At 40.8% G+C, this 261,270-nt stretch overlaps 1 protein-coding gene, 2 non-coding genes and 1 pseudogene across 3 annotated transcripts; 3 read left to right on the plus strand and 1 right to left on the minus strand.

Moving 5' to 3' along the window:
* Positions 1-65,571: 65,571 nt before the first annotated feature.
* Positions 65,572-243,545, plus strand: DAAM1 (dishevelled associated activator of morphogenesis 1). The gene is made up of 25 exons (XM_065940564.1): positions 65,572-65,690; positions 138,307-138,525; positions 162,175-162,264; positions 188,754-188,825; positions 194,766-194,860; positions 196,820-197,153; positions 198,136-198,246; positions 198,369-198,472; positions 199,630-199,696; positions 199,918-200,035; positions 200,674-200,812; positions 201,101-201,159; positions 204,369-204,556; positions 205,021-205,320; positions 205,631-205,738; positions 212,955-213,061; positions 220,336-220,420; positions 225,597-225,703; positions 227,517-227,605; positions 228,427-228,595; positions 231,810-231,917; positions 233,777-233,837; positions 236,650-236,781; positions 239,242-239,412; positions 240,884-243,545. The coding sequence occupies exons 2-25, from the start codon at positions 138,343-138,345 to the stop codon at positions 241,091-241,093; spliced, it is 3,207 nt and encodes a 1,068-aa protein (XP_065796636.1). The 5' UTR covers positions 65,572-65,690; positions 138,307-138,342; the 3' UTR covers positions 241,094-243,545.
* LOC136172699 (U6 spliceosomal RNA) lies at positions 96,778-96,884 on the minus strand. The gene has a single exon (XR_010664053.1). It is a non-coding gene; the product is annotated as a U6 spliceosomal RNA (small nuclear RNA).
* A 2,252-nt stretch (positions 243,546-245,797) lies between the features above and the next one.
* On the plus strand, positions 245,798-245,896 carry LOC136172754 (U6 spliceosomal RNA; annotated as a pseudogene).
* A 9,704-nt stretch (positions 245,897-255,600) lies between these two features.
* On the plus strand, positions 255,601-255,707 carry LOC136172711 (U6 spliceosomal RNA). Its single transcript, XR_010664063.1, has one exon. It is a non-coding gene; the product is annotated as a U6 spliceosomal RNA (small nuclear RNA).
* Positions 255,708-261,270: the final 5,563 nt, after the last annotated feature.

Here is a 261,270-nt window from a genome sequence, read left to right on the forward strand (position 1 = left end):
ACCTGTCTCTAAGTCATATGGCTTCTACCACCTCTAGATTTTTGTTCCATGAAGAATCCGCAAGACACATAGAGGATAATGCCATGTAAAGACAGAGACAGAGATTGGAGTAATGTCTCTACCAGCAAGGAACGCTGATTGCTGGCGACCACCAGAAGTCGGCAGAGAGGCATGAAACAGATTTTTCCATCTTATCCTCTAGAAGAAACTAACACTGCTGAGGCCTTGATTTTAGACTTCTGTCCTCCAAAATGTCAGAGATTAGAACTATTTTTTTAAGCCAGTAAACTTGTGATTACTTGTTAAAGCAGCCCTGGAAAACTAATATGGTTTTTCATCTTTTCTAAGATTTAAACATTCAAACTCCTTAGCACTCAGCAACATCATTCCTAGGAATATGCCCAAAGAAACTTTTGCATATAAACACTGTATTCAAAAATGGTGCATTTTTGTTCACAGAATGGTGCAACATGTTCCACAATTGATTAGATAATGTAATATAGTCAAAGAGGGAAATATTTATACAGCAATGAAAATGAATGAATTATGGCGATATGCAAAAATGTGGAGAAATCTTGGTAATTTAATGTTGAGTGAAAAAAGTAAGTCCCAGAGGACTGCACATGGTACAATTTTATTTTTATAGAATACTAAACTTCCCTGGTGGCTCAGTTGGTAAAGAATCTGCCTACAATGCAGGAGACCTGGGTTTGATTCCTCGTTTGGGAAGATCCCCTGGAGAAGGAAATGGCAGTTCATTCCAGTATTCTTACCTGGGAAATCCCATGGACAGAGGAGCCTGGCAGGTTACACTCCATGAATTCTCAAGAGCTGGACACGACTTAGTGAATAAATCAGTACCACCACCACACTACCACTAGCAAGATCAAGCAAAATATCAACAATACATATACTGGTGACTAAGCAGTTTCCTAAAAAAGAAAAAGACACAAAAATGAAATATGTGTTTACCATCTGATTCAGCAATTTCAATTTTAGGAAATTATCCTAGATAAATTAAAAGTTAGGTTTACACCAAACCTACACATGAATGTTCACTGCACCTTTATTTGTAATAGCCAAAACCCAGAAACAAACTATATTTCTCCAGTAGGTAAATAATTAAACAAAATGTGGTGCATCGATACTACAGAATACTACTAAGCAATTTAAAAAAACCTATTGATAAGCATAACAATTTGGATGGAATGAAAAACAATGAAGCCTTGTGAAAAAAAGCCAATCCCAAAAGTTTGTATTTTTATAGCCATACTTGAAATGACAAAAGTAGATAATCGAGGATAGATTAGTGGTTACCAGTGGTTAGAAAGGAGTGAGCGAGCAAGGAAAATGACTTTGGCCTTGAAAGATGGCATGAGGGATCCTTGTGATGAAACAGTTCATTATCTTTATTGCAGCAGCAGCCACACAAATCTAAATGTGATAAAGTTGAATAGAAACTAAACATGCACACAAAGTGCATATAAAACTAGTGAAATTTGAATAAAGGTGTAGGCTGTATTAATGTTTAAAAAAGGAAACTTGAATTCCCTCTTTCAGACTCTTCATTCATTCATTTGCTCATTGAACAACAATTTGCTGCATGTGCTGTCTGCCAGCTACTATGCTGTCAAACTAACTCATCAAAGTTGTGAGATATGTTACAGTGGAAAAATGTCCAGTGCCTTCACAATGTAAAACAGGGAGACCTCACTCTGTCATTTGTGTCAGTGAAGGCTTTCCTGAGAGAGAGAATTGCTGAAGCTAAAACTTAATGGATGATTAAGCAGAAGCTAGATAAACAGCTAGGATCCAGCTTGGAGGGAGAAAATATTTCAGGAGGAGAAAATGTATCTGTTCTCTCAAGTGTTGCCTTGAGCTGGCAAGCAACACAGTGTAGAGGAATTGAGGCAAGATTTGAAAGAAGACTGAAGAGTAAAGGAGGAAAGACAAAGAGAATGAGGGGGGATAGAGCTACAAGATGTTGATGAGGGGGTGTTCAGGGGCTTTGTCACCTCATTAGAATCTTGTAGGCAAGTGCATGGGAGGGGTGGCTGGGGAGAGTGAACAGGGTCACTGGAGATGAGGGTGTCAAGGAATGAAGACATCAAGGAGTTGTATGGACATCCATATGAACAGTGATGATTGTGGGAGCCCACTCAAAGAGAGGATAGGTGCCAAAATCTTGGCAGATGGTTAAAAGTTTCAATCATGGTACTAAGGAGTGGCTGGAGAAATTGTATTTCCCACTCCACAATCTCCATTAAACCTCCCAAAGTCATCCAAATAGTAGTAGTAGTCATGGTAGGAAAAATATCTACATGCACAAGAGATCATTGCTGTGTGGTGGGGTAGGAAGTTGTTAACTGCTAGATCAAGTTGATGCCTCAGGAAGGGCCCTTTGGTAGGACTCTGCTGTCTTCTGCTCTTCCTCTCTATTTGGCTCTTTCAAATTGCAGGTCAGTTTGAATCTTCCTCATGGTAATATTCTCCTTAACACTGCACGCACCCTGGCAACGGATTGCTTTTCATGGCAAAAATTACTGAAATACTAATAGCAGTGGCCCATGGTATCAGATTTGTCTGTGGGGACAGGAGAAGGAAGTTGGCTGCAAAGGTCAGCTCCATCGCTGTCATTCAGCTCCCACTCCTAAACCAGGCTATAGGGGTCCACTGAAATGGTGGAAGATTCTTTGTCTTTTAGCCTGGCTTATGAAAAGAGACCAGAGAAAAAGAAAAAAGGAAAAAAAATTAAGAAAGACAAAAGTCTTCTTGTTGTAAAAAGGAAGGGGAAAATTTTCTGAAGGTGTGAAGTTGGGTGCCTTATCTATCTAGTAACAAAAGGTAGCCATGGGAGACTGCTACTTCTTACCCAGAGGAGGTAAGATAGGTCACTTCTGCTTATCCACAGGATGTGAGATAGAGCAGTGTAGGAGAAACACCAAAGGCCAAGCAGAACACAAACAGGACAGACCTGAACCTTCTGCAAAGAGCCTTGATGGCTGAGGGCCATTTGTCTCACAGCACAACCTTCAGGGGGAAAAAGCACCTGTCATAAGTTCAGGGTGTCCTTAACAGGAACCCAAGTGCTTGAGCGTTCTAACATTAGAAGAAGAAAAATTCAGCAGAATCATGTTTGGGATGCAAAGCCCCCAAAGATAGCAAAACAATAAAAGAGAAGAAAGGGTACCCAAAACTGCAGTTCTGCAGAGGCTGTGAAGACTGACGGTAAAGAAGAGAAAGCAAGGCAAGCAGACAAATAAACGCTGAAAAGTCAGACTCCAATATGGTCCAAGAGAAGAGACCCATTATAGGTGGTGATTCTGGAGTGAGATCACAGCTACAGAGCCCCTCCTGCATTCAGACACAGCCACACCTGCCTTAAGGTGGAGGTGGAAATCTGTAGCAAACACAGAAAGTCAGAGTCTGGATGTTATTCAATGTCCAGAGTTCAATCTTCTGCCCAAAGACTGTCCATCTCCAGAACTTTCTCCCCTAGAACTCTGATGGCATTCAGAAGGAAACTATGAATAGTTAATAAGAAAACCAAGTAGATTCCTACAGCACAGAGAGGAAGAGACAAAAATTTTTTTTAAAACGCAAACCTGTGTGATCTGATAGAACTATCATTGAATGGCTCTCTGGGCCGAGAGGGGTGGCCAGGAGTAGAAGACAGTCAGTGTGACATCTAAAGCATACATAACTAAGTGACTCATATTAACTAGCAAACTAATCTCCTAGTTTAATCTCTTCCAATGAAGGTTAAATCACCTGGAAAAACTTTTAAGCAGCTATCCTTTGCCTCTATTCCACTTTAGAGTTATAATGTTTATAAGTCGAAGTATACTATATGTAACATTAATCGAGACCATGAAAAATAATGCAAACCCTACTTAATATGAAAATCCGAGGCTTCCTTCTATTTGAACCATACATGACTAAACACTTTGATTTGCATATTTTATTAGTTCCCTTCTGGTGTGTCACATAAGAAGTGCATCATTTACACACCTCTCTAAATAAAACTTTATGTGTAATACTTTGCACTTAGCAGATTGATGTCTTCATACTATCAGGAGAAATTTCAGATTTCTGTTTTATGAAGTGAGAGACCAAATTATCGTTCTTACTTTTAAAAAAAATTATGAGTATATATTTCAACTGGAGTGTGTTGAAGCTTTAATGTTTTATTTGTTTAGGATAGAAAACATTATACATCTCTTTTCAATGACCAAAGATTTATCCCTTGGTTTACCAGGATATAGGAATGAAAGTTTGTAATATCTGATTGTAGGAAATCAGTCAGATCAGTATATGCTGTGATGATGTATTGAACATCATCCACTCAAGCTGACTTAGCCCCCTTAGTGGATAACAGTATGATCTTTACTTCTATCTTTGTGATAAAACTGTTGGTAAACCCATTTGGTGCTTATTTGCACCCTCGCTTTTTAAAATATTTGTTTATTTCATTGCATTGGGTCTTAGTCTCAGCATGCAGGATCTTCATTGTGTCACGCATTACAGCACATGGCTCAATAGCCGTGGTGCATGGCTCAAGAGCCTGTGGGATCTTAGTTCCCAAATCAGGGATCAAACCTGCATCCACTGCATTGCAAGCAGGTTCTTAAGCACTGGACCACCAGGAAAGCCCTGTACCTTCCTTATTTTTAAACTCTACAAAGCCCTGGGTCACTTGAGCACACCTTTTTATGATACCCCCATTGTCCTTCCAGACACCACATCTTTCGAGTCCCCCATCTACTGCTGTAGGTCCTTTTTCTAAATCCGTTCTGTGAACTTATCCCACCCTCCCTCCAACTGAGTTCAGCCTTCAGCTATTTTTCAAGGTTCCTTCCTCAGTTCAATTCAGCAAGGTTTTTGAGGTGCCCACTAATGCACAAGGCATGATGATTAATGCTATACCTGCAAAGATGAATAAGACGTGCAAATAATGAGAGAGGCATGCAAATATGCAAATATAATCTAATCTATACTTAAGTGCTACAATAATAATGTGTACAAGTAACTTGCTGGCAGGGCCTCAAAGGATAAAATAGTGAACCCTGTCCTATTCTCTCTTTACCTGCTGTTCTGGGTGTCTTGATTGAACCTTTTCAATTAGAAGAGAGAGGGATTCACACAAGCAGATTCAGACAGGGTAGAGTTATTCAATGATACCCATGTACGGAGAAATAAAGGGCAAAGGTCTCTGAGTGGAATGAAAGAACAGGGTGTGCTCTGGTTTCCTTCACCACATCACTTATGATGCATTAAGATTTCTCTTTCCTCACGAGGTACAAAGTTTGCACACAGGCCATCATTTTTCTTTATCTTGTAATGTTTTCTCACAGACCATCATTTTTCTTTATAACACTTTTTCAGCGTCAGCAACCCTGTCAGTTACATTTCCTCCATGTTTATCAACACTAGCTCCTGAAGGAAAGATTCCTGATTGATCCAGCTGATCTTTTTCTCACTAGGCTTTCTTTCTTTTTTTTTTTTTTAATTAATTAATTTATTTATTTTTTCAGTGGGTTTTGTCATACGTGTAACTCTCACTAGGCTTTCTTAACCTCAGAATGGATCTCGCTCCCAACACAACCCACTGTGGCTAGGAGTGGGACATGATAAATCAGATGTTGATACCCTCTGGTCACAAATCCTCAGAGACTTAGGAAGAACTCTGTTCTCTTTACCATAACCTACAAGGCCCCACAGGATCAGGCCTTGCCTGCCTCTCCAACTTCATTTCATGTTGAAGTTTGTAAAGCACATCAGGGGTTTTTCCCTGCCTATGCACTGCTGCCCATTCATGAACTAGAATTGGAGCTCATGAGACAGAGACGTGTGTGTCCTGTTCACCCTATGATCACTCTTGCTCGGCACAATGCCTAAGACAATCGGGTCTCAAGAAGTGCTTGTCGAGTGAATGGTGAATTAACGGTAGACACACAGGCTCTCTGATAGCTCAGTTGGTAAAGAGTCTGCCTGGATTGCAGGAGGCCCCAGTTCGATTCCTGGGTTGGGAATATCCCCTGCAGAGGGGATAGGCTACCCACTCCAGTATTCTTGGGCTTCCCTTGTGGCTCAGCTGGTAAAGAATCTGCCTGCAATGTGGGATCCCTTTGGGTTCGATTTGGGTTTGATCCCTGGGGTGGGAAGGGCCCCTGGAGAAGAGAAAGGCTACCCACTCCAGTATTCTGGCCTGGAGAATTCCAAGGACTATATAGTTCATGGGGTTGCAAAGAGTCGGACACAACTGAGCTACTTTCACTTTCACACCTCTGCTGAAGGCAGAGACTGTGGATGGAAAAGATATCGACGTTTAGCTCATTGGCTGAGAGTTTCTCTTCCTATGTTCTCTACTGCTAAGGTTTTCCACTGATTATCTATTATCAAGGTTCCACTCCCAATTTCAGATCTGCATCTCCTTTCCTCTGAATATCTTCAACTAGACATTCTACAATAATGTCAGGCTTATACTAGTCTCTCAAACCGGTACCTCCTCCCATGTTCCTTCTTTCTTATGGTTTCCCCAGTGAGCAGCTCACTGAAACCAGAAATCTGATAGTCATCTTTTCCTACCTGCCTATTATTTATCCTGAAGTCAATTCTTTTATGAAATAATATTTACTTTCCCTTTTTAAGTAGCTTTCAAATTTCCCTCCCTTCCCTGCCTCTCTCACTTGCCTACTTCCCATTCTTTTTCTCCTGCCCTTGCACACTGTTCTCCTGTGATAGTGATTACCTTATTCTTTCAAACTTCCTTATATTTATGTGTGTCCTATTTCCTCCACTTGAAATACTTTCCCCTGCCTTCCCTTAGTACCCTTAAAATCTCAGGAGAACCAGTCAACCTTTAACACTAAATAGGCAAAGCCTCTCTTTTGGAACAAAAAATTATGAAGGATGTTAAAGAGGAGGGGAAAAAAGGTCCCTGCTATGTTTAAACTCCTTAGGGAAAAGTAAAAGAGCTTTAAAGACATTGAAGTCCAAGTGTCTGAGCATTTTGTCCAGCATTTTGACCCTCCTAAAAACCAGAGGGAGATTGTCATGAAAATACTAAACTTTGCCACAAAGAACCTAGTAGATGAAATTGGGCTGACTAAAATGACAAGAAAAGCAAGCAACTGCTCCATTCCTGTGTTAAATGCTCCAAATTAGTATCTGGCCTCAGGATGAGAGGTGGTCATGGTGTGAGCCTTTAGGTCCAAAGGATGTTGAACTTCTGTCACCAAGTCTTCAGTGGCTAGTCTGTTAAGCTCAGCTCAGACCTGGAGTGAATGAGTGTACTGGTCCTCAGCATAGTTATGACAAAATCAATTATCTCTTATTGCATAATCATTCAGTAATTCTGACACCAGCTGCATAAAGGATCTGATCTATATCTCTATCTAGCTGGAAAATATTTCCAAGGGGTAGACAACTTATGATGGCCTCTAAATTAGTTTTCCATGTATTGGGATGAAGAAATGCACCACCTATTTTATTTGTTTATTTAAGAAGGACACACTTTAATAGGGGAACCAGATCATTTTATATCATATTAAAAGAATGAACCAAAGAGTTTATCAATGATATAGATGTCATCTTTCTGGGAATCTTTTCATTACCCTCTACCTCAGGACAGTTAATGCTCCTATGACCTTCTCCTGCATATTTGTATTATTACACATAGCTCACTCTACTTTAGTTATTTGTCTGTCTGTCTTTCCTACTGAATTGTAAGCTATTTAAGGACAGAAATTACTTTGCACCATTTGTCCTTTCTGTGTCTGCTCAGGCTTGGCCCTAAAGCTGCCAAAATTAGCTATTGTAAACTAAGAAAGGCCTCTCTCTGTTCTCCCAGAGTTGTTACTGGTACGGCAGCACTCTAAGACAAAATAAAGAATATGCATGTATTTTATTGACTGGAACTCTGATATCTAAGTAGGCATGTGTGTTCAGTCACTAAGTTGTGTCTGATTCTATGTGACCCCATGATTGTAGCCTTCCAGGCTCCTCTGTCCATGGATTTTCCCAGGCAAGAGTATTGGAGTGGGTTGCCATTTTCTTCTCCAGGGGATCTTTCCAACCCAGGGATTGAATCTGTGTCTCCTGCATTGGCAGATGGATTCTTTACCACTGAGCCACCTGGGAAGCCCAGCCTAAGTGGGAACAATGTCCAAAACCAAGCCAAGCTTCCAAATAGGACTTTCAATCAAGTGTTCTTTGTTTTTGAGACTCTATCCCAACCTCTTGCTTCCTTTGTCTGCTAACTCATGATGATTCCTTAATGCTTTCCAGCTGTTATTACTTCCAAGATTTTAAGTTTTTCTTTCACTGACCAAGAGGCACTGAACAACTTATAAGGCAATGGTATTTTGAATGAAATTACTTCTCATATTTCTCTCCCAGTTTTGCCCCACCACTACCATCTGCCCCAAATATAATCTAGCCTGTCTCACACGGTCCATCCAGTGGCTGCCTGTGATTACGATGACCTGATATTCCTGTACAGAATTCCTCACTTACGCACCAGCTTTGCACGTCCGTCTGTCCCAAGGCTTGTTGGCAGTGTAGTTTCTACTCTGTTTTCCTTCATACATGCTGTGTATCGTTAGTCCATAAACTCAAATTGTCTGTGAAAAGGATGCAGTCTGTAAATCTTTACATGGGAAAACTACTAGAGAAGCTGGCTTAAGGACAACTTGGTTCAAGATCCAATGGCCCAATAGAAAACATTTCTTTTGCAAGGCGGATTGTCTAACTATTCTGATAAAATTATGTTCTCTTTGTATATTCTTTGCCTGGAATGTTTAGCCAAGTGCCAAAGCCTGACAAAAAGTGCAGAGAGCTAGAAGTCATGAGTTCAGGGTTCTAGACTCAGCTTAGAACTAGCTCGGTGATCCTGATCAAGCCACCTACTTCTTTCCTTGGTCATTGTTGATTTCATCAGGCAAGCAGTCGGACTAAGGAAAAAAAAATTATTGAACCTGTGGTAAAGGTGCTTTTATATAGTGTCAAGAACTGTGAAGGTTCTGAGAGTGTAGCTTACTTAAAATATTACAAGTTAGCCTGTCACGATTTTGTGGGTGTGAGTAAAAAATAACAAACAAATAAACGTGATATTCCTGGATCAGAGACCAAGGGCTTTATTATTATGACCTAGCAAGCAGCATGAGCATTAGCACATTTGCATCAGTTCTCCTTGCTCCCAGGTTGCATAGGTTTGACACAAATAGACACAGAAGGAAGCCTGTGCACCATTGGTTCCTTTTCAGGACAGGAGTTCTGAGTTTAGGGACCCTGGGCATAGTGCAGTATTCTAAAGGACAGTTTCCACCAGAAGATGGAACTTTGCTTCTTGTGGATACCATGTCATCATGGACTAAAGTTTTGTATGATTTTCTCATATGTCTCTAAATAAATCTGAATACAAATTACTGATTTATACATTTTAATTTTATTGAAGTATAGTTGATTTATAATGTTGTGTTAATTTCAGCTGTATAGCAAAGTGATTCATTTATTCATGTGTATATTCTTTTTTGTATTATTTTCATTATAGTTTATCACAGGATATGAATACATTTGCCTTTGCTCTGCAGTAGGATTTTGTTGTTTATCCATTCTAAATGATTTCATCTGTGCTTTATAAATATAATGGATCTAATTCTAGAGACATGAGACAAGTATTTATGTTAAATGAAGGATACAGATAGGAAATAAGAAAAAGTAAAGGTTTCAATATAGTTCAGGTTGATATTTAAAGATGGCCCTGTGTGAAAATTGCAATGTATAGTCCATGTGCTTTTCCATTTCACTATTTAAATCCTGTCTTCAAATAGTAAGCCAAACAATTCCTTTCATGCCCTCTACTGGATATTGCTGTTCAGTCACTAAGTCATCTGGCTCTTTGTGACCCCATGGACTGCAGCACACCAGCCTCCCCTGTTCATTGTCTCCCAGAGTTTGCTCAAACTCATGTTCATTGAGTTGGTGATGCTATCTAACCATCTCATCCTCTGCCACCCCTTTCTCCTTTTGCCTTCAATCTTTTCCGGCATCAGGGTCTTTTCCAATGAGTCGGTTCTTCACATCAGGTGGCCAAAGTGTTGGAGTTTCATCTTGAACATCAGTCCTTTCAATGAATATTCAGGGTTGATTTCCATTAGGATTGACTGGTTTGATTTCCTTGCAGTCCAAAGGACTCTCAAGAGTCTTCTCCAGCACCACAATTTGAAAGCATCAATTCTTCAGCGCTCAGCTTTCTATTGGATTTTAGAAGTTAAACATTGATAACACTGGAAGATAATCCAGGAATATTGAAAATAATTTGCAAATAGAAACAAAAAACTGGTGTTTTTTTTTTTAGGGAGAGAGGAAGAAAGTCAACTAACCCTCCCCTGGACAAAATTTATGTGTCTGTTTATTTGCATTGCTCTCAGTTTTCTACAAGGTAACTTTCACTTCTACAGAATTATAAAACAACCTAGTCAAAGGTACATATATTTCTATAGGCAAATAATCCCCAGCGGTTGCAGCATTTCCTTGAAAAGATATTAGTCTCCTATGCTTATTCCAACATCTTCAGTTTTTCCTTAAATGGATCAAGAAGAAGATAAATGAACAGCATCAATTTAGAAGCACTTTGTCTGTCCTTATGAGTTGCCATTGGGTTTGGATCGGAGAATCGATAAGAAAGATTAGAAAAATTAGCTGTTTGTTCTTCCAGCAGTATTTCAGAGTACCAGCAGAGTATTTCAGAGGTGAATTATAGAATAAAAGATATTTTCACAATCATTCATCCAGGAAACTGAAACTTGTTGATACCAACTATATGCCTAACTCCAATGGAAGCTTTGAGTTCACATGAGGTTACAGGGAACTCTCTCCTGGAATTTATAGTTACAGTCACAATTACTCCTGTATCTGAAAATATTTAACCCCAAGTAAGATGAGCTGCAAACACAGCTGTGGAAAATCTGAAAACACAGTGTGGAAAGTCTTGTTCACCTCTTCACCACTTAGGCAGGCTGACCACTTTTTTTTTCATGACTACTAAACTTGTCTGTGAATTTTTCATCATGGTCTCCCTTTACCCACTTCCATCATCCCTAACCCTAACTCTTGGTCATGCTAAAGGTCTATGAGAATATCCTAGTAATAAAGTAGGTCTTAAAACTGGCATCGCAGTGGGCCTAGAGTAAGATTTTCTTTAGTGTCAAAATCGTATCCTTCTGCAAGTTAAGGGCCTTATTTACAGGCCTTTAATATTCATTTGTCTTATCTAAGATATTATTTAGACTTGATTTTAAGTTGGCAAAGCTTCAAAGCAACTTAAACCTTTACCCACATAAATATGAAGGGGCGGGAATGCCATCAATGGGAAAGAAATATGACACATATCTACCAGAAGGTGGCAATATTGCTTCTCCAAACTTTTCAGATCAGAAAGGTTCCTGACTCAGGACAGAAACTAGGTGTGGCTATTTCTAAACTCATTTTACATTTAATTCATCGGCATCCTTTGCAGAATAGAATGTGACTTAGCTAAGCTTCAAAGTTTATCATCACAGTAAAAATATCTTGTTTAGTTGCTAAGCTGTGTTTGACTCTGCAACCCCATGGACTATAGCCCACCAGGCTCCTCTGTCCATGGGATTTCCCAGGCAAGAAGACTGGAGTGGGTTGCCATGTCCTTCTCCAGGGGATCTTCACAACTCAGGAATCAAATCCATGTCTCCTACACTGGCAGGCAGGTTTTACAACTAAGGCACCACAGAAGCCTGTATTCAAAATATACACAGAGGCAAAACACAAAAAGGATATTTTATAAGTAGCATATGAGCCCATAGATGTATTGAACCATTACAATGAGGAAGGTTCCTTGCTGAAAGTTTCATGTGGAAGATACAGAGAAGCGAAGGACCTCAACCCTTAAAAAATTTGAATATACTCTGGAAGAAGAACTTTATTCATAAAGTGATCAGAATTTCTGTTTTAAAATCCTGGCCCCAATCTAACTAGATTCTCCTGGATCTTTTCTCCTCAGAGACACTAAACTTACTGCTTCCTATCTAACTGTGGGGTCTTTCTTTATCCTTAGCCATTGGTGGCCATGTTTTCTTCACCACATTTACTTGTTTGGCTTGAAATATCTCAAGCCCTTATACTTTTGATGCTGGAAGGCAAAAAAAAAAAAAAAAAAAAAAAAAGTCTTGGCATGGCCCCTTCCCTGTGAAAATAAAGGGGACTTTTCTCAACACTTCTTCCCAGGCAGCCAAACAGCTCCAGACTCCAAGATCCCAGATTATGCCCAGCTTGAGCCTTGCAATCCTCCCAAGGCCAACATGATATTTCCCACAGAAACCTCAGCAGCCTACCCACATTTAACAAAAGTTTGATAGCCAAGGGGAAAAAAAAAGGACTTATATTGCTTATATTCCCAACTTTAACCTTTCACTATCTGCATTTCAGGATACTTACTAGGATGTTATGACAAAAACTACTAATTAACCAGAAGCTCCTTAGCTGGCTTAAACAGCAACAGCAATAATAGTAACGAGTAGCCTGTTCTAGGTCCTTCTGTGCATCATGCTAAGTCTCCTATTTGGTTTTCATGAAATGAAAATCACTGTGTGAACACTGCATCTAGTTTACTAGACTCTGACTCAGAAAGCTCAGTAATCCCAGTGAGCGTCTCTAGCAAAATGTTGCACAACTCTAGAATTCACATAGGCAGGGTAGAAGGAGCAGTTAGCTGTGTGTTAGTTTATGCATGCATGCCAAGTGTCTTCAGTCATGTCTGACTCTTTGCGACTCTATGGACTCTATGGAGCCCACCAGGCTACTGTGTTTGTGGGATTCTCCAGGCAAGAATACTGGAGTGGGTTGCCATGCCCTCCTCCAGGGGATTTTCCCAGCGCAAAGATCGAACCAGAGTCTCTTACCACTGTCGCCACCTGGGAAGCCTGTGTGTTAGTTTAGTGTTAGTCGCTTAGTCGTGCCCAACTCTTTGTAACCCATGGACTGCAGCCCACCAGGCTCCTCTGTCCATGAGATTTTCGAGGCAAGAATACTGGAGTGGGTTGCCATTTCCTTCTCCAGGAGATGTTCCTAACCCAGGGATCGAACCTGGGTTTCCTGCACTGCAGGCAGATTCTTTACTTACTGAGCTACAAGGGAAGCCCGTGTGTTAGTTTATTTACAGGAAAAAGAAATAATGCCGTCAATTTCTGTACCATCACTGAACATCCACCGCTCCTGTACTCTCCACCACCTCTCAGGTTTGAGATTCTTTTGCTGGTTAAAGCTCATTGCTAAGAACACAATGGCTGATGCTACAGAGGGGGAAATGCCAGGTCAGCAACTGAACCGCTAAAGCCATATGTGCCTGCTCCATAAATGCCCATTTTTCATCTTTAGTGGGCTTCAAAGTTAAATAGCTAAGACAGACAATGCAAAGAAAAATATGACCACAGCAAAACACAGAAATTGCACTGACTAAAATTAAGTCTTCATACCAATCATGCATTTTTAATGGGAACGTTTATGGAAATTGTCTCCTAACGTTCAGGCAGTATTTTTTTTCTTCATTGGTTATTTATGATGCTTTGAGCTGGAAACATGAGCTAAGTGGGAAAGCCAGAGAATGGGATTTACTTAACAACCACAACCCTGTCCTTTCATAAATAAAAAGAAGAAAGCTGATCATCTCTTCAAGTTGCTTTGTGATAAATAAACCTAAGACAAAAAAAGCTACCAGGATTCATCACATGTTTTTTTTTTTCTTCTAGAATTCCCTAATACATAGTATCTGATGGGTTTCTTTTCTTTGTTACAGATTGTCTGCCATGGTGCTTAGTTTAATTGTGCCATTTTATTATTTGGAATGTGAAAGTAGAAGAACTTAATAATTAAATGCCTTCAGCCAAATAAAAATGGTTGACAGAGGTGGTGGGGGTGGGGTGCTAAAGATTAACATAAAATTAGGTCTTAGAGTAGAAAGCAAGGAAGAACTTGAGATCATCAAGAGTGAAACTGGCTCCCCAGCCTGTTCAATTCTTACAGTGTTGATGTCGGGCCTCTCAAATGCAGTCTTTATTTTGGAATGTGAGTATGAGATTCCCTAGGAGATTATTAAAGTTGTGCAGTGGATGTAGCCCTGGGATTAAGCTTCTGCAAACAGATTTGCTCCTGTAAAACTGGGTAACTGAGCCCACGTGCTGAGGCTCAAGGCTGCACCATCATGTATTTGTGCAAGTCTCAAATTAAGACACGTTTCCGAAACAGCCATCCAGGCAATTCTGCCATCTTCAGAAAAGCTGAAAACTGACCTAGGCTCTGTGTCCTGAAAGAATGCATTAATCCCCACTTCACACCGAGAATAATCCCTAGAAATATTGTAAGCAGACTTCAAATGCCTGGAGTAAATAGGAAATCTGTGACCCACCAGAGGGAACTTGTGAGGCAGCTTATTTGTGTTTTAGGAGATCCTGTGAGCCACTCATGACCTTTCCCATGTCTAAAGGAGCCTTTTCAAGTTCTGTTTTTAAGACGCCAAGAGATTTTTGCAACCCATGGTAAGTAAAATGTAGCAAACAGAACACAATAACTGCTTAGTGGTTCCGTCAGCCAGTTAACTCTCAGAAATGAGGATTTCCCTCCAGCCAGACTGTGACATGGTCCTAAATCTTCGCAGGAGGTTGGCTGATAAAGGTGAGCTTCACTCAGCCCAGACCTGACAGGCTGTGGGTTATGCTCAGTTGGTAAATCATCTGGATTTGATTCCTGGGTTGGGAAGGTCCCCTGGAGAAGGAAATGGCAACTCACTCCAGTATTCTTGCCTGGAGAATCCCACGGACAGAGGAGCCTGGTAGGCATAGTCCATGGGATCGCAAGAGTCAGACACGACTGAGCAACTAAACCCCCACCACCCCCACCACCCTTTGTTGAGCTCATTCTTAAAATAGTACCTTCCTGCCTGGGTGCCCTCTGAGGTGAGACATAGAGCTAGCTGGCAGAGAGCCAGGGAAGAGAGGGTGAAGCAGTCAGAGGAAATTAGAGGAGCTATGGTGCCTGCTGAAATGGCTCCAAATGGGACAATTAGCTGGCCCAACAGGCAGACTCATTGTCAGAACTGAAACATGTGGATCACTGCAGGTTCTCTTGCTGTGTAGACACAGGGTAAAGACTCTGATAATAGTCAAATACATTTTTAGGAGGAACGTATAGTTGGGCACACAGACTTGATACTAACCACCCCTGGATCAACTTATGTGGCACCAGTGAAGTCACAGGTCATTTAGGCTGCTTCCATATCCTGGCTATTGGAAATAGTGTTGCTATGAACATTGAGATGTACGAATCTTTTTGAATTATGTTTTTCTCTGGGTATATGCCCAGAAGTGGGGTTGCTGGGTCATGTGGTAGATCTATTTTTAATTTTTTAAGGACCCTCCATACTCTTCTTAATAGAAGCCATACCAGTTTACACTCTCACCAGCAGTGCAAGAGGATTTCCTCTTTTCCTGGTCCTCTCCAGCATTTATTGTTTGTAGATTTTTTGATGATGGCCATTCTGACCGGTGTGAGGTAATATCTCATTGTAGTTTTGATTTGCATTTCTCTACTAATCCGTGATGTTGAGCATCCTTTCATGTGTTTGTTTGCCATCTGTCAGTCTTCTTTGGAGAAATGTCTGTTTAGGTCTTCAGTCCATTTTTCCATTGGGTTGTTTGGTTTTTTGATATTGAGCTACTTGTATATTTTGGAGATTAATCCTTTGTCAGTTGCTTAATTTGCAAGTATTTTATCCTATTCTGTGAGTTGAAAACAGATTTCACAGAAAAATGGTATATATGATCTTATTTGCAAAGCAAAAATAGAGACACAAATATAGAGAACAAATGGATGGATACCAAGGTGGAAAGAGGAGATGGGAGCAATTGGGAGACTGGAATTAACACATATACACTGTTGATACTGTGTATAAAATAACTAATGAGAACATATGGTGTAGCGCAGGGAGCTCCACTTAATGCACTGTGGTGGCCTGAATGGGGAGGAGGTCCAAAAGGAGGGGATGTGTGTATACGTGTGGCTGATTCATTTTGCTTTACAGTATAAACTAACACCATATTGAAAAATAACAGTATGCCAATAAAATTAATTTTAAAAATAAATATTTAAAAAGTCACAGGTATTCATTACTCTGAGTCTTATTGAGTGTGTTCACTTTGTGAAAAATTATGAAGTGATACACTTAAAATTGTTTAAATTTCCACATGCATCAATAAAATGTTTGCTTAAAAAATAAAGGTAGAGGATTGTTCTGAATATGGCGGTCAGCAAATTATGGTCCCTGGGCCAAATCCTGCTACCTTTTTACATGTGAGCTATGAATGGCTTGTATACTTTTAAATAGTTGAAAAAAAAAAACAAAAGAAAGAAAATAATATTTTGCTCATGTGAGTATTATATGAATTTAAAATTTTGGCACCCACAAGCAGGTTTTATGGAAACAGCCACATCCTTTCCTTTACATATTGCCTATGGCTATTTTAGTTCTACCACGAGTTGACTAGTGGTAAAGAAACTGTATGACCTGTAAAGCCTAAAATATTTATATTTATGTTTGTATTATTATTTTATTATCACATGTTACTTATTAATAAATATTTGTATTTATATATAATCTTTTACAGAAAATGCTGACCCTCATTCTAGATTTAAGGCAACAAAAAACATTAGACAACTGAATGTGGGACATTATTCTTAATTGGACCTAGATCAGGAAAAAATGCTATAAAGGACATTTAGGAAACAATTTGGAAGATGTTAGTATGTTCTGTGTGATCAGATAATATGTTTATTTATTTATTTTCAGCTGCGCCAGGTCTTTGTCACTGTGCTTGGGGTTCTCTCGTTGTGGTGAGCAGACTACCCTCCAGTTGCTGTGCGCGGGTTTCTCATTGCCGTGGCTTCTCTCATCGAAGAGAACAGGTTCAGGGCACTAGGGCTTCAGCAGTCGTGGCATATGCCCAGGCTTAGCTGCCCTGCGGCATGTGGAGTCTTCCCAGTCAGGAACTGAACCAATGTCCCCTGCACTGGCAGGCAGATTCATAGCTCATGTGTAAAAAGGTTGGCAGGATTTGGCCCAGGGAAGTCCAGATAATAGTTTTGTAACCATGTTAAGTTTCCTAGTGTGATCTTGGTATTCTGGTTGTGTATGTGGAAGAATGTCCTTGTTGTTAAGACATATATAGGGTTGCAAATAGTTGGGGGAGATGGGCACAAAGAACACAGATCTATCACAGATGTGGTTAAATGTTAGCAACGAGTGAATCTGGGTGAATGGTATCCTACTATTCTTTCAACTTTTCTGTAGGTTTGAAGTTTTCAAAATAAAAAGCTGGGAGAAATAATAAACATAAACCTAAAAACAACGTTAATTTTAGAAACAGTCACCAGGCAGGGAACAAAGGATCAGTCGGTAGCATATGCTGAGGGCCAATCAGTTAATACAAGTGGTTAGAGGTTTGCACATAAACCTCTTCAGCAGTTATACGTTGGGGCTTGTCATCTATCAGCCAATGGTCCTCATCTTGTGGCTTTTCTGAATTCTCCTGTCTGTTTTTTCTGAGCCAATTCCAGATTGCAAGGGGTTTACCAAAGATATACTTGTTATTCAATCTCCACATTCAAATTAAAAATGATAGTTGATGTTTATCCTGTCTTTCGAGAAACTAAAAAAAAAAAATTACCTCCCACATAAATGTACTTTTTGGTTTTTCCCAGTGGGACACAGAAATCCATCATTAACTGTCACTCTACCTTTTAGAAATTATTTAATTCCTTGAAGATTTATTACCTCTTTAATCAGAGCAAACTCCTAATGCATCAGTAATGATCAGTAACGTACCAGTAATTATACACTATTTTCAACCTATATTTCATCTGTGTATTTTTATGAGAGTTTCTTTTCTAAATTACGCTTTTGTCTGTGGGCAGTAATTTTGAGGTTTAGGAACCAGCTGAGGTATAGATTATCTTGAAAGGTTGCATATGGATCTGCAAAGGCTTGGGGATTCCATAAAGAAGCACTTCTGAGCAGGGGCTGCAAAGTACTTTTGGCTCTGCCATGAAGTCAAAGTGATTGTCGCTCTTCAGGACTAGTCTCTTGGCTCCATGTCAGGCTGACTCGTTGTAATATAAAATCTGTTTTATCACAATTCATTTTCTGTCAGATCACTGGGCAGAGACTGTATAGATTATGGCTCCTCAAGGAAACAAAAACAGAATTTGTCTTACTAATTGAGCCGATGGGCTCTTCAAAGCGAAAATCCAGATCAGAAACAAATTGTCCTTTACCCACTGGCTGAGATTTGAAACAGCTCCCCAACTGTCACAGAAAAGAACGTGATTTCATTTGATGTAAAATGCATGAATTAGTTTCTAAAAATAAAATTGGAAGCCCTTTAGTTGCTACAACCTTCATTCCAGGAAAATGAGTTACATGAGTGTCTGATATTGTTTTATGGGACTTGGAGATTAAAATGATTTTTTGGTAGACATCGCGTCGGCTTCCTATTCGAATGAGTCCAGAATGAAGCTGAATAGAATTATAGGGGAAAACATGAATGACCGTTACTGGCAGTGAAACAACCAGGCATTGCCAGTAACTTTTAAAGCACACATATACACACGTTACACTACCTTCAAGTTTTTTGTTGCTTATGTCCACGTAGACTGAAGTGTCTCTACCAGTGATACCAAGCAAAGCTGATTCCTGATGACTCAAACTATTTTACAGCTGATCCACTCCAAAGTTTGGAGAAAGGGGATGGTAGTCAGGTCTTTATAGCCCTGCATGTCCCATTCAAGGCCAGCGATAGGTAGCACCTATCTCCTCCACCTCCAAGGAGATGAGCCCAGCAAAAGGTTTTTACCAAGTGAAGTGCAAAGGTTAAAAAGCTGATGTGTAGTGGGAATAATGTTTTTTTATCTCTTTTCTTGGTCATTTCTTTTTATTCTCCAATCCTTCTATCACTTATACTGAATGTTAGTGAAAGTTGCTCAGTCTTGTCCAACTCTTTGTGATCCCATGGACTGTAGCCCACCAGGCTCCTCTGTCCATGGAATTCTCCAGGATACTGGACTGGGTAACCTTCCCTTCTCCAGGGGATCTTCCCAACCCAGGGACTGAATCCAGATCTCCTGCATTGCAGGCAGATTCTTTACCAACTGAACCACCAGGGAAGCCCTACTGAGCATTAATGTTGAGACTCATTGCCCCAGTGAAGAAAGGGCACCAAAAATCTCAGGAAGAACAAAAGAATCAAGCTGTAGGCTCAAAAGCCTGTATTGAATTTTAAAAATAGTTCCTTCAACCTTTGACAGAGGCAGATTCAAAAGCAGAAAACAAAAAGTTTTCTTGAGCTCCAGAAGGAAAAGAACATGAAGTGCTCAGAACATGTGTTTATGTGATAAAGTTGAGTGTCCTTTCCCTGAAACACAAAGAAAAAATAAGAACATTTGAGGGAGGAAGCTAGAGAGATGTGGGGGATGAAAAGACCTAGAGGAAGTCAGTGATGAAGGTCTTTGTAAAAGGGCTGCTTAATGCTGCTGCCTCTGGGTCCACATCCCCAGGAGGGAAGGGAGTGATGGAAACCCCCAGAAAGATGTGGGAAGACCAGACAGGAGGAGACTTGTGCCCTGTGTCCTGTCTGGAGTGCTGGGAGGAAGGAGCCTTCCTGGGAACCCATGTGGAGTAGCCGTGGTAGAACGGGAAGGACAGGGCAGGTGCAGGAGAAAAGGGATGTGAGGCAGACCCATCGTCACGCACATGGCACCTGTGGCCTCCTTTTGTAGCAGCAGCAGCTGAAGGAGGGACCAGAGTGAGCTCAGAGAGAACTAAAGCGCAGGACTGCAGAGGAGGGCCAGGGGTGGATTCTCACAGTAGGGGCTATGGGGTGGGTGGCCGGAGTCGGAGATGAGATGGAAAATGTTGCTGAATTTCAGAAGCTCAATGGACCCCAGCCAGAGCTGAGGCTGGAGCCTTGTTCGCAGGGCAGAAGGCTCAACCCAGCAGAGCAACAGCCCTGAGATGAGTCTGTCGAGATGACAGTCTTTGAGTTACGTCAACAGTGGACGCGAGCAAAAAGGTGATTGTAGCCCAAGGTTTCTCTCTCAATGCGAAGATTGTATATAAATCCCCCAGAGTCTCTGATGGCTTCTGTGGCGATCAGAAGGAGAAGGGGAAAAGAGATGAAATAGGAAATGCTTATGGACCCCTCAATGCTGTGCTTCTCAATCAGGAGTTAGTTTGTTCCTTGAGAGACATTTGAAGGTGTCTGGAGATGTTTTTTGATTGGTACAGAGCAGGAGGGGATGCACCTACTGGCATCCAGTTGGCAGAGGCCAGGGATGCTGCTAAACAGCCTGTCCAATAATATACAGAACAGCTCTCCCAATAAGCAATTATCCTGCTCCAAATGTGAGTAGTATTAAGGGTGAGAAACCCTGAGCCAAAGTGTCTGAGTTACCACCACCAGCAGGAATAAAAACATGAAAAATGTTTTTGAAAAGTTGTGTTACAGTTTTGCACACTTGAGCTCCTATGGTTGAACACACACACACACATTTATACACATACACACACACTACAATACAAAGATGGAGACTTGAAGGAAATGGTGAGTGGAACACAAAATGGTATGGTATATCCCTGAGGACCTTCAACATTTAAAAGTTAGATAGGAAAAGCTAGTAAAGATGACATGGGGGGAGAGAGTGAGGTGCAGAAGAAACTGAGAGTGTGTATTACACTCTCTGAGTAGTATTACAGAGGCTGAGGGAAAGAGTAGCTCAAGAGGGACAGAGTGGCCACCTGTGTAAAGCACTCCAAGAAGTCAAGGGGATGATGAAAAAATTTGTCAGTTGAATTCCACCTCCTGTCCAATAGGACAGGTGGGAAGGGATGAGACCCAGAGGACATGGAAAAGGATTAGCTTTGGGCAGGAGGAAAGATTCCTTCTCCTCTGCAACAGAAGAATGGGTACCCATATAGGTAGGTTTGTAAGTTTATTGCAAATACATTGTGAATTTCCCACATCAGAGGCAAAATAATCTGCTAAAACTGAGAAGAGAAGCCAAAGAGTCTGGAAGCTTTGAAGTAGTAACCATGGAGAGCAGGTGGATCAGTCAAGGGAAACTTAGCAGGATGCATGAGCAGTGTTGAACTCCCAGTTGAGGCTGGCGATCATGAAACTGTAGTGATAATCATCAGCATGTTATGTGATATTTCCCCTGCACTTCTCAGCTGCCTGATGCAATCACAGAAAAGACAGATCGCTAGACCAGCCAGCATGCGGTTTTGGTAGGAGCAGTGGTTCTTCATCAGAGTTTGTGTCAGAATCACACTGAGATTTTTTTAGAAGCACTCATATCCATGCATAGACTGTATCCCAGGGTTCTGGCTTGGAAACCCTGATGGTTGGTCTGTATATCCCTCTAGTTTATAGGAAGTTCTTCCATGGTGTGTAGCCTCCACTTAGCAGGCATTCATTCGCTTGGTGCAACTACAGACAGACTGGCCAGCGAATTAGCAAGGGAGAGCTTAAAATGATGGGAAGTAAAGTCTAAACCAGATTAGAGAAAGAATTAAAGACACAAAATCTCACACATTGTGATAATATGGATCTTCCTTGAACTACAATGAGGTTATGTCCCAATAAGCCCATTGTGAGTTGAAAAATCTTGTCGAAAATGCCTTTATATTAATACATCTAACCTAATGAATATCATAGCACAGATTTGCCTACCTTAAACATTCTCAGAACACTTAAATTAGCCTACAGTTGAGCAAAATCATCTGACAAAAAGCTTACTCTAGATTAAAGTGTTGAATACCTCATGTAATTTATTGAATACTGTACTGAAAGTGAAATATAGAATGGTTGTAGGTGTATTGTTTGTTTACATCCAGATTGGCGCAGCTGCCTAGGAGCTGCCACTGCCCAGCATCAGGAGACAGAACTGTACTGCATATCACTAGCCCAGGAAAAGATCAAAGTTGAAAATTTGAAGGGCAATTTCTCCTGAATGCATATTGCTTTTGCACCATCATAAAATTGAAAGATCATAAGTTGAATCATCATAAGTTGAGTACTGTCTGTACAGAGATCAATATATAGGAGGTCCCCAAAAAGTCAAATAACGTGTCCTATGTAGAAAGAGTGCTGATAGCAGGTTTAAATTAAGCCAATTTAGAGTACATTTTTATTCTCATCATAACTGTTTGTAGAGGAGAAAAAATAACCTGGGAGATTTCTGGGAGATTTCCCAGAAAGCTGCATTTTTTGGTATGTGATGGCCCAGAAATGCTCATCATTTCTTTGAAGCTAATTAAACACTGAAGTTTACAAACACATATTATGTCTCATGATGCTGCCTATAGGGGTGATGAGCATCCCCCCTCCCCTGTTCCTCAGAGCTGTCTTCCTACAGGGGATAAAGAACAAAGAGCTGACACACTTTAAGCATTGAAGGAGGAATCTAGTGCTGCGAAGGCTGTCCCTACACTGAGGACTGGACCTGATGAGACGCTTCAGTCACATCACCATGAGCCTGCATGCTTTTTTCCCTTCGAAACTGTAAGACAGGAACACTAAGAGGAAAAATTGTGATTTATGCAATTCATGCATCTCCATATTTTATAACTTTTTGGAGTAAAGTGATTGCTAGAAAGAGAGCATGATTTTAGGATGGCAACAGAAAGACTTCAGATAATAAGGGTCTTCGGAAATGAATTTAGGAGAATTTTTATCTCTGGTCAGTAAGTTATTTAGACAGACCACCCCCTAAAGAACCAATAATCTTTAAAGTTATTTGCTTCGAATTTCAAGAATGTGATCACTGATCCTCTCATCCCCCAGAAACGCTTCTGCCCAACTCTATAACAAGGGAGACTACTTGTGCAATGGTTTCTGTGACTGACTCAGCTGCCTCTGAGGTAACTGAGCTGAGCACTGCCTGGAGGGCTGAACAAAGTCTTTGAAGAGCAGAAAACATCTCCAAACACTGGCCTCCTGTGACTTTGCCTGCCACATTCTCTGGGGTTCTCCCACATGGAAGGTGTGGCCCCTTCTTAGAGCATTTTCTCAAGAACAGGTTGTTATGCTGTAACTTTGCAGCTCCCCCAAATTTGGGTTTTGATTTCTATTTTTGCAAGATTGAGTCTCATTTCATTGGAATGGCAGAGGATGCTCCTCATGGTCCAGCCCCATCTCCTAACACTTTCCTTCCTCTCACTCTGAAGCCTGCACTCCAGTCACATCAAGTGATGGCATTTCTTGGTGATATGGTATTTCTTGCACGACTAGGAACGTATTGCCCCCAAACCTTTGGATTAGGAAACGGAGACTCAGATTCTATGCATAGCTTTGCTGTCAATCATCCAGGGGGCCTCCGTTTCCTCTTCTACAAAATGAGGAGGTAGAGACCTAGCAGTTGCAAAGTTGTGGTCCATGGGTCAGGTCTGGCCCATATATTCTTTGACAGGCATAGTGTTTGTGTGCTGAGGGGAGGGGTGGTCTGTATTCCGGTCCCCAATTCACCATAGTCCCCGCCACTCTCACTCACTGATGCCTAGCAGCACACACATGTACTTTAGTACCTGGCCCCTGAGTGCACATGAATTGGCCACCAAGAAACCTGATAATCTGTAAGGTTTCTTCCAGGTCTAATAACATGTGAAATAAATTAACTCCAAAAACACAGGCTCAAGCAGATGGTAAATGTGCAAGAAACACATAAAAGACCTCAGGTACCAGAGACCCTATTAAATAGTCCTGGACTGACACCGGGACCTTTACAAAACAATCAGATTCCCTTGACTGATCCCATATGGCTAACGAGTTTGCTTTCTGTTACCCTGTGGCTTAGCAGGTATTATCGCCGTTGCTCCCAGGATGGCCTGTTTTCCCACACAAAACCAAACTGATTTCTCCACAGAACACCTGTTCCTTTTGAAGTTGTAACCCAATGATCAATAATCTTTATCTTCCTTCCTGTATAATAATTTATATGAGAGAAAATGAAGGTCCTAATATTTTACCATTTAGCACTGATGAGTGTCTGTATGTTTCAGTTGCAGTGGAGGAAATCTGGAGCCCATTTCTTTCTACCACTTGATCTTGACAGGATCATGAACCACTGGAATTCCAGTCCACCCTGGGGAGACTTGTTCAGACTCAGTGATATATGCTCACCTCCTCCCAACATCCATTTCCTTTGACGGAAAGAGTATGGCCTTTTCTTTGACCAAACCCATCCCATCTTAAACTAGTTTAAACCCTTTTACACACTAAATTCATGCCGCTCAGGTGTGACAAAAACAAATCAATCATCCAATTTGCCCCAAAGAGAAAAGGCTATGACAGCTCCTAAAGGGCAAAGGGCTAGATCAGATGGTCTCTTAAGACCCCTGCTAGCTCTGCTGTTTTATGATTCTAATTTAAGTTCATTGAAAGATTATGCCAGAACTGTGGATGTCTCAGAATATCTTAGAAATAAAAAGTGCTGAAAAAGAAATGTCTACATCAAGAAATCTCTCTCCAAAAATGAAAACAAAGGATCATTGAGAATGTACATGTGAGGACACCAACTTTTGAACATCAAAGAAGAGGCCAAAGTAATACAGGATTCAAATATGCAGAGTGGCACCCAGAGATTTGAGAATTATGTTCAGATGATGATCTCCAGCACTGGCGAGTCCAGGTCTGGGATATTCCAAATGATTTATGACTACAGAACTATGTGCAAGAAATTTAGCGGGGAATGAAGTAAAGAAAGATGAGCTAGAGTCTCAATCAGTGCTTGCCATCCTCTGAGAAATAGCTAAGCCCTTGTAAAGGTTATAACCAAATATATGAACATTTCTAATCTTGATCAGCCTTTTGGAAGTGAGTACATATTGTGACCGAAAAGGATAGGTACTAATGAAAGAAAAATCACTGCAGCTTTCAGTTAATTTCATTCATTTGGAAATCATCTTTTACTTCTGAAACTCACTTGGTTAGGCAGTGCCAAAACTAAAGTTTAGAGACAGTGCCCAAGACACTCAGATATTAAACTCCTGAGTCAAACTATGCCTGACTCCTGAATCTGGACTATCAATCATTATGCAATATTAACTCTCTAATAAGGAAATCCATTATTTATTTATTCAAACACTTCTATTGATCAAAGAGCCAATGGAAGTTTTAAAGCATGAGCAACCATGTTTTTTAGAAAACTCACTCTGCTAGTGGCGTGGGGTGTGACTTATGTAGAGGAAGAGACTAGTAGCAAGGATAGAGTTTAAGTTGCTATTGCAGCAGGCTGAGAAGGACACAAGGAAGCCTGGTTGATATGGTAGCAGTGAAAATGGAGACAAGGAATCAAATTTAAAATATAGTTTTGTAATAGAATTACTGTTGATGAATGAGAAACAGGATAGTAAGAGGTGAGGGAGAAGGAGTTACTGGGGTTGGTTTTGTCTTCTAGCTTGGAGATGGGTGATGACCCAGATGAAAGATGGAATATAGGAAGATAAAATGGCCAAGAACAAGTTGATGAGGACAGTGGAGATAACGAATTCAACTTGGATGCCTGAGACTAATTAGGTGTGCAGAGCTAAAGATAGTCTTAGGTAGGTGTCATGACTGTGTGGATGGAGGCTAAAGTCAAAGAGAACAGGTGCAATCACTCAGGGAGTTTATAGAGTTAGAAGAGAGAAAAGACCAATAGCTAAAACCCTGTGAAATACCAGCATTTATGGGCAGAAAAGGAGAAACAAGCAGAAGACAGAAGTAGAGTGCTGAGTGGTAAAAGAACTGTAGACAGTTGTATTTGGGAAGCAAAGGGAAGGGTTTCAAGAAACAAATAATACAGGGAAGCCAAGCAAAAGAGGTCCAATTATAGATCTTTGGATTTAGCCATTAAAAAGCTATTAGCACAGTGTAAATCGAGCAGGGAAGTCAATGTCATTTTGTGTCAGAGCCTGTTCAGGATTAGGGATCAACTACTTCCTTGATGGAAGCTACAGGAGTCTCACTATGTCTTTGAACACTAAAGGCCAGATGTTTGGTGTTCCCGCAAATACAGACAGCATTTCTAACTGGCTTCAAAATGCTGACATTGTCTGATCTAATTTTTTTAATCTAAATACAAAAGCAAAATGAAAGACATTCAAGTAGTAAATGCCAACATCCCATAATTGTTTTAATGTGAAAAACAGGAGCATGTTATGCAAAGGATAGAGGTCCAGACACTTTGATTAATTCAGGGCTCATATTTATTTCAAGACCTATGTTTTCAGGGTGAGTCCTGATGAGAAAGAGCATATATTTCTGTTTTCCAAAATGATTAACATGAAGTGTCAATAACCCAATGGGCCCACCAGTTTTGAAGTCATCTGATTTGTACTACATTTTCAATTTAGGGACTCTAACCTCAAGTTCTGTGCATTAAAGAAAACTTTATTTTTATATTGTGATATTTTAATGCAGATAATTCAAGTTCATAACAAATACACCTGCATTGTTTATATAAAATAATGTTATTTTATATATTAAATACCTAAAAAAGTCTTTTTAGAAGTTTATATTTGACACATTTAACTGAGAATTCATTTTTACTTCACCATATTATTTCATAAAAACATTCCATGTAAATATAAGATATATTAGTATTACTTTTAATCAAATATTAAAGTAGTTTAATAATATCTTATTATTTGAAATGCTTCTTTAAGAAGCTGGTGGAACTTGTAGGGTAATTGTATCACTTTGAACTAATCTCCACTTTGAGTGGGCTGCCTACCTCAACCCTGTGTTTCAAGTGAAGGCCATAAATTATTCTGTCTTGCAGTTGAGACACTGGGTCTCTGAGAAAGTGAAAAAAATAATTTGAGTTATGAGCAAGTTGGAGATTAAATCAGACAAAGAATGGGCAGATTTCTTTGTGCTTCTAGGCCTACTTTATCCTTCTGTGTTACCTCACAGATGGGGTGTGTCTGTACCCCTTAAAGAATGCTACCAATTTGATGGAATTAATTGTGTTGCTTGGATTAAAAAAAAGTTCTTTTGTCATTTTCATTCATAGTAATGAATGAGATAACAATCTTACAATATCTAGAACTAGAAGTATCTATTACCTTAAAATTACAAATGCTAGTGATAAATAATATATAATAAATCGATGTATATTTACATGTTAATAAAGTTAACATTGGTGCTGCCTGGGAAAGAATGGCTACATGAAATACTTCCAGCTGCAAACATCCTGTAGTCACAAAAGCAGAAAGGCTCTTTGAGGTTAGAAAGTCATTTAGTTTGGAGGCCTCAGAGAAGACTTTAACAGCAGCTGAGACAAAAGAAAAAAAAAAACAACAACCGTTAATTCATGATCCAATTCTGCAAAGACTGAATGCTAACTGATTAGCAGGCATGAGACAACCAAATGGATCCGAACAAGGGCACAGAGTGTTTGGGAGAGATTTAAGTGTGGTGCTGGTAAACTGGAGTCTTAAATTTTCTTTAAGGTCTTACCAATGACTTGCAGCCTGACTTTACCCTAATTACTTATGTCCTCTCTTTCACACCAATGTTTCAATCTCTTTGTCTATAGGGAAGGGTGGGGGGATAATTTGTATCATGCTTTGTATGATACATGCCAAAGTAACAAACTATGATAGAGAATTCTATTGGGTTCTGGTTGAAGATTAGATTGGCTAGACCACGACCACCCAGAGGTAACTTAGACAGTGAGTAAATTTTAAAAAAGCAATTATCTTATTTCTGTTTTACATTTCAGTGTGAAAAAGATTTGGAAAGCACAGAAAAATAAAAATAATTGAAATTCACCCATAAGTCCAGAAATCATCACTCTTGACATTTGGTGTATTACCTTTTAGTCTTGTGTGTATGTGTGCTTGTGACACATTATTAATTGTATTAATACACAATGTTAAGGGAGATAGGGAAGGACAGGGAATCCTGGCATGGTGCAGTCCATGGGGTCGCAGAGTTGGACATGACTTAGCAACTGAACAACAATAATGAAGAGGAAAAAATGTTTTCAGTGATTTATAGTTATACTATATATAGTGGTTTGTAGCCTGCATTTAGTAATCGGTGAGGATTTGGGGTGGCTCCAGTTTTATTACATTTAATGTACTTAACATTATTTATTTAGTCAATCCCATCTTGTTAGATATTTAGGTTATTTTTAGCTTTTTGCTGTTTAAAAACATGCCACATTTAGTTCCTCTGTCGCTCAGTGGTGTCCGACTCTTTGCAACCCCATGAACTGCAGCACACCAGGCCTTCCTGTCTATCACCAACTCCCGGAGCCTACCCAAACTCATGTCCATTGAGTCAGTGATGTCATCAAACCATCTCATCCTCTGTCGTCCCCTTCTCCTCCTGCCTTCAATCTTTCCCAGCATCAGGGTCTTTTCAAATGAGTCAGCTCTTCACATCAGGTGGCCAAAGCACTGGAGTTTCAGATTCAACATCAGTCCTTCCAATGAACACTCAGGACTGATCTCCTTTAGGATGAACTGGTTGGATCCCTTTGCAGTCCAAGGGACTCTCAAGAGTCTTCTCCAACACCACAGTTCAAAAGCATCAATTCTTCAGCACTCAGCTTTATAGTCCAACTCTCACATCCATGCATGACTACTGGAAAAACCATAGCCTTGACTAGATGGACCTTTGTTGGCAAAGTAATGTCTCTGCTTTTGAACATGCTATCTAGGTTGGTCATAACTTTCCTTCCAAGGAGTAAGCGTCTTTTAATTTCATGGCCGCAATCACTGGCATTAAATATCTTTAAACACACACTTGTAGTTAATTGATTAAGATAAGTTTGGGGCATTAAAATCCCTGAGTATAGGGATCTGAGCATCTTGGGCTCTTGATTATATTTTCTCTAATGACTTTTCAGAAAGGTTACATCAAACTGCATTCTGTTCAGTGTTGTATAAGAGTGCACCTTGTCCTGAATTTTCTTTTTTCTTTAATCTTTATTACTTAATAGGTTTTTAAAAGAGTAGTTTTAGCTTGTTTTAATTTCTTTGATTATTAATGAGCAATCCTATTGAAGTAGGGTAAGTATCTGTGGGCATTTTTAATTGAATCTCTTATTATTCAGCTTAGAAGACAAAATCTATCATCTTATTAAAAGAATGTCTAGAAGTACAAACTTCCAGCTTATAGTTAGGAAGCTGGAACTAAAAGCTCCAGAGGATACTCAGATATCTGCCAATGAACTAGAACAGGGGTGGAAAATTTATGTAAATATATGGTGTCTCTGTTCTCCCACCACCACGTTAATTGGCAGACATCACTAACTGATCATGGCTTTCTTCTCATAGGGCCTAGATCCTCTCAAAATTCTTATCAACCCCAACCACTCTCATTCCGAGCTATTATCCTTCTTGATTTCTACTTGAAGTGAAACCAAGTTGCTTTTTTGGCTCAGAGTGTAGCCTAGAAAAGATAAAGGTAGAGAACCTACAACATTACATGACTGCTGGATTCTTTCTCCATTCTAGTCCTCTAGCAAATATATATCACAGAAATGTAGCGTTAGCTGCACATGAACGTTCTATTGTACATACACAGAATTCATACAATGCACCCATGGAAGTTCTGGCCCGTTTTCCATGTCTCCTTAGCTTCTAGAACAGTACTCCTTGAAGATACTCAGTAAATAAAGAACTGTGGACTGTCTAACAATGTGATTGTCGGGATTCTTCCAAGGTCTCTTCAAGCTCAGTATATATTCTTCCTCCAAAGTTTGCCTCCCCTGCCCAGCATTCAGTTATGTTTCTTCTCCCTATCCATTTCTGTTTTTTCTATTTGATCGAGGCATTGTTGATTTACAATGTTATGTTAGTTTTTGCTGTATGGCAGAGTGATTCAGTTATACATATATGTACATCCTTTTTCATATTCTTTTCCATTATGATTTATCACAGAATATTGAATACAGTTCCCTGTGCTATACAGTAGAACCTTATTGTTTATCCATTCAATATATAATATTTTGCATCTGCTAATCCAAACTGCCAAGCCATCCCCCCCCCCCCACACCCTTAGCAATCACACGTCTCTTCTCTATATCTGTGAGTCTGTTTTGTAGATAAGTTCATTTGTATCATATTTTAGATTCCACGTATAAGTGATGGTTCATGGAATTTGTCTTTCTTTTTCTGACCAACTTCACTTAATACAATCATCTCTAGGTCCATCCATGTTGATGTAGATGCATTATCTCATTCTTTTTTATGTCTGAGTAATAGTCAATTGTATGCTACATCTTTTTTATCCACTTCTCTGTTGGTAGACATTTAGGTTGTTTCTATGTCTTAGCTATTGTGAATAGAACATAGGGGTGCATGGATCTTTTTGAATTATAGCTTTGTCCAGATATACACCCAAGAGTGGAATTGCTAGATCATATGGCAACTCTATTTTTAGTTTTTTGAGAAATCTCCGTACTCTTTTACATAGTGGCTGCACCAGTTGACATTCCCACCAACAATGTAGGAGAGTTTCCTTTTCTCCACACTCTCTCCAGCATTTGTTATTTGTAGACTTTTTACTGCTATGAGGTCATACCTCATTGTAGTCTTGATTTGCATTTCTCTAATAATTAGTGATGTTGAGCATCTTTTTGTGTGCTTATTGGCCATCTGTATGTCTTCTTAGGAGGAATGTCTGGGTCTTCTGCCCAGTTCTAGATTGGGTTGTTTGTTTTTTTGCTATTGAGTATATGAGCTGTTTGTACATTTTGGAAATTAAGCTCTTGTCAGTCACATTGTTTGCAAATATTTTCTCCCAATCTGTAGTTTGTCTCTTCATTTTCTTTGTGGTTTCCTTTGCTGTACAAAAGTTTGTAAGTCTGATTAGGTTCCATTTGTTTATTTTTGCTTTGATTTCTATAGCTTTGGGAGACTAACCTGAGAAAACAGTGGTATGAATTATGCCTGAGAATGTTTTACTTATGTTCTCTTCTAAGTTTTATGGTATCAGATCTTATATTTAAGCCATTGTAAATCTATTTTTGTATATGGTATAAGAATATGTTCTAACTTCTTTGATTTACATTAGCTGTCCAGCTTTCCCAACACCACTTGCTGAAGAGACTGTCTTTTCTCCATTGTATTTTCTTGCCTCCTTTGTCAAAGTTTAATTCTCCATAGGTGTGTGGGTTTATTTCTGGCTTCTCTATTTTGTTCCATCGATTTGTAAGTCTGATTTTGTGCCAATATCATGCTGTTTTGATTACTATAGCTTTGTAGTATTATCTGAAGTACAGGCGGATTATGGTTCCTGCTTTGTTCTTTTCCCTCAGAATTTCTTTAGCAGTTCTGGGTTTTTTATGGTTCTGTGTAGATTTTAGGATTATTTGTTCCAGTTCTCTGAAAAAAGTCATGGATAGTTTGATAGAGATCAAATTAAATCTGTAGATTGCTTTGGGTAGTATGACCATTATAGCAATATTAATTCTTCCAATTCAAGAGCATGGGCTATCTTTCCAGTTCTTTGAATCATCTTCAATTTCCTTTATTAGTGTTTTATAATTCTCAGCATATAAGTTTCTCACTTCTTTGATCAGTTTTATTCCTAAGTATTTTTTGATATGATTTTAAAAGGGATTGCTTATTTACATTCCCTTTCTGAAAGTTCATTGTTAGCATAAAAAATGCAACTTATTTCTATATGTTAATCTTGCATCCTACTACCTTGTTGAATTCACTTATCATTTCTAGTAGTTTTTGTGTTATCTCTTTCTATTTTAATGTCACTTTTAAATACAGCTGTTACTAGTCCCTAAAGGGACAAATTGTATGGGATCTTGAATGGCTGTGCCCATTCAGTAAAAATATAAGAGGATGGCTGCTGTGTGGTGTTTTTAGAGATCAGCAAAATGATTCCTACATACATCATCGACCTTGGAGAAAGGGTGCCCTTTAATTTTGCTATAAAAGAAGGAAGCAGCTGGTGAGGAGTTGATAATGAGAGCTACACTTTTGATGAGCAGCAGGCCAGAGGAACTGAGAATGGGATGACTAGGCAACCTTTCCCACAGGAACTGAGGATGGAATGACCAGGCAGCCTTTTCCAGCATCATTCCTCTTCCAATAGCTTCAGCCACTGGCAACCAATCCTGACCTTAGATAGGAAGGATTTTAAGAGGTTTTAGTTCCATTTGAGATTCAGTACATCTGGCTCTGACCTTGAGTACAAGAAATAATCATGGATCTTCCCACATATTCAGTCAGTTGTTCATTTATTCAACATATTTGAGTATCTATTATGTGCCAGGCACATTAGTGAACCAGATAAGCATAATGCCTGCCAAAGGCAATAAAATAGTTTGGGAAGTCTTTAGGCACTTCACATCCTAAATTAGCCCTTCTACCCCACCTCAAATAAATTCCTAGCCCTTCTTAAAACCAGATTGCCATTCAAATCCTCTCATAATGGAAATTCTGAAGCTACCACTTCTCTGGTCCCTGCCCTCATGGAACTTACATAGTGGGTTAGGTGTTAACAAGTAAGAAGTCAGTGATATCCAGGTACTATAAGTGTTCTGATGAGGGTACCAGTTGGTGCTATGGATACTGAGAAGGACATCAAATCCAAGTGTCACAGGAATGACATCCAAGAAGATAGGTCCTGGAGCATGACATGACTTACATTACAAAAGAGGCAGGGCAAAGAGTCCGAAGCAGAGGATTCAGTATCTGCAGAGCCTAAAAGGAAAGAAATGACAACATATTCTAAGAACTAAGTGTTAGTTTTGGAGCTTAGAGTGGGCGAAGGATAAGAAAAACAGAGTAAATCACAAGATATGATGATGGGGAAGTGGCCAGAGTCAGACAAAGAAGGCTATAAGCCATGATGTGAGGTTGGAACTCTATCCTAAAAGGGAAGCCAGTATGTTTGAAGCAAGCAAATGAACTGATAGGCTTGTGTTTATAAAGATTGCTCTGGCCAGAGTCAAGGGAAGAGAAGCAAAGTTGGAGAGGAGGGCTTCATCAGTAAGCTGCTGGAGGCATCCAGGCTGCAGATGGTCATGTGGCTGCAGCCAGGGTACTGGCGATGGGGATGGGAAGGAGCATGAGGGTTGTGTTAATGTTCCAGGGCTGCCATAACAAAGTACCATAAACTGGGTGACTTAAAACAACCGGTATTTATTCTCTGGAAGTTTGGGGGGCTAGAAGTTTGAAGTCAGGGTGCTGGCTCCTCTAACACCTCTAGCAGAGAATCCTCCCCGACTCTTGTAGCTTCTGACATTTGCCAGTGGTCCTAGCTTGCAGAGGCACCACCCAAGTCACTGGCCTTCACATCATCCTCCTTGTGTGAGTTTCTGTCTCTCTGTCCAAATTTCCCCTTTTTATAACACCAGTTATGTTGGATTAAAGCCAACCCCAATGACCTCATTTTAACATGATTACTTCTGTAAAAACCCTGTTTCCAAGAAAGGTCACATTCAGAGGCACTGAGACTGAGACATATCTTTTTTGAGGGACACATTCAACTCATTAGAGAGTTTTTTCCCTAAGTCCCAGTCTCCTCCCGTTGCCCTATGTTCCCTTGGCCTGCATACCTGCTCTCCAGGACACAGTAAAGCCTTATCCTTAATAGTCCTCCTTCCAAAGGCTAGAGACTTGTCTCAGTTGGGAAATGGAATTTTTGGGACTTTCCTAGTACCACCGCTTGCCATTTCACTCTCAGAATACTTTCTGTGTCTGAATTCCTCAGCCGAGTCTCTATTCATCTTCCATGGCAGCCTACTCCCAGGATGCAACATTTCTGCTGCCAGTTACTATCGATGACTATCAACTGTTACCGATTTTTCAACGCACCCCGCCCCCCACCAAGAGCAGTGTTTCTCAAAGTATGATCCACAGGTCACCTGAAGCAGAATTATGCAGGAATATTGTTTTAAAATATCATTTGTGTTAACACACCTAACCCCACTGAAATTAAAAGCCATAAAATTAAAAGATGCTTGCTCCTTGGAAACTATAACAAATCTAGACAGGATTTTAAAAAGCAGAGACATCACTTTGCTGACAAAGGTCCATATAGTCAAAGCTATGGTTTTTCCAGTAGTCATGAATCAATGTGAGATTTGGACCATAAAGGAAGCTGAGCACCAAAGGATTAATGCTTTCAAACTGTGGTGCTGGAGAAGACTCTTCAGAGTCTCTTGGACAGCAAGATCAAACTAGTTAATCCTAAAGGAAATCAACCCTGAATATTCATTGGAAAGACTGATGCTGAAGCTGAAGCTCCAATTCTTTGGCCACCTGATGTGGAGAGCTGATTCTTTGGAAAAGGCCCTGATGCTGGGAGAGATTAAGTGCAGGAAGAGAAGGGAGAGACAGGGGGTGAGATGGTTGATTGGCATCATCTACTCAACGGACATGAGTTTGAGCAAACTCAGGGAGATAATGAATGACAGGGAAGCCTGGCATGCTGTAGTCCATGGTGCACAAAGAGCCAGACACAACTGAGTGACTGAACAGCCATAGGAACAACATACCCCACTGCATCAGAACTTCTAGCTATGGGGTCCATATTTATAACTAGCTGTCCTAGTGGTTTTCACGAACACTCATGTTTGAAGACTGCTACTCTAGGCTATGATTTCTGGATTTCCTGCCAGGCCCTGCTGCAAAGTCTACCTCTCAGTGTTGGCTCTCTTTCTGGAGGTACATCTCCTTCTAGGCCCTCCTCCCTTCTCATCTGGCCCCATTTTACCATGGGTAAACAATTCCAAGCCACCAATTTCTATCTCACACCCAGAGGGAGACGAACATACTGAAATAAACTATTCTTATGAAGAAAAGACCCAAATATTGGGATTTCACTTAGCCTAGTGAAGATGTGTCATTGTATATTGCTGATGAAAATAATATGAGAATAGCACTATTTTTTTAACGACTCTTAAGAATATCCCCCCAAATTAAAACCCTGATAACTACAACAGAGTCAGCTAAAGGTTAAATATATTACATATATTTATGTGTGTTCAAATGTGTATGTAATTGTGCATGCTCAGTTACTTCAGTCATGTCCAAGTTTTTGTGACCCTATGGACTGTAGCCCTCCAGTCTCCTCTGTCCATGGGATCCTCTAGGCACAAATACTGGGGTTGGTTGCCATGCCCTCCTCCAGAAGATCTTCCCAACCCAAGGATCAAACCTGTGTCTCTTGTGACTCCTGCGTTTCAGGTGGATTCTTTACCTGCTGAACCACCAGGGAAGACTCAAATGTATGTATGACTATACCTAACTGAAAGTACAAGTAGGCTATCCAAAGTCCTGATTGCTTCCCTAAAGCCCAAACACTCATCTTCATTCTACTTTAAAAAAAAAAACAAAAAACATAGTCTAAAAGCTCTCAATCACATGATATCTAGTTTAAAAGAACAAATCTGCCTTCTCTTGGTGCTTTTAAGGATTTAGACTTGTGGTTTGGCTCCAGTGTAAGTGAGTTATACTTACTTACTAATAGATGTAAATATGTAAAAATACTCATTTTTAGAGCGCCATGCACAAGTGAATTCTTAGAATTTTCTTTGGGGGATTGAAGTTTCAACTCTCTTTGACCACCAGAAGAGAGCAAGCATGGAGTCCACTGCAGAAACAACACTCCTGAAGGTATCAAATAAATATTTGATGATGTTGATCATATTCTTACTGAGGGATTGTCACCAACAGAGGAGTAGATGATCATCCCTCAAGTGGTTTGATCTTATTCATACATACAACTCATATCAGACTTTTACTTGTTAATAACATTGTACATTATAAGGATAGAGGAGTTTTCTAAGCACAGATGCCTACTAGGTACTTGTAAGTAAAACCATATGTAGAATAGGGTTAAAAAACTCCAAAATAATGCATGGGCCTGATCTAACTTGTAAAGTAAAGGAAGAATTAAGTAACTATTTAAATAGATTAAGTCTATATAAACTGATTTGGGTCTCAATTATATTTCTTGGATATTTCAGTCAAATTGGGATGTCATTCATTCCATTTTCTCATCTTATAAAAATGAACCCAGCAAATTTACACTAAATATTTACATATTTACACGTAAAGGAAAATGTGCTTCCATTTAATTTTTTAAAATCCAGTTACCTTGCAATTCTAACATCAACAACACCTTGTATGTAACCAACATTTGCTGTCTTGTTCATCTGTCTTTAATCTTGCTTTCATACTTCAGAAATAATACTCTTCATGATTTTTTTCTACCTTTTTTACAGATATATTCTTTAAAGAGTTGATGCTAGGGTGAAGTATTTTATAGCAACAGGCAAAGTGGGGTGTTGCTGGACCTCTGGCCCTAGCACATTTTACTCGAGTAAGTGGAAGCTTCTTTTCACTGCCCTTTTGCCTCCTTTTTAGCCCTGAGCCTGCCATCTTCACCACGCTCTCTGTATTTAGCTTCCCCAAGTTGTCCTCCATTGCACAAACTCTTATTAAAATCCCTCTTAGTTTTCACACCCCGGCACCCTCACCAAGTACCTTGTAAAATAAAAGATATAAAATACTGCCATTCTTATTTCCCCACTCCATTTCAAAATTTTTCCTTAATTATGAATTAAGAAAACATAGCTGATTAAGTAGCTCATATTAATGTTACATTGTAAAAAAGGAACATGTTAAATTCAGTATGAAAAGAAAGAGAATGAAATAGAGTTCTCACTGTTCCTTTCCATGGCTGTCCACTTCTCCGTGACAGGTGACCAGAAGGGACTCCTGCATACCCCCTCTTCAACAGAATGCCTCTCCATCTTCTCATATAACTTCTAATCCACTTTTCTCTGACTGGTTAGTCTCAGCCCTTCAAATATGAGTATGCTTAGATAAGCTTATGTAGACCTCAGAAAGAATTACTCTTTCTCCTACCACCATGAAGTATTCCCTAAAAAACCCAAACAGACTATAAGAAGAAAGCTTTGATTTTTATTTCATTTTGTCTTCTCTTTACAGAGAATAAAATCTTTCTGTCTTTAGGTACTGTTGGTAATTTGGGAATCCAAAACTATATAAATAACCTCAAACTTCTCTAAGCTTCAGTTATATATAAATTATTTCCTTAAAAGACTTTTACGGAGAGCAGAAGGCAGCATTAAAAACGTGCGTCAGTTTCTTGTTGAACACAATTCAAAACCAGCCCCAGAGCCTGTTGTTAGCATTTGTTTTTAATGTGCAGCTATAAAAGAACTCACTGGGACAGACATAAAGTTGAGTTTTAAAAAGTCAAGGTAGTGGGATTTTTAATAGTTGCAGATTTTGTAAGTTTTAGAATTGTGAACTGGTGTTCTTTATACACAAATCTTATTTCTCTTCCAAAGGGACATGTTGGGATTAAGTTCTATTTTCAGTATATCTGAGAAGAGATCTAAGCAAAGATCCAGGACACTGGCTCCAGTCAGTCTTTAACTTCCAAGACCACACTCATCAAACTCACTGAGCTTTATTGCAAAGATCTGGGTGAGACATGGTAAATACTTTTTAAAAATATGCAAGTGTGGTAGAAAAGGCATATGATTTGTAGTTTGGCAGAAGTATGCACAAATTTAGTCTTTGCCACTAGCCAACTATATGATCGGGGATAAATTTTTTAATCTCTCTGAATCATGTGTGAAATGGAATAATAATGAGTCATTATTGAAGTTGTCGGGAGGATCAATGAGATGATGCACATTGAGTATTTAGCATAGCACCCGGCTCATAGAAACAACTGAGAGCTTATTAGATTCCCATCCCCTTTTCTTTGTGGGCCATGGTGGGAGGGAAATCCTTCCACTCGCTGACTATTTGATAAAAAAACAGTGCAGAAAGCTTTCTAGGATCGGATTACCAGTTATTCTTTTCCTGAAAGGCAAGTCTTAGGTTACAGTTTTACTGTAAACATCTCCAAAACACTGCAGGCAGAAAGATCAAGGAGATTTGCAGTTCCTAGAAAGATTCATGATATCCCATGAAAGTTCGTATTTCAAGGCTGATCTGCTGGCCGATGGGATTCTGTCATCAGGAGCTTTCTTTCTCCATGTGGCTTCTTAGAAGATAATCTGACCTTCACAGTTTATTTCCCACAATTTGTCCCTTTGCACGAATAGTATTAATAGTTTCTATCACTTTGGCATTTAGAGAACATTTCTGTTCAAAGTTTGCCGTATGGGATGACACTGAGCTCTTCCACTAATGAAGAATCTGTATTTAATCAGAGTTTTCAACTTTCATCATCTCTCCTCTCTCCCCAGTGCTAAAATCCTACTTACCTATATTGCCAAGGTAAAATTGACTGTAAAGTTTAAGGTCACTTTCATCGATTACTATTTGTGTGGTGCCTTAGGGAGGTAGGATATGAATTCTTCAGGAGGAATCATGCTTTTATGGTGCATGTGATCTCTAAGTTGCTGGGTTTGAAAGCTCCATTAGACTAATACTGATCAACTAATAATTATGCATGTGTAATTAATAATGTGTACAAATATTAATTATAAAAATGTTCACCCCCATATTTTTCAGTGTTTCTACTTAAGAAAATTTCTCATTAAAAAATTCATTTAAAGTGAGGAAGAAAACTAAATGCTCAACCTGTAAAGTTCACAATTATGGAATTCTATGTAATAGGACACTATTTAGCCATTAAAAATGAAGTTGTAGAAAAATATTTATTAACAGATTTATATGTTAGCAATCTACATGTGGGGCAAATTATAAAACTATGTACTATACAATCCTATTTTGGTAAAATTGAGACTAGATATTTATTATATGTATATTATATGTACTTATTATATGTATACTATATGTCAAGGAAAATGTCTAAAAGAATAATGTCCAAGTGTCTAAAACGCAAGTGATAGAACTACAGTTGGTTTTACTTCCTTCATTTCTCCTGACTATAGTTTCAGTTTTTCCATAATGAATGAACATGCATTATTGGCATGCATTTTAAAAGTTATTGTTAAAATAAGTATTTTCTGATCACCACACGAGGCTCCATGAGATTTATGTGTGTGTGCTCAATCATGTCCATTTCTTTGCCACCCCATGGATTGTAGCCTGCCAGACTCCTCTGTCCATGAGATTTTCCAGGCAAGAATACTGGAGTAGGTTGCCACTCCATGAGATTTAAGGAACGTGTAGTAAAGCTTCATGGTGAAAAGAGAGCTTAGGTGCTAGAAAAGGCAACGAATTAGAAGGTCAAGCCTCAGCTGAACAGCAGGATGCTTGAGTCCCTAATAAACTCACCCCTGTGCAAGGTAACCTTGGGCGAGCCATATCCCTTTTCTGTACATCACTTTTTCCGCATGGAAAAGCACAATGACATTCCACACCTCCATGTGATATCACCTAGGTTGGGTATGTACTCTTATCAGGCTCTGGGTCACAGGAAAAACCTGCACATTGTCAGCACTCTGAATTTCCATCAGTGATGTGAGCCATGGGTTTGTCGGACTATTTATTTAGTATTTCTATTTATTTTGCTGTTATTAGATTATGTTCTGGAAACTTTACCATGCATCTTGGAGAGAGGCTTCTCTGTGGGTAATCTTGAATTGATAATCATTTCCATCAGGAGCAGAGAAGTGGTTTTACTTTTTTGCTTTTCTGCTAAGTTCAAGGAGATCTTTTTTAAGTTTCTGTGTTGTTTGGTTTTGCAGTGCAGGCTTTACCAACGCAAAATTTCACCTCTGACTAAAAAGCTGGTAATTCAGTATAAGGGGAGTAAGAATTTATAATGGCTGTTTAGACAATGTGGAGCCCACTGAAGAGAAAGTAGATTATAAAACAGAGAAATATTACTGTAAAGTTGTGCAGATTGGTCTTCAGCTTTTATGGTGTCTTTCTTACTTCTGTGTGAGACTCTAAGGTTCATATGCATAAATCTTTGCCGTGTCTAATGACCTTGGAAAATGCTCATCTAATGATTTAAGACAAAGAAAGGAAATTGCTATCAATTCTTTCTATAATTTATTTATCTTTTAAATAATTTTATTTACTTGACTATGCTGGGTCGTCATTTCTGACCAGGCTTTTCTCTAGTCGCAGTGAGCAGGGGCTGCTCTCTAGTTGCAGTGCGTGGGCTTCTCATTGCAGTGACTTCTTTCGCTGTAGAACACAGGCTCTAGAGCAATCAGGCTTCAGTAGTTATGGCACTTAGCTCAGTCGTTGCAGTTCTCAGGCTCTTGAGCACAGGCTCAGTAGTTGTGAAGGATGTGCCTAGTGGACCCGTGGTATGTGGGATCTTCCCCGACCAGGGATCAAACTCTTATCTCCTGCATTGGCAAGAAAATTGTTTACCCCTGAGCCACCAGGGAAGCCCCTGTTTCTAGAATTTAAATTTAACAGGATAAATCTGACACTGGGCCTTTGAATCAGAATAAATAACAGTATTAATAAGCCTTCAAGTGGGCTTCTGAGACTCTCTTCCTGATTGACTCTATAACATGCATACTTCTACATCTGGCAGAAAATTGGAATACTGGAAATCTTAATCTGAGGCTTCAGATGATCAGTGTCAAGTGGCTAATTATGATTCATTTTCTATTCCAATTTAACCATTAATTAAAGTAGGTATCCTTGACTTAACATTCAGTGCAAGTAAAGCTCAAAAAAATGTGATATACACTGCTCCTGAAAAGCCACTGACTGGTTCCATTATCACCTTCCTATCTGTTGCTCGTGGTTGCTATAGTAACTAGTATTTAAGAGCCAAACACACAAAATCTAAGTGCTGGGCTGATGCCGTTCTGAAACGGCTTTGTTTCTTGTCTAAGATTTCCCTGCCTGCCCTTGTATCAGATTTCACCTCCAAAGCCTCAAGTGACTACCTTACTGCTTGCAAATGGGCAAGCAAAGGGGAAAAGGATGGGCTGGAGACAGGCTCCATTACGGCCACCTGCCCTTTTAGAGAAAAATAAAGCCGATGTCCAGTGCAGTTAGTGAGCTTCAGCGCCCTGCTGGCTCAGCTGGGAAGGAAAGGGGTTGGTCTGCGACAGCTGCTCCATTGTTGTGAGTGGTGTTTGTCCAGCTCCTCCAGGAGCACAGATAGGGTCAGGCTCTCCTTGCTCAGCCACAAGCTGGCCGGAACCTTGCTGGTGCAGGGGGTGGGATGGGGGCGTGGCTTCCAATTCTACACCAAAAAGGCACAGATGATTTTTCAAGTGTTGAGTTCAAAGCAAAGAGGAAGGGAGCAGAAGAGAAGAAAGAAGTGAAGCTAGAATGAACTCTCTGATCACTTATGGTGAAAAAATTGGGCCAATGGTTTTTAGAAAGAAAGAAAGTGAAGTCGCTCAGTCATATCCGATTCTTTGCGACCCCATGGACTGTAGCCTACCAGGTTCCTTCACCCATGGGATTTTCCAGACGAGAGTACTGGAGTGGGTTGCCATTTCCTTCTTATTTGGATTTAAATAAGCATTTTGGTTTATTTCATCTATTTTTGTAGCAGACATGGGCAACATGTTTAAACAGAAAAGTGATAAATAGAAATTATTCCATTTGGGCACTTATAATTTCAACATAAAGAGACACTGACAGTTGTATTCAAGTCTGTCCTATACACTAAAAGCTCGCTTTTCTGGCATTCCAGTGATTAAGAAAAATTAGGTCACAACCCCACAGGAGAAACTGCAGTCCCCAAAATATCCCTTTTGAAAGACTACACATGACATTACATTACCAGGCACATTAAGCTTGGTTGGAATATTTTTACACACATAAACCTTTAACTGAGTGGTAAACTAATAATTCCCAAGCATTTCTTTAAAGGGAGCTTAATATTTTGGTTGGCAAATGTGCCCAGGGGAAGTAATACATTAATAACTCTTGCTTTTTACACAGTCCCTTTCTTTATGCAGTCAGAATGCTTTATGGTGGCTCATATCCACAAATTGAAAAAAGAATGGATACATCTTATCTTTTATGACTTACTTTGTTGAAAGAACACTCCTAAGAAACACAAAAATAAGGTCTGGTTGCATGCCTGAAGGAAAGATTAAATGATTAATGGCTTAAAAAACATAGAGAAAGTTACAATATGCATAAGGAAATAATCCATTAATCAGATGTGGGAAAAATACACAATATTGCTTTGCTAATGAAGATTATCACTGTGTCATCTGGCCCTGGACCTACCCAAATTAGATTGGACCTAAATCCAATGATCTGGAAATAAGAAAATACAAAAAATGATGACCCATAACACAAATGCTCCATTTTGTCAGCCGCCTGGGCTTAGTCACCTCTGTTGGGTGGGTTATCTGACTCTACTAAGTGGAGAAATGGCTTGTGGAAAAGAGTCCTGGAACTTTCCTGTATGTCTGAAGTAGGACATACGCCATTTAGGGCTGAAAAGCTCCTTTATTAGCTATGTGGTCAGTGCCTATGTAAGTGACATATGTAAGTGGTGGAAAATGTGATGAAACCAGGAGTCCCATTCTGTTCATCTCATCTTTTTAGCACTAAGCCCCAAAGAAAAGCAGCAGCAGTTAAAAAGCTGCTGGGAATGTGCCTTTCCTTTCGGTCCATTGGCAGACAAGTAAAATGTGATTTCTTAATCAAAGGGACAGATGCCATTTAATGCAGCCATTAGTAAAAGAAGGGTATGTCCTATTGATTGCTATAACTAAGAATTGTGCTGATAAATACAAAGTTGACATTGATGAGGCATTATGCCCTGAGCAGTTCAGGGATGCATGAGGCTGGACGCAGGAAACCCAATCAAGGGTTTCAGTTACAAGTGACTTAGGCAGCTTGCCTGGCTCTGTTGAAAGCTTCAGTCCAAAATCACAGCAACCTTCTAAATAAAGAGTATGTAAGCGCGTTAAGGGCAGACAGCAGGGAGTTGAGTGGGCCAGGGCAGGGCACGTCTATCAGTGTACCAAAAGCCCCACCAAAGCCAACATCCTTCCTGTCTGGATTCCCCCAGGGGCACCCTGGAGCCCCGCTGAGAGGGGCCAGAGAGGCCTGATTTTAAATAGTAGATGTTTGATTTGGGGCAAATTACTTAGTCTCTCTGAGCCTCAGCTTCCTGTCTGTAAATCACTGTATTGTTTTGAGAAATAGTTTAAAGTATACAAATGCTTGCTTAGCACAGTACCAGGTACATATCAGGCCTTCCTTCTTCCTTATTAATCTCACTCCACCACCATTTACTTCTCTGCTTTAAACCTACATGGCAATATGAAGGCTATTCTTTTTGCCTGCAAATATGTTCGTTTGCTCAACATCTTATCTGTTGTCAGTCTCCTCATTTTTCCACAATTTTAAAGAACCATGAAAAGAGAAGAACGGCGCCGAGTTATCATGAAGATTAAAAGAAGCCACAGGCTTCCTTGGTGGCTCAGTGGTAAAGAATCCAGCTGCCAATGCAATCCCCTGGAGAAGGAAATTGGCAACCCACTCTAGTATTCTTGCCTGGGAAATCCCATGGTGATGGTGCCTGGTGGGCTACAGCCCATGGGGTCACAAAAGAGTTGGATACAACTTAGCCACTAAACAACAACAAATCTCATCTCAAAAAGAAGTAATGCCTATAAAGTATGTATTGGAGATGAGATTCACACATTTATTCTTTCTACAACTGTTTGCCATGTACAACTGCACCAAGATTGGGAGCCAAATTGCCCCCAATTATGTGGGGAGGTCTAGGAGTGTGGGAAAGTAGGAATGGGGCAGAACAGGACACCAAAACCATTTCCAAAAGGAGGTAATGCTGAAGCTGAATCTTGAAAGAAAAGACGGCTTGGGAGTAGGATTGGGAGTAGGGGAGAGTAGGGAGGGTGTGTTAGAAAGTGGGGGATGAGGAAGGAAGAAGGGCACTTTTCTAGTTCCTACTTTCAGACTTATGTAATCAGGGAGTGCCACTCTCTGAGGAAAACTCCCAGCATGAAAATGAAAGACTGAACCCAGAACTAAAATCAACCAACCAAAAACTACAAGACAATGCTTTGAGTAAATGAAAATAAGATAAGGAGAACTCTTTTAAAAATCAATATTAATATCTTCATCAAGATGAGGGGAGATATCATACCCATAAAACAAGAACAGAACGCTATATAAAAAAAATTAAAGAACAACCAGAGCAAAAATAGCCCTTAGAAGTGAAAATCTTGAAAGCAAGATCAAGGTAGCTGAGATGCAGAGAAAAAAAAACAGAGAAAAAATAAAGCAATCTGACTTTGAATATGGACAAAGCAGAGTAACTTACTTCATAAAAGTCTGTACTGGAATTGTGTCTAATACCCAAAACAGCTGACTTGGAGATAGATGATGATACCCTAAGGGTGAAGGGGTTTCTGTTCTCGGAGTGAGAACATTTAATTCCTATTCTTCAGTCTAGAAAGGAAAATTACTATCTCCCATCCTGTAAGAGGTGTTGGTCAGAAAATCATGTGGCAAAAAGTTTTGAGACTCTGATCCTAATGTCTCATCTGTTAATGAACTATTTTTACAAAAGAATTAAATAATAACTCATACAAATATAAACACACATGAAAAGTTTTATTTAAGTCACTAATAATGAGGGAATCAGTAAGATACTGTAATTCGTTTGGAAGAGAACTCAAAGCACCACACAGTTACAGTGAGAAAATGAATGCTGGAATGAATTTGAAGGCCAAAACATAAAAATTGAATTTTATTTGCTTTATTTTTTTAATACTCGAGTCTAAAGCTATGAGCTGTGTTAAAAAAATTCTTAATAGTAATTGTTCAATTTTGATGGTCTTGCTCTTTTTTATTTTTTTTAAATAATTAATGCCTTTACCTAAAACATGAAGGATCATTCTTTAAGTGTAACCTGCCTAGATAATAAAAATCCTGTGCCTTACCAGAAAAAAATGTTTTGCTTCATGTTGACTCTATTTTATCCTTTGTTATTCAAGGCCAAAAAGAAAAAAAAAAGATTCCTCATTTATGATAGAGATGTGGTTCTTTTTGTGTTATTTTCTACATATTTTAAAAATTTATTTTATTGAAGTATAGCTGATTTATAATACTATGTTAGTTTCAGGTGTATAGCATAGTGATTCAGTATCTTTGCAGATTATACTCCTTATTGGTTATTACAAAATAGTGGGTATAATTTCTTATGCTATACAGTATATCTTCACTGCTTAGTTTATATGCAGTAGTTTGTATATATTAACTCCATATCCCTATTTGTCCCTCCCCTTTTTCCTCTCCCCTTTGATATCCACCCAATCATTTACTGTATGATTCCATTTAAATGAAATGTCCAGAATAGGAAAAGCCATAGAGAAAGAAAGTAGTGGGCTGAGAGGAGTGAGGGGGTGACTGCTAATGTGCATAGGGGTTCTTTCAGGGATGTTGAAATGTTCTGAAATCAGGTTGTGGTGATGGGTGCATAACTCTAGGAATGTTCTAAAAGCCACTGAACTATATACACTTTAAATGAATGAGTTTTATGGTATGTAATGTTTATCTCTCGATATATCAGTATGTATTTTAAAAGTCTCGGAAATATGGGGTAGGTCTGAATGAGAAGGGAACAGCTTTATGAAGAAAATGACATTTGATTTATGGATCAAAGGATGAGTTTTCTACATAGAGAAAGGTAAAGAGACTTCCCAGCCAGAGGGACAAGCAAGGATTTGTGAACGACATGGTATTTGGGGAATGTGTGGTCAGTGCATACCTCGAAGGAGGTTAGTGGGAAATGAGACTGGAAAGTAAAATGAGGGTCTGAATCAGCTAGAGTCTCAGCAGAAAAGAGGAGGAGTAATCAAAAGAGGGTAACGAAAGAGAACGTGACAGAGAAATTGTCCGCAGGAGTGTGTGCAAAGTTAAAGGAACCCCAAGGGAGGGCGAAGCTCCCCTGGGACCAGCTACAGCTGGAATTCATTATGACCCCTGGGCCTAACGGGCCGCTGAAGGGAAGAGCAACCAGAACTCAGGAGAACTGCAGCTGCAGGAAGGAACCCAGTCGGTGTGGACTTCGGGTAGAGGGATGGAGCCACTGGCAAACCTTGGAGGAGGAAGCCCAGGGAGGGAACACTGTGACTTCCTCTCCCACCCTCCAGTCCCCTGTGAGGTCGGAAGGTACAGGGCACAAACTCCTGAGAGAGTCCGCACCGCTCAGCCTCCTGGGGTGGAGAGCTAGGCCACATATGAAGGGAGAATCTGGACAGGGAACAGCTCAGGGCCAGATCATAAAAGACGTGTGTGCCTTGCCAAGCAGTCTGGACTTTGTCCTGTAGACAGAAGGAAACCATAAAAGGGGTTTAAGTAGGGAAGTGCCTGCCGCGTGATGGTTTGGAGAGAGAGAGCAAGCCTAACTCTGCTTCTCAAAGTGTGGTCCCCAGACCAGCGGCATCCACATCACTGGAGAGGGAACTTGTCAGAGATGCACATCCTCGGGTCCCCTCACAGACCTACTGAGCCAGAAATTGTGGGAGTAGGATCCAACCACCTCTATTTTAACAAGTGCCTTCAGGTGACTCTGATGTGGATGAAGTTGGAGGACCACGGGTCTAGAACATTATCCCTGAATCACGTGTTCAGCAGGTTTATGGAAAGGTGCAGATCCCATGTGCTTTGATCCCTAAGCCTAATGGTTCAATGGACAAGCCATATCTATGCTGGACAAGCACTTATGACTGCAGATTGGCTGGCAGTGTACATGTCTAGAGCCACCATTCAGGTAGATGGCCAGGACTCGGCTAACCCAGGTCTGGAGAGCATGTGGGGCAGCCCTCACATTTACCTTACTGATCAGGATTTCCAGGAGCAAGTCTGAGCCTAAAAGAAAGAAAATATAATGATCTTGTGTAGCAGAATAATGTACATCTTCAGTCCTAGAATAAATTGATGCTTATGGAAAGAGTGTTCCTTCTCCCCTTGAAAAGGGACTGTATGTGAAAGGTTGCTTATCCTATGAAAGAAACAGAGACTCTCTTTTGAAAGTAATTTGGAAACAATCTAAATATTTAAAGATAGAAGATTGACTAGATAACTGAGGGTGCATGCATGCTAAGTTGCTTCAGTTGTGTCTGGCTCTTTGTGACCCCATGGACTATAGCCCATCAGGTGCCTCTGTCCATGGGATTCCCCAGGCAAGAGCACTGCAGTGGGTTGCCATTTCCTTCTGAGGGTACATCTCAAATGTAATACCTTACAGCATTATAATTTGTAATTATTAAGAACATTTTATGTCATTTAAATTTTTAAAATGACAATTGTTCTAATTGATTCTTTTTAAAAATTATGCTAATATTATATATGCATAGAGATAATCTGGAGGGCTACACTTCAAATAATAATTCTTATCTCTAGGCAGTAAAATTACATGGATTTTACTTTTTTCTTTTAATTTATTTCCACTTTAACAATTTTCCATACTGACATGAATTTTGAGATTAGAAATTAAAGCTATTACTTAAAAGAGAAAGCAGAAAATATAATGAAAATATGTTCATATTTAAATACTTAAAATATTAAAAACATGTGACTAGAAATAAATTACCATAAAGTTAAAAGAGATGTAAAAATGAGGAGATATCTGTAAATTATATACTAGTGGGTTAATAAGAAAAACAAAATTCAATATAAAAGTTGGCTAAAGTCATAAGCTCTGATCTATAAAATAAATATGATTTTATTTTTTAAAAAGAAAAAAGATTCAACTTTGCCAGTAAAAAAAAGAAAAATTAAAACAAGATATACTTTTTGTTTGACTGGCAAAGATTAAAACGAATAATCCAGTTTTGTCATTGTGTAAAATGGATATTTTATCATGGTTTTGACAAGAATATAAATAGTTACAAACTTTTATCTGAAAATTTGAAAATATGTTCCAAAAGCTTTAAAACATAGTCTTTGACCAGATAGGAATTTTCACTGAGAATATAATCAAATAGTTATACATCAGTATATGTTTAGCTAATAAACATTGAAAAGATGCCTAAGCTCACTACTTCCCTGAGAACTCAAAGCCGTGTACTAGTTTTCATTCATGAAACCCCAAATTTAAAAATTTTTCTGATGTTATGTGTTGTCAAGTTTCTGAAAATACAGATGTGTTGCTGATAGGAAGCTAACTTGGTATACCCACTTTGGAAGACAAATTTGACACCGTCTCTTTAAAAAATATACTGTTTATACTATGACCCAATGATTCTACTTTTCAGTGTTTAACCTAGAGAAAAAGATACACATCCACCAAGAGAAACATGTAAACAGAAAGAAAGAGGTGGGATGAGTCTAAATTTCTGTACATTGGGAACAGATAAGAGATAGTGAAGTCATGATTGTTGTGTTGTTCATTCGCTAAGTCACGTCTGACTCTTGGAGACCCCATGGGCTGTGGCACACCAGGCTTCCCTGTCCTTCATCATCTCTCATAGTTTGCTCAAACTCATGTCCATTGAGTCAGTGATGCCATCAACCATTTCATCTTCTGTCGCCCACTTCTCCTCCCGCCTTCAATCTTTTCCATTATCAGGATCTTTTCCGATGAGTCAGGTCTTCACATCAGGTGACCACAGTATTGGAGCTTCAGCATCAGTCCTTCCAATGAATATTCAGGGTTGATTTCCTTTAGGATGGACTGGTTGGATTTCCTTGCAGTCCAAGGGACTCTCAAGAGGCTTCTCCAACACCATACTTTGAAAGCATCAGTTTTTCTGCACTCAGCTTTCTTTATGATCCAATTCTCACATCCATACATGACTACTGGAAAAACCATAGCTTTGACTAGACAGACTTTTATCAGCAAAGTGATGTCTCTGCTTTTTTAATAAGTTGTCTAGGTTATAGCTATTCTTCCATGGAGCAAGAATCTTTTGATTTTATGGCTGCAGTCACCATCTACAGTGATTTTGGAGCCCAAGAAAATAAAGTCTGTCACTGTTTCCATTTTTTCCCATCTACTTGCCATGAAGTGATGGGACTGGATGTTATGATCTTAGTTTTTTGAATGTTGAGTTTTAACCTATCTTTTTCACTCTCCTCTTTCACCTTCATCAAGAGGCTCTTTAGTTCCTGTTCGCTTTCTGCTATTAGGGTGGTATCATCTACAAATCTGAGGTTGTTGATATTCCTCCCAGCAATCTTGATTGCAGATTGTGATTTATGCAGCCGGCATTTTGCATGATGTTCTCTGCATATAAGTTAAATAAGCAGGGTGACAATATACAGCCTTGACATACTCCTTTCCCAATTTTGAACTAGTCATTCCATGTCTGGTTTGAACTGTTGCTTCTTGACCTACATACAGGTTACTCAGGAGGCAGGTAAGGTGGTCTTGTATTCCTATCTCTTTAAGAATTGTCCACAATTTGTTGTGATCCATGCAGTCAAAGGCTTTAGCACAGTAAATAAAGAAGAAGTAGATGTTTTTCTGGAATTCTCTTGCCTGTGATCCAATGGATATTGGCAATTCGATCTCTGCTTCCTCTCTGCCTTTTCTAAATCCAGCTTGAACATCTGGAAGTTCTCAGTTCACATACTGTTGAAACCTGGCTTGAAGAATTTTGAGCATTACCTTGCTAATATGTGAAATAAGCACAGTTGCATTGTAGTTTGAACATTCTTTGGCATTGCCCTTCTTTGGGATTGGAATGAAAAAAGACCTTTTCCACTCCTATGGCCAATGCTGAGTTTTCCAAATTTGCTCACATATTGAGTGCAGCACTTTAACAGCATCATCTCTTAGGATTTTAAGTAGCTCATCTGAAATCCAATCACCTCTACTAGGTTTGTTCATAACAGGGCTTCCTAAGGCCCACTTGACTTAACGCTCCAGGGTGTCTGGCTCTAGGTGAGTGACCACACCATTGTGATTATTTGGGTCATTAAGACCTTTTCCCAATATTCTTGCCTGGGAAATTCCATGGACAGAGGAGTCTGGTGTGCTGCAATCCTGGGGGTTGCAAAAGAGTCTGACACAACTTACTTAGCGACTAAACAACAACATGGGAACAGATATCAAATATGTATTTCTGCCTGAGAAAAATAAACTGCAGGACAATACATGCAGGGCAATATTATTTATGTATAAGTGCACAACAAGATGTTACAAGATTGTTTTAGATAAATTGTTATTGTTGTTTAGTTACTATGTCATGTCTGACTCTTTTGCAACCCCATGAACTGTAGCTCTTCAGGTTCCTCTGTCCATTGAATTTTCCAGGCAAGAGTACTAGAGTGGGTTGCCATTTTCACCTCCAGGGCATCTTCCTGACCCAGGAATTGAATCCACATCTCCTGCATTGGCTGGTGGATTATTTACCACTGAGCAATCAGGGAAGCCCTTTTAGATGTATAAGTTATGTGTGAAAATGGATTACAATATGCACCAAACTCATCATGGTTATTTCATTTGCAAAGGAAGGAAGGGACCAGATTAGAAAGTGATAGCCAGAGAGGCTTTTCATTTTACTTAGAACAGTCTCATTTTTTTTTTTTTTTTTTACAAAAAAGAAGAATGCTTGTATATTTTTCAGATATTTATATATGCAGAAAAGCTGGGAAATAATGTACTTAAACATTAATAGTAGTTAATTCTGGATAGTGGGAAATGGGTGTTAGTTTCTCCTTCTATGTTTTCATTTATTAACAATTCAAGCCCTTCTCCCCAAAAGAAGGATGTAAAGAATTTTTGCCATAGTTTTGTGAAAAGAAAAAAGGGGAGGAAGGAAGAGGAAGAGGAGAAAGAAAAACCTGAAAGGCTACATAGTGTATGACTCCAATTATATGACATTTGGAAAAATTAAAACTGTGGAGACAGTAAAAAAGATCGGGGGTTGCCAGGGGCTGGGTGAGATAAGGATGAACAGGAGAGCATAGCGGATTTTTAGGGCCGTGAAACCGCTCTGTATGATACCTGTAATAGTGGACACATGTTATTATACATGTGCCCAAACCTAAAGAGTATGGAATTGCAAGTGTGAAGCCTAATGTAAACTATGGACTTTTAGTGGTTATTATGTGTCAGAGTAGTTTCATCAGTTGTAACAAATGCACCACTGGGAGGAATGTTGATGATGGTGGAGGCTATGCATGTGTGGGCGTGGGGGTATTTGGGAATCCTTCCTCTGAATTTAGCTGTGAATCTAAAACTGTTCTAAAAAATAAACTCTATTTTAAAAAAAAAAGTGAAACTTCCAATGTAGAGGGTTGATGAAATTATGGCATACTGGAGAAGAAACTATCATTAAAAACAATATGGATGAAGACATTTTAAAACTTAAAATGAATTATAAGGTTAAGATGGAGGGGGGAACTGCAGATACAAACAGAATTCATATTTATTTAGGAATTTGTTTTGTGAAAAAGAGGCAAACATTTTTGAATGATGGATCTGTGGGTAACTTTCCTTTCATTTTAATATGTATTTTCACATGTATCTAAAGAAAGCCTTACTAATCAAGTAATGAAATTAGTAAAAGAAAAAAGCCTAGCAAGGATAGGGAAGAACAGTAAGTCAGTGGTTATATTCAATTTTTACTTAGCTTCTGTACATCCCTTTTATTGTCTTGGGGAAGGGGGGAAAAAAAAACCTGTCAAGCAGCTCCTTTCCCCAGGACACAGAATTTTTTGCTGCTGTGGAAACCCGATGGACAAAAAGGATTTGCAATATAATTTAATGTGAAAATGCAAGTGATTTATTGCCTTACCTCTTGATGTGGTGCAACTCAATACACAGAGCAGTGAAGTGAAGTCGCTCAGTCGTGTCCGACTCTTTGCAACTCCAGGGACTGTAGCCCACCAGGCTCCTCCGTCCATGGGATTTTCCAGGCAAGAGTACTGGAGTGGGTTGCCATTTCCTTCTCCAGGGGATCTTCCTGACCCAGGGATTGAACTTGGGTCTCCCACATTGTAGGCAGATGCTTTTACCATCTGAGCCAACCTGGGCTCAGATACCCTCCACTGTTTCAAAAGTTCGGAGCACCAAGCCACATGATTCAGAATTACTTGTAGGGCTTCTGGTTGATAAAATGGAGCTCTGCACAGACCTGACCCTCAAGACAAGGAGCCCTGGCATCAACAGAAACAAACACCCTCAAAGCTTCCCATGCACTTTAAACTTTGACATTTGCCAGAGACTAATCACAAAGCCAGTGTGATTTGTTTTTTTTTTTCCTGAAATGTGGATTCTAAGTGCCAGTCCTAACCAAGGTAGGTGAGGATAAGGCACCACAGCATCTCTGAGATTGCTCTGAAAGGTCCAGACATCAGAGAGGTGGAAGCTGTCGATATCAGTCACAGTCCCTTGGAGGCAGAGCCTTGGCATTTTAAAGAAGACCAGAGACAGAAGGAAATGCTTCCAGGGTGAATTATCTTTGGGGAATCCCAGATAGGAAAGCTAATATGGATCAGGGAATTCCTCTCAACCCAAACCACAGAGGAGACTGAGCAAAAAGGCAGGGCCAGGCCTATGGGTGGTGAGCCTGCAGCGTCATAAATCAGACTCCCTAGAATGCAGGGAATTCTTCTGATGCATCACAAAGAGAGTCTGCTTTTAACCAAGGACGCTTTTCAATCCCGAAATACCTCTGGATGATAACAAGCATTGCTAAACTGCTCCTCGAAAAACTTCAGAAATGATTTGCTCTATTCCTTGCCTGCCTCCAACCAAGTTCTGACTGTAGGAGGTGGAAGTAGAACCAGGAAGCGAAGTGTCCCTTCCTCTGGAGTGGAATGTTCTAGTCCTGCATTGTCTGGTAGGTAGCCACTGGACATGTGTGCTGTTGAGCACTTGAAACGTGGCTGTCCTGAGTCCGGGTGTGTTGTCTATGTGAAACACAGTGGTTTTGAAGACTTTCTGTGAAAAAAAAGGATGTAAGCTATCCAATTAATAATACTTTTTATTTGATTATCTGTTGAAAAGATATTTTGAATCGTGCTTGTGTTCAGTCATTTAGTCATGTCTGACTCTTTGCGACCCTTTTGACTGTAGCCCACCAGGCTCCTCTGTCCATGGGATTTTTCAGGCAAGAATACTGGAGTGGCTTGCCATTTCCTTCTCCAGGGAATCTTCCCAACCCAGGGGTTGAACAAATATCTCATGTGTTTCCTGCATTGCAAGCAGATTCTTTACCCACTGAGACACTGGAGAAGCTCAATATTTTTAATACATTTGGTTAAAAATATATCACTAATATTTGCTTCACCTGTTTCTTTGTACTTTTAAGTACTAGAACATCTTAAAGTACATATGTGGCTCATGTAATATTTCTATCAGACAACCGTTTTCTAGATTGAAAAAGTAAGCAGGTGCAGCCTAGATGAAGATATAAATGACAAGTAGTTTTTCTATAACCTTTTGACCCAGCCCAAACAGAAGCACAATTTCCATTTCAAAAACACATATCTCTGACTTTTGCTCAAATGACTGAGGTTTTCCCCCTTTCTCTGGGGAGGTTCCCTGTTGTGAAATGAGAGAGGCACTCTCATTACTTTTATTTCTCAGTCCCTCAGGGCAGAGGCCACTTTGCTTTGTGTTTGTGTGGCTCCTCACCCACTGTGGACGCAGGACAGAGATCTGACCCGCAGTGCTCACGATCTGTGCGAGCTCCCTTCTGCTGTTTACACCTGGTGGTTGTTTATCATTTGTGCTGGTTCATTCATGTTTAGGTTTATATCAGTAGATGAACAACTGTAGCTAATGGGTGAGCATTTATTGTTAATCAGTATGGCCGATTGAGAAATGGGAATCGATTTTGATGGTTAACTCTGAATATTAGATTGAAAGGCAATTCAAGACCAGAAGACACCTGTTTTTTTGCAGAGCATGGGGGTTAAGTATACTTTTAACTAGGAAAAAAGCAGCAATGAGATTATAATTGTAAATAGAATATACATAGTAAGCACAGCAAGAAGATTGTGGTCTCAGAAGGGAATAGTTGGACAGAAGGAATTATAGATGTGAATTTGGGTATTAGAGCTGATGAAGACTTTGTCATCACCTAAACTGAGCAAGGCTAGAACTTGTTGCATGTTTAATTATCAATATATATATTGAAGTCTTCTTGCAAAATGATAAACAGTTTGTGTATGTATCCATACATCTGCAGCGTACTCCAGCACACATGTGTGCATCACACACACACTCATACCATCCCCCGTCTATGACTGGAAACACCATAATTCCCATAAAAAACCCTTGTGGGGAATGTGGAGTTTTTCAAATATGAATCTGAAAAAAATGTAGAGAATTGTAATGTTTAATCTTGGAACATTTGTTATTCTGGGGCTGCTTGTACCAGTGGGTAATTACCAGAACAAGGATTAGTTCAAATCCAAGTTTGGCCAGTTCAGGAAAATCTGTAGGTCAAAGGGAGGAATTTGTGAAAATCACAAACACATTTTAAAGGATTAAGCAACTAGCTTGCAGTATGCTCTGTGCTCCGTTCCTTCCCATTCCAACACTCTTCCACTGACTCTTACTCTCTTGGTTTTTTGTAATTTTTGCTTGTTTTTTATATTTCACAATATACTGCCAATTAGAAGTAACTTATGTTTTCAAAATCCACTCCTAAAAATTCAAATGGTTCTGGAAAATTAGGGACTCTCAACCATTTACACATTTGTGTAAACTTGTCCAATGACACTTGAGACCAGCTGTGCTGGAAAATGGATGATGGGCTATGACTGAGGGCAGGAAGGAGCAAGTTGTGTTTGACAGTTGGACCATTTTAGCAGTTCAGACAGACCTTTGGATGTACCATGGTGGAGAATGCAGAATATACAGGAATGGGAGCCAGTGAGAAGGGGTATCAGATTCTATGAGAACAAGGCATGAAGAGGGGACAAACTTAACTGGTTCCCGTTTTCCTAGTGCACCATCCATTGGCTCTGGAGAAAGAAGAGACATGCTTTTTTCTTCTCTTCTCTTCTGCCCTTCTTTATCCCTGCTAAGACTACCTTTTTCCCTACCATTCAGACTTTAGGCTTTCAAGATGAATGCTATGACTCAACTACCAGAATACTGGTATATAGATGCTTTTTTGGCCTAGCCTGGAAACCTGATCACCATTTATAACATTAATTTATTTTCTTTTTAAAAAGTACTGTCTAATACAAGCAGGTAAAAATGGGTACAGAATGGACTTTTGGGAAAATAATAATTTTGGGGAAATAATTCATAAGATAAATACTATATATGTTTATATATATGTTGTATATATATTGGATAATAGCCTCATGCTTCTAATAAAGTTTGTTTTTTTAAATTATTCTTGATATATTAACCTATGATCTCTGAATAAAGAGCAGTTCTTTTATGAAAAATTTCATTTCATAAAAAATTCTCGAAATTGTTTGTTTAAAGATTATTTTTAAAATTATTTTGTAGACTTGAGAGAATTTTTTTAAAGACAGTATGTAGGACTTTGCGCTAAGCTGCTACATAGTCATGCAGCATCAGTGCTGATGTCGTTTTGCTAGAGTTTTCTCTGCATTTGCTTTGATACCTACAATAGTGCCAAGTTGACTTCCTTCTCTTCCTAGTTTAAAACCACTACCCTGCTACTAAACCTATCACCAAGTTCCTCTTTCCTGTTGGAGCAAAACTGCTCAGCTTCCTGAAGCCAGTCAGGCGTTGGGCTCTTCTCAGCTCAGGATCTGATGCCACACTTCTGTCCAAGTTGAGTGTGATAACCCATGTATTCCACTTCTAGGACCCAACAGTGGAATGAAGCCAGGAGAGAAAAATATAGAACTGCAGAGCAGTTAGAGGATGGTTCTTCTGCAACAAATGCAAGGGGAGGAAGATGCCAATAACTCTTCAACAGCTGGATGGGGAGGGTAAGCCCTACTTTGTAGCATTTGCAGGTTTCCATGATGTAACTACTCCACCATGACTGACTTCAAGCCCCAGTGTGATGTCACTGAACATGGAGTTGGGAAAAGATCTGTAGCAGTAAACCGTGATGTAGTATTTCAGCAATTCAGATTCAGGTGGAACCTCAAGATCAGATAATAATAAGATATAACAATCACTCAGTAATGGGTTATCAATATAATTTATGTAACTGTAATTTTATGTACTTCAACTTTAATATTAACTATGCTTAACAACTGGCTCACAAAATTCCTGAAATTTCACAATAGGTTTTTGTGAGGCAGTGCCATGGACTCCTGTGTGCCACCAACATAGATTCTGTGTGGAGCAGGGATTCTTCACCTGCACATTTAAAATTGGGCTGTGCATAGTGAAAAGGCTTCCTGAAATGATATAAACATCATAGGGATCTGAGACTAGTGTATTAGGGGCACAAAAAAATCTTAGTTTAAATCCTGCATTCATCTCTGAGACATCTGGGTTTTCTTTGGAAGTTCCCATCCTCGCATTGACCTTACTCAAAGCTACTCAGCTTGCAAAATGTAGTGCGTTTGTAGTCAGAGGTGAAAGAGTTTCCAACATAGTTAACATGCATATGAGGGAGATTATATGGTTATTCAGAATCACTGTTATACAACTGAAAAGTAACAGGGTCATATTTTACTTGCTTTAACTATGTTTAGGTTCAAATGAGTATAATTTTCTGAAACAATAACATAAATCCTAGAGAAGAAAACCTGTCACTTGCAGGAAAGCAAAGCCAGAATAAAGCATTCCAATATCTCCTTTCCCGCCTTTAACTGGGTGGCTGGTCTTCTGACAACCCCAAATATTATCTTAGGAGCTTGAGACACAGGGAGAGGGCACAGACAACCCTAGAGAAAAGGTTACAATCACAGTTTGGTGAAGAGAAAATACTCTCGCAAAGATAATATGCCGTGACATATTGTATTGAAGTGTGGCTTTCCATGAGAAATTCCACATCACAAGGTTCTCATGTAATACAGGACTAAAGTCGTTCCTAATCTCCAAATCCAGTGCCTAAGTGCCAGCACAACCTGCTGTGAAACAAGGCTTTTACATAAATCCTGCAAGCTGTAATATTTCAGCTACAGAGGAGAATATATCTTCCAGGATAATTCCCAATGAGGAAAGTTACAAAACCAATCAAAGTAAACAGAAATCTTTCTCTCTGAGGAACACCCAGCCCATCTTTTAGATCAGAATTCGCCACACATGAACTGCCCATTTAAGAGCCCATGCAGAGATTTGATGTTTAAAGAGAAAAAGAAAATGAAAATTGTATGACACACTCAGTAGGGGATATTTTGAAAGCTAACTTGGGCTGGTTTGTCTAAAGTGTATGGCCAGATAACTTTTACCAATGGAAAGTCCATGAATTTTCCTCTGAGTATTCTTGATCAAAAGTGACAGGACTGGGTACCTGGAGGCAAGACGTCAGCCTTCAAAGCTAGAAAGAGTCAATATCAAGACTTCCACATGTGATGCAGGAACCACTCTATTTTCTGTTTCTATTATTCTTAAGGCATTTCAGTTTGCTGTCTTCAGGGTTTTGATTCTATCTGTATTGCCTAATCAGATGTTCAACTGTTTTAATATTTATGTGACTGTAACATGTGTGTGCTAAGTGCTAAGTCGCTTCAGTCATGTCTGACTCTTTGCGACCCTATGGACCGTAGTCTGCCAGGCTCCTCTGCCCATGGGATTCTCCAGGCAAGAATACTGGAGTAGGTTACTGTTTCCTCCTCCAGGGAATCTTCCTCACTCAGGGATTGAACTTGCGTCTCACATCTCCTGCATTGGCAGGGGGTTTCTTTGCCACTAGTACCGCCTGGGAAGCACACTGGGGTATATATAACATTGGAGTTGAGATCGATAATGCCAGTTTTCTATTATTTGGGTTTACCTAGCGTTAAGGGTTGAATTCGGAGAAGGCAATGGCAACCCACTCCAGTACTCTTGCCTGGAAAATCCCATGGATGGAGGCGCCTGGTGGGCTGCGGCCCATGGGGTCGCTAAGAGTCGGACACGATTGAGCGGCTTCACTTTCACTTTTCACTTTCATGCATTGGAGAAGGAAATGGCAACCCGCTCCAGTGTTCTTGCCTGGAGAATCTCAGGGATCGGGGAGCCTGGTGGGCTGCCATCTATGGGGTTGCACAGAGTCGGACACGACTGAAGCAACTTAGCAGCAGCAGCAGCAAGGGTTGAATTGTGTTCTCCCATTGCCCACCTCAAAGGGAAAAAAAAAGATTCTTGTGTTGAAATCCTAACCCCCAGTACCTTAGCATGTGGCCTCATGTATAAGTAAGGTCTTTACAGAAGTCATCAAGCTAAAGAGAGTTTATCAGAGTGACCCCATAATCCAATATGACTGGTGGAAAAGGAGAAATTTGGACACAAAGACAGACACACATAGAGAAAGATGAAATGAAGAAACACAGGGAGAAGATAGCCATCTACAAGCCAAGGAGAGAGGCCTGGAATAGATCCACCCCCCACAGTTCTCAGAGGGAGCTAAACCTCTCACACCTTGATTTTAAACATCTAGCCTCTAGAACTGGGACAATACATTTTTGTTGTTTAAGCCACCCAGTCTGTGGTACTCACTTATGTATCTTGAGCAAATGAATACACCTAGCAAATCCTAGAGGTCAGTTAACTGTGAACACACAAGTACTTCCCTTCCCCTTGGACGCTCATTCCTATGGAAGTTCTTTCAACCACCCCGTTAGCATGATTAGACTTTGTCTCAAAGAGTTTAAATTGCTTTCAGGATATGATTCAGGTCTTTCAGAGAGGTTACCAACACTATGTGGGCTCATAGGATACATCAACCATCACATCAACAAATAATAAAAACATGTATCTGGTCACTTTGGCAATATATATCAAAAGCATGAAGTCTTTATATCCTCCTATGCTGTATATCTACTCCTAAAGATTTAATCATGGATGGGTACAACTGAACTATTAGGTACACCACAGTTACTGATAATATAAAAAAATTGGAAATGATTTATTCTATAACAGATGATTGATTAAATAAAAAGTTGTTACTTTTGCATGGTAAAACATAAAAAATCAATCACACAGAGAATGCCCAAGGTATAATTTTTTAAATATAGTAAGCCAATTGTAAAATAAAATGACCCTGAGTTTCAAAGATAAGAAGGGCAAGGGAAAGAAATGTTAATGTTTCTCTCTAGTTTGTAGGCCTATGGGAGATTTTATCACCTTAAGTAGCAAAATTTTAAAAATTCTCTACAAAGAACATGAATTCCTGTTATAATTAGGGACAAGCAAAAAACATGAGTACCAGAATTCATAAAATAATTTCTTATGGGCATGATGTTGAGATAATTTGGCCTAGTTTTTAATTTATATAAGTGTTAATATTTTATTTTCATATAATGCACATATATAAATGCACACAAATTGTAAGTGTACAGTATAGTGAATTTTCACAAAGTGAAATACTTGTGTAACTCTGAAAAATTTCGGACACTACCAACATCCCAGAGACTTTCTTCATACTCTTTCCTCTTACTTTTATCTCCTGAAAGTATTACTATTTCATCTCTAACACCACTATTAGTTGTACCTGTTTTTGAATTTTATATAAATGTAATCATACAATATATGCTCTTTGACTCAGTGTTAATTTTGTGAGGTTCATTCATATTCTTACATGGAGACAGGACTCATTCACTATCATTTCTGGATAACCTGTAAAACTATTTCTTCCAGGCCAGCTGACTGTTGCTGTAAATAAAGTTTTTTTGAAATACAGCTGTGCTCTTTAATTTACATCCATGGCCGCTTTCAAGCTATGGTGGCAGAGTTGGGTAGTTGTAACAGAGATCATATAGCCCACAAAACCTAAAAAGTATTTACTATGTAGCCATTTACAGAAAAAGTTTGCTGACTCTGGCTACATAGTATTAATTATGTGTCTGTGCCATAATGTATTTATGCATTCTACTTTTGATGAACAATTGTGCTGTTTCTAGTTTGAGATTATATAACAGGATCACCAGATTTAGCAAATAAAAATGCAGAACTCTTGGTTAAATTTGAATTTCAGGCAAACAATGAAGAATATTTTTAATATAAGTATATCCCAAATATTGCATAGCAACCATGGGCTGAATAGCATAACTGTGAATATTGAAATATGTGTCTTTTTGTGAACATATCTATATATGCAGTTCTGTTGGGTATATTTCTAGGAGTGGATTGCTGGGCTATATAAAGTATGTGAGTGTTCACTCTTGGTGAATACTAACAAAGAGTTTCCCAAATCAGTTATATAAATTTATACTTTCACTGGCTATGTGAGATTTAAACTGCTTCTCTTCTTTGCCAATCCTTAATATAATCAGTGCTTTTAATTTTAACCAATCTGATGAATCTGCAGTAGCATCCCATTGTGGTCTTTATATTTCCCTGGTGGTAATTAATTTGAGTATCTTTTCATATGTTTATTGACCATTTGGATGTTGGGAAGGGGGCGGTTGTGTGTGGTGCCTATTCAAGATTTTTGGCCATTTTTCTGTTCTGCCAAATGCCTTTTTCATGGTGGCCGGAGATTTATACCATAATGTGGCTTATAATGGTGAACTGGAACAATCAGATGTTTTTCCCCCTCTCTTTCACTTTTTCATTCTTTCTTTCTCCCTGGAATTTGACCTGGAAAAGATGGGGGGGAAGGGTAGATTTCAGCATGATCTGAAAATTCATGAGGTAAAAGTCTAGGGGAGTGGTGTCCAATGGGACTTTCTGAAATGATGAGAATGCTCTGTTTCCGAAGTGTCCAATATGATATCCATTAGCCATGTGTGGCTTCATTGCTTGAAATGTGACTATTGTGACTGAGGAACTGATTGTTTACATTTTTAATTTTAATTAATATAAATTTAAATAGCCACATGGGCCCAGTGGTACAGAATTGAAAAGTGCAGTTCTCATAGATGGGCTAAGGGTAAACCAGTTATAAAGAAGGTGATACAGGGATTGCAGCTAAGATAGTCAAACAACAGTTTTTGTTTCTGAATTCCCAGGAACTGTTCAGATGAGACTGGAGTGGAGAGAATTTGAGTGACTGGAACTATTTTCCTATCTTCTGTTACTGTGGTCTGACGTTATTGTTAGTATTAGATTTTTTGTAAGACTCCATCCCCCTTGTCCTGCCCCAGTGCTGGTTTTTCAGCTTTTCTGAATTCTCAGAGTGAAACGAATCTTTTTCAAATGCCTCTGCAGTGACTAAATTGATTTAAGTTGGTTCAGAATGCTACAAAGTCCTCTCCCTCAGGAAGAACCAAAATTTACCCTTAAGATCTTGACAGATTTACCAGCTTCCCCTGACACCTCTTAGGAGTGGCTGCCAAGTTCACAACACTTCTTCCTCTCTGGGAAGACTCCCAGACACACAGGGATAGGTCCTGAGTAATCACATCTGAGCCACAAGATCTTGTAATCTTTGCTATAGACAAGTGGTTTGAAAACTGCCATTGAGTGTCAGAACAAGCTTGAGGACTTATCAAAACACAGACTGTGGGGCCCAGCCCTAAAGTTTCTTTTCCAGTAGATCTGTGGGTGGGGCGCTAGTATTTGCATTTCTAACAAGTGCTCAGGTGACATTAATGCTGCTGATCTGGGGCCCTCCTTGAAGAATTACTGCTGTAGATAATTAAGTCTGGGATAGTCACTCTGAGACAGGGCAACCAATTTATCTCAGCAATTTGAAAATTGGAACAAAGAGACACAGAGACTGAGAGCTATTAGAGCAATGCTCTGGAGAGAAGGTCCAAAACCACCACTGTTCGGATTCCCAGAGCTGGTCTGGCTCCTGTTCTTCGGTGGAGCCTTGGTTGTTCAATCCTTTGGATACACCTTAATACCTTCATTATTTTGCAAACTGGCCTGTTCGCAAGTTTCTGTTGCCTGCTCCTAAAAGAACTTAAACTAAGACATGAGTATATGAGTTGTGTTCCACCACAAAACCAAAAACCATTCTAAGCATTTAAAACAGATAATACAGTACAGGGAATTGGTCACACTGGTGATAGAAGGTCTGAGGAGACAAACAGGCAACAAGATTAGCAACAGCAGGAAGCTACCCCCACCAGTAGGCTGGAGGTACAGTTGGAGATGATGGCATTAACAAAGGCCACAGTGACCCGGAAGAAGCTGGAACCACGGTGAACCAGTCCAAAGTGGAAAATGCTGCTGCAGCTTTCAGAAACATCACCCAGTGCAACTTTGTGGTGGTAATGAAACACCCTGTCTTCTCCCTTCCTCCTACCTTCGGTCTCCCAGCTGTGCCTCTCCTGGCTGGGAGGTTTGGGGAAGATGACCTGGGATACTGAAGTTAGCTGGATGCTGTGTAAGAACAAGGAATGTTGTAAGAAAGCAAACTGAGGGCTAGCACTGTTTAATGTGGATTTCTCATTTTTTTACTCAAGGAACATTTTGCCAACTTGCAAATTACTGAAATAATATGTGCACACTGTATAATTTCTAATAATTTAACTAGGTTCTTATTAACTTGTTCCATAATTAGGGCTGACATTTCTGAGATAATCTTCAGGAGTAAATTGCAAATAATAACAAGAACTGGACTTTGTATAGTTCTTTTCAATTTGAAAAGTGTTTTTATCTGTTTTACCTAATCTAATCCTAAAAAAAACCTTGTGAAGTAAGTTTACCGTTCGCTCCATTTGAAAAATAAGGAAACTGAAACTCAGAGAAAATAAGCAACATGAAATAAAGTCACATGACTCAAAAGTGGCAAAATGGCAAGATCCCAAACCTGGACTTAGTACACAACCTCAATTGTTGCAGAACACCAAGCTATTGTGTGAAAACACATGCAAGGCTACAAACTTCAAATTCTTTCTCTGTTGATATCTCACTTCCTCCCTTATCTAAAACCCAGCATCTAGAGTAAAACCTTGCAACCATTACTGAGAGAAAATATTTTGAAAGATGAGCAAAACATACCACGGTGCCTTTCCCTTGGCTTTTTCTGTAGGTGGTCAATTAAATCTATTCTCAGTGGTCCTTTGGGTTCTTAATTAATAGGTATGATTATTGGACAAGACACAGCCTTTCATAAGATCATTCTGGAATAATAGCAGTCCTTTAATAAGAAAAGAAAAAAGTTTAAAAAACTCATTTGAGAGTATAAATTAAGCTACACAGAGTGGGTATTTCTGATGACTTATGAAGCTATTTAATCATCTAGAAAGACATGAAACACACACAATGAGTTTATGTGAATGTGTGTGTGTGTGTGTGTGTGTAAGGGGGTTTCCTTTCTGTCTGCATAGATGCTGTTAAGCTTCCTCTGGTTCCAGATCCACAGATTGCATTTTTGATGCTGAAGAGCCATCTTTGTTTCCCCTGGTTACCAATGAAATAGTGTGCAGGGATCAGTTCAAATTCATCACGCATAGCAAAATGCTTCCAAACACAATGGCTTGCTTTCAGTATTTGTTATCTATATCTATTTAATAGTAAGGGCAGCTCATGTGTATATCCACACATTTCTGTGCTTATAATCTAGTGTGTATGATGTCCTTTACATAGAAAAATGATATCTGTAATACAGCACATCCCTATAATATTAATTGCTATAGAGAATGGAATTTTTTCTTCAGGCAGACTTCATCCTCTCCTTCATTACTGAAGACCAAGGAGAACTTGCTGAAGGGTGATTTACCCTACAGAGTTACTCCTCAGAATATATCTCAATATTGTAATAGACTTCTATCTGTAAGGCTAAGTCTTGCCTTACTAAGAATCTCCACATCCAGTTTGACTCAATAAATTTTAGGCTCAATGATTATATTTCCATCTAAAAGCTTTACACAGTGACAAGATTGGGAGAGCTTTAAAAATCATCCCAGGTCAAGTTTCTTTCTGAATATTTCCCTACAATGTACTTCAATACATTAAGTCTACCCATTAGCTAGAATATCACTGATTGTACTCTTGATCTGTTGGCCAATGGAACATTTGTATTGTCTAGGTTCCATTTAAAACAATATTTGGAATGGGTGGAATAGCTCAGAACAGGAGAGTAATACTCAAAGTCATTTTCCTTCAGTGGAGAAAAATGTGTCTGGCTGTAAGAAATTGGCTTGTTAAAAGAAAATCAGAAATTAGCACTAAAATCCCTCCCTCAGAAAAATAAAACATTTCTCTCTTTCCTGAGCTCCTCAATTGGTTCCATGAATATTTTTCTCTTGAACCCTATTCTTGCACAATGATATGAGAAAACAAGAGCGATAAGACTTAAACCAACAATTAGGTGGAGAATTGTTTGAAATTTTGTGATTTTTTTTTTTCCTCCTCCACAAACTGTAGTCCTAGACATTCTGCTAATGGAAACAGGGGTGTGAACTAATCCTTAAATGTGATTAAGATATCGAATGCCATTACAGTTTATCTTTACAACTGGAATAACTGGATGTATTGATTTTTTTTTCCATTTACAAAGACACCTAGAGATTTGCTCTCAATTTTAATTTTTCATAACATTTGGTGATCATTGAGTAATGTAAAGTGCCATGGGAAAAATATACATATTAAAAATAAAATTTTCCTGAAGGTTCAGAATTCTACATACCTTTTGCTTACTTTTAATTAAACATTTAGGTTATTAATATCACAGTAATTCCTGAAGAGCATGATGTGTTGTTTGGCTGAAGTCCTACAAAAATTTTAGAGTATGGTATATAAATTGAGGGGAAAGTGTGTGCATTTAAGAGTACATGTATACATATGTGTTATTTATTAGAACTTCAGGCAAGAATGCTGTCTTCCTGCGAATATGAGAGCGGGAAGTCTGCTGCAGAGAACAAAAGCATGGCTGCACGATAGTATTATCTCTGCTGCAGCAGCAGGCTCCCTGACGAGCTGGCTGCGGTGACTATCTAGTCTGTTACACTGTATTTTTATCACTGACACCCTGCGTTATTCTGTCAGCTCAGTCGACTAAGCTGTTCCCCGAGTTCTGACTGGTCACCCTGACTCCGTTAAATGAGAGAAGGAAAGAGAAGGCAGGTGATTTGTACCAAGTGGGGCACAGGGAGATTTCTTTCTTTGGGGTCAGCGTCCTTCATCGTCCGGGACTTGGGGAATTCCAGGACCGCATTTAACCCAGAAACCAGAATGTCCTATTCATTAGTTGCTGCGCAGAGGGAAGACAGTGAAAGGCTTAATCTCTTCCCAGCTGGGGCCAATAGAGCTGGGATGGTCAGAGTTGCCTGGCTGATGCGCAGTAGCATGGACCCCGCTGGTCCCTCAGAGGCCGCACGGGGCCTAGAGGAGGTCAAGTCAAAGGGCACGACTTTAGGGTGCTTCCCCCCCAACTCTTGCCCGCGCAGCCCGCAGTTCGGCTCCCGAACGACCGCCGCTACTACTGCAAGGCTGGAGGGCGGGGAGGGGGCGGGTCGCGGAGGGGGCGGGGATAGGGGCGGGGACGAAGAGGCCCCGGAGTTTATTGGGAAGTGTAGTTTCCAGAACCTCAGGAGCGTAGCTATCCAGGCTCTGCTTGTGGAGTGTGAACTACGATTCCCATGAGTACATGGGCCCGGCCCGGGAGTCCATGCGCAGTGGGCGCCACATTGTATCCTATCAGGCGAGGAGAGGGTGATGTCACCTGCGAGTTGGTAACCTACGAGCCGCTGTGAAGGAAACTGTTTAACTGGATCCCATTGTACCCGGAGCGCAGAGCCGCCTTTTCAGCATGCAGGGGCTGCTCAGGTAAGGGGGACGTGCCGCGTCGCCCGCCGCACTCATTCATTAAGAGGCACCGCGCGGTGGCGCGGGGGTGGGCACGCTTCCTCGCGGCCCGGTGCTGGGTTCGCAGCGCACACTCCCGCTGCCTTTCCGGAGCTCCCGGGCCAGTAGGTAAATATTAAACTCGTCCTTCAGGTTGGGTCTGGGTGGGAACAGGACCTAGACAGCTCCCAGCTGGGTTTCGGAAAATGGCTGCAAGCGCGGCTCAAAGCAAAGCGAGCCCGGTGGAAGGCGCCCCGAGGACGGAGTTGCCTCCCTTCTTTCTTTCTGAGGTGTTTGGACGCCAAGAGAGCCAGCAGGATACCATTTGCCGATGACACGCTGGGGCTCTGGGGGTCTTGGCCTCTGCTGGGTGCTGCGGGCACTGCTACTGTCGGGAGTTGCTGGCCCGGGAGGCTCTAGAAGGGAGAATCCCGAGGTAGGCTTGTTAGAGTGGTAACCGAAGAGGCGGGAGTCATTTACTCGCTCGTGTCCCAGCAGAACGCTCGCTATCCCGGGCACCCTCCCCTCAAGACTCATTCGAAAGGGATGGGGTGACTGTAATTTAGCCGAAGTTGGAAGCTCAAGGTCTCAAACAAGAAAGAGGAGGGAAACCCACGTTGCGGAAGGAACGAGGGGTGTTTGCGGACAGCGGCGAGGGGAGGCTGCGCAGCCTGCGGACCGGGTTCGAGGCGCCGCAGGGCGATCCAGCCTCCCGTTCCTTTGGGTAGGGCACACCTTGGTTCCCCTTGCACTGATGGCTCCCTCGACAAGGAGCACTTGAGCTAGGACGAAGCGTCTGCCCGGAGCTCTGGGCTGGGCGGTGGTAAAGCGGTGGGGAGAGTTGAATAATAACGATACGAGTCGCAGTGGGGCAGAAGGGCTGGGTAATTGGTTTTCCCAGCTGGTGGTGAAAATCCAACTGCTTGTGATCCGCATTGAGACGTGTGCGAAGCCTGAGAACTCTATATAATAAAGTCCTCTGGATTTCCTTTCCCTAGCACCCTTATCCTTTCTCTTACTCATTCATCAAACCTTTGCTAAAGGCTCTGTTCTCAAGTTGCTCTCAGCCTGCGATTGGAGTATTCTGCCTCTTGTTCCTGTAAAATATTTTAGTGGGCCCAGGAATCGAATACACTCCAACTCTCGTTCACTACCCAGCCCCTCACCCTCCGCCCCCCATCTCCAGGGTGCTCAAGGAGAGCAGAGTAAACGCCACCCTTGACCGGTTTGCTCCCGTTGAGCTAGTAGTTTCCCGAGGTTCGGGAAGGACCTAGTGAATTGAAGGGAGTTTGCCTGCAAGATGAATCCTGTTGCCATGGCGACTCCTGCCGTCGGAATCTTAACTGCTCCCACTGCTGTTTCAATTCGTCGTGGCCCTGCGGGCAGCTGGGAGGGCGTGGCCAGAAGGTGTGGTCAGATGCTCGCCCTGGGCCCAGCTGCTCTCTCCTGGTCACCGGTTTCACAGTCCCGGGCTCTCTCCATTCCCTGTAAATAGCTTGAATACAATTTTTAGACCCCTTTCCCTCTCTCGAGCCTATACCTGGTCTCTCCAGCTCCATCCCCAGAAAACGCTGTTAAGAGCCTTTGTCCTGAGGCAGACTCCGAAAATTACAACCAAAAAATCTCTTTCCTCTTTCAGGCTATCTGTTTCATTTTCCTAATAACATATGTAATTCTGTTGGGAACAGCTTTCTCAAGGAGGGAGTTCTCTGTCATGCGTGAAGAGAGCTCCCTGGATACCAGTATAGGGCCTCAGTTTGCCCTAAGTGCAATTCTAGGGACAAGTAATAACTGAAATTGAGTTCTGGAAGTCACTGCTATCCCATGTGTTTCTAATGAAATCTAAAACCCTGCCTAGAGGATTCAGATCCTTGAGAGGGTTGGGATCTAGGAAGCCTGGGTCCTGTTCCGGCGTTACTGGCTTCCCCATTCTGGGGTGAACCCTCTGCCTCTGGGGACATCAGTCATGGGTCACCTGGGGAAAGCAGCATAGAGTGTTTCCTAAAGTTGATTTCAGTATAAAATCTTGTGACTCTAAGAAGGAGTTTGTCATCTTTTATTTTGCTCAAAGAAATCTGGAGAGTTTAAGCCCAGCTTTTGACACTGTGACTTCGGGTTAATATCTGAGCCCTACTTGTATGGCAAAATAGCCTGGGTCTCATGGTAATTCTTCAAAGTGGGCAAAGCAGCTGTATTAGTATTTATAATACTAGTTCTACTCTTATGACTATTATCCCAGTACCTGGACGTCTATTTATCTTTCTATTGTAGAATTGTTTAGGTTTTGACTTTTTAGATTCTCGTTGAATGCAGTTATTGGTAATTTAATTGCATTAAGAGTAATTGAGTTATACACTTTGCTTACCTTCTGCTTTCATTTCATACGGAAGTGTATTATCACAGAATTTGCAGTTAAGGGGTAAGTGTATATCTGTTAGCATCAATGCATGTGCATTCATGTGCAGGTAAATGCTTGGGGATGCTGTGTGCCAGGCGGTTGACATTCATCATCTTGTTTTAAGTAGGTGGTTACATCCCCATGAGGAGAGAGTATCAGAAATTTCACTGCACTGAAATTTCACTGCAAACTAGAATTGCCTTCAATTAACGCACTTCTTGACTCCCTGTAATGCTGTTAACAATCCCACCGTTTGTGGTTTCTTCCCACTTGGTAGGTCCTTTGAGAGCAGAGTCTTTGTCTAAGTTACCCCTGCCTATCCAGCAATTAAAGCAGTGTTTGGACATTGGCAGGTGTTTTATAAGTATTTGTAGAATCACTACTAACTAGTAGAAACATGATTGGAGATCCAAGATCTGTGTTGTTTCCACTGATAGTTTTGTCATCAATTGTAATAGTCCTTAGTTTTCTGTCAAGCAGTTTCATCTCAGCATAAACCAGAACTCCTGTGTAGCATGTGACTTGAGGCATAAAAGGCCTTCCACGTGTTTGAAATAAACGAATTGCAACTGTTTGCTTTCGGAATATATTCTCTCACAGACTACCCCCGCCACCCCCATAATTCTTAATACACTTCTTATTACCCCAAACCAGACATTTCTCAATTTCTCTCTGTTGTACTGTCCTTGGCCCAGATAACTTTCCCAGGAGGTGTATGACAGGGGAACAGGGAGAGAGACCAAAGCAAAGATACCTAGAGAATTCTGCCAGGCCATGAGTGGCCCCCCAGAGGCACCATTGGGTAGAAAAGTGGACAATAGCTCTCTCATCTGGGGTGGGGTTATTCTATAAACAGGGTAAGTTATTCAGACTGCTGATACGAGAGGAGAACAGGGTCGGGCGAGACATTTGCCCAATATTTGTAGCATTCAGTTATCGTCCAGTAATTTGCATTCTGTGGGTTTTCAGAAGTGTAAATGAGTGAGGAGATGTGATAGTAAAAAGGTTGCAGTGGGTCATGTCCTTGGGTGGTGCTTACAGAAGCTCAGTGAATAGGTGCCAAGGAATTTGAATCCTGACTTTCTTGCTTTGTGGACACGCCTCTGGGTGTTAAGAATTGGTGTGTCTCTGTGTGTGGTTTTATTTGAGCTACTTTGTTTAAAAGGGTGTTTTAGTGTTGATACTGTGGTCATCAGAACAAATAAGGTGTTTACAAATAAAACATAGTTAAGACTGAAAGTGTTTCATTTTGTAAATATTTGGGGGATTGTATAAAGAGTGGCTTTGGTTTGAGAATCTTGAGGTCTTCTGTGAAATTACTTGAAAACTTACAGCTGTTGGATCAGGGGAAACAAGCTTTTCCAACAAAACTTGGTACCCCTGATAGCCTTAGGTGTTTGGTTCAGGAAACAATTGCAGAGGTGGTAACTTCTGTGGGGGCCCTCCCTGACTTGGTGTCACATCCCTGGCATTTCTAAGTCTATCCTAGGATTGCAGGAAACAAGGCCACTTTGCCCATTTAGGATAGCAAGCTTGTTTAATCTCTAGAGGAGGCCCCAGTCAAAACAAAAATTCTTCTGTTTTGAGGGGTTTTTTTCTTCTCTGGATAAGGAATGTGGGCTACTGTCACTTATTTTGGTATCAGAATTTCTAACTTGGTAATGGAGGGAATCTTTTACGTGAATATATGTACCTTAAACCCTTAGAGCATCAGATCATAGTGGTTTCCTCTTTTTGAGGGCACAGTTTAGAGGCAACTGCTGCATAGGTAATGTTTCAGAACTTGTAAGGAGGACTGTGTCTGTAGGTTGGTGGGGCAGGCCGGGGCTGGCTGTCCAAGGATACCTCTCTTGAAGGATGTGCTTGGGGGTGGTTGAGGGGCTGATAGAGATCGGAGTTGAAGGATGGATCTGAAGTGTCCCTCCTCTCCCTTCCTTCAAGCTGCCACTCCGTGGCCCCACTGAAAGAGGGACAGATGAAGATGAGATGCAAGTGGATCTGGGTGACCTACATTCCACTCTAGCAGACTATTTCCGCAGCAAAAAAGTGTTTACCTTTGTATTTTCTGGCATCTCTACTGTTCCAAAAACAGAAATAAGCATTTTGGAATGAGTTTGCATTCACGGTACACATGTCTAAAAATGATTTGATTAAGTCCTAGGAGCATAGCAACAAGCACATAGAGCCTGCTCCCACCCCTGCCCATTAATCTGAGGTCACCAAATATACCCTCAGCCTTGGTGAGCTTACTGTCCCTGTGGATGTTTAAGTCCTCCTGGTTTTTACCCCATCTATGACTGTCTGCAATGATGGCTCTCCTCATATGAGCATCTGAATTCTTCTTGCCCTCTAAGATCCAGCTTCTGGGAAGCCTTCCCTGCCTCTCCCTCCATTTTCATGAGCATCGGTGGCGCCTTCCTCCATAAGAGCCCTCAGCCTGACCACGCAGCCAAACACTCACAGCTAATGTGATACTAATAGTCAAGCGATGTGAGGTGCTAAGCTGGGGTCAGGCTCCTCCTAACACTTTTCTTGAGCTTTACCATGGCCTGTTTCCCAGCTGTAGGAGGTAGCTGCTGTTATCACCATGTTATATAGTTGGGGAAACTGAGGCGTGAAGTTAGCAAACTCACTGAACTCACACAGCTGTAACGGCCAGACCTGCTTAGGGACCCAGGCTTCTAATTCTTTATCTCCAGCCCTCGCCCCATGCATGCACACATGCACACAAACACATTATTGTCTTGCTTCTGGTTTTCTTATATGTTATTATTTTCTCTCCACTGAGTTGGAGGAACCACAACTTCCTTTGTGTCTCTTGATTTAGAAACAGTGCTGGGTCAATAAGAGTAAATAAGGCCGATTGAGAGTAAAACTGCTTATTGACTTAAAAGTTTCTTAGAGTCTGATTTTCTGGAACAAAAAATGTTACATGAGATTAGGAATGTTGCATTTGTGTATTTGAATGATAAGAATTTTTGAACTCTCCTTTTTGCTTAGTGGATGATAGGCAAATTATTTGAAAAAGGAAATGCTTTTACCTGCCATCTCTGAATCTAAATGCATTAAGCCCTCTTGTTAACTGAGATAACTTTTCAGTGGGTTCAATCTTTTATCTGAAGAAAGCCCTTCTCACTCAGAGCAGGGCCACAGAAACCTGTTTTGAGATTTAAGACTCCCATAATTTCTTAGCTTCCCAACTCCCTGTTGTCTTTTAATATACATGGTGAAAGCTCTTTTGAAAAGAAAATAATGAAAACTTGAGCAGTAGTCAAATATGTCATCTAATATTGGTTATCCTTAGATGGGTTTCCCAGGTGGTGCTAGTGGTGAAGAACCTGCCTGCCAGTGTAGGAGACATAAGAGACGTGGGTTCGATCCCTGGGTCAGGAAGATCCCCTGGAGGAGAGCGAGGCAACCCACTCCGGTATTCTTGCCTGGAGAATCCCATGGACAGAGGAGCCTGGCGGGCTACAGTCCATGGGGTCACAGAGTCAGACACAACTGAAGCAACATAGCATGCATGCTTAGATATTAAAATAAGCCTTTTTCCAAACCCTCACCTTAGAAAAGAGGCTTACTTTTACAGTGGAGCAAATTTGGTGCCAAATATACAGTTGCAGTTCTTTTAAACCATAACAACTATTGTGAATTAAATGTTGAAAACTAGGGAAGTAAGTTCAATTTCCAATGTTGGTTTGATTTCCTGACTTACAATAGATCTTTTGCTTTTGTCTTAAAAACTGGATATTTTGCCACGTTGACAATATTTAATGAAGACTATTGAATAAAATACAAATTGTGTCATTTAGGGAAATAATAGGAAAGTTATGCCCTAACAGCATATTGCCAGGAAAGGAAAATGAAAACAAAAGGCTTGTTAGCCCTTAAGCTGCTCAAACATAGTATTCATTCAATAGACATTGATTTCAGAAGAATTCTTAAAATTCATCTTGTTAGGTTTCCTAAGTATGTCATTCACCTTTACTAATAGCCTGAGCTCTTTCAGTTCTATAAATTGCACCAGGATCGGAGTTGAAGGTTCCTGTGTTTCTGCCGGCACACAATTAGGGTCACCTATTAAACTGGTCTTTGTCGTCTTCATTTCTGGGGGGGATGGGGTGGCGGGGAACAAACCTCCTGTATGATTGGCAAACATTGCCCATCTGATGGAGTGTCTGAATTTAGATTTCCAAGTGTAGATAGTCTAGGTCTGAGCTTTGGATATTATCTGGGCAAAGCAGATGCCTGTTTTTTGAGATAAGTTCTCATATTCTGGCTTACTGGCTAAGGTCATTTTCTTAGTGACGTACAAGCCAGGTCAAGGGCATGAGTTAGTTTCCCTGGTCTTGGAGCCACCAACTGCACCTGTAATCCTGGGAACTTTTTTTTTTTTTTTGGTTCTTCGTTTGGATAGACCCTGTGGATATATCAGCGCATAGCCCTCATCACTGAGGGTGAAGATGGTGCCATATTAGAAAATGAACTGATGAGGGTTTTCATTTTTTTCAGACCCCGTAAGTTAGAGGCAGGGCTTCACTGGCAGTTTGCCAAGGAACTGTGTCTCTGCTTCTGACAGGTGTCCTCCTGTGAAGAGTGGGTCAGGAATGGGGGCCGCTTCCTAAAACACAGCCGCAGTCTCTTCCCTTTCTTCGGGGTGTGACCGCAGTCATTAGTGCGTGCTTTGGTGCCCTTGCTGGGCTTCCCTTTTCTCCCGTAAAGCTTTTGCAGGTTTGTACCCTGGAAGAAGAGTGAAGGATCGTGGCCAGAAGCATTCACCTGGTGAACTAGATTGTTCACATGCGTCTAGGCTCAAATTTATATTTGTTTCATAGAGTTTTGGTAAAACTGAGCAGTGAAATGTCTAGACACAAGTTAGAACCTAGTTCTGTGACAAAGGGTTGGACTAGGGCCTCTCCTAAATCTTGAGAACTTACTACAAAACTTATTGTAAAAAGGAAATGAAATGGACAAATTAGACCGTTTAAAGGTCATTGGTGCATTGTGTTTTTGAAAGCTGGTGAAATTGTGTATATAGAAAATGTAATATATGGTTTGGGTCAAGGTAAAGGATTTAGGAATTAAAAAATAAATGATGCTACAGTTAACTCCATATTAATGGTGGCTGTTCGCTTTAGGATGATGGTGAGAAAAGAAGCAACAACATTTCTGCTCCCATTCCATTTGTGTGGCAACCTTGTTTGCATTAGAGGTGCCACACCCATTTCCCTGCTCAGCACTCGGTGGTCATTCAGACTTAAAGTCAGAGTCTGGAATGAATCTTCCTGGAACTGAAACCAGTAGCTAAGGCTGCATTGTATCCTTAGAATGTTGAATCAAAGGTCTTTTATTATATTTTTGTATTTTAGAATCAAGAATAGAAATTGAATTGGTCTAGAAAACCTCTAGGACCCATTTAGGGCTTGACACTCAATGAGGTGACATTTGCAACTACAGTTACAGAAACTGTGGCATGAGACTGCCTTGGTTCACATTTTCTGCTAAGGAATATATGTGTGTGTGTATATATTTTTGTTTGTTTGACCCAGTTTCTTTTCAGACTGTTACTGAAGCTACCTTTCTTCCGAACGCCAGCTTTTTCTACTCTACTCCTTGGATTGTAATTTGAGTCTGAAGGACCAGTGACCTACTTCCTTGCTAGTTTTTATCTCACAGCCTCCCTGTGGGCTAAGGGAGACCGTGATTCTCTATGGCCAGGTTCCACACCAGGGGAGACACATTCACCAACCTTATAAAGGGTCTTGCCCCTTAACCTCCTACTTAGAATAGGGTGCTGTGTGGCAGCAGAGAGGAGATGGCTTATGCTGTAATTCTCCCAAGCTCAGATTGTTTTGCTGATGGAACAAGTTGGGGGAGGTAGATGGAAGGGAGGATAGTGGGAGTTATTGGGCTTCATTTATCTTATCATTTGTTTCCCTCCGGATTGCCTTTGTTTATGCTGTCTCCTCAGGTCAGGAATTCCTCCAGCAGAAAGCATGCATCCACACAGGGTTGTTGAGATTGGGGCTTCCTTCTTGTCCTGGAATTGCTGACTTGGCTGTCCTCTCTCCAGTTTGATCTGAAAGGAGGGCTGGAATGATTTAACCTGCTTTAAATTCTTCCATTATGGAGAAAAGAGATCTTAAAATGATGGCTTGCGGGCAAAAGGATTAATGATTTTTCTAATGGGGAAAGGAGATAATGCTGAGAAAGTTTAACACCTATGTATAACTTCTTTATGTTGGTTGTGAGTTTAGAAATAGATGTTTGACACCTTGAATGAAATCTCTTCTTTTGGTTGCTGCTTGGCAATTGCACAGAGGAAAAAGAAACACCATTTGATTTTAGGTTCAGGTTTGGGTAATCTTGGTAGTTCCTTTAAACTTTCCGGGGCCTCTGTTTCCTCATCTGTGAAACAATGTGAAAATTCTAAAGTCTTATGAGAAAGATTTCATCCTAACATAATGACTTCACTTACATAGTGTTGTGTGATGTTGATATAATGTCCACTGGGTTCCCCTAGAGTGGAGATCAGAAGGGGGAACTCTGTTTTCTTACCTTCAGAGTTTCCAACCTTGGTCCCTATCCTTAGCACAATGTTTCTGCAACCCTCTTCTTGGCTGGAGGCTAAACCCTTGAGATCTGATCTCTAGTGTAATTTCCTTACCTGAGCAGCTTCTAGTGTTCCCCAGGCCTGGGACTTAGGAAGTTCCATAATAAGGGATGAGGCTAGGCTGTGGTGTCTTTGGGTGACCATCAAGTTCTCTTTAAGTCGATCATCTCTTTGAACTAGAATTTGATTACCACCATTGGCACACAGTATGGATGCAGCCAACAGTCATATTTTATTTGGCCAGCACAATGTTATTTTTAAAAATGGAATGACTTTAGTTAGCATTTATATTCTGATTTGTCACTGACCTCACCAAACCCTAGTGCCTCATACACAACCACTTTGTTTATGTGATACTTCTTAACCTCCTTGGACCCTGAAGGCATTAGTTTTCAGTCCCCATTTTAAACCAAATTAAATTGCAGTAAGAGGCTCTTCGACCATTTATCCAGTAGTGGTCTGACCCAGTCTAGGGTTTCTTAATCTCAGCACTATTGGCATTTTAGGCAGGATCCTTCTTTGTTGTTGGGACTGTACTGTGTGTGAAGGATGTTCATTAGTGTCCTGGGCCTCTACCCATTAGTAGCAACCTTTCCCCCAGTTATGACACCAAAAATGTCTTCAGATATTGCCAAATGTCCCCTGGGGAGCAAAACTGGGTCCAGTTGAGAGCCACTTGACAGATTTTGGATGGCCTGGGAAGTTTAAACATTGGACCAGGCTTGGATATTTAAGGATAAATTAGAATTCATCTGGGAAACTGAGCTACCCTGCTGTTTTGTTTTTCTTTTTTTTCCTTTGGGAGTGGGGGTAGTTGGTTAGAACAGGGTAAAGGTCAGTGAATTAGACCCTTCGAGGTCGCTTCTTCATTCTTCCATGACCACTGCCTGGGAGGCCAGCCATAGTTTAAGGACATGTCCTTGGTCACAACAGGGGGCTCTGTGAGGCACTGAGGCTTGGTCAGGGCAAGCCCACCAGAGCTAGTGTGTAAACAACTCTGAAACACATAGCTTGTGTTGGTGGATCAGTAAAATGATCTGTGGATAAAGACGATGAGGCTTTGGGGAAAGAAAAAGTCAAAGACCAAAATGCTTTAAAAAAAAATCAGCTTTAAAAAAATAACAGTTTATCTCAAGTCAGCAGTGAGGGAAGAGCTCTGAAAAGAACTAGCAGCAGACTGATGTCCCCCAGCCCTCTTTTTTCCCTCTTCCTCAAAAAAGAATGTTTGTAAAACTTGACTCAAAAACGGGCTTTGGCAACACTTAAACTTGCCTTGTCTCTCAGAAAAACATTGGCCGAGTTTCAGTGTACAGAGGGAGTGTTGTGAAGTTTTAATTAACCAATCCAAGCTCAGTCCTTGAGCAACTCATCCAGCGATAATGCTTAGGGAAGCACACAGTTTCAGTTAAAACATAAACCATCAAGTCTCTTCTTAGAGGGGTAGGTGGGACTTCTGAAGGGATCCATGCCTCTTCTTAAACACTGTTGATTCTGTATCCTGGTTGGGAATCATAATTCTCCATGGTGGTTTAAAGAAATGCCTTGGTATCACCTCTCATCCTTCAGAATGGCTGTCATCAAAAAGACCACAAAAACAAATGTTGGTGAGGATATGGAGAAAAAGGAACTCTCGTACACTGTTGGTGGGAATGTGAATTGATGCAGCCACTGTGGAAAACTGTATGGAAGTTTCTCAAAAAAAAAAAAAAAACAAAGAGAACTACCATATGACCCAGAAATTCCACCCTGGGTATATATCTGAAAAAATAAAAAACACTAATTTGAAAAGATACATGTACCCCAGTGTTTGTAGCAGCATTGTTTAGAATTGCCAATATAGAGAAGCTACCTAAGTGTCCATCATCAGATGGACACGGATAAAGAAGATGTATATATATACAATGGACTACTATTCAGCTATAAAAAAGAAAACTTGCCATTTACAGCAACATGGATGACTTGAAAGACAGTAAGCTAAGTCAAATAAGTCAGAAAGATATTCTATGATATCACTTATTTGTGGACTCTAAAAAATACAACAAACTACTGGATATAACAAAAGAGAAGCAAGACTCATAAAGAACAAACAAGTGATTATCAGTGGGGAGAGGGAGAGGGGAAATATAAAGGTGGGGTGGGTATTAGGTACAAACTATTGGGTGTAAGATAGGCTTCAAGGATGTATGTACAAGATGGGGAATATAGCCAGTATTTTGTAATAACTGTAAATGGAATGTAACCTTTAAAACTGTGTTTTTTTGTTTTTTTTTTAAAGTGAGATGCCCAGGGATTCTCATTCAGTAGATTTAGGATTTGGGCCCAATCTTCAGGATTCTTAAAGCTCCCATGGTAATTCTGATATTTAGCCAGGACTGAAAACCGCTAGGAACACAAGATCCTTGTGTTTGGGAAATGTGGTTATACTTGCAGAGGTGTGCTGGCCTGGATGGCTGGGTGGTTAAATGCACTGTTCTTTTTTCATTTTTTGTGTGTGTATCCATTTTGATATGAATATTTTGTTTTCTAGAATTTTGAGTTTGTGAAAAGGATGTCTTGTATACGTGGTACAGTATGCATTACCTAATACATGGAACCTAATTCTCATAATCTAGAGAATTTTTTGTATTTTGGTTAGACTGTAGTGAAATAACTTGTAAAAATTTTTCTCTCCTTTTCAAGATGCTTCCCTGGGGTTATTGAATATGCATATTTATCTTTTTTTTTCTTTTTTTAAAACAAAGGGGACAAAAAGCACCCAATGGCCAATACCATGAGTGCCCTTGGATAAACTGGGTGGGAGAGTTGGAGTTAAAAGCTCCTACTAGCCTCTGTTCTAGAAAAATCTAGGTTCCAGACGGCATCTACATATTTCACAGCAAAGTTAAACTCAGGTTCCTGTCAGACTCATCTCTGGCTTCATAAAATTGAGGTAGAAAATTGAGGCAGATTTGTTTGTTGTGAGTTTCCTTCCTCAGCCTATGCCATGGGCCATCTTGCAGAACTTTGAAGTCCTGCATTGTAAACTATCAAAGATGGGAAATACAGTAAAACCCAGCTCCTTTTACTTGCATTTTACTTAGAATAATCAGATTAGATCCAAATATCTAACAAGCATAGCAGAGGCAAGTGAATAAGTTTAAGGAAAAAATATTGTACCTGAGCCTTGTATGGTCTATCTTGTAAGCTATGGAAGTGTCCCCTGAAAGCATCATTTGTTTATTCATTTGGCAGGTAAAGAATGTTTTGATACTGGATGTGAACATATCAGAATGCTGCTTTATATCCCAGCTTTCCCCCTTTGGAATGCAGAACTCTTGTTTTACTAAATAAAGCTCAGATTATCCTCTGTTTTCAGCTTCTGAAATGAAAAAATTACGTTGTGCAATAGGTGAAGACTCTCCTCAATGAAAGATTCTTTGCTTCCACTGGCAAGTAATTTCATGTTTTGCTTATTTGGATCCTGTCCACATTTTCAAAGGAATGTAACCAGCATCAGTTATAGGAAGCAATGCTCTACAATCTCAAATCAGTTTTTCCAGTATGTTATTCCTGCAGATCAAATCTTTTATCCTCAGCTCTTCTCTACTAAATGCCAATTTTGAGTCTGATGGCCATGTTTTGTATTAGAAAAAAAATTATTAGCATGATATGGTATTAAAGAATGGCAGTTTAAAAAAGAGGCAGAATACAGATTTTTTAGAGATGATGAAAATGTTCTAAAATTACTTATAATGGTTACACAGTTTATAATTATACAAAAACCCTCTAAACTGTACACTTTAAATGAATGAATTTTATGGTGTGTGAATTATATCAAAGTAAAGCTGTTACTAAAAAAAAAAGACTAAAAAGAATCAGACTAGTAAAACCTTAGAATTTAGACCTTAAGGATAATATCTTGGTCTGTCTTATCTATCTCTTTTCTTCATATACACCTCAACTTTTTCTCTAAATAGATAACATGGACAAACAATAATTGTGATCATTCCTCAGGACCACCTGAACCATGGGAAGCTTTGTTAAAATGACATTTTTATTGTAATGAAATATGGCTCATATTTTTCTCATCCCTCTTAATTGTAAGCTAGGGCATTAAAGGTTAGACAGGTTTGCAAAATTTTATACCTGCTGTGATGATAAGCTAAGGTTTTGGCTTAGTTACAATTTGCTTTAAACTTGTTCTGTTCGATTATTTTGCAGAATTTTTCTGCTATAGAAGCCGTCACACCATAAAAAGTACTCAAGTATATAATCTTGTCTGTAATACAGACAAGGAAAGGAATATTCATTTATAAGAGATTATGTAACTCGGGGTTTCTCAAATTTGGATTCATGATCATTTGAGAAACATTGCATTGAAAGTTAAATTGCTGAATGTTGAGGTACTCATTTGGTGCATTGAGATCAAAAGCTCTTGTAGAGGTAGACTTTGAGGTTCTATTTGGATATAAGATGGTTTTCCAGACATATTAGTTTTACTGCTGCATAATGAACTACCACAAATTTAGCGGCTTAAAACCCCACCAGGTCGGAAGTCTAGGCATGCTGTGGCTAGAATTCTCTACTCACAGTCTCATCAGGCTAAAACTAATACGTCAGCCAAAGCCACAGTTCTCCTCTGGGGCTCAGGGGATTCCTCCAAGCTGTCTGGTGGTTGTTGTTGGTCAGTTGCTAAGTCATGTCTGAATATTTGAGACCCCATGAACTGCAGCATGCCAGGCTTTTCTGTCCTTCATTATCTTCTGGAGTTTGCTCGAACTCATGTTCATTGAGTCAGTGATGACATCCAACCATCTTATCCTCTGCCACTCCTTCTCCTCTTGCCCTCAGTCTTTCCCAGTATCAGGGTCTTTTCCAATGGGTTGGCTCTTTGCATCAGGTGGCCAAAGTATTGGTGCTTCAGCTTTAGCATCAGTCCTTCTAATGAATATTCAGGATGCAGAATTTATTACCTTGAGTCTGTAGGACAGAGGGCTTCCCAGGTGGTGCTAGTGGTAAAGAATCTGCCTGCCAATGCGGGAGACACAGGAGATACAGGTTCACTCCCTGGGTCGGGAAGGTGCCCTGGAGTAGGAAACGGCAACCCACTCCAGTATTCGTGCCTAAAGAAACCCATGGACAGAGGAGCCTGGAGGGGCTACAGTCTGTGGGGTCACAAAGAGTCAGGCATGACTAAACAGATAAGGACTGAAAATTAACTGCTGGCCAGGAACTGCCTGCTTTTAGCTCCTAGAGACCTACATTTTATGCCACTTGGCCTACATTGGAAGTTCACAAGAGGACATTTAGTTTCTTCTTCTAGGTCACTTCTTTTCTACCATCAGTCAGAGAAAAGGCTGATTTTATAGTCTCACCTGATTTGGTCAGGCCCACCCAATATAATCTCTCTTTTGACCATGTAATGTAACATAATCATAGGAGTGATAACTCATCATATTCACAGGTTCCACTCACCCTCTAAAGATTATGGGGCATCATTTCAAGTTCTGCCTATCATACCAGATAACAGAAATTATGCCAGTGTATTGCTGATGATTACTAAGGTGAGAAATCCAAAATCCCAAAAGGAATATTTCACAAGGTATGCTTTAGGATCTCTCCCACTGCCCCCCTCCCACCTACCCCATCTTTGAAAAGTATCTCCACCTCAAACTTATTGCTTTCCATTGCTACTTTTCTTGTTTCAAGTAGAATGAAAATGACGATCAAAAAAATTTTGTTATTAAAATTTCCTACACAAAAACACGAACGCAAAAAATGATTAATATAGGTTTAATATATTAAACTTGTATATTTATAGGTATATTTATATGGAACTGTTTCATCAGTTATCAATTTATGTTTAATCTTTCATTTCTACCTCCAGTTTTTTAGTCAACTCTGAGATTATTTTAAAGTAAATTCTAGACATTTTATAATCTCATCTATAAATATTTTAGTATTTAGTGTATGTTCAAAAAATCAGGACTCTCTTTTAAAAACATAACTAAAATCTCTTATCATATCTAAAATAATTTATATTGTACCTTTAAAGTTACAAAACATTTCATCAGTTTTCAAATTTACTGTTAACTTTTTAAGTATATTGAACTCAGGATTCCAGTAAGTTTCCAGTACATTGCAATTTTTAAAGAAAGTATCCCTTAAGCCTCTTTAAATCCCAGGTAGTATTTTTCCCTGCAGTTTACCTGTGAGAAGAACTGGATTATTTGTCCTATAGCATTTCCTACAGTCTGGACATCATGACAAAACACTTCTATTTCCCCTGTTTCCTTTAAGTTAGTTAAGATGAAAATAATCGATACCATGGACCTCTCCTGTCCCTAGAGGTAGAAAAGCTAATTTGGTAAGCAGAATGCATACATATTGTTTACTAAAATGTAAACTATTTGGTAAAAGCTGATTTGGTAAACAGAATGCATCCCTTTGGTGCTTGTATTACAGGTATTTAGAGATATATCTGAGAGTAAAGCAAGTATGTTAGGTTTTTCATATTCTTATTATTGAGAGCAGTCTAAGAGTTACAGGTGAAATAGTATTTAAATTCTTGTGAAAAATATATCACATACAGATGCACTAAGTGATACTTAGCTTTATTTAGTAGTCCTTTAGCCTAAGTGTTTTTTGTTAAATAGTTTAGCTTCCATAAAAGAAAAAAAAATTTTTTAAAGGAGGAAGATGTTTCAGTTTTGAGTTTTGGAAAATAACCAGATTATTAACATTGTGCTGATCATGAAATAATTGCTTTTCTATAATAGGACTTTGCTAGTTATTTCATATCTATAGGCTCTCCAGAGGTGTGCCCTGTGGCCTCAAAGAAGATGATACATATTTGAAGTCCTAACCATTGGAATATTCTATTTTAAAAACTGCAACACTTAATATTGTTTTAAGAGAATAACTTTATATGACTACCATTGAAGGAAAGTAGAAGAGGCTTTCCAGTTTAAATTTTATTTTGAAGGAAAAATAGAATTGGGTTGAGAGAAGTACTGATAAAAGCTTAATTAAGAGCATAACAATTTAGCGTGGGGGATATAAAACTTTTTCTATAATGCGCTAGATATTAAATATTTTAGTCTTGGTAGGCCATGTTGGCCCTGACAACTATTCAACTCATTGTTGTAGGAAAAGCAGCCATAGACAGTATGTAAACACATGGGGGTGGCAAGTAGGAAGAACTGCCATCTTGATGATACTGTCTTACCCGTGAACATGGAATAGCTCTGCTCTCCATTTACTTAGTTCTCTCATTTCATTCACTAGGCTTTTGCAGTTTCTGCATATAGATCTTGTACATGTCTTGTTAGGTTTATACCTAAATATTTCATTTCTGGAGTGCTAAGTCATGTTGTGTTCATCTTGCACTCATTTATTGTTGGTATACAAGAAAGCAATTGACTTTTACTATTAGCCTTGTATCTTGGAGATTTTTTGTAGTTTTTTTTTTTTTATTAAGTCGAGAAAGTTCTCTATCCCTTGTTCACTGGAAGTTTTTAATCTTAAATGGGTATTGAACTTAACCAAATACTTTTTCTGCATCTATTGATATTATCATGTGATTTGCTTACCTGGGATAAATCTCGCTTCCTTTTGGTGTATAATTCTACATTTGTGTTGGATTCAGTTTGCTAATATGTTGTTGAGGATTTTATGTTACATTCCTAAGCAGTATTGGTTATAGTTTCCTTGTAATGTTTTTTGCCTAGTTTTGCTGTTAGTGTAATGCTGGTCTCATAAAAAGAGTTAGGAAGTATTCCCTCTTTGTATATCTTCCGAAAGAGATTGCAGAGAATATGTATGATTTTTCCCCTAAATATTTGGTAGAATTCACCTGTGAATCCATCTGAGTCTGCTCCTTGTTTTAGGAGGTTATTAATTATTAAACTCTCTGGTTTTGTTAGTTTTATGGCCTATAGTTCAAAACTGATGTGTTTGTAGATAGTTGATGTTAAAGAATAATCAGTTTAAAAAGAAAATTCTCAGTTATAAAATAAACATGTCAACAATTTGTATTTAGCTTATTAATTAGTGAAGGAATCAGTAAGCTGTCAAGATCAGTTCAAAGGAGAATTTTTAAAACATGTATATGTCTATTTATCTAGCCACAATCAGAAATGCTGAAATAAATTTGCTTGTGGATGCAAAACTGATTGATATTCTAAAGGGCTATACAATGTAATATTTTCCTTTATACATTTATGTAAATCAGTTGTATTTCTGCTAGACAAAATCCATTTGCTTCCTTATAGATAAAAGTCATTACATTGTTGTGTATTTTTTACAAGTTAATTCCTACCTCTTCAGAGTTGTGAAATTGTCTGACCCCGCACATTCTCAGACTTTTCATTTCAAGACACTTTGATCCTATTAAATATTGAAGATTCCAAGAAAATTTGTTTAATATATAAATTAAATTGGAAATCAGAAGTGAAACACTTTGTTCTTTCATTAAAAAAAAAAAGCAACAATGAAACCTAATTCACGTTATCCATATGACTTCATCTTGGGTACTGAAACTTTTGAAAAATTCCATGGTATACTTGTTGAGAGAATGAGAGACAAAATGGCAAATAACATCTTAATATTATCATGAAAATATTTTTGAACTTATAAACATCCTGACAAGATCTGAATGCTCTCTGGGCTTCCCAAGCCACCCTTTTGAGAATCATTGGCCTAGTTAGAAGGAAAAAAAAGTCAAAGATAATCCCTGGAGGACCTGCTACACCACGAATAACACTCCACTGAAAAGATCCACAATAATCTCTTTCGACCATTTCTGAATTTTGAATTTTTTCTGAACAAGAGTCCCTTCTTTGACAAATGTCCTGCACAGCATGGGGAATTTTCAAGGCTATTCCAAACTATTAAGTCAAAGGTTATTTTTTGATTGTAAAATTAATACAGGTTAAAATTTTTAATACAAGTTACCATGTGAAAAATGAGAAAATATAGGCAAGTATAAAAAATAGAGAAAAGTCTTATAAAGGCAAGTAATGTTAACATTATGGGCAAGTATCTTTATGTAGTTTTAAAAATATTTTTGATTATATATTATATGTCCTGTTTTACATTCTTCTTCCAACTAAGTGTTGTCAAAGCATTTCTCATGTTATTAAAATTTTTTTATTGTGGTAGAAAACACATATAAAATTTACCATCTTAACCATTTTTACACTTGCTCTTAGTCCAAAGGCCAAGAAGCAATCTTAACCATTTTTAAAATACACAGTTTAGTAGTGTTCAGTATATTTACATCATTATGGAACAGATCTCCAGAACTTTTTCATCTTGCAGAACTGAAACTCTATACCAATTAAACAACTCCCCTTTGCTTCTCCCCCAGCCGCTGGTAACCATCATTCTACGCTCTTTGTCTATGAGTCAACTACTTTGGATGCCTTGTATAAGTGGAATCACGGTATTTGTCTTCTTATGGCTGACTTATTTCACTTAGCTTAAGGTCGTCAAGCTTCTCCCATCTCTTCTGGCCAGATGTCCTCCTTTAAAGCTGTGTAATACTTCAGGGCATTTATATACCATATTTTGTTTATCCATTTGCCCATTGGTGGACATTTGGGTTGCTTCCAACTTTTGGCTATTGTAAATAATGTTGCTGTGAACGTGGGTGTGCAAGTATCAGTTTGAAACCATGCTTTCAATTTTTTTGGATATGTACCCAAAGGAGAGATATAACCAGAGCCTGAATCATGGTAGTTCTATTTTTAGTATTTTGAGAAACTGTCATACTCTTCCATAGCAGCTCTACCATTTTACATTCCCACCAACAAAAGTGCACATCGTTGCAATATTTGGTTTTTTGAATAGACATCCTAATAAGTGAGAGATTATTAAAACTTTTAATAAACTTTGTTATTGTTCAGTGACTCAGTTCTGTCCAATTCTGTGCAGCCCCATGGACTGCAGCATCAGTCCTTCCAATGAATATTCAGATGAATATTCAAATGAATGAATTTATTCATCTAATGAACTTAGATGACAGTATTTATTTCCATTTTATGTGCAGTACAGGGTAATCATTTTCCTAATATTTCCCATTAAAAGCTGTTATGAACATCTGTTTTCTTTTTCACACTATTTTCTTTGAATATATTTATTAGAAATGAAATAAATGGATCAAAAGGTATAAAATTTTAAAATTTTTTGTTAAGTACTGCAAAATTGTTCTCAAGAAAGGTTTTGCCAGTTGACACTGAATCAGTTGACACTAAAACATCTTTCATTTCATGTCTATGGTGCAAATATTATTGTCTTACAATTATCTGTGATTCCAACAACTGATAAATGCTATCACATTGTATTTTATTTTATTTTTTTTAATTTTTTTTATTAGTTGGAGGCTAATTACTTCACAACATTGCAGTGGGTTTTGTCATACATTGACATGAATCAGCCATAGAGTTACACGTATTCCCCATCCCGATCCCCCCTCCCACCTCCCTCTCCACCCAACTCCTCTGGGTCCTCCCAGTTTAATTTACATTTAAAAATCTGTTATGTTAGTCGCTCAGTTGTGTCCGACTCTTTTGCCACTCCATGGACTGTAGCCTGCCAGGCTCCTCTTTCCATGGAATTCTCCAGGCAAGAGTAACTGGAGCAGGCAGCCGTTCCCTTCTCCAGGGGATCTTCCTGACCCAGGGATTGAACCCAAATTTCCTGCCTTGCAGGCAGATTCTTTACTGTCTGAGCCACCAGGGAAGCCGAAAAATTTGTTAAATAGAACCTTTTTCTCTCAGCTATTTGTATTTTTCCTTTCTCAAATGGTTATTAGCCCATTTATTTATTTGAATCCCAGTGTTTTGGATGGATCATAAAAGAGATTAATTAGCAATGCAAATATGAAGTTACCAGATTTTTCACAAATGTGTAAATAGTCATGGAACCCCTTAGCAGAAAAGTTATGAGGTCTCCAGGCACATTTTAAAACGACTTTAAGGGTCTCTGGCTACAGACTTGCATAATTAATTATGTTAACAAGCCCTTTCCTCATTATCTGGAGGGAAACCTTAGGTCAACTCCTGCCATCTATGGCCAATTTGCATTTCCTGAAACTTTTGACTCAGTGGTTTCTTACTTTAAGTGATTTTTCTGCTGATAATGAGACTGCTACAGAAGGTTTTTCTGGAGGCAGAGAGAACAGGGAAATAAGTGGTTTTTTCCATTGGACTGAAGATGTTTGGAAAAATAGGAGGAAGAACAATGAAATAATCCAAATATTATGAGGAAAGAGGCAGAAGTTTATATTAGAATGGTTTATGTGATAAAGGAAATGTTATACCCAGTTCTTTTTGTTTATAAATGGTATCTCAAAGCAGATACTCAAGTACTTAGCTAAAAATTTTAAGGCATTGCCTATGCAGTACTAATATTGCGATAATGCTGTACTCATCACAGTCTGATTGTCTTTGTGTCAGTATATCATAAATCAATATTGTGGAGATGTGACTTTTCTCCTACTTTAAGCACTTCAGGTTTGTTCTAATTTAAACAGAAAAAAAAAAAAAAACCCAACAAATATTCCAAGCATTAAGAGAGAGGTTTGTGTTTTGAAATTAATTTTAGATAGTTATGGCAACCCATAATAGAATATAAGGCAGTGTTTTCCAGCATGCTTTAGAGAAGACCACTTTATTCAGAATTATCATGTTTCTGTTGACATATTTTTTCTAGAACTCTACTTTGAGACACTATGGCTGTCTGTCCTTGTTCAAGAAGTAACAAAATGCAAAATGTGGAACTTTCTGGTAAGGTGTTGGCAGATAGTCCTTGTGTGTGTGTTTGGGAGACATAGTTTGATCCAGTGGTGGAGAGGTTGTTTCAGTCATGTCCGACTGTTTGTGACCCTATGGACCACAATAGCCTGCCCGGCGCCTCTGTCCATTGGATTCTCCAGGCTCGAATACTGGAATGGGTTGCCATTTCCTACTCTGCGGGAATCTTCCTGACCCAGGAATCAAACCCGCGTCTCTTCAATGGCAGGTGGGTTCTTCACTGCTAGCGCCACATGGGAAGCCAGGTGGAGAGGTTACTATGAGAACATTCTCTGGAATAAGGACCACGATCCAGGGGAGGTCACTTCTGCATTCTTCTCTCTGAATCATCAATTCATGTCTTCCTAGCCTAGAGAAAGGTATTTCTCCCCAGCTGATCTATTAGTTCCCAGGCACCATTTAGATCACAAGTGGTGAGGCCTTCCCTGATATCTCAGTTGGTAAAGAATCTGCCTTCTATATAGGAGACCCCAGTTTGATTCCTGGGTGGGGAAGATCCCCTGGAGAAGGGCTCAGCTACCCACTCCAGTATTCTTGGACTTCCTTTGTGGCTCTGCTGGTAAAGAATCCACTTGCAATGTGGGAGACCAGGGTTCTGATCCTTGAGTTGGGAAGATCCCCTGGAGAAGGGAAAGGCTACACACTCCAGTATCCTGGCATGAAGAATCCACGGACTGTATATAGTCCATAGATCGTAGAGAGTCAAACACGACAGCGACTTTCACTTTCACTTGATTCATTATAAATTGATTGATGGAACAGAATTTCTGAGAGTACCAAATGCCTTTCTAAGTAAAGAATCAGACACTGCATTCCCACATTCTGTGGACAAATGGCACCTCTCATGTAAATTGACCTTGAGATGTTTTGCCTTAATTTTATATTTGCCTTAATAATATTTCATTGATTTGCAATGGTAAAATATTGTGAAAAATTTTTAATATGAAACAGAATGGAGTTTAGAGTTTTTAGACTTTTAGTTTTTGCCTGGTAAAATCCTAGGCTAAAATTATTCAAACATACTTTTCTAGTTAATGATAAGGAGTTCCATATTTTATGAATTTACAAAAAAATCATTTAAAATATAAAATATTACTCTGTTATCTTCTGATTCAGCCATTCCCTGTTAATTCCTCTTATAAAATTTTTCAGTGGACTATATATGATTGATGGACTCACATTTTGTAACTTTCTGTTAGGTTTCATTTTTCTAAAGAGGCTAGTCCTATGGAAGCAACATAGATGCCCATCAGCAGACGAATGGATGAAGAAGCTGTGGTACATATACACCATGGAATATTACTCAGCCGTTAAAAAGAATTCATTTGAATCAGTTCTAATGAGATGGATGAAACTGGAGCCCATTATACAGAATGAAGTAAGCCAGAAAGATAAAGATCATTACAGCATACTAACACATATATGGAATTTAGAAAGATGGTAATGATAACTCTATATGCAAAACAGAAAAAGAGACACAGAAGTACAGAACAGACTTTTGGACTCTGAGGGAGAAGGCGAGGGTGGGATGTTTCGAGAGAACAGCATGTATATTATCTATAGTGAAACAGATCACCAGCCCAGGTTGGATGCATGAGTCAAGTGCTCGGGCCTGGTGCACTGGGAAGACCCAGAGGAATCCGGTGGAGAGGGAGGTGGGAGGGGGGATCGGGATGGGGAATACATGTAACTCCATGGCTGATTCATGTCAATGTATGACAAAACCCACTGAAATGTTGTGAAGTAATTAGCCTCCAACTAATAAAAATAAATGGAAAAAAAATAAAGAGGCTAGTCCTAAGTGGGTCAAACTTTAACAGATAACGTTATCAATTTTCTACTGAGATTGGCAAACAATTGTTATTTGGTTTGTGTTTACTTAGGTTTTCAAATATATTTATTGTCTGCTCTGTTGAAGAAAGTTTTCATTCCTAGTGTTTAATACCTAAGTGACAGTGTAGGTCCATGTTATAACAATAATGTTGTAATTTTTCTTTTTCTTTTTTTTTTTTGGTATAATCATCCAGTTGGCAGCATGAACTTTTTTGAAGTGAGAAGTTTTAAAGATAATCTCAGACAGAAAACCTTGAAATTATCAATTGTCCCAAAGGGAACTAATACAAATCTTAAATCAAAATTTCAACCCATACATTATGGCTCACATTGTAGAAAACTCTCTAGTGAGGGAATATAGATTCTTTAGCCTGCTATCCACTGTGTCACTTTGGCTGACAGTCTCTTGGGTTTCAGTTTCCTTCAGTTTCAGATATGTGAAATTTCAGTTTCCTTCAATTTCAGATATGTGAAATGGAGAGGTTTGGATTAGCTCACCATTTCGGTGACAGTTTTGTCTCCAGTGGCTTTGAAAGGCGTGTAACATTCACTGTCTGAGTTGACCCTGAGTGTCCTGCATCACAAGTCAGGATCTGGCAAAACTGAAACCCGGAATTAGTAATTTGCCTACTAATAAATTTAGTGTAATGACAGAATCAGAGTTAGAACTCAGGTCTCCACTACCATCACATCCTAGATGTTTATCTGACCGCCCCAGATGTCAATCAAATACACATCCCTTCCCCCACTTCCCCACTGTCCATAATGATGGCGGAGAGTATTTATCCATTGCTTATCTAATGTGACATTTCTTTCCTACTCTGCCTTGACATGGCTTCAGAATCCATCTCAAAGCAACATTCTAATAGCTACCGCTAATAGACAAAGAATTCTAACGAGTTTGGTGTTGTACCTAGTAGAATCTTTTAAAAAGGGCCCCTGTAAATTTTTTAAAGGAAATTTACTTTTATTGTTTAATTCAAGTGGAATGTTGTTGCTTTCTTTTTAGCATTGGTTCCCAATATGATGATTTCTTTTCAATTAAAATAATTATAGATTACCACACGACAATGAATTCAGTGACACCATCAATGAATTTCAGTTTCATTAATCACAGTATATAAATTCATTTGGAGAAATGGGCATGCATATGTATACAAAACATTTACATGCTTATAAATGAAAGGCTCCTTGTGCTATTTCCCACCCTCCTCCTACTGCCCGAAATCCCTACCACCAAGAGTCAGGCATTAAAAATCATTATTCTATACTATTTTGTCTTTTTTTCTTAGTTTTAGTTTAAGTTAAGTAGAATTTAATTTTTGTGTTAAGGGACCTCTTCAGTGTTTTCCATTCTGTGTGCTGTGGAGTCCCATTCCCAGGAGGTGCCTCAGGAGACACTGCCCGCATCCCCCACCCCACTGCCTCACACCCTTCCAGCTTTAACCAGCCTGTCGACTTCAAATTCTTCTGTATATTGAGGTTCTCCATGAGATTTCATTTAGATAAAGGGTTTCACAGCTTTTTTAAATTGAAAATGACTACTTGCCCATTTTACACAGTATTTCGAGGTTATCCTATTGGTTAACACTGGAGCCAGGATCAGGACCAGTGTTGACCAACTTGCTGACCACTCTTCATCCCCTTGTCCTGTTCCTAAGAGGATGGAGGAGGTAAGCTGACACCACTGCCAGCTCTGAGAACAGCGCATACTTAAGTGGAAAGAAAAATTGTTTACAGTGTTACCAGGGGCCTGAAATCTGTTTCCACCCTGAATAAAAGGTTATGCGGTGTATGTATTTGTTAGTTTGGGGTGGGTGGAGGGATGGTGAAGCTTTTTTTAAAGCTTAATTTTATTTGAAACAGTAACGAGTGGTGCTCTAGGCAGAAGACAGTTTCTCTTTTTTTCCCTGTGTTGTGCCTCTTCCCCATGCTGAGTTTGTGGCATGCTTTATCTTGTCCTGAATTTAACAATTGTCTAAGCAGACTCTCTTGTCTCTTTCCTAGATTTTCCTGTCCATCAGAGGACAAACTTAGGGCTTCTTTCTCTACATTTATTGCTGTTATCATTATTAAATCAACATGCCATCAAGACATCGGCCAAATAGGATACTTAACATACCTAGTTTGGGCTATCTTTTTCTTTTTGCCTCTAGTGTCCCTGTAAAACTCATTGGTTTTTAGGACTTGCTTACCTCAGTTTCGGTTCAGTTCAGTCGCTCAGTTGTCTCCGACTCTTTGCGACTGCATATACTGCAGCACACCAGGCCTCCCTGTCCATCACCGATTCCCGGAGTTTACTCAAATTCATGTCCTTTGAGTTGGTGATGCCATCCAGCCATCTCATCCGCTGTCATCCCCTTCTCCTCCCGCCTTCAATCTTTCCAGCATCAGAGTCTTTTCCAATGAGTCAGCTCTTCGCATCAGGTGGCCAAAGTATTGGAGTTTCAGCTTCAACATCAGTCCTTTCAATGAATACTCAGGACTGATTTCCTTTAGGATGGACTGGTTGGATCTCCTTGCAGCCCAAGGGACTCTCAAGAGTCTCCTCCAACACCACAGTTCAAAAGCATCAATTCTTCTCCACTAGCTTTGTTTGTAGTGATGCTTAGTAAGGCCCACTTGACTTTGTATTCCAGGATGTCTGACTCTAGGTGAGTGATCACACCATCATGATTATCTGGGTCGTGAAGATCTTTTTTGTACAGTTCTTCTGTGTATTCTTGCCACCTCTTCTTAATATCTTCTCTTCTGTTAGGTCCATACCATTTCTGTCCTTTATTGTGCCCATCTTTGCATGAAATGTTCCCTTGGTATCTCTTAGTTTCTTGAAGAGATCTCTAGTCTTTCCCATTCTGTTGTTTTCCTCTATTTCTTTGCATTGGTCACTGAGGAAGGCTTTCTTATCTCTTCTTGCTATTCTTTGGAACTCTGCATTCACATGGGTATATCTTTCCTTTTCTCCTTTGCCTTTTGCTTCTTTTCTTTTCACAGCTATTTGTAAGGCCTCCTCAGACAGCCATTTAGCTTCTTTGCATTTCTTTTTCTTGGGGATGGTCTTGATCCCTGTCTCCTGTACAATGTCACGAACCTCTGTCCATAGTTCTTCAGGCGCTCTATCAGATCTAGTCCTTTTAATCTATTTCTCACTTCCCCTGTATAATCATAGGGGATTTGATTTAGGTCATACCTGAATGGTCTAGTGGTTTTCCCTACTTTCTTCGATTTAAGTCTGAATTTGGCAGTTACCTCAGTTTACCTTACGCATTTGAGGCTGCAGGTGATCTAGAATTCCTGGAACAAGTGTCTGGTGACCCTTGGTGGAGGGCACTGAGTAGATCCCAGTTCCATGCCTGTGGGGGGGGTTCAGTGTTTCCCTTCGGATTCTTGTGGGTTGGCTGCTCCCGCAGACTCCTGACAGGCAACTTGCTGCCTCGCCCTCCTTGGGAAGGTCATCTCCTGAGCAGAGTTGCTTTTCTGGTAACTGTGGCAAAGCCGACCATTTCACTTCAGTCAGTAGTTTCAACCTCCTCTTCTCCCATGTGTTTAAACAGATCTGATATCGAGAAACTGAAATGGCTTTCTCTGGACCTGCTCACTTTTTACTCCCTCGTGACTCAATGGTAAAGAATCTGCCTGCAGCGCAGGAGATGTGGGTTTGATCCCTGGGTCGGGAAGATCCAGTGGAAAATGAAATAGCAACGCACTCCAATATTCTTGCCTGGAAAATCCATGGACAGAGGAGCCTGGCGGGCTATAGTCCTTGGGGTTTCAAAAAGTCAGACATGACTGAATGACTCAACAACAATAATAAAGTAGTGTTCAGAGTTAGGATATAAAAGGAAGGAGGAAGAAAACAAACAGTGAAAGCCTCGTAGGTCAGAAAACTGACGCTATCTGCTGTCTTTAACAGGAGATGTGTCCTTCTCATCCATTAGTCATTTAGCAAGTCTGTTTTCTTTCAGAATAAGTTAGGATGGCTAACTGCAAGTTCTTGAACTGCCTAAGGGAAGACTCTGTGGAGGAACTTTAGTTATCATAGCTCATCACCTATGCTGTAGAGGCTTACCAGTTTCTCTTGTGGGGTGGGAAGGAGCTAGGTGAGCAACATGATGAGTTTGAAGGGCCCTCAAGGCTTATACAAAGTTAATGTGCTTGGTGGAGATATCTCACTAATGGTAGCTTCATTTTCTTCCCAAGGCAAATTGGAATTTCAGAAGTGTTTCCACTGCTCATATCTGCGTCACTGGAATTATTGATTAGCTTGTTGTAATCACAGCTAGAGTGACTGATGTTCCAGGTAAAAGAGTAGTAATGAAACGTCCAGGATTGTTACCCAGGAGCTGTATTTTAAAGGCATCCCCAGAAATCAGTAATATCTGTGAACTGCCCTGGGTCAGTGTCAATTTCCTGGGTTTGATAATGTGTCATAGTTTTGTAAGGTATTACTGATGGGGGAAGCAGGAGATTTTTTTCTCTTCTCCTCTCCTCCCATTCTGTTCCCCCTCTGCCTTTCTCTTCCTCTCCTTCTCATCCTTCTCTTCCTGCTCCTTCTCCTTCCTTAGGAGACTAAGGTTATGGCAAGAGTCAAAAGTTAAAAATACCCTGAGAGGAAGAATTACCATTCCAGGTAAGACATTGCATTTCAGGTCTAATATCTTTCATTCCTTCCTTGGTCCCTCCCTCCCTTCTTTCCTCAGTTTTACTGAGTTACATTTCACAAATATAAACCATCTCTTTTAGAGTACAGTTAATTGTTTTTTTTTCACAGTGCATTATTCATCCACAGAGTTGTATAACCATCACCACAATCTAATCCTAGTTTAGAAAATTTTCAACTTTCCAAAAAGGGATTCCATAGGCATCAGCAGTTATTTGTGTACCCTCTCTACTCCCCTGCGCCCCTCACCCCAACCCCCCCGCCGCCTTCATCCCAGAAAGCCCTGGATTTCCTTTCTGTCTGTATGGACTGTCTTGTTCTGGACATTTAATATAAATGAGGTCATATAGTACGTGATCTTGTGTGACTGGCTTCTTTCATTTGGTATAATGTTTATTAAGACTTCATTCATGTTATAGCCTATATCAGTACTCCTTTTTTGTTACCAAATAATATTCCATTTTATGGACACACCACATTTTGTTTATTCATGGACATTTAGATTGTTTTCATTCTGTGGTTGTTATGAATAATGTTTCTGTCAGCATTCATATACAAATTTTTGTGTGAACATATGTTTTTAGTTCTCTTGGGTAAATACCTAAGTATGGAATTGCTAGGTCATATGGAGAGTCTATGCTTATATTTTGAGGAACTGCCAAACTATTTTCCAAGTGGCTGTACCATTTTGTATTCCCACCAGCAGTGAATGATGGTTCCAGTTTTTCACACCTCAGGTGTTTCTTAAATACGGTGTTTTTGTTGTGTTTACTAAATGTTTCCTCTTGTCTTGGTGGCCGTGGGAGTAGGGAGCTGAATAGTAACATTGGAGGAAATGAAACCAATAAAAATCAAATAAATTATTTTCAGACTGGCCGAGTGTAGCTCTGGAAACCTTTCAGCCCAGAGCCTACAAACCTTCCTGTTTGACTGGATATGACATTACCAGGAATTTTACTTTCCTGCTTTTATTCTCCCTGAGGAGAAAAAAAGAAATATGTCTTTTCCTCACTAGACATGGAAGGTTCAAACGAACATAAAGGACCCCTGCGTTATTAACAATTCCACGAGAACATGTACTTGGTCTGTGCCCAGAATAGTCTCTGTGAAATTTTTCCTCTTGGTGCTTCCTCTGTGCTGTTCGCCACCAGAGTGTAACACAAGAGCTGAATCAAGGTTTGTTGAGTCGATATTTGGAAAAGAAGTGACGACTGGATGCTAGTCAGCTGGCTCGGGCCGCTGGAAGGCCTGTCCCCGACTGCTTTCTGTCAGCTGCAGCCTCTCAGGGTTGTTGCCGGCCTGCAGCAGGCAGTGGTGGTTGCGTTTGCCTTGTCTGAGCTCAGGATGACAAGACCTCCCGTAATCCACCAGGGCAGTGAGCAGGTAAGTCTGAAAATCTTGGAAATGGCCCAGTACACCAGCCAAAGACAGGATCCCAGCTCCTTTGCCCTGTGTGGCAGACTTGGGGAGTAGGCAGGCAAGGGAATACCAAGGAATACTGTCTCTAAATTCTGATACATAGATCTGACAGCTCCCACGGTCTTCTGGCCACTGTTGGTTATTTTGGTCATATATTGACAGGAAGCAAGCAGATTATTTTGCCTGTTGAAACCAAACTGTGACAGAGAAGACGCCCCTTATGACTACCTTTCTCACATTCCCCCTATTTTTTTCCCCCAGAAAAGGATGTATTTCTTTTATTCAGGTAACTCAAATAGGGATCTAGTTGGGGGGGGGGGGGTGGCACAGGCTCAAATAATAGCTACCCATCCCATCTCCCACATTTATCTTCTTGCAGAGCAGAACTTTATGCATGATGGTTCCAAGGGTAGATTCTCTCCAGATTTTCATTGACACCCTCATTGTGTACTTTTCACTCTCCTTGTGGGTGGGGGTCACTACACATAGGTAGTGTCTAGCAGGTAAGTGTTGTCTCTAAGGCCTCTCCCCCTTGATCATTCACTTTCTAGCCAAACCTCCTTTGACTTCCCAGAGTCCCTCCCTGAAATGCCTTGCTCACATCAGGACAGGACCCCATGTTCCTTTCTCCTCTCCAGTAAAAACTGTCCATCTCAGGCACATTCTTCCAATGACCTGTATTAGCTCTGCAAATCAGTATCTTGTTTCCATTAAAATGAGATTGGGTTATATATGTATATGTGTGGGTATATGATTTTGGACAGCTGTCTATTGATTATGGGCTTCCTGCGTAGCTCAGCTGCTAAAGCATCTGCCTGCAATGCAGGAGACCAGGGTTCAATTCCTGGGGTGGGAAGTTCCCCTGGAGAAGGAAATTGCTACCTACTCCAGTATTCTTGCCTGGAGAATCCCATGGACAGAGGAGTCTGTTGGGCTAGAGTTCATGGGATCACAAGAGTCAGACACGACTTAGTGGTATCTTTCTTTCTACTGATTATGCCCATGCAAATTGTCTACCCATTTTATTAAGTCTGTATGTCATTGATAGGCATAGAAAGTTTTTTTTAACTACATTCATTTCAAGGGTCAATTTCACATCTCCATGAAGCCTTAGAATATTTTATTATTTATTTTTATTAGTTGGAGGCTAATTACTTTACAATATTGTAGTGGTTTTTGCCATACATTGACATGAATCAGTCATGGATTTACATGTGTTCCCCATCCCGATCCCCGCTCCCATCTCCCTCCCCATCCAGTCCCTCTGGGTCTTCCCAGTGCACCAGTGCTGAGCACTTGTCTCATGCATCCAACCTGGGCTGGTGATCTGTTTCACCCTTGATAGTATACTTGTTTCAATGCTATTCTCTCAGAACATCCCACCCTCGCCTTCTCCCACAGAGTCCAAAAGTCTGTTCTGTACATCTGTGTCTCTTTTTCTGTTTTGCATATAGGGTTATCGTTACCATCTTTTAAAATTCCATATATATGTGTTAGTATACTGTATTGGTCTTTATCTTTCTGACTTACTTCACTCTGTATATTGGGCTCCAGTTTCATCCATCTCATTAGAATTGATTCAAATGAATTCTTTTTAATGGCTGAGTAATATTCCATGGTGTATATGTACCACAGCTTTCTTATCCATTCATCTGCTGATGGGCATCTAGGTTGCTTCCATGTCCTGGCAATTATAAACAGTGCTGTGATGAACATTGGGGTGCATGTGTCTCTTTCAGATCTGGTTTCCTCAGTGTGTATGCCCAGGAGTGGGATTGCTGGGTCATATGGCAGTTCTATTTCCAGTTTTTTAAGAAATCTCCACACTGTTCTCCATAGTGGCTGTACTAGTTTGCATTGCCAACAGTGTAAGAGGGTTCCCTTTTCTCCACACCCTCTCCAGCATTTATTGCTTGTAGACTTTTGGATAGCAGCCATCCTGACTGGCGTGTAATGGTACCTCATTGTGGTTTTGATTTGCATTTCTCTGATAATGAGTGATGTTGAGCATCTTTTGATGTGTTTGTTAGCCATCTGTATGTCTTCTTTGGAGAAATGTCTGTTTAGTTCTTTGGCCCATTTTTTGATTGGGTCATTTATTTTTCTGGAATTGAGCTTCAGGAGTTGCTTGTATATTTTTGAGATTAATCCTTTGTCTGTTTCTTCATTTGCTATTATTTCCTCCCATTCTGAGGGCTGTCTTTTCGCCTTGCTTATAGTTTTCCTTTGTTGTGCAAAAGCTTTTAAGTTTCATTAGGTCCCATTTGTTTATTTTTGCTTTTATTTCCAGTATTCTGGGAGGTGGGTCATAGAGGATCCTGATGTGATTTATGTCAGAGAGTGTTTTGCCTAAAAATATGGAACGCTTCACAAATTTGCATATCATCCTTTTGCAGGGGCCATGCTAATCTTCTCTGTATTGTTCCAATTTTAGTGTATGTGCTGCCGAAGCGAGCACAGAATATTTTAATGTTAAAGTAATTGTTGATGTATTATCTATTGGCTAGCCCATTTTGTTAATTTCTGTAGTTTCCAATTGAATGGCTTCAATTGGAGCTATAAAGAGTTGAATTCTAAGTATATACTATATATATATATATATTTCTTTTGACTTTTTTTTGACCAGCCAGTACTTTGACTGGATTGAGAGTTCATAATGCCTTTCCCAAATACCCCAAATAGGAGTTTCCAGCAGTTAAAAAAATTTTAAGAACAGACCTTTGCTATACATTCGTTCATCTGACATTGTGTTTGACCTGGTCTTGGGGCAAAGAGAACTGTCTGAAAAAGGCTGTTTCTCATGCAGGTAGGGGTGGAGAACTGAGTTCTTCCTAATCCATGTATGTGCCCTTTTTTGTTACTAAGCACAGTAGACCCAGAGAGGCAGCCTGTGTGACATGACAGTCCTCAGGACCAGCTCCCTCTGAATGTGTTTGACCAGTTTTTAAGGCAGTAAGGATTGATCAACCATCAGCCACCATAACACTTCATACAGTTACTTTCATCTTCAGTAGTGTAGTCGATTTATCTGCCTTACAACTTATCCACAAAACATCATCCTTTTATCTCTTTGTGACATTTTTCACCTTTGATGGGATTCTGACTGTATCATTGTGGCTTATAACTGGAGTTACCAGTGAAGTCTGAGATCTGATTTTCTTCTAAATAAGCATGTTGTATGATGTCCAGTAAGGTAGCCACCAGCTGTATGTGGCTGTTTATAAACAGGTGTGAAACATAACAAAAGACAAAGAATGAGTGATCCTTCACAAAGGAGAAAATATAAAGCTGCTTCCTGATATGCCGTAAGAAGCACTCTTTGCTCTTGGTTGTTCCAGAGGACAGCAGAGAACAAGGACCAGGATTCTCCCAGACATGTTGGTGGTCTCCACAGGGGCTCATGCCAGGAACTGGAAAGTGTTATGGAGTAAGTTTTTCCAGCCTGCAGGAAAAGATTATTTAAAACAACAACTAGAACAGAACACCCCACCAAACTCACACAACTTCACAAACCCAGAAAGTTTCTGAAGATAGGCTGGTGATTGGGGTGGTAGTGGAGTGTGTTAAATTCCTCTTCAGCATCACACACTTGGTCTAAGTTTGGAGAGGAATTTAGTTATAATTTGGATGTAGGCAACATCACTACCACATTTCAGATCCTCATTAGCCACATGTGGCTAATGTCTACTCTGTTAGACATTGTAGAGATAACATATCCATTGTCATAGCAGGTTGGCTGTTCATCGGCTTTTTTTTAGCCCGCAGTAAGTTTGTATGCAGACTGCTATGTAATACTCTTTCCTCCAAGAGTAAAACTGAAGTCTAGGGAATTAGAATTTCTGTTCCCCAGAACTGGATCTTAGATCTACCTAAGACTTAGTGCCAATGTCTTTTATAGGTTCATGTACATGTAAATATAAGGTTTGGTTTGAACATGAACTTGACTGTCATGCATTCTGATTCATCCAATCCTTATTTACTCTGACTTCTTGTTCTTAGAATCCTTCCTTTCTAGTATTCCCTTGGTGCTCCTTTGCCTCAGGGACTATGATACTGCATTTAACCACGCCTTTATTTGTTCTTAACTACCTTGCTCCAAATATATACAGTTACCTTGCCTGAGTGTTAGCCATGGATTGTGTTTGGACTCAAGAGTGGTTCCTGCTATGGATGTAGTTATTTGAAAACACAGATTTTCCAGAATAACATCCATTGCCAGACACTGAACCACAATGAAAAGTATTCTCTTGACTTCATTTCTTGTTTTAAGCATCTGACTTGAGTTTCACAGACTTCATCTCCTGAGATTTTGTTTTCCCAGAAGCTACTGGCAGGAGACAGAGTGATCTGAGGAAGTCAGAGAATTGGTGGCTCTCTTCTCTAAATGTCATGGAACATAACTAAATTTAAAGCTCTTGAAAGGCAAAGACAATATATTTTCTCACCTCTACTTTACCTATAAGTACTTAATAGTATTAATACTTAAACAGTGATTGGCTGATTGATTAACCCTGGAGCCGACTTGCTAAATGTGGTTTTTTGTTTTAATTTTTGTAAATATTTAAGTCTGCTGAAATTGAACATTCTATATTGAAAATAAGTTTGTCTAGTTTTGAACAATGAACTGGTTTATTATTGATACATGGTTTCCTCACGGACCACGCTCATTATTGCTTCCAGCAGTACTTACTATGACTCTATTAGTGATAATTAATAGTTCTCTTGGTGAAGTCAAAAAATGAATGTGGTTAGTGAGGCATCACTGATGAAACAATGTTCTTGCCTCTAACACAAAATAGGACTTGGGCTCTGTTTACCTGGCCCCGTTTATTCCATTAGGCAGTGAAGACCCCTGGAACTAAGTGCAGTATGGTTGTAGGATTCTGGGTGCAGCAGAATGCTGGGTTTGTTGAGCAAAAATCTTGATTTGAGTCTGTTCTTTGGTCGGCTTTGCCACAACTAGCTCTGAATCTGGGGAGTTCTGATTTAATTTCCCCTTAGGATGAAATGAGTATTTTGATGCCTGGCTTCCCTGTCTAATTAGAGGGGCTTATGAAGATCAAAGGAGAAAGAGTACACAGAATCATTTTTCACAGTGTTATAAAGTGTAAGATTTTGCTACTAAAAGAGTGATACATAGCCCATGTATATCTGTGGATTGATGTTTATACTCATTGAGCCCTCTTGTTTATGGTCAGGAAACTCAAACCTTAAGACATAGGGGCAACTAAGAACAACTGCTGAGAATCTAATGGAACATATGCTCAAAATGTGTTTTTGTTGTGTGAGGATGATTTTTTTTTTCTTTCTGCATTTGAAAGGTCAACTTGGTACCACTTATTATTTTAAAATAGTTTGAGAATGAGGTGCAGGACATTTTCTACCGGAATCCATTTGGTGATAGACTGTTTCCTGGAACATTCAACTAAGTGGAGGGGGATTGAACTGATGTCTGCTTCCTTGTCTGTTATTCTCTTGGCTGACTTGGTGTGTATCTCTGTAAGATCGTAGAGAGGCTTCCCTGGTGGCTCAGATGGTAGAGAATCTGCCTGCAATGCAGGAGAACTGGGTTTGATCTCTGGGTCGGGAAGATTCCCATGGAGAAGGGAATGGCTACCCACTCCAGCATTCTTGCCTGGAGAATTCCATGGACAGAGGAGCCTGGGCATCCTACAGTCCATGGTGTCACAAAGAGTTGGCCACAGCTGAGCGACTAAGCACTCCTGCAGCACTGCAAGATCATAGAGGAGGCATCAAGTAGTACCAAAGTGGCTGCTTCTTTGTTCTTTTCCTTTTAGGCTATGCATCAGAATTATTTTGATTGCAAGCAAGAGAAGCTAAACTTAAGCAAAAAGAATTTGCCAGAAGAATATGGGGTAGCCCTAATGAAAGCTTGAAAGCACAGGTGGCTCTGGAGATTTAGAATTCCAGGGAGAAAGTCTACTTGGCCTACTTTAAATCTTTGCTCAGCATTGGCACATTTTTGGCAGGGTTGGCGGGGTGTAGGCAAGACACCAAGAGTTTAAGGAATAGGAGTGGATCATTCCCTGTAAAATCAATATGCTAGACCGGCAAAAAGAACAGTAGATTTCAGCAGGATTCTCAGTTCTCTGAAATTAGGGGGGCCACTAACATGCTCTGTCTGTGTATCTGCCAGCATGGGTTACACCTCCCTTCAGAAGCAGAAGTTGAGAAAAATTAAAGAGGAAAGGATCTTCGCTGCTGGACACCACTGCATACCCAGGATATAGACTAAGTGTTCCTCACTGCTCCTAAAGCAGGCCCTCTTATATACTTTAGTGGGATCCTTTGGTACTCCGTTTATTTTTCTCTTTTGCATGGCCATTGTAGTTATAGAATTTTAAGCAGTATGGAAAAGGAAGTAAGACTGTTTCTACGTCCATTGGGGAAAAGGTTTACATCATCTGGGAGCAGCATGAAGCCTAGAGCCTGGTTACTCATAGATACCCCTTAAATATTTTTTGAAGAAACGCTAGGATTACAACATATTTTGGCCCATACATTGGTCTTTCTTACCATATTCTTCATTTTATTTTAATCTTTTGGGAGAGAAAACACCCTGGCAGTGATACTGAAATCTTTTAAATTTGTGGCATGATAGGAAAATGTAATTACTGTGTCAACATTCTGTCATCTTCCATTCATCATTCTTTATGGAAAAAAAAATTACAGTGGTTCTGACACAATTCCAAGGATCTAATGGTTTCCCATGACATAAGTTGAATTTTAAGATATTTTACCTAGAGATAATCAGCTTCTCATAGCCTTTAGAAATGACATTCTTGCCCACTATTGTTCTTTGTCTGCCTCCTCTACTTAAGAAGAGAAAACTAAAGGAAGGGGAAATTGCATTTTTACTATTGGCTGAAAATGGTTTAGAGCATCACTTGATGATATCTGGAAATTCACTTAACTCAAGCTGTTTTGTCTTCCCACACATTTCGAATGGATGCTAAAAGGGAAATAGCTCTGTAGAAGCAAAAGAGTTATTTTTAGATTTTACGCCTATATTTGGGCTTCATTACTCAGATTTTTCCCCCAGGGCCGGGTTCATATTTATGTGTACTGTGCTTGATGGCTTTTCCTTATTCTTCTCTGCCCAGAACCACCTGGAGGCCAGCACACTCTGTACGCATGTCAGTCTGCAGTATGAATAAACCGTGTGTCCTCCCTTGCCTGCCTCTTCCCTTAGACTTCCCCCAAGCTTTGTAGATCAAAAGGTTACTTTGTTTCAGATTTACCTCTAGTTTCAAGTAATTTATTTCTCCAGGGGCCATCCGTGGGTAGAATGAATGTTTTCTCTCTTCCCCTTGAGTTCTCAAACACCTTGATTTTTTCCACTGATTTTCTTTTACACTGATAGAATATTTAGAAAATGTTAGAGAAGTAGTCTATGAATTACTTTTTTAAAGGTTTGACTGAATATTTGTAGTTCTGATCAGCCAGTCCCTGGTGGCTCAGACGGTAAATTTAAGCCTCTGCCTGCAATGTGGGAGACCCGGGTTTGATCTCTGGGTCGGGAAGATACCCTGGAGAAGGAAATGGCAACCCACTCCAGTACTCTTGCCTGGAAAATTCCACAGCCAGAGGAGCCTGGTAGGCTACACCCATGGGGTCGCAAACAGTTGGACACAACTGAGTGACTTCACTTCATTTCATTGAAACTAAGAAGCTTGGTGGACTGAATTGGAAAATGTCCTCTGTGGGTGTTTCCTCTGTGTAGGTCACTTTGACCAACCTTACACACCAGCAGTGGAAGGTATTGATTTAGCACGTTTGCCAAAGACACTGCTGGTTTTCACCGAGCAGGGGATGCTTTTTGTAGATTGTTTGAAGGAGATCTTCCTGAAACCTGCGTATCACTTACCGTTTGGGTTTTTTTGAGTTTGATTTAAAAACTCACTTTACATGTTTCTTAAAGTGACATAAAATCAAGATTTAAGATATGCAAATAAGATTAAAAGGAAGACCCTGATTTATTTGTAATGTCTCTGGGCCTTTTGTGTATTCATTCTGCTCTCAATTTTGAAGTCAATACAGTTGAAATGTTTCTCCATTCACTTACCATGTAACGGGTGGTCAACAGTGTAGTCCTAACAGCTTGGTAAAACTAAATAGGTTGCATAAAACTTGCTTGATACACTTCTTGATTGAAATTCAAAGGAAGGAGACTCCTGCTGCCCTTTGGGTCAGCTTCTGTTCTTAGCAAGCTCTCAGAAGGCCCTTCAGGGAAGCCATCGTTCTGGATGGTGTTTCCATCTTGGTGGGTGGCCTGGGCTATTGTCCTTCCTATAAATAGTTCAGTGGGTTGCAAAGAATGTCAAGTAAGTTTTTCCCACCAACACCCTTTTTACTAGTAGAATGTTTGAGAGAATGGGACAGTGATGGGGTAAATTTAGCACTGTCTACTTACTGGTGTAAACCTTAGTTGATTTTAAATTTAAGGCCTGTTATTAGCTCTCTTCCCCTCACAAAGGGAATTTCAGCTGTGATGCAGAGGAGGCAAACCGCATGACAAGTCCACTGTTTCTCTGTGGAATAATGGTATCTGGGTGGGCCTTTTGCTGCTTACTTACAAATGGTCCCCAGAGGTGACCGTAGTGGGACTTGACTCATGGAGGCTTTGCCAACTGGAAGTCTGACTAGGGTGGCGCAGAGACTGGTGTAACTGGATGCAGACATTACAGCTGAGCAAGCAGGGTCGTGGTGGAGGTGGTGGTCGTGGTTGTGGTGGTTTGGGGAACAAAGATGCTTAGAGGCCTTTTGTTACAAACAGGGGTCCTTACCCAGGGAGGCAGTAGTCTTCCACAGGGTAGCATGGAGCCTCTGCTTGTGCCTGAATTTCTTTCTATCCAAGCAAATTAAACACTTAAAAAACAAAAAAGATCTTAAACAAATTGACCATTTGAATCCCATGGCACGTGGTACTCCTTTCATCATCCTCTTGTCAGAATTAAAAAGTTTTCTCTCTTGAACAGCTGTACACTATCAGCATGTCTTTTGCTGCTTGCAATGATGTAGAGATTGTTGTTTGTTGTTATTTAGTTGCAAACTCTTTGCGACCCCACAGATTGTAGCCAGGCTCCTCTGTTCATGGGATTTCCCAGGCAGGAAGACTGGAGTGGGTTGCCATTTCCTTCTCCAGGGGATCTTCCTGACCCAGGGGTGGAACCTGCATCTCCTGCATTGGCAGACGAATGCTTTACTGCTGAGCCATAGATGGATCAAATTCAAATGTTTCTAGCAGGTGGGTGATGTAACTCAGCACGGGAAGGAAAACAGTCATCCGTTTTGCATATTAAACACCCAAGAATATTCCTTTTCACTTGTCTCTCATTTGTCTTTGGACATGTGGTGCACTGTATTCTGTTTTCCCACTTTTGATGGAAATGTAAGCTCAGGAATTATTTTACCTGAGCTTATTTATTCTTATTTATGTGCATTCTTATTTATTCTTATTCTTATTTATGTACAATCTGATTTCGGTGTTGACCATCAGGTGCTGTCCATGTGGACAGTCTTCTCTTGTGTTGTTGGAAGAGGGTGTTTGCTATGACCAGTGCGTTCTTTTGGCAGAACTCTATTAGCCTTTGCCCTGCTTTATTCTGTACTCCAAGGCCAAATTTGCCTGTTACTCCAGGTGTTTCTTAACTTCCTACTTTGGCATTCCAGTCCCCTATAATGAAAAGAACATCTTTTTTGGGTGTTAGTTCTAAAAGGTCTTGTAGGTCTTCATAGAACTGTTCAACTTCAGCTTCTTCAGCGTTACTGGTTGGGGTATAGGCTTGGATTACTGTGATATTGAATGGTTTGCCTTGGAAACGAACAGAGATCATTCTGTCGTTTTTGAGATTGCATCCAAGTACTGCATTTCGGACTGTTTTGTTGAAAATGATGGCTCCTCCATTTCTTCTAAGGGATTCCTGCCCACAGTAGTAGATATAATGGTCATCTGAGTTAAATTCACCCATTCCAGTCCATTTTAGTTCGCTGATTCCTAGAATGTCGACATTCTCTCTTGCCATCTTTTTTGGGCTCCAAAATCACTGCAGATGGTGACTGCAGTCATGAAATTAAAAGATGCTTACTCCTTGGAAGGAAAGTTATGACCAACCTAGATAACATATTAAAAAGCAGAGATATTACTTTGCCAACAAAGGTCTGTCTGGTCAAGGCTATGGTTTTTCCAGTGGTCATGTATGGATGTGAGAGTTGGACTGTGAAGAAAGCTGAGTGCCGAAAAATTGATGCTTTTGAACTATGGTGTTGGAGAAGACTCTTGAGAGTCCCTTGGACTTCAAGGAGATCCAACCAGATCCATCCTAAAGGAGATAAGTCCTGGGTGTTCATTGGAAGGACTGATGCTGAGGCTGAAACTCCAATACTTTGGCCACCTCATGCGAAGAGTTGACTCATTGGAAAAGACCGTGATGCTGGCAGAGATTGGGGGCAGGAGGAGAAGGGGATGACAGAGGATGAGATGGCTGGATGGCATCACGGACTCAATGGGCATGAGTTTGAGTAAACTCCAGGAGTTTGTGATGGACAGGGAGGCCTGGCGTGCTGCGATTCATGGGGTCGCAAAGAGACGGACACGACTGAGCGACTGAACTGAACTATTTATGTGCAAGTGAAAATGATGAAAAATGGCAACTGACTCCTGGCCTTGGTGTTGGAGAAAGAATAGGCTTGGTGGGATCATGGCAAACTGCATCAGGTTATTGCTGCTTGGGAATGAAAGTACTGTGTTAGATGCCCAGCTATTTGGCAATTAATAGAACTACATTTTAAAACATTATTTTTTAAGGATGCTGTTTGGTCCAATGGTTAAGAATTTGGCTCTGGAGCCAGACAGCCAGAGTTCAGACGGCTGGTTGTGCTGTTTATTGGCTGTGTGACCCTGAGCCGTATACTTAACCCTTGAGCCCCGGGTCCTCACTGAGAAACAGTGCCTGAGATAAAACCCTGCCAGAGGCTTGTCGCTAGAGCTCGATGAGAGAGCCCATTAGAGGAACTCAGCAACTGACATATAGCTAAGTGTTAACAAGCCTTAGCTACTGCTATATTATCAGTCAGCAGCAAGTGGGTCTAAGAAAGTGTGTGAACAAACCACCAATATGCAACTTGGGTTTAAGAGCACAGACTTTAGAGCTAGCCAGCTTTGAGTCTAGGTGCTACCATTTACTAGCTGATTATCTCAGGGCAACTTATGTGACTCTTCTGAGCCTTTGTTTCTAATCAGTTGTAAATGGGGCACTGTCGGATCAACTTCTGGGCTTAATGAGTATTCAGTGAGATAAGGCATGTGAAGTGATTGGCACATTTGATAAATATACTGTTTATTGAGCATTCGGTAAAGACTGTACCAGACTGAAGGTTAGTACTGTTTTATCCCCACTTTACAGGGGAGGAAACTGATTGCAGGTTAATTCCTTTGGGAAGCTGTGCCCTGACTTTTCTCCAGCAGTGCTGCTGGAAGGTTTACGCTTCTGCCATGTGTGTGTGTGGTGTGGTTTAGTCACGACGTCGTGTCTGACTCTTGCGACCCCATGGACTGTAGCTCATGAGGCTCCTCTGTCCATGGGATTTCCCAGACAAGAATACTGGAGTGGGTTGCCATTTTCTTCTCCAGGGGATCTTCCCAACTCGGACTGAACCGAGGTTTTCTGCATTGCAGGCAGATTCTTTACTGCTGAGCCACCAGGAAAGCCCCATGCTTCTGCATCCGTTTCACTATTGTTCTTTGATAGCCTGTTCAGGTGTGCTCATAAACATCCATACCTGTCACCTCATAGCATTCACCATGAGGAGAGCCTGTACTGCAGATCTGTGCATTGTCAAGTCTTAGGAAGAGCAGTTGGATGTCATACCTCTAGAATATTTCATAACTACTCATTCTTCCTAAATTTACATTGTTGATTGAAAGTCATGGTTTTATTAGAGCACCTCTGACTTGACCTTTCTTCTGAATGCCCGTGATTTCTTTTATTCTTGGATCTAAAAATAGAAAGTTGTCTTTTCAGATTCATAAATAACTCTACAAAATTGGAAGGAAAAGGCCATTGACAAAGTAGACTGATTTGGTGTCTGTTCACCAACATATTGAGGAGGGCATGGCAACCCACCCCAGTACTCTTGCCTAGAGAATCCCTTGTACAGAGGAGCCTGGTGGGCAGCAGTCCACAGGGTCACACTGAGTTGGACATGATTGAAGTGATTAAGCAGCAGTAGCAGCACCAACATATTGAAATTCTCTATCCTTGAAACAGCCCTCCATTTAGTTTGGAGATGGTAAACCGAGCCACATGGTACATCTTTGCAGGGTTTTGAGGAATATTGCATTTTGTCTAGACCAGCCAACTGCTTTGAACGCTTTCTGTTGAGACATGCACATAGCTGGTATGCAGAGGTGTCAAGGGGACAGAACTCATTTCATCCAATGAATACCCTGGTAGACTTGGGGGAAATAGGCTTAATTATGCTTAATAACGGGAAATTCCCTTTCTTTAAGGAAAAAAATCCCATTTTAAATGACATAAAATGATCTTTACAATGAGGAAGGCAGTCAGTTTTTACTTTTTTTTTTTTTTTGCAGTGAGTGAATAATCACTTCCTTAGCAGAAACTGCCTCTAACAAAGTGTTCTTTCTTGAGCTGCTCGACATTTAAAGTTTCAGGTAACTTCCGGCAGATCAGAAGAAAGACGTTATGGCAAAATGGAGTTGCCAAAGTGATCCCTACACTGTGATTAGTTTTCTGTCTAGTCGTGCTTTTTAGTAGCTAAGGATCTGAAGGTGGGCATTTCTTAGAAACATGATTTTACTCCTTACTCCTCACACGTGGCCTGGCACCTGCTGAACACTCTGACCCCACCTCGTGCTGCTTCCTCTGGTATACCATGCTGCAGTTACATTAGCCACCTTTTTGTTTCTCAAGCAGCTTAGTATTTCCTCCCCTCCAGCCTCTGCTGTTCTCTCAGCTTGGGACAGTGTTTCTTTAGATTCTTGCATGGCTGGTTTATTTTCATCGTTCAGATATCAGTTCCAGCGACCTGTTCTCAGGTGTCATCTTCATGACTTTGCACCTTCTAAAGAATCACTCCCCCTTCAGAATCCTTGGCCACTCTGTCTAAACATCTTATATTATCTACCTGAAGTTAGAATAGTTATGTTTGTCCCCTCTTACTAGATTATGATCTCCATGAAGATGGGGGCCACATCTTCTTGGTTCATTGATGGGTCTCCAGCACCTAGAAGAGTTCCCAGAGGTGGTCACCATATGCTTTATAAATGAATGAATGAATTTATTTTTAATATAAATATTTTTGAAAACCTTCCCCAAAGTCTGTTTCTTGTGCTTAGCATAGACCAGAGGTCAGCAAAATTTTTCTATAACGTGTTAGGTAGTAAATGTTCTAGATTTGGGGGACCAAAATACCTCCCTGACATCCACTTGGAAAGCATTCCATAGTCAGTCTGTAGACATGGTTGTGACTTTGACCTAATAAAACTTTATTTACAAAAAATGTTGTTGAGGGGAGGGCTACCACAATGATCTATGGGCTGCAGTTTGCCCTTCATACATGTAGAGTCCATTGGTTTTAACCTCCACATTCTGCAAAGTTATGTGAAAGAGTGTGGGATTTGAAGAGTAGCTATTTTAATCAGAGTCTCAGTTCAGCTGAGTTCCTAGTTATGAGTAGGAACATGTGAACATTTATTCCTGTTATGTTAGAAGGGAACGTGTAGTGAAAATAATCCAAAGCATGATAAGAACATTCCCAGAGACATCCCATATGTATGTGGTGGAATACATGTTAAAGAGTGTTGTAACAGAAAAGGTAGCTACTGATCTAACATTGGCAGTGAAAATACCAGGAGAAATATTAATAAGAATTACAAGTTGAAAAAGTTTGTTTTGACCACCCCTGGTCAAGCTTAGCCAATATAGGATTTAGTTTAGGCTAATGCAGCAAATTTAGGGAATGGATTGATCTGAAATTATGGAGCACTTTATGTACTTTTCTTCTGAAGGAGGAGTAAACTCAAAGATACCTAAATGCCATCAAGCATACTTTAGAAAACTTGCATCTATCAAACATTTTGTATCAGGCTTGACACAGCCTCTAATAAGACACTACCACATGGCTGAGCTCTTAGTCCCTGGACTTTCTCCCTTCTTCCCACATGGCTCCCCAGAGCAGGCACAACTGGTCAGTGGGAAGTGTCTCTGAACAGGCTTGTTCAGTTATTTGAAAGATCACAGATTCACAAATGATATGTCACATGCTTTGCCTCTGAGCTAGGTTTCTAGTTTTCTTCTTTGACTGAAAATGTTTAAAAGAATGCAATCAAAGTTGACTCATCCTATGAATTAGAGTATACAGACCTTGATGAAATTTCAAACAGTGTTTAAAACAGTGTCATTATAAACCAGGAATATTCATATAGATTTTTAGTTTGTTTTTAATTTTGGTAAAAAAACCCAACAGCAGTAATACAGGATTTTAAGATTCATTTGCTAGGTCAGGCTGTCTGTTTATCAAGAATCTATTTAGAATCACTCATTGAGTCTACTTAATTGCTGTGTCTTAAATGACTATGGCCTTGAGGAAGTCATTTAATCTCCTAAAGCCTCAGTATCTATAAAATAAAGATGATCTCTCAAGTCTCTTTTATAATCCAGGGTGATTTTTAGTTGAGCACATATGCTAGCTCCAGTGTTGCTGGAACTGGAATTATTAGTGAAGCTCATATATCCCTTTGAAGCTATTAGAGTGCCTTTAGATGATATATTTACAACTTGCTTCTCCTTCAAAGCTAAATGATTTATTTGGAATGACTTGTGAGGATATAGTTGACAGTTTTGCAGAGTAGGCTATTTATTCTTTACGTTGAGATCTTTCCATCACTAAGCACGAAGGCTATGTAGAGAGAAACAGTGGAAGCACAAGTAATTCACACATGTTCTTACCTAATGGCTCAGGTTCATTAGGTCCATAAGATGAGTGTCTTCATTGTTGTCTTTTATCCATTTTGTCCATCTGTCTGATGAGATGCCTTTATGACCTTATGAATGAGAGAAAGCTCCAAGGAGCCCAGAAGCATCCGTGTCCACAGCTAGATAGCTGTCATAGTCCCACATGGAACCCAGAGCTTCTCAGGACGCCTTTCTACAGGGAGCAGGCAGCTGGTGTGTGAGGCCCCTTCCTTCTGTTCTGCTAAGATGTAACAGTTCTCTGAAGGCCCATTCATATTTCATCTGTTTCAGAAATTTCTGAGGTCATCCTAATTGGAAGTGCCCTTAAGGTCCTCTGCATCTCTGAAATACGTAATATCTCTTTTGTGGCAGTTTATATCTAGTGTTGTGTATTTTGCTGTGTTCATGAGGCTCTCTTCTGTTAGACTCTAAGCTCCGGAATGCCTGGAACCAAGTGTGGTTTCTCTCATTGTCTCCTATCCTATCCAGATGGTCATGGGTATAGTTTATCCTTCCCCTGTGTTCTTCATGCACGTCTGCAGGGCAGCCTCTCCTGTTTATCTACTTGACTTCTAAAAGGCACAGAGGATGGCTTGTTCAATTTTGTATTCCTAATCCTTTTCATATAACCCCTGACAGATAGCTTCTTAATGGAAGAGGGAATAAAGCTGTAGTTGGCCCAATAAAACACTGGAATATTTACATTTGTATGATTTTTGCTGATCTAGACACCTCCTGGGTGTATAATGTATTACCCTCTAAAACATCAAATGTTCTGATGACACATAGTCATCATCTATTTCACACATAATTTAAATGATGTTTCTTCCGTCAGAGTCTTTCAGTGAAAGCCTCAGGCGACTCTGTGAGATGATTGTAGGATGGGCAGGATGACAGTGCAGAGTATTGGGGGAAAGGAAGTCTGAATTCCAGTCCCTGCTCTGCTGCTTAGGACTGTTTTGACTTTGTGGAGGTCACGTTAGTGCTCAAAGAAGTTTCTCAACTGTAAAGTAGATATAAAGATAACATATGATTGCCTATGCCTCTCTCTTCCTCTTTCAGGAAAAATCTGTTGGGAAAATCAAATGATACTGTGCATATTCAAGTACTTAGAAGACTGTAAATTACTAAGGGAATATATTACATGTTATAAAGGAGGGTTACACCCTATGGTTTTAGCACTTAGACTTTTTGTCGTTCTATGAAATAAGTAATCCAATGTATAGTTAGGACCACTGACTATTATCCAAGTAAGGGCCCCAAGGTCTTACCTGTTCCACCCAAATCCTGCAAAAAGTAAGCCTAATAGATTTTTTTTTTTAATTTTAATTCACTTTAGTCATCATAAATATGAATGTGTCCATTTGTCAAAAGTGTAGTGTTGAAGATCAAGAAACCTCCCCACAAGAAACAAAATACAAAGCAACTCTTCCCCCACTCAGAAAACAGTTTTCCTCAAATCACCACTAATTTAATAATAGAAATTTCTGAATATTAAGACATCAGGGTTTATTACCCTGTAATGATAAAGCCTAATAAAGTGAAAATACATTCATTACATCATGAGGGGTAGTTTAGATATAAGAATAAAATATTGGAAAATATAAGTTGTTAATAGATTAAATAATGAATCTAGAGAGACTGGGAGGAAAAGACAAGAGAGTCAGTCAACTAACTCTGAAAATTTGATACTGCATGTGTAATTAGGGCAAGAAAAATAATTCATATACAGTAATATATAAGTGTATTATGTATTATAGATGAATACAATCAAGTGTATCTTAATAATTTAAGTAAAATATCATGTAGTGATGCCTAATAGTTAAACACAGTTTCCTTATTGCCTTGATAGTTCTTTTTCTAGGTAGAAAGAGAAAGAGATAACTAAATGAATTTTACACCCAGTGCAGGACACTATATTTCACTTACCGCCCCTGGCCTTTTCCAGTTTCTGGTCTCTTCCTTCTCACTGTGCGCAACTGCTTTGATACCTTTCCCTGTGACATTTTCTTTTGCAGGCTCGATGGTGAACTTCTCATATTCGTTACACTTTTCTTAAATTTTGCCTCATCTTTTTTTTTTTTTCTTTTCTCCTTTCCCTTGTTATATTCCTTCTCTGGCATGCAGCTTTTCTCTCAGACTCTACTGCTAGCTACAGAGGTAGAGATGAATGGCTGAAATGGGGTTGTGGCCTATGTGAGAAAGGGAAATAATGATGGTGACTTCTGAATGTTCCCTGTCTAGCAATGATGATGACTTTTATATTCTAGTGACTGTGTCTTTTCAGCACTACACTGTATACTTTCCCAGCTTCAAGGAACAAGTCCCTCATAGACTTATTTAAGATTCCTAGAAAGTCATTCTTGCAAAATTTGTTTCTAAAATAGGAGCCCTTTGAGAAAAGAGGTGTTAACATTAGTCATACTGATTTGTGAGCAGCAAAATCTTTGGAGCCTTTTCTAAAATGAGACATTTGTGTTTGGATTTGTGACTTGATTGTTAGGGTGACGATTAGGTTGATTCTTGGAAAATAGTAATGCTTGAAAGAGTTTGTGGTTTGAGGGGGTGTTGTATGTAGAAAGAGAATAGGCTGACGTGAGACAGGGTTTAAACCCTTACTGATGTCTCCTAGTTTTCTGGATGTTCTTGGTATCTAAAACTGTGATACCTGCTTCCTAGCGTGGTCATAAAGAAGAGCTGAAATGATGCATGTTGATGTCTCACGTGATCTCTCACACTTTGGGGGCACTCAGCAATTGGCAGTTTCCGTTTTATTTAGTCAAGTGGAGCAGGAATCAGTGGTCTTGGCCTTGTTAAGGGACAAATCCCACTTAAATTAGCCTCAGGGGATGGGGTGGGGAGCTTCTTTGAATCTTGCAAAAGATCAAGGGATATTTGACTTGAGGCTCAGCTGGATCTTGTAGTTCAATGATGTCATTAAACCCTCCTTCTCCCCCTAGGCCCCTTGTCCTGTTCTCTCATTTCTGCTTTTGTCTATGCTGCCTTTGTTCTTGGGCACGTTCTAATACATGGTGGGAAAAGCAGCTAGTGTAAATTCCAGGTGTATGTGGTCCTTTTATCTTATGATTCTAGGAAAGAGCAGTCCTCTCATCTACAGCATCCATCCATATAAAGACCTTTGGTCTTCTTTGTGTTGTGTGCCCATCCTAGGTCTGTCACTCAGTCTAGGGGGTGGAGTGCCTTAATTGGCCAAGCCAATGCCATGTGCCCACCTCTCTATGGGTGGAGAAGAGACAGGACCGCTTGTTGATTACTCCATTAGAAACACCTGGGGAGAAGGTTAAGCCCTTCCCAAAGATGTGCAAAGTGAGCAGATAGGTTAGAGACATGCCCCTTAGGGTTAGTGATCAGAGGTCCCAAAGACAGACGCAGTGTGCTCTCAAATAGTACTCTGTGTACACGTGTGTGCATGCACACCCATATGGTGTTGTGTGTTACTTTGGAAGACCAGCCATAGATTCACTCTCTTAGGGTTCTACCACTTCCTATTTCTTCCAGTATAACCTTTTCTTGAATGGCATTTACCAATAAGGAAAACACTTATTTCTGAGACATGGCTAAAATTATCTGTGTTTTGTAAAATTTGACCTGGTTAATTTTGTGGGAGCTTTTGTGTTTGTAGTCTATAGTGTATCAGTTGTGGTACATGCTGGGTACCAGTTGTGGTAAATAGTGGATAGAAGAAGCTGGCTATTTACATATTTCTTCTTGTTTTCTTAGCATAAGAAACTTCTACAGTGTACTACTAGGGTTTGCCTGGTGGCTCAGATGGTAAAGAATCTACCCACAATGCAGGAGACTCAGGTTCGATCCCCAGGTTAGGGAGATCCCCTGCAGAGGGGAATGACAACCTACTCCAGTATTCTTGCCTGGAGAATTCCATGACAGAGGAGCCTGGCGAACTGCAGTCCATGGGGGTCCCAAAGAGTCGGACACGACTGAGCGACTGTACTGAACTGAACCATGTTTCTTCTTAATTGTGGCACTGTAAACAAGAGAGTGACTTCTCTGTTTCATTGGAGCCAATTCAAACATTAGAACCAGAAGGAAGAGTTCTCTGCTTCCTTTAGGTATATTCTTTGACTTCTCAAAGATCAAAATGATGGCTTACCCAGCAATGAGTAGAAACAGTGGGCTGTTCCACTTCTTCCCATTTGTATTTTTTATTTTTAAAATTGATTTTTGGTTGCATTAGGTCTTTGCTGCTGCAGCCAGGCTCTCTCTAGTTGCAGTGAGTGGGTGTGCCGTCCCGTTCTGGTGCAGGGCTTCTTGTTGTGGTGGCTTCCGGTACCACGGAGCACAGCTCTAGATGTGGGCTGCAGTGCTTGGGGCACGTGGACTTAGTTGCTTTGCGGCATGTGGGATCTTCCCAGACCAAGGATCGAACCCAGGTCCCCTACACTAGTAGGTGGATTCTTAACCACTGGACCACCCGGGAAGTCCTCCTTCCAATTGTTAGAGGGGTGAATCAGGTGGTCTTGGTTCTTGGTTTGGGAGTTATGCGCAGACTATAAATCCTAGGTCTAGAGCTTATTTCTTCTTTTTTCTTTCTTAAATCATAAACTTCCCTTCCTTAGAATTAATTGCTTTCTATGTTGGGATTTGACACTCTGAGGATTAAATTGCTCAAAAGGCAGGAAAAATGTGCGTCTAAAATAGATCCTCTGGTTTACTTCCTCAGATGCTAGAAATGGAAGTGATCTTAAAGATCGTCATCCTGCCTCTTTAAGGATTAACTAAGGCTCCAAAAGGCTTTATAACCAGAGTCACAGAGTTACTTAAGGGGGAGTGCTGGGATTAGGCCTAGGTCTCCCTTCTTACTAGTATCCTCCCATCCCACCCCCACCGCCAACACACCTCAGCTATCTTCATAGTTTTTTTCAGGCAAAATTTTTAACATATTTTCTCCAGAACATTGTTTTCCTTATGACACAGCTCAAATATAAACTTGGAGGTCAAGAACCGAATGACCACTTTCATCATCATATGCCTAATAACGTTAATTAGTAGTAGCAGTATAGTATAATACCAGTAATAATAATGATAATAAAAATACATCTATAAGGACTTACTGTGGCCAGACATTATTCTTTGTACTTTGCATATTTATTTACCTATTTAATTCAAACATCAACCCTGCAGCCTGGCTACTATTATTATCTTTATTTTATGATGAGCAAACTGAGGCCCAGACATATAGGGTGTGGCTTAGAAATATATGTAAAAAGCACTCAGTAATGATTTGCTGAATCCTTAAAATTTCCAAAGCACTTTCACAATCATTATCTAATGTGAGAATAGTTCAAGGTAGAGTTTCATCCTTAAGACATCATGGCCTGAGAGCATCAGGAGCCTGACTGAGGTTAGAAATAGTGAGTAGTACTCTTGTCATGTATGGATATGAGCACTGGACCATAAAGAAGGCTGAGCACTGAAGAGCTGATGCTTTCAAATTGTGCCAGAGAAGTCTCTTGAGAGTCCATTGTACAGCAAGATCAAACCAGTCAACCTTACAGGAAATCAGTCCTGAATATTCATTAGAAGGACTGATGCTGAAGTGGAAGCTCCCATACTTTGGCCATCTGATGTGAAGAACTGACTCACTGGAAAAGACTTTGATGCTAGGTAAGATTGAAGGCAGAAGGAGAAGGGGGCGGCAGAGGATGAGAAGGATCACTGACTCAATGGCATGAATTTGAGCAAACTCCAGGAGATACTGAAGAACAGGGGAGCCTAGTGTGCTGTAATCCATAAGGTTACAAAGGGTCAGACATGACCTAGTGACTGAACAACAGCAACAAGTAGTAACTTGGGAACTGCTTTGATCCTGACCTTCTGACCCCATTGGAATCATCAGTGGATTTCTACAAAAGCACATCCTCCTGGTCAGTAGCTCTGGAAACTCTGAGGCAGCGTCTGGTTTTCTGTTTGCCCCCAGGCTGTGCATTTCCAGCATTTTTCATTGCTCTGTGTGGATCCACATTTCTGTCTGGTATCAATTTCTCCCTGCTTGAAGGACTTCCTTTGAAGAATGTTGGCCTTTGTCCTGGCACACAGTTAAGTTCCTCAGTGACCCTTTTAAGGTTGCTGTAAAGCTTTTTCCAGAGCAGACTGAGCCTAGGACCATTTTGGTGACTCCTCCTGGTGTTTTAGGTAGTCTGAGCTCTGTCTTGTGAGGCTGATGGGAATGCAAATCATTCCCAGCCCTGTGTGGATCCTAGGTCCATGTGCAAAGCAGTCCTCAGCTGAAGCTTTGAGGAGACCCCTTGGCAGGTATCCAGAGCTCTAGTTGTCTCAACCCTCAACCGCCCCCAACTTTGACTCTGCATCTCAGCAAGACCCCTGAATGTGGCTTGGGTTTGCTCTTCCTGCACTACTATCTGGAACAAGGTGGGGTGGTTAGTAGGGCTTACCTCACCTGGAATTTCATTTTCTCAGTTTGATGTAGTTTTGTAGTTGTGGGTAGTGGGATTCCCATAGTAGTTAATCTTTCATGGGGGGAGTGGGAGTCCAGGGTCTTATTTGAAGTTCTGAACAGTAGCCCTCCAGGGGTTAGCTGTTTGTCCCCTGTTCCTCAGGAACATACACATCACCCTCTACTTCCTACTCCCTCCTCTTCTGGGTGCTCCATATTTCAGGAAACATGAAAGTTTCCTGTAAAAGTGAATTGCTATTTGAAGCAAGCAAAATATTTGTCCTGAAGATGGACTGACAAACTGACCCTTCCCTCCACTCACTCCCCGTCTGTCTTCTCTGAGCCAGAGTCTGAAATGTTGCAATGGCTTGAACAGCCAGGGATCAGGTGCCAGTGGACCAGCTCTTCGAGGGCAAGGTCCACATCCACTTTGTTCATGCCCGTATCCCAACCCACAGCAGGGAATTGGGCGCACTGTTGGCCCATGAATGAATGGATGAAAATGTGTAAGTGATCACACATGCAGAATTGTGAATTTGGGGTTGGTGTGTACCTGTGTGGGGAGGGGGTGAGTCTTGACTGCCTGTGAATTGTCTATGAGGCAAAACTAGTTTCACATGTGTATGTGTGTGTAGGTTGATTATCTATGGGCATCTCTGTCCTATGACTGTTCCAGTATGAGCAAGGATGGTTGTTAACCAGCATGTTTTTCCACAAATGAGCTGGCTCTTCCCTTACACTTGCCACCACCCAGTGAGGTGGGGCGGTGGAAGGGGAGGAACCACGGAGGAGCCAGTAGCCAGGTTAGCAAGCCCTGGCCACAGCTCTGGTTACTACTGATGAGTAGGAGGGAGATCTAACAAAAACAGACTGTTTTGGTGGATTATTTCCACGGAATGGAGAGTGTAAGGTAAGGTAAGTGATGATTTTAGGAGGAGAAAAGAAAAGACCTGAGTTCAGGGGAAAGGCGATGGCATGTATGTAGCTATCATGTGTAAGTAAGGGTTAAATGTTTTTCTGTCATGTCTTCAAGTAGCTTGAATGCTCTCTTGAAATGTAAAGCCTAACTTTCTGGACTATTTTTAGATCTCTTTTAGTGTTGTACTACCTCCTGTTTTCTTGCCTGGGAAGTCCAATGGACAGAGGGACCTGGTGGGCTTACAGTTCATGAGGTCTGAGGGGAATTGGACATGACTTAGCACTAAATACCAACAATCTCTTGTTTTGGCATTAATTTTCTCATCCTTCTTTAAAAAGTTACCAACGTTTGCCTTCATCTTTTGAGAATTGGCTATTATGCTTGCATTGGTGCCCTTTTGTAATTTATTTTTTCCATTACTGTATTTGCTTGCTTATTTAGGGTTGGTCAGAAGCCATGAATGTAACAGGATACACTGTACCGCTCTTTCAATAGTTTTAGAACTGAGCTTTAAGAGATGGGGTTTTTGATTACTAAGCAAATTCTTTCCTTTTGGGTCAAACTTGCCAATAAATACTTAACAAAAAATTCCTTAATTAGACACTTTTAGTTTTATATGTAATGTTTCTGGACCTGCTGCCTGGGGAGTATATGTTCTAAAGATAAAGGTAGCAATATTTACTTTTGTAGCCAAAAAAAAAAAAAAACCAAATACAGAATATATTTAAGGTTATAAATAAAAGAGTCTTTAAGAAGATTCTCAATTATACAATTTTGGTAAAAGTGAACAGCTATGCATTCTGTTGCTATGGTGATGAGATACAGTCTTCTCTTTGATAGTTTCCCCTTCACTCCCCCCACCATTCTAAATTAATTATAAGTTTAAAGGAAAAAAGTCATTGTTCATATTGGTGTTTTACAGTTGAACAGATTGTTTTCATTTGGAGAACTAACAATTGTAGGGATGGGTGTGGTAAAGTGAAAAAGTGCAGAAATGAAAGCATTCTGTGAGCCAGGGCCAGAGCATAGATATTCATTGACAATGGGCTGTGGTCCCAAACAATAGAATGGGAAAGACTTGAGATCTCTTCAAGAAAATTAGAAATACCAGGGAAACATTTCATGCAAAGATGGGCACAATAAAGGACAGAAATGGTATGGACATAACAGAAGTAGAAGATATTAAGAAGAGGTGGCAAGAATACACAGAACTGTACAAAAAGATGGTCATGACCCAGATAACCACAATGGTGTGATCACTCACCTAGAGCCAGACATCCTGGAATGCAAAGTCAAGTGGGCCTTAGGAAGCATCACTATGAACAAAGCGAGTGGAGGTGATGGAATACCAGTTGAGCTATTTCGAATCCTAAAAGATAATGCTGTGAAAGTGCTGCACTCAATATGCCAGCAAATTTGGAAAACAGCAGTGGCCACAGGACTGGAAAAGGTCAGTTTTCATTCCAATCTCAAAGAAAGGCAATGCCAAAGAATATTCAGATTACCGCACAATTGTACTCATCTCACACGCTAGTAAAGTAATGCTCAAAATTCTCCAAGCCAGGCTTCAACAGTACACGAACTATGAACTTCCAGATGTTTCAAGCTGGATTTAGAAAAGACAGAGGAACCAGAGATCAAATTGCCAACAAACGTTGGATCATCGAAAAAGAGAGTTCCAGATAAACATCTACTTCTGCTTTATTGGCTATGCCAAAGGCTTTGACTGTGTGGACCACAATAGACTGTGCTGAATTCTTTAAGAGAAGGGCATACCAGACCACCTGACCTACCTCCTGAGAAATCTGTATGCAGGTCAGGAAGCAACAGTTAGAACTGGACTTGGAATAATAGACTGGTTCCAAATTGGGAAAGGAGTACATCAAGGCTTTTGTCACCCTGCTTATTTAACTTATATGCAGAGTACATCATGAGAAACGCTGGGCTGGATGAAGCACAAGCTGGAATCAAGATTGCCAGGAGAAATATCAATAATCTCATATACGCAGATGACACCACCCTGATGACAGAAAATGAAGAAGAACTAAAGAGTCTCTGGATGAAAGTGAAAGAGGAGAGTGAAAAAGTTGGCTTAAAACTCAACATTCAGAAAATGAAGATCATGACATCTGGTCCCATCACTTCATGGCAAATAGATGGGGAAACAATGGAAACAGTGACAAACTTTATTTTTTGGGCTCCAAAATCACTGCAGATGGTGACTGCAGCCATGAAATTAAAAGACACTTGCTCCTTGGAAGAAAAGTTATGACCAACCAAGACAGCATATTAAAAAGCAGAGACATTACTTTGCCAACAAAAACCTATCTAGTCAAAGCTATGGTTTTTCCAGTAGTCATGTGTGTGTGTGAGAGTTGGACTATAAAGAAGGCTGAGCATCGAAGCACTGATGCTTTTGAACTGTGGTGTTGGAGAAGACTCTTGGGAGTCCCTTGAACGGCAAGGAGATCCAACCAGTCCATCCTAAAGGAAATCAGTCCTGAATATTCATTGGAAGGACTGATGCTGAAGCTGAAACTCCAATCCTTTGGCCACCTGATGTGAAGAACTGACTCATTTGAAAAGACCCTGATGCTGGGCAAGATTGAAGGCAGGAGAAGGGGACAACAGAGGATGAGATGGTTGGATGGCATCACCAAATCGATGGATATGAGTTTGAGCAAGCTCTGGGAGTTGGTGATGGACAGGGTAGTCTGGTGTGCTGCAGTCTATGGGATCTCAGAGTCAGACAGGACTGAGTGACTGAACTGAACTTAACTATGGTCCCCAAAGGACAAAAAGAGACACCTAAGGATTCATGGCTTATCTCTTTGATTAGCCAAAATAATGAATGAATGTATGGGGCACTGAAAGTGCCTGGCATGTTAAAGAAGATTGATAACTGAGAGTTATTTAATTTTAAAAAGACTGGTTTACAAACAAATATTGCTAAACTTTCAGAAACAGCTGGATATTTAAGGCAAAAAAATGTAGTCCAAGTCCATGCTAAAATAAATAAATGAAATTGAAGGAACTAAATGCAAGGGCTTCCCTGGTGGCTCAGCTGGTAAAGAATCTCCCTGTAATGTGGGAGACCTGGGTTTGATCCCTGGAGTGGGAAGATCCCCCGGAGAAGCAAACAGCTGCCAACTGCAGTATTCTGGCCTAGAGAATAGTCCATGGGGTCACAAAGAGTCAGACACGACTGAGTGACTTTCACTTTTCAAATGCAAGCAAGCCGTCTTCTTTTCCAATCTTCATTTTATTCTCCAGAGAGCTACTCTTTATTGGCTTTTGTATCTGCTATTTTATCATGTGCATGTTTAAATAAGCATAGCCTTCCTATGTTTATACCATAGTTATTATGCAAATTACTTTTTATTTAATATATTTTATACCTCTGAACATCAGAAAGATGGCTCATTCTTTTTAATGGCTGTATGGTATTTCATTACATTGAGAGGTACTCTAAATCTTTTAACCAGTCTTTTAATTAGTGGTATCTTCCCATATTTACCCATATGATATCTTTTGGCTGTTTAGTATTGTTTTACAGAACATGAAGTTCAACCATTAACCTCAGTCCAACTACTCCAGGCTTGGTACTTGAGATGAAGTAAGAATTTAAAACAGAGCTCACTTGTTATTTCATTGAGAACAAATTTTGCAAGAGAAGCAGTCTCTTCAGTGTCTAATCTTCTTAAATTACCCAATAAAGCAATTACTACTTTCACCTAATTATGTAGAAAATTACAGAGTTGGGTGGAGGGGGCATATTGGATAGTATCAACTTCCTTCACACTTTCCTTTTGATGATGGTAGGAGAATTTTTTTTTGGCCTGGGTTTAAATCAGGAGTGTGTCACCCATGTATAGCAATTAATGATGAAAATTTAATAAGGATCCTTCCTCACTATTTGTTTGACTCCTACAGTTTCAGAATTGTTTATTTGGCTATGTGCATAACTTCCCAAGGATATTTATCACACAGAGAGAAATCACCAATAAGAAGACATACTCTACTGTAGCTGCTGGTAATTTTTGTTTGGGTTGACTGTTAGCTTTGTTTAATGAAAAGAGATGATATGTGTTTATCAGTTCACTCACTCAGCATATGTGCCCTTGTGTCCTTGATATTTTCCCACTTAGCTCTCACTTTACCTTTTCTCATCCTCAAGGTCTGTTTTCATTGCTTTGTGTACAGGTTAGACAGTTTTGAAGTGCATATTGAAAGGAAAACACTTTTTCTGAGAGCATGTACCTTGTCTTTGTACTTCTTCAAGGCTCTGCTTTTGGATGGCTTCTTAGCACCCAGAAATGGCATCATTATCCAGTTCTCCCAGGCCAGCTGAGATTTCTGGAAGTGACTTGGAACTCAGTTGCCAGAGCAGCCTATTAACAGATATCAGAATAAGTGTCTCTGTCTTTGCTGTTTTCCCAAAGCTTTATAGGCCTGTCATATTGACTGATGCTGATTTGTTCAGACCTTGTCATCATTGCCTATGAGCTGTGCGTGCTTACATTTTAGTGTCTTCTAATGATCTCAGAAAAATCCATTTTACTTCCACTTTTACAGTAGGCATTTGCTTCCAAAGTAATGGTAACTTTATTTCCCTGTGAATGATACTAGTATACTGGTAATCATTTTGCTGTTCTGAGAATGATTTATTTTCTTCCTGGCTGTTTGCAATGCATAATATTTAGTGATATTTGAAAAAATCAGGTTTCAGTAACATAAACTTTTGGAAAGTGTGACCAGGAAATAGAATCTTATCTTATAGGACTGTTGTCAACATTCAGGCCTCAGTTTCATAACATTCCTTGATAAAATCTTAATGTGGTCCTGGAAAGACCATCTCTTGCCTTATAAATTCATACAGTCACCATGTTTCCATTTGGTTCTACAAACAGTGTGATTCCATTTTTTATTGATTGATAAGGAGGACCCCAACCATTTCACCTTTTAAAAATGGAACCTCAGGAACATGTCCTTGAGAGAATAATGCTAGAAACCAACTTTAAAGTTGTTGTAGCCAAACATTCAGCACCCAAGTAAATATGGAATATGTATACCTTTTCAAAGTACCTAAAAGAAGTAGAGAAGAATTTTGAAAATTGTACTGAATTTATTACCTTTAAAAAAAATGTTTTAAGTATATTTGATTGCATCTTAAAAACATATCAAGTACCAAGTTTTCTTCCTTCTTAAGTCTCCTGGCTCTATTTGTGATACCTTGTAATTTTCAATCTACAATAGAAGTACAGTTGAAATAGAGGCAAATAAAAGGAACAAATAATAGAACTTCCCACCCTCTCTTCTAACCAGCCCTGTGACCAAATGATGTTTCAACATAATGACTTTAGTGAACCAGAAATTCTCTTAATTTCCTCTTGTAGTCTGCAGAATTTATAGCAAAACTTTTTTTTTTTTTTTTTTTAAGTTTGTCATGTTGTTATTCCTATAGCTGGTGCTTGCAGGCTTGGGCATTTTCTTCTTCTATGTGTTCATCAAGGTTGCATCTAGCATTACATTGACAGTTTCAGATTTGTTGGCTGACATAGAACGACTCCAAATCAATATAATATTGACAATGAAGCTGTCTCATTTTGGGGCATGGGTTGAAGGTATGCAGAAAGCAAGCTGTAATTTTTAATAAAAGAATAGGTATAACTATTAACAAGTTATTCAGGTATATACTTAAAATTCTGATGGAGTTTTATTGAGAAGTCTTGCAGACTTTCTACTTTCAATAGAAAACTTGAATTTGCATGATACATTTATGAGTCCATTATCCACTTGAAGCTATTCCAGTAGGCTCCCCCAAACTTGGACACGTATAGAAGTAATAGCCACCATTTATTGAGCATCTTCCATGTGCCGAGCATTTGGCTAAATACTTTAGCGACTTTAAAATTAATATTTCCAATTCTGGAAGCATGTCTATGCATTCACATATATAAAGGTGGAGGGATATGTGTGTGTGTGCTTATGAGTAGCTACAAACACAGTTTTGACAAATGGTGACGTATATGTATTATTCAACTCCATTTCTTTTTTCAATCAATTTCTTATTCTCTGAATAAGTTAGATATTTCCTTGTCAGTATCTGTGGACCTAGCATATTCTTTGAAACCAGGCGTAGGATTCTATAATGTGTGTGTTAGTTGCTTAGTCATGTCCGACTCTTTGTGACCCCATGGTCTGTCCATGGAGTTCTCTAGGCAAGAAAAATGGTGTGGGTTGCCATTTCCTTCTCCAGGGAATCTGCCTTACCCAGGGACCAAAGCCAGGTCTCCTGCATTGCAGGCAGATTCTTTGCTGTCTGAGGTACAAGGGAAGCCAGATTCTATAATACTAGTTCTCAGAATTGCCTGCACGTTGGAATCACCTATGAAATTTGAAAAATTACCCAAGCCCCCAGTACTGGATAGTTTCATATGATTGGTGTAGTATAAAGCCTGAGTATCAGAGTATGAGAACCAGTGATTTATACTGTGGATGCTCCCACATTTATTGAAACAATCCCCCTTTGAAGGACATTAGATATTCTCTATCACAAGTAATGAATCCTGTTTTCTTTCTGTCATAATGTTATAGTGAACTTTCTTGTTACTATTTCTCTGTGCTCATGTGTAAGTATGTAGGTAGGTTAATTCCTACATGGGGAATCTAGGTGCAGTGCTGCAGTCCATGGGGTCGCAAAGGGTTGAACATGACTGAGCGACTGAACTGAAACAAACTGATGGAATCTAGGAATTCTTAGTTGTGGATCAATGGGCAAGTGCATTAGAAACAACAATAGATACTGGCAGATCATGATACAATTGATTTTCCCCTTCTGTGATTACTAGATGGCCTATTGTTGGGCAGAGGGGTTTTTGTTGCCTTTTTTTTTTTTTAAATTGATCTTCTCCCTCACCTGCCTTGTTCCCACCCCAGTTATAAAAAATGTTTGTTCTGATTTTGGAAGGTTGTGCATCTAAGTGCTTATGAAGGTTCCTATCATGAAGGGAGACTGGGGAAATCCTATGTCAAAGCTTTTTTTCTTTAGGTGTTTTGAGTACTGTGTCTTGGACATTAGTTTCATAGGCGGGCATGAAATTCCTGCCTTTACTTCTCATCATTAGAAGGATGCCCGTCTCTCAGAGGGCTGGGCAGTTATGATTTGAGAACAGCACTCCCCAGAGCCAGGCTTCCCTGGTGGCTCAGCTGGTAAAGAATCTGCCTGCAATGCAGGAGAGCCAGGTTCGTTCCCTGGGTTGGGAAGATCCCCTGGAAAAGGAAATGGCAACCCACTCCAGTGTTCTTGCCTGGGAAATCGCGTGGATGGAGGCCCAGGGGGTTGCAAACAGTTGGACACGACTGAATGACTGACACACACATGCACACACACACACCAGAACCACACAAGGTCTGAACACTTGGAGGCCACAGTGCCTCTTTACTATCTTCTTTCTACACCTGAACTTGCCTTCCATGGAAGCTTTTACGATATCTTTCCATAAACCTCTCTTGAAGAATTATTATGTAAAATTTATAGGTAGAATTTTTATGAAGGGTAGGGTACTTCTTTTGAAGGGAGTTTCAGTTTTCATAATGTGACTCCGTCGTCTGATTCGTTGTTTCTGGGTGGCTGCTGCCTCCTCATCATGAGCAGGACTCATTAGTAACAGCCCGAGCATAGGTGTGGTGCTGGCCCGGCCCCACATGAGCCCCTCAGAGCAGCAGGGGTGTGGAGAAACTCAGCATCTATCTAGCAAACAGCTCACCACACTGTAATTTGGAACCCAAGAATCACCGTGTACTTAGCTTTGCATAAACATTTTTCACACCTATAATGGCAAACTGTGTCTGTGTTCACACTTGTTCAGAATGTTCTTTCTGAGGCAACACTGGGAAAGCCAGTGGCCCCAGGTGCTTGCAGTAGGTTTTCTACCTTGGTGACCGGTTCACAATGACTTCCCTGGGTGGACAGGCTGCCTTCGGATGTCACAAGTAGAATAATAAATAGATGAGATCAGTAATTGAAGAAAATGTGAAGAGGAATCAGGTCAGTGTTGTAAATGTCAGCATCGTTGCAGTGACTCAGCTGGCTGTTCTGTGTGGTTAACTTTTGTGTATGTGGTTAGATCAAAATATGAAATCTGTTGAGTGCTTCAAAATATACAAGAAGGCTAATTTTTTTAATGCCTTTTCTACGCTGCCCCCAAACCCTCAGAGACTTTCCCACAATTTGCAGATAAGCTGACTAACCTGCAGAGCACTTGATTTAGTGGTGACAACTACCCTATAGAGATTAAATTCATCTCATTCCAGAAATTTGTTCTGCTGATACACAGAGGAATGTCAGGGAGAGGAATCTGGTTAACATATTTCCACCAAACAGTAGCTAACAAATATAAACCCACCTTCCAGCTTTTTAATGTAGTTCTCACTTCCTTTTGTGATGTTCATTTAAAATCCATCAAACACTTATTAGAGGACTTCAGGATGCTGAAGTCTTTTTTAAAGTCACTAGCCAAAAAAAGTGTTTGCGCTGGTATCTGAACCCAGGTCGTGACTCCACGGCTGCCTGTCATATTGTATCTGCTCATCCGTTTTCCCCTAACTGAAAAGCTACATTTACCGTGAAAAAGATGAGAGTTTCTTAATAGTTACCAGAGAGTGAGGCTAATTTTAACCAAGAACTTTTGTTCTGCATGGTGTTTTGTTTTATTTCCTCTTGTTCCACTTGTGATCTTGGCATAAAAGTAGTTAGAAGAACATGAAAAGACGAAATGTAATCAGTGAGTTTTAAAATTTGCTTTCAGGAAACATGAAAACATGTAAACCCTCTAGGCGAGTTTTTATTTCTTAATCTTCAGTCCTGTAGTTTCCCTACAATGCCAAGAGACGTTATTTTCCATGGAGGCTTGTGTAGAAATAAAAATTATACCCATACTTGGCCTTGATGGTAAAATGTCGTTTGAGAAGGAGTGAGATTGAACAGCGTCTGGTTTGGGGCTATGAGGGTCAGTAGCAATAGTCACTTTTCCAGAGGACCACATCTTATAGCTTCACTGGGGAAAAGGACTTAACACTACTGGGAAGATGTGTCATGAATTCTTGGCTTAGAGTACCCCTAGTTTATCCTCTCTAAATCACACGAAACTTTGCTTGAAGATTTGCAAAACATAATTGTTGAAACCAAGTGCAGTTGACCCTCAAACAATACAGGTTTGAACTGTGCAGGTCCACTTGTCCATGGAGCTGTTTCAACAGTAAACACAACAGTGTTGAATGATCCGCAGTTAGTTAGATGCTCATGTACAGAACCGTGGATGCAGGGGGAGCTGAGTATACAGAGGGCCAACCATAAATAACACTCGGAATTTCGACAGTGTGGAGGATCATAGCCCCTCACCCCTTTGTTGTCCAAGAGTAAACTGTATATATCTGTCCACACTCTTCTCTCTCAGAATTTATTGGGATTATTTAAATTGTTTCCAAAAATGCCTAGTACTGTTGTTCTTTTAGGATGGTCTTTTTAATGTCATTTGCATTTTCTGTGTAGATGGCAACACAGGGTTGGCTACTTGTTTGAGAAAATCTGAAACCATAAGTACCTAAAGTATGGTCATTTCAATGGGGAGACATATTATGAGGTTCTTTATTGACCTGTGGGGCTCAGCAGTAAAGAAACCACCTGCCAATGCAGGAGATGCTGGTTCAATCATTAGGTCGGGAAGATCCCCTGGAGAAGGAAATGGCAACCGACTCCAGTATTCTTGCCTGGGAAATTCCATGAACAGAGGAGCCTGGCAGGCTACGGTCAACGGGGTCCCAAAGACACAGCTGAACAACTAAATAACAAGATTGACCTGTAGTGGTGAGGACTCTGACCTTTGGGGGTTACTTCAATAGGATCAGCAGAGGACCAGAGCATATAGACAGCAGGTGATTGCTGGTGTCCTGAAATGAGCAAGTACTCTTTTCTGGTGACTGATAGCTTACTGTCATACTGTTGCTGAAAGAACCGCTAGGTGATTTAGGAAAGTTGCATTCTTTTACATATTCGCTGAAAGCAAAACTTGGCCTCACGGAATAGTCGAGAGCTTTGATGTGATAAAGCTGGCTGTTGAGTTGTAGCTTCTTGTATATAACCCCCACATTTAAATTTGTCTTTATGGACTCTGAGTGGGTCCCTGAGAGGCAGGGAGATAGAAACTCAAGGGTGGAAGATGATTTGCATTTCTTACAGCTTGGATTTAAATTTGTTTATTGACTCTACTCACAGACTAGCAACAGGGCAGCAGGCCCCGGGCACAGGCCCTCCACCGAGGCTGCGCTTTGTTTGAAGGGGAGCTCTTATGACACTTGGTTTGGCTCTTCGCCCAGATGATCTAGACGAGATGTCCTGGCTTCCAGACTAGTTTCTGTCACGTGAATGGCACAAACTTCCTAGCTCGAGATATGTGTTATATGTGCTTTAGGGATTTATGCTCTAACCCGTGGTTAAAGTATTGAGTCATGACAGAGTAGTTACTGCCAGCTTTTCAGGGTGAAGACCTGGAGGTCCTTCCCTTTGCTCTTTACACGAGGAGGGGTTGTTTTCTGGCAGGAGGCCATGGCTTGGGCCTGGAATAAAGCTGTTAATTATGTGCTGGTTGAAGCTTGGTCTGGTTTGAGGGTGTGCATGGACTTCACTTGCGTTCCTTCCTCCCTTATCGCGGGAGGAAGTAGGGAAGGAAGGGGACTGGTTCTGACTTCCACTTTGCAATTACTACCACCCCCACCCCCACCCCAACACTGTAATTACTACCCCCCCCCCCCAACACCTACACGGATACAGGCAGACATAGAGGAGGGAGTGTGCTGGGCTTTTGCTGCCCTGTTTACACAGTGGACAGGAAGTATTCTCAGGATCCCTGTGCATTATTTGAATGTTTGGATTTTGGTTTCTCCATCCATGGTGGGGTGCCCTCATTGTTCTTCTCTTGTCTCAGAAAAGTCACTGGGTTGAGAGGACTGACTGCTGGGTGAATTTCCAGGAGCCATCCAAGAAGTGGCCTATTAGAACATCCTTTGGGGACCAAGTCTGTGGGAAGGGCTGTCCCTCCACTGGACACGCTAGAAACGCCCTTTCCGTTTCCCGGTGCAGAGGATGTTGAAACTTACAGGGAAAGCACATTCTCTTTCAAAGGTTTCTCCTACAACCTTTAGACTGCGTCTCATTATTTTTTAAAGCTCCAAATAGTACTTGGCATCTGGTGTTCTTGGGAAATGAAACCAGACATGAGGAATGTGAGAGAGGAGAGAGATGGCCAAGGAAAGAAGCAAAGCCATTTTTCCCTTTCACATTCTTGCTGATAAGAGAATTTGGGTTAACATTAACATGTTGCTGAGACCCAAGTCATATGTCAAGGCCCTCTGCAAAATGTGAGGTAAACTGCAGCTCTGAAAATAATAGGTTCCATGATTAAAACTGAGGGTTCTCTTGACTTTTCTCTTCAAAATGCTCTTGGGGCATAATTTTTTTTTTCTTGTCCTTTTCATGCGTGTGACATTGTTTCTGAAATTCCAGAAACCATTTGTAATAAACAATGACAATTTTTTATTGGGGAAAGGATAATTGGAGAATTAAATGTGAAATACTCTCCATCTTGATTAAAATAATAGACATGGGGCTGAAATACACAGTCCCCACTGCGCTTCATGTGTGCATGCAGACACTCTCAACTCCTTAACTAAGCTGATGGAAGACAGGAGCTCACCATCTCCTTTTTTCCCTTCCTTGAGCAGGTAAGCTGTTTCCCTTGTAACCACTTTGATTAGAGGAAAATGTTGATAACTTAGTCAGTGGTAACCTCAGCCATCTTGTAAATGTGTGGCACGAGTCCCTGATGAGCCAGTTAGAATGATGTATGAAAATGTGAAAGTGTTAGTCGCCCAGTCATGTCTGACTCTTTGTGACCTCATGGACCGCAGTTCACCAGGCTCCTCTGTCCATGGAATTCTTTAGGCAAGAATACTGGAGTGGGTTGCCATTCACTTCTCCAGGGGATCTTCCCAACCCAGAGATTGAACCCGCGTCTCCCACATTGCAGGCAGATTCTTTACCATCTGAGCCACCGGGAAAGCCCAGAATGATGTTTGTATCAGTGTAAATCTATTTGTCAACATGACCTTCCACTTTCCCCCATATGTTGGGTACTGTTTGTGTGTAGCTTTGTGGAAAACAAACTTTCCGTGTTACGTATGTATTGTGACTTGGCATTATCAAAGGAAAACTACTGAAGGGGGTTTTCTTGTGGACTGTTTGTTCTCTAGTGGTTTTGTTTTTTTCAGTCATCATAATCATCAACATTCCTGAAAATTTGGCCCTTATTTTTTTCTGTTATCACATTGAGAGTTTTGTTTGTTTTGGTAAAGAGCAGTACAAATGAGTCTGAGATAGGCCACAGATGGATTGCATTTCTGATTCTTTGCTAAGCAAAATGCACCTGCTCCAGAATCGTAAGTAGCTTTTTAATTGCTTCCTTGTGCACGGCATAGCAGTAGTCATGGAATGTTGTAGATGGGTTGCGCATTGGATGTCCCAGAAGTGCCCTCTTCGCCTCTGCAGCGTGCCAGAAGCTTAGATGAGGAGATGTGTTCTGGTTGAGGGCCCAGCTGAAATGGTGGAATCAGTCCTTTCCCTCAGGCTCATCTGATTAAAAGGGGGCCAAGATGTACAAACCCAGGTCCCTGGTTTCATTAACTGCACATTTTCTCTTCAGTAGAAAAAGACCAACTTCACTGCTCCCTAAATGTCCCAACTAGGTGTGACCTCCCTGATCTCTGAGGGTTTTTCATCTATTTCTTGAACACCTCACACGGAGTCTGGCCTGTTGATGAGGTTCACGTATGAGAACTGAGTAAGTGCATACATCTTGGGCGAAGTGTTCACTGAAAGTAAGGAGTGTGGAAAATGTCTGTAAGATTCTATCAGCAAGTCTGTTTCCAGTGGTGCTTCCTTGAGGATGGGGAGAAAAACCAAGTACCAGCTAGTTCAGCCAGAGAGAAATTTCTCACTCTAAGGAAGCTGTAAACACCTTCCCCCGAGAATGAAGTCTGTTTGTGGGGCTCCTGTCAGCATCAAAAATCTTGACAAGTAGCTAAAAAGCACTTGGTGATCTGATTGCCTTCAAATGCTTTGGCTGTGGTGAAAAGCAGATCTAGAGGCAACTGTGGGAAGAACACCCAGTCGCGCCCTGCTGAAGTTCAGAGATGAGACCATCTGTTCACTAAGGCATATGTGCTTTTGCATTCGACAAACATTGTGAATATACTGTGTGCCAGGGACTGAATGAAACTTGGGCCCTGACTTCAGGATCTTATAGTTTCATGGGGGAAACAGACATGAATTTTTAAAAAAAGCAACAAAAAAAAGACTCAACTATGTATATGATGCTGGTGGTGTGTAAAGAAATGTGTGATCGCCTTGGGACATTTAAGGCTCATAAAAGTAGCAGTACTGGATTAGGTCTTGACTGGTAAGTGGAGAATAGGTAAAGAAGGAAGAGAACACCTAGGCTAACGGGACTGTGGAGAGATGGGCTTGGAGGTGAAACTACTGCTGCGGACAGTGGCCTGGGCGTGGGGTGTACAGCGTTCAGAGTGTGGGAGGAGAGGTAGAAATAGAGGCAATGGCAGGCCATGGAGGGTCCTGTGGTCCAGCCCAGGAAGTTGGCCCACATCCAGGAGACACTGCAGAGCTAAGTGACAAGTCGGATTTATGATGTGCTGAGAATAAATCCCAGACCCCTGACTCCGCTGTACGAAGCCCTAGGGTCTGGGCCCCTGCCCCCTGCCGCCTCGTCTCTCTCAACGGCACTCCTGTTGCCCACTGTGCTCCAGCCCCACTTATCTTCCTTCCTGACTCAAATGTGCCGAGGTCTCCACCTGCCCTGGGCATCTGCTCACTCTTGCAGCCTGGAGTCCTCTTCCCTGACACATTGCAGAGCTGGTCCCATTTATCCGTCAGGCCTCAGTTTAAATGCCCGCCTCTCAGATCACAGTTGCTAAAGTAGCTGTCCCCTCCCACCAACACCATCACCACCATTTTCTTTCATTTTCTTCTTGCATCCCCTATAATACTAATCAAAAATAGTAATTATGTTTTACTTCACTTGATTCCCCCCCCCCCCCCGCTGCTTTCTTCAAATGAAATAAGCTCCCTAAAGGCATTTTCTTTTACTTTCATCCCTTTTTCTTTAGTGCCTAGCATAGTGTTTGGTACCTAATTGATACTTGATGACCATTGGACTGAATGAATTAAATAGATAAACATGATGGACTAGGGCAGCCCTCAGCCCACAGGCTCACATGGGCTTACCACCTATTCTTGTATGTTCCATGAGGTAAGAATGGTATCCACATTTTTAAATGGTTTAACATAAATATTTGTGTCATGAGAAACTTACATAAAATTCAGTCTTAGTGTCCACAAGTAAAGTTTTATTGACAAAAGACATACCCTTGTCAGAGGTGTCTGACTGCTTTCATGATGTGGCAGGCTTAAGCAGTTGTGATAGAGGCTTAATGGCCTACAAAGCCTAAAATACTTACTCTCTGGCCCTTTTCTGAAAAGGTTTGTCAACCCCTAGACTGGGATCAGGAAGAAGAGTTAAGAAGCTGTCATGGTCATTCAGGTGAGAGACGAGAGAAAGGCCTTGAGATTAGAGAGGGTGGGAACTGGATTCCAGCTGAGTTAAGCAACCTGTCCTCTGACCTCTGCAAGCTTCTCTACCCCACTCCCAACAGTTAGGCTCTTCCCAATAAGCATCTCTTTACCTTCACCAGCAAATCAAATCTCTCTTAAAGGACTCTGTTCCTAATTGCCCCACTCCCTCCCAAGCCTTCTCGTAAATTTCATCTGTCAAGTGGCGATGATGGAAAGAAGTGATGGGTGTGAATGCGCTTCTGGAATCTTGTGCACAGACAGTTGTTGGGATCACTCATTAATAAAGTGCTAGAGCAGTTAAGAGAGGTGGCTGGAAGTGCCAACTGCCACTGAGAAGTCAAGTGGAATGATTACTTTTGCTTCCTGTTTTGGTCAATCTCTAAGAAACTAGGCTCATAACAGTGGAGCGCCAAACAAATGCATTAAAAAGGGTTTGTTGGAAATCTCGGAGTTTTGCCATCATCTACAGTTTAAGGATGGGTTTCGTGGAGGACCTTAGATTTGGGGTTCCACAGAGGAGCCAGCATAAAAACTTGGTCTTTGGGCTTTACTGAGACTTTTAAACACAAATCATCTATCAAAGGCAGTATTTGTCCTTATTAAAATGACTTCAATTAGGTCCTGAGATGTAATAGGCTGTATATCTTATTACTCATCTTAGAAACTAGCCCAAGACTCCTTAATATTCTTTTGTTTATAGAACTGTTGGCATTTTTTTTTTAACTTGAAAAATGCTTTGGACGGACTTTTTTTAGATCTTATTGTTTCCTCTGTGCCCCTCTTCAATATCACCAGAATGTAGTATTGACATAATTTAGGTTTAAGTGAAACAACTTGTAAAATGCTAAAGTAAAGTAACTGCCCTCTTTATTCATTTCTCAAATACATTGGTTGCCCTCCTACACATGTGAGGCTGTGCAGCACGCGCCATGGGCGCTTTCTCCTATGGAGTTGACTTTTCAGTGGGGAAAGAAAAACCCAGACCACAAATTACCGTACCTGTTGACTGTTCATCGTGGAGATCTCAAAATGCTAACAGGGCCAAGACTGCCTGCCAGTGAACTTGAGGGCCGAGCCTGGTCCTGTGGCCCTCTGTGAGCTGGTCTTCACCTGCTTTTGGTTCTTAACCTTGTCTCTGAATAGCCCGAACACTGCCTCCCACAGTCCCTCATACACTCGTGTGTGTATAGTCAGACCTGGACAGGAGCCTGTGAACAATCTTCAGTTTCAGGGACTGGGAGTCGGAGGGTATGTAGGACATTTGAATGGAATGTGGTTCCTGCCCTGAAGACACACACAAGAGATAAGCATAAGCACTTACAGTTTGATAAAGTCTTATTTCCCATCTCCTGGTGTACATCAGTGCCATTGCTGCCTACCCGTGCTGGTTAACAAAAGGCAAGAATTGCACACTTTGAGGGAGCCTTGGAGCAATTTGACATTGCTGAAATTTTGTACTATATTTTACAAAAATATGTTTGTAACAGATTGGTGAGAAAACCATCCTTCACCACAGATAGTTTGAGAAGCTGATATGTAGATCACCATAACTTAGAAGCTTTTGATAGGAACATTTTTGCATACACATTTCCCCTCCTCTGTCACATAAATAGTCATATAAAGTGGTGTCTTATCCTGTTCTATCAACTATGAAAGTAGATATCTTAATTGTGAGAACAACTGGAGAATACAAGACTTTTGGGGTTTTTTAAAAGTAATCCATACAGCTGACATGAGCTAACTGTAGCTCATATTTTGGTGTATTTCTCTTGTCCTTGCCCCCTGCTCATATATATATATATATGCATATATATATATTTTGTACATAAATGAGACAGTGTATACCTACCTATTCTTTATTTCATATATTCTAAGTATTTGCATGTCATTAAATATACTTTTTAATGTTTTAAATTATAGTTGATTTGCAATATTAGTTGTGGTATATAACAGTGATTCAGAATTTTTATAGATTATATTCCTTTCATAGTTTTTATAAAATATTGGCTATATCCCCTGTGCTGTATGACATATCCTTGTATTAAAAATTATGTTTCAAAGGATTGGATTGTGGTCTGCCAACTAGTTGTACCATAACTTATTTACTCTTCACATAATTCTCTATCACTAACATCTATTTGCTCTTAAAGATCATGGTTTGATAACTTTTGTGAAAACTCCTTTGATTGTATCTTTGAATATTCCCTTAGAATATGAAGTAGAAACTCTCAGTCAAAAATTGTGACCATTTTAGGTCCTTGGTAAATTGCCCTTTGGAAATGTTGAACCAGATTTCATCTGCCACCAGCAGTGGATGAGGCTTACTGCATTGAGTGCTCTCACGACTGGTACTGTCAGCCTGGGGATACAGTTGACAAAGAGAAGGGCAGAGGGAATGAGTGGACCACCTGGATAGAAGACAATTTATTTACGGGGCATGGAAAACTGTCTGTTGGCTAAGTGTAGGATACTTTTTATCTTATTTTTTTATGTTTTTAATTTTTTTTGGCATGTGGGATCTTAGTTCCCTGACCAGGGATGAAACCCACACCCCCTGTGTTGGAAGCATGGAATCTTAACCACTGGACCACCAGGAAAGTCCTTAGGATGCTTTTAAGGAAGTACAAAAAACAGAAGCAGTGAGCTGGAATCGGATTTGATGATGCACTGAAAGCCAATTCAGAATGGTGTTGGGGAGCCATTGGTGGGTTTTGAGTAAAGAAATGAGACCCTCCAGGGCTCAGCTCTCAGAAGATGTTGTATCAGCTGTGCTGTGTGTACCCCCTCTCACTTCCTGTGTACTCCTTGCCCCTTCCCAACTCATGCTTTTGTGTGCACTATTCAGTCTGTCTAAGTGCCCTGCTTTCTAATATCTGTCAAAATTCCACACAAGCATCAGGGACCAGTTTCCTCCCTACAGTGTTCCTCTTTATTACATAGCACATACTATATGATATGTCATATTAATTTTGTTGTAATTAATTGGAGCACTACTCTCTCTTGGGGCTTCCTCAATGGCTCAGTGGGTAAAGAATTTGCCTGCAGTGCAGGAGACACAGGAAATGTGGTCTCAATCCCTGTGTCGGGAAGATCCCCTGGAAGAGGGCATGGCAACCTACTCCAGTATTCTTGCTGGGAGAATCCCATGGACAGAGAAGCCTAGTGGGCTGTAGTCCATGGGGTCGCAAAGAGTTGTACATGACGGAGCAGCTAAGCACCCTCAAGCTCTCTCTCCCACCAGATTAGAAGCTCCTAATGACCACTTCCTTTCTGTATCCTTAGGTACCTGCTGTCATGCCTGGTATATAGTAGATACTAATACACATTTATCAGGGGAATCCGAGGAACTGCGTATGGCTCATAGGACTTTGTACAGGTACTCCCTAAGCCAGGAGATGTCTGCTTCAACAGAATGAAATATTAGGTGTCTCGGTGAAGTCTTTATTCCAGAGTCGGTTAGGTCATCATATAGCCTTTGTGACAGATACTTTGCTCTTAACCTCTTTTCTCCCTTCCCAACTCAGAGACTTACAGTTGCTAGCTTTCGGAGGCCACTATCCCTTAAAGTGAGTGGAGGGTTTTTCTCTAGAAGTGTTTGCAAGTTATAGTTATTGATGAGAATTTTCACCCAAGTTTGCATCATTGTATTAATTACACAATCAAGAAAAACTGGTGACAGATTCTAGAATTGGATTCTCTAATTTGAAAGAGACACCATAAGTCCATTAGTTGGGTTTTACTTTTAAAACTTAACAAGAACAAAGTTCAAAGTTCATCCCTTTCTTCATTATGCAGAATTAACCATTGTTAAATGTCAACACACTTGCTTCTGGTCTTTTGTGTGTACACTTTTATTTTTAGTTGTGTAAATAATGTATGGATACATTTGTTTTTTATTTTTTAAATATTAAATAATTAAATTAATTAATTAAATAAAATTTAATTTAAATTTTATCTTGGAGTTAAAGCTTCAGGACTCCTTGACTTGCATCCCCATGCCTCATAGTCTAAACATTTTTTTTAAAAAATAGCATCCTTTGTTTAAATGAAATTTTATGTAAAAGTCAACTGTTCTTCTAGTTAAATATGTGAGACATATACATGTGTCCCATGTAGTATTATGTACTGAGGGCACAGCAGTGAACAATATGTGCAAGGTCCCTGCCCCATGAAATAACCACATAGGATAATTTGAAATGGTGATACTTGCCCTGAAGAACTTCAAACAGGGTAAAGAGAGAGAGTGACGGGAGCATTGCACAGGACTGTGGCAGATACAGTGGTTGGGTTGACTTCCTGAGAAAGTGAAATTCATGCTGAGACCTAAATGACAAGAAGAATCAGGCATGGACAGGTGTGGCCAGAACATGCTTGTCAAGGACGTGGATCAAGGATGTGGCGGATGCAAAGGCGCTGAGGCAGGAGTCACCATGGCCAGTATAGTTGAAGTGCAGTGATTCATACAAAGAGCGCTACATGATGGGGGTGGGCGGAGGGGGCAGTCAGAAGCCAGAGGCTGTTGTGTGGCCTTTGCATGTTCTCATAATTGCAGTGAGTAGCCACAGGATGTTTTTATAAGATAATAAGTCAATATCCAAAAGGATAAAAGCAGAGCTGCTGAAATTGAAGCTGGAGTGAGAGGCTCAAATCAACACCTACTGAAAATCTCTGATTTCTCTCCCCTCTCCCATCTGAGAGTTGGAGTACCTTACCTTTTAGGCATTTCTAACAGGTAACTCTAGTCTGAAGACAGTGGAGCCAGGGACTCCTCACTTCCATCCTACCCCAACCATAGACTTTGGAAAATTCTTCCTTATGTTTCCTTATAGCTTCTTCCCATTGGTTTTAAATTCAGTCTGGGGATGGGGGGCCTGACCCTGTTGCTATGGAGCTGCCCCTAGAAATCATTTGAGAGGATAGTTGCGGGCCTCTGCCTCCCCCTCAGGTTTTCTCTTCCATCTCAAGAAGTGCCTGCCGTAGTGTGAGCTCTGTCTCAGCAGTGCTGCGTTTTTTTCTGGTCGGGGACGTGAGTGCATTGTCTGATCATCTGCAGTGCACTCTCTGGTGCTCCGCGGTCACTGCAGCTCCTCCAGCAAGGTCACCTGCCCCCAGCTCTGAACTGTGAGAGTCATCAAGGCCCAACCACGTCTGCTTTCTCTACTTTTTTTTTTATGAAAGTAGAGTAGGATGGGTGGGGCATTTAAGTATGACTCGAAATTGCTCATGGGGCAAATCCAGACTCTCAACCTGGACTGCGTCTTCTCCACACCAGCCCTCCTCTGCACGCTCATCCCTGTGGCTCCTCCCTGGACTCCATGCCTGTGTTTCCCACTTCTTCCCGGCACAGATGTAGCTCTCCTCCTCTGCCCTTCCAGATCACCAAGGGTCAATTCATAGTCCGCCTTTTTTTTCCCCTTTTCAACCCCATCTCTCTTTAAAAATTAACAATCTACAGGAGTTATACATGAATGTACTCTCATCATAAATGTGTATATATATATATATTTATACATATATATGTATATCTCACAGAAAGTATGTTTTCATTCTTGCCTATTCCCCATCCTTCTCATCTCTCAGAGTTAGGAAATTGCTGTGTATCTTTCCAGGCCTTTTGCTATGTATTTACATGTAAATTATTTAGGTTTTTGTGTAAGATCGTTTTAAAAAGACATTATGGGACATGTTATACACATTATTCTTTTAGTTGCATTTTTTCACTTGAAGTATAACTTAGACATTTTTCTAGGATAATACACATAATTGTGACTTGAAAAAGACTGTGCAGTGGTTAAAATTCTGCAGTGTTTTTATGGTAAAAATTCAAATTTGAAAGGATATGAAGTGAAAAGTAGTTCTCCAATCCCCTCTCTTTATTTTGGAGGTTACTGCTGATGACATTTCTTACATGTATTTATAAGTGCTTTAAAATATGCAATCCTGTAGTATATAGTATACATATCACATAGCATCTTGAGCATTTTTTTTTTCCATATCTACATGCACAGATGCCTTGTTCTTTTTAGTGAATGTGTTAGGTTCTCTTATGTGAGTATACTGTAATTTAGTCAACCATCTCTGTCAGTGAACTTATTTGATCTTTTCTGTTTGGAAATCTCTGACCCTCCTAGCTCGTATTAAGTCACTCCCCATTTGCTATGAATTTATTCAACACAGTAACCATTAACCAGGTGCCCTCTGTCTCTTGGTGCTGCGTGGAGCACTGGGGCCACCAAGTTGCTTGATACAGAGTCCCTCCCTCCTGCTTTTAGTTATCCTGGTCTAATTTGAAGACACACTGCTAAGGAACTTAGACTGTGACAAGAACTAGAATAGGTAGATGTGCCTTAGCATATATATTATTACTTCTACTTGAGGATGGTAAAGGAGAAATTGCAATTAAACCCTAGAGGATGAGTAAGAAGTCTTCTAGATGGCAAGGAAGAGAAGGTCATAACTGCAGAGGGTAACAATACCAGTATGGGTTGGCAAGAAAGAACAGGTGATGTGCAAAGCATGGCCAGAACCCAGTGTGATTGGAGCAAATGCCGGGGCGTAGGGTGGCTGGGGTGGTGCTGTTTGCTCAGCAGTCGGTCATAGGAAACATTCAACATGTGATTAGAAGAACATGTGCTCTCTGCTCAGCTGGCCCCCAGACCCTCTTGGGCTTGTCCTCTATGTCCTACGGACGTTGTCTCCAGCTGTCAGCTCCTTCTGACCTTGCCTTCAGTACATGGGGCTCTTTCGTGAATTGGTCTGTCTTGAAATGTGTATATATTATCCAGTTTGTATTCTTAACTCTATTATGTCCTCTTTTGGCAGAGTTTAATCAGTCAAGAAGTAAAACAAAATTCAGCTATGGCCCCAAGGAAGAGAGGTGGACGGGGGATTTCATTCATCTTCTGCTGTTTCCGAAACAATGATCACCCAGAAATCACATATCGGCTGCGAAATGATAGCAACTTTGCGCTTCAGACCATGGAGCCAGCGTTACCCATGCCCCCTGTGGAGGAGCTGGATGTCATGTTCAGCGAACTCGTGGTGAGTCTCAGACTTCATCTCAGGGGTGGTTGGGAGCCGGAGGGAAGGGAGAGGATGTGAATGGTTTGGTTGGACACGATCTTGCCTTTCTTTGGTGAAACGGCCCCCATCTGCTTTCCAACTATCAGCACTGAGCCCATAGAGAAGAAAGAAAAGGGCAGCATCACTACCTAAGAGGATTTGCTGCTGCTTAAATGGAGAGATTTAAAAAAAAATTTTTTTTCATTTATTTTTATTAGTTGGAGGTTAATTACTTTACAATATTGTAGTGGTTTTTGCCATACGTTGACATGAATCAGCCATGGATTTACATGTGTTCCCCATCCTGAACCCCCCTCCCACCTCCCTCCCCATCCCATCCCTCTGGGTCGTCCTAGTGCACCAGCCCCAAGCACTTGTCTCATGCATCCAACCTGAACTGGCGATCTGTTTCACACTTGATAATGTACATGCTTCAATGCTATTCTCTCAGATCATCCCACCCTTGCCTTCTCCCATAGGGTCCAAAAGTCTGTTCTATACATCTGTGTCTCTTTTTCTGTCTTGCATATAGGGTTATCGTCACCATCTTTCTAAATTCCATATATATGCGTTAGTATACTGTATTGGTGTTTATCTTTCTGGCTTACTTCACTCTATATAATGGACTTCAGTTTCATCCATCTCATTAGAACTGATTCAAATGTATTCTTTTTAATGGCTGAGTAATATTCCATTGTGTATATGTACCCCAGCTTTCTTATCCATTCGTCTGCTGATGGGCATCTAGGTTGCTTCCATGTCCTGGCTATTATAAACAGTGCTGCGATGAACATTGGGGTGCACGTGTCTCTTTCAAATGGAGAGATTTAGACCTTCAGGTCTTCGAATATGCAGCCCTATTGCATCCTAAGTTGCCCTTTCTAGTTCCTCCCCATCCCAGCCTGAGATGCTTGTGTGCACAAATATTTTCTTCATCCGACACCCCCTGGGATTCCCTCACACTTCCTGCCACTCCCAGTGTGTAGTATTAGTGTCTTAAAAAATTAGTCAGCTGTCTCTGTGTCCTTGATCCTTGGATGAAAGACATTATTACTTAAGTAGAGTATCATTAATTAGCCTAATGATAGGATTGCAATAATAACTATTGTGGGAAACTTTTTATAGATGCTATCATATTTTGAAATCCACTATACTGAAGTGAGAGACATATCTATGTAGGGCCCACTCATCAAGAGATGTAGGTGCTCTCTGCAACTTAGCTTCTCAAGCATGCTGCAAAGTAGAAAGCATCTGCTTTCCAGTCTGCGTTTCAGAGGATATTATGATATGGTCAAGGGCACTGGCATGGACATTAGGAAAACTTTGGTTCACATTACTGCTCTGACTTTATTGTCTGTATCAGTAGGGAAAAAGCTTATGACTTTTCTGAGTCTGTATTCTGGAAAGTGGAAGGGGAAAAATCACTTGCTAGGTTTGATGTAACGTTTAAATGAGAATCACGCAGGGTGGGAATGGCCCAGTGCCTGCCCCTTCTTAGGTCCTCAATGAGTATTACACGAGACTCTCTCCTCCTTTGATCGCGTCTGACGTTTTGTAGTGGAGTTAGTTCTAAGCAGACCATTTATGTTGTTCAGCAGATACTAGGGACTGCTGTCATTTTACGTGTCTTACATTGCAGGCTGTGTCACTGCCCTTCAGGGATAGTGACTGAACTGCTTGCGTCATTCCAGATGTGATGAACCAAAATTCACCTATAAGCTTCTCTTACGAGATAAACCAGGAAGGGAGAGTATTAATACTATGAACCTGATGTTTGAGTTCTGGCCTCCTGAGTGGATTAATGAGCCGGATTACCAACCAGACTTGGTTGGGAAAGAAAAGAGGTGACGCCTGGCAGCATGTTTACCCTTGAGGATGTTGAATATTTTGCAGTGTTTCAGGAATCTCTACCCTCTCCCATTTCCACTGCACGCAGAACTCTGTTCTAGATGTTAGTGAGGAGGTTCAAAATGGAAAATTAGAACCTGCTCCCAAATTGCTTCCGGTTTCCATAGTTTAATGAGAGGTGTAATGCACCAAGGCAAGAAGCATACATACCTCTGTATAGGTTGTGTGTGACTGTTGTGGGATATAGTAGGTGACAGATGAGGAGGGTGGTCAGGGAAGACCTCTTGGCGAAGGTGAGTGGTCAGGAGGGATTGAAAGTGAAAAGAGAAGTGGAAGGGATCAGTGTTAATGGCTGTCCTGGTCATCTGTGGCTAGTTTATCCTGTGATAGCAAAACCTCAGTGGCCTCTCTATTATTGATGCTGCATGTCCGCTGTGGATCAGCTGTGGTTCTGCACTGTGCCATCGTCTACTCAAGAGCAAGGCTCAGACCTGGTGGCAGAGGAAAGAGAGACATGGTGAACTTCTCAGGCTCTAAGCTTATGCTTGGAAATGACACATGTCACTTCAGCACACGTTCCTTTGGCCTACACAGATCACATTACCACTCCCGAGTTCACAGGGGCAAGGACATGTCATCCTTCTGTAGGGATTGGCACCACAAATCACATGGCTGAGCCTGAGGTCATTGGGATGGGTGGAGGGACACCATCCTTTCCCAGGGATGGGCAGTGAATCATGTATCATGATGGCTGTCATGAAAGGCAATAATGATGCATTGATGGGCTTGGTATTATTTCCCAGTTAAAGTATTTTAAAACCAAGGTCAACCAAAGGAGACAGATGTTGCTGATAGACAAAGGCCTCCTCTGTGGTAGAGAAACTGGTGGACAGAGCTAGTCCCCTCAGAGCACCCACCTCTGTGGTCCTTTCAATTATATTCTGTCAGCCTCCCCAAATGAGACCCAAGCCAGAGCCTGTGTGGTGGCAGCTCCATGTACATCTTGAAGACAGCTCATTGTTCTGTGTTCATAAGGGAGAAAATTCCACTCTCAATCTTATTGATGTCTTTATTCTGTGTGAAAATTGCCTACAGCTGTTAGTTGTTAAAAAACCAATGCCAAACCAGATCTTTAAGCCAAAACCGTTGGAAAACAAATTATCTTGAGGTTTGTATCTGTCCTGGTGAGTGATGGATGAATTTTTATCTACTCTTGACTTCAGGGACTTAGGCCACAAATCCATCCAACTGCCAAAGGTGTCCTGGGGCAAGGGAGGTGGGCTCCAAACCATTGGGCACCTCTGCCCAGGGTTCTCTTGAGTAGTTGCAGGAGCAGTTCTGCCTGTGTCCATGCCCAGAAGAGGATGGCCACGTGGGGAGGTGAAGCATGCTGCAATGTAGGGTAACTTCCTTTGAGATGGTTTCTGTGGGAATTTGGGTTTATTTCCTTGCCTGTAAAATGGGGATAATGCCATCTTTCTGATGTGTTGGTACACAGATTAAAGACGACAACTTTTTTTTTTTTTTTAAAGACTGCTGCCTATTCATGGGTGCTTCACACCCCACATCCTAGTATAGCAAGAAGGATGGAAGATAATTCAGGTATATTCTGGGCTCATCACCCCAGGCAAATATCCCAGGTTTTTCCTTTTCTTGAAAGCTGATCTGCCTGCTCTGAGCACATCAGTGTTGGTCCTAACTTGCAGGCCATTCTGCCTCTATCTGATGGAAAGTATCTCATCAGAGCCTGTCATTGTGAGCTAGTTTCCTTTGCATCTTCTGATGAGTCACTCATTTGATGTATTTAAAAGTGATACCAAATAGATTGCCTTCAGAATTGCTTACAGCAACCTTATCATCTCATGAATAAAGCAAGCCTGGATGGGAGGTCAGCCATGTGAATCTTTAAAGAATGTGGGCCCTGAGCAGTGCCTTATACGCTTAACAGTGTATAGTCAAGGGCATTCCAATTTCAGGATGTACTGGTTTCTGGAGGTCCCAGGCCCATACTCTGTGCACATGCTCCCCACCCCACACCCCATTTTTAGTAACAGCTTTGTGGAGATACAATTGACATACCATATATTGGGTTGGCCAAAAAGTTCGTAGATCTTAGAGAAAAACCCGAATGAACTTTTAGGTGAGCCCAGTAATTCACCTGTGTAAAGTGTACAATTCACTGACTTTTGGTACATTCACAAAATAATGCCCCCATCAGTACATTTTAGAATATTTTTCTCACCCCTGAAGCAACTTCCTTACCCATTAGTCATTACTTGTCACTTCCCCTCAGCCCTACTGTCCTCAGGCAGCCACTAATCTCTGTTTCTGTGACTTTGCCTGTTCTGGTCATTTTCCGTAAATAGAATCATATGCTATGTGGTCCTTTGTGACTGGCTCCTTTCACTTAGCATAATCTTTTCAAGGTTTATCCAAGTTGTAACATGTATCAATACTTCATTTCTTGTTATTGTTGAACAGTATTCTGTTGTATGGACATACCACATTTTGTTTATCCACTGATTGTTGAACAGTTGGGTTGTTGCCAGTCTTCACCTTTTATGAATATTGCTGCTCTAAACTTTAATTTGCAAGTTTTTTTTGGTGTTGAAATATAGTTTCAGTTCTTATAGGTATATACCTGAGAGTGAGATTTCTGAGTCATGTATAACACTGTATGTAACTTTTGAGGAACTTCCAAACTGTTTTCCACGTTGGCTACACTGCGCCATTTTACATTTCCACCAGCAATGTATGAGAGTTCCAAGTTTTCTACACCTTCACCAATTCTTGCTCTTTTCCACTCACTTCCAATTGACCAGCTGGTTTTGAAGCTATTCTGTTGCTCCTGGAGAACTGAGGATGCGTAGCCTGGGAAGGTGTGTGTGCCTTTGTGTAAATTGCCAAATAGAAATAGTCTTCCTGCCAACAATTCTTAAATGATTTGGGATATTTAAAAATAAAATATTGAGAGTCAGTGTTACCTCTGCTAACCATATATTTTATGCCTTTGAGCATCAATCCTTTTTCCATATTACCACCCCCATTTCCCCCCTTCTCCACGATTCTGCTTTGTCCTATGTCTCAGTCACAAATCAAGAATGTAACCAATCTGAGACTCAGCACTTTTCCCAGAAAATAAGATTCAGCTAAAGCCTTGTCTTTTTGACAGGGTTTTTAGGTCTTAGATTATCCCCACCAGCATGTTTGAAGAGTGCTAGGGAGCATAGCACTGTAGGCAGTCCTTGTTCATGTAACTTTTTCAATCTTAGCATTAGCAGTGGAAGATTTCCTTTGGGATAAACAGAAGAATGTGTTATTAATTGACAGATCAATTCCTTGGGTGTGTGCATGTGTGTGTTAATTGCCTTGCTCTGTGCCAGGCCCTGAGGCCACTGGTCCTTCTTGACTTTATGGGGCTGAAGGTCCAGCATTGGAAACAGACATCAGAAGACACACTCTTCTCCATTGTGACTGAGGGCTCTGAGAGGGGCTGCTCCAGCAGGACATGTTCTCGAGGAAGAACCTTTATTCCCCCTGTCTTCACAAGGTGAGAGTTGACCCGCAGGTTCCGTTTCCGTCACCTTTGGCTCTCTTGCTGGGAAGTAATATTCTCAGCTTTCCTTCCAACCCTTCTTTGGAAAATTCATAGCTTCGTTTCTCTCCCTTATTTTAATTATCTGCAACTCAACCTGCTTTCAGAAAGCGCACATTCTGTGACCCTTGGTGCTACAAGTTTCATAGGATTGAACCCCCTTGGGGAGTTCTGAAATTGTCCAGTTATCTCTATGACTGGTGGCTATGGGTCTAACTCAGCATTGAAATCCCAGCAAGCCCATGTCTGCGGGTGAAAGTTGGATTCTCCACCCCAGCTTTTAGAAGCAGAAAGGAGGTGTTTTTGATCTCCCATCTGCTTGAGCTCTTAACCTAGCTGTTATTTAATTCCATTCTTGTTGGGGAATGAGGATGCTGCTTACTGACACCTATCCCCAAGCCTCACAGGTACCTAGCATGGAAGGATCTTGGAAGCATTCCTGGAGGAAGTGATATTTAATGTAAGACTTGAAGGAATTGTGCAGGCAAAGAGGAGAGAAAAGTGTGTTACAGACAGTGAAAATAGCATATATAGGGCCGTGAGGTGAGAGAGAAAATATGGAAGACTCAAGAAATTGAAAGTTCAGCATAGATGGTGCGTGAAATAAGAGCCTGGGTGGATTGGGGTTCTGAGAGCCAGGAAAAAGGGATGGAGAGAGATAGCTGTGTTATTATATATTCTCCAATTCTTATTTGAACTAAAGGACAGTACCCCTGCTGCTTACAGGTTTTCTCAATGAAATATGCTATATATAAAAAGTTTGCTATCTGGTTATATTTACAAAAATAACCCTTGTTCATTGCAGTCTCTGTGAGATGTCAGTAACTTCTAGCAAAATGTGTCATGTCTCCTTGGTAGATTTTGAATATGTTTTCCTTTAAGTCCAACTGTTGAGGTGAGATGGCTTGTTTCAATGCATATTTCTTGTGGCTACTTGACTTTTGAAATGGAAAGAGAATTTACTATAGCCCCCTTCTGGTTTTTTGTTCAAATACATGACTCCTGAATATACCAAGAGCAATTACTAATTGCTGTAATCACCAAGAGTTGATGGACTGAGGGTATCCCGCAGAATATTTCACAGCAGCAGTTATATTAGAAATGGCATCTCCTCACAGATTCCCTCAGTTCTCTGGCCTTGTGAAACAGCAGAATATGCATCTGCTTTTCCTGGGTGAGGTTTTATTAATAGGTGAGAAACCAGGTTTATGATAAGTCTGGTCATGATTTTCGAAGTATCCTTGGAATCAGTTAACTGACCAGAGGAAAACTTTCCTTTCTAAGAGAGTACATCATTGTGAATTTATAGATAGTTGGAAATAATAAGCAATATAGACCCAGGTTTTCCTAAGCCTGACATGTTACCAGTTCTATTTATACTGTTTTCTGTTAACATGCCTTCTTTCAGATTCAGTATTTAGTCTTCCATTTATTTGACCAATGTGTCTTAATATTCTGGGATAATTTGTTAAACAGTGCTATGTGCGTGTGGGTGGGTGCTCAGTCATATCCGACTCTGCAACCCCATGAACTGTAGCCCTCCAGGCTCCTCTGTCCACAGAATTTTTCATGCAAGAATACTAGAGTGGGTTGCCATTTCCTACTCTAGGGGATCTTTCCAACCTAGGGATTGAACGCATGTCTCTTGCATCTCCTGCATTGGCAGGTGGATTCTTTACCACTAGAGCCATCTATCCTAACACCTGTGCATTTCACCATTCTCAATAAAAATGGTGCAAGTGTTGCTCTCAACTTAATACTCCTCCACTTGGAGGTGGTGGAGATGTGAGAGGGTGTTTCTAGGTGCTGCAGTTACTGAATGGTGCTGCTGGAGTTTGTGGCCCATCCCAAGTGTCAGTGTTCCCTCTCCCCACTGGGAGTTACTGGGCGACCCATTGTCAGGGTGAGGTTCTTCCTGTGTAACTCATTTCCAATCCCAGCTCTGTCTGTGGGTTGGGGGTGGGTGGCATGGCAGTCTGACTTAAATAACTCTATTTTTAGTTTGCCAAAAGTCACTTTTTGGAATTCCCGTTTTGGCATATTTACATTCTATCTTTAGATAGAAAAGGTTATGTTGGATACAAGTGGAAAATTGTCTTTAGATGGCCAATATACAGTTGTTCCTTTTTTTTTAAGAACTGATTTCCAAAAGTGCTATTAAAAAAGTTTAGTTGTGTAGTATCATTTAAGTATTATGCCTTCCAGGAAATATAAAAACATTTGAAAGAAACTAATTGAGAAATTCATTAATGATCACCATTTATATAATTGAGGATTGTCAACAAAAGTTAATACCTCAGTGGGGAAGATAGTGTTGGTGGATAATGAGATTTGTATGCTGATAAATATAATCACTTACTATGGGTCAGTTTTATTATTATAAGGTCCTGAGGACACTGTCAACATTAGTAACCAGCATAGACTTTGAGAAATGAAAATAGTAAGACTTAGAGGATTTAGTATCAGAATTAGATGAATTCAGTCGAGGCAAGCTGTGCCAGATGAATTCCCTTGGGAACATACATCAGTAAACTCTTCATTTTTCATTATGTTCTGAAGTCACTTTGGTATGAAAAGAGCTACAGGAATCCAAGTTAGTCTTATGATATAGCAGTGTACAGATTTTGTTCTTTGTATTGTTGTTCAGTTGCTCAGATATGTCCAACTCTTTATGACCCCATGGACTGTAGCACACCAGGCTTCCCTGTCCTTCACTGTCTCCCGGAGTTTGCTTAAACTCATTTCTGTTGAGTTGATGGTGCCATCCAACCATCTCATCCTTTGTTGCCCGCTTCTCCTGCCTTCAGTCTTTCCCAGCGTCAGGGCCTTTTCCAGTGAGTCAGTTCCTCGCATCAGGTGGCCAAAGTATTGGAGCTTCAACTTCAGCATCAGTCCTTCCAATGAATATTCAGGACTGATTTCCTTCAGGATTGACTGGTTGGATCTCCTTGCAGGCCAAGGGACTCTCAAGAGTCTTCTCTAACACCACAGTTCAAACACATCAATTCTTTGGCGCTCGGCTTTCTTTATGGTCCAACTCTCACAGCCATACATGACTACTGGGAAAACCATAGCTTTGACTATATAGACCTTTGTCGGCAAAGTAATGTCTCTGCTGTTTAGGTTGGTCATAGTTTTTCTTCCAAGAAGCAAGCATCTTTTAATTTCATGGATGGAGTCACCATCTGCAGTGATTTTGGAGTCCAAAAAAATAAAGTCTCTCACTGTTTCCATTGTTCCCCCATCTATTTGCCATGAAGTGCTGGGACCAGATGCCATGATCTTAGTTTTTTGAATGTTGAGATTTAAGCCACTTTGGGAAGTCATAGTTTTCATCTGTTGTTCCTTAATTGGAATGTAAACTTGATACATTAATTGCAGTCCCCAACTTTTTTGGCACCAGGGACCAGTTTCATGGAGGACAATTTTTCCACAGATTGGGTGGGAGGTGGAGGGTGGGATGGTTTTGGGATGATTCAAGTACATTACATTTATTGTGCACTTTATTATTATTACATAAGCTCTACTTCAGATCATCAGACATTAGACCCTGGAGATTGGGGATCTCTGGTGTAAAGGATTGCTTGGTAATTAAGCAGAAGAGCTCAGATTGCACAAAGACTTCAAAGATATATCTAGAATAGTCTCAAAGCGTTCAGTTGTCTGAAAGCCAAAAATTGTAGTCTAATGAAGGAATTGATACCAAAATTGTTCAATTACCATGAGTTTAAAAATTCTTTTCAATTGACAAACTTATAAAACTCAAAAGAGAAAATTCTGTTCATATAAAGGATATGGTTAACTGACAGAGAAGAAAAAAATATTGAGTAGATATTCCCTTGATACTGTGGTATTTTTTAAGAAATTAACTTGATGAGTTCATAGAGAAATGTTTGGAAGAGTATGAGAATATGCAGTATATCACAAAAGGAAGTGGGAATGTAGATATGGGCTTAAATGGGTTCAGCGCTAAAATTCCTGTGGGATAGATGTGAACTATTGCCAGTATACAGTTAATTTAAAGATGAGCAAAAAATGATCCTAAATCTAGAACTTTATAAACAAATTATTTAGGGCCTGAGAAGAACTGATGGTTTGTGATACAGGGGAAGTTGGTATAGGGGGTTTTGCTTGCTTATATATGTGGTGCTTTTGAATTGAACTTTGCAATACATCCAGAAATCTAGTAGGCTTGGCAATAGATCTTTATTTCAATGGACAGTATACATTTCTTTGAGGTCCTGTCTGCTTAGAGATAGTGAGATGTTCAAGATGGTTTTCAAAGTTTTCTTCTTGTCTTCTGATTCACTAAACAAACCCAGAAAAGCTTTAGATAAAACCATAAACCATTTTATTCCTTCTAGTCCTAAACGTATATTTTATCTCATCAAGATCATTCCAAATGTCCTTTTATTCAAGTTGTTAAATTTACATTTTTTACTCCATATTAGGTACTTTGTTATCAATCCATTTATTTCTGGGTGCTTCTTAGTTTGGAGCAGGGACTGAAATGGAGTTGGGGGCTCAGGGAGAGACAGAGGAAAAAATCATGAAAGCTTTATTGTATTTTAATACAAATTCTGCAAAACCATCTCTGAACTAATAATGTTATTGAGAAAATGGTTATGAGTCCCCTTGGCCTTGATGATTTTCATTACCCTGAGTCCTAAAGAGATGTTGAGAGGTATGTATCTACTTAGCTTTTGGCTTCACTTTAAAATCTGATTATTTAATTTAATTCTCAGGCTGCCATGTGTGAATTACACAGTCAGCAATTTGCACTACTTGCCAACTCTTTACATGTCCCCATCCAGACCAGTATAGGTTTTAGAGACAGGGACGATAATTTGATCTCCGTAAGTGGTATGGTTTAGGTAAGCTTTCAAGTGTAATTTCGAAAATGTGTTTCAGTAATGGCTAGAACAATCTGGTAGTTTGTACAAATAAATGTACTCGAGGATATATATTGATGCACTGGGAATCATTTAAATACCATTTGCTCTCATAAAACATATGTCACACAGCCTGCGGGAGGTGAATGCCCAATACATGGATCATGAATTGCATTTCTAAACTGTCCTCAACTCTTTTTATCTGCTAGGCTTGAAATCCCCCCTTTTCCACATGCTGTTCCTCTGGAATTTCAAAGTGTTTCTTGATTTGTGTTGTAGGAGCTCAGTACCAGTTACATCTTTTAGTTACGATTTTCTGGCTCATGGATGAAGGGGAAAAAAATGTGTATATATATATGAACACATATATTTTAGAAAACGAAATTACTAAAAAAGTTGAAAATTTCCGCCTCTTGTCTAATGTTAAATAAATCCACTGGAAACATCATACAGCTGCTAGCTGTTTATTTCATTACACAATGTAATATTTAAGAACTAAACTGAACCAAACGAAGGTCACTTAGAGTATATACTTGTGTTGTTTTCAGGAAAGATGGACATTTCTTGGGTATAGAAGAAAAAAGCAAGTCCTTTGGCATCTTTTAAACAATCAGTTTATTCACCTAGGACACTCATGTTAAATCCACTGCGAGCATGCTCCTTCACACCGTCAGAGAGCAGGCGGGCGCAGGCATCGGATCTGGCCTTTTCACTCAAGATCCCCAGGGCCTCGAGCAGGGCCTGGTCCTGAGTCCATGGTCAGTAAATGCCTGTGGCCTGGATGAATAACTCAATACTGAAGGTTTATACATGATATGCTCAGGAAGATTGAATAAATGTATGTGTGTATGCGTGAATTAATGACGGCTGAATCATCCAACAGTTGGATTCCTATTCTGAATTATTCTTGAAATAATCGTGATAGGTTTGGGCTGGTTCCTGTACTCTTCCTGCATCCATGTCCACCTTTGTCATTCTCTCTACTCTTCTTCTGGATGTCAGTTACCAGGGGGGCACTGAAAGGTAGCAGGTTAAAAGGCTGAGGGTGTTGTTGTTGTTGTTATTGTTATTCAGTTGTGTCCGACTCTTTGTGACCACAAGAACTGCAGCACACCAGGCTTCCCTATCCTTCACTGTCTCCCTGAGTTTGCTCAAACTCGTGTCCATTGAGTCAATGATGCCGTCCACCATCTCGTCCTCTGTCATCCCCTTCTCCTCCTGTCTTCAATCTTTCCCAGCATCAGGGTCTTTTCCAATGAGTCAGTTCTTCACATCAGGTGGCCAAAGTATTGGAGCTTCAGCATTCTTGTCTAAGAAATATTTCTGTCCTTGGCAGTCTCTCCACCCTATATTACATGGTAAAACAAGTAAATAGCTGCAGTATGGGAGGAGACTCATTGTGCTAGATATCTTTCAACTAAGAAGTGCCAGCTGAGCTGCTTAGCAAGTCTAAGCAGGTGGGGAGAGGCCTGGGTGGGAGCAGTGCTGGTGTCACTGCAGAAGAGGGATGCGTGTGGAACTTGGCCTCACAGCTGCCCACAGGGCCTTTCTTATCTCTCACTCTCCAAGCTGACTGTGTCTCAGGAGACAAAATCCCTCCATTCAAGCAGGAAAACACTGCTTAGAAATCCTCTCAATTAAGCCTTGTCAACAGAAGTTGTCCTAGATTATGAATATAAAAATTGGAAATCTGGGTGGCTGGATTGCTATTGGGAGTTGATTTTAGCATATATTTAGAATAAGGTGATTTACTTTAGATTATTGGAAAACTGCTGGTGATACAGACTAATTAAAAGTTAGTCTAATGAGTTTCTAGTTGAAATAACACAAAGAAGCCAAATAAGAAGACTACAGGTTTTGCAGCAGACTTTTGTCTAGCAAACGAGATATAGTTTGCATTGCCTGCTATTCAGAGTCGGAAAGGAAATAGTATAAAACAATTAACCGTGGGTAGTAAGAAACTAAAAATTAATTCTATTAGTCAGCCTTTGCTTGTGGGGTTTCTCAGTTATTATTTTTATATGTCGAATGAAAACACATCTGTCAGACACAGAGAACATTATTGTGTAGGTGGTGGTGAGTCATATTATGGTGTTTTGTGTAATGACTAAGAACATTGGCAGAAATCTTACAGGCTGAAAACCTTTAAGGTTTGTTCTCTGTGTACACATCTCTTCGGGGACTTAACACTCTCTGTTGTTTTCCATTTATGTCTGTCTTGACTGGTTAGGGACAGGTAATAATTCACTGAACTCTCCTCTATTTAAACCAACAAAGGGCTTATCTAACTTTCGGGTTTCCAACCACTCCTATGAAAATAAAATACTGTTCTCAAGGTCATGGTGGTTAAATTTTAAGAGCTGTGATGGCATTTCATGACTCGTGGATGCGGTGGCTGTTTGCTGTTGCAAGAATGGATGTTCATAAATTTAATGAATTATTGCAGCTGAAAGGTACATTTTCTCCATACATTTATAGAAGTCTAATTTTGCTGCTGTTAAAGTGTCACCCTTCAGTCCTCTGTCTGCTTTGTCTGCCCCTTTCCCCTTTATGTGGTACTTAAATTCCTTATAATTATACAGTGGAAGTGAGAAATAGATTTAAGGGACTAGATCTGATAGAGTGCCTGATGAACTATGGTCGGAGGTTTGTGACATTGTACAGGAGACAGGGATCAAGACCATCCCCATGGAAAAGAAATGCCTAAAAGCAAAATGGCTGTCTGAGGAGGACTTACAAATAGCTGTGAAAAGAAGAGAAGTGAAAAGCAAAGGAGAAAAGGAAAGATATTCCCATTTGAATGCAGAGTTCCAAAGAACAGCCAAGAGAGATAAGAAACCCTTCCTCAACAATCAATGCAAAGAAATAGAGGAAAACAACAGAATGGGAAAGACTAGAGATCTCTTCAAGAAAATTAGAGATACCAAGGGAACATTTCATGCAAAGATGGGTTCGATAAAGGACAGAAATGGTATGGACCTAACAGAAGCAGAAGATATTAAGAAGAGGTGGCAAGAACACACAGAAGAATTGTACAAAACAGATCTTCACGACCCAGATAATCACGATGGTGTGATCACTCACCCAGAGCCAGACATCCTGGAATGTGAGGTCAAGTGGGCCTTAGAAAGCATCACTACGAACAAAGCTAGTGGAGGTGATGAAATTCCAGTTGAACTATTTCAAATCCTAAAAGATGATGCTGTGAAAGTGCTGCACTCAGTATGCCAGCAAATTGGAAAACTCAGCAGTGGCCACAGGACTAGAAACGGTCAGTTTTCATTCCAGTCCCAAAGAAAGGCAATGCCAAAGAATGCTCAAACTACCACACAATTGGACTCATCTCACACGCTAGTAAAGAGATGCTTAAAATTCTTCAAGCCAGGCTTCAGCAATATGTGAACCATGAACTTCCAGATGTTCAAGCTGGTTTTAGAAAAGGCGGAGGAACCAGAGATCAAATGCCAACATCCGCTGGATCATCGAAAAAGCAAGAGAGTTCCAGAAAAACATCTATTTCTGCTTTATTGACTATGCCAAAGCCTTTGACCGTGTGGATCACAATAAACTGTGGAAAATTCTGAAAGAGATGGGAATACCAGACCACCTGACCCACCTCTTGAGAAACCTATATGCAGGTCAGGAAGCAACAGTTAGAACTGGACATGGAACAACAGACTGGTTCCAAATAGGAAAAGGAGTACGTCAAGGTTGTATATTTTCACCCTGCTTATTTAACTTACATGCAGAGTACATCATGAGAAACTGGATGAAGCACAAGCTGGAATCAAGATTGCCAGGAGAAATATCAACAACCTCAGATATGCAGAAGACACCACCCTTATGGCAGAAAATGAAGAGGAACTAAAAAGCCTCTTGATGAAAGTGAAAGAGGAGAGTGAAAAAGTTGACTTAAAGCTCAACATTCAGAAAACTAAGATCATGGCATCTGTTCCCATCACTTCATGGCAAATAGATGGGGAAACAATGGAAACAGTGGCTGACTTTATTTTTGGGGCCTCCAAAATCACTGCAGATGGTGATTGCAGTCATACAATTAAAAGATGCTTACTCCTTGGAAGGAAAGTTATGACCAACCTAGGTAGCATATTAAAAAGCAAAGACATTACTTTGCCAACAAAGGTCCATCTAGTCAAGGCTGTGGTCTTTCCAGTGGTCATGTATGGATGTGAGAGTTGGACTGTGAATAAAGCTGAATGCCGAAGAATTGATGATTTTGAACTGTGGTGTTGGAGGAGACTCTTGAGAGCCCTTGGACTGCAAGGAAATCCAACCGGTCCATCCTAAAGGAGATCAGTCCTGGGTGTTCATTGGAAGGACTGATGCTGAAGCTGAAACTCCAGTACTTTGGCCACCTCATGTGAAGAGTTGACTCATTGGAAAAGACCCTGATGCTGGGAGGGATTGGGGGCAGGAGGAGAAGGGGACGACAGAGGATGACATGACTCGATGGCATCACCGACTTGATGGACATGAGTTTGAGTAAACTCTGGGAGTTGGTGATGGACAGAGAGGCCTGGCGTGCTGGGATTCATGGGGTCGCAAAGAGTCGGACACAGCTGAGCTACTGAACTGAACTGATCACTGTGTCATGTGAATTAAGGCCTGATCATTTGTCCTCCCAAAAGAATTTGTCTTGTATGTGGCAGTGTTGAGTTGTGGGTTGGGAGATGAGGTTAGACGTAGGAGATGAGGGTGGTTGAGGGAGAGGGCTAAACCCAGAGAAGGCACCGCTGCTGTTGGGTTTATGTGAGGTGAACCTGGGGGTTGCTGCCTGCTGGACAAGTGGGAGACTTTTGGTGAGTGGGGTCAGGATGGGTAACTTGGTCCTGTTTGCTGTGGGTAAATACCTGGTGTTTCTAATTTGAAGGAGAAAAGTTACCCTGGTGTGAATAATGTTAAAAAGTGCTGTGCATTGAGTCAGTTGGATGATTACCTTTTCAAGGACCATTTAAAAACCAAAGCCAAACAACCCCAAAACAGAGACATACACAAAACTGTGTGTGATTGGCAGGGTAACCCCAAGGACCCGTCTGTCTTAGTTCTCCGTCTCTTCATGTCTTTAATCTCTGTTTCCCCCAGCATTCAAGATGTGTCTTCCCACCTCTGTGTGATACAGAGTTAGCTTAACTCATTAGAAATAGAAATCCTGAATTCCTTCATTAGAGATTTCTCTTGTTAGCTGAAAATTCACTTGTTGGCTCACTGAAATCTATTGACTTGGTAGATGTTCAAAAAATAAGTCCTTTAAATATCTCATTGAAGGTGTTATAAATAATTCCGTATTTTAGCCTCACTCACATCTCTGTAAAGAGCTTTTCAACTCATTCAAGACCCTTATTGTATATTATTTCAAAATTCCTTCCTTTGCTTTATCTAGTGAATCAGTCCATTTCCTCAGATTTATTTGCAGTGTGCCAATTGTTTTCTGATTTATATAGATTATAGAGTTGCCTGCTTACTCTAGAGTATAGAACTGGTGGGGTTTCTTTGTGCAGAATCTTTCCAAGTGGGGTTTATAACATGCTTTGTGAGAGATGAAGCCAGAAATTTAGTTCCCACAGCTGGACCTCCTTCAGCATTCTTTTCTTCTTAATAAAAAAAAAGTCTAATTATTATGTTTTCTCCAAGATAATAAAAAATAGGAAATAAGTGTTTTATAAAGATATGAAAAACATAATTGGTATCTTCCCACAGAAGAAAAGCCTTTGTTGGTTTCCATTTTTAAGAAACTTGCACTTTCTGTGGAGAAAAATGATGCTTGGTGCAGATGTTTCTTTCCTTACCATTCACTAAATCATTTTCCTTTAACTTTTAAAGCCCTATCCAAGAAAGAATAATATGGGGGAAAAAATTCTTTGGCCAATGGAAGGATCTAGGCCATCTCAGTCTAAGGTATAGTAGCAGGAACTACATTTATTCTATTTATCTTTGGATTAATTGCCAGCCCTCAAATCAATATCTGACATAGCCAGATTCCAAAAATTGGGAGTTGGGGGAGAAAGGTGAGAGGTTAGAAGGTGATCTAGAAGCAACCGGGATGCTTCCTGGGGTTGTGCTAAATACATTTGTTAATCTTAGTGAAAATTTTTGAAAAAAATCTTAGTGAAAAAGATTGAGGGCAAGAGAAAAAGGTGGGGGTGACAAAGGATGAGATGGTTGGATGGCATCACTGACTCAGTGGACTTGAGTTTGAGCAAACTCTGGAAGATAGTGAAGGAGGGGAAGCCTGGAGTACTGCCATCCATGGGGTCACAAATAGTTGGATAGGACTTAGCAACTGAACAACAAGTGAAAAACTTGACTCTTAACCCACAGAGAAGCCAGTACTCTTCTCTAGATCACCACTCAGGAGAAACAAAAAACACAGAAAAGTTTCTTCAGGACTTAAATTGTTATATTAACCTATCACCTAATTTAATCTTAAGGGACATTGGGGGCAATATTGCCCATCTCTTGGTCTAAATGGAATGCATACTATTGGAGTCTACATAATTTTCAAGGGAAGGACAAGAATATTTCGTGGAAGTGATCATGGTTTCAAACAGAAACTGTATCTAAAGTTGTAACATTTCTCAGATTGAACCACTTACTCTAAAGAGGTTCACTTTTTCCCTTTCCCGCCTCTTCATACATTTTTTTCAATGTTTTCTTTTTTTTTTCCTAAATTGATTCCTTGTTTTAGTTAACTGTTCAACCAGAATGATCTTTCCTTACTATGTACACACGGCCCTATTTTCTCTATTCTGAAATTTTTTGTTTTCCTGGGGCTCCATCAACCAGGCTTGATTTTTTTTTTTTAAAGAACTTTATTGAGATATAACTTACATGCTGTAGAACTGACCCCTTGTAAGTGTACAGTTCAATGCATTTTAGTAAATTTATGTAGTTTTGCAGTCATCATCACAATCCAGCTCTAGAATAATTCCATCACCTTATCTCCTCTTGGGTCCATTTGCAATTAATCTATGTTCCTGCCTCTGGCCCCAAGCAACCACTGATCTGCTTTCTGCTTCTATAGATTGACTTTTTTTTTCTTTAAAATTTCATGTAAAGAGATACTATCTGAGATGCTGTGATCCTAATTGTTTTGTTTTCCATGATTGCCTCTTTCAGTGTTTGAATTATCAAAATGAAAAATCTCTTATAATATTACTCTGAAGTAATTTCATAGCTTTGAAGAAACTAATGTATGAGATGATTTCAAATTAGTTTATACTCTGTTCTTTTTCCTCCTTTCATCATTTGTGCTTTCATTCCCCAGCTTGCCTAACAGTGTATCTAAATGAGTGCAGGTAGCTGAAAAAGAGAGTCGCCAAAAGCAGTCCATCCATTTTGCAACCAAAGAACGGCCCCAGGAGTAGTGTCTGTGAAATATACATTCAAACATAGGAGGTAAAGCTAAAGCTAGCAGCTTCCATAAGAAACCATAGAGTTTTATCTACAGCTTGCCAAGATTGCTTACAGAAAATAAAAAGCACTGACTTTAATAAAAGAAAAAATATTATGAAGTTATATTTCATAAAAAATACTTAGTGATCAAAATAGACTTAACAAAATGAAAAGGCACAGGTGAGGCAAAATACTGGCAGTACATACCTCTGACAAAGGACATGTTTTGCAACAATAAGACAGGCAATTCATAAGTGGGCAAAAGATGTGAATGGATATCTCATAAAAGAATACGTGTGAATGTCATGTGAGCTTGTGAAAAGGCATACTCAGCATCAGGTGTCATCAGGAAAATACAAAATAAAACTGCATTGAGGTACCACTTCACATAAGCTGTGCTGTCCCTTCAGTCGTGTCTGACTCTGTGTGACCCCATGGACTGTAGCCCACCAGGCTCCTCTCTCCACGGGATTCTCCAGGCAAGAATACTGGAGTGAGTAACCATTCCCTTCTTCAGGGGATCTTCCTGACTCAGGAATCTAACCTGCATCTTTTATGTCTTCTGCGTTTGCAAGCAGGTTCTTTACCACTTGCGCCACCTGGAAAGCCCTCAGTTCAGTTCAGTCACTCAGTCATGTCCGACTCTTTGTGACCCCATGAACTGCAGCACGCCAGGCCTCCCTGTCCATCACCAACTTCCGGAGTCCACCCAAACCCATGTCCATTGAGTTGGTGATGCCATCCAACCATCTCATCCTCTGTCGTCCCCTTCTCCTCCTGCCCTCAATCTTTCCCAGCATCAGGGTCTTTTCCAATGAGTCAGCTCTTCGCATCAGGTGGCCAAAGTATTGGAGTTTCAGCTTCAATATCAGTCTTTCCAATGAATACCCAGGACTGATCTCCTTTAGGATGGACTGGTTGGATCTCCTTACAGCCAAGGGGGCTCTCAAGAGTCTTCAGTACTGGCAACTAATGCAAAGATAAATAGAAAAAATTTCATTTCCGCCATCTGGAGACAAGTCTAGGAAGAGAGTCAGACATGCAAATGTGATTGTAATTAATGCAAGTGTGATAACTGTGGCAATGTGATTAATGCCAAAAGGTTAGGAGAGCAGAGAGGGTACCCCCACCCCCCAAGGTAAGTAAGGTAGGCTGCCTAGGGGACAACTGATCACTTGTAAAAGCTTAGATACCGTGTAAAAGCCAGAATACTGGAGTGGGTAACCTTTCCCTTCTCTAGAGGATCTTCCCAACCCAGGGATTGAACCCAGGTCTCCTGCATTGCAGGCGGATTCTTTACCAACTGAGCTAGAAGGAAAGCTCAAGAATACTGTAGGGTAGCCTTTCCCTTCTCCAGAGGATATTCCGACCCAAGAATTGAGCCGGGGTCTCCTGAATTGCAGGCGGATTCTTTACCAACTGAGCTATCAGGGAAGCCCCCAAAGCTTAGATAAACAGGAGTCATTCTTAGACATGGTGGGAAGGACTGTTTGGAAAAAGGTTTCAGAAATGGGCAACTTGTGATCCCAAGTCCTGAAAGTTAGCTGCTGGTGGAAGAGAAGGAGGAGGAGGAGGAGGTGAGGTGGGGCAAGTCAGCAAAGGCCATATCATGAAGGGCCCCCTACCTACCAGCTAAGGAATTTGGATTTTATCCTGAGAAGAAGAGGAATTGTTGAAGCCTTCTGTCATCATGTCTTCCTAACTGGAATCTAAATTCCATGCAACTGGGGTCTGTTATTCATCTTTGCATCCTTTGTAATGTCTGGCCATGGTCCTGGAATGGGTAGGACATGGAGTAGGTGTTGATTGATCTCTAAGGCTGTGTGATAGTCTCTTCAAGTCTTGCAGGCTTGTTTCAAGCCGTATTATTAAAACGGAGTGAGTCAGAGCAAAGAAACTTTTGGAATGGAGGGGTGGGGGTCTCATTACACTCTGGGCATTGTGCCTAGGCACTCCCAATTATTATTTAATCCATGTCACCCCTCCTCGCTCAGATTTACCAGTGACCTCTGATTGCTCTTAAGATAAAGACCAAAGTTCACAGTGGCCTGCCTGCAAGGCTGCTGTTCACTGTCTGGTGCTTTTGACCTGTTTAATTTCTATTCATTTCTGAGGTGTCACTTCAGTCACAGCCTTCCCTGCCCCACGACTCCCCGGAGCAAATGGGCTCTGGCAGCTCAACCCTGGGCTCGTCCCTGGGATCATGTGATTGTTTGATTTCTATTCTGCCCCTTCGAGCATATGAGCTCTATGATACCTTTCTGTTCCCTGCACCTACAATGCCTAAATTTAGTGGATGCTTGAATTTTACATAATCCATAACAGCCAGACCTGGAACTCAGGGGCATCTGACAACAAAGTCTCCCTCTTTGTGCGAACAGATACTAAGCAGGCCCAGCGGGCCGCAAGTGCAGCTCAAGAGTGCGTTTTTCCTACTGATGTCAGTGTCATGGATCTACCCACCTGTCGAGTGATCAACAGAATGAACAGGCTAGTGGTTAAGGACATGGGATCTGGAACCAGACAGTCTAGCCTCAAGTTCCTCCTCTACCATTTACTAGCTGTGTTACCTTAAACAGGCTATTGAATCTGTCTGATTTTTTCCTGGAAACTGGGATAATACTACCCAATTTATAGGATTATTGTGAGGATAAACTAAATTAATCCATAAAAAACACTGCTACCCAGCACACAGAATGTGCTCAGTAATTGTTAGCTGTTACCATTACCACTATCCATGTATTCGTTCCTATTGTCTTACTGTAATCCCAGATTACATCCAGAGGGCCTTTGTGAGTGCATGCTCAGTTGTGTCTGACTCTATGTGACCCCATGGACTGTAGCCTGCCAGGTTCCTCTGTCCATGGGATTTCCCAAGCAAGAATACTGGAGTGGGTTGCCATTTCCTCCTCTAGGGGATCCACCTGACCCAGGGATCAAACCCGCATCTCCTGCATCAGCAGGCAGATTCTTTACCCAGTGAGTCACCAGGGAAGCCTAGAGGGCCTATAGCAATTTTTAATTATTTTATGGAAATTCTCTCCTTGCATGAAGCCATCTGCTCTGAAGTTGTAATTCAACTATGTCCTCTCAATTCAAAATTGGTCATTTGCGTCTCAGCAGAAGCAGAAGTTTTCTAAGAGCAAAATATAGTAATATTAATACTTTTTGCTGTGAATTTTGAGGTTTTTAGATTCACATGTTTCTTCACACCTCTGCTCAGTTAGGAAAAACAGTAGTGCAGTGTAGTATAAAGGATACAATATTAATAGCACTGTTCTCTCACACATCAGAGCTTCCCATGTAGCTCAGCTGGTAAAGAATCCACCTGCTATGTAGGAGACCCCAGTTTGATTCCTAGGTCGGGGAAGGCTACCCCCCCAGCCCCCGGTATTCTTGAGCTTCTGTTGTGGCTCAGCTGGTAAAGAATCGCCTCCAATGTGGGAGACCTGGGTTCAATCCCTGATTTGGGAGGATCCCTGGAGAAGGGAATGGCTACCCACTCTTGTATTCTGGCCTGCTGAATTCCATGGACTGTATAGTCCCTGGGGTCTCAAAGAGTGGGACGTGACTGAATGACTTTCACTTTCACTTTTCTTTTACAAATCATAACCCTTTTCCCCAAACTAAGCACCATATTATTGACCTATCTGAATAACTGACCTGATTCCACAATCCCACCCCAAGAAAACCCTAGTTGTTGGGAAGTGCTTTATGTCGCCATGTCCCCCTATTCATCAGTAGATGAGAACAGGTGTAATTTACAGGAAATTAAAAAAGGAAGAAAGGGAAAAAATACTTATTTCACATATGTAACAGTTGCATAACAAAATTTTAACATTTTTAACATGTTCCTTTATAATGGAATTTTCTGTAAATATCTTTTATTTCTTCCTTGGTTTTACATTGTTGAAATTCTTAACTAGTTTCTAGTGGCTAGTGTCTGAGTGTGTGTTTTAGTGGCTTAACTGCTTACCTTGCTCTTAAAAGAAAATAGCTCCTGATTTGTATTTAAAGATGAGAGAACTAACCACAGTACATTTGCCCCTCCCTGTGCCAGGCATTACTACCTTCTGAGTTGATGTTGCTAATCCACACAGAGCCCTGCAAGAGAAATGACAGGCCCATCCTGGAGATGAGGAAACAGAGGCTTAATGAGATGAAGAGTTTTCCCTGGCAGCTGGCATGTATCAGACCTTGTGTGTCTAGGCCCTGAAGGTGCAGGGGTTAACAAGATCAGGGCATAAGGGATAACGAGAAATAAGCCTGGCAATTAAGTTGGGGTTATAAATGGAAGACCTCAAAAGACTGGCTGAGGGATGTATAATTAATTTTGCAGGCAGTGTGGAACTAATGACATTTTGTACTTCCTTCCTCCTTCTCAGTCCTCAACACTGGGCAGTCAATGATGTAAGGAACCTTTCAGGTGATTCCATTGCTCACTCAAGTCTGAGGACCACTGGTGTAACGCATCAGTGGCCATGATGTAGAAAGGATCGGAAGGGCAAGAAGGACCTGGGGGAGGTTGGTGCCAGAGCCAAAGCAGAGGTGATTAGGGCATAAGTTTGGGTGGCTTCACTGGAAACAAAACAAAGGGAAAATGTGAGTTTTTTTTCAAGGAAGAAATGATGCTTGATGACCCAGCAGAGGCAGAACTGTAAGATGGGAGGCCCACGAGTGGTAGAGCTGCATTATATGCCTCAGTTAACTGAACCTTATTATTGTGCCTTAATTTATAGTAATTTAGTATGTCTCACACCCATCAATCTGCTGCTCTTAACTAGATTCAACTTTCCCTATAGGAATAAAAATGTACCAGATGCTCAATACCAATAATAATGTTGACCATGGATTGAGTTATTAAATGCCAAGAACTGTTCCCTATGCACTTTATAGTCATTATCTCATTGTTGTTCATTAGTTATAGATGTTCATAAATTGCCTTCCCTCAGTATCCAATCTAAGCTGCACACCACTATAAAATTAATGTTTCCAGACACTGATCTGAGAGACTGAGAGTCTGGGCTCAGGAGTCAGACAGCTTGAGGCTTAAACCCCAAGCCCCATCATTTCCCGGGCATATGTGGTCTTTGAGCAGGTTTCTTACCCAACCTTCTGCCAAAACGTCCCCCAGCTATATTACAACAAGTATTATTAATACAAGGTGGGTGTGATCATGAGTGGAACTCTCAGGGTTATTGTGGGAACTAAATGAGAAAATGACTGCACAGTGCTTGACATTGGAAGTACTGAATAAATATTGCTGACACAGATGTCACTCCCTTGCTTGCTCAGAACCTTCATTGGTTCTTCTTGGTCAAGAAAATAAACTCCTTAATCTGGCCTTAAAGATTGTCCACAGAGTCACTTACCTCCTAAACCTTTTATCTGATGGTTCTTTGCGTCAACCCAGTGCTTCAGCTAAGCTGGTCAGTGTCCCCCAGACACTCTAATTCATTACCACATCCCGACCCTTGGTTCTCTTCTTCTGCCCATCTCATCATATCGCTCAGGGCCCATCCCGATTGTCAGTGTTTATAGAGCCATCCTTGCCAGTCCTTCATTTGTAAAATGAGTAGATCCTTCCAAACTCTGGAGCTTTAAAGACCTTTAATGTTCGACGGACCCTCTGCAGCAGTACACGGGGCCCAGGACAGTTCTGTCCACGCTCAGCCTGCCTTCCCTACCCTTCAGTAAGTGCAGGGCTGCGCTGGGGGCCCAGCCCAAGGCCAGGGACCTGCTTTCTTAGTACTGGTAACAGACACTGGCACTTAGCAGCTTCTTGGTCTTTCCTAGGTTCATTTGAATATGTGTTGGCTTTGTTTTCTCACTCTGATGATGCTGATAAGTTAAAATAATTATTATTGTTTGTCTTCTCAGGATGAACTTGACCTCACAGACAAACACAGGGAAGCCATGTTTGCACTTCCAGCAGAGAAAAAATGGCAGATATACTGTAGCAAGAAAAAGGTAAGATATTCATGATGATCATGGTTAACTGGAAATTCATCATTGTTTTGATTCCTTTTGCTCTCCCATTTCACCACCAGGCTTCAGGCAGTTCTTTATAATGTAGAGACCAGATCGAATGTGCCCAGCTGTGAGCAGCTCCTTGGGTGCTGATTTTATCAACACCTCATTGCCACCCCCTCACCTCACACCATTATGCATAACCTTGTGTGTGAGACCCCTAAATAACATCAGCTTACAGAAGGTTGAAGTGTTTTTCCAAAACTTGCCCTTTACATGAAAGTTTATATGTAGGTAGGTGAGGACCAGCATTGTGGTTTCACAACTGTAGTTTTCTCCACTCTCTCTGACTACCTTCGAACAACTTTCCATTTTGCCGTCTCTAAGATGTGGTCTTGTCTTCATGGTGTGAAGTGGCTCTCCATCCATTTCACGTTCCAAACTGGGGATAGAGAAAAGGGGAAGGCACAGCCCCCTACCCCCGCTCTCAGGGCCATGCTGGGAGTCCCAGACCTGAATTCCCTCACATCCCACTGTTAGCTGCATGGCCACACCCTCCTGCCAGGAATGCTGTCTTATTCTGGGTGGTCATCCACACATAAAAGCTAGGGATTCTGGTACCTTTGGAGGAGGAGAAAAAGGAATTCATGGGATAGAGAAAGTACTTACCTCTCGTCCCTAGCCTCCGCGGCACTAGGCACCACCCATGGACTGTGTCTCCCGCAGTAAAGCTCACTCTGCCAGCCTTCAAACCTGGTGGCGGATTCTGCGACTGTTCTCTTACCCGTTTGGAACCACTTGTTGTTCATGGCCAGTTTTTGCCACTTTCCCATCTGTTCTAGGGAAGACTTAGATCAAGACAGGGAAGCAGAAAGGGCAGGGTCAAGATCCTAAGCAAAATGCTACCTCTCCAACAGGAGTGGGTGCTGGATTGCTCACCTCTGGAAGCAAAGAAACTGGAACAAACTACAACAATCCAATATCTTGAGAAGACACAATATCAGCCAGGGAAACCTTTCCTTAGTGGATTAGGATGCATTTGGGGACCTCCATTTGCCCCCATGGTTCCCACCCCCAACCCCACCATGCTGCCTTGTGTAATTGGCGTGCCCCCTCCTGGGAGCATCTCTCCAGCAGTGAACCTTCCTGTATTCCTCTCATGTCAGGCTTTATAACCCTTGTAACACCAGCATCTGATACCTGGAAGTGAAGGTATGATGAACGAACCACTGAGTTGTTGGGTTATACCTACCTCTCAAACAAACTAAAGCACATTTAACTTTCCATGTGAGCTATTGTAATTGATAAAACTACATGTGGGGTTTTGTTCCAGGGGTCTTTGCTGAGAGATGTGTCCAACTGTAGCCTCTTAAGATGACTTCTGGGCCACTTAGATCATGTCAAGCATTAAGGGTTCCTAATGTAGTGGTAACCAGTAAAATGTCTTTGTGAATGAGTATGTCCTCTTCTTTCTCTCTGTGAACATCTTACCAATGGGAAGACCTCTCTTTTGTCAAACTGACGGGTCGTCATTCAGGAAAGAGATTTTAAATGGAAAGAATTTTAAAATGAAAATAAAAATGGGCTCTGTCTTTTTTTTTTGTGGGGGGGGGCGGTGCTCTGTCTTGGTAGTAACAGTATTGAATGGTCTTGAAAACAAGAGAACTTTTCAGGCAGCTGCCTTCAAGACCTGGCCCCTACAACTGAGAAAGAAAAATCCTTAAGTGCCTGAGTACACAGAGGACATTGTCTATTTTGGCTCAAACGAGCGCAGATTTTTTTTCTCAAAATTAGGAAACAACGTGAAGTGGGGATTGAGAATATGCACTAGAGGAGAGGAAGGGGCAGGAGAATGGGAGCAGCTTACCGAAGGGAAAGTTTTCTTCTTTCCCAGATTTTATTACACCCTTGACGGCAATTGAAAGTTAATCATGGAAACTACTGCCCCTTAGATTAGAAAAGGCAAGCCCTGGAGGATAGAAATGACCTCGGCCTCACAGCTGCTGCTCATTTTTCAATTTCCTGGCCTATCAAATCCTCTTTCAAACCTTGTCTCCTATGTGCGTGGTGGGGTTGGCTTTTTGTAGGAGAGTGGATGTAGATGTGGCCACTGGCCTTAGAATCCCATTTCCTGACGGATGCGCTATTCCTGCGAGTACCTGGCCCAACCGTGCAGATCTTTGGGAAAGCAGTTTTCCGGCTAGCTTCATTCCAGCAGCTTGGATTCCCTTTATGACTTAGCAATAATGTGACTGAGTGGAAAAGCCATCTTAACTCTTTGGGGAATCCTGGGAGTTTATAGATCTGCCTCACTTTAAAATGGCTTGACTGAGGATTTTATTGATTAGAGCTTCTCAGACTGTTAAACCTATGCTGTGCTTTGGGTCTACAACCGACCTTTGGGGACCCTGTAATAAATCGAGAAATAACACAATAAGAGAACACAAAACCCTTTGCCTGAAAAGGGCCCGATGCTTGGCCCTCTTCAGAGAACCTGGTCTCCTTCGGGACGGGTTGCCCATTCTCAGAAGGGAGCCCATGGTGGCCATCCTTACCACCAAGAACAGACTGTTTTCCTTGGACCATCTCTTGGATATAGCCTTTTCAAATCAGACTTGTCACCAGCAAGCCCGACCACATCCATTTCTCAGGCCAAGGGAAAGCTACACCCACATGGCCCCTTCAGACTTTCCATCTTTCAAGATTAGAACTCAGGGCATCACAGACGTTCTCACACATAGTGAAGCCATAGAGTAAGGGCCCACGAGCGCCAACAGAAACAGAGCTGGGGAGAAGCAGGCTTTCTGCATGAAAGTGCATGGCAGTCGTGCAGACAAACGGGGCTGGGAATAAAGAGGGGCCCGGCCTTCCTTGGCCAAGTGGCTCTTTTCCATCCAATAGAGACTGAATCCCAGTGGTGGCTATCTGCTTATCAAGCTCTGTGTTCATTTCTCAAACGGCTTTATCCGAGTCCTCTGGTTGAAAACCCATTTCCAGAGCCAAAATGAAAGCTGCAAAAGTGTTCCTGGGGCTAAAAGAATTGGAAAGAAATTAATTGGAATTTTGCCTAATTAAGTAATCCGGGGGGGAGAGCAAGAGATGGATGTTGCGGCCTTGTTGAAAGTCCAAACAAATCTGTAAAAATGACTAGAGTGGTTCGGTCAGCCGTGGTTTGTCGTATGTAGCAGTCCACTGTCAAATTTTTTTAACTTTTACGAAAGGTCCAAGTAAAGACTCTGTTGGTGGAGCTGGGGGTATTTTCAAATAGGAAATGTTTGTGGTTCTTATCTTTAAAGGTAATTCCCTTTTTAGTTCCAATCACAACATGCTCTTTTGTTTAAGTGAGGTTTTTCCCAGTCTTCGGCCAGAAACTGCATCTGTTAACAATCTTTTGGATTTTAAACTGAAGCTTTTTAAACAATGAACCATCTGACCACGAAAGGCATCTGGCCATGCTGTATTTGCTTATTGTTAACATGATTTTTAAACCCTGGGAAAAGTAAGGAGTAGGTCTTCAGAGAGGAGAAACTAAGATGGTATACACACTGTATTATGGCAACAGCACTTACCAGCCCAGGCAGAAATCTTCTTTAGTCACACTTCTTCACAGGAGCAGTGAAGTAGTTGTGTCACTTAACCAATCCTTTTAAGTGTCCAGAAAATGCTTTTTCCCTCTCCACAAGCTTCAGAGTTCACAAAGTCAGTGGATGGAATTAGAAGCTGTGAGCTATAGTAACATCAGATATTTGAGGCAAAGATCAGCATTTGATGACTGCACCTAATGTTTCCTCCGTGCATTTCTGATCCCTAAGCCAAGGCTTAAGTTAATGGCTCTGGATTCTCCATATTACATTTCTGTATCTTTTGAGGTCAACTTTGGAGAAAGTGAATTTTTGCTCTGTTGCTGAGTTTGTTTGACTCTAGTTTAATTAAATCACTCAAGAACCTTGTCTAACTTGGCTGCAGTTGAGCCTTTCAGCTTTGTGGGAGGTGCTGATCTGGTGCTAGGCCTGTTCAGAAGACGTCAAGGAAAAGTGGCTGAGAATTCTCCTGGTGCCTTTCATTCACTTCCTTTATTTGGTTTGCATATCCTTATTGGATCACTTCCCCAGTCTGCTCCACAAGAAGGAATTCTCCTTTACCACATACGCAAAAAAGCAGTGCATTGTGAATGGTCATCAGGATCTTTCAGATGCATTCAGAGCAGAAGGAGGAAGTGGTCTGATCAAAACAGGGATTTAAGGGAACATATGCTAGTAGTGGAATTAAAGACAAAGAAACCGTCGGTCTTCTAAGGACTGTCAAACAAACCAGCTGTACCGCAAAGAAGTGGAATGTTAATATGTTAATGGTCTGGTTGTTCCCAGTCTTCTGATAGAAAGTGAAGAGGGATACGTTAGGTCTCCTCTTCCTTGGAGAAGGCAATGGCACTCCACTCCAGTACTCTTGCCTGGAGAATCCCATGGACAGAGGAGCCTGGCAGGCTACAGTCCATGGGGTCCCAAAGTTGGACACAACTGAGTGACTAACACAGTCCTTCTTTACCGTAATTATTTGAATATTCGGTAGAATGAGCCTTAGGTTTTCAGGTGCCTACTTTGCTAGATGTCGGAGATTTGGGAGAGAGAGAAAACTAGATATCTGTAACTGTTTCTGGACTTCTTTAGAAATACCTGGTTTGGTCTCTTGCCATTGAGTTTTCACACTGATAATGGATTCCACTTGGCCTTTGTGCTCCCAAGTGCTAAGAGGTTACAGAATGTGGCAGACTTAAAAATGACCAGAAATAAGACTGGCCTGTCTTTCTGACTTGGCTTCTCTGAGAATACATGAGGGAAACACAGTAATTGGCGGGGAGTGGGTATCACTAGGTTCTGAAACTCCCTGCCTTGTCTACATATTCCCTGGCTATGAGAGGTGAGGACTGAAGCAGTGAAAAAACAACAGACTTGGAGGATCTGGTGTTTCAACCAGTGAAGCAGTGTGGTTGGCAAAGGGCTGGCTGGTTTTTCTGTCACCCTGATGTGTACTGAGTGTCTGGGGCAGACTGTTGACTAGATTTTGAAGGTGATTAAACAAGTCAGATTTCCTGGAGTGGATGGTCCAGGTAGAAGCAGATGAAATCAAATAATTGCCAGGTCTTTCCATAAGCTCCATTCTAAGGTAAGCAGACTCCAGGGCACAGAGGAGGGCGCCCCCAAGCCTTGGGGTGTTCGTGTGTGATGGAGACACAGTTCCTTCATCACTGTGACCACTTGCAGGGCTATACCAACAAGGGGACTGATGTCATGCTTTCATCCCATCATCTAGAATGGGCTCCTTTTCCAACAGCTGAGCTATGTTCACACACACTGTACAGTTTCCCTCTTCACTTGTACTTTGTTCTTTGTCCCTTCTGCCAGTGCCTAAAAGGTCAAGTTTAAACTGTTGAGTAATCTGATCTTTACTAAACACAGTTTCTAGAGCTTGTTAGGAAATCTATGGAGAGGCTTAAACTTTAGAAAAATGAAGACACTGAGGGGAAGATTGAAATAACTAAGGTTTATTTAACCCAGAGAAGTCAGGTGAAAACACCAGCTCAGGCTGTTCACCCGGTGTCCATAGCAGTGAAACTGTGGTGTCTGTCACAATACGGCCAATTCTAGTTGGTAAAGAGCAGCTGCCTCAAGCCTTCCCAATAAAAACTCTCCTAACAATCTGACCTTCCCTGCAAGGGCCAACCAGTCTTCCTTCATGATCAGGGGCTTGAGGGCTAACTCCTGGCAAGACAGGTAGGGGACAACAGGACTCTGTTCCCACATTGCATTATTAGTTCCAGTTCATTGATACCCAGGTTATACTGTTAATAAATGTTTTGAACATTTGCCTAAGTGTGAGATGCTGATAGATCTAAAGATGATGGCCAAAATCATTTGATAATATGTATCCAGAGCCTGAAACATGCATCTTCCAGGAGTTGGTCTCATGGTAGTGATGAAAGATACAGGCCAAGAACTATGTGTGTGGGGTGTTCTTTGCAGTGTTGTCTCTGAAAGCCAGTGATGGTCAACAACTTAGAGGGAGATGATTATATTATATGATGCAACCATAACAGTGTCTTGCTGCCACTGAAAAGTTATGCTTTCAAAGAAAGTTTGAAGACCTGGGAAATTGCTCAGGATGAAATGAAGGTTTAACAAAAGAAATAAAACTATAATTGGTACCATCAAAAATATGCAAAAGAAATTTTCTTTATCTATAGAAGTAGACAGACAGAAACTGTTGTTTGGTTGGATTGTGGGTGGTTTATTTTGATTTTTTTTTTCTTTATACAAATATTTCCCAAATGTACCAATAGTCATTATTCCCACTCTTACCTTGGGATAAGGGTTTTTTTTGATGGTAAAAATAAAATTGCTCTTTTAAAAAAAATATGTACAGTATAGTTTGTCAGGTTTCAGTCAGAAAAGCAAGGCTACTAAGGGAAACACATGCTGAGGGAAATCACATGCAAAGAGATTAACCCTTATGTAATCACAGAAACTAGCTAAGCACTCCCTGTAAAGCTGCTGTCTTTGCTTCTAATGCTGGAGCTTTATGTCCTTGGAGCAGGCAATTGGGAGGGAGGGTGGGTGTAAAGAGGGGAACAAGGACAGGCTGGAGTCCACAGGGACAGACTGACTCATGTGGCAGGTTCCACTGGCTGACCCTGGACTGGGTGTCCTGCAGAAGCCTGAGCCATTAGTCATGGAGTTCAACATCTACATGCACGCGTGTGCGTGCACAGACACATACACACACACACACACCCCTAGCCAAGGAGAAGCTGTAGGAGGATCCAGGGGAAGGTGGAGCAGTTGTATACCTGCCTACCGATTCACACCAATGAGGTGAGCCAGCTGATAAAGGACAGTGCCTATAAACTACAAAATGGCTGCTGCTTCACCACCACCCTGCACATCTTCCCCTATTAGAGTCTCTTGTGGCTTGCCCTCCCTGAAACCTGTAGGCAGTTGGTTCAACCTAGACAGCCTGAACATTGCAAAGCCACTTCATATTTCTCTTTGAAATTAGGAGGGAAAATAAATATCATTTAAAATATAAACAGTGCTTGTGTTGTCAAGACAACGCTGGCATTTTTTTTGGTTTATTTCTTTAGCTCAGGGGTCCTTTATTTATTTACTGTTCTTTGGGAGGATTAAAACAAAAGGTGACTCTATAAACCACCCAGAATTTTTCCATACCATTTTTCTCTTTAAGCAGTGACTGAAAGCATGGTGATTCTTGGTCCTGATGAGATGGCTTCAGCTTTCTGCTGAGAAGTCTGCTGAAGGGAAACTGTCTGTTTCTCATGGCCCTTGCTCCCCTAAGTAGCATAATCTCATAGTCAGTGCCCCATTTTCTGTCTTTATATTCTTTTTGTTACAAAAGCCAGTGCTATCAAAATGAGCACCAGTTTTTAGAATTGGAATCCAAAATTCATGGATACCCTGTCTCTTCTGCTGCTGCCAGGTCGCTTCAGTCGTGTCCGACTCTACGCGACCCCATAGAAGGCAGCCCACTAGGCTCCCCGGTCCCTGGGATTCTCCAGGCAAGAACACTGGAGTGGGTTGCCATTTCCTTCTCCAGCGCATGAAAGTGAAAAGTGAAAGGGAAGTCGCTCAGTCGTGTCTAACTCTTAGCGACCCCATGGACTGCAGCCCACCAGGCTCCTCCGTCCATGGGATTTTCCAGGCAAAAGTACTGGAGTGGGGTGTTCTCTGTCTCTGGCAGCCCTTAAACCAAAGTTGTATGCCTGTCAAAGGCAGGTGGTTCATGAGGATTTACTTATATCCTCTTCCTGTAATCTCTCTGTTTAATAATGTCATTTGGGTGCAGTTTTTCCTCCAGTGTTACCAGTTCTATCATTGCAGCCGTGCCTACTACCACCCCTGCTGTGGGGTATCCAGATGGTTCTGAACTCACAGTTCGTGTTTTCATGACCGTTGGCTCAGCTCAGTGAAGAAGTGGAGAACAAACTTGCCCATAGAATGAACCAAAGCAATCTTCCTTCTTTGGTACTTGGTGAAGTGAGTGAACAATTTCTGGATTCTTCTGTTGGGGTGAAGCCCTCCAGTTCTGTAAAGTTCTCTGTTTTTCAGTCTTGAGGTACTACCAGTGAGAGGACTCCTCACCTCCCTTGGGGTGGATTGGCTCCAAAAGTTTTTCCATTAATGGATCTGCCTGAAGGTTTCCTAAGTTTTGTTTGTCCCTCACAGTTGTTCTAAACTTTAGCATAGTGTGACTGACTCTGCTTTTTCCATCAAAATAGAAGCCAAGTAATAACTGCAAGAAAGACTTTGCATAGTTAAAATCTATCTAAAAGGTAATCTGAGAAGGCAGGGTACCCCACTTATTAGCTCGCTATGTGACTTGGGGCATATTTCTTAACAGCTCATGTCTCTCTTCTCTGTACAGTGAGATCAAATTTATAAAATTGTTGTGAAAATTGAGAAAATATGATTTTGAAGTTGTCGGAGAACTTGGGGCATGGCAATGTTAATGTTACCACTGACAATGTCAGTGATGGTGACAGTAATTGTAATAATGGTATGGACTGAGTTTCTATTCATTCACAGTCAGGCTAGCCAGGGATTCAGGTCCATATTCATAAATAATGATACCTGGATTTCTTAGAACAGCACCTCTCCCTTAATTTCTCACAGGACGTTTCAAGGTGAAGACAGTAAGGTAGGAGGAGGCATTGTGAAGATAAGGGAAGAGACCAAGAAAGTATTGTGAGTGTCAGAAATTGTTAAAAAGGGTCCCTACTTAATCAAGACGTTCTAGGGATTTTTGCCCTACTGATCAATGGGCTGTCCCTTAACTTCTTGGTAGAACCCTGAATCTGATTTCAGGAGCATCCTTAATTTATGTCTTGGATGATGGAGGCCAAGAGAAAGTCAAATTCCACTCCACTTCCTTCTTAGCAGCACTCAGTCCCTGCTGACCTTGGGTAACCAGTGGAGATACTCACATCATTGGGCTTGCCTGGCAAGCAGTCGTGAACACTACTTAATCTCTGGGAAGTGGACATGTATGTGGGTCAAGCTGTGTTGTTAAATAAAATTAAGCTTCCTTCTTTGTGGCCTAGGAAAGGCAAGTGGTTAGTAAATATCTTCAGTTTCAACATAAAACAATTAAAGAATATTTTTAGATGACAACATTACAACTTTTATTTTTGCAATGGGGGAAAGTCCCTTTGTAGTATGCAGCATCAAGAGGGTCCATTAAAGGAGTCAGTATTCCCAAATGAGTAACTTATTAGGTCAAAATGAACCGGATTTACAAGTTCTCTGCTCAGCAACAAAATTGGGTCAAAGTTGCAGCATTATAATCTAATATGCGTTCTAGCTGTATGATTTCTGAAACTAAGCTAATAAAACAAAATGTCAGTGTTGAAGAAATAATAAAAGAATGTTTCAACAAAGTAGTAGATACTGTTACTATTAGGAGTCTTTTTATTGACGTATAGTTGATGTGTAATACTACAGAAGTTGCAAGTGTACAATGTAGTGATTCAGAATTTTTAAAGGTTATACTCCATTTATAGTTAATGACCCAGAGGGATGGGATGGGGAGGGAGGTGGGAGGGGGTTTCAGAATGGGGAACACATGTAAACCCATGGCTGATTGATATCAATGTACGGCAAAAAAAAAAAAAAAAAAAAAAAAAAAAAAAATTGGCTATATTCCCTGGGATATATAGTCTATTCTTGTAGTTTATTTTATACATAGTAGTTTGTACCTCTAAATCTCCTACCCAGCGGGGTCCCTATCCCTCCCCTCTCCCCACTGGTAACCACTAGTTTGCTCTCTCTGAGTCTGCTTCTTTTTTGTTATATTTACTAGTTTGTTGTATTTTTTAGATTCCACATGTAAGTGATGCCATACAGTTTTTGTCTTTCTCTGTCTGACTTATTTCACTTTAGCATAATGCCCTCCACGTTATATCCATGTTGTTGCAAATGGCAAATTTTCATTATTTTTTATGAATGAGTAGTATTCTGTTGTGTATATACTACATCTTTATCTACTCATCTATTGACGGACACTTGGGTTGTTTCCGTATCTTAGAAATTATAAATGATGCTGCCATGAGCATTGAGGTGCATATATCTTTTCCAATCAGTGTGTTTGGTTCTTTTGGATGTATCACCATGAATGGAGTTGCTGGGTGATATGGTAGTTCTATTTTTAGTGTTTTGAGAAGCCTCCATACTGTTTTCCACAGTGGCTGTTATTGTTAGAAGCCTTAAACTTAATTACCAGGGCGGATTTTCTGGCTTCCAATAAATTGACATTCTCTAAAATTTCTAAAAAATGAAAACTAGCAAGCTTCTAATAACTTTCTCCTTATTCATGTGATAAACTAGTTTATCCTGGTTGATTATTCTTGTGTGTGTGTGAAATCTTTTTATTTGCAAAAACATATCGAATATAATAAACATCTGTATTTAACAAATGCTAGCATTTTTTAATACCATGAATTTTAAAGAAAGAAATAAAACATCTTAAACATTGTTGAAACCCAAAGGTGACCTTTATTCTGAAGGTGATATGTTTTCCTTTGCCCATATATATGTTTCTTTCTCTGAATATATATATCCATTGACAATATATGGTATGTCTTCATTTTAACTGCCATATAATGTTTCATTATATGAGCATGCCACAGCTTAATTATTTTTATCCCTCTTTGAATAATATCTGTTTTCATTATTTTAAAAAAAATTGCAACAAACATCCTTGTGTATTTGTTCAAAAATTTCTCTAGGGTAGGCACCTAGACATGTAATTACTGAGTTGTTTGGTTTGAACATTTTCACTTTTAGTTGCTCTCCAAAGTGTTTAATAGTTTCTACCTGCAGCAAATTAGTCGTCAACCATCCAAGGGCTTGGTATTATTGGAGGAGGTGGAACTAGTGTTTGTATGCCCTGATCAATCACTTTACGTAAGTTTGAATGTTTTGGGTACAAGATACTGTCATTAAAGTTCTTCAGTTTTCTCTCGTATAGCTTAGCAAATCAAATTAAAGTACAAATTCCTGGAGTAGAAAATAAACATTTCATTTAAAAAAGAAAATCCCAAAGTTTAGAGAATGAAAGCATTCCACTCAAATGTCCATAAAGCTGGACCAAAGTACAAAATGTTACAAGTACCTAAAAATGGACAATTCCCTCAGCATTATGTTTATTTGGTTTGACTACAAAGGAAACTGCTCTGTGTGTGGTTCACTCTTCCTCTCCTCTAGACCTCTTTGCACCCTCAGGTCCAGACCCAGGGAAGCTGTGTTTCCATCTTTAGCCAGCTCTTGACTGATATATGCCATCATCAAACACAGGAAGTTCCTCTGAGGCATCCGCCAATTCCCTGGCGGGTGAGTAAAGTGCAGGTGCAAAGCCAGCATGTCTGCACAAACAGGCACAGTGGCTGGAAACGCACACAACTGGTCTCTTTCTTTTCTTCTAACCAGAGCATGCTTTTCTGGGACATCTCTTTATACAAATTATAAAAGCCTCTCCCCTTGCTTGAACTCCACAATTCCTTCAGAGACTGAGAAACTGAGATGGGTAACTTGGTGTTTGTCTATGCTCCCCACCTGCAGTCTGAGGTGGTTTCCATGTACAAGTCAGTCAGTTCACGGATTTGGAGATTGCTGGTTCTTCAGTCTATGATTCTTCACTCTGCTTTGTTCTTTGCAGCCTTGTGAAAGCAGTAAATATGTATCTGCTCTGTGGAGACCATCTCTCTTTTGTGCTTCCTCGTACTTGCATTTCTTCAGCGAGGAACACCCTTCATCCAAGGCCTTTGCTTCCCCTCTAATTAGAGAACACCAGAGTGGTAGACGAAGGGAGAGAATGACCTTGTGTTTTGCATTCACTGTCTTTCAAACAAAAGTGAAAATAAATAGGCAACATATAGCTGAGGCAAAGTAAAGTATCTTGGTTGGACAAACCAATTAACATGGAGTCATGGGGAGTGTGGGGTTGTGTGTCCTGTGGAGCTCTATTTTTCCCTCTGGAATGGGGGCTGGAGAAGCAAGCCCCGCAGCTTTCACTGTACTTATCACTCATGCCTGCATCTGTGCTGTGCTGTAGGAAGAACACTCTTGCTTCTGCTCCAGTCTCTGGAAGAGACTTGGAGCTGTGGGTTTGAATGGAGATCCTGGGAGAGCAGTTGTTCTCAGCTACCAGAGAGCAGCTATCTTTGACTTCCAAATCTTAATTGTTAAGAAGATTCCTTTTGACAGCTCAGCTGCAGGACAAAATTCCATCATGTGTTGTTTGCAGAGTTTGGAATACATGACAATCTTGGAGCTCTCACTCTTTGTCATAGAATACTTGTCAACAGTGCCATTGTGAAACCAGGGTTCTAAATGGAACTCTGTGAGACCATTTGAGCCCCTTGCCTGTGTGTTGAAGCACATAGGCATTGGTCCATTGCATTTCCAAAATTCTGCAATCTGCAGGTATAGAATTGCACACTGAAGGAGTGTTCTCAGCAATCACTGCATCTCTGGAAAGGAGTATCGCTATATCTCACACATGAGAATCCAGAACTAGCCTCCTGTTCTGGTTATCACCAGCCCAGGAACATGTAGCTCATGAGACAGTCCAGACCAACACACCTGCTCTGTGTCAGTTTTCCTTTGGACTGTGGCTTCCTTCCTTGGTTAGTGGAGTTCACTGTGAATCACTCCAAGCAGAATTGTGCAAAAAGATTTATCTTGATTATTAACTGTATAAACAATGAGGGATTGAAGCCCAGAGGACTTTGAGAAGCATTTGAAGGTTATAAATAACCTCACTACGAATAGTGTGGTAATTGATTAGTGCTGTCTGCCATGACACATGATGGGAGAATGTGGCATGTGTAGTAGTTATGTACCCTCCTTATTCTTGAAGGTTCCTCTGGTGCCTAGATTATGGTTGTACACAAGTGTCACTTACCACGCTTCTTTCCCTTGGGTCCTCCCTGGTTCTCTTCAGAGTCTCTAGGTCCTATGACATAAAATACCACCCCAAGTCAGCCTGACTTCACCAGCTCCAGGAGACAGGTTTAGGAAAGACATCAGTAGAAGAAAGTATCAACTTTGGATGAGAGATCAAAGAAGGAAAAAAAACCATTTTACTTGCGTTTTTCACACACACACACACATATATATATATATATATATATATATATATATATATATATATATATATATATATTTATTTATTTATTTCACCTTTTCACTAATAGCTCTAGCACACCTAATGTTATTGAATCCATGTTATGGTTGGTGCATTTCAGAGCTTCTTCCCCTTGAGAAGTAGAAATAAGCTTTGAGTTCCCAGTGTAAGTTAGAATGTGCCGCTAATAACTTCTGTGTGGGGTTCTCTTACACTCCAGAAACTGAGTAATGTGTGGGACAAGTTGCAGTAGAAAGTCTGCTGAAGAATACCAACTTGAAGTTAGTGTCTTAACTCCTCTTGTTACTTACTCTTCAGTGCACTGTGGAACAACAGTGACTGGAGCAGCCTCAGTATGCCATCCTTTTATCTGCCCCATATGTAAGGAAAGGCAGTTGAAAAGATGTTTCCTCAGTTTCTAAGCTCTATTTGTCCACATCCTCACATTTTGACATTTCTGAGACGGTGACATCTTCCAATGGATGCTTTTCTCTTTTCTTTCTTTTGCCAAAAATGCTGTTATTAACTCAGTTGTATTCTGAATTAAAGAGTCAGTGATGACTTAAAACCAGAGATAGAGTTATGACTCTCCTTCCAGGGGACAGTTAACCCTGCCGTAGCATTTCTCACAGGTATCCTGAGAATGCTTCCCTGAGTGGAACTTGCCTTTATGGGCTCACTGTTTCCCCCAATTCTCTTCATAGTTTAATTACTATTTTCCAAAGTCCTCTCTTTATGGCCTCGTGTTAAGTGTTATACTGCAAATCATAAACACACTTTGATTGTTTTCCCAAGAGCAGGTTACAGAACATCAGAACTTGCCTTACAGCATTCTGAAAGGCTGGTCTGGTAGCAAATCTGGTAGCAAGATGTGAGGCAACAAAGGCCACGGACACCACTGATTGGATTTCCACATGCATGAGGGTTTAGTGGTGTGTGTCCAAACATGTTCATTTACCAGCCAGCTGGACTAAATCGTACCTGGGTCTGTAGCACTCCCAGATGACATGTGGGTCAAAGACTCGGCTCTTACCAAGCTACAGAGAAGTAATTTGTTTTAAGTCATAGCACACCTTTGCGTCATAGGCAGCAGGGAAATGTGGGCTGGTGTCATTTCTGAAAATATTAATCGGAGCCTTTTTCTATGCCATGAAAATGAAGGGAAATTGTCATTTAAAATTAGCTTCAGATGTTGGATTTACACTGATTGAGATGTTTAGGCTCCAGTCATTTTCCATGCCATGGATTGCTTTGCCAGAAAAGTGACTTGTTAAAATAAATGAAATAAATATCTCGTAGTTTGGAAAATGGGCTGTAAAGTCTCAGCTTTTAGTTCTAGGTGAGGATTGTGGCTATTTTCTCAGCTATATTAGCACACGAAATGCATGTTCCCTAAGGATTCTGTAGCATGTGACTTGTAAGATTTCAGTTCTGTAAGGTCAGCCAAGACTTTTTCAGGAAAGAAGAGGGTGTTGGAACAGATTGGGCCGCTGAGCTGTTTAAGAAACGCAGCTGGTCTCCTTACTGTTGAAGTCACACTGTTACTCTTTGTTTCATCGCTGCTGTTCCCACAGAGAGACTAGACGTCTTTAAAGTGGCACTCTTAATTTTGGAGAGAATAAAAGTGATAGCTGGCTGAGAAACAACACAAGCCTGATTTTGTTTTATTTTATTTTTGAATAGTGGTCAAGTGTGGTTTTCTTTCTGGCTGGGGTGGGAGTTGGGGAGTGGGGGAGTGGATCTAAACTCACTGAGTTGACCACTTTTTTTTTGGTGAGGAGTGAAAGAAATTTCTTAGACGTATTCCAGGGGACTTCACTGGTGGTCCAGTGGCTACGATTCTGTGCTCCCAGTGCACGGGTCGCTGGTTCAATCCCTAGTCAGGGGATTAGATCTTGCATGCTGCAACTGAAGATCCCATGTGCTGCAACTAAGACCAGTGCAGCCAAATAATTAATTATATGTGTGTGTGTGTGTGTATAAAAGAAGTGTCCCAGCTATTTGACTAGCAAATTTCTGGGGAGGATGGAGAACCAGGTGCATCTGCAGATATAATGGGGGAGGGGTAACATAGAATAGTCTCAGTGGTTTCAAATCAGTCTCAGAGATGCATAAATAGAAACCATGCCACACAGACTAGACAAGGCAGTGGAAGCAGGCAGAATTGAAGTGAAGTGGTAAGGAGCGTGTAGGTGTTTTTCATCTAAAGCTTTGGGCTTCCCAGGTAGCACGAGTGGTAAAGAACCCGCCTGCCAATGCAGAAGGTGTAAGAGATGCAGGTTTGATTCCTGAGTCAGGAAGATCCGCTGGAGAAGGAAATGGCAACCCACTCCAGTATTCTTGCCTGGAGAATCCCATGGACAGAGGAGCCTGGCGGGTTACGGTCCATAGGGTGCGACTGAGCATGTACGCACAAGCATTTGTGTGATTTAGATGTGATGAGTCTGGTGCAAGGTGTTAGTCATACAGCTTGGTTTCCACATTACACCTTTGCAGACTATGTCCTCTTCAACCAGGAAGTACCAGTCATCTTTTATTTTGCTAAATTGTGGTTTCATTGAAATGCCAGAAAAAAAAAATACTGAATGTTCTGTCTACAGCACTCTTCAGAGTAATCTCCACTTTTCACTATTTTTGAACTATTTAACAAAACGGCAGATTTTTTTTTTTTAAAAACTGATCACAGTGCAGATGTTCTTGTCCATTGAAATGTCTTGTGTCTAATGTAGTTGCTTATTGCCCTATTGACTAGTTTTGCATCTATTTGTAAATTAATATCTATATGTCTTTGCTAACAAATTTTCTTTTGAACCTGTTGTAACATCTTACTGTATTTCTCTCATTTACTCATGAGTTCAGCAAAATCTTTGAGTCATGCAGAAATCATGCCATTTTACTTTAAAAAAATTATCCTTTATCAATGCAGAATTTTAAACTTAGAGCTGATAGGGGGCTACCTTACTTTAAGTAATCTGAGATCTTTAATCATATTTTAAATGAGTACATGATATGATAGTGTCTAGCCCTGTCTGGGAAAACCTGCCTTGTCTATCAGTTTTACTGAACTTTATACCTGCATCCACTAGAGCAAGGGAAGAAGCAGAACTCAGGAGGTCAGAAGAGGTGTCAGGCTTCATACATGGAAGAAGTTCCTATGATGTTTGAAGAGGTGGATGTACAGGAAAGGAGCATACATATAATCAGTGAGCCTGGGTCCTACTTCATTTCTGTTATGTTTTAGAAATGACATGTCCTCAATCTTATAAGAAGAAAACTGATTTTACTATTGAGTTTATGCCAAACTTTGTTAAAGTATGTATGCTTGATAAAATACAGACGGTCCATGTTTACCTTTGTTTCCTGGATCTTTTATTCTATATCAAACATGTCACTTGTTGTGGCCCATTAGGAAAGCAAGAACTTGTTCATTCTGCTCAGATATCAGATAGTATCTCAGCTGCCCTCTCAGTAGAGACTGTGTAGAGTGGAGCATCACTGACAAGCACATTCCTTTCATAGGAATTCAGATGCCTTATATTGGAGTTATTTTTCCAAGTAGCAGACATGAGAGTGTGATGAGTGTATGGAAAATTTGAGATTTTTCTTTCTGTTTTTTATGAATTGAGGAAGATAAACGTTTGCTTTTCAGTCACTGGAGAACTTTTGGTCTGGTTAGGAGATGACTCTGGGAGGACATAATAGCTTTTTTTTCAAATCAGTTAAATATTTGCTGGGTTATTGCTCATAGGAGAAATTAGACCTAGTCCATATAGTTCCCAAGGCAAAACTAAGGCCAACAAGTTCTTGGAGTTCCAAGAAGACATCTGCCAATTCAGAATGAGGTGAGTTTTCTGACAGTCAGTGAGAATGCTGGTTCCAAACAAACTCTGGGCCCTTGAAGCCTTCTCTCAGAGAACACATGATCGATCACCTGCCGATGACCTTCTGTAAGGAATCCCTGTGAGGAGAAACTCAAACTAGGGTGTCTCCAGGGTCAAAGACATAGCTATATAATTACGTGATGGCTTGCCTTAAAAACATGCAGATGTTTTATAGCATGAGGAGAAATGAAGAAGAAAGTTTGCTCTTCTCCTATGATTCTAAATGCTAAATATGAAAGCTACTGCTATGGCGAGTCACCCTCCAGTCTTTCTAGAAAATGACTGACATTCTGAGGCTCAGGAGGAGGTGTTGGATTTCCTGGCAGATGAAGAAGCTGCTATTCTGTAATCGTTCTTGTGTGGGCCCAACCGGATTTTGGCAGCAGTTACGTTTGATGTGTAATTGTGGCCGTGGCCAAAAAATGTAACCAGGGTTGGCAGTCCCAGGCACCACATGACTCTCTTGAACTGTGACAACATAGGAATTACATTTTGAAACCCACTGCCTGTGTCTGGCAAACTTCAGACATAGGATATAGTTTCAGCCCACTGCTAAGGGTCAGAGGTGAGGGTTGGAAGGACTGAGTGAAGCAACTGTCTCAGGAATGCAAGTTTGTGGACCTACTGGGTTTTCTTTTCCTGATGAAAGAAGAGCAAGAGGGAAGGAATTGGAGCAAATATCAGGATTTAAAAGACCTAATGATTCTGTGCTATTTTTTAAAAATGAGATTTCAGGAAGCAGCAAGCTTGGTAAGAAGGTAGACTTTTCAGGGTCTGTTCCATCTCTTGCAAAAGTGCACATTACTGGGCAAATCCCACACACTTTATGTGCTCATCCAAACTTATAACTGGGACTTACTGGACATAGAGTGGCTTCGAGGAGAGGAGAAAGCATGGAAAACAGTTGGTGATCAAGTAAGAATTTTGAGAATTTTGATGTTCTCCCACCCTTGAGAGTAGAGCTTAATCTAGCATAGAGGTTGGCAAACCATGGCCCATGGGTCAGATCTGGCCAATAGCCTGTTTTTGTAAATGAAGTGTTACTGAGACATGGCAAGGGCCCACTCTCTTTAAGTGTTATCTATAGCTGCTTTCTTTACCACTGAGCCACCTGGGATGCCTGCCAAGCAGGAGACACGGGTTCAGTCCCTGGGTCAGGAATATTCCCTAGAGAGGGAAATGGCTACCCAATCCAGTATTCTTGCCTGGGAAATCCCATGGACAGAGGAGCCCAGCAGGCTACAGTCCACGGGGTTGCAAAGAGTTGGACACGACTAGTGGCCAAACCACTATCACCATCACTGCTTCGCGCGTACAAAGGCAGAGTTGAATCGAGTAGTTGAAACAGACTGTGTGGTCTACAAAGCCTAAAATATGTATGATCTGGCCCTTTACAGAAAAGGCTGGCTGTTCCATACTTCATCATGGCCATCTTTTAAGAAGATACTAATTATACTAGTACTGTTGAGCTAGAAGGGAAAGAGTGTTGTTTTTCAGGCACTCAATTATGTCTGAATCTTTGCAACCCTATGGACTGCAGCACGCCAAGCTTCTCTGTCCTTCACCATCTCCCAGAGCTTGCTCAAATTCATATCCATTGAGTCAGTGATGCCATTCAACCATCTTGTCCTCTGTCATCCCCTTCTCCTCTTGCCTTCAAACTTTCGCAGCATCAGGGTCTTTTCCAGTGAATTGGCTCTTCACATCAGATGGCCAAAGTATTGGAGCTTCAGCTTCAATATCAGTCCCTACAATGAATATTCAGGACTGATTTCCTTTAGGATTGACTGGTTTGATCTCTTTGCAGTCCAAGGGACTCTCAAGAGTCTTCTCCAACAGCACAGTTGAAAAGGATCGATTCTTTGGCACTTAGCCTTCTTTATGATCCAGCTCGCACATCTGTACATGACTACTGGAAAAAACATAACTTTAACTAGACAGACCTTTGTCGGCAAGGTAATGTCCCCCTGCTTTTTAATATGCAGTCTAGATTTGTCGTAGCTTTTCTTCCAAGGAGCAAGTGTCTTTTTTAATTTCATGGCTGCAGTCACCATCTGCAAGAAAAGAAAATAAAGTCTGTCACTGTTTCCATTGTTTCCCCATCTATTTGCCATGAAGTGATAGGGCAGGGTGCCATGATCTTAGTTTTTTGAATGTTGAGTTTTAAGCCAGCTTTTTCACTCTCCTCTTTCACCTTCATCAAGAGGCTCTTTAGTTCCTCTTCCCTTTCTGCCATCAGGGTGGTGTCATCTGCATGTCTGAGGTTATTGATATTTCTTCCGGCAATCTTGATTCCAGCTTGTGCTTCACCCAGATAGCAGAAGTTATTAGCAAGGCTGTCCACAAAATATTTTCCCCTCTTCCATCCTACCTGTTCTTCCTCTCACCCACATTGGTATCTGTTTCCTATCATTCGAGTTTATTAGATGCCACACACCATGGAGACACACCTAAAGAATAAAATTTTGACCTGTCTGGACCTTTCTGCCTAGAATTCTATAAAAATTCTAGGTATAGAGTGAATTTATTTAACAACTGTTGTATTGATTAGTCTATGGGGCTGAGCCCATTAAATCCAGAATAGCAATGATGATTCAATGCAACAGGTGACTATTTTGACCATTAACAAGGGATAGAACTTCTTGAACCTGTATGAGCATAGTGAACATGTTTTCTAATAGCATTTTCTTTAAAAGTGGAACAGGTTTTATTAGTATTTAGTTGCCTTTGTCCTGTAATGAACATTGTCAGAATGAAGTTTACTTTGTATCATATGAAGCCATACCTTTCTGCTATTGAGATTCATTTAGTTAAACCTTTATATAGCGCTACTGTTTTTCAGTTGATGGCACTATTGTGTATCACTAGAAGATTTTTAGCCAATCTAAATGGTGAGTGTCTTTCTTTCCTACCAAGTATTATCCAAGAACCTCATGGGTTTGTAACTGAATGATTTATGGCTGTAGTTGGCCAAGTGCATGTTGCTCCAGTCTGTGATTTGTGGTCTAGGGAACAACCACAGAGTGTGTCCTTTACAATTGATTGACCTTTGCACAGTCTATTTTGGGCCTTCTAAGCGCATCTTAAACAAAAAACAATAGCAGTTCTTACATATTGTTACTTGATCCTATTAAAAATTTGTCCTGTGGTAATTTCAAAAGAAATATTCTTTACAATAAGACTTAATACTTAAACTGCACTTTGAGACCCACTTATATCACTAAAGACTTCTGATGCTACCAAGAAATTGCAACATAATAAGTGTGGAAATTTTAGAACATGTTAGCATGTTTCAGCTACACAAACCTTATCCCAGATCACACAATTTCTTTGTCTGTAGCTGATATTAGGGTTAATAGAAATAGAAAATCCAATGAGAAGAAATAATTAGAGAAATGTTGTAAAATAATTTTCTATAGGGAGCAGAAGGGTGCCCTGGTGATGGAGAACAGACACACCCCAAATGTTGCACAGTCTTGACCGGATATAGTTCATGTAACACAAAACATTAGAAAAAGCAGAGCTCTTATCCTAACAGAACTTTGAAACTGATGCTTTCAAACTCCTATTTTAATTGTGAAAATAGCCCTTGTTCTTAGTAAAATGAAAGTGTGAATTGTACAGAAGTTTATAAATAAAAGACTTTTTCTACTACCCTGCTACCCAGGGGTAGCCGTTGTTACACTTTATTATGTCTATTTCCAGAAATGTTTGTATGTAGTGTATATATTTTCTCTATAGATTGGAGATCATATTTTGAATCACTTTTCCCTCCATAATATACTTGGTCTTTTTTTTTTTAAGGTTTTTTTTTTTTTTTTTGGATGGGGAACCATTTTTAAAGTCTTTATTGAATTTGTTACAATATTGTTTATATTTTATGTTTTGGTTTTTTATTTTTGTCCACAAGGTGTGTGGGATCTTAGCTCTCTGACCAGGGATTGAACCCACACCCTCATGTGTTGGAAAGTGAAGTTTTAACCGCTGGACCATCAGGGAAGTCCCTACGTGGTCAACTCTACTTCATTCTTTGCTACTGCTCCAAAGTAGTTTATTCAACCACTTCCCTTTCATATACTTAACTCTATTTGCTAATTCAAACAGTTCTGCAGTGAAACAAATCTTTGTAATATGTATCTGTGCAAGTGTAATCATAGGCTAAATTCCTGAATAGACTTACAGAGTCAAAGACTGTGTGTGTTTTAAATGTGAACAATTGCTGTCAAAATTTATGTTGAAACTGCTACAAATTTTTGTAGCCCTAGTAACAGGCACTTAGAATGGCCATAGCTAGAGAACCTGAAACAGTATCATCGTCATCCTAGCTAACATATGTTGAACATTTCTGTGCGTCTGGTTCCCAGAGCTCTTCCCTGGTAGCTCAGCTGCTAAAAAACCCGCCTGCAATGCGGGAGACCCCGGTTTGATTCCTGGGTTGGGAAGACCCGCTGGAGAAGGGATAGGCTACCCACTCCAGTTTTCTTGGGCTTCCCTGGTGGCTCAGCTGGTCAAGAATCCATCTGCAATGTGGGAAACTGGGGTTCAATCCCTGGATTGGGAAGATCCCCTAGAGAAAATTTTCCCCTGGAGAAGATCTTCTGGAGAAGAGCTTCCTGGAGAACAGCTGCCCACTCCAGTATTCTGGCCTGGAGAATTCCATGGACTGTACAGTCCTTGTGGTGGCAAAGAGTCAGACACAACTGAGCAACTTTCGCTTTCACTTTTTCATTAACTTATTAAATCCTTAGAGTGACCCTATGAGGTAGGCACCACTTTTACAGAAAAGGAAACTAAAGCTGAGTCACACACAGAAATTACTTACCTTTCCTGCCAAAAGTCATTTAAGTTAGGGAGTGTTTGAGGATTCAAATGCCTGTCTGTTGATGGTGGTAGAAGTGGAGTACAATTAGCTTGGATTGAAAAAAAGATGATAGTGGAGTGAGAGACAGAAGTGTCAACAAATAAATAATGCAAATTTTATTCTTACAGGCAAAATGATACTGAGAAAAGCAAATACACTGTTGAGCATTTAAAGAGGATGGGGGAGGAGCTCTTGAATTTTTTTTATTTTTAGTAGCCACTGACCAGCGATATGGAGTGAAAAATGTGTCAGTTGGAAATGAAGTGAGGTTAGAAATAGACTATGTATTTCTTTTCCTTTTAAATGAGTTGGTTGATTAGAGCCCAATTTATTAAAAAAAAAAAAAAGAAAGAAAAAATTCAATGTTCTTGAAGGTCCTTTGCACTGTACAAATTCCCTTTTCTAGCGAAGAGTTTGTTTGTTTAGAACTTGAGATTGTAGGAGCAAAGTGGAAAACCGGGAAAAGAGGTTAAAGCTGCGTTCAGTGCAGGTTGAAAGCAAAGGCAGAGTGTCCATCCAGCAGGAAATTTTGTCCATGAATACACTTATTGATGCCTATCAAGCTACTAAGGAAATAGGATGGGTTGGATTAGAGAGATAATAAAATAATTAGTGTTGAGATTTTCCCCCTCTAATTACCTTAGAAGGAAGTAGCTGTTGCAAGTTAAAGGTTAACTGAATCACTGAACAACATAATTTTTTTAAATTATTGACTTTAGAAATTGAGCACTCTAAATATATTAATAGTAACAAATGATGTTTCACATAACATCTCACTATTAGAGTCATGTAGAATCTTAAAGCTTGTAGGTACTTTGAAAAGTCTAGTCTCACCTCTTAATTTAAACAGAAGAAAAACAAGACTCAAAGATCTTCAAATTTAGCGGTAGGTGCTAATTGAATAAACCAACAAGTAAGTTCTTGAATCTCACCTTTGCATGGCCTATCTGGTCATTTTTCCACCATACCATCTCTCTGAAAATAAGTGATGTTTGCAAATATTCTCGGAAAGCAATTATCAGTGTAGAATTTAAGAACATAAAATGTTTTTACCAATTCAATATCTAATAGACCTTCTAAAGATAGACATATAACTTAAATGCTTATTATGTTTTCAAGAGGAAACAAAACTGGATATTAATATGAATTATCCATTCTGTATGTAGAATAAAAAGAGCATTTAATGTGATTGCTGCAACTTATATTCGCATAGGACAATCTTCTCTAAGTGTCTTTAAGAGTTACCTACTATCTGTTTTAAAAGAGAGGGGGAAAGCAGTGTTTTTAAAGAATAGAATGAAAGCAATATCTTTGCTTATTTTCCATTAGAAAATTTCTAATGGAATCAGTGAAGTAGGTAGCCAAAAGTAGGGTTAGATGTATATCGTTTAGGGATGGTTTTGTTTATAATTTCAGTGTCTATAGGTGGTCAGTGCCATGGGCTCATCTTCAGCAGCTCTTCAGAAGTCTCCATGAAGACAGACTGTAACATGCAGTGTATAACAGACAGGATAACAGGTTAGGGAAAAGCTTCTTGGTACTGTCTGCATGCACAGATATAAAGATAGATGAGGTATTGACATAGGAGCAAAAGAATTCCCACAGAAAGCCTGGAGAGAAGGTTCAGAGGTAGCCCGGGTAAGACATCAGACCTTAGAATAATATTCAGAAATGTTGAATGTAGCAAAAAGTAGCACTAAGGTTTAGAGAAAGGTGAACTCATTTTCATCTGCTAATCATATCTGAGTCTCTTACAGTGAAGTGGCGAAGAGTGAAAGAGCAGCTTTGCACTCAATGTGTATTGCTTGTGATTAATCTGAGGTCTCGTTTTAGGAAAAGAGGTTGTCATGATTCTTCTCACTGCCTCTGAATTTCCAGCAGGACGACTTTTAGCAACTCATCTGGTACCCCCTTTGCCTCTGTTTCCTCTTCAGCCAAATGAGTGTGATGACAGCTACCTCACAGGGTAGATTAAATGAAGATCGCAGTGCTTAGCACAGTGTTTGATGCATGGGAAGAAGCTCTGTATGTGTTAGGATATTGCTGCTGCTTCCGTTACAAATACAGTGATACAGTTTGTACAGGCTTGTGTATTTTTCCAGTTGTTTCTCTAGAACAAGTCTATAGAACCAAAACAGATGGCTCAAAGGATAGTATGTGTCAGAGGTTGGTGATGCGTAAGATTCAGTTTCCTTCCAGAAATATTATACGAGTTACCCTTCCATCAGTGATCCCTTTCATGGACTTCTTAGGAGAAAGTCTCCCCCTTGGCAAGTCTTCATGTCCAGTGCTCTTTAGGGGACCTCGGAGAAAAATTAAATCCAGCTCCTTTTGGCCTGTGTCTCTGTATCACTGGAAACTCCAGCAGCCACACAAAGGAGGGGGAGATTTGGTTCACAGATAAGAGTTTGTCTTGGCTACTACAGCACACACATGTCTGTAGAGCACCAGCAAAGTACACGGGGGAAACTGAAGATGCACTGCTAAAATGAAGGACTCTGAGGATCACCCTGCTGGGGATATAGTGATAACACTTTGTATTTTTACGAGAAGCTTTCACATACATTAGCTCATTTGATTTTCTCAGCACTGAGGCATGTAAAATAAAAATGAAGCTTTCTTCCCCTAATTTTGACTGCAGAATCGAGATCTACTGTTAATCCATTTACATTGTTTTAAAAGCATTTTCAAAGTATAAAGAGTTTTCTCTGTGTATTAATCTTAAGCTTCTAAAATGATCTCTCTTCTGTAACCATGAATGTTAAACTTACAACAGTCTGTCATGGGACCCCAGACGTGGGACGTGATTTTGTTGTAGTTTTGGAAATTTGCCCTAGTTTGAGGCAATAGAAAGATCTGGCGCCTTCTATTTCATTTTATAGGTTCAAATACCATTGAATATCACTGTGGGTTTTGGCTTGCTGAATACCTTGGTAGCAGTAGGGTTTTGCTAACTTCAATATATCATTTTAAGAGGAGAGAAGGGTTCAGCATTTATACTCCCATTGTAGCTGTTTTATTAACATGTTAAATAATAATCAGGGGCTGTTCTAAAAACTCATCAAATTTCCTTAGCTTTTAAAAGCCATGAAAGTGAAATCCAGTCCAACTTCAAAGCCTCTGCTATAGCCTTTGTCCCCGTCATCTGGCTTGTTCAATCTCCAGATGAAATTCATGCAACTCCCTGAGTTTGGATATCAGTTACTACCAGCCTTTAAGGCACTGTGAGCAACAGTTAGTTTGCCCTCCTCTTGTGACTACTTAAAGAAAAGTTTTGAAATTGCTTCTTTTATCTCACCAGAGTAGACCTGCCTAGAAAGATTTGTTTAGAGAAAGTTTGTTTCTTTTCTTTGAAGTAAAGTGCAGGACTGAAATTAATAGCCCTGCCTTGAAGCCATTATTCCAAGGATGGGGATCCAGACACAGTAAGTCGGTAGTAGCTACTTCATTGTCCAGTGCGACTCTGTGTGCCTAGACCAGCACCTCTCCATGGAAACAAGAGGTGTCAGCTGTACTAAGGTGCTCTCTGAATGTGAAGCTAGAGAAGAGCTGGAATTTTCCCTTCAGGTTTGTGTTGTCACACAGATGACTTAGACCCATACAGCTTTGCGTGGAAGTCTCTCACCACAAGGCCATCTTCAAGTGGACGTGAAGCTCTGAGGGGACAGAAGCCGGTCACCTGGTTCTGAGGGGAGGTGTGGGTTCAGGTTGACAAAGATCTCCCATCCACAGAAGCCCTAGGGACTCTGGTGCTGACTTCAAGTCACCCTGGTTTATAAGATGCAGCGATTTAGGAATGGGTTCCTGAATTCTTGGGTTTCAGTTCTCTTCAGCCCAAATATTTTCTTCCATTACCTATTCGCAAACTCACAAGCTGTCATGGCATAAGGGCTGGACCTGGGACTAATGTGTGTTCATTTTGTTGCCTTCCATGTGATGTTGGGCTTTATTTTACCTCCTCATCTGAAGCAGTACCTAGTTTTGGTCCCATCAAATGATACCCTTCTTTAAAATATTTACTGTCTGCTGGAGCCTGAATAAACCAACTGCAAAAGTCTAGTTAACAACTGGCCAAATCCCACGGTCTTTTTTAAAGACAACTTCCCCTCTTTTGTGAGTTTCATCCAGACATGTAATCTGACAGTAGTAGTGTCTTTAGCGCCACACAGAACCTAGAGGTCCTTTGTCCTTGCATCAAACACAGACCCCTTCCCAAGGTTACTGCTCCCCTGAAGGAAGACAGCAGCATCATAACTGTGTGTGGCTAAGCTCTCATTTCATCTCCCCTTGCTTCCTGGTTCGGAAAACGCGCCCTTTGTTGTACCTAATTCTGACTTCAGCACTATCTGTGGAGACTGCATGAGGAATACCACCCTGGTCAAAGGGACAGTGGTGATCTAAAGCCAGCATGAAAAGGCAAATATCTTACATCTCCGTGTCTTCTATGGTTTGTGCGGGCCGTTGTCTAGAGGCTCTGGAAGTCAGATGTTTTGGGGACCATTGTGTATATCTGGTGGTATATCACTTTTTTTTTTCCTCTTGTGTCTCTTTAGGACCAGGAAGAAAACAAGGGAGCAACAAGTTGGCCTGAGTTCTACATTGATCAGCTCAATTCCATGGCTGCTGTAGGTATCCTTTCTGTTCTCTGACACAGTTTAAAATGCAAGTTTAGTACAAAGCATGCAGTTGCATAATAAATTCACTTAAGTAAAAACTACCAAATATTATTCTCGCTCCAAAGTCCATTCCTAATGTTCAATGTTGGGGGAGAAAGGAGAGGCAGGAGTGGTACTTGGCAAAATGATTATTTTCCAGTATATTTTACATAAAATCAGCACATACTAAAATATAAGTGAATTTAATGTTATTGGAGGAAATGTAATCATAAATCTGGCTTCTGTTCAGCTTTAACTTGCAACCGGTCTTATCAATCATGAGGAGCTTGGATAGGGCAACACCTAACCTTCTGAATGGTAATGCCATTTAGAAATAGTACAGTGAAATTACCTCTTCACTGTTCTCTCCCCCCTCCCCTGTTTTTTAAAACTGAGGGCTTTCTTGGGTTCTTGGTCTTATAGGGTACCAAAATATTCTTTTACTCATATAAATAATTTTTTAAAAGTTCATGAAATAGGTGGTTTAGTGAAAAGGCATGATAGTAATAATGCTGAGATGTTCTTGGGAAATCTTTGGTAGGTGGATTTTTTATTTAGTAATCGCTAAAAAGGTGTTCTCAATGTCTAAAATGCACATTCCAGTCACATGGATATCTCTGCGATGTCAGAGTTTTGAGCTGCTTGAGGGATCAGCAAAGATACACAGCAGAAAACACATCATCAACATTTGAGTCTTAATAGCTTAAATCCTGTCCATGTTGATAGAAGTTGGAGGTTTCCCACAGCAGAGCAATCTTTGCCTCCGTGGGCACACTTCTGATTTTAAGAGTGTATCTGTCAGGTTCAACTTAGAGTTTATTCCATTCAAGCAGATGACAACTTCCATGGTATTTTCTCTACCTCTCCCTTTCCTCCTGTCCCCAGAGTCCTTGGGGAGAATTCATTTCTTATCACTTAGAGCAAACATTCTAGATTGTCTAATATTTTGTTGCTGCTAAAAAAGTTAAAAACTGACTAGAATATGTGAATCATTCACACTTCTGCTAAACTTTCAGAGGCCTTGACTTTTCGTAACTTCCTCTTCTCTAGCTTTTCCTTTGATGAGGGTGCTTCTGCTTTCACATCAGGAATAAAATAAACAGCCTGGTACATGTGAACAGAGCTGTATAAATTATGGAAGAAACTGCATAAGCTTTTGCCCCAAGGGTTTCTCTAAAAGCACAGCAAAAAAGAACAGAAAGTAACCACCAAATCCTTCTACCAGGCATCCAACACAAAGATGAGAAAAGGGTGATCTCAGCATTCATATGAATGTGTTAACAGAACATGAGGCTTATGATGGCCTTCGGGGATTTTCTCTTCATCCGCCTGAGCAATAATAATACAGAGCTATTTGCATTTCCTGCACGTAAAGGTTATTTCTGAAATCTTGTTCTTGGCTGTTAGGGGAAAAAAAGAGCTGTCAGGCAGGCTGTCTCTCTTTCTAATTAAGTCAGCCTTATTTGCTGTCTGACGTGGAAAGTTGCTCCTTTGTTAACGCACTCACTTCTGTGAGCGGAGAAGTACTAAGTAACTGGGTTTTTCCTTTCTTCACGTTTTAGGGCAGTTGGTTAGTCTGTCCTTTAGTGACTTGCTCCACGCCGTGTCCGGAGTTGGCCTGGCTTATTTCCTGTGCTAGAAGGTCTCCGATGTGCCAGTTTGTAGCACTTCTTCAAGAACCTCCCTTTTCCTTCATCCAGAACCTTTTGCTACATTCACACATCATCTACATTTCAATTATACTTGCTTCCTAATCTAAAGCCCTCGCCGAGAGTATCTCCAGGCCCTTAAATGTTAGTGACTTTGCTCTTCTTTATGGACATGAGTGTGAGCAAATCTGGGAGAAAGTGAAGGACCGAGGAGCCTGGCGGGCTCCATGGGGGGTTGCAAAGAGTCGGACTTAGCAACTAAACAACAACAAATGCATTAAACACCTAGCAAAGCTTTCTTCTGCTCCTTGAAGGACAAAGCTAGCATCTTTTCAGGGTTAAGAGTAAAGGCATTATAACAATTGATGAAATAATGAGGCCTCAACACTTCTGCATCTATAAAGGAGCAAGGAGGTCTGAGGAGACCAGAAACCCTTTGCTGAGTTTTCTGTTTTTCTCACCCTATTAGTGGCCACCGCCTCCTTTGAGGTCTTGCTAACCTCTCTGGAGAATTCCTCACAGCGGAAATTCTGAGACATCATCCCTGGGGACTTGGAAAGGCACATGACTCCTCCCGGTCCTTTCCTGGTTTGGCAGCCAAGCTCTCTGGCTCTCCTTTGGGAATTGTTGAAGGGGTGTTTATCCACATCATCATCATCCATTGTCTTCAGCACCAGTAGCGGCTGCTGCTATTGAGTGTGCGTCATGCGACAGGCAGACTAACAGGCACTTTACATGCTGTTTTAAATCCTTACAAGCACCCTCTGCTCTAAGTACTACTTATAGATAAGGAGTCGGAGACTCAGATAAAGGTTACCTTGCCCAAGGTCATCTCATTTGGAAGTGGTAGAGCTGGAATTTAAGCCTATCAGTCAAGCCTATCAGCTCAAAGACTCCTTTCCAGCTTGCCTGTCACTAACTAGGTTTTTAACATCCTTTATCACTGTGGAAGAGGCCTGGAACTCCCACCCACGCCCCACCTCCCAGCTTTTCTGAGGTGGGACAGGCATCTGCAGAGTCTGATAAATAGTCCAAGTTGAGAACCACAGCACTTACTGGTCTGTGAAGCCCTTTGTGGAACAAGTGCAGTTACTTTATGGAAGCCTCGTAACAAGAATTCTTTGTTCTTTAAAGGACCCCTGAGTGATCTGTTGGCTTTTAAAGAGTGAAAAACAGTTTAATAAAAGGAGAGCGTGTTCCAGAAGGGCCTGGACTTTCTTGGTGTGTGGCTTCTGCATGTACTCTCAGGGAGCAAGGATGTGAGGTGATGAAGTTCTGTGTGCTTAGCAGGTTGGCTTATTGATTTCACACCGGTGAAGCCTTTCAAAAAGAGGCTTACTTCCAGACTTTCCTAGCCAGGGATGGTTTCTGTGCCTGGTTTGTACATCTCTCTCCTCCCTGCATGTTCCAGTGTAAACCTCAGCAACTTTGACCAGCAGGAGCCTCTGCTAGGACACACTCTATCCTTTGCCCACTCCTCAAATGAGCAGAGATTTAGTAAGTAGTTAGCATGCCCAAGGAGGCCACCACAGCCCTGTCCAGTGTATGCCAAGGTGCATCCTGGCTGTTGGCATAGCAGTCATCTTAGGAAATGTAAGCATTTCCTTACTTAAAAAAGAATCCCCCTTTTCTATGAAAAACTGCAAATTTAGACTTCTCCATAAATGTGAAGCTTGAAAACTTGAGACTTCATATAAATTATTTTATTTTGAAAAGTCATTTTAGAATATCAGCTTCATCTACATAGAATCGATTTTCTCAATACAATAAACAATCCTAGATTCAACTCTAATTGTACTACACACAGAAAAGAGAATAATGTCTTCTGTTTTGAGAGGAAAGTAATAGTTCTTATATTGGGAAAGGAAATTCTAATTTAAATTTCTTTTCATAAAACTCCCAACTCCTCTAGGGAGAGACTTAATGTAGTCTGCCTTTATTTGGAGCTTCCCCCTTCCCTAAGATTGTTAAAAGGATAAATATGTGCATCTTTATTTGGTATTAATGAATCACAGTAAGAAATGTATTTAATCTTTAATTTGGGAGGTTTGGGTGACTAAGCTTAGGGACAAGAAATGATGTTCATAAAAGTTTTGATCCTGGACTGTGGATTCAAAGTGATTGCTTGAGAGTCTAAACAAATTCAGCTGTGCCACAGGAGATTAAACGTCCTTGGCTGGATTTGTGCTAAATTTTCCAGGATATGGGTCTCACGGAGCCATGAAGAAGTTCATTGGCTCTTTGCACACATAGCCTCTTCCCCTGCCATCCTCTGGTGACAGCTGTCAGGGCACATCTGTAGCAAGAGGACAGCTTTAGCAGAAATAATTCAAGTATACAAAACAAGACCTTACTGATATTTATTTCAGTTGCTATGAATGATACTGATATATGTTTGCTTTGAGCTTTACCCTCCTAAGTGTGAAGTCAAATTTAGGTTTCAGTTAACATTTAGTTACCTAATGCTTATACTGTGAATGTGAAAAAATTAAGTAAAGTCACCCCTTGATGATGTGTGGTCCTGAAAGAAAGGGAGAGACTGTACCATTGAGACATATGAATAAGAGCCAAATGTTTTCTTCAATGTCCCAGTCTGTTTCCCAGCCATGCATTTTATCAGAATAGGTGATGGGTAGAAACACTGAGGCTGGACAAGCACATGTTAAAAGTAGGAAGAAGGCAAGGGGCCTGTGGTTCTGTGGGTGGAGGCACCTAGGGCCTTAAGCCTTGGGATGCTTTTAGTACCAGGCTTCCCTGGTGGCTCAGTGATAAAAGAATTCACCTGCCAATGCAGAAGATGCAGGTTCGATACCTGGGTCAGGAGGATCCCCTGGAGGAGGAAATGGCAACTCACTCCAGTATTCTTGCCTGGAGAATTCCATGGACAGAGGAGCCTGGTGGGCTACAGTTCATAGGGTTGCAAAGAATTGGATACCACTTAGTGACTCAACAACAACAACTCTGAGTACACGTAGGTGACCATGAGGTAAAAGGATGAAAACAACTTTTTAACAAGTCTGTGAATCTTACTAGCATTCATGACTTTGTGATATCAGCCAAGATCTGCTTCCTAGGACCTTCCTCTTTGAAGTGAGGTCTACAGACTGCAGCATCAGCTCCATCAGGAGCTCAGCATCTTTGGCTTCACCTCAGATATGCCAAGTCAGGACCCGCATTTTAACAAGCTTCCCCAGGAAATTTGTATCCTTGTTAAAGTTTGAAAAGTACTGCTCTACCTCCAACTAGTAAAAATAAATGGGGAAAAAAAAGAAAAGTACTGCTCTAGTCCTGGGTAGGAAGAGAACACACACACACACACACACACACACACACCATTTCTAAAACTGATCTATTTCTAAGTACTGCTCTAGTCCTGGGTAGGAAGAGAACACACACACACACACACACACACACACACACCATTTCTAAAACTGCTCTATTTCTAAGTACTGCTCTAGTCCTGGGTAGGAAGAGAACACACACACACACACACACACACACACCATTTCTAAAACTGCTCTATTTCTAAGTACTGCTCTAGTCCTGGGTAGGAAGAGAACACACACACACACACACACACACACACACACACACACACACACACACACACACACACACACACACACACACACACACACACACACACACACACACACACACACACACACACACACACACACACACACACACACACACACACCCCATTTCTAAAACTTAAGCATTTACTCTGAAGGAATTGTCTATCTTTATGTCAAGTTGAGTATAATCATTCTTCTTAAAACTAATTTGATGTAACAGAAAGTGTAAAAGATTACACTTTTTGGCTGAGGAATGAGAGAGAGAGCATGGGAAGATTGCTGCCTGCCTCTGTTTGATAATGTGATAATATTTCATTGTCAGAATGTTATATTTAACTACGTTTCTAATCTTTCTATCAAGTATAAATAGTAATATCTTCATCAGAGTGTAGTTATAGAATAGTTATGTAAGTACTTGGAAAACAATCTCTACTAAGATTTCTCAACACCTTCTTAAAACTTTATTTAAATTCAAAAGAACTAACTTGTAGTAGAGAGAATGATTTTGTGGAATTCTTGGTGCTTTTGCTCTACATGCTGGCTTATAGTAAATCTTAGTCATAGTCTCATTTGATTCTTTGTATTAAAAGTGATAGTAACATGTAATCTGTGGGCTTGTTTTGCTTGTGCCATAATTAAAACATATAATTTAAAGAAGTTACTTTATAATTTTCTTTGCATAGAGAAAATCTCTGCTGGCTTTAGAGAAGGAAGAGGAAGAAGAGAGAAGTAAAACTATAGAGAGTCTGAAGACAGCATTAAGGACAAAACCAATGAGGTAATGTTTTACTAGGCAACATGTACCACGTATTTCTCTTCTTTTTCTTCTTTTCTACTTTCTTCCTATTTTCTTTTTTCCCTTCCTTTTTCTTAATTTTTCTGCAATAGCCAAACTTTTGGGGTAGTCTTAAAATAAAAACATGTAATTAAACCATGGATGAAATACCTTATGTGTTGAACATTCACTAAATTATTTTTCTTCTGTTAAAAAAGATGTAGACAGGCATGAAGATGGCTAAAGTTAAAAATGGCAGACTAACAAGTGTTGGTACAGATGTGGAGAAATTGTAACCCTCATTCATTGATGGTGGGAATATAAAATGGTGCAACTACTTTAGAAAACAGCTAGACATTTCCTCAGAATATTAAACATTGTGTTGCCATATGAACCAGCAGTGTTGCTCCTTCTTGATATATAGCCAAGGGAAGTAAAAATATGTCTCCTGAAACCTTATGTGTGAATTTCAGCATTATTTATAATAGCCAGAAATGGGAGCTATCCAAATTCTATCAACTGATGGATTCATAAGTAAAATGTGATATATCTATATAATGGAATACTTTTCAACCATAAAAAGTAATGGAGTACTGATACATGCTCCCACATGGAGGGGCCTTGAAAATATTTATGCAAAGTTAAAGAAGCCAGACACAAAGGACCACATATTGTATGATTCTGTTTATATGAAATATCCCCAAAAGGACCACATATTGTATGATTCTGTTTATATGAAATATCCCCAAATATCCCCAATCCATAGAGACAAAAAGACAAGTGGTTGCCTAGGGTTAGGAAGAGAGGGAAATGTTCTTCTAGGGTTGATTAGGAAGGGGTAATGGTTTTCTTGGGGTAATTAAAATGTTCCAAAATCAGATAGTGACCATGGTTGTACAGCCCTGTGAATATATTAAAAATCACTGAATTATACTTTTGAAAGTATAGATTTTATGGCATGTGAGTAATTGCTTAGTAAAACTGTTATAAAAGATGGATTATCATCTACTGTATGCCTCCCACACCTTTATTAATGCCTTTAAGTTTTGGTCGGATATGGGGGTGCTTACAGGTGCATTTCATTAGAGCAAGTGCTATGATTGAAGCTTGGCTAGAAGAAAAATCTGCTGATTTCTCAAAAATTATATACAGTTGTATGACAGAAGTTTTCTAGTCTGTATCCTAACTGTGTTTTCCCTCTGTATGTGTGTTCCAAATTCTCAGATGTTACTGGATGCCCAAGGCTAAATAAGTTCGGAAATTTCTGGAGTAATCTAGGTTTTGTTACTTCGAACTTTTCAAAAGGCTTAACCTGCAGATGTACATTGTGAATTTTCCTCTTTGATTGACTTTAAAGTAAACAAGTGCTATAAATATAAAAATATTAGTATATAGTAATCAAGTATTGCTTTTATTTGTTTTATATATTGGGATTCCATATAGCATGTCATACAAAAGGAGGGCTTTGCTATGAAACCTTAAGAAAATAGATTATCATTTGGCAAGTAAATATTCTGGAGTTTAGGGATGCATTTTGACTTTCATTGGTGTGGGGCATGCTTGAGTCAGTCGTCAACACTTAAACATGCCTGGAGACTGGATGCTATCCTAACACAGGATCAGCAGATGACTTTAACCTAAGGCAGATATCTGAGTGTCTTCTTGTTCCTGGTTTCCTATGGTTATAAGGTCTGTTAATTGGTTATTTATATCAACTAAAATCTTTTCTAACTCAAATGGAGATTTTTTTTATACTTCTGGTTAGACCTGACCATTGGGTCTGTGCCAAGGAAGAGGCCTCCAATTAAGAAGACTTCATCAATGTAAGCCTTCTGTTACTTTAGGAACTACATCTTCTTACTTCCTCCTGACCACCACCCCCCTAAACTTTTCTCTTAAGGGCTATTAAAGAATTCCAAAGAGACTTAAGTCTGATGCACTTTAACCTTCTTCTCATGACAGGTTTGTAACCAGATTCATTGACTTGGATGGCCTGTCATGTATTCTCAACTTTCTAAAGACCATGGACTACGAGACCTCAGAGTCTCGAATACATACCTCTCTCATAGGATGTATAAAGGCGCTAATGAACAACTCTCAAGGTCGGGCTCATGTCCTGGCTCATTCTGAGAGTATTAATGTTATTGCTCAGAGTCTGAGCACAGAGAACATTAAGACGAAGGTGGCCGTGCTGGAAATCTTGGGCGCTGTGTGCCTGGTTCCCGGGGGCCACAAGAAGGTTCTGCAGGCCATGCTGCACTACCAGAAGTATGCCAGCGAGAGAACCCGCTTTCAGGTGGGTGCTTCCACGCCACATCTTCATTCCTGCCTCATGACAGGTGCCTCTCCTGGCCCCTGGGTGGTGGTGGTGGGGAGGGTGCCTAACTTGAAACTTCCCCCTGTGGTGAGCATTCACATGTGGCCTCAAGTATTTCCGTGCTCTTGGGTAGAGTAGAATACTCTTTCTGTAGTTGGTCGGATGGGGTTGTGGATTTCCAGGAGTCCTCCCCTCTTACCTGCAGTTTTGCTTTCCACAGTGCTAATGACCCGTGATCAACTGCTGTTTGAAAGTATTAAATGGAAACTTCTAGAAATAAACAATTCATAAGCTTTAAATTGTGCAGCTGTTGTGAGTAATGTGATAAAATCTCATGCCATCCTGCTCCGCCCCTCCCAGGATGTGAATCATCCCTTTGTCTAGAATACCCACAACTTATACACCACCCCGCTGTCAGTGGAGGAAAAACAAAGTCTGTATAGGAGTATATATAGGGTTCAGTACTACCCACGGCTTCAGACATCCACTGGAGATGTTAGAACACATCCCTTGTGGAGAAGGGAAGACTGTTGCCCTGAATTTAAAAAAAATGTAGCCCTCCCTCCTTTCTACACATTATGTAATACACTTTTCAATCCACTAAATGGGTGTTCTCTGAAAATTTTACAGATTGTCAGTCTTGATTTAGGATCAATATAAACAATGAGATTATGTTGCCACATTTTTTTATACTCAGGAAAAACAAGTAAAATTAATGAAGCACAGTCTTTTGTGTTAATACTTTGTATACATGTATGTATAAACATATATGATGTAAGAATTTTGAAAGTAGAGTTTTTAGGACTAATCTTAAGGGAAAAAGGTAGCTTTCTATGGATCGATGTAATTTTGACTCAACGCAAGGTTTTAAAAGTTAACTTCTGAGTATTAAAAAATTAATAAAATGAGTGTAAGGTAGTAACTATTCAGTCCTTTGTTTTCACATTTGTATCCTTGGTAGACGTTAATTAATGACTTGGATAAGAGCACGGGGCGATATCGAGATGAAGTGAGTCTTAAGACTGCCATCATGTCTTTCATCAATGCAGTGCTAAGCCAAGGCGCAGGAGTGGTAAGAGCCTTCTGTGTCACAATCTAAAACATGTATTGTTAAAGAACAATTTTTAAAAAAAATACTAACAAGTATGTTCTCTAAAGAGCTTAAAAAGTATTCCGTCACCCTTCTATTTTCAGGAAAGTTTGGACTTTAGACTTCATCTTCGCTATGAATTTCTGATGTTGGGAATTCAACCTGTAATAGATAAATTAAGGGAACATGAAAATTCAACATTAGATAGGTAAGTCACACTGTTACAACAAGAGATAGTTCATGTGTTTTCCATGTGTATAGTGCCAGTCTGAACTACTTGTGACCTAAGGAAATTGTACCAAAATGTTAAGACCAGGTAATGATGTTTTTATTAGTTAAGACTTTCTCAATGAAAGAAGCAGCAGATTGTGTAGAGAACTTAGTGTAGGTTTTGAGATTAAATGGGAATCCATATCCTAGTGCTGCTGCCTACTTGCTATGTGTTCTGATCAAGTTACTCAATTTTTGTGAACCTTACTGTTTTTATACCTGAAGAAATAGTGATGATGATGACAACACTATCTTTAAGGGCTCTTATGAAATGTTACTGTAAAACATGTGGAATCACATGGCATCTTTGATAGACATTCTGTGCATGTTAATATCCACTTCCCTGTTCATTTGCTTATCTGTAAATTTTACGATTTCTACCATACCCTACAAGTTTTCAGGTCTCTCCTTCTACCACTCTTCTCCCTCATTCATGCACTCCACCTTGCTTCTTTGCTTGATAGTCTACGATCATGTAGACTTGCCTCAGGGCATTTGCACCTACTGTTTCCTCAGCATTAAAAGATTGTCCCACAGATGTCCAAATTGCTTGTTCCTGTGCAGAGAGATCTTTTCCAGTCACTGTGTTCAGATTCTTTACCTTACCTCACCCCCATCATTCTCTACTCCCTTTACCTGCATGTATTTGTCTCCACAGAACTAATCATCCCCAGTATCAATAGTTAGGGGCTCAGTAAATATTTGTATGAATAAGTGAAAGGCATGACCATTGCTCTGTAATCTTTAATTCAGTGGTCAAGCAAGTTACTTATATGGACTTATTTTTCCATGAAGAGATTCTGTGAGTAGAATCTGGATTTGGTTGCTTTTGGATTGAAAACTTTTATGAATTGTCTTCTACATGCCAGGCCTCCTAGGCTTTTAGATTTGTCTCTTGTAATGATCTCATTTGAGATACATGATGTCTTTTATTCCTTAGCACATAGTTAAGGGAAGGCATTTTAATTCTGTTGTGATTCTTCTTTTAGAGATATCTCTGAAATTTTAGGAAAGGTCTTAGTATTTATGTCCTGATTCCTATGTGCCTGTGTTTATAGGATGTTCTACTTTTAGTAAATTGTCTTTGTCTTTCAGGCATTTAGATTTTTTTGAAATGCTCCGAAATGAAGATGAGCTAGAATTTGCCAAAAGATTTGAACTGGTACGTATACGTACAATTATTCTGTTTTGACTCGGCAGCTCACAAATTTCCTTGTTGTAATGTGTGTCATAGAGTTGTGTAATGTAAGAGCAAAATCACATTTCTGTTTTGCTACCTAAGTGGCAGGATTAGGCTCTATTTGCCTTGGATTTGCTTACCTTACCTTGTAGGAATTGAAGAACTTGAATGCTTGATTTAGATTTCTTTTTTATATGAAACAGGTTCACATAGACACAAAAAGTGCTACTCAGATGTTTGAACTGACCAGGAAGAGGCTCACCCACAGTGAAGCTTACCCTCACTTCATGTCCATCCTGCACCACTGCCTCCAAATGCCTTGTGAGTGTGTTTGTGATTTACATGTGTTTGTGGCTTGGGGACATCATTCAGAGGCCTCTGTCATCTGAACAGTGTGGCTTAGGTTGAGTGCACACCAGGGATTCCAGACCTTGGTTTTTGACGGTCCAGTGTGTCTGCGGGCTTCCCCGGTGGCTTGGTGGTAAAGAACCGGCCTACTGATGCAGGAGACACGGGTTTGATCCCTGGATCGGAAGATCCCTGGAGAAGGAAATGGCACCCCATTCCAGTATTCTTGCCTAGGAAACCTCATGGACAGAGGAGCCTGGTGGACTACAGTCCATGGAGTCTGAGTCGGACATGACTTAGTGACTAAACAACAACAACAAAGTTGTTGCACAGCTTAAGGGGTGTTATAAAGCTCTCAGAATAAAATGAATTATACCTCACTTTGATTTTAAAAATAAATATATGCCTTACAACACATGCAGAAGGGGATTAAAAAGTACCTCTCAATCATGTAAATGATCAATGATTCCAGATTCCAGAATTTGGGAAGGCTAGTGTTTACTAGCCTGGTTTTGTCTGGTTCTTTGACTGGTGGGTGACCCCTGTTGAAAAATATTCATTAAAGTTTTGAAACCACTTGAAGTATTTCCACTGTTCTTTTCTTTTTTTAGACAAGAGAAGTGGCAACACAGTTCAGTACTGGCTACTCCTGGATAGAATTATACAGCAAATAGTTATTCAGAATGACAAAGGTCAAGACCCTGACTCCACACCTTTGGAAAACTTTAATATCAAGAATGTCGTCCGGATGTAAGTTGCTTCTTGTATTGCTGCCCTTGAGATAACAGCAACAATGTAAGACATTTGTTTTATCTTACTTCAAAATAGCAGTTGAGAGAACTAAAGTGTTCTGGAGGTCAGATATGAGTTCCTATATGTATACATGTAATATATGTGTGTAACTTTTGGATTTAAAATGGGTCTCAAGCATGCTGAGGGCTTGTTTTGTGTTAAACAATTTTTGTACCTAGAAAGCATGCATTTAGCAGTCAGTCTTTTGTGCTTTTTGTAATGAATGCTCCTTTAACTATTATACAGGTTGGTTAACGAAAATGAAGTTAAGCAGTGGAAAGAACAAGCAGAAAAAATGAGAAAAGGTAAATGATGAAGTGCTGACAAGAAAAGAGGTTGTGTTAATGGTTATTGGACAACTCTCCTTACTCTATATTTTAGAAATTTGCATTGATGCTTCTTTTTGACATTGGTGCATAAACAGCCTTTTCCCACCATCATGTCTTCAGGGCAGTCTGCCTAGTTTTTCTTGAATCAGACTATCTTAATTGTCATGTTGATTCCTCAATATTTTATCCTTTTATTATAATCATCTGCATTTTTTTAAGCATGTGCTGTTCAGTATTCATTAGTTCAGATTTTCTTAACTACCATTCATGCCAACCTTCCCCATAACTGCTCTTTAATGCACACTGGATTTTAAGAAATATAATAAGGGACACCCAGGGATTACCCAGAATTTTGAAAGAAAAGTTCAGACCACTTGGTTTCAGCAGTCCAATTCTCCATTTGACCTTAATTTGGCACCAGTTATAAAAAGAGAAATCATGCAGAAAATCACTGACCATTGTAGACGTACATGTTATGAAATTTTAACAGGCCAGCTATTGATGAATGTTTCAATATGTCTTTGATATCAACACTTAGCATCAAGTAACTTGGGGGTCATGCCCATCACCATGACAACAACTCACAGAATGGTTGGAACTTTTCTCCTCCTTCAAAATTAGCAAGTTAAAGTTGGACCCTTTGAGAAAACAGTCATACTCCTGGCCACTACTCTTGCATTTTGCTGGCACACTGACTTCCTTTTCCCTATCCAAGTGACGCATTCACACCAGTGACATACACTACCACTCGCCTTGATATTCAATGTGTTGAAAAGCTAGTCCACAAGATGCTGAAGCATTTCCTTTTCTCATATCACATTTTGTCCATTGAGCAGAAAAGCAGTCTCACCACTGGTACTGGAAAATACAGAATATGAAGTTCTATTATATTACAGGTTCATCATATGAATTCAGATTGGTCTTAAATAAGTGAGGTTGCACATACATTTTTATAAATTAATTCCAGAAACTGCTACAGAAAGAATAGAGACACTGGTTTACCCTAACTTGTAGGGTAAAGAGAGAGTTACACCTGAGAAGATGGTCAATGAATGAGTGATGTTTTGGGGAATATACCCTGAAGCCCGGAGACTCAGGTGTATGAGTTGAAGAGAGTACTTAGGACATAAGCTTGGGAGTCATTCATGTAGCAGGAATGTCCTGAATGGCTGCCAGGTCAGGTGCCATACTGGGCTCTGGGTCTGAGTCTCAGTCTGCCCCTGACTGGTATGTGAGTAGGCTAAGTCCTTTACTCCTCCAGTCTGTCTCTGCAAAGTCAAGCTTGAACCTAATAGGGTTGTTGTGAAGATTAAATGAAATATACAAGGACTTGAGCATAGAGCCTGGCATTTGTTACTTGCCTAATAAATGGTAGAGGGCTTCCCTGATGGCTCTGCAGTGAAGCATACACTTGCAATGCAGGAGACCATCTACAATGCAGGAGACGTGGTTTGATCTCTGGGTCAGAAAGATCCCCTGGAGAAGAAAATGACAACTGACTCTAGTATTCTTGCTGGGAAATCCCATGGACAGAGGAGCCTGGCTGGCATCTGAAGACTTGGACATGACTTAGCAATTAAACCACCACCAACAAATGGCAGAAAGTTTTGTAGGATTTAGGCAGTTGAGGTGGTACTAGAGGAAAGGGCCGAGGTCAATCAGAGGAAAGTTCCTAAGCCCTATCCCTGATCTATAGAATAGACTGCTGGAATGGGATCTGGGGGTTCTGAAATGTTAAAGTCTCTCAAGTGGTTCTGAGGCTTAGTCAGATTTGTCAAAGACTAATGACCAGTAATAGGAAGTCAGGTCTTAAACAGTTGTCAGTGGGATGGAGAGGGAGGAATGGGGAACACATGTAAATCCATGACTGATTCATGTCAATGTATGGCAAAAACCACTACAATATTGTAAAGTAATTAGTCTCCAATTAATAAAAATAAATGAAAAAAAAACCCAGTTATCAAAGAGGAATGAAAGGGAGATAGAAGAAGGAAAGGGAGATGCAGTGGGGTAGTTTTTAGATGTTGCTGAAGAAGTCAGGGAAGCATCTGTAGAGTGGTAGACGTAGGTTGACGGTTATCTTAACTCCAAGCCTGGTAAAATCCAAGGAGTTTAGTGACTTAAACCCTTCTCTGCAAACTCTGACTTTGGAGGACGCAGAAGAGAGAAAGAGACAGAGAAAGCAAGCATTTTAAATGTGCTATCAAATTCAGAAACAGAGCCCGACTCTGTGTAGCTCTGTCCCAGTGGGTTCTATCTCTGGGTTTATTGATATAAAAAGACTAGGGATTGGGACCAAGTATTTGAAATAAAAATGTGCAGCCTAAACCTCATTAGTCCTCTTTTTCAAAGAACATCACTCTTGTCAGTGCTGGAGTCAGCAGGTGTGTTGGCTGCATAATCAAACATTATGCAAAATGGGATGCATTGTTCCATTATAGCAGGATTGGGGGAGTCAGTGGAACCACAGCTAAGAGCTAAAATTTTTCTTCTCTTATGGTTCTCATGCTCAGTAGGTAATCCTGCTCCGAAGGTATTTAATACTGAGATGATAAAACTTGCCTTCCCAAATTTTAATAATTGTTATGCCAGAGCATACAGCACTTCAAGTCTAAGGGGCCATCAAGGGGAGTGGGAGCAATGGCTCCACTTTGGGAGCATTGTCCATGTTGGGACAAACCCTGGGTCTGGCAGCCGTACTTCCTCCCAGAGCAGTATCCTCCCTTTTAGCCCCTCCACTAGTTGGACATGAGCCAGCAAACCCAGCTAATGAACACTGGCCTTCTCTCGTTCCCATTTTTAAGTTGTGAAAAGAAGTCCTGTTAATAGTGACTTTCCATAGTGTGGCTAAAGGGCCATTTCTAGGACAGGATTCTGAATTAAATATCAAGCAGGCAATGTTCACCTCCACAGATAGTTGCCCATGCTTGTGTCCCCTCTTTGGCATTGTGGCTAGAGGGCCTCTTCCGCCTTTTACAGATGTAGTTGATAAAGTTGTTCATCCAAAGCCCCCTCCAAGCACGAGCACCACTGAGCCCATGAGTTGCTCCCTTCAATGGAGAAGAGGAATGATATTTGCCTAATAAAGAGTCTCCCAGTCAACCTCAATCAGTTTCCTGCTTGGAGAAAAATGCTTCAGCTTTGAAGAGTACACCATTTTCATGTCCAGTTGTTTTCCTATGTAGAGCACAATGAGTTACAACAGAAGTTGGAAAAGAAAGAGCGAGAGTGTGATGCCAAGACCCAGGAGAAGGAAGAGATGATGCAGACCTTAAATAAAATGAAAGAGAAACTGGAAAAAGAGACCACCGAGCACAAGCAAGTGAAGCAGCAGGTGGCGGACCTCACGGCCCAGCTGCACGAGCTGAACAGGGTAAGACCCCGGCCCAGGGGCGGCGGGCGGCTGCTGGTGCCCCCTCAGCCCGGAGCCCCATCCTTAGGTAGTCAGCCCTGCGGGCAGGAAGAGAGCCTGATCCCTCTCCTGGCCCATCACAGCGGTTGTACAACCTGCTGCCTCTGCTGAGCCTGCGCGTTATCAGAGGTGGGTGGGGGTGTTCGTTCTCCGATGCAGATCCTCTCACAAGAGTGAGGAGATCACATCAGCTTCTTAAAATGAAAACTTGTTATCATGAAAACCAAACTGGAGGATGGTGCCACAGTGAGAGACGTAGCGTACCATGTACACGTCCTTTCGACTCAACTGCCCCTTGAAGCCCACAGTCTCGGATGTGTGAATTTCTCTGTAACATACATGTTAGGCAGAGTGTCGGACTCTCAAAGTGTCTGGTGTATTTACTTCTCCCACTGACCTTGCCTTTTCCTATCTTTATTTTTCAGAGGGCTGTCTGCGCTTCACTCCCAGCTGTACCCTCACCTGGAGCCCCCGGGGGACCCTTTCCTTCCTCTCTGCCAGGGTCCCTCCTCCCTCCCCCACCACCTCCACCTCTGCCAGGTGGAATGGGTCCTCCTCCGCCTCCTCCCCTCCCCCCAGGAGGCCCCCCTCCTCCCCCGGGGCCTCCTCCCTTGGGGGGAATCATGCCACCTCCTGGTGCCCCCCTGGGTCTGGCACTCAAGAAGAAGAACATTCCTCAGCCCACAAATGCCCTGAAATCCTTCAACTGGTCTAAGCTGCCTGAGGTAAGCCATCTGCTCACATTTGCCATCTCACGGACAGCATTAGCAGCCTACCGTGTTGTCCCTGACAGGGAGACAGCCCTGGCTCTCCAATGGTTTCATTTTCCCACATAGACTCCGGGTTCTCACTAGCTCAGATATTTAAGTGATAAAGCTTCTGGAATAAATGACAAGTTATTTAAAGCCAGCTCATTCTGAGCATCTGGTAAGCGAAAAATTTGGGAGAGCAGCACTTTTTAAAAAAAAAATAACTGCATCTGTTCTTTTTGTGTCTAACTATAAACCCCAGCACTTATTAACTTGATGTTTGCAGAACAAACTGGAAGGAACAGTATGGGCCGAAATTGATGATACAAAAGTCTTCAAAGTTCTAGATCTTGAAGACCTGGAGAGAACTTTCTCTGCTTATCAAAGACAACAGGTAAGAGCTTGTGCCTTCCAGATGCTAAAAGTTAAGAAGTTCATGTTCTTGTTCATGATCCCTGGGCCATCTGTCTTAACCATGCTGTGATGGGCATCTTAAGTGTAGGCCGTTTGGTCTACCCTGAAATGTTCCCACAAATAGCATAACACTTGGGTCTGCACGTGTGACTAGGTGCCTCTGTGTGTGTGTGCATGCACGTGTGCATGTGTGTACATGTTGCAGGCATACAAGCTCCTTGTTGGAGAGAATCATACTCTGGTGTCTACAACCTTGTCTCCACTGGTGGAAGGAGTCTATCTTCTTGTCACTTGTGCTTAGTCAAAGGGGTCACCAGGTGAAGATAGTAGTAGAAGAATTACCTAACTCCCAGTGTTCATTTCTGAAGCTGTTTTAGTTATGTATCTCAAGGGGTTATTATCAGAAAGGGACTGCCTTTTTTATTTTTAGGACAATTTTATTTTCTTTTATTAACAATGTTGTGTTTTATTTCTACCGTATAGCAGAGTGACTCAGTTATACATGTATTTATTCTTTTTCATGTTCCTTTCCATTATGGTTTGCAGCAGGATATTGAATATGCTCCTCTGCTGTACACTAGGACATTGTGATAGGGCCGTTGAGTAGAAGGAACCTTCGAAAGTCTGGGAGGTGGGAAGTGACTGTAAGTCGGCAGCTTGATAGAACCTAGGGGGAAGTTTTTACTCTGTCAGGAACATGATCCATTCAGAAGCGGGGCCGTGAGGGCTGAGCAGCTGTGGAGATGGCAATGGGACACACAAGACCCGCGGCGCTTCTGAAAAGTGAGCAATGAGATAGTCGTGAGAACGTGCAATTTGATGTGGCCAGGGAGGCAGCGTCATCTCGTGAACCCCGGTCACATAGGTGTGGTACCTCTCACTCCTCAAGAGGGCATCTTAGTAGAGTTCACAGCCAAGTGGCCTGGTGCCAAGAGTCTCAGAAAAACAAGGAAAAGGTGGAGTGGGGTCTTAGTCAATGGGAAAATCTGGGAAGGGGAAAAGTGAGTCCCAGAGCATAGGGAAAAAAGCTCTAAGAGTCACTGGGGGAGAGAAAGGCTGAGGAGGAGCGCAGACTGCGCCTTGAACAGAGGCAGAGGCCGGGCATCTGTGCAGGGGCTTTCCTCAGGCTTTACTGGGAGGCCCTTACCTTCTGCGTGAATCACGCCCAGGGTGGAGCATCCTCAGACAAGCAGCAGACTTCCTAGTCTGCTGAGGCTTGGCCTGGTTCCCAAGAAAGAGTGTCTCAGAACTGCCAGGCCCCGAGGGAGAACAGTGACTGAGGCTGGAGAGAAACAACATCTGAGGGTTTTCTTTTTCTTTTTCTTTTTGGTTTTCTTTTTCAAAATGGCCTTTGATGAGACTAAAATTGAGAAGGAAAACTAGTATGTCTTTTAGCTACAATATTTTCCCTTAAGTGAGGGAACACTTCCTTGTGGTACCCTTTATGCTATTTTTATAAAGTACAAAAATGCAGGTGGTTGCCTACCATGACAGCATGACTCCAAAATAGGAGCTCTCAACCTGGCCCCCACAAAAGTATGAAGGCAAACTTGTGCCATGTCATACATGCCAAATAAAGGAAAATGAAGAAAAAGAAGATAGGACATTGTCCAGTTGAAAGCAAGATACTGTATCTTTCAAGGGACAAACAAAGGATGTGTGGAGAGCTCTTGCATGGCAGGTACTTGGACCAGACTCACTGCAGAATGGTCACAACAGGCCTCTTCCACTCTCTCACACACGCACTCTCTCTCTGATATCCCAGAAAGGTTTATTCTGGGCTTTTTAGGACATTTTAGCCAGTTTCCAGTAGATTCGAATTATCTTCTGACCTCATCGCACATTCCATTGATTCCCTACTTCATTTTCAGTCATTAATACTGGTCCATTCTGGTTGCCCAAGATGAAGGTTTGGGAACTTAGAGAAGTAAATAAAAGGAAGAGAAAACAGCATCTATTTCAAATGATTCTATTCAAGTCTGAGCTTGTGGATCACGTTTACTGTGAAGGCAGGTGGTTGAAAGACCCAAGTTTACAAGACTCATAATTAACTGCCTTTCAGCAGAAGGTGCAGAAGGATGCTGCCAAAATGCTCTGGGACAAATATGTGGACAGCTCTCAAGAGCTCCAAGAGACAGGGTTGCAGAAAGCCTAGCAATTGAGTAATTGTCTCCTAGCAACCAATTTCTGTTTAAGTAATCAGTAGTCATGCCAGTCAGGCTAGACCAGAACATTTCAGTTGCAGTTAACACTAAGTTGTAGACTGGTAAGTAGAATCATCTGTGACATTTCCAAGAGTGCTTCCTGGAGAAAATTTTTAGCACACTTGCTCAGTTGATTCAAGTTATGTTTCTCCTCTTGGTATAAAAATGTGAGATGAGAATTTTTAAACCATAAATGTGTTTCCCAAGTGAAGGTAATTTCAGCCATTCCATTTAATTTATTGAATGTTGAAAGAAAATTGAAAGATGAAAGCAGTCTAGTTAGGAACACACAGGATAAAGGAAACAGGGTTTATGTCATCATGTCCCCTAGCCTTGTAACTAGTGGCAATGTCACAAACCTATGCATTTTCATTTTAGTCTTGGCAATGCTCTATATAATTATTATCACACTCTAACTGCTCTCTTTTCTACTCCCAAATGAATACTGGGAACCTTTTTTTTTTTTTTTCTGTGACATCTTCTCTTTCTTCCCTCCAGAGTTATATAACCCTGACCAGACTCTCAGGATTTCAGCCAGTGTGTGACCAAGTAAATTTCTCAGAGAGGCAAAGAATACATGAATACCATTGTCTGTGTGCATGTAATAGGAACACTACACGGAGTAAGATTATGAAAAAAATTTTTAAGCTTCAGATTATTATAATTTAGGTGAACACTGATTAATGACATTTGGGAGATGTCATTAATATATATACACACACACACACAAGATATGCCCTGTTGATATGAGAAATATTGAGTCATTAAAAACTGAACAGATATTTATACTGTCTTTAACTCCAGTTTTAAGAACAAGACCATTTCTGTTCAGGATTTTTTTTCAGTGTGAATGTCAAAGGTGTGCAGAACTAAATATGTAAGCTTATATGCCACACGAAATGGAATTTAATAGCATGCAGTTATTCCCCTGCTCACATTCCAGAAGTTCATTTAAAAGTCAGTGTCCTAAATCTCAGAACCTCTTTTCCTCACTGAAACTGTATTACACATGATTTCTAAGCCAGCCACAAAAGACTTATTTTAACACATAATGTAGCACATTGCATATTAGCACTATTTCAGATACATTTGAACTATTTACCTTCATTTTGTGGGAAATTTTCATCTTGAGATGTTATAAGTTCATTCTCCCTATCTATGCAGTTTGCAGAGTGAAAATGAAGTTACTACATCTAAAGGAGCATGTATTTCTGTCACAACAAATGAGCAACTGGCTGTCTCCATTCCTCTTCTTCACTCTGCCAGGGGACACCCCTTCTTCATAGTTCTGTTATCAGCACATAGTATCTCAAAGCCTCTATGCTCTGATAGAGAACAAAAGATAATCACTCTCTTAGGCTTAGAATCTGACTCCTGCTAACATGTAGTATCCAAGTTGTTGGGGTCATTCTTGGGGTCCCCTTTGGAATATTCCGTGGTATCTTCTGATTTATCTTATGGATGGGCAAAGAAATTTCCTTTTTTATTCTTTTTACGTTTTTTGTTATTCTGTATATCTAGTTTCTAACATTGAACAATTATATCATTTATGACATTGATTCAATAAGCTCGATCTTTAGCCATGATACATGAAGGCAGAAGGTAAAAACTGTAAATAATGGCTTTTCTTAGTTCCACAGTAGAAGGTAGAGGTTCTATAGCTGGACAACATGGTAAGAGTTAATCAAATACAGGGTTTTATTTAAATATTAGTGCATGCATTTCTCTGGAGAGGGATCTCTAGCTTTTATCAGAATTACAAAGGGATCTCAACCTCAAAAAGATTAAGAACCATTCATGTAAAAGTCATTGTCTATAAAATGGTGAGTCATTATTACATGGTGAAACCCTATCTACAGGAATTTATCAGCACTGGTTCCTGAAAATGCAAGCTCCAATTCCCTATTTATCTTCCAAATCCTAATCCCTATACCAAAAATCATCTGGAAAAATCAGGCATCCTGTTAGGTGGAGCCAAATGTAGATAGTCCTGTCATGTTTGGCCCAAACCAATTAGTGAATCATTTAGTTTCAAAGAGAATATTAACTTATTTGAAATGAAACGTAATTATTTTTAACATTTCTATCTAAGAAACTTTGTGATTTTATTTACGATATGATGAGTAAAGGACTCTTAAAAATGGGGAATCTCGCAAGCTCCAATTAGCCAAACTTTCCCATGGCATTCCTCATCCTCACCTTGCAAAAGATAAGATAAATTACTTCGCTATTAACTGTTACATTTAGTGCTGCTGCTGGTTATAAACAGATCTTGACCAGCTGTGCTTCAGCTCAACTGAGAAGCAGAGCAATAGGCAAAGAAATGGACTTGATCATTGTCTTGAAAGATAAAATAATTGTAATGTATGACAGCTTCCAAGTGTTGAGCTCATAAATATGTGACAGGTACTGTACAAAATACCATATCTTCATTACCACATTTAATCCTCACAATAGTAATCCAGTTGTTTACTTCATTGTACAGAGAGTGAACCTGAGCCCCAAGTCACATTCCTAGCAAGTGCTAGAGGCCTGGTTCTGTAGCCCACTACAGTAGAGGTCAGAGGTCTTAATTTCTTGACATTGGGAACTTGGGGAGAATGAGTTACAGAGGCCTTCATACAAGTTTCTTCTTTGAAGGCCAGACAGGGAGAACGGTGTCTAAATCCAGCTTGCAGCTTGTCTCTTTAAGAAAGAAAAGTAGGGTAAGACGACCTCATGGAGTTCACTACACTAGAGTTTTTTCTGCTCTTGAAAAGAGAAACTGCTTTTACAGGGAAAGAGTCCTGAAGAGTTTCAGGGTAAAAAAAACTTGACAGTTACAACAGGAACAAAATAAAACTGTGACATCAGAGAAAAGAAAGCTTTCGTGTGGTTATCAATTTATTTTTTTAAATGCCATTCCAGAAAAGTAATCCCTCCTTGAATGGGTGGAGCCAGGGGAGGATACGTGTTGTTTCCCATTCGAAGAATGATGTGAAACAGCTCATCTGTGTGAAACTGGCCTTGGCAGTGCTGCCAGGACCAGTGAGGCCTTCAGGAATCTGCTGAGTAAATGCTGGTTGTGCAAGTAGTTGGCCCGAAAGCTGGGGTGTATTTTGCACACCGAAGCTTTATTCATGCCATCATGGCAAAAATATGCAAAGAAAGCTGTGACTTTCTCATAACATGCCAACTACCTCTTCCTTTTTCCCTTCTTCACTCCAAATCTATTCTATGAACTATTTTAAACAAACACTGTTGTCCTTGTCTCATGAACAACAGTCCTGAGGCAATGGGGACAGGACCACCAATGACTCTGTAGCCCATGAATCAATTATTGTCTCTTAATTGGAAATTCTGTCTTTTTCCTCATACCTCCCAGAGCACGCACAGGCATTGTTTGGACTTTCAAGCAGTACTGAGGGTTGGTTTTACTGACCTGTTGTTGAACTTGTCTTTTTTCTTTTCTTCATTCTTTCTCATAACACAAGAAGACAGAAGATTATTCTATCCACTCAAAAAATATATATATTTTGCTGTTAGTAGTTTCCTCACATTGATGGCAATTGATCTGTATTTTCTGCTTCAATTGTCATGTTAAATACATGGAGCCCAAAGGTCCTTTCAAAGAGGATTTTTTTTTCCTTCCCCAACTTGAACTCATTTGAGGGTGTTTTAAGTCCTTTCGTATCTGAATTTGATTTGCCACCATTGAAAATTGTGTATAGCACCTGCTGTCTTCTCTCTTGAACCTGAATGCTTCTTGTCAATGTATCTTCAGCCAGACTCTCATCTTCATCAACTCTCATTGCTGCTCCTGGGGCATAAATTACCTCTTACCTGGTGTCACTCATTTCCTTGACTTTCCTGTGTGTTGCTGTGATTTCTGAACTGCATGTATCTTATTTGCCTTTTCCATGCCTCTGCCATGGCTGTAGGATTTCTTTGTGAACAGTAACTCCAAGCAGGTAAGTGAGCTAAAACCCCCACCTTGCTTAATATAATTCCTTGGCTCACTATAGCTCAAAATGTCTTCGTTTTCCTGGGTTTTTTTCTGATAGGGTAATGCAACGTCTAGTTAATTCCACATTGGGTTTCAACTCTTCACTGACTATTTAGAGGTATGCCTGAAATCTCTGCACAATATGAAATAGTTAAAGTTTGGTCCATATTGCCTTTGTTTCCTAAACCATTATCCAGTTCCAGAACTGTTTGGTTTCCTTACATTTTTAAATGCCATGATCTGTTTTTTAAATTGATCCTGACCTTTCATAAAATCAGACTCGCTGTATATCAAATCAGTCTGTTTTTACCTCGACGCTCTGTTTACTCAGAAGATATTGTGTGTATAATTGCCTTATGCCTCTTCCACCGTAAATTATGGCCCTCCTTGCTTACAACTCTCTGCACAGCAGCAGAGTGTTAGAGTAGTGTTTTATTGTTAATTGAAGTAAATTGAACTAACGCCTTGAACTGCGCACTCCCTGTTGTCCATCAGGCTCCAGGGTAATGAAAGGTACCATCTGGGCCTGGGAGCTTCCTATTGCACATGAGGATGTTTGGGAGGTTTTATTGTTCAGCTTTCTGAGTGTTCAGGATGCAAATGGTTCTGAGGTGAATGGGCCCTGCAAATGACTGGACCGGCAGGGGCACGCCTCAGCTGAGCTTGATTCATAGTGACAGTCCTTCTGTCTGCTGTCCATTGGGATTTGGGGGACAAAAGGAGGGTAGCGCTCATTGATAATTTATGCATCTTCAACTTAGAAGCACTTTGTTCTTCCAAATAATGCTTTTTCAAACGTGGGTGGTCGGCTTTTCTTGTTATTTTCCTTTGTCGACTAGATTTTAGTCTTTGTTTCAGTCCCACCACCCCCCTCCATTCCCCTCCTCACCATCTCAGTTGTGTGTGTGTGCGTGTGTATATGTAAACACCAAATATAAAGGAAAACTGTGTCTGAAGTCGGAATGTCCCTGTTTGACTTTGATGGATTTCTTTCCTGTTCTTTATAGAAAGAAGCAGATGCCATTGATGACACCCTGGGCTCCAAACTTAAAGTCAGAGAGCTTTCAGTGATCGATGGTCGGAGAGCTCAGAATTGCAACATCCTTCTCTCGAGGTATTGTTGATGTTGTCTCAACATTTTTGGTAGGACCCGGTTTTCTATCATGTGGCCCCAAACCACGTGGTTGGACTCGTTCTTTTACCTGGACTCTCCTGAGGGTCAGCTCTCCGAATTTCTTCTGTCCAAGGTGAAAAGGACTCTTAGTGTTTACTTTCCCTCATGGAATATGTCAAAGCTGTTGCCTACTTTCTTGGGGTTTAATTTCCACAGACTCCTAAATTTTAAAAAGCAGACCATCTCAAATCAATGTTTTGCTTGGTTTTTCCAGAGAGCCTGTAAAATGGACTTTAATGTTATTTATACTTCTCGGCTTTAGAGCTATTAATACTTTGGTCACTGAAATAACACTGTCACAGACTCAGCACCCACCATGAAGCCTCTTTGTTTCATTTTCCTTCTTAAGTCACCCTTTTATACTTCAGATTATATTATTTCATGTTCTTTGTGAGCATTTTTACGACTAAAAATATGTCAATAAACCTCAGCGAAATGCTAACTTATCCAGTCAGCCCTGTTCAAAAGTATTTTTCATAATTGATGAACCATCATGGTCCTAGAGCTTGAAGAAAAGAAAGGAAATTTGGGAGCCTGGAATCCGATTATAAATAGCTTCAGGGAATGTGTCAGCTGGTCTTGGGCATTTCAAGTAGCTTTTCTGAATCTTTTCTCTAAAAAGGACTTTCACATTAGGCAGAGATACCTAATGTTGAGGAGGCGAAGGAAAATGTAAAGAACCCTGAAGTTTGGGGCATTCTGTACAATCTAAGTCACGTTGGTTACACTCTGGAAAAAATGTTGAATATGTATCGAAGCTGGTGCAAGGTGACTTCTCTTTCAGGAAGAGTGAAGATGGAAAATAGTAGTTCTTATTTTTCATACAGTCTTAGAGTAAATTTAACAGAAAGCACTGCTCTTGGTTTGCAGCATAGAAGCTTGATTGATAGCCAGATATATATTACTTTAGGGAGAAAATGTTTCTTTTAGAGAAAGAGAAATTAAAGCTTGGTAAGACCCCCCTTGAGTTTTAATACAACTGGTAAGGTAATGTGAAACATCCTATTAGCACTTGCTTTTCTGCCTCTGGCTAGAAGCTGTGTAAATGGCTAGGCCCTGTGTTTATCCCCACTTGTGTTCAGGAGGACACTATTGAAGATAGTTTTGAAGGTCTATATACCTTTTTTCTATAGACTGTACAATTTATTTTGTTACAACTTCTTTTTACAAATAACATTTTTACTTAATAGCAAAATTAAATGAAAAGTTAGAAAGAGTGTTTTTTTAAACCCCCCAGAGAAGGAAATGGCACCTCACTTCAGTACTCTTGCTTGGAAAATCCCATGGACGAAGGAGCCTGGTGGGCTGCAGTCCATGGGGTCTCTAAGAGTTGGACACGACTGAGTGACTTCACTTTCACTTTTCACTTTCATGCATTGGAGAAGGAAATGGCAACCCACTCCAGTGTTCTTGCCTGGAGAATCCCAGGGACAGGGAAGCCTGGTGGGCTGCCGTCTATGGGGTCACACAGAGTCGGACACGACTGAAGTGACCTAGCAGCAGCAGCAGCAGCAGCAGCAGAACTTCCCCCTCTATTTTGTGCTTTTGCAGCATAGAAGAGCCCTTTAAAAACAACTTGGCAAAGAGAGCCATCACTCTGAATATTTATAGTATTTAAGAGCTCTAACTGTGACCCAGTTCCTCGTAGACAGATCATTCTCAGTACAAGATGCCACTGAGGGTAATTACACTAGTTATAGATAAGGTTACAACTCTTTCTGGCAAATTTCCCATCCCATTATTGGAGGGATTGTTTCAAATTTGTCATATGTCATTCCCTTGTTACATAAAAAATGTCAAAGGCTAAGGTGAGTTAGAATGTGAATGTGCCTAAACTCTCTAGTAGACTATTTTAAGAACTTGTCTTATGTCTATTAAATTATCTTTTAATATCAAATTTAATGAATAAGTATTACAATGAGCACAGAATATTGAAAATGTATTATGTGTGACAAGCTGATTTTGAGACCAAGTTACCCTTATGGTAATTGGGCCTTATTGATCAGGGTCTAAAACCTTCTCTGCCACAGAGGAGTCAGGACCACATGCTTTTCTGCTCAGTGCTCAATAGTTTTACTCTCTCTTCAGGAGAGCACAGGACAGCTAAAGGTAAAAGAAATGAAGCAGAACTAATTTGTTTTTTATTTAGTTGTTTAACCACTCAGCAATTTACCTTGCTTTCACTCTTCTTTTCATTGGCGATGCATGACTACACACAAAAGGAGCAAGGGGCTTCAAGGATGGGAAAGATGCTTTTGATGCTTTGATGCTTTTTGTCGTAGAATTGTCACTTTGGAGTGTTTAATTGCCTGGCACTGTGCTGGATGCCATAGGATGTCCCAAGACTTATGATTGCATTGTTGCCTTTGGCAGCACATGGCTAATTGGAGAAGAAAAATGCCACAGGCAAGATGACTTGTGAACAATGCAGGCCTTAGACTGCTCTAGCAGGAAGGAGATGGGGAGCCCAGCCAAGGAGAGAGGGGACAGCAGCAGGGTTTTCCTGAGAAAGTGGGCCTGGGTGGGGGTGGGAGGCAGTTCCAAGGGTATGCAGGAGCAAAGGCAGCGGGGGGCTGGAGAGGCAGGGGGCGGTGGCGAGAGTTCAAGCCGAGCTGTAAAGAGCTCTGGTTGCAGTCTTTCACTTGGATTAAATTAGGTCAGGCAGGAACATCTGAGATCCAGGTCTGGTGCTTTTCTAACAGCCTGAGTCCAACCAGAGTCAGTCGATAGAATGGGGGTAATGAAAGTGGTAGGCTTGTAAGAATGAGAACCCCGCGTGTGAGAAGCACTAACAGAGTGCCTGCACACGGCAGCTGCTCAGTCAGTGGCCCGATTATATTCCCAGGGGATCCAGAGCCTTTTGCTCCAGAGAAGAGCACTGTCTCAGTAAGGTTATGAGTTTGATCTCATGGGTTTGCAGGATAGGTTGGAAGGGGTCAAGAACTGGAGGCATAGGCTGGCATCAGATAGGAAGCTCTTTTTGTGGCTCAGCTAAGACCTGATGAGGGACGGACTGGAGAGAGAAACTGTCACTAGCATTTGGAGACTGACTTTGTGCCTGGGGACAACGAGTAGGAGTGTTTCCAAGTTGATGTCAAGATCTCCTACCTTTCCACACTGCCTTTCTTTTCTGCTTATTGCGTTCCCAATGTCTGACGACCCTCTATCTGAGTCTCATCTTGCTGACTGGGAATTTAATTTCCAGCAATGCAGTCATCATACTGAATTCCACCACAGCGAAAGCCCTTGGCATATTCTGTGGGCGGTATTGTAACGTGCACGTCTGCAGTGTTTGGTTGTCTTTAAAAACTCTTCCTTACCCACACACTGCAGAGGTTCATGGACCATTTGGCCAGGCATAGGTTCCACAGCCTCACCTGGAGCCAAAAAGTTCAGCCGGAAGGAAAGCCCACCTCATCGCAGGGTCCAAGCAGGAGAGAAAGTGCATGTGCTCCTAGCGTGAGAGGCCAGGGTCTCTCAGCACCCAGAAAGAGGCTGTCTGGAAGGTGGGGTGCTTCAGGCCACCGCAAATCCTACCTGTCACAGACCTGAGAAGTGGGTGGAATGGACATGGTATGCTGGAGAACTGTTCCTCGGGCCCCCTGCAGAACCAACCAGCTTCTCTGCTGCATGTGTATAGGTGACATGTGGCAACTTACAGTTCCCTCGGCTTTATTCCCTAAACATACCTCTCTTCTCCTTTCAAAAAGAAAAACAGAAAAATAAGAATCTCAGAAGCTGGCTTGTATTGCAAAATGAACCCACCTAAAATACACTTTTATGAAGTGTTCTGCCGTTCTTTTCTTTTTTTTTCCAGATGCTCATGTAACATGACAGCTAGGGTGCAGTAAACCACAAAAAGCTACCTTAAAGTGGAGGGATTTGGCTTAAATCCACTGAAACAGAGCTCAGGGGATCTAGCCACCCATCCTTAACTTAGTTTAATTGTACCTGGATGTTCCAGGTCTCTTGGAGAATTTTTGAAATACTTGAGTGGAGCAAGGTGGAGTTAAATACCAGTTTTAAATGGCCAGTTTGTTTCCTGCTTTGCATAGCGAGTTGAAGTGGGTGTCTCACAAGCTGCCACCCTCCTGCAGGCCGGAACACTGCCAAGCTCTCAAAGCCATTAAAAGTTTAGGATTGGTAGGGTCCTTCAATTACAGAGATTAGCGGCTCATTCGGTGGATGACAGACGATACTAAGCACTCTTTGGCAACCTAGAGAAGCCTCCCAGAGGGCCATAGACCCCTCTCCTCTTTCCCCAAAGGTACAGCTGCTTTGTCAGCTCCCACAGGCCACGTGCAAGGCAGGATGTTGACAGGTAGATTTTCTTAAGTACTAGCCATTAAAGTCTCAAGTCTCTTTGTGGGCCACATTAAGAAAAACCAAAATTGTTATGAATTAGTGCCAGTGTTTAGTCCAGACAGCCTCAGGGGGTTGAACAGCATAAATATATACAATTTCAAAAGCAAGAAGTTCTGCACTCCATATGGGGAGCTAATGAAATGCAAATCTGATACTTCAAGTATTGTTCTCACTCTGATGTTCAACTCCTTTTCTCTTAAATGGAAAACAGAAGGACTCAGCAGAAAGACACCATAAAGTGGTTTCTCCCACTTGGTATGAAAAGGACACAGAACTAATCTTTTTTTAAATAAGTGGAGCTTTTCTCATGATAATTTTAGATGTTTCCACAGCCCGCTGGTTTTCATTCATGGCAGTTTCAACCTTACCTCACATCGCACTTCTTTGACCTTGCTGGCTACACCATGGTCTTTGCCCTCACTTGACTCAAGAGTCTTTAGTGTCCTGAAGTCTTGGGCTACCCAGGGTCCATGTGATGGAGATCTTGAGCCAGGATAGAGTTTTCCCCTGTTGTATGTTTCACCCATGCCAAATTGACTTAATTGTGCCATTTAAGTTGGGTGGTTTTACATCATGATGTTCTAGTGACCATGTTCATGGCAAATGATTGTCTCCAGACCAAACCAACCTGGAGAAGTCTGGTCCAGAGTCTCTGTCCACAGCCCAGGAGTTGTGGTGGTGCTACGACTTGGACTAGGGAAGAGAACAGGTCTTATTCTAGAACATGGACAAATTGGCGTGCTGCTTAGGTGCTCTAGTTGGGTTTGAAAGCACGAAATAGAGTAGTATTTATACAGTAGGATTCCCCAATCTGTTCCTTCCTATTGGCCTACTTATTGGTACATGAAACAACATGCAGTATCAACGGCAGGATGGATGCTTTTAACAAGGTCATGTCAAAATCTAGAGAAAAGGACAGGCAAGAGAGGTCCAGAATGAGCTGTGTCTTGCCCAGGTCCTTTCCTCCTCATGGGCTCTGTGGCCACCCGTGCACTCATCCAGCCCTCTTGGCAGAGCATAGGTAGCCTTTGTGTGAAGTATTTCTGCCTATCATCTGATTCTTGCAAACATTTGTTTCAGTTGCTCAGTCATGTCCAACTCTTTGCCACCCCATGGACTGCAACAAGCCAGGCTTCCCTGTTCTTCACTGTCTCCTGCAGTTTGCTCAAACTTGTGTCCATTGAGTCAGTGATGCCATCCAACCATCTCAAACATAAGCACCTTTAAAATAAGCACCATGACTTCTGAATCTTTTTTAATACTCTTGGGCATAATGGGTGCTATAGACAGAGAGGAAAACTCTAGTGAAATAATGGCTCTGAGAGCACTTTGGGAAGTTTCGTGATAAGCCTACTTATTGATCAAATAGCTGCACTTGAATATTAATGTTACATAAGTATTGCTGCTTTTTTTTTTTTTCCTGGGTGGAAATATCTGCCTTGCAAAATATACATAGTTTATTGTGCCCTTTCTATAGTGAGACACTGTGCTAATCACCTTGCATGTGCTGTTTCACTTTACATACACAAAATTTATTTTTTTAATTTTTAAAAAAATATATAGTTGTTATTATCTTTGTTGTATAGATGAAACAACTGGGGCTAAAGAAAAAATTTTTTCCAAGATCACACTGACCAGGAAGTGTCAGAGACAAGACATGATTACAACCTGTCTGATGCCAGAGCCCCTTCCTTCAGATGTTACACATGAAGGCTGTATGCCTTGCTCTATATTTGTGTGTTTATGTCTTTATCCTCTGTCCTAAATGTGATTCTTCTTGAAGATCATAAACAAGAAGAATGAATCAAATAATGTTAATACGAGACCTTAGTGGTAGCTTATAAGGAAGTAAGAATTTTTAAATAAGTCTGGGTCTGATGCTTATAAGCAGGACAAAAGAATGACCCTTTTGTAACAGCTAATAATCTGATTAAGATTTTTTGCCCTAGTTAAGACTTTTGGTTATATCTAAAAAAAAACATATTTTTACAAGCATTTTTTTTTCTTTATAAGCATGTTTTAATTTCATCTTTTTTCACATCCAACACTTTGTTGTCCTGCCATAATCAAGACATAAATCCTTCATATAAATGAGTAAATCATAGGAATTAATGGTAGACAGGAAAACAGAAATCAGATTTGAGTTTTTGCTCAAATCCTTCCCTATGAGATATTAACTAGATAAGCATTATTTGTTAAAAGAATTTGGGATTAGCAATCAACAGTGTTGGGTTTGTGTTAGATACTGTGCCTTTGTATGCATTTGACCTTGGACAAGTCACTCAGCCATTCTGAGCCTCAGTTTCTCCCTCTATTAAAAAAAATCTTCATGGTTATTTTGAATGCAAAATGAACTAACATATATGAACACGCCTCAGCTATGTTATTTTGTATATCAACTATTCCATTTTTTAAGAATAACATTCTCAACATGCATTTTTAATTTGAGAGCAAACCTTAAACACTCCTGACACATAATCAAGTTAAAAAGTTAATTTTCCTCTTTGACCTGCAATTCGTAAATACTATGTATTAAATAGTTGTGTGTGGGTGTTTTCCCTAACTTCTCATCTTCCAATCTCTTGCTTAAGGAAACTAAATGGTAGAACATAACAGCTTTGTTCTCTGTGTCAGCAGAGCATTACAAAGCCCAGAAGGAATGTTAGAGCCATTTCAAAATACTATTTTTAGGTGCAACACGGTCAGGAAATAAAGTGTTCACTGAGAGATTTTGAGGAAAATGGTACCTGAAGGTTGGCAAGTGGCGTAGCAAAATGAGTTATCTTGTATTAAATTGTTAACAATATCAGCTTGAGTAGTCACAGCAAATTAAAACATTCTTTCTCCAGGTTGAAATTATCCAATGATGAAATCAAACGAGCAATTCTAACCATGGATGAGCAGGAGGATCTGCCCAAGGACATGTTGGAACAGGTGAGCTGCCGGGTAGCACTCAGAACACAGGTTATGCCAGCCTCTCGGTGGGGAGGGATACCACGGAGACCTAGTTGTTGTTAGTAGACAGTTTCCTCCCCTCTCCGTGGAGGAGGTCAGGCCAAGGTTCCACGTGGCTCTGTTAGAAGGCCCTAGGACTTGCTCCTCCCCTTGTTCCTCAAAATGATGGGAGAGAATCACAGTCCTGCGTGTGCTAAATGCCTAGGACCCTCGATGCCAGAGTCTGTCTCTCATGCTGCTGCCATCAAGCTGTTACTCCTCAGCAGGTCACATAAATCTACTAGCTTTAGTAGAAAGTGTCTGTTTCACCGGAATACTGAGAGTCTCAGCACTGTGAGATCACAGCCTGCACTGCAGAAGCTGAATCACTGCTTAATCCCTGACACATTTGTGTCTCGGTCTTGGCTCATCATTCACACAACCACAAAAGCCACTGTCAACCCTCTGGAGCTGTCATCGGCACTCGTGTGTCTCATAAGGCAGGATGTGAACTTCTTGGGGCTGGGTCCTGTCTGCGTATATTGTATCGTACTCTTCTTGTGTTGTAAATGGCAGTAAATTCAAATGCCAGGGCTAGCAAGTATAGGGCAGACTTAAACATGGTCAGTATACATCCTTGTCCGTGAGATCTGGAGATAATTTGTAACTTTTTATGGCCAAGCACCAAGTCAGACGTGGTGCCCTAGCCTCTCTTCACGCAGTATTTCCGTCACACACTCTGCAGCCACTGCAGCCATGTTGTATGTTGTCAGCAGCTTGGTTTTTATCTTCCAGGTGATACTGTTGATAATACTGTGCTGGTAGATAACCCCAGGGACCATTACCTATCTCTTGGTCTGGGCCTTAATTTTCCTGTGCTTTATGGGAATGTCTCTGAATGATCTAGTCCTGTTCTGTCTCCTTGTCCTGCCGCAGAATCACGTTTTCAGAGAGTTTGGTCACAAGGCCCCACCTGTTTCTTAGAGCCAGGTCCACCTGAGGTCATGGGTGGACACAGGTGATCACGAGTCCAGGCTGACCCTGAGATGTCACCTGTAGGTGTGCTCAGCTCCCAGGAGCAAGGGGAGAGGCTGTTTTGTTCCGCTAACAGGGGTCCCGTGGTGGTGGGCTACTCCAGCTGGAGCGCCTGTTTGCCTGGGCATCCTGTCCTGTTTTCATTGATTTCCCCCAAGGTCTCAGCCACGAGGGGGAGGAGTGATGTGTGCGGGGCCACCGCACCTCCGTGGGCCCGCCCCTCCCTGAAACCTCTGCGGCTGCAGTCATTCGGGGTGAAAACCCTCACACTCAGCAGTAGAAAACTTTTTCTGCTCTCCTTTTAAGGTTTGATTTAGTTCCCAAAATAGTTAATGACTATGTTTCCAAGTCTGTTAGGATGCTCTGTGCATAAATAGTTTCAAACTATTCCTAAACTGAAAATGCCTTTTTCGAGCATTTTGCAGCTCCTCTCCTCACTCTCCTCACCCTCTCAGAACACTCGTCAAAACAGAGCCTCTGCCCCTGAGAAGTGGAGCTCCGCTGCCCTCTGTCCCTCTCCGGCCCCCAGGTGACCCTGCCTTGCAAATGCTGGCACCAGAAACTGCTTCACCCAGCGTGAAGAACTAGGCAGAAGGCTCTTTGGTCGTTAGGTCTTCAGCCTCTGTTGACAAGGTTGTATGTTTAAAATTCCACCAGATCTGTTTACTGTGAAATTGCATCCAGCAAAATTCCTCCTTGAGGGAAAGGATTTCTGAAGCTTGCCAAAAGAGCTTGTAGTGCAAATAGAATGTACTTCAGATAAATACAAGGGAAAAAAGAGGTCTACTGAAGCAGACTCTGGCCAAGTGGGATCCTTCTGACCCGGTCTCCTGAGAGCTCGGAGTGTCGTGCTCTCTGCTCGTCTCCCAGGCTCTTTCTTTTCCTGCTCACTCCAACCCTCCTTCCTGTGCCTGAACACAGCATCCTTTACGACTCAATATGGTCTGCATCTGAGCCAAGTTTATCCCCCCCTCTCCTGATGCTTTTAACCGCTGAGATCAGATCTCAGATGAGGTCACTCCTCTTTCTTGGGATGCACACCTTTCTCCTCGTCACCAGATGTTTGTCTGACTCTTCATTCTTTTCAAAACTGTCCATACACTGTCTGTTCTCGGCTCTACCTTGAGAAGGCCCAGGCCTTTAGTCTCAGCCTCTCACTGTTGGGAATAACAAGAGAGAGGGAGAGAGAGAGAGAGACAGAATGACTGTGTTATCCCGAACAGGGGTCTGTGAACTCAGCAGGCAGGTATGGGGGAATCCCTGATACTAGAACTGAATTCCAAAAGGTAAAAATCCAAACTTGGGGGGAAAAAACAAGCCTTGTGCTCCCCCTTGCTCCTTCCTTCCTTTGCCCTACCATCTTCCCTTCACGGAGGAAGCAGAAGAAGACATTTGTCCCATCCAGTGTCACCACTGGAACAAGGGAACACCCTCGCCTAGATGCTCTCAGGCCACCAAACCTATGGACTCCCTGGCGTCTACTTCCACCTCTCCTCCCTCCACCCTGTGAGGGGAGAGGGGACCCCTGGCCTCTGCTCTGGCCCATCCTTTCCTTCCAATCAGAGGACCCTGCCCCTTTCCTCGAAGTCTTCCACCTCACCCTCTCAGCATGTGACTTGTTCAAGTCCCAGCCCTTCACACGCACAGACCTCTTAAGACCACCCATCCCCATTTGCTTCTGTGCTCTCTGTCTTTCGACACAGTCAGTTCTTGAAAGCTTGTTCACTCTTCCTCACCCCCCTAAAGCTGTTCTCACTGAGGATATGCACTTCCTTGTTGCCAGAGCCAGTGGACACTTTGCAGTCCTTATCTTCCTTGATATACTGGTGGGTGTCACAGCGATGGCCGCTTGGCCCATGTGAAACACCTCTTTCATTGGCCCTGTGACTCCACATGGGTCTTTCCACTGCCTCTTGTGAAGGTCACTCTTCTCATCCTCATCTCATCAGTGCCGGTTTCTCTCAAGCCCTGCTTTTCTTCACTTGATGGAACCCCTGGTCTCCTTACTCACATCCGTGCATGTTGTAACCCACACCAGAGCTTTGTCTTTCAGATTTCTTAGGAATTTCAGACCATTTGTCCACCTGCCTACTAAAAATCATGGGCTTCTCAGGTGGCTCAGTGGTAAAGAATCCTCCTGCCAATGCAGGAGATGCGGGTTCAATCCCTGCATCTGGAAGATGCCCTGGAGAAGGAAACGGCAACCCACTCCCGTATTCTTGGCTGGAAAATCCCATGGACAGAGGAGCCTGGCAGACTGCAATCCATGGGATTGCAGAGTCAGACACAGCTTAGTGACTGGGCACACACACTACTAGAAATCTTTGCTTAGTTCTCTTGTCAGCATTTCAAACACTAAATTCATCTTCTCCTCACCCACCCTCCAGCCTTCTGCCTGTTCCACTCTATGTACCTCCTTGCCTGGATCGCATCCTTTTGACCTTCATTTACCACAGTCAACAAGTCAGGCCAATTCACACCACCCCCCCCACCCCAGTAGCTTTAGAACCTGTCCATCACCCATTCCAAGACACCATTATCTTACCTAGATTACTGTATCAACAGTCTAATCACAAGCCCCTAATACTTCTGATCCTTTCTGATTTTCTCTATTCTGCAGGCAGAGTGATCTTTTTAAAGTGCAAACTCATCCCCCCCTACTTAAGATTTTATGCTACATCCCATACTTTCAAAATAAAGACTGAATTTCCTATGAAGCCCTAGCTCCTCCCTGCCCTCCTCCACTTCTCCCCTCCCCCACTGCCATGACAGCTGCTTCTCCTCCTTTATAAATGCTATGCTGCCCATTCCAGACCTCAGCCCATTGCAGACCCCAGATAAGCACTCTGCCGGGAATATATTTCCAACCTCACGTCATTCATCTTCCTCTCTGTAGTTCCACTTCTGTTTCTCTGCTGGCGGTACCCAGACTGACTGCCTTTTCTGAGGTCCCTTAGTTAAACCCAACAAACATTTGAAAGTCTGCTAAGTGGACCACCCAGTGCCAGCACTGAGTTGTGGGGAGGACTCTGGGGCCCAGAGGCTCAGTGTAAATTTTTTCTTTTAAAGTCTGAGAATATTTGATCTAGAAAATAGCACACACACACACAGGCCTGGGCATACAAATACATGTTTGTGCTTTTAAAGGAAATTAGACACAAACAGAAGTGCTTTTTCAACTTGAAGTATTTATCGCTATCTCTTCTACATTCCATGCTTATTTCTTCCTCCAAAATAAAATATGGAATCAAAAACCTTGCGAGTCCCTCTGTGTCCCTCTCACCCAGCTCTACATAGAGCAAACAATGAGATGGAATTAGATGAGCCAAAGAAATAAGCAAATTGATTGGAAAATACACATAGCATTACTCATTCCAGCATGATGTATAGAAGAAAAAAAAGACAGCTGGAAGTCGAGACCCAGGTTCTATTTCTAAAGATCACATGCACTTGTTTTATAATGCCGGGGAAGTGGCCTAATCTCTCTGGAACACTGATGTATCATCTTCTCATGAGAGTATTGAATCTTCAGGGTCCCTCCAATGGTCTTTGTAAAGTAGGTCTGGGAAAGAACTTCTCAATTCTGATTGAGAGGCATTAAAGAACAGATAGGCACCAGAAGTGAATCTTACACCAGTTTAACTACTTTCAAGTAAAAATAGAAAGTTTTTTCCCCCCATTTTGATTGAAATATACATCACTATAAATTTAAGGTGTATGGCATAATGGTCTGACTAACAAATTTGAAATGGTTTCCATAATGTTAAGTTAGCACCTGTCATTTCATATAGATAAAAATTTTTTAAAGCAAAAGCTTTTCTTCCTTTGTGATGAGAACTTTTAGGATTTACTCTCTTAATAGGTTTCATATATATCAAGAAGCAGTGTTAATTATATCCATCATGTTGTACATTACATCCCCAGTACCAGTTTATCTTGTAACTGGAAGTTTGTACCTTTTGGCCACCTAAATGGAAAGATTTTATCATGTCTGTGGTATCTTAACAGTCACCTATGAGGAGAGCTTATAAACTAAAAATTAAAATTTCATCGTGGGACAAATTGAACTTGAAAGGGTGAAAAATCAGGACAAGAATTTTAATTATAAACCTCAGTTTTAATATTTGTGTGTACTTTCTAGCTCTTGAAATTTGTTCCCGAAAAAAGTGATATTGACCTGTTGGAGGAACATAAACATGAACTGGATCGGATGGCCAAGGCTGACAGATTCCTTTTTGAGATGAGCAGGTGAGTTTGAAAATGTTTCGAAAGCAAAGACGCCCCTGGCCTTTCTAAGGAAGTGAAACTTTTTTGATTCCTGTTGAATTATCTGGGCCAATTAACCTGGCTTAACTTGAAGTCTTTTTAAATCCACCAAATCTCCTCAAATCTGAGTTGTGTGGAACTTGACTGTTCTGTTTTTGTGCGTTTTTACCCATGGGTAAGCCAGGGTCAGGGTTTCTTCACAATTATCTCTATCTCTGGGCCTCTGACTCATGTACCTTGATCTAATCAAGTTAACTTTTCCTGGTTCCAATCAGCATCATTCTTCTCACCACTTTGATCTCTTGGGATTCTAGTTCACTCCTCCTTGTACTTCAACATCTCAAGGTTGTTATAAAATAGAAAACAGTGGACAGAGTCAGAGGTAAGAGCCTGGAGCCCACATAACTAAATAACCAGGGCCTAGATGTCAAATCGTGACACTTGCAGACATCACTAATCAATCATGGCACTCTTCCCACGGAGCCTTGGCAAGCTTTCTCAGCCCTTCTCCAGAAAGCCCCGCGGCAGCCTCTGCTCCATAATTGAATTTGGCATGTGAGCTGAGTCGATTTGCCATCCCAGGCCTAGCGAATTGATTCTGCATTAGGCAAGGACCAGTGGTCCTGAAACTCTCAGTCAACCTCAGGACAGAGCGCCTCCCCTGAGTGCTGACGGCCTGCGTGGTGGCCAAGGTAATCATGCCTCTCTCTGCATTTCTGCTGTGTCTGAACTTATTTTTGTTTCATCCCAACCTGCCATTTCATACACTACTGCAGAATAAAGGATGGTTTTGAAATTTTGACAGGTGTGCATTTGTCCCTTTGTGTGGACAAATACATGAGCACAGGAGCTGCAGTAGCTGCCCCTTAGTAACTGTCTAGGTCTTTGCATGCATCTTAATCCTTCTATCAGCACTGCCAGGAGGGCTGTTAGGCAGGGAAATATTTTCTGCCAGCTGATGGAGGAGTCGAGATTCCTGCTCAAGGTCACTGAATAAGAACAGAACCTGGGCTGCATGTGTCTGATTATATGGCATAGTTTGGGATGAGGGCTGATCCCTGGTCCTCCTAAACTGAAGTTTCCACTGAAGAGCAGATCAAGCAGTGATTTCGGAAGGTCTGGCAGAAGTGCTCACTCTCACCCACTCAGAAACACCAGGCAGCCTGTCTTGGTGGTGGTCGGAGGCCAGTTCCCTGTTACCTCTGGGTGCTAGTTGCTCTCCTGGAAGGCAGAGCTTTCCAGGTCTGAGGGGCACAGAGAGGGAGCCAGCTGTGAAGAAAGAGGAAGGTTTGGGGACATGAGTGGGGAGAGAGAGTGTAAGGAAAGAAGCCTGGAGGCAAGTTTTACCCCACAATTCTGCCAGAGGCAACTTTGTGGAAAGCGAGGCAGCACAGGAGGAGGGCAAGCGACAACCTCTTATTTGCCTCAGAAGAGGGGAGTCTACATTTTCATTCCTTTTTATCTCTTTTCTGTTCTTAAGAGCTGCTGGGACTCTGAGGAAGAGAAGGGGGCTTCAGTCAACAGCAGTTAGCTCCCAGTTTCTTTTAGCAACTGCCTAAGCTGACCGGAGCTGAGGACCTGCTGCCCTTGCCGGAACATGGCCTGTAGGGCAGTGGGAAGTGGGTTCTGCAGGCATAGTTGGGCTCAGGCCCTGTGCCTCTGTCCAGGAGAGGAACTCTCTGGGGGGGAGGAGGGAGAAGAAGGGGGAAAGGCAGCACCGGTGCTCCAAGGTGCCGTCACCTTTGAGGGAACATAGGTGTATTAAGTGTTCATTAGTTGATGCTTGCTCTTGCAGAATTAATCATTATCAACAAAGACTGCAGTCGCTGTACTTCAAAAAGAAGTTTGCAGAGCGTGTAGCAGAAGTGAAACCCAAAGTAGAAGGTAAAGTCAAGTCTCTCAGAATGGAAATGCTGTTCATCCCAAGTGCTCATGTCCAAGTGCAGTGCAAGTGCATATAGTCAATAGAATCCCTTTGGTGTTTTTTTTTTTTTCCCTTGAAATCTGTTGGAATTCTGGCAGATAATTACTTAAGGTCTGCACTCCACTTGCTGTCCTAGCCTGAGTCCTGGAGCTCACACACAATCCCTGGGTTTTTGCTATCTGGGTGTTGGTGAGGAATTTGATTGCTACTAACACCAAACGTACAGTTAGCTTTCTTGCAATGGGGCCTTACTGGACTTTTCTAAAGGAAGATTTGAGGCTGGTAGGTGGTTTGATTATGAGGCTGTTCAATTTTTAGCTGTTTGAAATGTGGGCAACTGAAGAGTGCAGCACAGAGTGCAGGCTGGCCTTGGGGCCCTGCTGACACCTGCCCACTGTGACATGTCACACGCTTGCCCAGTTTTTCTGCTGGTGAAATTGATCAACAGTCCTGTGATCTGACTCACACCAGGCAAGAGGGGGTTAGCAAAGGAATGTGGAAAATGCAATCAACGCTCTATGTATTCCTAACTGCTTATGGTTGGTGAGTCAACCAAGAAAAAGAAAGGCTGTGATTGTGCCTCTGGGTCTCTTGAACAACCTGAACTGACTCTCCTGGCCCCCTCGTGTCTTGCTTCTGGTATAGGTGTTCAGAAAGTGCTCCCAGATAATCTAATGACCCCATCTTACATCTTTGGTATCTGTTATCAGGTGTGTGGATTTAGGATGAGTATCACTGAAAAGTCTTGGTTGTAATAGTTTCGTGTATTCTTGTTTTGAAGCAATTCGTTCTGGCTCAGAAGAGGTGTTTAGGAGTGGTGCCCTGAAACAGTTGCTGGAAGTGGTTTTGGCATTTGGAAATTACATGAATAAGGGCCAAAGAGGCAATGCATATGGATTCAAGATATCCAGCCTAAATAAGATCGCCGACACCAAATCCAGTATTGACAAGTAAGTATGGAGGACCTGAGTACTTAGGTCGGGGCTCAGCTTTGCACCTCTGGGCCTCCTGACACTCAAGTGTCTGGTCTGCACTTCTCCTTCTCATCCTTCTCCGACACTGATCCTCTCTTACCTCAGGACCACGCGAATCCCAAGTTCCCACTGGGCCAGTTATCCTTCACTTTCATTCCACAAGAATATCATCTAGTCCAAGTTTTTTGTGTTTGAGGTTTTCTCAGGTAAACATTTTGTATCATGTAATATGTGAAAGGCAAGTTCACACACCGGAAATATACAGCTAGATGAGTTTTCACAAATTGAACACATCTGTGTAAGTAGTGCCCAGATCGAAAAACAGAACATTACCAGCATCCTAATAGTCTTCTCGTGACCTCTCCTAATTGCTACTCCTCCACAAAGATAAACTAACAGCTTAGGCTAGGATGTGAGGCTTGCTGGCTTTTTAGATTGTGTTTTCCTTGGTACTTGGAAGCGAGCAGCTGTATGCAAAGATGAGTGTATACATGCGTTCTGGCTATTGATGTTCAGCTGCTCACCCCAAGACTCATTAAAATGCTTCCTAGAAAGTGTGTTTTAAGTAAACAGATTTTTGTTAGAAACACCAGGATATGAAAATGGACTGGTGTCTTTTACTGGCAAGGGCATTACGCATATTAACTCTAGCTTCTCTGAGAACTGTGGTTCTCTAAGGTTCTCACTGTCTTGGGAGGAATTTGTTTCTAAGGTAAAGTTCTCTGTAATCTGAATTCTTTTTAGAAATACGGCGGTTCACCCTAATTATTCCCAACCAGTGAGCTTTTTACTCTGTATTTTCTATAGGATTAGTGAAGCATAGCATAATGGCAACCTTGAATCCATCCTATAAGAAATAAGCAATGTGTTTAGTTGTAAAGCTAAGCCTTATTTTTGCATTGTGTAGAAATAGATTAACAAAGGGCAGCTGATATATTCTCTCACCACCACCTTATTTTTCATGGAAGCACTTGATCCTTTCAGAACCCTTTCACATCTGGTTGTCACAACGGCCTGTGAAATCCCCAGGCCAAGTGCTGTATTGCCTGTTGTCAGATAAAGAAAGGCAGGGTCAGGGTCAGGGGTCTCATTTAGCTTGTCTGAGGTCACAGCCAGCAAGGTGTTTGGCCTTACAGGTATTTGACAACTATTCTGGTGGTCTGCCCATAGCTTTCCTCTACCAGCAGGCAGATCTTATTTGAAGGTTGTCGTAGGTAACTGCAGCATCTTACTTGCATATGAAGAGCAGCCATCTTTTAGGAAAGGGAGTTCTCTTTCCCTGGGCTTATAGGTTGGGGCAGAAGAAAACCCTCACCACCAGTCAGTCTTACCCTCCCTCCACCCCCCACTCCACACACGGTGTGTGCACACATAGCATGCCCTTAATACCCTTTGCACCCCACCCTTCCAGCTTACTGATAACCTGGCACTTACTACATGATTATCTATTAGTTAATATAAAAATTTCTCCAGTACACAATTAGCCTTTTCAAAACATTAAAAGACAAAACCATTTCTGATCTTTTTCTTTTTCCTCTTCACTCTGCATTATAGGCTTGTTTATGGTAATGACCAGAGAATAAGCCAATGTAAGATGTTTAGTTATTGTTTTTATTATTCAAGAATTTACATTCATTCAAACCAGGTATTATTTGGATAACAGACAACTATAGAAACTCTGATCTCATTTTAAGTCTTTCTCCACACAAACAAGAAAAGGTATATATGATTAATTAAATACATTTATTTCTCTGAAATAGTGAAGGAAAACAGCATTAGTCTTTCTCATGATGGGCTCTGGAGTTTGCCCCTCATGCAGCCAGCACATGGCAGACACACAGATTCTGTGAATGGCAAAACTGAAATGGAACAATACAGCTGAACATCTGCAAAATAAGTGACAAGAACTATTAGCTACTGTTTTTACTTTACTGAACAATGGCCCTCTAATTATTGAGAGCAAGAAAAATAAGAGGAAATTTTTTTCCATGTGAGCCAGTTATCTCAGAGGAATAGGATTGCATTGACTTCTAGGAAGCTACAAGGGTAACCAGAAATGGTTTGCATTGATATGGAAAAAAATTGTCAACTTTGCTTCACTTTAGTTGCTGGGGAGACTGTTGTGACTTAGCCTTGTGAATTACCAAACTGCCTAAAAATTATGGAAATGGTTTTTAAGCAATGTATTTGTGTCCTCCTAATTATGGTAACTTTCAACAGACTAAGTGGTTCTTGATAGTGGGAAGTTTTTAAAATTACTCAGCCTGGCTCCCACTTCATTCCAACTGATGAATCCCAGGTTGACCGAGGCATCTGGGGTTCACGTGATTGTAGTGTGCATTGGAGTCGGGGACAAGGGGACCAGACTCCTACCGCGTGGCCTCATGGATACGGTTATCGGATGCCTGCCTTTTCAGCCCAGGTCAGTCAGGGTTCAGCCCTGTCAACACTGAAGAGGGAGCCAGTTATGCAGTTAGGAGCTGAAGTGTTGCTAAAATTAGGCTGCGAGGATATCATACCCATGATGGCACAGTCCTGCACCAGTTCCAGACCCTGCCCTGAAATGGGGGCGGCTTCCTAACTTTCCAGCCGCCCTTTGCTACGCAGCAAAACAGATGAGGTCAGAGGGGGAAAGAGAAAAATAAATGAGTCTAAAGGGGAAAATGTTATTCCCCAGACCAGAGAAACCTTAAATGAGAATTCTTGGTAATTCCCATCAGTGGGTCACTGCTCTGTACTTTCAGACTTAAAAATTAACCGTCCTCTTTCGTGCATTAGATAGACATCCCTCACCCCCCACCCCACCCTGCTTTGTCCTGAACTGGCAGGGCAGGCCTCATCTTTGGGTGGATACACTGTGAAGGGATGTCCCCACTGGCAATGGTTCAGACTCATTTTCATCACTCATTGCATTACCCAGATTTGGAGGGGTCCTCATTACGGGCCAAAAATGTAATTCTCATCCCCTGCCCTTCTGTTTCAGAAGATGCGTGCTTCTTTTGACATCTATTTATGTAAATCCCATGAAGACTCTCCTCTTATCCTTTTCTCTTGAGAATTCCTGCTTTACAGGAACCTCCAAATTTTAAAAGTAATGTAGGAATATAGCTTTCTTTTGGAATCAGACACTTGAATATGCAAATCATATGCCAATATCAACCATGTTTAATACTCTCTCCTCTAACTGTAGGAACATTACACTTTTGCACTATCTCATCACTATTGTGGAAAATAAATACCCCAAGGTTCTCAATCTAAATGAGGAGCTGCGGGACATTCCTCAAGCAGCAAAAGTAAAGTAAGTACTAACAGTGAATCATTTCAGCTTTTCAAATCCCTTGTCTGTGCTTTAGCCATTGAGATAGTTAGTGTTACCTTAAGAGGGTCCTTCTGTCTTGCTTTCCCCTGAATACTATATGAAGTAGTTTGAATCATTTCCAAGTCACCCAGATGTATTACATAATTTTGAATATGTGCTAACACACTCCCTAACTCCCACTGCACAGTTTGAAAATCCAACATGTAACTTTATAGTTGACCCTTCCTATTTGAGTTCCTCCATATCCATGGTTCCACATCTGAGGAATCAGTCAGCCACAAATCACTTAGTCCATAATTACTGGGAAAAAGTTGTGTATAAGTGACCCTCCCAGTTCACACCTGTGTTGTTCAAGGTATTGTTGAACATATTCTGTGAGCATATGTTGTGTATACTGTTCTAGCTGTTTTGGAATACTCCTGGATACGATTTTTAACTTCTGCAAAACCTAATTTTCTGAGTTATGAAGATACAAGGAAGAAATGTGGTTTCACTAGTAGTTGGAAGGGGTGGTTCTCTTAAAATACAGGTGGGGGCACCCTTGGTTAAATGAGGATATGAGGATATGTCATTAAGCAAATAGAAGTGCTGCAGGTCAGGGCGTTGCTAGTATCAATTTTCCCAGGTGCATACACTCCCAGAAACCAAGCAGCCTTTTAATGGAAAGCAGTCTTTATGCAAATGAAGGAATACAAATAAAGTAGAAAGTCGCCAAGTTTTCCCCATAAACTTCACACCACTTTTCAGAGACCTCGTGAGAAGCAAGGAGACCTTCCTTGCTGCTCTTCCTATTGCACCCAGCTCCCCTCCCCCCTTTAAAAAAAAATACTTTAAACTGCATCTTTTTGCAGTCATTTTGAAAAATCTGATGAGCAGCCTAATTTTTTCCTCTGTAGAGTTTGGGAGAAATGTACCATGATGTAAGACATGAAATTAAAATGTGAAGGTAAATGAAGTGTTGGTTAATTTGTTTACATGTGAATTCTCTGTGAGAATGGTTATAATCTCTAATGTTTAAAGCCATCAAATAAAAAGCATTATGAGAAAAGTCTAGGAAACCTTGTTTTAGAAAAAAGTCAACAAAAAGGAAAACTAGTTAGTGAAACTTTAAGAAAAATCATTTTTGATTGAAATGTAGGCTATCACCTTGTAATAGTCATACTATCAGTGAAAGTGAAAGTCGCTCAGTCACGTCTGACTCTTTGCAACCTCATGGACTATAAAGTCCATGGAATTCTCCAGGCCAGAATACTGGTATGGGTAGTCTTTCCCTTCTCCAGGAGATCTTCCCAACCCAGGGATCGAACCCAGGTCTCCCACATTGCAGGTGGATTCTTTACCAGCTGAGCCACATGGGAAGCCCTCATACTATCAGAGTTTTCGTGGAAAGCAATACAGTAATGATGGGCACAGCACACATGATTGTGCCTCAGTTCTCTCTTTCCCTCGTCCAAAGGAAGTCACACGTGGGAAGAAACTTATTTCTACATACAGTAATTTGCTTAAGTGAGATTTTTGTGAGATTAAAACATGTCATATTTCTATTTTGTCCTTTTTAACCAATATCCATATATGGATGTGTATATATCTCGTACCTGCTGACTATGGAAAACAAGAAACATAATCCCATACCTAAATTTCATAAGTTTAAAATGTTGCTGCCTTTCTGTGAGATCTGAATGCTGAAGGGAATTTTAAGCATTTAAAATGAATTTTAATTTAAACATTTTAAACAATATAGTGTGGATGCCCAAGAATGAAATATTTAAACTCATCATACATTTAATGCACAAGTATAAATCCCATGTTAGTTACTAAAATGCTGCCATTTACAACAGCATGACTGAGCTGGACAAAGAAATAAGCACGTTGAGAAGTGGCCTGAAAGCAGTAGAAATGGTGAGTATCTGTTTCTTGTTCTAATTCCCAATCTCCTCACTACTGTGTCCAGCGGAGGAGTTGCCATGGCATGCTGGTATGCTTGGGATAAACATTTACTATTAAAAATAAAATGCAAAAACAGAGAAGCAAAGGCAGACTGTATTTAGCCTGGCGATACAGCAGCAGGCATCACGGGACCTGGGACACTGGACCCAGAGTTCTACCACTTTCCTATCTGTGATGCAGGAGTGTGACCGTGGACTGGGCTAGAGACTCTTCAAGGCCTCCTCAGTGTCCTGTTCTCGTGATAAATGTTCCCTCTCAGTAGAGCAATGGGACTTCTCTGTTGTCTTTGCGTCGGCCCTTTGGAGAGTATGCATTGAGCACTTTGAGGGTACAGTCCATTTTCAAGGTGAGGGGATCACGATGCCTCAATGCTCGCCCTCCGCATGTTACAGTGGCCAGGAGCAGCCAGTCCAGTTCACCTCCTGTAAAGTGATGACAAAGGTGCCTTTCGAAGGAAGGTGGTGATTTAGGTTAGCTTGGGCCTTCGGGAATAGCTGGCATGTGTGGAGAGGAAGTATCTCTTCTAGATGTGATGAATTTTGAGCTGTGGCTTAGAAGGAGGGTAGAGTGAGCTTAGGCACAGAAGGGAAGCCATCCCAAGTCTATGAGATGACCTGAGTCTGGGCTCCATGGAAGGAAAGCAGGTCAGCGTGCTGGAGGAAGAGGAGCCAGTGGCCTTAACCACTGGCTTAAGGCCAGTAGCATAGTGCCACTGAGGGCATAGTGCCTTGTGGGTACCACATGGGGGCTGTCACCAAAACAGCCTCGCTCCCAAGAGCAACCAGGGCTCTGGCCTGGCCCTTGGTGCGGGAGGCTGGTTTACAGGCAGTTCAGGAAGGTGCCCCACAGATCAACTTATGGGTAACACCAAAAGGACCGTCCTCCTGCTTGTAAAACTGCCAGAGAAAGTAGTTGGCATCATTAAAGAAGCTCTAATACAAATTCAAGTCACGATGCTAATCTTTTCTGTTTTTGATAAATTAAGGAGCATGTGAGGTTTTTTTTTTTTTTCCTTTTTTGGAGGAGGGAGAAGAAAGACCTGGGGGGTAGGTCACTGTTTAAAAAGTGCAGGAGATGAACTGAGTGCACTATTTTCCCCAGCCCCTGTGGCTGGGAGACTATGAAGGAGCATGGCGCATGGTCCTCGGCTTTCAGAGGCCACACAGGGTAAGGGTTTGGGACAAAGCTTGTTTTATAGCTTTCACTCTGCTGCATTTCCTCCCAGTGGAAAGCTTTCTTGAGACTACCATGGCAGTTATGACAGCCCTAAAGTCTGATAATGGATGCTCTGACCCCTACATCCGAGCTAGTTCAGAACAAGGCATAAGAGAGAGGTCCCGAGGAAGTTATGTGTTTGACGGACTTACTAAAGGTCATTTTGCTGAAATCTCTCTAGTCCCTGGGTCATGTAGACTGTAACACACTCTTCATAGGAAAGGACCTACAGCAGCTTCCTCCTACCCCTGGCAGCTTAAGTGTTAAGAGGGAGGAAATACTGGGGGGCAGATTTGAACCTATCCAAATATTCATGTGTCCCAACTGTGCTTTGCACAAATCAGTCGTACTGTTGGAAAGGTATCAATGGTGGACTTCTCATGAAATTATGCATTCATGAAACACTTTAAAATTGCTTTCACATCTCTGTACCTCACACATATACTCCCTTTCCAGCCCTAGTACTAGAATTGTGGCAATTTCTTTTAATCAGAGCAAGTTCCATAAAAGTTTCCACTTTTATTTCACTTGATTCCACTGGTAATATGTATATTGCCTGCCTTTTGTGAGTGAAGAAACTAAAACCCAGGCTACTTGCCATGGATAAAAATCAAGTCAGTGGTTGAGCTGAATCGACCTCTAGCCTGTGACCTCTATTCTCCTGCTTGTTAGACTCTCTGCCATAGCAGGTATGGAAGAAAATAGAGATCCAGAGTAAGTCAATAGATATACAGAAAAGTTGTTACTGAGACCCTGGAGTTAGAGATTGAGTTCAAATTTTGGCTGTATCACTTATGGACTTCTTGACTTTGAGCAAAGAATCCCTCTGAACCTCAATTTATGTGTCAATACAGTTGGCATAATAATTGCACACTCATAGAGGTTTTGTGGGATGAAATAGGAAAATGCATCCTGACAATGGTTAAAGTTATTATTGAAATGAAATTTGAATAATCTGTGTTCATCACATGGTAATGAAGAGGATGGCTAATAAACACAACACTAATACCTCTACCTGCCTGTTCACAAAACCCAAATGGTATGGATGAGAAGAAAAATGGCATTATGGTGCCAAATGCTACAGCTGAAATTCTACTGACCTAGATATTAAAGCTTAGGAAATAAGTAGACTTGGCAGATACAGAAAAAAAGGGAAAAAACCAAGACACCAGAGTTCTGAGCACAGAATATCTAACAAATTTTCTTGCTTTTAGTCACAAACCCTTTTAATCCAACTTGCTGTCCATTATTTAACATATTAATTTTATCCAAATGTTAATCTGCTTATATTCTAAAGCCAGTATACAAAATCCACACCAATAAAGTACTCAGATGACCGGTTAAATTGCATTTTGCAAATGTCTTTGCACACATGGGCATGACTCTGGCAGGGTGGGCAGAAGCAGAGCAGGACACGAACTATCATAAGATGTTTCTACAGTAGTTTTGATGTGTTTGCCATTCTGACATATTAAATTTGAGGCATAAGGAAAATGCATGCATCTGCATCTGAAGCCTGCATTGACACTATCCACCCCCTGTGTTTAAGGAGCTGGAATATCAGAAGTCTCAGCCCTCACAGCCCGGAGATAAGTTTGTGTCTGTTGTCAGTCAGTTCATCACTGTAGCCAGCTTCAGCTTCTCTGACGTTGAAGATCTTCTAGCAGAAGCTAAAGACTTGGTAAGTTTTCCCTTGCACTCTGAGTATTGCTTGACAGGGATGGTAACTTTCAGGTATTACAATTACTCTTTCATTTCTAGGACTGTGATCAATTGAAACACAGACTTTCTAACTGGCCTATGTTTCTTTAGGTTAGTAAGACCTTGGAGTATCTGAATGGTGTTAAACCAGTGAATACTGTGACAGCTTTTTCTTGGTTATTATTGGCCCAAGGCCTTGTGCTTCAGAAACGTATAACATGCTCTCCTTACAAGAGCAGATGAGAGACAGGAGAACAGGGTGTTCCCTCTTTAAATCTCTACTTCTAGAGATTTAAACTTACTAAATGCTGGCACTTTAATTCACAGCCTCGTCACAAAAGGTATAAATAGGACTTTTAAAATGAATTTTGCTATTACAAAATCTTGTTTTCCTGTAAAGGAAAAGTTTTCATTGACAAATACCCAACACCTTAAAATCCCGCTACCCCATCTCACAGTGTCTCTCTGGTTATTTCCTTTTCCAGAATTCACACACATTCATATTCACGTGCCCATTTCTCGTTAATAAATGACAGCAAGCAGCTACCCACCCACCCTATTGAGTTCGTCCATAGTGCCCACTTTTCAGCTGTGACAACACTCTTTGCTTGAACTTGACTCTTGCCCTTGGAACTTGAGTAATGAGTCTCATTTTTCTGTGGTCCCCTGTTCAGTTGTAGATGTGGATGATTTTGTATGTAAGTGTACACACACACTGACAGAAGCGTGTGTGTTCAGCAGCAGACTGTGTTAAGATACACTGGCTCATTTCAGCATGAATCCCCACCTCCTGATACCCCCGACTGGTGTTAGCAGCCTCCACTGTGACGGCCCCCACCCCAAACCAGACAGTACAGTACCTACTTCATCAGGGGCTCAGACATTTTCCTAAGAATCCAGTGAATAGTTAATTTTTTATTTACACACACCCTACTTTTTTTTTAATGTTAGTGTGGGAACTTTAGTCTGGGACTAGTTTTCTTCAGATTTCCAAGACCAAAAATATACATGACTTCATCATCACTAGAATTCCTAGATAAAAAGATCATTCAGGATGGCTTGAAGTGCATGAACTTGAATGCTTTTGAAACGCAATTGCAGGCTATCTATTGCTGTTTTGTTCATACCAGAACTTTTAGAAATTAGCTTATAAAAATCATGGAGCAAGCTAAAGCACTGTGTGTGGTGTGTGAAGAATGTTGTATTTTTCTCTAAAGAGCTTAGTTTCTAATACAGTAGCTCCAAATAAGTAAAAGATTAAGGATGCCTCAGTGAAAAGTGGTTAAAGAATATTATTATAAATTTAAATATATGAAATATATGTATAATTGAGAACTGTCTTAAGAATAAATGTTGAAAATATTTCCTTTATGTAGATAATATTGCCAAAACATCAGAGAAACTTAATATATTAAAGGCAAGCAATGCAAGAAAAATAAAAGCAATTAGACTGTGAAGTATTTATGTAGTCCTCCCCAACCTAAGAGTTTCTAACTATGAAGAAAATGAAAGAGCTGGAAATTTTTAAGTAGTTGATATGGCATAAGGAGTGAGAATTCATTTGACCCTGAAGCTAGAAACACCATCCTTTGTAGCTTAGGCCTAATAGCATGAGATCCTTACAGAAGGAGGTACAGTTCTTAAAAACAACTTGACTGGCATTGAACAGTATTTGGATGGCCAAAATAACGCTAAGACACTTGAAAGCATACTATCTCAAATTATGAAGATAAGTGCCAAAAAGAGCTAAAAATGGAAATGTTAAAGACTGGCTGAGCTGTTTCATTACTATATATATTTTTTCATTTAATTTTTTAAAATTATACCTTAATATTTTGCATTTTAGCTGTTTCTAAAAGATTTGCCTTGAAGGGGGCACTAAAACAAAGGTTTTGGAATAAAATTGTATTCTCAGTCATGAATTTTGGGTTACCTTAATGATTCCATAGTCGGTGATTGTTTTCTAATTGAGGCCCAGGAAATAGAGTAATACCAGCATTATTTATGATTAGGAAAAGCAGCTGATTTTGATATTAACCATATGGCACCAATAAATGATATTAAACTACTTCAAAGAAAAGTTAATGGGCTAAGTTTCCTTACCCCTGCTGAGTTTCCTATTAGTTTTATACCCCGAGCACTTTGTCCTCTGGTATTCTGCTTTCTTGTTTTTTACTACTGTTTAGTTAATAAGAAGTCATAGGATGTAATCATAGATGTTAAGCTGAAATGAGGTGAACAAGAATAAATGGTTTCCCAAAATGGTGGAGTATTAAATTTTTTCCTTTAGAAACGATTAGATATGTTTAGCAGCCAAAGGTAAATCCAGCGAGTTATATTTGACTCAACTGGAGCTTCAGCCCCTCAAGAGAGATTGATATTTATGTGATCATGGTGTTCTCTTGAAACACTGAACTTCTTAAAACCTTCTTTTTCCCAGTTTACTAAAGCAGTGAAACACTTTGGGGAAGAGGCTGGAAAAATACAACCGGATGAGTTCTTTGGCATTTTTGATCAGTTTCTTCAGGCTGTGTCAGAAGCCAAACAAGAGAATGAAAACATGAGAAAGAAGAAGGAGGAGGAGGAGCGCCGAGCTCGCATGGAGGCTCAGGTAAGAGGGCAGGTGATGGGCCAGTCCCACCTCCTGGAAGTTCTCCTGCTACGTCTCCTTGGTTTTTAGGAAGCACTCCAATATGCTAGCAAGGAGGGGGGGCATCAAGCCCTCTCTAGAATGCTACTAGAGTTTAGTCAGTAGAAAGTTTCTCTTCAGCAATGTGACAGTCTATACCCAAAACCTAAAAATCTATATTCACATCCTTTGATCTGGAGTTCCACTTCTTAGAAGTCTTTCTCAAGAAATAATTCTACATTTCCACTAAGAGAACAGCACTCTTTATAATAAAGTCCTAACCTGGGACAACCTAAATGTTTACCAACTGGGCAGTGGTTCTAAATGATGTTCAGTTCAGTACGGTTCAGTCACTCAGTCGTGTCTGACTTTTTGTGACCCCATGGGCTGCAGCACGCCAGGCTTCCCTGTCCATCACCAACTCCCAGAGCTTACTCAAACTTGTGTCCATTGAGTCGGTGGTGCCATCCAACCATCTCATCCTCTGTTGTTCCCTCCTCCTGCCTTCAATCTTTCCCAGCATCAGGGTCTTTTCAAATGAATCAGTTCTTCACATCAGGTGGCCAAAGTAGTGGAGTTTCAGCTTCAGCATCAGTCCTTGCAATGAATATTCAGGCCTGATTTCCTTTAGGATGGACTGGTTAGATCTCCTTGCAGTCCAAGGGACTCTCAAAAGTCTTCTCCAACACCACAGTTCAAAAGCATCAATTCTTTGGCACTCAACTTTCTTTATAGTCCAACTCTCACATCCATACATGACTACTGGAAAAACCAAAGCTTTGACTAAACAGACCTTTGTTGGCAAACTAATCTAAATGATATAATAGCTACATAATGGACTATTTATGCAGTCCTCAAAAGTCATGTCTGTCTTATGTGAGAAAGCTTACAGAATGGTTTCCATATGAAATATTTTTGTGTAAGGTAAGTGTTGATAGTGGTGAGATATACCCCCAGAAGGTTCATAATGGTTATTTCTTGGTAGAATTAAGGATTATTTTCCCCCTTTTATTGGAATATATACATTTTATATAATATATGCATATTATTTGGATCTTAATAATTGTAACTCTTGCATAGTGGGTTCCAGGCATCCATGCTAGAGAGAGGCTAATAAGCCTGTGATGTCAGGCATGTGGCCTGATGAGCATTTGCTTTCATCTGTCTATACCATCAAAGAAACCAATATTTTTAATTAGAATATCATGAGGTTTGCCCAGATTCTAGACAGTGGGAGTCTCATTACAAAGTGGTGGTCCTTGTTTTCATTGCTCCTCGTTTCTACAAGGAGCCCCCTCACATAGCAGTCACCCACTTGTGGCAGCCAAGGGATTGGCAGCCGTTGACAAGCATGGCATGACAGAAGCACTGCCATATCCGGTGTTCGTCTCCACTGAATACAACATACAATATTGTCTTGACACTTCTCTAAACGGTTGCTTTCCATTTGCAGCTCAAAGAACAACGTGAAAGGGAACGGAAAATGAGGAAAGCAAAAGAGAACAGTGAAGAAGGCGGAGAGTTTGATGACCTGGTTTCCGCTTTACGCTCAGGAGAAGTGTTTGACAAAGACCTTTCCAAACTGAAACGGAATCGCAAGCGCATCACCAACCAGATGACAGACAGCAGCCGGGAGAGACCGGTCACAAAACTTAACTTCTAATTTCCCTTGAATACTTTTTTAGAAAGCTCATTAGCAGCCCTTTGAAGTGACTAGAAGAACTTTTCATTACACTGCCTTGCAATCCAAACAGTGGCAATTTCTCCTTTCATCTGTGAGTGAATGTGTGAACATGTGTGTATGTAAATGTATGTGTGTGTATATATTAAGAAATGTATATAGAAGTCTGAGTGTTGTCTGGAGACCTATATGTTTGGTTAAAAAAGAAAAAAAATCTATGTCTATGTATGTGCTCAGAACCCCTTTGTGTATACATTCATATTGAGTGTGGCTCATCTTCTTCCCCTGAACACCATGACTGTTCAGAAGCACAATACTGTCTCCTGAAAAAGATATGGAGACATTCCCTAGAGTAAAAAGAAAAACAAAAAATAAATATAGCTTGAGAAATATTTTATGGTTTCCAAGCTTGATATACTTTGAAATTATTTTCATTGGTGAAACTGGTGTTGAAAAAATATAGATTTCAAATGGTTTTTGATAGTTGATAAGTTCGATGCTGGTGCATTGCATCAGTAATTGACAGGACCAGCTTAGAATTTCTGACGTTGGTGTGGGGATGCAGTCTGTAAATGTTTATGGAGAACATCTTGCACACAATCTGAATTTTGTAGAATGTCAATCAGAGTTCTTTTATATGTATAAAACCTGGACATCAGTTTCCCTCCCTAATTTCATCGAGTTCTCTGCCAAGCACTCATGATGATTTCTTTACATTGCTTTTGGAAAGAACACTATTTATCTAAATGCAATCCATGCTCTTGTTAAAGAACAAAATTACCATAATGTGCTTGTTTTCCTAACAGTATAGAACTATAAACTTTCAAATTTCCCACCCAAGACCTAAAAGAAAGAATTCTCTGAAAGGATAAAAATGATGTTTAAAAAAATTTTATGGGGTGCCTTTTTTTTTTTGTATTTTCTGTTCTGTGGGACAAGCTGCATCTTCTGTAAATATGTTTCTGAACTAAAGAACACTTAGTAAATGCACAAAATGTCACCACCACCAACAGAGATGCCAAGATCTATTTATCTCTAAGTATGTTGGAAGTGGTTTGCTGTTTATATGTTGTCATTTTAAATTGTGTGTCAGTAACGCTACCTGTAAAATTTCAGTCCAAAAGATAAAGCTCTCAGGGAGAAATGAATAAAAACAATGAACATTAGAAAATAAAATATAGATGCTTACCATTAACCTACCAACTCTTAATATCCTTAAATTATATGATATATACAGAGGACTGTTACTTTTTTTTTTTTTGCTTTGGTTTATTTATTTGCCGTAGGGGAGGGGGGCTAAGGTTCTCTATTTTCTTTCCATCAATCCTGTTGTGGTTGGGTTTCCTGTGGAGAGTAGTTTGTCCTATTGCACTAGAACATTATTTACGCACTAAATTGAGTTTCAGTCAATTAACGAATATTTATTGAAACACCTACTATGTGCCAGGCATTGTAGGGCTACAGTGGTTAGCAAGACAGAGTCCCTGCCCCCAGGGAGCTTATGCTGTAACGGGGACAGTTAAGGGGCAAACAGAATACCAATGTGTGTGCTGTATAGGAATCGTGCTATTTAAAAATAATTTGTATAAACTATCATGCTTAGTGCAGGGGGCACGGTCTCTGCACTACGTGAAAGCTGTGAAATAGTGCTCTACGAGTTGGCAAGAGCCGCGGTTTTACGTCCTTCCCCCTCATTGCAAACTTAGCGAATTTCTACACATTACACAGAAGTAAATGGCTAGCAAACAAAACAGTCACAAATATATAGCAGACGTCGCGCTCCCCCAGCTCCTAGATATCAAAGTCTGCAAGTATACTGTGTCGAAGATGCAGACAGAGACTTGGCTCAAAAAAGCTTGGAGGTGAGGAGAGGTGGGGTACGCTAGTGGGGTTTGTCTATTCCTTAACTAAAGTGCCTCTATATATATTCTTTTCTATTTAGAGCAGGGGAAATTTGATCTGGCTTGAGTTTGGGACTGTCTTTTGAAAATGGCTTTGTTTTACAGTTTAAGGAATGGGCAAGTGGAGGGAGTCACATAAAGGAGAAATTTTGTGTAGCATGTTCCTCTCGCCCTTTGTAATCATCCTTGTTTTGATATGGCCATCCTGGTAGGCCTCCTTTGCCATTTCTGTTTTTCGTTTCTTTCCCCGAAAGCTGTGTGCAGGTCATTCCATGTGCCATTGTTGGAAAAAAGAAAAAAAAAAAAACACCTACTTTTAGATTGGTGCTGGTGTAAGTAGCCACTTTTTCTCTCTTGGGTGTGTATTTTAAAAGTTTTTGTTTGTTTTTTTAAATTAATGCCAAAAAGACAAAGCATTATAATTTGTAAACTTAATTATATGTCTTGTATCTTATTAGTTTAGTAGTTGGAACCACTTAGTCTTTAGGTGCAAGACTGTTGTTACAGTACCAAGAAAAAAATGTTGTATGTGTTATGAGACTGTACATTTTTTTAAAATAGCAATATGCAATAAAGAAATGAATTCATTACGTGTATGTATATGCTTTCTTGGAGTTATTAAAACAGCAAACTTCTTTGCACTTTCCACCATTAAATTTAAATATTGCAAGTCACTGGTTAATTAGGAGTAATATAAACATTCATACTGGACCTCAAAAAAACATAGTTTTCTATTGTGGCAGCATTCAACACATCCACAGACCACCAGATACTACCTCTTTCTGAAATTAACCTTTTTGTGTAACTCTGTATGAGTTAAATAGTTTCATAGTGAAAGTGAAGTCGCTCAGTCGTGTCCGACTCTGCGACCCCATGGACTGTAGCCCACCATGCTCCTCTGTCCATGGGATTTTCCAGGCAAGAGTACTGGAGTGGGTTGCCATTTCCTTCTCCAGAGAATCTTCCCTTCCCAGGGATCGAACCTGGGTCTCCTGCATTGCAGGCAGATGCTTTACCATCTGAACTACTGGTAAAATTATTCAACTGGAGGTATACAAAAGAATCTCTAATCTCTAGAATCAATCTTTTTCATTTTGAAGCATTTCCTTTAAAAAAATTATGATATTGGTCAATATGGGAAGTGTCACCTGTACAGAAGGAGGAATGTGCATTATATCCTCTGAAAATTGGGACTCTCTCTTGGCCCTAGGTCACTTTGACTTCCTGGCCATCCTCTACCCAGTGTAAATCAAGGTGAAAACAAATTATCCTAGTAGTGGTTGCTTGAGAATTCAAACACTCCTGATCTTGGGAATGGACTCATGATATTCTTATAATTTATCTTTTCATTTAGCTCCTGGATACTGCATAATATCCAAAAGTTTTTTGTTCTTTTGCACTGGCATTCAGATGGGAGAGATCCTTCTCCATGGTAGGGAAATTTTATATTCCTCCCTACAAATGGAATATACCATTTCTTCTTTACACATTTGAGTGTGGAGCTACATACAGAACCACCTAGACCCTCAGCTTCCCTGGTGTATTGATAGAAACAGGGGAAAACCTGAAACTTTGAGATCATTACGTCTACTTGTATGTCTTCAGTTTCCCCCAGAAAATCATCCCTAGGGAAAATGTGCTTCTGTCAAGGGATGAAGCTATTCAAACCCTCCAGAATTCTGCCCTTTCTCTATGACTTAACATGGATAATCTTTAATAAACTAGTTTGGACACAATTATTTAATAGATTAAGTTCTGAAAAGGAATTTTCTGTGACTTTTTAAAAAAATAACAAACACCACCTGTTTCCTATCACATGGAAAATGTAAGTCAAGTCCTCCCAAGGTTTAACAACTACTTGATACCATTTGGTTCCATTAGCACTAGCTTCAGGAACCACTGGACGGTGTATGGAGAGACCGAAAGGGTTCTTGCATCAGGGTCACTCATGAACCATTATGCCGAGTTCAGTGCTCATTTTCTCCATGACGTCTACATATATTGGTTTATGTCTGTATCCCTGTGCCCTCTGTTACTGGGAACTTACGGAAGTCTAAAAGCCTTTTGAGTTCATAATTAAGAAATGGCTTGACATCTATAAATTCTGTATCTTGGAGAAAGCTTGGAACCCCTGGAGGAAGGAAATGTATAAGGAGTTTCATGTTTTCCATAGCAAAGACCAGTCAATTACTTTTTACTTGTCTTGTAGGGAAAACATCAGATCTAACCTTTGGCCTCTTCCCTGACATGCTTTTGTCCACTGCAATCAGCTGTGTGTTTCCATGGCATCAAACAAACAGCATGAACACGAGATTGTACTCTGACAGTGGAGATCATTATTTTAATCAAACCTTGCTATGTTTTTGCTTTTTATGGGAAAGAGAAAATTTTCCCATGCCATTTAAATAAAGCATGTGTTCTTTCTGCTTCTCTGCCTGTGGTTTCTTTCACTGGGAGGAAGAAGAAAGGCAACAGTTCTGTATTGATCTTACCATCTCCCACTTAATTTACACCCTTTACGGTCATGTGTGGACATTGCTGTGGCAAAGGAAGCTGCAATCCCCCCATCAATGGTGAGCATCTCTTAGCATCCTTACCCCCACTCTCCCATCTCACTTCCAATGTAAAAATACTTTCCTAAGTCAAGTGAGATTGAGGGGCCACCCTGACTCAGGGATAGGAGGAGTGCCAAGAGAGGAGGTGATGTGGTGCCAAGCAATGACTCAGGAAGACAGGGTAGCAGGGAAAAGGAGGTGTCTACCAGATGCTTAAAGAGAAAAGTCCTGCTCCCTTCAGCAGTACATATACAAAAATAGGAATGATGAAGATTATCATGGACCCGTGCAAGGATGATACACAAATTCGTGAAGCGTTTCATATTTTTGGAATCTAATAAAATGGTAGAGATGATCTTACTTGCAAAGCAGAATTATAGACACAGATGTAGAGAACAAATATGGATACCAAGACGGAAAAGGGGAGGGTGGTGGGATGAACTGAGAGATGTGAGACTGACATATATACATTGCTATGTATAAAATAGGTAACTAATGAGAACCTACTGTCTAACACAGGGAACTCTGCTCAGCGCTCTGTGGTGACCGGAATAGGGAGGACGGCCAAGAGGGAGGCCAAGAGGGAGGGATTTATGTATCTGTATGGCTGACTCATTTTGCTGTAGAGCAGAAACTAACAATATTGTAAAGCAGCTATAGTCCAATAAAAATTAACTTAAAAGAGAAAAGCTCGTGTACGCCTGGCCAGACACTTCCCCACCAAACCCGCCGAGGCTGCCCTCTCCTCGCACACACCCACTCGGCTAAGACTCTCTTTGTTAACCTAGGGTGCCCTCTGACTTCCCCAGTTTATTCACATCTGGGCATATTAAAAAAAAAAACAAAAACAAAAACACCGTTTGAGACTTCAGCCCAGCCTCTAAAAGCTCAGGATTAACTCTAAGACCAATAGGACCTTGCTGTCCATGTCTCAGCTCTTTACTTTATCTGGGGGGCAGCACTGGAGGAGGGGAGGCAGAAACAGAGGCAGGGTTGGTCACTAGTGAGCTAGTCACACTTAGGCAGTTCAGATGATAAACTTTTAGGATTTCCAGTCTTAGAGTTTCTACGGGTTGACTGTCACTAGAAGGCACACAGGAAAAGCCTGCCTTTCCCCCCACTCCCTCCTGCTCTGTTCCTTCCCTCAAACCAGTTTCATTAGTTACTCCACCATCATAAAGACCTCATTATTTGGAATTGTCTTAAAAGCCTTTTGCAGAAAAACAGTCCTCTCCTATCGCCTTGAATGTGAGATATTTGACCCTGAAATGCACCAGCTGTTTAGTGACCTGACATTTTTATGGCTGGTGAGTTCACGCCAAGAGCTTGGCCTTCCGAGTCGGCTAGCCGCACTGCTAGGACAGGATGGGGTGCTTCAGCACTGGGGTGCTGCTGAAGGATTAACGCAAAGGGGAAGGAGTCTGTACCACGCAGTCTGGAGAAATGATGCTTCCAGGGCAACTGGCATAGACTTTCCCTCACGAGCATGTGGTGCAGGTGACCCTGGCCACTCCTGGAACTATCCCCATTAAAATCAAAGCATTAAAATCCTCCCCCCAGATGACTGTTCCCAAGCTTCACTGTCCTGATTTCTATGTGACGCACTGGAACCTGATCATTCTTGAGTTGTCTGTTTCTGGTGTACATGAACTGGGGCCCTCACAGACTTCCAAAGTACCTTCACTTCCCTTTTTTGGGAGCTGGGCAGAGCAGTTCTATAACTTTCCATCAAAGGATGTCATGGTTCTGCCTCAGAGGTCCCTAGGTGCCAGGGAGTCACTGCAGCCTGCTGACTAACTAGCATTAAACACACTGTCCTGCTGGCATTGTTCAACAGTCACACAATTGCTTAGAGCAGATTACATTTCAGCAGCAAAGAAGCACATTCCAGAGTGTCCTTTTTGTTTTCCAGGCAGCCGCGGTAACGCAGATCCTCAGAGCCCCATGGGAGCTGCACTGCAACCACATGCGTTGATTTAGTCATCAAATCAGTGCATGCCGCTGACACGGCTCTCCCTGTACAGGATTGTGACCTGGGCAGAGTGAAGTTGGAAGGGGAGGAAGGAACAAATCTAACTCACTGGATGGGCCCCCTGCTCTTGTCACGGGGGTGGCCACAGCTGGATGGCGCTGTTTGAGCGGACGCTGCATTTTAGATCCAATCAAAACACTTCCCAATGAGGAGGCTTCAAAACTGTCTCAGAGGCATCCACTGACAAGAACCTTTTAGCTCACAAATTACAAATGAGACACGGCAGTGGGCCTCACACATTTGAAGAGGGAGAAGATTTATTTTCTATTTCCCTAGAAGGCAGAGCTGCAACCAATGGGTGAAAATCACCCGCACACTGATTTCACTTCTCCTAACCTGCAGTGTGTGTGTGCTAAGTCACTTCAGTCAGTACAACTCTTTATGACCCCGTGGACTGTAGCCTGCCAGGCTCCTCTGTCCATGGGGATTCTCCAGGCAAGAATACTGGAGAGGGTTGTCATGCCCTCCTCGAGGGCATCTTCCCAACCCACGGATTGAACCCAGCTCTCCTGCATTGCAAACGGATTCTTTACCATCTGAGTCACCAGGGAAATCCCATTTGCATGTTATCATGGCCCTTAATTCCTGAATACTGCAGTATGCATTTCCTAAGAATAGGGCTATATTCATAGATTATTTCACTACATCTATCAGCTTTATAAATTTATACTGATATGTGTGTCTAATCAACAATGCATGTTCCAATTTTGTCAGCTGGGATAAGAATGAATGTCCTTTACATCATTTCACCCCTCCAGAAAAGGATCTAGTCCAAGATTCAGATATTGCATTTACTTGTCATATCTCTTTAGCCTCTTATCAGCTTTTATCTTTCACGACATTGACATTTTTTAACAGTAGTCCTGTGGTTGGAGAATGGCTGCTACAAAGATGACCATGTTCTAGTCCCCAGAACCTGTGAATATGTAATATGTTACCTTACATGGCAAAGAGGGCTGTGCAGATATGATTATGGATCTGTCCTGCATCATCTAGGTGGACCCAATGTAATCTTATAAGGGTCCTTATAAGAAAGATGCAGGAGGATCAGAGAAGATGTAGGAACAGAAGCAAGAGGTAGTGTGACTTTTGCCTTTGAAGATGGAAGGGGGCCACAAGCCAAGGAAAACAAGTACCACCCCCCCAACCTACTTCTTTCATGGTTTTCACTTCTTTTGTGTTTTTTTAGAATTAGGTAATATATTCTCAGCTGGAAGACACCACACATGGTATCAAGAAATCACATCTTGAAACACTTTTGTCCATCCCTCATAGGTGACATAAGTTCTGATCACCCAGTCAAGGTGTCACCCAATTTCTTCTCTGTGTAATTAATTACAGGGTTTTGTTCTTTTTCAAAATTAATAAGCAGTCTGCTCCTCACCAAAATATCCCCATAGGTTCAGCATCCATCAGTGGTTTTTGGCTGAAACAATCTTTATAATAATTACAAAGTAATGATATAGTTCAGTTCCAACATTCTCTCTGCATTTACCAGTTGGTCTCAATGTTCTACTGTAAGCAAGATCCCTCCTACCTCTTCCACTGTTAATTATCTATGATTAATATGGGCTCATAAAGTCCCGTTTTCTCAGTAATTTTTTTATGCTCAGATTGTTCTAGATTTGACCAGAATGAGCCCTCTCAAGCTTGCTCCTGTGTCCTTGTAACATATCATATTTTTAAAAAAACATTGTGATTTTCTAATAAAACCAAAGTTTCCAGGTTTATCTTGTACCTACCCAGCCTCAGCCTTGGAGTGAGACATTTCTCCAAGGAATTCTGATGCCTTTCAGCGGGCATATTATTAGAGATCAAGGTTTATTTTGCTTCTTGACCCTTTCCACATAGTGAGGAAACATAAACATGTATATATCCATATAATACACATACACAGAAATCTGTGCTATGCTTAGTAGCTCAATCGTGTCCGACCCTGTGCGACCCCATGGACTGTAGTCTGTCAGGCTCCTCTGTCCGTGGGGATTCTCCAGGCAAAAATACTGGAGTGGGTTGCCATACTCACCTCCAGGGGATCTTCCCAACCCAGGGATTGAACCCAGGACTCCTGTATTGCAGGCGGATTCCTCACCATCTGAGCCACCAGGGAAGCACAGAAATATACATGTGCACCAAAGCAAATATACCCATAAGATGTTTTAGAAATGACAACTCACACCAATACCTCAACTTCTACTCTATCCCCACAGAGTCCTCCTTGTCTCCTCTTGTGTATTTGTATGTCTCTCCTTCCAGAGTGAGAACTCCAAGTCCTAACCATATCAACACATTTACTCATTTGCTCACTCCTATACTGAATATAAAAGAGCTTCTGAATTACTTCTTACACAACACTACTGAAAACTAATCTACTAAAGAGCACAGAATTTGTATGCAGTGTTCTCTTCTACCTCCCCTCTCCACATTTCACTCTCTTCCAGACTGAGAAAGATAATCGAAAAATGTGTGCATAAAACTACTTGGATTGGCTCTTTTTTCCTCCCCCTTTATAAGTGTTAAGTGTTAGTCACTCAGTCCTGTCTGACTCTTTGCAACTCCATGGACGGTAGCCTTCCCTCCTCCAGGTGATCATCCTGACCCGGGAACTGAACTCGGGTCTCTGCATTGCAGGCAGATTGTTTACCATGTGAGCCACCAGATTATAGTAATGTTTTGAAATACACTGCTGCTGCTGCTAAGTTGCTTCAGTCGTGTCCGACTCTGTGCAACCCCATAGACGGCAGCCCACCAAGCTCCTCTGTCCCTGGGATTCTCCAGGCAAGAACACTGGAGTGGGTTGCCATTTCCTTCTCCAATGCATGAAAGTGAAAAGTGAAAGTGAAGTCGCTCAGTCGTGCCCAACTCTTGGCAACCCCATGGACTGTAGTAGGCTCCTCCATCCATGGGATTTTCCAGGCAAGCATACTGGAGTGGGTTGCCATTTCCTTCTCCATGGAATACACTAGTTTCATTTGTTTCCATTTTCTTTCAGTTTTGGTTAGATTTTGTCCCCTTCTTAATCTTACTAATTTTATGTTTTAAACATGCAGTTAACTAACATACTTTCAAAGTCAAAACTCTATGAAAGAGATATATACATAGACTCTCCTGTGTCCCTTTCACTCAACTCTGAAGTTGTAGGTACTCAACTTTAACATTTAGTGGAAATGATGCCCAGTTGTGGACGTGTCTGGTAGTGAAAGCAAAGTCCAATGCTATAAAGAACAATATGGCATAGGAACCTAGAATGTTTGGTCCACGATTAAAAATAAATGGGATGTGGTCAAACAGGAGACAGCAAGAGTGAACATCAACATTTTAGGAATCAGTGAACTAAAATGAATAGGAATGGATGAATTTAATTCAGATGACCATTATATCTACTATTGTGGGAAAGAATCTCTTAAAAGAAATGGAATAATGCTCAGTCTACAAAAGAGTCTGAAATGCAGTACTTGGGTGCAATCTCAAAAATGACAGAGTGATCTCAATTCATTGACAAAGCAAAAGATTCAGCATCACAGTAATCCAAGTGTATGTCCCAACCATGAATGCCAAAGAAGCTGAATTGTTCTAAGACCTACAAGACCTTCTAGAACTAAAACCAAAAAAAGATGTCCTTTTCATCACAGGGGACTGGAATGCAAAAGTAGGAAGTCAAGAAATACCTGGAGTAACAGGCAAGTCTGGCCTTAGAGTACAAACTGAAGCAGGGCAAAGGCAAACAGAGATTTGCCAAGAGAATGTACTGGTCCTGGAAAACAAGAGATGACTCTACACATGTACATAACCAGATGGTCAACACCGAAATCAGATTGACTATATTCTTTGCAGCCAAAGATGGAGAAGCTCTATACAGTCAACAAAAACAAGACCAGGAGCTGACTGTGGCTCAGATCATCAGCTCCTTATTGCAAAATTCATACTTAAATTGAAGAAAGTAGGGAAAACTACTAGGCCATTCAAGTATGACCTGAATCAAATCCCTTATGATTATACAGTGGAAGTGACAAATGGATTCAAGAGATTAGATCTGAGAGAGTACCTGAAAAACTATGGATGGAGGTTCATAACATTGTAGGAAGCAGTGACCAAAACCAACCTCAAGAAAAAGAAATGCAACAAGGAAAAATGGCTGTCTGAAGAAGCCTTACAAATAGCTGAGAAAAGAAGAGAAATGAAAGGCACAGGAGAAAAGGAAAGATATTCCCATTTGAATGCAGAGTTCCAAAGAAGAACAAGGAGAGATAAGACTCATGCAAAGAAATAGAGGAAAACAATAGAATGGGAAAGACTAGAGATCTCTTCAAGAAAATCAGGGAAACCAAGGCAACATTTCATTCAAAGATGGGCACAATAAAGGTCAGAAATACTAAGAACTTAACAGAAGCAGAAGAGATTAAGAAGAGGTGGCACGAATACACAGAAGAACTATACAAAAAAGACCTTAATAACCCGGATAATCATGATGGTGTGGTCACTCACCTAGAGCCAGACATCCTGGAGTGTGAAGTCAGGTGGGTCTTAGGAAGCATTACTATAAACAAAGCTAGTGGAGATAATGGAATTCCAGTTGAGCTATTTCAAATCCTACAAGATGAATCTGTTAAAGTGCTGCCCTCAATGTGCCAGCAAATTTGGAAAAGTCAGTAGTAGCCGCAGGACTAGAAAAGGTCAGTTTTCATTTCAATCCCAAAGAAGGGTAATAACAAAGAATGTTCACACTACCGCACAACTGCAGTTTTCACATGCTACCAAGGTAATGTTCACAATCCTTCAAGTTAGGCTTCAGCAGGATGTGAACAGAGAACTTCTAGATATACAAGCTGGATTTAGAAAAGGCAGAGAAGCCAGAGAGCAAATTGCCAACATCCACTGGATCATCAAAAAAGCAAGAGAGTTCCAGAAAAACAACTACTTCTGCTTTATTGAGTATGGTAAAGCCTTTGATTGTGTGAATCACAACAAACTGTAGAAAATTCTAAAAGAGATGGGAATACCAGACCACCTTACCTGCCTCCTGAGAAACCTGTATGCAAGTCAAGAAGCAGCAGTTAGAATCGGACATGGAACAAAAGACTGGTTTCAAAATTGGGTAATGTGTACATCGAGGCTGTATGTTATCACCCTGCTTATTTAATTTACATGCAGAATACATCATTCGAAACAAAGGGCTGGATGAAGCACAAGCTGGAATCAAGTTTTTTGGGAGAAGTATCAATAACTTCAGATATGCAGAAGATACCACCATAATGGCAGAAAGCAAAGAGGAATTAAAGAGCCTCTTGATGAATAGAAAGAGGAGAGTGAAAAAGAATCTGGCTGAAAATTCAACATTCAAAAAACTAAGATCATGCCATCCAGTCCCATCACTTCATGACAAATATATGGGGAAACAATGGAAAGTGAGAGACTTTATTTTTGGGGGCTCCAAAATTACTGCAGACTGTGGCTGCAGCCATGAAATTAAAAGACGCTTGCTCCTTGGAAGAAAAGCTATGATGAACCTAAACAGCATAATAAAAAGCAGAGACATCACTTTGCTGACAAAGGTCCATCTAGTTAAAGCTATGGTTTTTCTAGTAGTCATGTACGGATAGGAGAGTTGGACTATAAAGAAGGCTGAGCGCCAAATAATTGATGCTTTTGAACTGAGGTGCTGGAGAAGACTCTTGAGAGTCATTGGACTGCAAGGAGATAAAACCAGTCAATCCTAAAGGAAATCAACCTAGAATACTCATCAGAAGGACTGATGCTAAAGCTGAAATTCCAACACTTTGGCCATCTGATGCAAAGAGCCGACTCATTGGAAAAGACCCTCGTGCTGGGAAAGATTGAAGGCAGGAGGAGAAGAGAACGACACTGAATAAGATGGTTGGATGGCATCACTGACCCAATGGACATGAGTTTGAGCAAACTCCAGGAGATGGTGGAGGACAGGGAAGCCTGGCATGTTGCAGTCCTTGGGGTTGCAAATTGTCAGACTTGCCTGAGCAACTGAACAACTACAAAGTTGGAGGTATTCAACTTTAACGTTTCTTTTATAATGATAAATGTAAGTGCTCACTTATTTTTCCTTCTTTTTTGCACAAAAGGTAGTATGCTCTTTCAGTGAGGCTTTACACTTAAAATCTGCTGGCAATTACTCCATATTGATTCACACAAATCTTCAACATCATTAATGTTTGCAGCTGCATTGTATCCCATTGTGTCTACTGAATGTGTGTGTGTGTGTGTGTGTGTGTATGTATTAAGTTGCTTTAGTCATGTCTGACTCAGCGACTCTATGAACTGTACCCTCCCAGACTCCTCTGTCCATGGGATTCTTCAAGCAGTAATACTGGAGTGGGTTGCCATGCCCTCCTCCAGGGGATCTTCCTGAGCCAGGGATCAAACCCGCATCTGTTATGTCTCCTGCCTTGGCAGGTCAATTCTTTAGCACCACCTGGGAAGCCACTGATTAAACATAGTTTATTCGACCAATCTCTAAAATTTTCCAGTTACATATATCATTGCAATAAATAACCTTGTGCTTCTCTATTAATTATTGTTGGAGGTATATTTCCAGTATAAACTCCTAGAAGTGGGATCACTAGGTTGAAGAGTAAACACCTAGGTCATTTTATTAAGGACTGTTAAATTCCCCTCAGAGGGACTGTACCATATTGCATGCCTTCCAGCCGTGTGTTGGTGTGCCTAATGGATTCAATCAGTTCTTACAATTTCCACTGTTACCCGCCCTCACCAGCAACAAAGCACCGTCATCTCTCCTCTGGACTATGGCAATGGCCTCCTAACTAGTCTCTCTGTTTCAGCCTTTTCCCCCATAATCTATTCCCAACATAATAGACAAAGTGATGTTTTCAAGGTGTACGTAAAATCGCTGCAGTCTGCTGAAGCCCTGCCTAGCTATCTCACTTAGAATAAATGTAGCAATTGTCACAACAGTACCTCTGGTCCTAAATGGCCTGGATGCCCACCCAGCTCCATCACCCCTCTGACCTCATCTGTCCCTGTTACTTTCCCTTTCTCCCTTGGCTTCCTCTTCTTCCTTGATCATACCAAGTGCTGACCTACATCAGAGTCTTTGCACTTCTGTTTCCTTTGCCTAAAACACTCTTCCCTAAGCTACCACATCATTTTCTCTGTCATCTTCTTGAGAGTAATTTTCTTTTTTTTTGGATATATCATATGGCTTGCAGGATCTTAGTTCCCTGACCAGGGATTGAACCCAGGCCCCGGGCAATAAAGATGTGGCGTGCTAACCACTGGACCACCATGGAATTCCCTGAGGTTTTTCTTCTTATGTAACTTTCTTGCCACTCAATTTATGATTACAGTCCACACATATCCCAGCAACCATCCCTGTTCTCTGCTCTCCTTCATAACACTTATCATATATGTTACACACTATTTTTTTTAATTACGTCTCCTGCTCCAACCCCACCCATTAAAATAAAAGCTCCATGAAGTCAGCGATGTTACTCTGCATTGTTCACTGCGGATTCCCAGCACCTGGAACAAGGTCTGCCATACTAGAGGATCTCACGGTGTGTGTTAAACTGAGTGACTGACTTCAATATGCCATTCTCTTTGATAGATCAAATATGCAAAAAACAGAGATGATGTGACTAATGCAATTGATGAGGCAATTACCAATACATTTTCTACAAAATAAGTCTTTGTTGTAGGGACTATTGTGTGCATCGTAGGATATTTAGCAGTGGCTCTGGCCTCTACCTTCCCAAGATGTGACAAGCAAAAATGTCTCCAGACACTGCTAAGGGTCCCCTGGGGAGTAATATCTCTCCCAGTTGACACCCACCCATCTATGCTTATGTTCCTAAAATTAAGCCATACATGCACCAAAAGAGCAGAACTTAATAATAAAAGTTTAAACAAAAAATATCACCATCATTTGGGAAGAAGATTTTCCAAGAAATACTGGGTCAAAAGTTAACCAAAACTACATCTAAGATCTGTTTAAAATAGGGTTGCCAGGTGCTCGCTTCGGCAGCACATATACTAAAATTGGAATGATACAGAGAAGATTAGCATGGCCCCCGGGCAAGGATGACATGCAAATTCGTGAAGCGTTCCATATTTTTAAAAGACAACCTCTTTAACAAGTGGTGCTGGGAAAACTGGTCAACCACTTGTAAAAGAATGAAACTAGAACACTTTCTAACACCATACACAAAAAGAAACTCAAAATGGATTAAAGATCTAAATGTAAGACCAGAAACTATAAAACTCCTAGAGGAGAACATAGGCAAAACACTCTCTGACATAATTCACAGCAGGATCCTCTATGACCCACCCCCCAGAATACTGGAAATAAAAGCAAAAATTAACAAATGGGAACCTAACGAAACTTAAAAGCTTTTGCACAACAAAGGAAGCTATAAGCAAGGTGAAAAGACAGCCCTCAGATTGGGAGAAAATAATAGCAAATGAAGCAACAGACAAAGAATTAATCTCAAAAATATACAAGCAACTCCTGAAGCTCAATTCCAGAAAAATAAATGATCCAATCACAAAATGGGCCAAAGAACTAAACAGACATTTCTCCAGAGAAGACATACAGATGGCTAACAAACACATGAAAAGATGCTCAACATCACTCATTATCAGAGAAATACAAATCAAAACCACAATGAAGTACCATTACACGCCAGTCAGGATGGCTGCTATCCAAAAGTCTACAAGCAATAAATGCTGGAGAAGGTGTGGAGAAAAGGGAGCCCTCTTACACTGTTGGTGGGAATGCAAACTAGTACAGCTGCTATGGAGAACAGTGTGGAGATTTCTTTAAAAACTGGAAATAGAACTGCCATATGACCCAGCAATACCACTTCTGGGCATACACACCAAGGAAACCAGATCTGAAAGAGACACGTGCTCCCCAATGTTCATCGCAGCACTGTTTATAATAGCCAGGACATGGAAGCAACCTAGATGCCCATCAGCAGACGAATGGATAAGGAAGCTGTGGTACATATACACCATGGAATATTACTCAGCCGTTAAAAAGAATTCATTTGAATCAGTTCTAATGAGATGGATGAAACTGGAGCCCATTATACAGAGTGAAGTAAGCCAGAAAGATAAAGAACATTACCGTATACTAACACATATATATGGAATTTAGAAAGATGGAAACGATAACCTATATGCAAAACAGAAAAAGACACACAGAAATACAGAACAGACTTTTGGACTCTGTGGGAGAAGGCGAGGGTGGGATGTTTCAAGAGAACAGCATCGAAACATGTATATTATCTATGGTGAAACAGATCACCAGCCCAGGTTGGATGCATGAGACAAGTGCCCGGGGCTGGTGCACTGGGAAGACCCAGAGGGATCAGGTGGAGAGGGAGGTGGGAGGGGGGATCGGGATGGGGAACACATGTAAATCCATGGCTGATTCATGTCAATGTATGGCAAAAACCACTACAATATTGTAAAGTAATTAGCCTCCAACTAATAAAAATAAATGGAAAAAAAATAGGATTGCCAGATAAAATACAGGATACCCAATTAAATTATAATTTCAGATAATAATTTTTTAGTGTAAGTATGTCCCATGCAATATTTGAGACACATTAACACCAAAAAATTTATCTGTTGTTTATCTGAAATTGAAATTTAAATGCAGAGTTTGATATGTTACTTGCTAAATGTGGCAACTCTATAAAGTAATGAGTATGTACGTTGTTATCTAAAAAATATAGCTACAATATATAGAATAAAACCCAAATTCAAAGGCAAAGTTATGTATGTTGATGCTTTCATTTCTTAACCAGAGAATGACTAAAAATTAACTAAAAGTTTAAACAATGAGAAAAGTGCAAAATAAACAGAAAGAAAACAAAATTAGTAATCTAAAGGAATGTCTCACAGCTAAGTTAATTAAAGGAGGAACTCTTGCCCACTCTAGTTACAGCCTTGACGGTAAGACTGTAATACTTGGAGACACTGGATTCTTGGGGAGTGCTGAATACATTCTGATGACTGTACACTACTCAGCCCTTTTCTGAATGCCCTATCTCTCTTCTGTTGGAATCTTTTTTCTTTAGATATATGACCACATGTCTTTGCCGTGCTCTGTAACGTCCATCAGATTTTGTCTGCAACCTTTAATCTTTTGACTAGAGGAAGCTCTTTAGTCACAAGTATGGACATCATTGCATAACCTGGTGACTTCAGAAAAGGCCTACTTTGTGTCCATTGAGCTGATTCAGTTGGATTAACTGAGACTGAGTGATTCTCATTGTCTCTCTCCATCATTCTCTCTACAGATGAGTTAAGTATTTTCAAGGCATTTCTCTCCTACATCCTTTTAGACACATCCAGGATGAGATGGTTAGATAGCACCATCACCTCAATGGACATGAATGTGAGCAAACTCCAGGAAATGGTGAGGGACAGGGGAGCCTGGTGAGTGCAGTCCACAGGGTTGCAAAGAGTCGGACACGACTTAGCGACCAAACAACAACAGGGAGATGGCACCACCTCCCTGAAGGCACGGGCACCCAAGACACGCACCCCTAAGTGACTGGACTCCCTGAAGGGAGCAATTGTATCAACCAACTTTGAGAACTAGGATGGGGACAAAGAAGTAAGGCCTATTGTGTATGATTGACTATCACCATATGGTCATTTCCCAAGCCATGTTCTTCTTATCAGTGGTGGCCCTGATGCAAAATTTCAGTTCGAAAGAGCGTTACAAGGGGAAAAAAATCCCAACCTTTATGTAGCATTTCCTAGGTAGTAAACACAGGATTTCCTGCATCCGAAATGACTTCAATCAATTGCTTGTTCCTTCGAACATGGCCTGGTGACAAATTTGGACACGGTTCCATTAAGCGCAGATAAGCTTGTTGATTGAAATCTCCTCTAGCTGAGCAAAGGGTTTGGCCACGTGTGCAGAAAGTTCACAAAGCTGTCCATCCCCACGGGCCTGCGAGCTGCAGAAATGAGTTTTTATCTTATACTGATTCCTGCATGGTCTTAGTATTTCTTGGGTTTCCATGGCCCCCCAAGGAGACTAGAGCTGCTGAATCACCTGTTTCTTCTGAGAGCTCAAGAAGGCAGCATGGAGGGTTAACGCTGAGCTTTTGAACACGAGCATCTGTGAGAGGGAAGGGGAAAGTTTCCAACTCACACTCTCCACGGGAAGGAAGTGTGTTCAGTGGAGTGGCCGGAATCCCTCTCTCTTTCTCTGACATAATTCTGGTCACACCAGGATAATTTGTAAATCTGCATTAGAAGCAGTTCCTTTCCCCATTTCCCATTCCTAATAAGGTGCTTGTGATGAACTGAGTGGAATTCTCTCCCCAGACTTCAGCCCCTCTTTGTTTTAAAATCCTTTAGTGAGCTGCTGCCGGAAGCATGTGGTTTCGTAACTCCCAAGATGCAGTGTTGGCCTGGAACACATCTGTAGTTTAGTCATCACAATGATGTTTCAAAGAGTCACAGCAACCTCTCCCATTTGCCAAAGGACAAAGGATGTACGGGATTTTGATTCTATAATATTCTATAGAAATATGGTATCCATGCCATTATGTGGAAGGCACTGGGGAGGAAACCTTTTCAGGAAAAGCCAGGTGAGTCTTTGGGGTGAGGATTTGTAATATTTCCATCATGTTGCCTCAGTTGCTGTCAAATATAAATACCAGCTGTGTACCTGGACATAATCCCTCTGGCATGTCTGTGCTCATAGACCACAAATCTGCAGCTTTAGTGAATCAGTGAATTGCTACCATTCACTTCCTTAGTGCCTTTGGACTTGGTTGTTGAGAATCAAGAACTATCTGTTTACCCTATCTCCAAGTTTTAATGAACTTATGAAAATGAATTCATTAAAATATAGCTGTGTAAGTTTGCATGATCAACATTTCAGAGGAAATTTCATTTTAGAATAATAAGTATCATTTAATAAGGCTAGGCACTACAATAAGCATTTGTCATAAAACAACCCAATAAAAACCCAGTGACTCATATTTTACAGAGGAGGAAACTGAGGCTCAGGAAAAGTAAGAAAATTTACCCAAGGGCACACAAAATTCAAACATAATCTGACCAAAAAGTCTGAGACCTTACAAATATTCAATCTTAAAAATTTGCAAAAGACACTGAATTGCCCACCTAATACTTTTTTTTCACCTCTATGTTGATGATGCTATTCTCTGAGATTAAAAATTGAAACTAGAACAGAGCTTGAGGCCATTTTGACTCACTGTTGCAAGTGGGAATTTTCTGATGGTGGAACAGTAATCCTAGAATCTGGAGGCTGGAGGAGACACCAAAGGACGACTATAGTGGACACACAAGTTTCAGTTTCCTACTATCAACTCCTCTTTCTTCTGCTAACCATCCTCTTCCATCAGTGTGGGGACAATCAGAAGGTTCCCACACTCCTAAATCAAAGAACGGACATGAGACCCAAGCAAGGCACATAGAGCTGAGGAATGCCAAACCTGGTTCCAGCGATGGGCCCTGGAGAGACTGCCATTAGCTCTTGCTGTTCAGAACTCAGGAGCTTCTAGTCCTTTCTGAAGCTGAGCTGATCTTCAGCTTTCCCAGCAATTCTGAGAATGGGCCAGAGTCAGATTCTACTGCTGGAACTGAAGAATCCTACAAAAGTCTGATATGGGGTGTTCAAAGGACTGAGGGGCCAGACTCTGCTTCTGCTTTAGCAAAAGGACTGTTTGAACCAAACATTTGCTTTTAAAGTTTGCAAAGTCTCATCTAAGCACCCTTTGTCCTTGGTGGTTTGAACTGTGATCATCTAGCTCAGTTCTTGGGGCCTATAATTTTTATTTTGCAAATGGGGGCTTCCCAGGTGGCACAAGTGGTAAAAGATCTACCCCAATGCAGGAGACTAGGGGTCTATCCCTGGGTGACAAAGATCCCCTGGAGTAGGAAATAGCAACCCACTCCAGTACTCTTGCCTGGGAAACTCCATGGGCAGAGGAGCCTGGTGGGCTACAGTTCACGGGGCCGAAAAGACCGGAACAGGACTGAGCGACTGAACAGAGCACATTTTACAAATGAATTAAAATATGAGGAGAGGGTGGCACCTTAGGAGCCCCTTTATCTCACCATCATCTGTACACAGTCAAGACAGACAGGAACAACTGCCGCCCCAACGCACCCTGCTGCCAACACTTTCAAACTTGCTTCCAAATCACGTCTGAACTTTCCTTTAAACAACTTATTATAACCAGCAAACTGTACGACAGCACATTCTTTGTATACACATTCAATGCTGGCAGTTTTTCTTATTTCCTACTCCATGCCTGTCAAAAGAGATTTGCTGAATAATTTCTTCTTTAGAGCTATTGAATCTGAAATTTATAAAATTTTAAGGGACCCTTCCAAATTCAAGACCAAATCTAAAGAAGTTGATCAGAATTTTTAAGCTACATTCCTCCCTATCCTCATACTATCACTTTCCAAAAAAGCAAAAATCTAAAGTTCCTTGTGAAAAAAGAAAAACAGAGGCTCAAACCTAACTCAGTTTTTTGGCTTGAGAAGAAACGTAATCTTATGTTTAACAGTGAATATCTGTTTGTTTGTGTTTTTTTGGTCAAAAATAGATTTCTCCTCTTTTCTATTTTTATAAATGAGCTAAAAAGCAATGTGAATAATTGAAGGGCATCTAAA

The sequence above is a fragment of the Muntiacus reevesi genome, chromosome 7 (genome assembly GCF_963930625.1).
Source record: "Muntiacus reevesi chromosome 7, mMunRee1.1, whole genome shotgun sequence".
Taxonomy (NCBI): domain Eukaryota; kingdom Metazoa; phylum Chordata; class Mammalia; order Artiodactyla; family Cervidae; genus Muntiacus; species Muntiacus reevesi.

Coding starts and splice junctions, on each gene's coding strand:
- DAAM1 (XM_065940564.1), top strand. CDS start 138,343: ATGGCCCCAAGGAAGAGAGGTGGACGGGGGATTTCATTCATCTTCTGC. Junction 204,557..205,020: donor AGCTGCACGAGCTGAACAGG/GTAAGACCCCGG, acceptor TTTATTTTTCAG/AGGGCTGTCTGCGCTTCACT. Junction 231,918..233,776: donor CCTCAAGCAGCAAAAGTAAA/GTAAGTACTAAC, acceptor CATTTACAACAG/CATGACTGAGCTGGACAAAG.